Here is a 288,358-nt window from a genome sequence, read left to right as displayed (position 1 = left end):
ACTGCCTCCGAGAGATGATACTTGTATTAGCAGGCAGGGAGAACACGCAGCGGCAGTGAGCTGTGTGTGGAACGGTTCAGCACGGCCCCTGCTTACTCTCTGCTTAAATCTGCGGCAGTTACGTGCCATTTTGAATGTCCTTTCTGTTGGCAAGCTATTTATCAACTGACTATTGAACTTGTTATTTCCTAGAGCATATGGTGTGTGGCTCCTGTTTGAAAAGCTGCTGTTGTGTCTCCTCGTTCTTCCACTTTACACGAATTCCTTCCGCTTCGTTTTGTTAAAGTCCTTCAACTCTAGATTGATAACTTCCATCACCTGCACAGTGGAGCTTTGTTCAATGACAACGCCGTTGTTTTAGCCTGTGCTGTGTCTAAAATGGCTGTAACACACGGTGGCAGAGGGAAGTACCTGGAAGCAGAGCATCAGATGCCTGAAATTCAAAAGGAGGAATGCGAGTGTGCTTGTTTGTTGGGAAACGAATAAGGATGATGAAACACTAACATCATGTTTATCAGGTGGGATACTGGGTAACAGCAAAAAAGCTACATATTACAGTTCTAATAGAATGAATCATGGCTGATTAGTGAGAAACATTTCTTACAATGGAAAGTGTGATCAGAGAACAAGTGGTCTTGCTCCTGAGGCAGCCCAAGCATAACTCTTGCCGTATTCATTCTTTATTATGAGAGATTGGTGTCTGGTCCTCTCTTCAGCCGAGCCTAGTGGGGATGGGTCCCGCTGCTTTTGACAGAGGTAGTGGTTTGCTGCTCACGGGTTCCCATTTCAGGGAAAGGTCAAAGAAAGACTTTCCTTCCCATGGCTAGATCTAAATATTATTTTTTTTCCCCTCACTGAGGAGTCAGATGGGAATGTGCTGTAAGCTGTATCCTGAAAAGAATGTCAGTTGCAGTCTGTACAGGGGAGCCTGCTTACCCTTACCAGTGCTGGTGCTAATGAGTACATCATTAATTTGCATTGTAAGGACTTCTGATGAACTTGGTTCTGACCTATGATCCTGCCATTACCCAGTGCTATATAAACACAAACCAAAAAGGACTGTTTCCCACCTTAAAGGGTTTGCATTGTAAGAAAATATCCTGTAGTACACACAGGTTAACTGTTAGATCAGAGCCTTTATTACAGGTGGAGGAAGTGTTCCAACCCTGACATTTGCCTTGTGTGGTGGAATGTTGTGTGGATGCTCTTCATGCTGCAGACAGAGACCACCCCTCTGTAGCCAGCAGAGAAGTGGGTGCTTGGGGTGCAGATCAGAGATGCAATGCCAAAACAGGCCCACAGTGTGGTTTCACTTAACTGGGATATGTCTAGAGCCTGATTCTGGATGCTTCTACTTTCCTTCAGGATGAGGAGAAGTTGAGATCACTCAGTGCCATCCAGGATGGTGTCCTAGAGGAGCATGGAGGAAGGGTAGAGGAGCCAGGTAGCCGATCACAAAGAGCTACTAAAGCAGCAACAAGAATATCTTCTCTTATTTGAGACCATTTAATCTTTTTGAATGAGTAATATAATATTTATAATATTATAGTAGCTGTAATAACTTGCTTAAAAATTAAAAATAGTTAATGGGTGAAGTGGAATAAGCGTGTGTAATGCTTCTCACTGAACTGCTGCTGTACCTCCTGCTGGAAGAGTTTTATTTAAATGCATAATTTTCTTCCATTTTCACAACATTGACTGGAGCAAACGCACAGGCTCAGTGTTCCCTTCTGGATGCACATCAGGCTGATGTGCAGGCATGTTTATAAAGCTCCCTGTCTGGTACGTGTCCTAGCTGTCCATGTGTCCTCGCTATCCACCACCTCCACTCTCCACATTGCAGCAAAATGCATTGATCTGGCTGGTTGGTCCCTTTTTGCAATGCAATACTAGGTCTTTTGTGGCAGGTGAGTTTTGTGTATTATTTTATGTATTACTAGATAAGATTCCCATAGCACTGAAGGCTTCAAGCCTGGGTGGGTTGCATGGCTATTCCTAATCAAGAGGTTGTAAAGCATGAATAGCTGCAGCAAGGTCACCATCTACTAGAATGAGGTGTAGATTCCTACCCAAAGTTGATAGTATTTTGCCAGTTGTAAACTTTGCTGTGGGATGGTTTAGTCTCAGCGTGAAACGTAAACCTGACTACCAGTTGGGTTAACTGATGGAGACAGGGTAGGGAGCAAGGGAGGTCATACCTTAAAATGAAGGGACTTGCTCAGTGTGAGCAGGCACCTCAGAGCACTTTTCCCACCAAACTCTTTGCCTTCTCAGATCTTTGGCTGGTTGGTCTTTGTCAGAGGACCCATCCTGTGTAACGAAGGCTAAGTAGAGCTATGTGTCGTATTCACAGCATCAGCAGTTTGGTCTGTACAATACACTGAAGTAAGATAGCACTTAAACGTTTTCTGATGACTGGGGCCGGATGACTTGTAGTTAGAAATCCTAAAAGAAGTTGATGCAGAAGATCTTTGGTCTGCTTCTGTTCAGTTCTTGCACCTCTGGGAAATTCACGAGTGAACGTGTGGAAGAGGAAGATCCCAGGTAACTGCAGGCAGCTTAGCCTGACATCAATCCCGGGCAAAAGAATAGAGGAACTGATAGAGGATTTAGAGAATTAAAGGTAGGGAATATAATTAATGCCATTCAACATTCTTTTTTGGAGAATATGTCTTGTCAAACAAACCTGATTTATCTGATGAGATTGCAAGTTTGGGGGATAAGATAACTGTGTAGATATAATATACTTAAACTTCTGTAAGGCGTTTGATTTTATTCCACATGACATTATGATTAAAATATTAGTACCATATACTTTCACTGAAGCACATGTTAAATGTATTAAGAACTGGGTAACTGACAGATCTCAAAAAGTAGTTGTCAATAGGGAATCATCACTGAATGGGAACATTTTTAATGTAACTCTGCAGGGATCAGTCAGAGCCCCCATGCTATTCATCATTTTTGGCAGTGATAGGAAAGTAAATATAAAATTATTTCTGATAAAATTAGTGGGTGGCACAAAGATTGATGAAGTGAGAAGGAGGGCAGTAAGATACAGTGCTCTCGGTCACTTGGTTAATTGTCCCTCTTGAAACAAAATTCCAAAATTCCTTTAAATTTAATTAAACAAGAAACTTTTCACGCATCTGAAGAGGGGTGCAGCGCAGAGCCGTTTCCCAGCCTGGAAAGCAGAAGGTTTATGAGAATCCTTTCTGTCTGCTGGCCTCTCTGGAAAAATGAGGCTTCCCTAGAGAAGAGGCTGCTTGCTTGTAAGATCCCTCAGGCTCCATGTGACAGCGGTGGTGGTCCATGGCTCAGCAGTGATGCTGTTTCGGGAGCCTCCCTGAGGAGGCTGCTGACATGAAACAGCTCTTCATCTGCAGTGCTGTGAAAGGCCTACGAAAAATGGGGATTTGGGACTGGTTACATTTCTTTGTTTGGTTGGGTATCTGTGGGATCTCGAGCATGTTTTCTCATTAACCTTTGTCCATTGGAGGTATTTGAAGATGGGTCACCTGGATTGCAGAAACACAGGAACCAGATTTAGCAGTAGAGTTTAGCCTTAATATGGGGCAGGGTCCATCCCGGTGTGACTGGCTTGTAACTCTCCGTTAGCACCTCCAGACTTAAACTAGGCTGCAGCAGCGAGATGTAAACACGGAGGTATTGCATACCCGTGCCATGGCGGTATTACATTGGTGGCTTAGCATGTAACAGAGGCTCTTCTTAAGTGCAAGATCTCCTTGCACCCACAGTTACTTGCACAGCTCAGCTGCACGTGTGTAGCTTTTCCTCCTGGTGAGACCAAGAGAGAAGTTGTGTACCCAGGTGCCATGTAGTACACCCCATTGGCAATAGGGATACAAGGTTATTACAAAGAGGGCCCTCTCATTATGAAGAGGGCTGTACCAGTGCCAAGGGCCTTCAGCAGTGGCCAGGGATAAATGCACAGGAATAAGATGCCAAAAACCATCTTCAGGTTGTTATGCTAGAGATTTTGAAAAGGTAGAGGAGGTAACAGCTCTTCTGCTACTACTTTTGGCTTTAACTGAGACAGATCTGCTTGTGCATGTAGTGCCAGGACCTTCCTTATTTTCAAAACCTGAACATCTCATAGCATCATAGAATTAGAGAGTCGTAATTTAGACTGGAAGGGACTTCTGGCAGTCATCTGGCCCAGCAGCCTGCCCAGGGCCAACAAGAGCCAGTTGCTCCCAGATGGAGACTTCACAGCCTCTCTGGGTGGTCTGCTCAAACACTTGACTACCCTCGTTACAGGATTGGGTTTTTTTGTTCACGATCCAACTGGAACTTTGCATGTTCAGCTTGAGTCTGTTGTCTCTTGCCCTGTTCCTGTAGACCTCCAAGATAAATCCAGCTCAGTCTCTGTACACCCTCCCATTAGGTAGTTGTAGACAGTGATAAGCTTCCCCAGAGCCTTGTCTTACATAGGCTGAAGAAGCCCTGCTCCCTCAGCCTCTCCGTGTATGTCCTGTCCTCCAGCCCCCTGACCCTTTTTAGTGGCCCTCCACAGGACGTGCTCCAGTTGTCATTGTCTCTGCACCCAGTTCTCTAAGGTTGTCTCACAGGCACTAACCAGAATGGTCATTTCTGTCCAATCTGCTGTTATGCTTTAAGAGGGGAGAAATAAAAGAAAATAAAAATTGGCTTTATTTCTGTAAAGTTTAGCTTTTCTCAGCAGGACCCCAGCACGTGGCTGTTTTAAAACCTGTAGAGGGAAAGTGGGGTTCAGTCAGACCAAACAAGGTGAACTTTGGGGCAGACAAACCAGCAGAGATGTGTCCCCTGGAGAGGTCCACCTCAGAATCATCTGTGGCTCAGCCAGGCCTCTGGGATCCTTAGCTGTGTAACTACCTTGCACCAGAGGTACAGTGAAGGTAGAAATGCATGTGACGAGACTGGTGGGACCTTCAGGTCCAAATAACAAAGTGCATCAGGCCATTGGTGTCCTTCCTTCCCTGTACTGCCCCAACTGCTTAATGTCTGACGCAGGCAAACAGTTTCTCCATCCCTGTTGGAAGGACCGGGGGCCATTCATAAACAGACCAACTTTTAGTGTAGCTTTCCAGCCGCAAGTTTCCCTAAGCTAAAAGAAAACAGTGTATCTTACTAAATAAATGATTAGACGTCAATGATTTTCTGCCTTCTAGAGCAGAGTTATTTGGAAGCATGAAAGGAAATTGCTGCAGCAGTATAAACCACTGCCCTTTGCACTTGCGTCTTTCCCACAGAGTAATCCTTCATTCATTGTTTACTTAATGAAAAAAGAAAGAGGTTAATTTATAAAACCAAATAAAAAACAGACAGAAGACTTTATTTGTGGAACAAAAAACTGAATTAAACGAATAGTCTATCCATTAATGCTGCTAATTGTGCCTTGCTCCACTGAGGAGAATACACAGGTCTGCTGGTATTTGGCTTTTGCTGGTGGAGTCTACAGGCCCTCTCCAGGGAGGGTCCGAGCCAGCACTCTATGCCACGAGTTTCCTAAAAACTTCTCTTGCTTGGTGAATTAATTTCAGCTCCCAGTCTGTGACAGGGTCAGCCTCTTGGAGGTTTCTTAAATTTAATAGGTAGGTATAGGAATAATTGGCAGAGCTGATCATGCTCGTGAATGCTGCGGTCTGAATCCTGTGCAAATTCTCATGAACATCTGCAGAGAGCTGCTGCAAGGAAGAGAAGGAGGGATTCCTTAATTCATTTTCCCTGCTCCAGAGAAGTCTGTCCTACCCACATTATAATTTTGCAGCTTCTAGGCTGTTTCTGTTGACTAAAGGATGTCGGAATGAAACCCAGGTGGGTTGTAAGTTTTGCATTTCACCCGAGTGGTAGCCGTACATCTTTGCTAATCAGTGCAAGCCTGAAATCTCCACCGTCCTGATGGGGTAGAGAAAATTAACAGGGAGGGGAGCAGGGTAGCTGTGCCGTGATCAAGATGAGAGGGGGTTACATCTGCATGGATGGTGGCCTCTTGATGCTAAAGCTGCTGTATCTCCCTCTCTGTCTCTGTCTCTCTCCCTCTCTCTCTCTCTCTCTCTCATAAGCCTGCAGAGAAGCCAGGCGCCAGGGGAGACCTGGGCAAGCGCGGGTCTGTCATGGCTTGGGAAGGCTATTTAGTTCATGAAGACACCTAGGAATAACGTTTGGGAAGGGTTCCTGTGAAGTGTAGATGAGGAAAAACATTTGGGGAAAAACAAATATTGAAGTGGTTTTGTTGGAATTCCCTAGGACGGTTTAGGAGATTTTGTGTTGGAGAAGGGACTTTCCTCTGGACTGTGACTGTAACTAAAGGAAGTACATAAAAAAGGCTGATCTATTTAGTTCATATTACCAGCCACCCAGTGAATACTGAGGCTTCACGGTCTGCCTTTACCTGATGGAGCATGAGGGCTTGTAAGTCCGAGGCACAGCCCTGCTGAAAGGAGCTTGGGAGACTTTGTTCCTCACTAACTTGCCTTTGTCAGCCGGTCCTAAACCTTGATTTTCAGATTGTCGTAGCAAGAGTGAAATGCTAATTGTAAAAACAGCTAGTAAAAACTTAAGCCAAACTGGTACCCGAGAGCATGCACGGATATTAATACCAAAAAGCCTGAACCTGGAGCAATAATACTAGAGATTGTTTTTCCCATCCTTGCATCAGGCGTATTCATCATTCTTGAATTTGACCTGTAATTTGTTTTATTTCTGACATGACAAAATTCAACTTCTTTACTTTAAAGACTTGTTTCTTGATGTTTGTGTTTTATGTGTGTATATAATGTATGTATAAAGCATACATATTTGTGACTATAAATCAATACATATGTATTATGAGTACATATGTGAAAAAGTATGCAGTTTTTGCTCTGACATAGCATACTGGCACACAGAATTATATGCAATCTTTGGGAAGTGCAGTTTCTGAAAAGCAGCCAGCTCTCTGTGAAGTGTTCAAAGAACATTGTAATTATTGCTGCGAATATCTTTTAAATGCTCAGCGGAAAAAGTTGCAAACATTTTCGTTAGAACATGTATTTGTTTGTAACCTCTTCAATACATCACCTGTTTGTATTCCAGCTGGCTTCCTTTCAAAAATGTACTGTTGAGAAAATAGATATATATTTAATTTTTTTATATAGTTGTGGTATATTTTTGTGCTGTTGTCACACTTTAATGGAGATCCTGCCTTTTCATAATATCTTCTGGAAATAATTGGGAAACATAAGACTATGCTTTTTCTGGATATATTGGAAAAATTGTTCTTGGCTTCAGTTTGGGCATGCAAGTGATATTTTTATATATATTTTTTTTTCCTCCCAATTTAAAGTAACGTAGTTGTGCTTGCCAGTGGTTACATCAACACAGCAGTGTTCATTTTGTCTGGAACATACCTAGGCTGTAATGTCTTCATGTCTGAAACGTGTTTGGGTGCTGGGGATGAACTGCTGGGCTGGTGGAGGCGGTGGCTGGCAGCAGCTCACAGAGCAAGCGCCGGGTTGAGGAGGTGCCTCCAAGCTCCATTTGCAAGACCCTTGGACTTCCCATGGAGTGACCTGTGGTTGTGGTTCTCCATCTGATGATGCTGTGAGCTGCTTGCACCTCGCTTGAGGTCTTGAACATTTCAGGATGTGTCATTTTCAATGTTTGTGTTTAAACACAGGGCTGCACATTGGGAAGGAAGAGTCATTTTACAACATAACCAACTTCTGTGTGTGAACATCGTTTTGAAGGAAGTCAAGGGTTGTGTTGGTAAAGCTGAACCCCTCTCCCGGTCAGCAGCAGCCTCTGCTCCTGTGGTCTGCCCCCCTGCCTGCAGAGACCCTTCCTGCTGGGGCACGGGCCGCTGTGTGAGGCGGCTGGGCGAGACCTTCTTCTGGTGAAGCCCACATCAAAGTTAGAATCTGTAAGAAATCTCCACTGTTTCCCCAGCCTCTGGGCTTGGGCAGTCAGCTGCTTTGTCCACTTAATTTCAGTTTTTTAGCTTTTCCAGGTCTGAGAGCAAGGGTGATACATTTATTTTTTTGTGGAAGCTGATATTCTTATCTGTATCATCCTTCCCGCAGAAGTCTGCTGGGACTGGGGACTCTCCAGTGCCAGAGGTTGTTTGGCTGGCAGCTTTTCCCCTTTTTCTGGTTTTCCCCTCTCACTTAAAAAGTGAAGCTGGCGCCTCTTGGAAAACATCTTCTCCATGTTAAAAAGACTTAACTGTGCTTTCATGCTTGTGTCCTTCATGGTTCTTCAGAGCAACCTCTGAACAGGGACGAGGAACCCACCTCTATGGTGGACTCAGGTGAGTCCCTTCCCCTCCTGAACTCTTCCTGGACTCTGTTGTGGTCTCGAGAGGGAGGCTCTGGTGTTTTACAGATGCATTTAAAAATGGCTCTTTATTTTTGTAGGCTATTCTGCTTAAATCTGGGAGAAACTCATAGTAGGTTGTGATAGCTAAAATTGCCCGTCTGTAGTTAGTGTGGTGGGGGCTGTGGGCAGGATATCCTCGGCCCCCACCGGCCGGGCTGCGTCATCCTGCCACAGCGAGCAGCCGGAGCGAGAAGAGAAGCCCGAGATGCACAACATGTAAATACTCCATAAATACTAGAAATTTGGCAAAGAGGCAGCAGCGGCTTCCTCTCTCCCTGAAGATACCGCCATATGCCCAGAGATGAATCCGGTTATTTCAGCAGCGTTGGCAAAGCTCGATTTCAACTCCCTGCCGCTCCCGGGCTGGCACGAGCACCGGCACTGTCTTCTGAGGGCAGGGGGGGCTGCAGGTTGAGGGGGGGGGAGCAGAGAGAGCAAGGAAAAGGACTGTCGTGGAAGTACCTGGATCTCCAGTGATGGCAGCTGGGGTATGGGGCTGGGGCAAAGGGGATCACTTGGGCAATGCATCCTCACGCATGCCACCCCCCAACCTGGTTTTGGGGTGCAGGGCTGGTGCTGATGCGGCGGGGGGCAAGCACTCATGCCAGGACACGTGCCTGGGCACCTCCTGCTCTTGCCCTGTGCCGCCTCCTTTGGGTTTTGAGATCTGATGGGATCGTGGCACAAGGTGGAATAGCCACGGGGAAATCACTGTTATGACAGATATATTACTGCAGTAAAATTATAAATTTATGGCAGTCAGAGACCTAGGCATGTGCCCATAAGTTTTCTTCACTTCTCTGTATTGTCTTAGTCTGGTGGCATATCAGCTAAACCAAGCTGCAGAAGGAGGAGATGATACTGGATTCACTGTGCCTTGGGCCCTGGTGCTCTGCCCTGGAACGTGACACCACGAGGGGCTGCTGGAGCCCCGAAACACAACGGGGGCTTTTGTGTGGGTTTGGACAGTAGGAAACAAGCTACCGCTACAGCAGCTCCTCTGAAAAACACTATTTATAGGCCCGGGGCAAACCACAGGCTCATGCTCTTCCATGGCAGCGCTTTTCTAACCCTGCGTTGCTGCTACATATAGAAGGTGCAAGGTGGGTTTTGGGTATGGGGCTTTTTTGTGTGTTTTGGGTTTTGTTTTTTTTTTAAATTTATACTTTATTTTCTCCTCCCTGAGGGGAGGAGGTTTTTCAGTGTGTGGAAATGTCAGGGGCAAAAATTCACATCCAGCTCCTGGCTCCGCTCTCCTGTACAAAGCCTTTCTCTCTCCACACCATCTGTCTGTTGAAATTAATGCTTTAATAACCTCTGCAGGGTAGCACTGCAATGTATTTATTCCAGTGTTTAAGTTTCTTTTTGACTTTTAGGATTAAGCTGGAGTGCACAGACCTCCTCGTGGACTGTGAAAATCACTGAGCTGGAGTGTCACAGGCTCATGAAAAGGAGGAAAATGTGGGAGACGCTGGTTTCTCCTGCATTTTCCTGGGGTTGCTTTCCTAGCTGCGGCTCCCAGGGCAGGGGAGGGGACCGAGGCCCTACTCCCTGTGGTGTGACCCAAAGTAGAGGCACGTTCGGTGTGCAATGCCCCAGGGTCCTGATGGATCCCACCTTGCTGCTCCTCTGCTCCTGGCAGCCCTTCCCTGCCTGCTGCTCCCTGGAGTTCAAGCACAATCTCCTCAGAGTAACCCTGGAGCTGCAAGTCTTCTGACTTGCATGTGGCTTGGTTTTCTTCTCCTTCAGAGGTAACCAGAGCCTGAGACCACCCCACAGCAGTCCTTCTTTCACAGAAGAAAAATTAGAAGTATTGTAACCCAAATAGCAACAGGCCCTGCATTTCTCATCTTGCTCTTCCACTGGGAACATCTCCTGGGTTTGGCTTGGGGTTGTCTGGAACCTGCCTGCACCTGTAGCACGTCCTGGGAAACCTCTTCCTTTCTGCTGCCCCTAGTTTCTTTGTTGTATTCTGTTTTCTGTCTGTGTGTCGGGGGGTTCTTTGTTTTTTGGTTGTTTTTTTTTTTTTTTGCTGTGGTCTAGTGTGTGACACAGCATTGCTACATGTTTTGTTCTGCTGCTGGTCACTGCATCTTAGAAACCTTGTGATGCTTCCAGCTGTCTCACCCTAAATCAATGGCTGTGATCTTCCTACCAGCCACCACCCTCCTTTGCCTGCCAAAGTCCTTCCTCAGCCATGCCAGCCTGTGGTGGTAACCATGTTTATCTGGAGACCAGCGTACTCATCTGCAAGTAATTGTCACACTAATGGCCTCGTGATAACTACATGGTGTTAAGCAGGGTTCACGCAGATTCCCCTGCTTATCTAACCAGATTGTCTGCCCTGGCACTCTCCAGGTGTCCACTCGGCTGCTGGAGAACTCACCTCCTACCTTCAATTTGCATACCTGGAGATGGTGCTTTCTTTCCAGCAGGTTCGGATAGAGTATGTCCTTTTTATGTTGCATCCTGGAGCCTTTAATTACTCTCAACGAGTCCCTTTCACACTTTGAAAATCCTGTAGCAATTTCAATTTGAATTGCTTTCTCTGAGGCTTCTGTTTAGATGAGTGCACCTGCTCTGGGGTCCCACTGGTGATTGGGCTGTAATAGTTATGATCCTTTAAACGCACTTAAGGTACCACGAGCTTTAAGAATTGATAATGATGCAATCTGGCATCTCAGCACCAATTTTGTCTTGTCTCTGAGCTGAGCATTTTGGTTTTAATTGTATTGTTTTGCCATTCGTGAAGATTACAAATATTCGCATGTTGTAGAACTTGGATGTATTTAATTAATGCTGCCCTGTGCTCACGTACCAGTCCCACAGGTCTGAGTCCAGGGCTGCTCCTCAGTTCCCGCTCTGCCAAACCCCTGCTGAGTTCAGTGGGAGTTTTGCCAGAACAAGGCCCTAAAAAAGAAGTGTGGCTCCTTTGAGCAGTCGTGCTCATTTGTGCACCAGCCCAGGCTCACGTTAAAAGGGTATTAAACAAAAAATACTAAAGAACCTACTTGCCTTGTCCTTGCCCAGAGCAAACCTTTATCCTGGGACTGGTCCAGCAGGCTAAAGATGGAGCTTCCTCTGGTTTGTATGTTACCTAGGATTTCATATTGTGGATACCATGAATAGATCAAAGCTTTTGAAGTTCTCTGCTGCCTTAATTCCCCCCTAAGGAGAGGAGGGGGGAAAGAAAAGAAAAGAAAAGAGAGAGACATCTCTCTCAGGCATGTCTCAATACAGTAGCAAGAGGTGTGCAGCCTGTAGCCTGCTGCTGCACTCAGAATATAAAATTTCCAAAATTACAAGTTGCGAGCGTGATAATGAACTGAAAGTAAATATGGTGCAGTTTGCTGTGAATCATTCTTTGGGGGTTTAATTGGCCTCAGATGAGGTGGCATTGTTGCGGTGCAAGAATAGAGCTGTTTCAGAATTAGACAGGCGGCGTTGCTTGGCAGAACCAGAGCTGCAGCATCCCAGTGGCACTGGGGAAACCTTGCTGTCAAAGAGGATTCCCAGGATGGATTGAGGAAAGTCTCTGGGCAGGGAAGGAGCCAGCAGCTCCCAAAAGCCCCCGAGATCCAGGAATTCGCCTGCTGGTACTGGAGGCCATCTCCGCTCTTTGGAGTGCTCTCAGATGAACATTATGAGTTAAGGTTGTCGCCGTGAGATGGAAGGTTTTCCCTCACCCTAAAAGCCCTCTGAGCTCTTCTGGCAGGGAAAAGGGGGCATGAAATGATAGTAATGGGAACCGCTATCACGGGACGTTACAGCAAATGAAAATAAGCATTTTGTGCTCTTCCTTCCAGCAGGAATTTAAGATCCCAAAGCAGAACCACCAATGGCTCGGACAACATGTTGCATCCAGACAAGGACAATACTTTCCTTAGAAAAGCAAATGCAGCTTGTCTCCATGAGAGAGAGAGAGCTGGGATGTTACCTGAACTTGGCATTTGACTAGCATAGCTTGACTATGCTGGTACATGAGAACTTCTCATGTACAGAGAACTTGAACACAGGAACTGCCCTGTGATGGGGAGAGACAGAAATTGCGTATCGCCCTCTTTAAAGCCACGATCATGATTATGGGATGAGGTACTTATCCTGCTGCAAGGAGATTTATATAAGCGATTCTCATTAATGCCAGTAGGAATTACTCAGAGCTATACAAGTGCATCACAATAAGAAACGTGCCTTGGCAGTTCACTATTAATATTTGAAGATAGTACAAGCAAAATCTCCTTCTCTGAGTCAAGTGGGCAAAAACTAGTGATACTTTTTTTGGAAAAAAAAAAAATCTGTTATTTTAGTCTTCTGAGAGGTTATAGGAAGGCGAGCCATTCATACTCACAGGTCATCAAAAATAGGGAATTTCTTATAGATGTGGCATGTTAACTGCTCCCATGATTATAACTGCAGATGCTCAGCTACTGTCTGCTGGTTACTGACAGGCAACAGCCCAGCTCTGGTTTTAGGCGCTGCTGACCGTCTCTGCTGACCCACTCAGTCCCAGGGCTTTGGTCCTGTCTGTTGCTCACCAGGGGACAGGAAAGGTTGGTCCCATTCTGCTTGCAGTTACATCCTGTAATAAAACAGGATGGTGAGACTACAGGCAGTAGAAGAAAGGCATAAGCAAGAATTTGTGATTTTAGTCTAGTGAAATATCTCAAAGAGCTTGCTTCTTTTGAAGTGGCCATTGAAGTGAGTAGAAAGGACTGTGTATTTATGTGAGGTACAGAGAGAAGCAGGCATTGACCTCTACTTGATGTTTCTGAGTCAGTCGTTATTCCTCTGTTCAGTTTGTGTCAGTAACAAGCTTTCAAGTTGGTTTCTTCAAATTTTGGCTTTCTGGGTTTTGTTTTGGCTGAAGTTGGCATGAAGATTGAGTTTTAAAATCTGAGTTCCAGCAGCAAGCATTGTGTTAGATCCAGGTCCCATCCTGCATCGTACCAAATACGGCTACGCAGCCTTCGTCTCCACTTCACCCTCATCCTGCGGATGGCAGGGCTGGGGCGGCATCTGTTCGCAAGCATGATTGCTTGCCCAGTCCCTGCAACACCTCTGGCTAATTGCTGCCCTGCTGTTTCAACTAATTCTCTTTATTATTCTTAGCATTATTTACATAAATATTTATGGAAGCCCATTTCACTCAAATGACAGAAAGTGAAATTTACTACTCCCGCCAGATGTTGACAGCTTTGAAACAATGCGGGACACGGTGATTGCGTCCCAGCAATGCCACTGGCTTGGAACAAGGTTCACCAAAGCCAATGAGTCTTGCCTCTCGCCTTGCAGATGATGAGTGCCAAAGCTAACCTTTGTAACAGCGTATTGCAGGTGACAGCCCACCCCGAAGCCCAGGGTTCCCTGCTAAGAAGGTCATTGCTCGTGGCTGCGCAAGTTGAATTTCATCAGTTTTCACGTAAACTGGTGAGGTAAAAGTTGGTGCTATGGATGCCTTGGTGCAAACCTTCTTCAGGATTATTTTGAAAAATCCAGGGTCTTGGAGATAATCATCTGCTAGATTAGTAACACCATGGATAGTGGTGTACGCCCTCAAGGTATAGTCCAAGCCATGAGTGGAGCGTGGAGCTAGAGAACAGCCACAGTGAAAGTGCATTTCAGCCACAGTGAAAGTGCTTTTCAGCCGAGCGGTGGCCAAATCCTGGCCCAGCGTGTGTACATCTTACCACCTCTGCAGGGGACAGGTACTGTGATGGGAGGGTTTGACATTACAATGGTACTTCAACAGAGATAACAGAATGCCTAAATAAACCCTGTTTGATGCTTAGATAAAGATCTAATCCTGCTAGGTCTGTAGGCAGACACCAAATACAGTTTATAATTCACTGTCCAAGAATTTGATCCTTTCTTTCACTTTCTTTTGCATTCCAACTTTGTGTTTTAACTGCATAGAAATTAGTGTAAGGTAATAAAGTCACATAACAATTGTAGAAAATAAAGTCAGCAGATAATAAGGCATTGAGAACCACGGAACTAGGAAGGTCCAGTTACTTGCTTAATCCAAACATTGTATTGGACATTAAAAAGCAGAAATTCTTGAATGTTCACTGCTTTCCTATTGTTAAAAAACAATCAGACAAACGTGAGACCAGGTGATGGTACGTGTCTCCCCTGCCCTGCTACACAGCAACAGTTACAGGGTATTTTACAAAAAATTCCCCAAACACCTTGCCGCTCTTATCATCTCTGCTGTTTGACAACTGTGAGCACCAGGGAGGGAACCCAGGTGAGGGCAGCCGGGTTTTTTCCAAAGGGAAAAAAGTATTTTTATTCCAGCAGCTAAAACCCTTTTGTATTTTGGTTTCTCTTAGCAGCTATTTATCCAAAACATTTGGGAGAAAAGCTGTCTCTTCATTAAATATTTAACACCCTTGCCTTCAGCTGTGGGCTGAGAAAGCTCCCAATCCACATGTGAGTCACCAAGAACTCCTCCGACAAAACCAGAGGAAGTCCAAATTGGAGACTGCTACAGGAAAAAAAAAAAGTTTGCTGATTTGGAACCAGAATGGTTCACATCTCTCACATACCGTAAAACGAGCACAGCAGTCGCTCTGTTGTATATGTGGATGAGACTTGTGGAGTCCCAGATTTTAAGTGGAGAAGGTCTCAATACGTTAGGTAGCATCACACCCTGGATAATGCAGGTGAGTAGTGCACCCAATAACTGGTCTTCTATTAGATGCTGTTTGGGTTTGTATACCGACATGTCAGACAGGACAAGACGTAAATCACTGTTTCCCTTAGTACTTTGTTCCATTGGTAAATTATTGCTATTTTTAATCTTAGTGTGCTTAGTTTTCACTTCCAGCCATCAGTTGAGATGCATCTCTCTGCAAAGCAAGGAGATCCGTGTTTTGAAGGTGTCCCGCTCTCTCAAGGCAACAGCCTGGGACTTGTCTGCAGAGAGCAGGAACGCAGGCTTCTGCACAAAACAGATAACAGAAAAGGTTAAGCTGTTGTAGCACTACCGGTGGTGAGTGGTTTTGTACACTGTGCTTACATGTGCCATGCACGCGTGGTGCTTGTAACTGACTCTGCTGTTTATTTCTATTGAAGTGATAGGAACTGAATGAGTAAAATGAAGATGAAACTTTTTTGGCATGTTTCTCCCTTTGGCCAAACTATTTTTTCAACATCCAAATAAATTATTTGCTGCAGAGATAGCTGTCAATCTCTTTTCCCTAGCCAATTACAGAACATCTCCAGCAGTGGTTTTACACCTCTTTCCACTGTGGACCACTTAAAAATTTTTCTTGGTGATGTGTGTTCCTTTTATAGCAAACATGCATCTACTGACACAAGGTTTACTCCTCCTCATAAGTATTTGCAGATACTTTAAGTGTGGTTCACAGTGTTTTCACTGGTAAAAAACCAGTAGTCTGCGACACAAGTAGTTTCTGTGCACTCTGAGATCACTTCTACAGGGAAGACATAGATGTAAACCACACTTTTTTAGGCTATATGCTCTGAGTGCTTTTAAACAACTTATTGCAGCTCAGGGTTCTGATTTTGAAGTAGTGTTTATATCTCAGCTTGTGGTAAGGTGATTCCTGATTTAAGACTATGAAAGTAAGATCCGTTTTTTCTAGATGTTGAACTTAGAAATACAAGCCTTGTAGCCTCCTCCACCTGCCCCAACGTGGTGCTTATTGGAAGGTGAGGGGTAACACCGGTAATGTTTGTGGACTGGTTGAGCAGCACTAACTATTCAACATATTCTGGCACAAGTCACTTGGTCCCTTTACTCCTTTGACCTCCTCCGCCTTGTGCAGGTGGGACCTGGACAACTACCTTTTGTACGTGCCTGGGTTTTGGGTAGCCAAGGTTAATGGCTCTTTTTTTTTTCTGTAGTTGGCCTGTGTCGTCCCCCTCCTTTCTGGGAAGCGAGAATGAGATTGCCGAAAGTCAGTTTGAACATTAAAGACTGAGAGCAGTCAGATACCACTTTGCTGGGCAATTCTGCAAATACCTGGAGACAAGAGGGTTGGAAGGCAGGTTGGGCCGGCATTATGGAAAACGTGTAGACCCTTTCTAAAACTCATTGCTGAGGTGTGCTACAACGTGTGCCTGGATGAACACGTGTGAAAGGGCTCCTCACCGGGAGGAGGTGCTGTGGCCATCCTCCTGTGCCTGAGCTGGCTGATACAGCTGGCAACCTCCTTCCGTAGCCACTGCTCAAATTGCCTAATACTGCAATTGCCAGCCTCTTTGATGAAAGGCAGGTTCATATATCAGATTGTTGAGCATTAGGGATAGGGGATTAGATTTGCAGTGTAATCTTCCAGTAACATTCCTCTTGATCCGGAGACCGTGCTTTATAAAAGAGCTCTTTTCTTTCTGACGTTGTGGGGGCCTGCTAAGGGACAACTATCTTCCACCTTCATTTGGAGATAGTAAGGCTGCTGCTGACCTGATGTTCATGAAGGTCACAGCTGTAGCAGGCAAAATTAGTTCTGTGCAGGACAGTTAAGTAGATTGGATTTTCTCAGTTGTAGCTGATTTGCTTTCATCGGGGTTCCTCTTGCAAAACCATTTAAAGTCCATTCCCCTCTGCCCCCCACTGCCCATTTATGGGAAAAGGCTGAAAGGAGGAGATTTCTGCCTGGGCTCCGATTCTGAGTCCTATTCTCACGTCTTTCAAGGAAAGTGTCTGGACACAGGCTGGGGCAGCCTTTGTAGTTGTTCTGGAGCCTCAGAGTGTATTTCATCCCATCATGAACATTGTTGGGCCAGCAGGGATGGTCTTCCCCTGTGCCAGCTGACTGTAGCTTTGCACTGTCTGCTTTGGATCCAGAACCCGGCGGGGACCCTTCTGCAGATTCCTGGTAATGTCACTGCAAATGTGGCCAAGCCCCTTTCTGGTCCAGCTTTTTCCTTCTTGTGGCTGAATGTCCCTGCAGATTTTGGAGCCTGATGGAGCCAGTTAATTTGGGTCAAAAGGCATGGAAAGCCCATGACTTCTAATAAGGAAAAAAACCTTCTTCTGAAGTCAGTTGAGTACTAGATTTGGCCAGTTAAGTCTAGCCACTAGGAAACGTGTCAGATACCTGTCTGTACTGGAAAAACATGGCATATGGGTGTGCATGAGAAGCCCATGTGAGCATGGTGAGGCAGAAGAGGGAGTGATTTCCACCCGGGCACGTTTTACTTCAATGACTTTGCTGGTGGGATGTAGTTATGGTGGAGCTTTGCCTGCTGCCCCAGGTTGCAAAGCAACTGCTGATGGAAAAAGCCTCTCGTTTTCTGGGCATCCTCCTGGTTTCGCTCCCTTTCATTGTACGTTGTGGTGAAACCTGAAGTCTGCAGCAATTGCTGCCTGGTGAGTTTGGGAAGCAATACTGGAGGTTGTGGCAGTCAACTGAAAGAGGGAGGAGCTACGTGAAACCAGTGGTGGACTGTGTGATCCCAGTTCAGCTCTCCAGCATGAGTGGGGAACATTCATAAGGAGATTTGTTTGAATGCCTGGGCAGGAGCGTGCGGTGTGTGAAGGGCATGGAAATGTTCAAGGCCAGGCTGGATGAGGCTTTGAGCAACCTGGTCTCGTGGGAGGTGTCCCTGCCCATGGAAGGGGGGTTGGAACTAGATGATCTTTAAGGTCCCTTCCAACCCAAACCATTCTATGATTCTATGATATTTCCTTCTTTGCAAAGTCACCTTCAGCCTGTGCCAATAATCCATGCTGCCTGGGACTCCATGGAAAAAGGGGGTATGGCTATAATTGAAGTACAAGAGGGCTGCTCTGTGGTATGTTCCCTCCTCCCCAAAACTGTAGCTGATGTAGACTTGAAAGCAGATGAATATTAATTGTTCCCAGAGCTCTGTGTCTCTCCTCTCTGGCTATCAGGGCAGCACCGCTGGGTCCCGGCATGCGCAGGGGAGCTGGGACGGCTGTGGAGAGCAGCTCTGTCCCCATGTCCCTGTGCGTTGTAGTCCCCTTGTGCCAGGCAGGTCCCCCTTGCCATGGTGGCACTGGTTTGCTGTGTACACAGAGTCTGGCTGACTCCGGGATTGTGGCACGCTGCAGAGCGTGCCACAACTGATGCTGCGATGTCCTGGTGGAGAACCTGTTGCAAAGGAGAAGCACGAGGTCAGCTGGTTATACATGCAGCCGTATCAAACTTTTTGGATTCCGTTTTCTTTTCTAAAAGTGTTGGTAACTATCATATTTCCATACTGCACTGAAGATGTGCAACGCCCCTGGTTTGTCTGTGGCATTTTCTATTACTTTTTATTGCTTTTTATTTTTATTTTTTTTAAATTTTTTTAATTGCTTTTTATTGCCATCTCTCTTTGTGTTATGACAGTACATCCTATACTGGGTTACGGGTATAAATATTGCTTTGGGGTTTGGGCTTTTCAGTCAACACGCATTTGGGAAAGGTGTTAGCAACTGTCGAGGGGGGAGTGTGTAGCCCTTGGAAACATCAGCATCCTTTGTGTCTCTGTCTCGAAACAGGTCCAAGGCATGAAGATTTTAGGTTTTTCCATTCAGACAGTGTTATATTAGGGGTATGAAGTATTTGACAGTTCTTTTATATTTACTCTTTTAATGTCAAAATGTGTCACATCTGATATTAATTGGTGGAAAATTATGGCTCTAATTTACCAATTTGATTGTCTGGGAAAATTGAAAAGAGTGTAACATAATAAATGAATGCCTATTAATCTTTTAAATTTGTCTGTTTACCACAAACTACTATCTGCTAAAATGGCTTGTTACATGGTGCATTTTAAACAGCTTTTTCAAAATACTGGTGTTTGTGGAGAGGGAGGTGTGTGGCTGCTGCGTCGATGCCCAACACAAATAGACGTATTTGTCCACTAAAAGCCCTGATTTTCTCTTACTTGCCAACAGAGGAGCATAGGCAAAAAAAAAGTCAGATTGTTCTCCCTGGGGTTGCAAATGGCAAAGTTTGTCTGGCAGGCACCGTGTAGATCAAACCCAAATTGCTGATACACCTCGGCAAGGCTCAGTCACTGCATCCTCACAACCCCAGCTCTAACGAGAAGGGTCACCGCTGCCTTTCCAGCTGACACGCGGGCGAAGCAAAGGAAGCTGGTGGCAGCACGCTGTTGTCTGGGTAGAGTATGTGCACGGTGACAAGCCCAGTAGCTTTTCTATCAAAAGACACCCATGTGTTTGTGAAAATACATTTTTGGAGGATCAAATACCAGGTGGTTATTTTAGTAGCAGAAAGCCCTGAAACATGCCAACTCTGGAATAAGCTGATTCTGAAAACTGACATATTCTGTATGATTATTCCAGTATATGCCATCTGTCAGTAGCTTATCCAAATATTTATATATTTTGATTATTGTAACTGTTATGAGAATACTGAAGCTCATAAATCATTTCCTTTTCAGCAATCATTTTATTACTCTTCCATGGTTTAATAACGAGGTTTTGCCTGCGCCCACTCAGGCGCTGACAGGGAACAGAGTCACAGTGTGGCTGTGCAAGTGACACCCTTCATACAAAACCACTGTGGCCAGGGGGCGCCTGAGCCCACGTCCCCTCTGGGCCTGCACCAGCTCCCACTCACTTCATCTCCTTGGGCTTCAGCCCGTAACGTGCTTTCATTCAACTCCATCCCGCCTTGTCAAGTGACTACGCTTAGATTGGCAAATGATATAATATGACTAATTATGTTTAATGCAGATAATGTCTTATAATCAAAATAAAGAGTGGATTGCAAACAGATCCTTAAAGGGCACCAGGCACAGAATTGACACCGTATTTATTACCAATAACATTGCTGAAGTGCTAACAGCTGCTAAGCTACGGCAAGTGCAACCCCTTTGCAGAGTTTTCCAGAAGAAGGGCTAAGTGCATCGGAAGCGCATTATCGCTGATAATAGTAATTAGTTCAGTAGAGCTCGAAATGTTTTATAAAATATTATTATCGTCCTGATTTTGCAACTCTGCAAACCCTGGCAGAGAGAAACAGCCTCCTCTGCTCAGAGGAGTCGCTGCTGGCTGTGGGGATGGCCCTGGCCCCGGGTGCAGGGCTGCTGCCTCTCTCCTTGGACCACGTTGCTGTCTCCAGCTGACTCCAGAAAGTAAATGGGATGTCCCCTCCGTATCTCTGCCTTCGTTTTCACAAGCGTTAGCAAAGAGACATCAGTAGATGGAGAAACGCGCTGATGTGAAAGCAGATTTGGGTGTTACATTTTTGAAAAGCCATTGTTAAGCTAAAAAAGGAAAGCACAAGCTTTAGAGGTTGACAGAGCTCCTCTGTAAGGGACTCTTATTTTGCTGTGTACATTTGTTTTCTCTTGCTTACTAAAGGGATAAAGTGCAATCTAGGTTTCAGAGAGAGATGGCTGATTAATCTGTCTGCCAGGTACATATGGAAATAAATTAGCAAATGGTGCATCTGGGATTAAACTACTGCAGAGATGATAAATTATTGCCATCTTCCATGGCTGTATTACTGAAGCTTCACTGGGTTCCCAGTATTCGGTTACTTGCTATTCACATGGTACCACCGTGGCTGGTGGAATGCAAAGCCTCTACATCTGAAGCAATTTTCTGTGATATGCTAGTTTGAGAACAGCTCTGGCCAGACCTGTAAGAATATGCAATGTACTTAGATTAAGTATAAGCTAAGAGATTTGATTCGGTCCTTCTGCTCTGCATGAAATTCTGCTGGTTTCTGAGGGCAGGAACGCTCAGGAAGGGGAAAGGCAGGGACCTGAAAGAGGTTTTTCCGCTATCTGCAGTCACCCCCCTCCCTTTATCCCAAATAGCAGAGTGTTATCTATATGCTAGCATGAAGTTGTGAGGGCCTGGATGTGAGCATCCCCTGGCTTGAACCTGTCCCACACCCTTGGCTTGACCCAGATGTAGCTCCAGATTGCACAACTCCAGTTTATCTCCGAGATGAAGACTGAGATGAAACACCATGGGGGCAGGTGGTATTTGCATTGAATCCTGATACAGGCTTCTGAGCTGTGTCTCTGCTTCTGCTGCATTTTTCATGTCTGTTTAAACTGATGTATAGCTGATGGGCTGGCAGCTGAGCCACACTGGCGATGCCGACAGCAGGACGTGCAAGTGGAGTAAGTGTAACAGGAGACATGTGGTGCACCACGTTTCTGGAGGAGGAGAGGGTCATGCAGAAGTTCATCAAGGCTTCTGCATTATAATACTTAGCAAGATTATGGCTGTGTCCGCAGTGCTTGTTTGGAGCTCTCTGTGGATCATCTGGACTATAATTTTTTTTCCCCATCCATGGACCTGGGTTTCATTTTAAAAGAAACTGGGGCAGCTGCGGAGATGGTACAAAAAATAGTGGCTGCACTGGGTAGGCCAGGAGAGGTTCCTCACCTACACAGAAGTGATCTAAGATAGCAGTGCAGAGTAACAAAAGTTATTGTTCTGGTTTCCTTATTTCCTTAGGTCTTTACTTGGGCTCTTAACACTTGCTCTGGGGTCGTTCTTCCCTAGAAGGGAGTTGAGGGAATAAAGCAACTCTGTGAATGGTCACAAAGAAGTCAAGGAGCGGGCAAGTGGGAGCAGTGTTGGACACAGAGATGAATCAAAGTTTTGCTTAATGTGCCTTGTGTTTAAAAGCCTGTATTGAAAGAGCAGCTCGGCTTGTCCTGGGGCAGGTCTGCAGCACATAACAGCCGTGGCACTGAGGGGCTGGATCCTGTGGCCCACCGGCAAGTGTGGCTTGAAAAGCTGCAGCCGAGCTTTCTTGGGGAGCCTGCAGCCCAGCAGGTAGAGCTGGTGTCTCCACATCAACCTCCCTGGCCCTGTGTGGGCCTGCCAGTCTCCCAAAATCGGTCCCTGCGCAGGGAGCTCTGCTGGGGACGGATCCTGCAGGCTGGCCCTGGGGCACTGGGTGGACATGTGCGGGATGGGACGTTTGTGGAGCTGGGAGCTGCCAGCATGGGTTGTCCTTCAGATCCTGCTGGTGGCACTGGCAAGCAGACGTGAGCCCGTCACAGGGCACAGACAGCCGTGGGTTGAGTCCACCGTGTCTTGAGGGACAGTTCCCTCTGGTTTTCTTCTCTTGGTCAGTTGTCGCAGTCCGCGAGTCAAGCACAATTAGGACGTATGCGTTCGTAATTGAATAATGCTAACGAGAACAGCACGTTTCATTACGATATGCATGAGTGGATGCCGGGCTGTAAATCTGAGCTAGGGAGGACTAGCTGTGTTCAATTAATCCAAACACAGAAATATTTACTAGAAATAGATTTATCTTCCAATGACTTTATTTGCAAATTTTGGTTAACAACAACAGTTTGCTCATAATATAATCATGTCAAGCAGCAAGTGGGACTTAACTGTCGTTCTTGGCCTTTCCCATGGAGTGTTTGGAGCAGAATGCGGAGTGAGTCGAAGCACCAGCTGATGGATGAACAGATTGTGGCACAGTCATCTATTCTACTGCGCACTTCCAGGGAAACCCCTGCAAATTAGACATGTGGTTTTTAAATGTACAGAGAAAACTAAAGAAATTACATTAAGAGTGAAAAATTAGATGGAAATGTCTATTCCTGTCTCATAAACAGTTCAGGAATAACTTCTTCTGAAATATTCTGCTTTAAGCATGCATTTAATTTGTCCTCTGGGAGCAAAATAAAGTTGCTAAGCTAAAACATTCTAATAATGATTTATGTAAATTTATTTGAACAAAGCAATGATGTAGTTGCCTATAGCAAATTGTTTGGAATGTGAAATGGTATTTGCGAGCTGCTTCTCTCTATATGAATACAATAGATGATAGGAGACGCTACATAAAGGAAACATAATTGTACATTCAAAATGGAGTCTGATGCCATGTTTAGTAAGCAGGAAAGCCAGTTGAACAGATTGCTGAGTGTCTGATAAAATAATCTCCAGCTTGATTCTTCCTAGGCTATTTATAGCATGCATTTAATTTAAAATTTAGATATGTGCCACAGGTGACCGTAAGGATCATACCAGGGCCATGTATGATAATACTAATTGTTTGCCTCACATTGCACATATATAAAAATCTCAAGTTGCTTTACAAGCAGAAATTCAGGCTCTGTATCCTCAAAATATGTATGAAAAAAAAGGAAAACAATTGTAGTCCCCAGCTGCTATGGGCATATGGGGCCAAATTTATCCCGTCTGTTGAAGGTTATGGAGTTCCGCCAGGGATGACTTTGATCCCGTATGTCTAGCAGAGTGGAACCAATATGTCAATATAAGACATCCTGCTACTTCTGATGTCTCCCAATAAAACGACATCATTCAAAGTGGCTTGAATTTCCCAAGTGCCCGAGTCACAAATATGATCAAGAGGGATATTTCAAAAGTGTTCTGATTCTTGCTATGTTCATGTTAAACCAGTGAACAATAAATTGGCTTTTTGTCAATGAGAGCTAAAGCCTGGGAGTTGCTGGTATAAGCGAGTGTGCATCGGCCCCAGGCACAGAAGACCAAGGGCCGTTTGAAGCATTTTAACAAAACACTGCAGGACAGGGGGCTGTTTGTGCATTCAGGTAACGCAAAGCGTGTTTCACTTGAAAAGCTTTTTTCAAATCAGGAATGAAAATGGCATGTAGGAATAATAGGGTTATTTACTGTATTTGCTTTGGCGTACTAAGGCATCTCTAGATACCTGATGATGGCCTAAGCCACCGAGTTTGTATTCAGCTCCAGTCATTTACAAGTTTAAGAGACATTTGAATCCCTGGCTTTGAGCAGGGCTGATTTCCTAGTCCCCAGTAGCTACTCTCTTGAGGACGTCAGGCACTTGTAAAGTAAATTCAGGTGAGCACCATGTGAAGAAATGCACATCTGGCTATTGCATGAGAGCTGAAAACTCTGCATGTGCAAAATTGTGCCTGTGGGGATCCTAGATTCAAGTGAAATAGTGCTCTGTCATCTGATTATGGTTCAGGTGACATTTTTGCAGAGTTAAGTGCCTCCCAGTTTATTCTGGACTAGCACTGAGTGCCTGGTGTAGGAAAGCTGCGGCTGCTGCTCAGGACTGGTGGTGGTGACTCCCTGGTGGTGACAGAATGGTCTGTCCAGCATCAGGCTGGCATATTAAAGGCAGTAATAAACAGGAAGTCGCTTTCATTGGTCTCATGCTTACATGAGACCATGTCAGCCTTTTGAGCCCTTCATGCGTGTCTGAGTGAGGTTAGGAAAATCATATAAATGCTGGCACCGTGAACCCGCAAGTGGGAGTCTCTAACCAAGCTGGTGTTTGTTTCCAGCGATGTTACGTTGGACTGTATGAAAGGCGGATCTTGGTAAACACTGTTCCTTAGTGTAGCTGACACAATTTTACATAAAATGGTTGTGGGAGATGATTGCAGAGTTTAAAATTTTGACTAATTTATAATCAAATTACTTAGCGCCTGTTCAGTATATAGTGCCTTATAAAGAGGGTTTCGAACGGCTGTGGGCAGAGCCGCTCCACAGTCTCTGTTTAAAAAGCACGGAGGAACTGTTAGGGTGAAGAAGTGTAAAGGTACAGCAGACTCGCCACGCAAGCAGCAACTGGAAGATCATCTATTTTGCTCTATTTATTCCTTTGTGACCACTCTCTTCTGCCTGGGGCTTTCTCGTCTGCACACTCTGCATTACTTATGGACTGCCAGGCCAAATCTCCGAAGACATCTGAGAAAGCATGACAGGTTCACTTTCAGTGTTGATCAGTGCTGGTTTGCCCTCCAAAACAGACAGTAGCCCCTGGACACTGGGGTGAAGACATACGCGCCTTTCGCTTTGCTCTTTGGGAAGCCGTCCCTTTGCCACAGCAGATGAAAGCCAGGAGATCACCAAGTCGCTTACTGAGGCAGCACATCTTCCTTCAGAAATGTGTGGTTAATTTTAATAGCTCGCCTATTTAGCGTACTGGGGTATAGGTAACACTGTCTATTATGTGTAATGAGCTAAACAGAGACACCTCTGTCACTTGAGGGTGCTACAACTGCAAGGAGGGTTTCAGAAGAAGTTCTTGATCTGTCGGTGGCAGCCGTGGGTCAGGCGTCTTCAGCCAAGATAAAAGCTTTGTTTGCTTAACAGGATCGAATTTTCCTCAAAGAAATAATTGAAACAATAGGAGAATCACCCAAACCCGTGCTGAGCATTAGCAGATGAGCTGTTTTGAAATCGATCCATTTGGAAAGGAAATAACGTGCAGATTGGTCAATGTAATGATGGTATTGGATGATAAAGTAGAAGCAGGGGTGGAGAAAGCTTGTGAGGGATATAGTGTCACCTAAAAGCTTTGCAGAAGTGCTTTTATTACCCTGAATCAGCTTGGCTTTGCACTGACACTTAGCTGTTTGCAAAAGAATTATACCTGCTTCTGAGATAAATACATTTGACAGTGAACTCTTAACCCCTCTTTCGCAGGCCCCTTCTGGGTAGTAGCCATGGAGAACGAGATGCCTTCAATTTTTCTGAATACAGAGTTAGACAAAATGGGGTGCAAAACTATGGTACATAATTTTCTAGTGAGCAAAACGCTTCAGGAAAATTACAGTCATTATTGAATGTAATGAAACCTGACAAATTAGAGTTTCATAGGCCCTCCTTGAGATTAGAGCGATCCATTAAACATGCTCTCTGACTGCTAAATGGCATTGTCCCATTTCACCATAAGAACTTGAGAATTCCTGAGGTAACTCTGGCTAACAGCTGATTGAAAGCGCCCAATCAAGAGCTCTTTAAAGTAAGAGGAAAAATTATCCTGATTAACATTATTTCCAAGAAGGTGCTCTCCGAGTAGGCTGTAAATTGTGTTAGAAGCATTTGGGTATTGCAGGGAAGACCAAATTTGACACTTGAAGTGGCCACAAAGTAATGTACAAAGTGGAGTGATCAAGGGAAGAACATTTTGTTGATTGTGGTGGGAAGATTGAATTACTCTCAGTTGCATCGCTATTCAGAATATGTACATTAAAGTGAATGATACTCAGTTTAAAAGAAGAGCAAGCAAACATGAAGAGCAGAAAAAGCGCCTTTCCCAAATCCTTCTTGCCTCATGATTTACGTCTTAAGAATGTTTTCACAGGGAATAGCATAGCATGCTGGTCATGAATACCTCATCCATTATGCTAAGACATCCCAGTGATGCAAACTAAATCAATACAATAGTATTCCTTAAAATGATTGCTTTTTCCTTGACTGATTGTGCATTAAAAGCAACCTTTAAATGATGGCCATTAGCACCTGAGACCTGGTCACTGGAGCTGACGGAGATGAATTGCGAAGGATCTGTGTGATAGTTAGGGTTGGTGCAATCCTTCTGAATTGCTCAACAGAGTCAATGAGAGCGCGTGTAAGTCACCAGTATGGGATTCTATCCTGTGGAAGAGGTAGGACGTGGATATACTCTAGTGCACCTCCTTCAGGGTGCTAAGACTGTATCTTTTTGAAAGTTTTTATAGGCATCAGCAAAAGAGAGAGTGCGGTGGCTGTCAGTGAGCGCAGTAGCATTCCAGCACCAGATGAGGCTTTCCATCAGTAAACTGTCTAAAAATCCAAATCCCACATCTAAAACCAGTAAATAGCACATGTGCACAGGAGTGATGCAACTGCAGTTTAGTTTTGCTTGCTCTGTCTCATGGTTTCTCCCATCGCCTGTCCCACGTCCCAGTTTGGGAGGTGCTACACGCTGCTAGGAACAGTCTGCAACATATTTCTGAGGCTTCCAGTGCAATGATGCATGACACTGAAATGCAATAAAAATTAAAATCTGGAATAATGGCAGGCATTAATAGATATTTCTGTAGTTCTGCGGCAAAGTTTTAAATGAAATTCTAAATGTCAAATTAAAAGAGCCACATGACTACAATTTAATGCTAGGAGCTGTCTAGTCTGGTAATGTCATCTCATTTCCTGACATCCTCAATGACTAAAGCTGATCCAGAAGACTGATTTGCAGTATTTTTCCAAATGGCTCAGTTAGTGGTGCTTTGGGTGGTGTTTCAGCCAGAGCAATGGGCAGTGGTATAGTGGTAGAATGCCGTCATGACATATAAAGAAGAGTTGAAGCAAGAAGCATTGAAAGGTTGGAAAGGAAAAGAAGCACTTGAAATACAAATAAGATTCCCATACTCTTACCTCTGCCCAGAAGAAGGAGTCTGTCAGCATGATGTGGCGCAGAGCAGAACATGATGAACGGGAACACAATCCCAGAGAAGTTAAGTTTATTTCCCCCTGATCTAACTGCTTGTAAGCGTTTACGGTGCCCATCCCTGTAACATCTGAGCTATATTTGACATTGTTGTTCAGAGCTGGCAGCTCATGCCTGCTATCAAGAGCAGATCTTTCAGGAAGATCTCTGTTGGCTATGATGTAGCTTATACATAAAAATATTTACGGTAGCTGCTTACATCTGTCCTCTTTCCAAAGATAAAGCACTTGAGTGCACATTGAATCCCTGCTACTTTCTCATCTCCCTGACATTCATTGTAAACTGAGAAGCCAAGGTTTTTAAAAGCTATTTAGATGTTTTGTGCTGTAACTTTCTCTAATAGATATATTCCTATTGATTGCAATGAAGCACACAGAGTAGAACAGAACAGATCAATTGAAAAGTAAAGTTAAGACAGCAAGTACACTTCTTTTCCACTTACCTTAATGGAAACGGTTACGGCTGGATCTATCCCAGGTGTAATGCTGCTGAAGTCAATGGAGTTGTACCAGCGATGAATTTGGCTCCTAGTGTTTTGTTTTGACCTTTTCAGAAGGTTGCTCTGCAGGAGCGAAACTATTAAACCCAGCCAGCGATACCTTAAGTCGAAATATAGAAAAGGCGAAGTTAGAGTGCACAGCACCTTTTTCATTAAAGAAGAGGCCTGACTTTTATAGAGTGAGGGTGAGAGAATTGATTCCAGATAAGTGCTAAACTTAGTTTCAGGTTTCCCTGGTGAATAACAATCCCAGGTTGGCCTGAGACTTGGACATCTCTGCATTCGCACACGGCTGTCTGGAAGGCGCTGCATGGGCTTTCTGTGCGTCAGGATGATTTTGAGTTGGATGTCGGTTCCTGCAGACATGCTGTTCATCCGCTCACCAAAGGTCCATGTGAACCAATGGCACATACTAACGGTTCAGGTGTCCTGAAGTTGGCCTGGCAGTGCTCCGTGGGTTGACCTTCATTAGCAGGTATTTTTGGATTTCAGTAGACAACACAGATTCTTCCCGCAGTGCAATTGCCTCAGGGAGGCAGGGTGTTCGCACCATGGCTTTGGAGCATTTTCAGCCTCAAACCACTGCATTTTACACCACCAGATGCACTCACCCGGGCCAGGAGACAGCAGTGTGTTTTATGGCCGCTGGCAGGTGGCACTGCCGCTGAGAAGTGACCCTCGGTATTGTCACCCTCTCCCTCCCACTGCCAGGGCCTTTCGTTCTCCACTGAGATTTCCAATGATGCTACGCACAACGAGGACAGAGGCTTTGCTAACGAGAAGGGAGGGAGACAGAAAAGCTCTGGGGAGGTGGGTGGCCAGAGATGTGCCACGCCACCGCACCACCTTAACCCAGAGGCGATGCTGGACGGGCACCTCTGGGGTGGCTGTCTGTGTGCTCCTACCCCTCTTCTCACGGCTTCTTCCCTCTCTCTTTTTCCATGTCCAGGCCTCCCCAGCCCTTTCCTTTTATGGGCCCTTTCCCTCCTCCTGTCCTCCCCAACAAAGCTCCTCCCTGGCTGTGTTAAAGAAATTGTTGGCACCAGCTTGACATCAGTCTGCTCCTGTGGGGTGCTGCTCTCCTCAACCGTAACATGGGCTGGCAGCTTTTTTGGGGGCAATGTCTCATCCCACACTGCCTGGCTCAAATGGACCAGGGCCTCCCCTTCCCCTGAGCTACTTGTACAGTTAATACGCTGATTTGCCACAGCTTCTGGTTTTCCTGGTGGAGGAGGGAGGAGGAGTAGATCTAAAGGCTCCTCGAGTCACTGGCACCTACTTACCATCCTCTACATGTAGCTGAGGCAAGAGGATTTCAACACTCAGAATAAGATACAAGACTCTTCATGTTAATGGGAAGCTTTATTTTTAATATTGCTCATTGTTTTCCTTGCTAAACTTTGGGTTTTCTTTCAAAGTCAAATACAACCTCAAATTCTTCATCTGCCCTATTCCTTGCGCCTTGTAATTCCTTTACTAGGTGAGGCTTGAGTCCCTGTCCCAGCAGAGGGTTCAGAGCAGGAGGCAAGGGCTTCCTTACTTTGGTGGAGTCTACTGCACTGTGTTTACTAGTTTCTTCTGAAGTGTTATCATAAATAATTAAAGCTAAACTGTGCTTGTTAAATAAATGAGGAATGCACATGTTCAGATGCATTATCTATGCTTTAATTGCACTCATTTGTTGAGGCCCCCTTCCATAAGGAGGGAGGAACCTTCTGCCTGAACAGAGGGCTGCAGGACCCAGGCTGAAGTACTGGGCCCTCGCTCGTTTGCCCAAGAATTTTTAAAACACGTTTTTAGCATAGTGGTGAACATCATCCATTGCGGTGAGATTATGTTCCTGGAGGCAGGTGCCCTCCTTTCACTACGGGCTTTAAAAATGTTTCATGGGGTGAAACCTTTACAGAGGGTGTTTCTTGTGTCCAGGCTGCTGTTCAACATGTACAGGACAACCAGGTGAAGCCCAGTCTCTCCCGCGTTTACAGCCACGTCGGTTTTTGCTGAGCATTTCACAGTGCCGGCTGCCCGTGTGTCCCTGTAAGCCTCCCAGGGTTCCCCGATGTGCTTGCCGTGCTGCTTTCCTGCACATAGGTGTTGGGTTGTTTTAATTTCTCCTGGATTGAGAGCAGCCCTGAGGAGAAGGACTTGGGGGTATCGGTTGACAAGAAGCTCAACATGAGCCAGCAATGTGCTCTTGCAGCCCAGAAAGCCAACCACATCCTGGGCTGCATCAAAAGAAGCGGTGGCCAGCAGGTTGAGGAAGGTGGTTTTCCCCCTCTACTCCACTCTCGTGAGACCCCATCTGGAGTGCTGCATCCACCTCTAAGGCCCCCAACATAAGAAGGACACAGACCTGTTGGAGCAGGTCCAGAGGAGGCCACAAAGATGATCAGAGGGATGGAGAACCTCTCCTATGAAGACAGGCTGAGAGAGTTGGGGTTGCTCGGCCTGGAGAAGAGAAGGCTCTGAGGAGACCTTATAGCCCCTTCCAGTGCCTAAAAGGGCTACAGGAAAGATGGGGAGGGACTCTCCATTGAAGAGTGTAGTGACAGGACGAGGGGTAACGGTTTTAAACTGAAAGAGGGGAGATTTAGACTAGATATTAGGAGGAAATTCTTTCCTGTGAGGGTGGTGAAGCACTGGAACGGGTTGCCCAGGGAAGTTGTGGCTGCCCCATCCCTGGAGGTGTTCAAGACCAGGCTGGATGGGGCTTTGAGCAACCTGCTCTAGTGGAGGTGTCCCTGCCCATAGCAGGGGGGTTGGAACTTGATGATCTTTAAGGTCCCTTCCCATCCAAACCATTCTATGATTCTATGATTCTATGAGTCCTGCAATCTTCTCATGTGCTTTTAGTCCTTCTGTGCTTACTTAACACGTACACCCCAGTGCACACGCTGCATATGACTGAGTCAGGTCCCAGTAAGTTGCCGCTGTGCAGCTGTAAGCACATGGAGCCCCTCGGGGTTCACCGATCTCCGGGCTGTAGCATCCCTTCAGAAAGCGATCTGACTTCATCTTAAAACTGGTTTTAAAACTAATTGCTGCATGGAGTCTCACAGCCATCCTGATTAGTGATTTAAAACTTCTGGACTCTGTAACTCTATCTTCATTAGGAAGATCTGTTTTTATAATAATCGTCTCTAAAGAGGACCTGAGGGATTATTAAGAGATGGCATTCATTATCAGTAAAAATACCATGAAGAAATTTCCTAGACAAATGTTGATGTCCTGGGTGATGATAAATTTTTTCCACAAGGAAACAGAATTTTATTTGAAAAGCATAATTATCTTAATAATTATCTTGAAAGCTAAATTGGATTTTAAGGCTTAGTCTGTGATTTAAGGCTTGGTCAGTGATTTCTAGGTGGTTGACACCTGCAGAGCTGATCAGCTGGGAAAGGCAAAGGCTGGTTGTTTGGAAAAAAAAACTCAAACAAAAACCAACAGAAAAAAGAGCGAGACGGAAGAGAACTAGCAGTGTCATTGGTAAGGAAAGGCTTTGGTAGGCTAAGTTGGAGAGAAGTGGCAGCAGAAACCAACTTTGGAGCTTGAGGGCTGAATGCTTGGAGAATATGGTAGATGGGGAACAAAGGATTTTTGTTTTTGTGTTGGTTGGGGTTTTTTTCTAATTAGGGGGGGTTACGAGAGAGGCTAGTAGCTAGAAGATATGCTAGAAGACTGTATGATGGCTCAGTAACCAGCAAGAGGACTCACGGGTGGCAGGACTGAGGCTGGTAGGTGGAAGTGCGATAGGGCTGCCCTGACTTAGGAAGAGACGGGCAGAGCAAGGTGATGAGCAAAAAGAACCAGTGGTTGCTGAATTTCTGGAGGTTCTCTAACTCTACAGAAACCAGATTTGGTGTAAATCAAAAGCAAGAACAATACACTGGTACAAGGCAGCTGTAAGATCAGAGTCAAGTGTCCATCTCTACTGTCACCAAAGGAATACAGATGTCCCTAGATACTTCTCAGGGCATCTGAAATGGTTTTTCTGAAAGACTTTTGTTTTCATAGAGGACGTGGTTGTAGAGCAAGAGGGAATGAATAGATTTGGTTTTGGCATTTGTTTTTTTTTCTGTAGCTCAGCTTTGCCTTCTTGATGTTTATTTTGGTTACTGTGGCTTCTGAGGCTTTTTTAATTAGTGTTTATTTCTTAAATAGAGTGCCTGTGAATGGTCCAGAATCTCATGTCCAAGGCTGCAGAAAATAATATTTTACTGAAAAGGAGTGGAAAAGGGAATTTTCTCTGAGGAGATAAGTTTTTGAATGATTGTTTGTATCTGCATCTAGAAGAAAGGAAATGAATATTTCTTATGGCAGCTGAGACATGGTCATGAGGAAAAGGAAGCCATTATTAATTAATCATCAATTATTATTTTAATATTTATGTAGCACTGTGTGACTGGTGCCCCACAGGGAAAGAGGATCATCTCTCTGCTTGAGGAGCCTACATTCTAAATTTAACCATGGCGAGGGCTGCTCCTGGCAGATGATGTGTTTTCATCATTCCCTGCTCTGCCTCAGCTTTTCAGTTGAATCCCATTTTAATTCCCCATCCCCAACAGAGGGGAAGCCTGCACTAAGCAGGGATGGCAAGATCAGAGTCTAAAAGAGCACAATCGATGCAGTAAACAAGAGAGGCAGGATTAGAGGTCTGATCTCAGAGCTGTATCTTGCAATCCTTACCCAGAATTGCAGTAATGTAAATAAAACCTTTCCAAGAACAAAGAGTGCAGGATTTGCTGCCAATTTGGAAAGAGCTGCCCATCCTGGGCCCTCAGTCTGGCTTCCAAGTAAAGTTGGGGTTTTTTTTAAAGTCTTTGAATTGACACAGTTAGCGGTGAGACCTGGCCGGCACGGGACTGGTGGCAGCAGTACTGGGATGTTTCTGGTATGGATGTGTGCCCTGGGCTTACCTCTTGCTAAAGTCCCATTCCGATTTCTCTACTTCGAAGCAGTCGTTTCTTGATGCTGTTCCTGTACCCGATACCACGCTCAGCTGGCGGCGGTCAGCAGGGCAATGAACTCTGAGAGATGTATTCTCATAAACCCCATATATTCAGTTGCTGGTAATTAGCTGATACACCACAAGGCTTGTGTTGTAAGGAGGTAATTCCACGAAGTGTCAAACTGAACTCTCTGATTCGAAGAATACGTGTACGTGGCAGCCCACTTGAAGTGGAGTGCGTTTGAAAGGGCAACTGGAAATCTGTAATAGCGAGAGAAACCGGTGTTTATGTAAAGTACCTCTCGTTGTCAAAGCATGGCGGAGTGGCTGGAACAGAAAACGGGAGCGAAACAGTCTAGGGTCTATTTTTGGCTCCAGCGTATCTGTACTGAAGTCAAATTAATTGGAACTAAATACAGAAATCTCTCCTTATATAGGATTTTTGATCCACTTTCAGAAGTCTCTAACAGGGATGTGCTATTTTCTTTTTCTAGAGGATGATCTAAAAGCATGGCAGGAAGTTGCTGCGTTTTGTATTAACGTATGCAATATTTTTCTGTAAGCATCTGAGTTAACATCAGACATACGGCTTCTGTGCTGGGAGGGATGAATCTGTGGAAATCTATAGCTATTGCCAGATGCCAGTCTTGATCAGAAATCTGTTGGTTTCACTGAAATTTTGCGTAGATATTTTTCCCCTGTCAGGTGACCTATTTAAGTGGAAGAAATTTAGGAAAAAATTCTTTACCGTAAGGGTGGTGGAACACTGGAACAGGTTGCCCAGGGAGGTGGTTGAGGCCCCTTCCCTTGAGATATTCAAGGTGAAGCTCGACGAGGCCCTGGGCAACCTGGTCTAGTAGGAGGTGTCCCTGCTGACTGCGGGGAGGTCGGACTAGATGACCTTTGGAGGTCCCTTCCGGCCTGGACCAATCTATGAATCTATGAATCTATGAAATACATTCTAACAGTCTTATAGAAGTTTCTGGGCAGAGAATTTCTCTTCTGCACTCTAGAAGCCCAGGACAAAACCACAACTTTTCATTTATTGGTACATTTTTTCCTTTATTTAACTAAAAAAATAGTATTTTGAATGTGACTTTCGCTTGTTAAAAAAGATTCTTTAAGAAACCTAACCAAGCCAGTCGTCTCCAGGGGCTTGCCTGTGGGTGCTCTGTGAAGTTACCCTAGTGCTGTGTGAAGGTATCTCGGTGAACTCCAGAGAAGCTCTCTCTCGAAGTTCAGGCACCTGAACCATGAGTTTTATCTTTGTGCTAGGGTGGGGGCATTGCTTGCAGGATGTGCTGTAGTTTGGCTGTCCCTACACTGTACGGTGCAGGGGGTAGCACGTATATCCTTAGAGGTTAGCACAGGAGAGGAGGTTGTGATTCCAAATCTAGCTGATTGCTCATACATGCTCCCAAGAGCGGAGCCTGGCTAATAGTTACGGAGAAGAGACATTCTAAGACGGGAAAGGGGCTCTGCAGAGACATGATTTGGCAGTGGTTTCATCCTCTGGACTGGCTCAGGCCTCCATCGTGCTGAGTGTGCTGTCTCAGTCTGCGCAGAAGCTCCGCACGTCCCTTTTGGGCATCGGTACCTCCTGGGAGGAGGACCTGAGCCAATGCTTGCAACGCACGGTCCTTAAATAATTCACAGAAGCAGCTGTATAACAGGGTGTGTTACTGTCTTGTCCATCTGAGTTAGAAATTAAAAGCTGAAATTCGGTTTTCTGCATTGCTGTCTCCTGCCGGCCGCAGAGCAGGACAACGCAGGACTAACGGATGGTTTGGCCATACTGGTTTGCATAAGGGCTGAGGGCCAAATATACTCAGGATCACACTCATTTCTGTGCAGGACATTGCCCCTCGGCAAGACAAGCATCTTGTAAGATGAATATCCTGCTATAACTGCCCTCCCCGCTCGTGGGTGCCCTGTGGCGGTGGGGAGAGACAGGTAAACCTTCAGGCTGGGCTTTAAGGTAACACTTATGAAAGTACCTGAAGGCTTTAGCAATACTAACTTCACTGAAAGTCAATTAAAAGTCAGTGAGATTTGGGCTCTTAAATCTTCCCAGTGCTTTTCTTAGAAGTTACCATCAGTACTTGAAAATCTAAGCTATTGGCTATGCCTCCGTTGCACCATCCATCTGAGGATCTCTAATCAAAGCTGTAAATATCTATAAATCTGTAATACCTTATGAATTCTCTATATTGACTAGAGTTTTGGGATGTTTACTGTATGAGTATATTGATTTAGGTTAATAGGAAAAATAACCCAGTCAGTAATAAAAGCTGACAATAAATCACTTTTCCAGGAGCGCGGCGCGGGAGGGCGGCAGGCTGGAAGGCTCCATCAGGCAAAGGCCAGCAGGTCAGGGTGAGTGGCTTGTGTGGCCAGTCCTTCCCTCACCGTGGCAAGGGGGACTTGCGTAGGGGAGACCAGGAACTCCTTGGGAGCTTGGGAATGACTCAGCCATAGCCACGTTGCTGTCGGGTGGCACAAGATACACGTGCCCACTCTTTGCCTGGCTGTTAAGTAAGAACATGGCTTTCTGGGGACTGCTGTTATCGCTGTCACGAGCCTCTGACAGAAGCCCGGAGGAGTTCTCGCAGTCGGTTGGATAAACAGGGGTCATGCTCAGGGTGCTGCTCCTCAGGGCTGCCATTGATGGTGGGAGCAGCTGCAGGATCGTGCTCTGGAAAGAGGGAAGCGTGATGCCTCTCACCCGAGGAAGGTGCAATCGGAACGGCAGAGGTATCACGAACTGCAGCACGCTTCACCTCCATCCCATGCTCACAGAGGAAAACAGCCATGGGTTATCCCATCCAGCAGCTGCTATGGATCTGAACCATTTTGCCTGAAGCCTTTCTGTAGACTGCAGGGAAAAGTATTAGTGATCTGCAGGAAAAGCCCGGCTGCCTGACGCGGCTGTAACGTTAGGCTTAGGCGCAAGACCAGGAGTGGTAGAATTTGTAACCAGAGTATGTTTTTTCTGGTCAAGATCCTTGGGATATTAACTCGCATTTTTCTAACTCGGTTTCTTGTCCTTGTGGTTTATAAAGCAAAAGGGCTTTTTTGCCCTCTTAATTTCCTGAAGCACAGTGTATTGGTTTCTTGTTTTAAGTAAAGCTCCTGCTCTATTTTTGAATACCATAATGAGTGAAAAATGACTTTATCCATCCTGGTGGCAGGACAGCAATTTGTTACGCTGCCAGCTGGAGGACCTGGATCAGAAACAAATTTGGGTTCCCAGGCTCCATGCCAGAAGAGCTGAGACATATTTTTGAGGTGATGTACTCGGACTCTAGGGGGAGATTGTTGACTGAACTGAGCTGCTTTCAAAAACATCCTGCCAGCTGAGCCGCAAAACACTGCTGGTCTTTGCCTCAAAATGGACAGGACTCCTGCCCCGCACTGTCAGGAGGTGCTCCTAGGAGCTGGAAGCGCAGGTGAAGAATTCAGGATACTTTGAGCAGATAGTAAGTTCCTGCACGTATGTTCACCCTTATTTATCAGTTGTTATTGCTGTTGCATCCATCCAAGCACAAGGAGGTCATGTATAATGACGAGTGCAGGTTATTGGAGGGGGGGTTGCCCTTTTCACATGGGGCCAGCGCTGAAACTTGAGTACAAGATGATGCAAGGCCGTCCCTTCCCATATCACCACCCTGGAATCAGCCTGGCCTTATGCCACTCTTTGAAAGCACTCTCTGTCCTTTCCCCATACCCCTTCCCACCATGTTCCATAGTCCTTCCTCATCTCCCAGACCATTTCCACCTTGGAAACAGCTCCTGCTGTCTGGCAGGTGCCGGGTGTGAGCAAGAGGCCGGGACTTGCACTGGAGCACCCCTGAGGAGTTTGGTGACTCTGAAGCTGCAGCTTCTTTAAAGGACTGAAGCTGCACAGGGCCCTATCCGTTACGGACTGCGTCTGTGTGAGGCAGCATCTTCCAGCTGCAGTTCTCTCCATGGATAATATACATACCGTCAGCTGGAATGATCTGCTTCCACATTTTGTATGGACATATTAAGTGCTTGGAAAAGCTCCAGGTACTTCAAGTGAGACTCTAAAGAGAAAACTACAGAGTGAGGCTACAGGCAAAAGCATGTTGTTAGGACCATTTTATTGAAAAAAACCCACCCTTTTCTCCTGTCTGGGTAGACACAATATTGATACTTATGACTGTAAGATTAGAAGTTCATTGATAGGCATGTTTATGTATTATTCTTTATTGTTTTATATTATGTTTTATTGTTTACATATACCTGTAGTTACTTCAAAGAATGAAACACAGAATTAACTGTATCATTAGTGCTCTCTGAACAGCAGAAAGGCACAATAAAATCAAGAGCAGTCTGCATAGACATGAGTCACTTGTCCTAGATAGACAATAATTATCATAATGTAAGAAATAGGGGTTTCAAGTAAAGCTATCAGGTGGCAGGTTTAAAGCAAAGGAAGAACTTTTTTCACACAGTCAAGAGTTAAAACATGGAACTCCTTGCTACAGGCTGTTGTTGATGCTAAAGCTTGCACGAACCTTTTTTAGGCAAGTTGATAGAAGAAAAGGTATCTTTGGGTTTATAGCATACCACAGCACCTGATCGCGTCTTTAGCTGAAGCTTTTAAGCAGCAGGTCTCTGGAAGAACAGGAGAATGCTGGAGAACATAGAATCATAGAACCATAGAATGGTTAGAGTTGGAAGGGACCTTAAAGATCATCCAGTTCCAACCCCCCTGCTATGGGCAGGGACACCTCCACTAGAGCAGGTTGCTCAAAGCCCCATCCAGCCTGGCCTTAAACACCTCCAGGGATGGGGCATCCACAACTTCCTTGGGCAACCTGTTCCAGTGCTTCACCACCCTCACAGGAAAGAATTTCCTCCTAATATCTAATCTAAATCTCCCCTCTTTCAGTTTAAAACCATTACCTCTTGTCCTGTCACTACATCTCCTGACAGAGAGTCCCTCTCCGGCTCTCCTGTAGGCTCCCTTCAGATATTGGAAGGCTGCCATGAGGTCTCCCTGGAGCCTTCTCTTCTCCAGGCTGAACAACCCCAGCTCTCTCAGCCTGTCTTTATAGGGTAGGTGCTCCATCCCTCTGATCATCTTCGTGGCCCTCCGCTGGACCCGTTCAAACAGGTCCATGTCCTTCTGGACATCACTCTGGTGCATTTGCCCTTCTCTTCCTTGGGACATGGCTGGAACCAGGACGTAGGTGAGTGGAGCTTTGGTCTGACTGGCTTCTTCAACTCTTACAGTAAAGGTGAAATGGAGTTATGTGACAGGGACATAAGGGGAGAAATAAAGCTAGAGAGTTGGATGGTGATTTAGTTAGTGCTGGTGTAAATCCAAGGGTGCAATCAAATGGTGCACGAGAACCACAGTGCATTGGGGTACCTGAGAGCAGCTTCAGCCCACCTCCCTAAGGACCAGTATCACACTTCCCACTCAATAAGGCAAGCACAGGCATAAATTTCCTTCTGGCCACTTTCAACGTCTTATTCCATCTGCCTGACCTATGAAGGAAGAAACTCTGCTCACATGGAACCCATTAACTTCAGTAAGGACCCCCTTTGGGTACTTGACAGATAAAATCCCAGTCTTGAAGAGACTTGAGCTCATACTTGGCGTGGCGTGCGTGCACACAACCTTCCTGCACACGTGTACTTGCTCACTCCCGGAGATCAGCTGCTTGTCAGGTGCCATTCTGCAAGTCTAGAGGGGTTCGTAGACACCAAGTCAGTGTGTACAGGTGCATTAGGAGAACCATCAACAAAATTCATCAACAAAATCCAGTAGAAGTACGCAATCCTTCTCCAAATCCAGTGGTGCGCACCTAAGTGGCCAAATTTGCTCGTTGTCCTCTTGTGTTCCTGTCATCTCTTGAACTTGGCTGATAAGCATTTTGACACAGAGACAGTTGCTCTTCCTTCGCTTGCTCAGTACCTTATACCACAGGATGTTGGTCCATAGCTAGGGAGGACGTGCCAGGATTACCTTCCCAGAGCAGCTCATGTGGCAGGGTCCCCCCCTGCGCTGGATTTGTGGGGAGTCTCCAAACAGAGAGCATCTTCAAGCCCAGTTGCAGTCCCAGGCTTGCACCTGTGGGGAGGAGTGGACAGGACAGATGACCCAAAACCGACCAGCAGGGTTTCCATCCCATCTGCGTCATGCTGAGTGTAGAAGCTGAGGGATCAAAGGGGTCAGGCCCTTCCTTCAGTGGTCGGCATCCGAGGAGGACTCTGTCTGTTGTCTGCCTTTGATCCCAATCCGGGCATTTCTGAATCCAGATCTGGAATCCAGTTCCCATCCATCACTGAGTCCAGTCTGGGATCATCATCCTGGGAGGTCAATACGATTTTGCGTATATTGTATATATTTCATTATTTTCTTACTAGTAATATAATGTATTCTTTTTATGATTAATATTCCACTGAAGTAGTTTTAGTTTTCTTTTCAAGCCATAACTCTCTCTCCCTTTCTCTCCCTTCTCTTTTGGGGAAGGGGGTTAAAAGAGAGCATCTGTCATTGGTTTAGTGGCCAGCCCAGCCCAAACCAGGACAGGCACCTTCAGCAAGAGGGGTGGCATCGGCCAGCCAAGGGATTCATTGGCAGTTGCAGCCAAGTGTTGGCTTTGTTGCAGGCAGTTAAAAGCCGTACCGTCAGTTTGTTTGCTCATCCTCCCCCAGATTTGGCATTCCTCTGATTTTGTAGCCAAGCGGAGGTTGTTTTTATTTGGACCGAATCATGCCTTGGGGCAAAACTGACATCACTGCTGGGGCTCATTAGGGTAATGAGGACCAGGGTGTGGGGAGCCCGGCTGCAGGAAGCACCTGGGTTTCCCACCGCTGAACTGGGAGGTGAACTCCGCTCACCAGACAGGTTAGTGGGGTCTGGCTGTGAGGACGGGTCTTCAAAGCAGCCCTTTGCCAACACCCTTCAGCTACGGGAGGCTCAGGAATCTCGTCAGGTGGAGAGCTTTTGATAAGTTAAGACTTGCATGCTGTGTGGCGTAGGCTGTTCCGTTGCTGTCTTGTGTTTGTCGGGGGATTTGGGGTTTTTTTTAATCGTCGTTTGGAAGAGCAGCACTAACAGGGCAACAGGGTTTCTGTGCGTCTCTGGTAAATTCAGAATCGTGGATGTAAATAAATGAAGACTAAAGTCTTTTTCTTCAAGTAGGGCAGAAGTTCTTACTCTGCTTAGTGAGTAAAGAAAGAGTGTGATTAGTGAAAATTGCAATTATTATTTCATTTGCAAACTTCCTTTGCTAGCTCCTGTTTTTTTTCTTGTGTTTAGATATCACTATGATGTTGCCTTATGTCTCCCACACTTTACCTGGTTTTATACCTTACAGAGTGACTGGACTTCAGCTATGTAATTCCTGGCTTTTCCTTTTATCTAGTTGTTTCTGACCTTTGGAGCTGGGTTGTGTAACCAGGGGTGCAAGTAACGTTTTTCCACTAAAGATCAGACGCATGTCATACAAGACAGTGTCTTTAATGTCACTTTGTAGTCGCTAGTTCAACATGCAACCAGTTACTAAAGTTAACTTGTAAATATGGTGAGCAATTTATCTTCCAAAGAAACATTTGAAGAGGGCTAGTGCCTGTTCCAGCCACCCCGCCAACGGCAAACGCCACCGCTCCTGCCGCCAACATTGGACTGTGACCTGTCTCTTGTTTCACCCTTGTTTTCACAGGATAACAAAAGTATACCTGGAAACGTGCTGTTTGTAAACATACCAGAAGCTTGTTTGGTCCAGCACCTGAAAAAAAAAAAAAAACCAAGAAAGTGTGTTTTTTAAAAACACACTTTTTTGTTGTCTCTGTTTTCTCTGTTTTGTTCTCTGTTTTCATTTTTGGGACAAATCAGAGGTGTTCACAGAAATATCAATACGCACAGGCTCTGGAGATGGGCTACGTCTCATTGAACATGCACATGCCATTGTCTTCTTATTTCTTTAGACCTGGCTTTCATTTTGAGGTCAGACTTTTAATTTCTGAAGAATGTAATTTAAAGCTATTTATAGCTCTTCGTGATTACCTGCAAATACTCATGAAAAAGATTTGGCAACAGAGAAATAGATACATAGCAGCTGCGGCTGCTTTAACTCTACTAGAGACAGTAAAAAAGAAGGCCTAAACATCGGAGCGAGTTTAACAAGGGGGCAGAAGCAAGAGAAGTGTCTCTTTGATTGCAAAAAGTTTTACAGGCAGAAGCCAACAACAGAGGAGGCTCCGGATCCCTGTATTTAAAGTTTACTTTACCGTTTGTCTTGAAGTGGGGTCAGTGTTGTAGTGAATAATTTATAGGCAGCATGAATGAGCTCATTAGTCACCTTTTCAGAGCTTAAATGAGTTCTGTGGTTGTCATTACATGGGCCTTCTGTTGCATGGCAAAAGGACAGCTCGGTGGCTGGCTGGCTGGTGGCAGGACAGCCCTTCTCCTTCCAGCCTCCACTGGCCTTTGTCTTCTACTGAACCCCCCGCTCCGTTGCCCAGTGCCGGTCCAGTAACCTGCAGGGGTTTCTCCAGTTTGGTTTAATATTTTGTTGTTGTCATGTGGTATTTCTTTTTCCATTGCGGAAAAAAAATGCTGAAGATTATGTGACAAGTGATGTGGAGTAAGTAAAACTTTCTACCTGCCTACAAGCACTAAAAGTGACTTTTCTCCTCAAACGCGCTTCAAAATTTTGTTACAGCCATAGCATTTTTTTGTCCTTGAAATGCTTATGGAAGTGCTAAACTGTGCTGAAACTAGCTGAACCTTAGAAGGAGGCATAACTATCAAGGTTTATGGGATTGCAGATTTAAAGAAAAAAAAAATAAATCCCAAGATTATTTTGTAGTGCTTTGGCTGCCGAGGCACATTCCATCCTTGTGGCATCCTTGTGAGAAACCTGTGGAATGAGAAATTTGCCTGCAAAAGATCTGTGAGCCGTCAGATGTGCCCTACCTCCCAGGTGACTGCAGCTGTTAACTGAAGCTACCTGTTGCCAAAAAGACTGGAGCAGTGCCAAAAGACCCGGCAGAAATTAATTTTTGCGGGTAATTTAGTTGTGCTTTTTTACTGTGCCAGCTTTCCTCCTTCCTTCCCAAATTCCACTTGCCTGCTCTGCCCTGGTGGCTGCTCTCTGGTTCGGCCGCGGAGCCCGCCTCCCCTGTGGCTGTGGAGGGGAGCACGGGACAGCACAGAAGCTTTCTGCAGATCACAGAATTACAGAGTGGTAGGGGTTGGAAGTGACCTCTGGAGATCATTTAGTCTAACCCCCCTGCCAAAGCAGGGTCACCCAGAGCAGGCTGGACAGGAACGCGTCCAGGCGGGTTTTGAATATCTCCAGAGAAGGAGACTCCACAGCCTCTCTGGGCAGCCTGTTCCAGGGCTCTGGCACCCTCAAAGGAAAGAAGCTTTTCTTCATGTTGAGATGGAATTTCTTGTGTTCCAGCTTGTGCCCATTGCCCCTTGTTCTGTCACCGGGCACCACTGAGAAGAGCCTGACCCCATCCTCTTGACACCCACCCTTTAGATACTGATAAGCATTGATGAGATCCCCTCTCAGTCTGCTCTTCTCCAGGCTGAATAGCCCCAGGTCTCTCAGCCTTTCCTCGTAAGAGAATGCTCCATTCCCTTGATCATCTTCGTAGCCTCCACTGGACTCTCTCCAGTAGTTCCCTGTCCTTCTTGAACTGGGGAGCCCAGAACTGGACACAGTACTCCAGATGTGGCCTTGCCAGGGCAGGGTAGAGGGGGAGGATGACCCTACTGCTACTGCCTCTTTCTAGTCCTTCCACTGCAGTTTTTCGTTGCTTTCCATTTCTTGCTCCCTGATGCATTTGGTCGGCTGGTATGTAGTACTAAAAACACACAAAGGATAGAAGTCTGCTTAATCATTTTATGACACTTTGCTTTTTTCCCAAAACCTGCATCTCCTCACCATCCCTTTGCAGACACAGCTGTAGGTCAGCCGTGCGTATGCTTCATCCCTGCATCACCTCACGCAGGCTCGTGTAGCTGTCTCCGTGTTGCCGCAGTCTGGGAATCTGGACCCATATCTCACAGGATTTCCTCCGGGAACAGCGTTCAAGAAACGTACAGGAAGAGTAGTGCTGAGTGCTGAGTAGAGGAAAGCACCCTGAGATATCCTGTGCTACAAAGAACTGGAAATCAAGCTGGGATTCAGTACAATCATGGCTAGAAAATCCACCTGGCGCAAGCAAATGGTCAGAGGAGAATAATCATCTACTATAACAATCAGCTCTAGCGATAGCAAATTCTGTTTAGGATCAGTTCCCGAGATTCTCAGTTAATGAGATATGACACCTGTGAGGTCCTGTTGCACCGTAGTTTTGCGTGCATAGATCACAGAATCACAGAATGATATGGGGTTGGAAGGGGCCTCTGCAGATCATCTAGTCCAACCCCCCTGCCAGAGCAGGTCCACCCAGAGCAGGTTGCACAGGAACATGTCCAGGCGGGTTTTGAATGTCTCCAGAGACAGAGACTCCACCACCTCTCTGGGCTGCCTATTCCCGTGCTCTGCCACCCTCAAAGTAAAGAAGTTCCTCCTCATGTTTAGATGGAGCTTCTTATGTTCAAGTTTGTGCCCGTTTCATCTTGTCCTGTCACTGGGCACCACTGAAAAGAGACTGGCCTCATCCTCTTGACACCCACCCTTTAAGTATTTAAAGGCGTAAATAGATTGACAAATAGATACACAAATAAAGGACAAACTCCTGAAGTCTTTGATGAAACAAACAGCTTGTGTTCAGGAAAGCTGAGGTGGGACTCGAGGTGTTGTCCAGAAAGAATTTTGTCTTAGTTTTAGAAATTCAATTTGGCAATGCAATTTGGGAACTTTATAAAAGCAACTTGGTTCTGCATTATAGTTTTCTCCAAAATTTGTGATCTTTTACTTCTTTGCAGTGTTGGCTGCTGTTTTTCTTCCACCTTGCTTTTAAGAACAAAAATACAGTTGATTTCTGGTTCTGCTGATTACTTGTAAGTTTGACTTCAGCTGCCAAATGGTGAAAACTAATGTTGAGATAACTCCAGGCCACATTTTGCGGCATTACACCTGTACAACAGATAGCAGGGTCCAGGCACCAGACCCCAGAAAACAGTTCTTTCTTTTTTTCAGCCCCTTTAAACACTGCAACAGTACAAAAAATACCTGCTTGTATTGCAATTAATGTACCAGCTGTGTTAGGTTAGGTTAGGTGTGATTTCAGACCGATACAGCCCTTGTAGCAGAAGACTCCAGTAAAGGTGTGTTTATCCCAGCAACATTTACCTTCCCACCGGCTGGGCCACTAAAATAAGCTGCACTGGCAGAAGCTTCCCTTTACCAGTATAAGCTTGGTGTGTGCTTGGGGTGCTAGGACGTTGGCGTAATTACACTGGGAAAGCAGCTCTCATATGGACCCGTTTTAATAAATGTATGTAGGACAAACTATCATGCATGGTACTCTCCTCCCACCGCACTCATGGACGGAAACACACTTGCTGGTAGCTTGTCAGCTGCATGTAATTTTAGCGCTAAGTATACTCATTTTCTTAGAAGCTGCAAGCGAGTGTTACTACAATAACATTGTAAATGTGCATACATTATTTTATAAAGGAACTTTTTCATAAAGACTCTGGATTTTATTGTAAGAAATTCATTATATTTTTAGCCTATGAAACAGAAATGCTGTAGATACTTTGTGTTGCTTGCATTTCTGACAAAGCTTTGTATCAGTGCTCCTTTTCTCACTGATTCGGTTCCGTTTCTTTTGGGTTTCACCAGCTGGGGCAAAGCAGAACTTGAAGAATAATTAAATGAGAGGTTGGGAAAATACTTTGGAAATCTGATTCCATGCTCTCAAGTGAATAAGCAAAAGATAGATCTCCTGGCAGTAAGCTGGAGTGAGCTGAGCCTTCCTTGTGTGTGGTGCTTATGTCTTTAGCCAGTGCTTGGGGGGGGAGAAGAAAGGGGAGCACACGCTTGTAGAAGTTGTGGGACAGGAAGGCAGGGTGCAACTGTTCTCTGAGCAGCTACGAGGCAAGAGCTGCTTTTTTCCACAGGAGGAGGCACTGTTTGTCAGCCCCTGAGCCGTGTTACCTCTGGATGAGGCGGAGACTCAGGCTGCTCAGGTGGGAATTCAGATACAGCTGTTTCTCTGCCCCCAAAAGTGGGCACAGTGCAAACAACAAAACCAGGCTGGTCTGGCGCGATTAAAAATAAAGAAGTGTTGATACTGAAGGTTCTGTATGGAGCATTCTGGAGAAGAACACTGGGAACAGGAGTTGTGAAAGAGGAAACGAGCAAACACATATTGTATTCACAATTTAGTTTTTAATAGTGCCTGAAAGTGTTCGACGTGCTTCTGCTCCGTACGAGATTAAACCCATTGCCTCAGAGAAAACACAAGTTTAGAAATGGCAAGACTGCTGGAGGATGCCAGACATTCTGTATGGGGGAAGAGTGGGAACAAAATGAGGTGGCCAGTGTATGGTGCCAGAGCCTGAGATGTGTCCCACTGTGAGGGTCTGATCGCAAGGGGCAGTAGCCCTGTCCACCTCGGTCTTTGAAAGGTATCTTGTACATCAGGAGCCGTTCAGAATTGGGAGGTTTTGGTGTCCCATCTGCATGTCAAATTATAAATCCTAATGAGCAAGCTTATTTGTCAAACTTGCAGCAGACCTCAGGGAAAAAATGTGACTCTGATGTAGAGGGAATAAACATTGACAAGGATGCCAGTCAATGAGGACATTATAATTGGAGATCAGGTTAGGAACGGGGGCTTAAAGGTGAGGGTAAGAAGTGCAGGTCTGCTAAATGGTCAGAGGGCAGAAAGTAGAAATATTTAGCAAGGTCATGTGCCATGGTCATAATACTAGCACAGGAATATGTTCCCAGCAGAGATGGGGACGGAGGGGGGAAGATGAGCTTTGGAGTGTTGATAAAGAGCCCGTGACCCTCGCTGTGCTTCTGCTGCAACTATGGCTTGTGGGAGGTTATCGGGGATTCCAATCTAGAGGAGGATGAGAGATAAAGGAGTATAGGGAGATGGCTGGAAATCCTCATTAGGTAAGATACTGCAACATCTGCAGTTGGTATTCTGGAATCTGAGTGGAGAGATTAGACTGTTGTGTATTAGCCCACAAGGCTAAAGTGCAGCTCTGTACTCTTGGTACTTCTACTCAGCCTTCGGCACGGCAAATACTTTGGACTTGATGTACAAACAGTTTTCATTTCTCAGTGCTGCAGATCTTTTGCTAAATGAGTTAGTATTAGTCCTGTCTTAAAAATGGGGAAATTGACACCCTGGTAAGTTTGGTGGCTTGCCCAAGATTACAGGGAGTTACTTGATGGCCGTATGTTGGATGTTCTGATGCTGCTGTAGTCTCTAAGCCAGCAGTTAACGATCTGTGTACCTGAGTAGGATGCATACGTAATGTATTCAAGGTGTAATACTCTTTGCGTACTACCCCACATCTCACGAGGCTTCCCCCTTCTCACTTCAGACATACTTCTCATTAGCTGAATTCTTCGTGGTATTCTATTCTAAGGCACTTGACTTTCACAAGTGATGATAAATGCGATAAATCTCCTTGCTTGCCGATAAAGAGACATGTTGATTCACTCGGAAAAGCGTCTGAAGCATTTGGAGTAAATTCAGGTGGGTGGAGTTATGACTTGGTAATTTAGTTTGGGTTTGAAAGCAAACGGCCGTGAGATAAGAGCTGTGTAAACTAATGGTCTGCTGACTGTTGGAGTGTTGGGGCTGGTGGAGTCACTGGGCAGGGCTGGTTACCAGTAAGTAAGGATGATACTCTGCTGCCTGATAGGTATTCTTCCCGTTCTTCAATCCAGCTGCTGGCATGTCTTCTTGAAAATATGCAAGAATGTGAAATAGCAGCTCACTGGGTAGGGGAGGGAAAGCTATCGGCAAAAGGAGGTCTTAGCGAGTTATGACAGGAATTTCTAGTTTGAGAGAATCAACGAAACACTGTTCAGCCCCGCACTTTGAGAATCAGGCAGTTGCCACTCTTGTCTAAAAATGTGAATTTCGCAAGTGTCCGAGAGATCAAAAGAGGTAGCCCGTGCCTTGGGAAGCGGCTAAGTACGGGCACAGACAGGCAGTAGGGTACAGTGGCGATCCTGGTGAAGCAGAATAATATTGACTGCGTGGGCCAGCACAGAATTCCTGCAAGGTCTTGAGATGGCTGTCCTAACTCTTCTAAATAAAATGGCTAAAATGCTTTTCTTCTTGCCTTAGGGATAATTTCTGTGTCCAGGGCTGCACTGGAAAGTATCTATCAGTATACCTGTATTTCTAACTCGTTTTACGTTGTTTATATGTCTCTGCAGCACACTTTTTCTGTACTGAAAGGAAAACTAATGTTGAAGTGTGCTGAATCTGCAAGCCTTGTTCACCCAGAGCGGAAAATCCTTGATTTTTGTGGCTCAGCTATGAGAGAAGTTCACGTACTTGCTTTGCGGGTGGGCAGCCGTACCTTAACTCTCTGCTGCGAGTCACTGAAGCTGATTGAGATCAAGCATAGAATCATAGAATGGTTAGAGTTGGAAGGGACCTTAAAGATCATCGAGTTCCAACCCCCCTGCCATGGGCAGGGACACCTCCACTAGAGCAGGTTGCTCAAAGCCCCATCCAGCCTGGCCTTGAACACCTCCAGGGATGGGGCATCCACAACTTCCCTGGGCAACCTGTGCCAGTGCCTCACCACCCTCACAGTAAAGAGTTTCCTCCTAATATCTAATCTAAATCTCCCCTCTTTCAGTTTAAAACCATTACCCCTTGTCCAGTCACTACCTCTCCTGACAGAGAGTCCCTCTCCGGCTCTCCTGTAGGCTCCCTTCAGCTATTGGAAGGCTGCTATGAGGTCTCCCCGGAGCCTTCTCTTCTCCAGGCTGTACGTTAAACTAGTGTCTCAGCTGGGCAACTTGTTTTCTTGTTTTTAAATCAAGTTAGTTCCTTCCAATTAACTGATGTAAGGTTTTTTGTACTCAAGTTAATACTAGTGATATCAAGGTATGGTAGCAGGGGAGAAAACGCGCCACTCTTCCTAATTCAACCAGGCCTTATTTTAGAGGAAATTTCTTTAGATTAAAGAAATAAAGTGGGTTTTTCCCCTCGGCAGTTATTGCAGCCGCAGAGCCCCCCTGGCACTGCTCAAACGAGGAGGATGGATGGGTTTGAAGCTGGCTGAGGGCTTCTGCTGCGAGCGGTGGGGTGGTGGTGGGCTCCGTGGATGGTTTCCCCCCTCCTCAGCCGGAATGGCTGGGAGCCGTGCGGGACGGAACCTGGTGTCGGGTGCTGAGAGATGTCTCCCCGGCTCCTCTTGAGCGGGGCCGGGGGGGGGGGGAGACGCGGAGGCTCCGCTGCGCTCATCTTCGGACAGCGGGTGGTGCCTTCAGCGGCCGCCCCGCCGTTTATCGCAGTTCAGCCGGGGTCGGGGCGGCCCGGGCCTCCTGTCACCGCCGCCCGCGGGCAGGGAGGGAGACACTCGCACAAGTGGCCGCGCCGCCGCGCACCGTCCCTCCTCTCCGCACCGGAGCCTTCTCCCCCCCGGCCGCTTCCCGCCCTCTAACACCCGCCCGCCCCGGGTCGAACGCCGCCGCCCCGCCGCGACCCCGACGCCGCTAAGGCCCCGCGGCGCCCCGCCCGCCCCCGGCGGCGACCTGCCGGGCGGGGAGGCGGCGTCCGGGCGGCTGGCGGCGGCGGGCCGGGGTCCCAGGCCCTGCCGTGAGGAGCGCCGCCCGCGCCGCCGCCGCCCTCCCCCACCGCCGGCGGCCCTGCCTCCCTCCCTCCCTCCCTCCCTCCCTTCCGCGGCTTCTCCCGTCTCGGCTGGCCCAGCCCACGTTTTCCCTCTCTCCCCTCCCTCCCTGGTCATGTGTCGCCTTTTTTTGTTTGCAGTGGAAACAATTTCTCGCTCTTCGGCTTCGCGGCGCGGCGGACCGCTGCCCGTCGGGAGCGCGGGGCGGGCGGCGGCCGGGCCCCATGCTGGCGGCGGTGCCCCCTGCGCCGGGACCCCCGCGGCACCCTCGGGGCTCGGGCTGAGGCGGGGGACGCGCGATGCCCGCCTCCGTCAGATGAAAGTTTGCGCCACGGCCATGAAGGCACCGCGGTGAAACCCCCGTCCCCCCCTCGTCCCCTCCGCCAGGTGAGTTGTTGTTGGTGGTTGTTGTTGTTGTTGTTGTTGTTGGCGGGGATTGCGCAAGGCGCTGCCGGGCCCGCCCGACCCGGCCCGGCCGGGCTCGGCTCGCCCCGGCCCCGCTCCACAACTTGGCCAGGAGTTGGTGCGCCCCCGCGGCGGTGCGCGTCGCCCTCTCCCCGCCGAGCCCGGCCGAGCCCCGCCGCGGGGGCCGAGCCCCGGCCGGTCGCCTCCGGCCCGAGGTGGTCCCGCCGGGGGCTTCCGGGAGCTGCTGGGGCGAGGACTTTGGAATACGCACCGGCGCACGGGTATATGTATAAAAAAGAGGCTGGCAGAGGGGCGGCGCGGTGCGGGGGGCGGCGGGGAGGGCGCGGGGAGAAGTTGCCTTCTCGGGGCCGGCGAGGGCCGGTGACATCTGGCCGGCATTGGAGGTATGCGCGCCGCCGGCCGCCCGCCCCGCCGGAGCAGCCACGGTCTCCTAGCAACCGCATTGATTGGCTGCGGCGGTGGCCAATGGGCGCCCGCCCCCCGCCTTCTCTCCCCCCCCCCCCCGTGCGATAAGTACGGTGGGAGCGCGGCGCAGGGGGGGCCGCCCCGCTGCGCCCCCCCCTCCCCCCTTCCCGGGGCCCGGCCGCGGTGAGGCGGGCGGGCGGGCGCGGAGGCCCGTCGGGGAGCGGCTGTGTCGGTATCCGGTGGGGCACCCGCAATTGGCAACGGATTAAAAATGTTCGCCCAACTGCGGGCTCTCATGTGACCGGCGCTCCTTTGTCTGGCGGCGGGGCGCCGCGGCAGCCGACACGGGCCTCGTTAACACACACACACACACGCCGCCCCCCCCCCCCCCCATACACACACACCGGGCGCAGCCACGACCGGGCCCCGCCAGCGTGGGAGGGCAGCCCCAGGCACTCCTTACTCCCGTCCCGCTGGGAACGGCTCTCCGGCCGGGCTCCCCCGGGCCTCCCTGCGGGCACCGGTGGCCGGCCCGAGCGGGGCTGCGGGGTGCCGCGGCCGCCCGCTCACCCCCGGCAGCCGTGAGGACGGCGGCCCGGAGAGAGGGGGGAAAAGGAAAGAAAGAGGGGAGAAAAAAAAAAAGGGGGAGGGGGGGGGATGGTATGATACGGCCCTTTGGGAGGGTACTGGCAAATAAGCAAATTAAACAGAAAGAGAGCAACGTGTTGTCATAGCAACAGTGCAATTAAATTACTTTACTGTCAGCCATCATATAATTTTCCTGTTTAGAAGCTCATGGGACGTAACTTCCATTTGGAGTCAAAGTTGAGCGTGCGGGGTAGGTCGGCGGTGCCGGTGCCCCGGCGGTGCTGGCGTTTGCCTTCTGGCTGTGCTGGCGGCCGGTTTGAAAGCTGGCTACCGGGACCTGCAGAAGTTTGGCCTCCCGGTGTTTATATCTGCCTCGGTGTTTTTTTCCTCTTCCAGGTACTTGTGTAAAACCACACACGTTCGCTGAGCTGTGGTGGGTGATGGTGTGTATTAATGGGCTTCTGCGCATAAAAGTTCTGTATGTTTCTTTTTTAGCACAGGCTGCTTTGGTGTAAAGTGTTTCTAGAAAGACCTGAGGAACTTTCCTCTTTCACTTTTGCCCTTTTGTAACAGCTAAAATAAAGTCCGTCGTTTCTCTTTTCCCAGAATGGCTATCTTGCTCTTTTTTTCCTGTAATAGGTGGTTCATTCTGGTGTTACCACTAGGTTTTTCTCCCTTCGTTTACAGTATCGACTGTATGACTGCGTGACTTCAGGGAACTGCTGAGGATATGTTTTAGATACAGGGAATCATTTTGATCATGTTCAACGTTCGTGCAGGAAGATTCGTCGTTTATAGATCTGTTATTAACCCTTTCCTGTTTTTATTTCACTGCTGTTCACATCTCCAGACCTAGATCCTGGCAGTTTTACTGTCTGGAGTACTGCAGGAGAAGCTAAAGGAGCCTGTCTCCTGCTTCTGAAGTAGAATTATTGGGCTCCTGTCTGCTGTTTTTGAGTTGGGCAGGCGCCCGACTTCACCCAGCCTCTGAAGGGCTCATGTCCTCCTGAATATCACCGCTCACAGATATTCCCCACACCGGGGCCTGCAGCTCGTCCCACCTCTCCCAGGCCGCTGCTGAACATCACAGCAGTCTTTCTGACTCTGTTTTCTACCGTGTTTGAAATACAGCTCAGCTTATGTTAAAATCTTCTCTGTTTACATACATTTTTAAAGTGCTCTATTCCTCTGGCACATGTTTCCCCGTGTCTTGGCCCTGGTCCCAAAACTACTGTGCTTTGCTTTCCCTCCTCTCTTCTCCCACCCTTGCTGGGTTTGAAGTTCTGCTGTCATTTCTGAGTTTTGTTGCAACTGCGACTGTAGTCAGATTGGATGCTCGTCTGCCGCAGTCTTTAGCCAGAGTGACTTTAATCATGGTGCTGTTGTATTGTCCTCAAAAGTCAAACAGCTGAACTTAATCTGAAGCAACTGGCCTTAAGCCCCTCTTTTTTTTTTTTTTTTTTTTAATTTTTTTAGTTTACATGCTTATTAAAGCGATACAATCGGAGTATTCAATGATTCGATACACATATTCATCATTAAAGGGACATGTCTTTAGGATTTCCTGTGTGGGGCTTCATGTACATGCAGAACCGAGGTGTATCGGGATTATGGTTTTATTCCATCAGATGAAATTTCTTCCTTCTCCTGACTTTCGATAATTTTACTTCACAGCTGCGGGTGAGTGTTTATGCGAGTCTGTCATTTTTAATGCAGATGGTAAAAGACCCAGTGACCAGTTAGGGCAAAGCTGTCAAAATGTTATGCAGTATGTTTTCATGAGCTTACTTTTCTCTCTGTTTCTTTCTCCCCTTCCTTTGGATTCCGTCTCCCAGGAGCTGCTGTCTAAATGGGTCCAGTCATGCCTCCCAGTAAGAAGCCAGAGGGCTCAGGAATTAGCGTTCCCAGCGGATTGAGCCAACGTTACCAAGATAGCGATATATCAAAGGCACTTCACGATGACGAGGACCTAGATTTCTCTTTGCCTGCCATCAGATTAGATAAAGGGGCCATGGAAGATGAAGAACTAACTAATTTGAACTGGTTACATGAGAGCAAGAACTTGCTGAAAAGCTTTGGGGACTCGGTGTTACGGAGCGTTAGCCCCGTTCAGGACATCGGTGATGACACGCCGCCGTCTCCTGCCCACTCTGACATGCCCTACGATGCCAAGCAGAACCCCAACTGCAAACCTCCTTACTCCTTTAGCTGCCTCATATTTATGGCCATCGAGGACTCGCCAACCAAAAGACTGCCCGTAAAGGATATATACAACTGGATCTTGGAACACTTTCCCTATTTTGCAAACGCACCCACTGGATGGAAAAATTCTGTGAGACATAATCTGTCCTTGAATAAGTGTTTTAAGAAAGTGGACAAAGACAGAAGTCAGGTAAGTTTGGAACTATGGAAACCTGTCCGTATTCCCTGTCCGTAACAGGGAAATGCAGAATACGCAATGCTGTCCCTGGTAACGTAGCTCATTAAATTCAGAGAGCAAACATTTCTTTAGCATGGCTCATTCTGATTTTATTAAATTCATTGTCTAGACATCTGTAAGAAAGTACTCGGGGTGTGTGTGTGTGTTTTTTTTTCTTTTCCCCCCAGCTGGTGTCTTCATGCATAGTGGTTAAATATTGTTTTTGGTTATCATGCTGTGGTAATGGTTTCCAGCTATACTAGATGAATGTAATCATGTTATAAATAGGCTGCTTGCTGTTCTTGGCTTATACAAATGTATAGTGAAAGGGTATGCCTTATGTAAGAGTCCATCGCTTTTTCCCTAGTCTGTGTTGTAATCTGAGAAAACTTCTTTCTTTTAAACAAACAGAAGTAGTTCTGAATTTCAGTGATGAAGCTTTGTTCCATTTCAGGCAGGTTTTTAGAGAAAGTCTTCAAAGAGAGGAAACGGGTCTGGCACCAAAGGTGAAAGTTACCAGTCACCGAGATGTCAGTCACTCTCTCCCTGGGCTCATGTCACTTCTGCGACTGGTGCGGTGGCAGAAGCCTGGGGAGCACATTTTTGCTTTGGGATCTCTGTTGTTGTCGCCTGGTTTCGTTGCTGAATCCTCAGTGGCGTCTGGAGGAGGAGGCTGTGTGCGAGGGAAATGGGAAGCGAGCCGTGGAGGCAGTCCCTCTACCGCCTGGGTCTGCCTAGGGAGCGGGTATTGGTTTCCGAAGGGGACAGTCTCCAGAATCAGTGCTCTGGATGAATCTTTGGCAAAGTACGAGTATACCGATAAAAAATATCAGCTTGCAGATTAATTTCACAGGCCTCCTCACAGGTTAGTGAAATAAATAGCAGGTAAAATCGCATCACTGACCGTCTGTCTCTAAAACTGGCTGAAGATCAGAAAGTGGACGCTTTCTCCTGGCAGAAACAATAGATGCACTCAACTTTTGTATTTCAGTGAAGTAAATGCCGTGATTGTCTTGTAACTGGTTACCCTGAAAGTAGACTTCTGTTGGTGGTGCTGTTCTCCCTATTTTGTGTGTGATTTAACTTTAAATGCTGTGGAATAGGAGCTCAAGTAGCTCTAGAGGAAGAGTCATACATTATCCTAAACTACCAACTTTTCGTTTTAGATTCCTTAACTTTCTTTTCTCTGAAACTTTCATTTTTTTTAAACGATTGACACTTTTTATCTTCTTTTTTTTTAAATGTTATTCCCCGGAATCCACTGTCCACATATTGCTGATCACACACTGTATGTTGGTATTTTTATAAATTAGTTGCTGTGAAAGATTGTGTGTGAGATTAAAAAACCCTGTTCCTGAACTGGATCTTGTTTTGTGTAAAGCGGAGTCTTAAATTCTTGTTTGGAAGTGAGACTGTAATAACAAGTGCCACACCAGACTTCTGTGATCCTGTCCCAGACCGTAAGAAACCTTCACACAATATATTTAAAAAAAAAAAAACAAACAAAACCAAATATTGTAACTGGCAAGGCATGTGTTTAGCGCTGCCGTTTGTGTTTTGTTCTGTCCCTCTTCCTTTGTTTACAAGTTGACTATTTAGATTACGGCTTCCTTCCTAGGAGGAACTTGTCTTCATGTCTATCTGTCAAATGCCCGGCGGTCTGCTGAGCTCCTATGAACAATGCCACCACGCGCTGCTGCTCCGCAGGGAAGTGGCGGAGCACAATGCATGACTAGTCACCCACGTCTTGACTCCGTGATTAGAGCCATGGTTACACAGCCAGACAACAAGGTGTGGTGGGAGGCCTTGCCTACACCAGTAACGGGGTGGGGTTTTATTCATTCCTGGAAAATCCCAGGTTTACGAGAGAGAATTTCTCCCGTCTCCTGGAGATGGTAATAACTGCAGGTAGCCAGCATTAAGGTGAATGAGATGACAATCTCAAGTGTAAAATGCACCAAGGCAGGTCGTTTAAATCCCCTGCTGGGTTTCTTCTCATGTCCTGGCCAAGGGAGGTGGCAGACAGAGTCCTGAGCGCAGAATTGGCAGTTGGTCAGACTTGCTGAATCAGGTGCTTGACAGCTAATTGCGGACTTGGAAAGCAGTAAACATCAACTGCTGGCTTTGAAAATACCTTCCTGTGTGTGCACGCACACGCTTGGGGTTGTTTCGAGTCCCTTGCAGCAAGCATCTCTGCTGGTCAGAAGGAAGGTCTCCATCTAAAGGGTTCTCTGGGTTTGGGCTGGGGCTCAGGGCGGGGTAAGGGGGGGACTCTCCTCTGTAAGGAATTCTTCCGTTCCACTTCTTCCCCTTTGCAGGTAGAATCTTCAGATTGCAGGTTTGCAGTCTGCCTGTCTTACCGTTTTTATGTGGGGGGAAAAAAAAAAAAAGGCATTTAGGAGCTGGGATGTTAGAAAATGCTAACAAGATGGGCTCTGAAACATGTGCGGTGCGGGGGGAAGGAGTTAATCAGTGCTGGGAATCGCAGGCGTTTGCCGGTTGATGTGCATTGACACATTGTGAAAAGCTAGAAGCTTTTTCCTCTCATAGTTGTGCTTCCCAGCGTTTGTTTGCGTAGCCTTTCAGTAATCGTTTTTCTAAAAAAAGTTCTGCTGAACACTTAATTCTTTTTTGAATTCTCTCTGCATAGTAGTTTTCTCAATCTTGGGTTCCACTAATTTATATTCATGGGGCTAAATATGTATTTAAAGTAGGCAGCTTTTTCTGCCTGCGTATGAATGCTTGCGTTTCCCGATGGGAGAATCCTTGTAACAGGAAAAGAAAAAAGAAAAAAAGGCTGTATCCTTTGAGTTCTCGTCTTTCCCTGTCCTGGTGCTTCTAGGTCTGGTGTGGAATGCCAGGAAAAGCCATTTTTCTCCTCGGATTTGTTCATGCACTGCTGCTGCTCCACTTCAGCTGCAGTGCCATCAGGCTTACCTGGCGAGCCCACAGAGTGACTGTTCATGTAACTTTGCTGTGAGGCTGATCTCCGGGATGGAGACAACCGGGCTGAAGAAGGGAAAATGCTGAGCCCTTGATTGTACAAACCCCTTTGCATTGAGCTCAGCAGTTTAATAATAGTTGGCCAGAGTGTGAAGTATCACATGACGGGGAGTGGATGAGGAGTTCCCTGGCTTTGTTTATACTGCTGGACCTGTGAATTCAGTCATTCAGATTAATCCTATTGTGAACGTACAGATCTAAATGTCCTCTAGTGTGTGTCCCATTTAGTACAGCCCGTTAGCCCATGACTTCCCTGACTTCCCTACCATCTGGTCCTTGGCTATAGAGAGGAATTTTTCTTGTATATGTGTCTCCATAGCAACGAGTTTGCAGTTGATATGGAAAGTAAGCAGTTGCCCTAGCAACGGAGTTACTGATGTGGCAGCTTCTCTGCTTGCAGGGAAAGGGCTAAGCTAGTTCAGACGCATTATGTAGGTTTGCTGTAATTATAGCTGCGCCCACTAGTGCTGCTCTAGCTAAGGGTCTGTGGAAAAAAATTTGTTATAAACCCTATTCTCCCCTCCACCTCCCCCTTCAAGATTTATTTTATTCGCGTAGGGATTCCTGCTTGGAACAAAGGCTGGTAGGATTGTATTTTCAGGGCACGTGATACGTCTGTGCCTTTTATGAATGCAAACTTTCTGGGTCATTATTATCAAATGAGTGAATGAGGGGAGAGGATGTTTGACCCCCGTTGGCTTCTCAGAGATTTTTTTTGTCTCAGTGAGCAGCCCCTGGTGACAGAAGCCAGGGCTCTCATCCCATGCTCCTTTCTGCCATCTTTTCCCTGGTCTGTGCTTCTTCAGGCATCCATCCTGTCGAGGGTTCCTCTTTGTGTCTGCTCTGCGTTGTCTGAGATAGGGAAACACACACATGCTCCTGGCTGCGTGCACGCTGAAGAAATTTCAAGTCTCTTAAAGGTTTGTTTGGCACTCGTGCTGAGGGACGTCTCAATAAAAATGTAATGAGGGTAAAGGATATGTTTATGGGGACGGGAGAAGAAAATTCTCCTCGCTTGATGTGGAAGTTATTCTTAGAAGTACGTGGTCCATAACTGGGTCATGGAGATCCAGCCAGGCTCCTCCTCCGTCTGGAGCAGGCTCTCAGATCTGAGGACTCCCGAATGGTCCTCGGGCTCTGCGAGAGCCGGCGTCCAACTCATCCTGGTCTAATGCACTGCCCCCATAAGAGCTGTGTCAGGGCACCTGAGGAGAGCCCTTGGTGGGGGGGGGACCCTTTGGACACAGGAGACTTTTCAGGAGTACCCCCGCCAATGTCTTTCTTCTGATGTGATAATGTCTGGGCTTTTGACAGGTAAAAACCCTGCAGAAAGATAAGCACTAGCTGGAGTGAGAGGAAAAGGAGCCTGCCTGTTCTTCCCTAGAATCTCCTAATCCAATCTGCATATACACAAAGGCGAGGGACCAGGGACCCTGTCCTCCCTCTTTTAACGCTATTATTCGGGAATATTTCAGAGGAGTGTGAAAGCTCAGCAGCACTCTGGGGATAGGAATGATCTCTTCCGTTTTTAATATTGTTATCACCTAGACTCACCCAAATAACACAAGCTCAGGATTTCACTGCGTTTATAACATCTGGTGAAGCTAAAGTGTCAAAAAAACCCCAAACAAACCAACCAACCTAAACAACAAAACAACCCCTCAGATTCATGTTAAAGACTTCAGGTGATGTTGACTCCATTAATAAAACAATACCCTAAATAAGCTGGTCCAACTGTTAATTTCCCAAATTGTTAAAAGCAGGTGTTGTGTTTTGAAGCTGGAATTCATCTGGTTTAACTCAAAAGTCCATTTTGTTACACCCAGTCCATCGTATTAAAAATCTCTCTAGTATCAGAAATTTTCACCTCAAATTGGTATTTAGAGAAATAAGGGTCATCTCATTCCAGAGCAGTCATTAAAGTCTCTAGAACCATACTGTAATATGGGATTTCCAGATACCAGACGATTTATGAAAGAGCTTTTCCTGAACCCTTTGAGTTTTGTTTTTGAAGTGCAAACCCAAGAAATTATACCAAATATTTAAATAATAGATTTCCTAGAGCTGTGCGTGGAAATAAGAACGCTTCGGTTTCACTGGCTTCCAGCTGGTTGACTTTACATCAGAGCTTACTCTTTGGAGCTGAGTCTGCCTGTATTAACTGGTTTAGAGCTGTACAAAGCATAATCAGTTCTTTTTCAAATAATGATGAAGAGCTGGCAATCGGGAGGGTCCTCTGAACCTTTATATCTGAGGTATTTACGTTATCTTGTTCTTGGTTAAGATAGCCCATGGCCAGGCGCCCGGCTGGGTAACTGGGGTGTTAGTTGCACATTGACAGGCTGTTGACCTACCAGAGGGGACTGGGTACTTAGGTTACGTTAGCTGGAGTAACTGGTCGTGTCTGTGCTCCTAGCCCCCAGCAAAGACAATTTGAAGCGAGTTAAGCAGCACTGAGAGAGCCCAGACAGAAAAGCGGGAGTGAGCCGTTCTTTACCCGTTGGGCTCGGGCTGTGGTGGGGCCGATGAGTCTGTTTTTCAGTTCACACCTCCCTTGCTCCTGGCCGTTTGCTGTGACACCTTCCCGGCACAGGAACTTTTTTATTTCTGTGACAAACCACAGATCTGGTCAGGGATCTGATCTGGCTAGATTTTCATCTTCCCCTCTTTTTTTTAACTCTTGAGTTGCTTTTCAGCTTAATTCCCTGATTCAAGTCACGGCACCGTCCAACAGAACAGTTGTGCCAAGATGATGAAGGGAGTGGAGATGATGGTGAGGCTGGGGAATACCTCCGGTTGGGATTGCGGAGGAGGTAGGGATTGCCATTCCTGACTGAAGGAAGGCCTAGTAGAGGCTGGCAGCTGCAGGGAGAGCTACCACAAGGTAAAGAGAAAAGAACTTTAAATACAATGAGAGGCTTTCTTCTGCTGGAGACGTTTTCCCTGGGAGCAGGACTGTGCTATTTGTTTTCCAGGTGGCCTCTGTCGGTGGCTCTTTGTGGTGTTTTACAGGTGATTTAAAGAAATCAAAGTCTGGGCTGCCACCATCAGGCATGGTCCCTGCCCAACCTTGCTGCTTGGTCCCTTTGCTGGGGGACTCGACCCATCTGGGGTTGCATTGCCAGCCCCTCTTAAGCTCTTACTTGCACATGTGCCAGCACACCATGAGCAGACTGAAAACTACTTGTGTTTATTTTCGTTGGCGTTATTTTTCAGTGGGTGAGTTTAGTTGGGTTCATTTTCAGCTCCCTGCTTAGCTCCTGGTTGCTGTGGTCAGAGGAGCACCGGTGTCAGCACAGGCCGTGGGCTCAGCTCTGTTTAATCTGGCATGAAACCCTGCCCGCGGCTCTCAGCCAGCTCCGAGCTGACCCGGCGGCAGCGGGAGGAGGTGGGGAAGGGAAGGGGCAGAAGATGCTCTTACCTTCGAGAGCACAGACTGCAACGTGGGTGAAATGGTCCTAGGAAAAGCACGCAGGGATATGTGTGCACATCTATGTTGTCTTGGCTTTGCAGGGTTTATTTCTTTCCGTTGTCCAAAGGCTTTAATGTTGGCAGGAGGGGTGGCTTTGAGTGATGCAGTGCAGTGGGTACTCTGAAAAGCTATTATGGAAAAGGGAAGGATGTCCATAAGATCAGTGGTCAGGCTTTTCCGTGCTGCTGCCTTTGCGTCCTCATCAGCAGGTAGGTTTCTTCCTAATAGTCAGGGAGCTAACGAGCTGCCCTTGTCACTGCCAGCAAGGGAAGCATGGATCCCTGGGTCCACGCTCCGGTTTGAGCACAGGAGGCCTCGCTGATGATGGGGCTGGAGTATGTGCGTACACAGGAGCGTTTCACGTGTCCATTAACGAACACTGGCCCATGGGGGGATCACCGTGAAGCTCCTGTGGTGGTATCAAGACATGCCCCTGAGCACCAGGCCTGCAAGGGCAGCTGCATTTCCTCCAATTGTGGCTGAACATCGGGTGAACTGGACTTGCTGGTCTGACCGAGGGTGCACCCTTCTGTCTTGTGCTTCGGTTCTTCAACAAAACATCAAAGAATCCATTTTAATTACAAAATATGTGTCCCTTAGACTTCCTCCTTCCTTTCCTAAAAGGGAAGTGTTTTACGTTGGCTGAAAGAGCACAGCAAATTGTGCTGCGTGGCTTCTTTTCCTGGGTGAAGGCCTCGTGAAAAAGCGTTTTAAAAGACTTGATTGTAATTGAGCAGTTGAAAATAATTGAAGAGTTGAAAATACTCTTCAAGCAGCCTGAAGTAGCCATTGAGCTGCTGGAGAAGCTTCCTCGCCTTGCTCTGGTTTCAGGCAGTTGCTGCATCCCACTCGCTGAGCCAGGCAGCTGAAGCCTTCTCTCATTCCTGTGGCAGCTCCGCGTTCCCAGTAAAGTCATTCAGGTGACTGGCCCGGTGGGGTCTGAGGAGCCGTCTCCAGGCTGCTCGTAACCACCTGTGCTGTCTTCAGCTAATTGCTGTATCTTCATCATAAACCTAGTTAAAACAAATGAACGGTCCAGGCCAACACAAGCTGGAATCCTCATGAAAAAGGGATCCGGCGTGACTCTATTTTTAATTTGTTGGTATTTGTGTGTTGGTCAGTGGTGGCTCAGCGTGCAGAAGTAATTGAGTTCTCTCATTTCGAGACCGGGCAGACCATTGCTCGATGAGGTCGTGGTGCAAGCACCGTACGTAGCTATAACAAAGCAATATGTGACGCTGCAGTTAGTCTTGTGAACACAGATTTGCTTAAAAAAAGCCCCACGTGGCTGCCTCTGGTTAAGTTTTGCTCAGTAAAGCATCTAGGGAAAGACTGTGCTGCATGCCTATATGTTATTTCTTAAGCTAATAAAGATTTCCATCTCTAAGTATTTGCTTTTATCTTTTGATTCATAATCTGGTATTTTGAAGCAGCGTAAGTCAAGTCTCCTGTCTTCTGGGCAAAGGAAGATACTGAAGAAAGTTTGCTCTAGTGAGACGCATATAAATCCTGCTGTTTTTCTGGAACTTCTGGTTTAAGTCAGTTTGTTATTAAGTAGTTTAAGAACAATGAGATTCTGCTTTATTCACTAGTAGCAGCTGGCTTGTGATGATTCAGTGTTTAAGTTTTGATCTCAAGGAAAAAACTGTTTAATTTTGCTTCCTAACATCTATCATTCAATCTAATTCCACGTTAGTTTCAGTCTCCTTCCCAACCATTCCCCACCCGCTCTGGTGTCCCAGAGCTGGCCAAAAGCAGGGCTCCCGTGCTGCACCAGAACTGGGAAGTCATTACAGGTGGGCTGGGGGAGAGGGAAGGTTCCAAAATCGATTGTCTGGCAGTGTTTGACTGACAAGCAGCAGAGAAGCACAGACAGCTTATGTGTCCCTGGTCCTTGATGCTTGTTGCTCTGACATCTTGAAAGGTAAAATGGATCCTGTACGTCTGCTTGAATGCTTGTATCAGTCTTGTATCTTAGTTTTTCTGACTTAATTCTTGTGTGTTTTCTCTGATTTGGAGGAATTCAGGCACAGAAGTTATACTGTATGTTTTCTTTAGTTATGGAGGCAAAGGCGGTTCTTGTGAAGGAGCAGAGATGTTGCTCTTGGACAGTGTCCCTGTGGATAGCTGCTGGGACGCTCGCCGGTCAGCAGTCTGGCTGGCCCGGGACTAACTGGCCTTGGAGGTGAGGGCAAGGAGCGTCTTCCTCAACTGTGCTGCTTTTGGTGAGAGCTCCCTGAGATGTTTCCCCTTTGAGCAAAGTAAGTGTCCAGGACTGAAGTTCACAGCAATTCTCAACTTTAATTACACCAGGGAGCACAGAATGCCACGCTCTGCCAGGTCATTGTGTCCATGGTTCCTCTTAGCCTGCCCTCATCTTACTGATTAAGTGGCTGGAGCTGCTGAGATGCCTGGTAGTTGAGATACTGCACCCACATCGCTACTGGGTCTGGTCATTTAGTGCAGATTATTCTCCAGAAAAGATAACCACAGTTTTATTACCATTGCAATAAACACATTTATTTATGTCTGGATGCTGACAAGATTTATCTACTTGCTGGCAACTCAGCTGGCTTCTACAAAGTCCTTGATTTCTTGTAGCTGTCAGTGGTGTCAAACTCGTCAATGATAGAGGTCATGTAAGATAAGCAACAGTAGGGAGGAAGAAGGGGAGTGACCTTCCTACTCTGGCATAATTTTTTTTCCTCCTGAATTTTTGGTAGGTCACTATTGGCCCTCCTTAGCCTGGAACATTACTTGTTTTCTTCTGTTCTTCCACCAGTTTGGACTCTTGACTTCGAGGAGCTGCTTTTGATTTACTCTTGAGTAAACGAGCAGAATTGGGACCGGTGGCTGCGGAAGGTAGCAGTTGTAGCCATAAATGATGCCTCAGGATCTTATTCAGTTATCCATATTAGTAATTTTGGAGACAGTATATTTTAATTCATTAGTGATGTTCTTCAAATTCCATTCCGGGTGTTACAGAAACTTTGTCCTGGGAACTGATGTAGGAATTTGTGAGAGGACCCATTCCAAGGATCTTAAATGTGAGTGGGTTTTTCCTTGCTACAGTAGAAAAGAAACCAAATTGCTGCCCTTAGCCAGTGACGTAAGATCCCAAAACACTATCCACGGCGTGCCGAATTGCTGTATTTCCTTGCAGCAGTGAACAGTAGCAATTTACCACTAGCTGAGTACTATCAGGATTCTGAAATGCCGGTGTAAGTTGCTGAAAGACAACCCTTGGTAAGCAGAGGAATGAATGGGCTTTTGTATGGGGAAGTCTAAACAGCGTGGAAAAGTGTCTGTGGCAGTACACGGAGCAGAAACTTATGGATGGGGTTTTGCATAAGAGAATCCAGTTGAATGCTGAATTCGCACTCATTCAGGCTATGAGCAGAAAATTAGGCGCTGCTCCAGAGCTATATTTATGGGATCCTGTGGCTGCCTACTGTGGGAGGGCACTCGCTGAGATGAGGCAACTACTGCAAATGTTTGTCTGAGTTTAAAGTTGAAAAAAAAAATGCCTCCAGTGCAGCTTGCAGGGGCTGCAGGGGCTAATGCAAGACTAGGGTTAGGTGCTCAGATACTTTACCCCAAGCTTTCATTCCTATGTTTTTATCTCTTTTCCTCACCCTTTAGGGTGGAGAGTAGGAGCACATCTCTCCTTAGGTTATTGTGTGTTCCAGTAAAAACAGGAAAATCGTTTGTGAAATGCTTTGGTTTTAGATTAGGGGGAGGGAGGGTAAACACTCTTCAGGTTAAGCGATACAGATCATAACAGACCTGGAACGGGTCCGGTGGAGGGCCACGAAGATGATCAGAGGGATGGAACACCTACCCTATGAAGCCAGGCTGAGAGAGCTGGGGTTGTTCAGCCTGGAGAAGAGAAGGCTCCGGGGAGACCTCATAGCAGCCTTCCGATATCTGAAGGGAGCCTACAGGAGAGCCAGAGAGGGACTCTTTGTCAGGAAATGCAGTGACAGGACAAGGGGTAATGGTTTTAAATTGGAAGAGGGAAGATTTAGACTAGATATTAGGAAGAAACTCTTTCCTGTGAGGGTGGTGAAGCACTGGAACAGGTTGCCCAGAGAAGCTGTGGCTGCCCCATCCCTGGAGGTGTTCAAGGCCAGGCTGGATGGGGCTTTGAGCAACCTGCTCTAGTGGAGGTGTCCCTGCCCAGGGCAGGGGGTTGGAACTCGATGATCTTTAAGGTCCCTTCCAATCCAAACCATTTTGTGATTCTGTAATAAATGTAGCAGTTTTGCAATTAGATCTGTTTTCTTTAAATTGTTGGAGAGAACTAAGTAGTTCTTGCATGGTTCATCTTTAGGAATAAAGTCCTTGCCATACAGGAAAAGCTGTATTTGCGAGATTCTCCTTAGTACCAGTGCTTTGCACTGGCAGTGTGCACGCAGCCTTCTCCAGCCCTGGAATAGCACAGGAACACTGCGCTTCCAGAGGTCCTCACCGCTCCTGGGAGCACTACGACAGGTTTTGGTGAGGAATATTTGACAGCTTTCAGAAGTTGCTGCTGCCAGCTCGGATGGAGCTACAATTACACTTAGACTTTGAGAGAAAATGGTACAGAGCTCCGGGGTCAAAAGGTATTTAATTCTGCAGGAATCCCCTTCAGAGATTATACTTATTTATAAACTTAACTGGAAATAATGATACGATTCTTACATAATTCCACCCTTCCTGAATGACTTTATCCTGGTGCAAGTAACCCATTGCCTTGCCCACGTAGCTAAGGTCGGAAGGAGGAAATGCACAGTGTGCACGGGAAATGCAGGTTTTTGGTCTTTACCTGGGCGAGATGGGAAGTTGGAGAGTCAGGATGTGGCCCAGATGGCTGGGAATCAGACAAATGCTGCTGCTTTTAGCGTTGCAGGGTTTGTTTTGAAACAGTTGGATGAACTTGTCCAAAATGTTTTTTCTTCCTGTTTTGGCAATTAATGTAATGCCTTTATTGTTACATAATTACCTTGTTGCACTAATTTATTTGGGTTTTCTCTCGTTTAACCCCCTTCTTTACAGATGAATGTTTCCCCCCTCAATGCTCAGGGTTAAATATACAAACCTTGCTGTTGTAAAAGAGGGTAGATTTATTTTTCACAATTTTGTGTCAAGTTCTAATACTTTCTAGACTTTTGGCTGCGTGGCAGAGAAAGAGGAAAGAAGCTGTCACAGAGACAAATTGCACAGAAGACTCAGTACGGTGCTAGCTTCCAGCTATTGAGACAAATGGGATTTTATTGTTCAGGCTGTACCTCCTTTTCTGTTTAAATTCATTTATTCTTGTATCTCTGTGTATGTGTGTGCGTGTGTATGAAAATATATTTTATATATAAAGAGCATTACACGGTCATATTGTTTTTTAGATCATCCAAACACTTTTAAGGTAAAATGGGAGCAAAACGGAGTATGGATTTGGGCTGTCACACAAAGCTTTGTATCTACTTGCATCTCTGGGTTAGGAAAATGAGATGCTGTTACAGCGGTACCTCTCTGCAAAATTTCCTTAGGACACACGTGTTCTGCTGCTGCAACTGGTTATCAATTAGTCTAAACAGATCACTCTAAGTTAAGAGTCTAACTAACCTGAACCGTCTCTCTTGCTTTTTTTCTGAAACAAAGCAGCACTTAAAATTTAGTAGAACACCTCCACTTTGAATCCTTTCTGGGTTTGCTAAAACACCTGTGAGACTTCACTGCCTTTTGGGCAGCACTGCTTTTGTTGGGAGAAATGAAGTTCCTTGTTCTTGGCTGAGCAACCCTGCTTTGATGTGTCATTTGCTGTTGGCTTTTAGAGCTGAGTAATTCTGAATTTGGAAAAGCAGAAATGTAATTATGACCCTTTCCATTAAGAGACAAGCTTTTCTGTCATTCTTGTTTGAGAAAAAAAAAAATAAAATTTTCGTTTAGAAACATTTGATTTTAATTTGTAGTATTGAAATTGTAGGAAAGATCTTGCTTTCTCATCCTGTTTTTCTGCTGACTAGGAAAAAAATAGGAAAACGTCCTCCCCCCCCGCCCCAGCTAAAATACTTGCATTATTTTAGTTTCAAAGTAAACATGCTTATGATCTAACCACTTTTGCTAATTACCATCTGCTCCTTCATCAGCACTTGAGTCCCACTCACCCTCCAGTGTCTAGTATGCCAAAAACGTGTTTGCCTGGGCTTGAGCTGACGGGACAAGAGGCCGTGTCTTAATTATGGTAGAATTATCCACTTGTGTGTCCCATCAGCTTTGATTTATTTCCTTTGCAATTTATAAAAGGGGGTCCACAAACTTGTTGGATTTGCACTCTGAATCTTTAATTTAGACATGCATTAAAAAGGAGAAGAATTTGCTTCGTCATTAAACTCATGGGTTTTTTTTTCCTCTTTTGACTATCTGTCGATATGTGTTGTTTGGCATCAGGTTAAACAATGAAATGGTTCCAGAGCTGATTTAAATGGCTTTTCAGTCCTTGCCACATGTAGCCTCGGCCTTCTCGCACTGTGTACGGAGATGTGCTCTCGTTTGGGAAGGGAGGGAATTCTGTAGTTGCCCAAATAAATCCTCTGTGTTTGTGTTGCGTGGCTTTTTAAGTTAGACCAAGCAATGCTAGCATCTAGGTGTGCCTGTGCGTAATAATACGGGTGGATATGACAAGGATGGAAGGTGTGTGGGGCTATTTATATAGAGATTTGGGCCTTAGAAGTTACAAAATCGGCTTAAAAATCATGTCATTTAAAAGAATGGGGGAGGGGAAGTGTGCCTTATTTTAGAGCCTTTAAGATCTTTTACGGGCTCTTTTACAGAAGTGAAGACAGCTGGAAACGTTTTGGTTTGGTTTTGGTCGCCCCCCCCCCCCCCCCATGATTTTGCACCATTTCATGACTTTCTAACAGAAACACCTAGTATCCCAACATGCTAAAAAATGCCATGAATTGGCAAAATTAAAGCCAGATTCTGGAGGTTACGATAAAGCTGTAATCTGTCAAGTTTCTTTCAAAGTCTTTTGTTGGTGGCATGTTTAGTATTGCCCTGGAGAGTCTTTTGCAAGGAAAACACAGCAATTACGGAAATCCTCTTCCGTACCGTGCAGATGTCAGCGTTTGTGGTCACTGGGTGTGACTGTGAGGAGAAGAAGGACCCTTTGGAAGATGCCAGCCCTTCTCCACTGGCTGGTGCTTTGGAACTGGTGTATCTGGCTTCTTTTTGTGGGGCAAGCGATGGTGGATTTTCACACCACCAGCATGCTCAAGGGCTGGTTACTGGTTTGCAGCAGGATTTGGTATGTTACGCAGCTCTGAAATGTAAGACCGCTGCTGTCAAAGCTTTTCATCGTCAGTAGGATGGACAGAGTCAATTATGAGGTGCCCATTCCGTTTTGGTCAGCCTCTGGATAGGACCTTCAGCGGTCCGGACCTCATTTTCTAGCTATGTGTTTTTCTCTGTCAGGGAGGTTGTACGTTATTTTTGGTTGCTTTTCACATTCAGATATTAATTTCTGATTGCTTTTTTTTTGTGTTTAATTTTTTCCCTTCTTAGCATTCTCTTTTCTTACTTGCATCATCTAGAAACGGAACCGTTCATAAACGTCCATCTGAGGAACACGCGGCAGGGGCAAGTGCTTTAAATGATCGTTGCACGGTGCTGAAAGCGCATTTGCATTTCGGAAAAGAAAAAAGGTGCAACCTTTTTTTGAAGGAAGATTTTAATTTGTAAACCATCTGCTATTTTTGGTGTGTCAAATATGAAGGCTTCCTGTGTGAAACCGATAGAGAAAAAGATCACAGGAGACCCGGAGCAGTGACTCAGGTCACAGCAGGCTTGTTTGCGTGACACCTGTGTCATCAAAATAGCCTTGCTTTGGCATCCTTAAATGAGATTTTCTTTTCCTTCAGATGGTAGATCTATTCAAAGGCATATTTGATCATGAATAATTTGGAGGAAAACAATTTTCCGTCCTTCTGAGAACACCATACATCTTCTCCTTGTTGCTTCTGAACTCTTCGCAACACCAACATCTGATGTTGGGCAAGTTGTCAATTTTCGTTACAGGAGTCTGCTCAAGAATTGTTTCTCCCTGTTTCCTTCCACTTCAGGCATGTTAAGTCAGATAAATTCATACACTGATGTTTAATCACTGAGCACTAATCACCCTTGTGCAATATTGATCAGCAGCCTTTTGGTATACGATGATCTGAATGAGTAATAGCTTTGCTAGCAAACACCGAGGAATTGGGAGGGTGAAGATGATGAGTTAGGCCAATGTAGAAGTTGATACAGCTTTTCTGATTTGCAGAGGTTTCTAGATTCCATTGAACAGTGTTGTCTTCTCTTTTTCCCCTCCCCTGCTCCAGACTGGCTTTCTTCTTGTTCTCGTGTTCAAGCCAAGCAATAATCCTTCCTTTCTGTGGATGGTGTGTCTTTCGACAAGTGCCCCAGACCCTCTTCTCAGGGCTGCTGAGGTTGTCCACAGTCTCATTTTCCTGAGGAGCCTTGTCCTTTCTTCTCCTCCTCCTCCTCCCTGCACACTTGAAGCACGCTCAGGCTTCCCATGCAGCCCTATTTCATGGGGGCTGCCTGTGAACGTGGCACTTGAAAACGTCTGCTTGTGAGATAATTCGGTTAAGAAGAGAGCAGGGAAAACCCAAGCAGGCAGGGCTGCGGTGTGGGGGTTGAAAGCTTTTTTTTTTCTTTCCTCCCACCCCCTTCCTCCCACTCTTTCCTTACTGGGTAAAAGACCCGGTCTGTGCCCGAACTTGCTATTCTGAATAACCTCTTTTCTGCACACAGCGACTGATGCTCACATCCTGTTTGCAACCAGCTTAGCTGAAAGAGCGCCCCGGAGAGTGACATTTCTATTTCTGTGGGGTTTGTTTCGGTGGGTTTGCAGGCTGGCTCCTTGCTGCTGCCTCTGTCACGTGCCTTTCGATTCTCTTCTGTGAATTTGAGGAAACCCGCTTTTCCTTTCCTCTTTGTATGAAACAGCGAAATCACTGGTGGGATTTGAAATCGCATCTGGAAAAATAAAGTGGACTTTAAACAGAGGAAGAATCTATATTGAGTCAGGATCCACAAGTATTTAGACTTTAATTAATGCCCTGCTAATGCAGAACTAGTCTGCACGGGAAATAACACGAATAAACCTGTGAATCCTATTCTTGCCAAGCTGTAGGTTTTGATCAGGTCTTGCTGACTTCCTTGGAAAAAACCTAGATTTAAATATTCTTTTCTTTTTTTTTTTTTGCTTTAAATCCACGCAGGCCAGTGACTCTACATCTTATTTCTCTAATGTAATCACTTTGCCATGTTTAATAAACTATCTGCACACATCCAAATCTGTTTTACTGGTGGAGGTGCTCAGGGAAGCTGAAATGCAGTATTAATTATCCCCTCTAAAATACGCTTGGTTGAGTGGCTCGTGCTGCAGTAGTTCCTCGTGCCAAGCTTTGTTGCGTCTGCTGCTTTTAGGGTTTTACCAGTTGCAACCCGTAGAGCCTTGCTTGTAAAATACAGACACCTAAAAACACCAAGGAACAAAAAACCAATAATTGTCAGATCTATTTTTGAGATGCTGTGTGGAGGAAAATAAGAAAGGGAGTCTTCTTACTGTTTTTACAAGCCTGTGATACGTTTTTTTTTTTTTTACTTAAAGTGAAAATGGGAGGAAATGTGAGCACATCCAAATGAATTGCTCCCACAACGAGAAGTTCCTATTGTTCCTCCTAACTTACTCCACCTCGAGGATGACTTGGATAAGATGTGTTGATGTAGCTTGCTTTCTCCCCCTGTCACCACATCCTTCTGCCAAGAAGGACAGTTTCTCACCTGCTTTTCCCTCCCCTACCTTCATGGTAGGATGCTCAACCCCTGGGGCTGGGTGCAGGCTCCCCAGCTGTGGCACAGTGGGGGACGGGGCCATACACCTGTAGGGAGGGCCAGGGGACTGGGCTGGTGGCCTGGGTAGGAGGACACGCTGTGCTTAACCCACATGCCACAGTGTCTCCTGTTGGTGCTTGCGGTATCGCCGTGGCCCTGGCTGTCTCCTGCCACTGGTGGGCTGGGGCACCTCGCCAGCTGGAGCTAGGATGGGGAGAGGATGCTTTATAGCCACCTGTGACATGGTAGTCGGTGGAGGCAGACAGGTTGCCCAGCAGCCCGTTCTGGGTATGTAATTCCCTTGCAGTCTTGAGGTCAGAGCCTCCCCACACTGGAAGGTTTTGGTGCAATCATGATGTTTCTGCCTCTTCCAGGAAGGGCTCTATGGCTGGCTCTCCAGAGGACGCGGGAGGAGGTTAGTGCCGAAGGTGGTGCTGCTCTTCCTCTGCATCCCGGCCCAGTGGGGGCTTGCTGCTCCCTGCCTGGCCATGTGTGGGTCTCAGTGGTGTGGCTCTCAGGTGGGACTTCTTGCTTGTATTAAAATAAAAACAAGATGCCAAATCCCGCCAGGTGAGAAAAACCTTCTCGTGCAGGCACTGCTATTTCAGTCCCACCAGGGTGTCCAAGAGGGAGTGTGCTTGCTGGAGCGGCTGGGTTTTGACGTCCCTGCAGGAGGCCAGTTTGCTCCTGGAGCTAAACTGGTCCTGCCCTGGTGTACCTTCATTGCAGAGCCATTGATCTTACTGACTGATTTAGGAGGTGTCTCTCCAGAGCCTTGTGACAGTGCCCGGCGCTGGGGAGGAGGGAGGATTGGTGTAGGCTGCCTGCAAAGGTACCGAGTCATGGTGAAGTCCCAGGTTTTTCGGAGCCCATGAGGTTTGGGCTTGTGACATTTGGGCTGTTGAGGCTCCTGAAGCCAGGCTCTGCCCTGGCAAGTTTGTGCTGATTTGCGCTTTGTGAGTGAGGTGAAGGCTTCAAGTGCAGTCAAGAAGTTGGCTTGTTTTGGAGGATGTTTGCAGCATGGGGTGTGTTTTGTTTTGCTTTCTGGGGTTTCATTCAGCCATGAGAAGGAGGAAAGGGAAAAAAGAAATGATAGTAAAAAATAGTATCTCTGAACCTGGTGTAGAAATGGGACACAAGCAGAGTAGAGTATTGTGTATGTAAGTGGCAGAAATAATTTGTGCGTTGATAGATGTGTGGTGACACCGAGGTCTCTGTTGCAGAAGGACAGTTTTTCCTCAGCGTGTGCCTGCTGCAGGTGACAGGGATCTGTGGAGACTGCGGAGCAGGGATCAGGATGGAGCACAGCTTTGTTTCCCTACAGAGCCCTGGGACACTTGGAAACCCCACATCCAGGCAGCCTCTCAAACCCATTTATCATAATGCCTGGTTTTCCCCCTCAGTTCATCATGCGAACCAATATTAAATACTAAGCAAGGAAAAACCCTATGTTAAATAAACAGTTATAGGGGAAAATGGTGCAAATCCGTTAGCTTTTGTCAGGTCTTCCTCATTTCTATTTTTATTTGTCACTGCTAATGGATTTAGTGCAACCTACTCCCTCCCACCCGCCTCTCCTGGCTGTTAACCCCTTCCCCTGGAAATTCACTCACTGCCTTATTTCATCATTAATACACTAGTAGGCAAAAAATGGCCTGCAAACCTTTAGCACAGATATAAGTGTTGAATAATTTTTTGAACATCTGTGGGGTGAAGGGTTGTGTTTTTAAAATTGTCACTAGGTTCTCATATACGATGTAACTATATATTTGTAAGAAAAGGCAATTTGTATTTTTTTTTTCCAGTTTTAGAAACTAGATAATATAAAAAGTATCGGATGACCAGTGGGTGTTAAAATGAGTGTCCCAGTGACATAAAATTAGTACATCCTGTTAAATGGGCTGTCAGTCTGGAGTCTCTGGGATTTTTTTCTTTTTTCTTTTGCCATTGACTTTATAGGTGACCTTGAGCACTTAACTACTTTTTTTATTCTTTTGTTTCTGTGTCTCCTCAATTTTCTCTTCAATAGAGTAGGGATAATTGCACTTTCCATGTATACCCGGGAATTCTATAGGCTGAAACGGCATTATTAATGCTACTTGCTACCTAATCTCCCTCAAGTACGCCCTGTGATGGGCTGTCATACTGACAGCCTTGTCTGCTGGGCTCTCCTGCCTTCCCAGCCCTGTCTCCCCACCTCTGTTTGATCTTCCACTTTGTTCCTTCCTAGCAGTGTCACAGCCTCTCTTCTCCAGCGCCCGGGCTTCGCCTGGCCTGGGGAGGCTTTGGGGACCATCTGAGGTTGCCAGGCACTAGCATGGAACAACATACAACTGCTTTATAAAGGAGCAAGGAATTGTTTAAGGGCGCTTAACATCATTGCTTTCTTCAGTTGCTTGCAGGATTTCCATATGGCAGCCTAATAGCCTTATGGGGTGGTTTGCATATAAACTCCACAAGGAGATATTTAACAAGCTAAATATGACTCTTGGAGTTGGGTGACATAATGCAACACCTCCTGAGCCTGTTGGAGGAGTCACTTGATGATGAGAGGGGCAGGAAGCTGATGTGGTGTAGCTGGAGAAGCGGTGGAGAGGCTGGAGGAGGAGCAGTGGACCAACTGTGCCCATGGTGTCGTCTGGCAGTGGGTCACCGTGACTGAAATTAAGATAGGGAAGCATTCCAGACCCAGCATTGAAGTGCCCCTTGTGGGATCCAGAGGCTGGACTCTGGGGGCATGCCTGGACTCAGTAGTCTTTGGTGGTAGCTCAGACTTCCTGGGTGTTGAGGTCATGCACTAGAAGATGTTCTGACTTCTCTATACTTGTGAGGGGGAGTGCTGAGGTAAAAAATTGCTTAAAAGCCCATGAATGCCTTCATTTTTTTAAAACCCGAACTGTCGGCTCACTCCTGTGCCCTCTCGCAGCCATTGCCATGAGATGTTACACGCCATTTCCTTGCTCTGCTTCTGGCAGGTGGACAAGACCATAGGACCTGCGCCTGTGGCTCTGCTATGGGGTGTTCTTTGGGGGTTTGTGTGGGGGTCAGCCTCTAAAGACACTGCTGAAGTCCCTTAAGGGCTCCCCACTCCAATAGCCCATACAAGTCCAAAGGTACAAAGAAGACTTCTAATATGTCTTGTGCTGGTGAGACTTGAACTTCTTTAACAGTGGGAGACCTGGACAATGTGCATTTCGGTAGCACCTTCTTGTGTTGCAGGATCTTGCGCTGTGTCTTGCCTGTGCAATAGGTTTGGGGTTTGTTTTTTTTTTTTGACTGTGGAATACCACAGCCTTTTCTCTTCGCCAGCTGTTTTTTCATGGTGCTGGTCAGCCTGGTCTCTTTATTCCTGTAGCATTGTTTATTCGCACGCTTGGCTTCCCTTTTGGTTTGAGGGTTTTTGTTTTATTTTATTTTGAGGCTAAGTAGTCTTTTTCCACTATAATCATACTTCTCATTCTCAGTGAACTTACTCACCCGTCCAACCTCTCTAGTCGGAAGGAACAGTGCCATTTCGTGACTGGAAGGACACCAGAGACATGGGAGATGGTTAATGCCTCCTGCACCACGTGGGGCAAAATCGAGCCACTTTCCTAAAGGCAAAGTAGGGGTTTAAAAGGTTGATGGTTGTGTTGGTGTCTGGGGTAGCTCATTGAGCAAGTGAGCTAAAATAGTGAGGGATGAGCATGAAAGCAGAGACTTGGACTTGTGTGATTTGAACTAATGGATGTTTTTACTTGGAGCAAAATAAGATTTAAAAAGTCCCAACCTTTTGTTTTCTTGAGAAAAGCCAGTGATTTCCTGATGCCACTGGTTTACTTGGGTTGAACACCATACTCCAGCAAGCCTTCCGATCAAGCCTTTAATTTCGTGCATTTAATGAGCGTTTATTTATGGTCATGTAATTGTGTTTTAGCTAGTCAGAGCTCTTTTTCAGCTTTGTGCTTGAGCTGAGCTGTGAGTGCTAGTTTACTGAAAAAAAAAAAAGAGTTGAAAACATGCAGGAGAAGTGGGTGTAAGGGTTTTGTCATGCTACATGCAAATACTACTTTATTTTCCTCTTGGTGTCAAGCTGTCACGTAACATTGCCAAACTTCCCTAGGAAGGGCAGGGGAAGTTTTTAACTCTCTTGAATTCATAGGTAAAAGGGATTTTGTGGAAGGGTTTCTGAAAATTAAATGCTTACTATGCAGTCGTTAACTGTCATTAAAATTGCTGTTAAGGTCTATAGTGCAATTCTTTAAAACTGGCCATATAGAATTTCACTGGTCTGTGCTAGAAATGTTGGAAGAGAATGAAGAAAATCTACCCTTAAACTGCATGAATAGCTATTTGTAATTTTTATGTGAGATTACAGTGAATCTAAGGAATGTGTTTTATAATAATAGCAATTGTTGGCAGTGGCTTTGTTTTTCTTTCTTTAAGAATTCCTTAGCAGTTGTATTTCTCTTTTTTTTTTTTAAACCAGCTGACCTCAGATGATTCAAATGCTCTTGTTTGTGTCTTTCTGCGAATTACTTCATTCGTATAAACAAGGACTAACTGAAGAACCCATCAGCCTCATCTGCAAGGTGCATAGCTGATAAAGGGGTTGAAGGTTTACTATCGTCTGTGACCACTCGTAAAACTGTTTAAAACGGGAGAACCAGTGTAGGCGAGCAGAGCAAGCAACATTATGTCTGTCTTGATAACTTGAAATACTGATGGCTAAAGATAACCAACAAAATTTTAAACAGACCAGCAGACCAATTTCAGCATCTTAATCTTAAATCTCCCTGAGCATTTGTGCCAGATAGTTTAAAATTTGTTATATAGTATCTTTCCCCAGTTTTGATACCAGTATGCTAGTTCTGCCTCATGTAAGTAAAGGAACTACAATTCTGAGTCGGTCCTATTTTAGCAGCTTCATTTCAAGAAGGGCAGGACTAAGGTGAGGGATGGGGAGCTGAACTGAAAAAGAAAGGCGTGCTCTTCTTGGCATCGCTGTCTGCGAGCGAACAGCACAGAGCTGGCCTTTGAGTAGAGTGTTCCTGGTTACACAAGTTCTTTTTGGGTACCGAAAAGCCTCTCTGCCCTTGCTGTTGGCAGTGCTGATTCAACGCAGCATCAGCGGTTGCGCTGGACTTGCCTTTTCTAGTCTCGGTGAGTTTTGCAATCAGGAGCCGCTTGTTTCCTATAGCGCCCGCCCAGCGCCTGCGAACAGTCAAGGGTAGCGGTGTATTCGGTGAAGGATGTGTAATCTGTGTTCTGTTGCAGAGTGGTTTTTAAGACACTTGGCAGGTGTCTCTGCATAGTGCAAGGAAGTTATTTAAGCAAGTCGTTCTCTCCCGAGGTGGATTTTGAAGTGATTATTGTGTTCCTCTTCGTGTGTTTCAGAACTGAAGGCAGGGTGTCATGAGGTGCCACTTGGAAAGTATTTTACTTCTCTTTCTCCTGCCTCTCCACCTTCTCACAAAAATCTCTCACTTTTCTTATGAAATAGAGTTTTTCACAAGGTGAGAAGAGGGGTATTTGTGTTTAGGAGGAATCCTTGATGTTGACATGGTGACATCATCATGGCTATTTCTATCATCCAATTCTTTTTTTGTGAAATTTGCATTTCAAAAACCGGTTCACTAAAACTTGATCCTGGAGAAAGGCTTCTGTGCTCACATGGCGTAGTGAACACCTGGAGAAGCTCTACAGCATTCCTGTGGATAAACTTGTTGGCAAATCCGCATGAAGAGTTTGCTTCAGGCCTGCTGCTGCAGGGAAACTGGGCACGAGGAGCTCAGGATAAATATTTCTTCGGAGTAAGAACCTTTGATACCAACTAATCTCTCTGCTATTACTTGCAAAGAGGTCATTTGCTGTGACAATAGTAGGTTTCATCCGTGCTGAGAGTAAACCCTGAGATCAGTAATGGTGAATACTGGCACCAAAAGGTTCCTCATCGCTGGAGAAAGCATCATTAGTGTTATTCATAGGTCTTGTGTTAACGACCACAACAACTTACACTGAGCTAAGCAGGGACTGATAAGTCACAGTAGTGCGATTTCAAGATTTGATAGCTTGGGACTGCAGATGCTAGTTGGAAATGCCCTTTTCTTCAAGTAATAAGAAATTTCTGCTTTTTCTGCTTGTTCTTACAGTTCCTCAAGCACCCTTGCTTCACCAGCAGGGCATAGTTCTCAAAGATGGTATAGATCTACACCACTGGAGCCTGGGTAGCTGCCATATGCCTCATAACTCATATTGCTGACAGTTTGGGTTTGGGAGGGTCTAGCCACCCATCCCCTCCTGGTTTGGTAGTGGAGAAGAAAAAGGATGGATCTACTCAGTGGGGAGTGGTTGGCTTGGTTTCACTTTTGTTCCCTTGTTTAAAGTAGCAAGGTCTTTAACTCAAAGAGTTCAGTTTAATAATTTTCAGCTTGCTTGGGTGTCTGTGCAGAGCTGTATGGTCACTCACGCACCCATGGCTCTCTTGTTTCTATTCCTCTTCTCCCAGTTTACCCAGCTTCCCTCAGCATCCATGCATCCATGCCCAGCATCTCAGTGCCTCTGGGCTCTGCTGGTCTGTCCCTCAGGGCCATGGTTGCTGGCCTGGCTGCCAGCTCACCCCAGGTCTCCCATGTGTGCCCTGCTCTCCATCATGTTGGTTTTCTTTTTCCTTTTCTGAGCTGCTTCTTGTCCAGCCAGGGTCCTGTTTGTCCTTCCTCGGTGTGCTCTTCCAAGAGATGCATCAGGGTGTCACCACAGCGGGAGACCTCCCGTTCCCCTCCCTGGCTCCCTGCATCCATCCCCTGCTTTGCAGCAGCGCTGGGTGCTCATCAGACCCTTCATGTGAGCCAGCTTAATGAATTTAAATGACATAAAATTGTGCCAGCAAAATAGTTTTCTTTGAGGAGAATCACTGAAATGGGCTTGTGGAAGAAGAGCCGAGCCAGCTGCTCCTCCCTGGTTCCAGCGCCGTCCTGTGCGGATTCATAGCGAAGGTGTAGCCGGAGTTTCAGAAGGTACGATTTGAAATTGCCACTGGCCCTCTGAGCCCGCATGCTTTGCGGTTCCTGTATCTGCTCTCTTCCCAAAGCTGTATTTTGGGCAGACTGTTTGTATGGCAATGAAAAGAACAACTCCGGAAAAAAGTTGCGTTCCTAACACATTTCAAGTCTGTGCTAAAATAACCAGGGAACAAAATTCCTCAAAGAAACATTTGCCAGAATTTTTATATAGATGAGGTATGTATTCTTTCCCAGCCATCGGTCTTGGAAGGAGCTCAGTGCACAATTTTTTTTAATTGAGCTTTGGGCAGATGATAGGTGATATGTAAGGCCAGGCAGTTAGTTGTGAGGTGTACGGAAGCAAAATTTTTATAATGAGAAGTTTTAATAGCAGATAACGCTGTTATCCCCAGCTATAACAACTGAAAGAGCTGAGAAGCAGCATTTTAATTTTTATTTTTACATTCCAAACTTTTTCAGTTCTACTGAAAGATGACCAAACATTTTTGTTTGGATCCTAATAGCTTGTATAAAGTAGGATTTTAAAATTTTTGTATAGAGTTCCTTGGGAGAAAAAACCAAATGGACGCTGTATCATGTACCTTTTCATGGCAATGCGCGAAATCAGATTTGTATATTTGAGATATGAGAAAGACCAAATGAGTTAATAAGTTGGGACTTAGTACACAATATCCTGATACTATATACATATATATTAAGTGAGAGAAAAAGGCATAATGATTTCCTAATAGAAAGATAATAAGGATTTTTTTTAAAGAAAACGTATTTAGTCATTAACTTTTATGGGGTAACTTCTACGTGTTGCTTTCTCTCCCCATTAGTACCTCTGAACTAGTTTATCCGCAGCTATAGTCTCCTCTTGGACAAGGAGGGGGACGACTTGTAGTAACACTCCCCGTGTTTTTAATAACCTTAAATGTGGATGCAGAAGCAGAAACCTGTGATGGGCAGAAGCGAGGTGGCTGTGCCTGGCCCCGGGAGAAGGCGGCGTGTCGGGAGGTCTGGAAGCCCTCCAGCGCTGAGATGGTCAGGGGGGCTGTTATCCGCTCCTCAGCCACTTGTTGCCTGGGAGACAAATGTAATCCAGGGATTTATTTTTTTCCCCCCTTTCGTTGCTGGTTTTTGATTGGAGCCGCTATTGACTTTTGGCTTGGAGGAGGTAGTGAAGCAGCACGCCAAGTGTCATAAGATGGAAATTAATCACTAACCGATGGGTCTGAGTTCCAATGATTTCCTTTCCCGTGATTGCTCTGTGTATGGGAAGACTAATGACACATCTAAACAGAGAGTTAACGAAGCTCTTCACACCTCCAACAGTCAAGAAGGATTCTTAACCCAATGACACTTCGGTTTTCTTTTTATTTCTGCTCTCTGGTGTGATTGTGGAAAAACAAAAGTAGCTATCTTAAAAAAGGAACTTTGCACGGTTGGAGAGCTTTGCCTTAAGTTGTGGGGTTTTTTGCTGCTAAATTATAAGTCAGCTCGGTTGCAGTCAAAATATAGCAAATCTGCCTTCCCAGTGTTTCTTTTAACAAGGAGTATAATTCTTCTCAATACTTTTTGTGTGAGAGAGTTTCTGTTTTTCAGGGAGATTATTTTTGGCTTCTGCAAGGACATGGACAAGCCAAACAAATTTAGCTTAACAGTAATGAAAGGTTTTGAAGTTACTCTTCAGTAGTGACTTCATCTTATAAGGCCCTCAACTTGAACTAACTCTGGTGGGTTTTGGGGAGTAATCTCTTCCAGGTAGATGAAAAGTCTGTCTTGAAGTAAATGAAAAAAGAGAGAAGTTTGGAAAGAATATGTTGTGTTCCAGCAAGTACAAATAAGGTAGATGGTATGTAAGTGAAGCTTTTTTTTTTTTTTTTTAAGCTTATCCCATGCTGTAAGGAGTAAGGAATCCAGCAAAGGTTTTCTCCTGAAAAACGTTCCTAGTTTTGCACGTTGCTTGCTTAAAAGGAAATTTTATGTTCTTCTTGCTCTGGCTCTTGGATGGAGCATGGAAGTGGAATTTGAGAAGTTTGGATTCTATTTTTGACTTTGTCCTTTGCCTAAAAAGTCACTTACTAGACTTATCATGTCAAGTCTCTGGCTCATTGTCCCATATTTAAGAGAAGGCTAAACATAACAACCTCCTTTCTGCAAACTGGTTTGAGATGGTGGTGCATGGCTTCCACCACTGACACCAGCAGTGGATCTTCATCTGTTGTAGTGCTTTACCGAGATGAAGACCCAAGAGTCTTCCTTGCTCTCTCTCTCTCTCTCTCAAACCCCTTGAATCTTGGGCTTTTTGGCCATGCAAGGGCCCTGCTTCACCTTGAGAACGGGAGGATGTTTCCCCTTAGACTGTTCAGTGGCCTTCTGGTAGGGTGCCCTGAAGAGGCTTAACCCTGTGTTCCCAGTTCCACCAAAGCAGTGTGTGGAAGATGGTGCCTTCTTCATCCCCTAGAGCCAGATGTGCTTGTTCCTGAAAGAAAGTGGTGGCCGCTCCTGCATGTTGTGCCAGCCCCTCTCCTTTTCTTTGTAGCCAAGTCTCACAGGATGCTTTCCTAGATGCTGCCGTGCAGCCATCCAGTGACGTTGGGGAAGATTTTTCTTTTTCATTTTTCTGGGTTTTTTGGGGGTGGAATTTAGTGCCGATTTGCTGTCTGTAAGCTCGGAAGGAGGTCTGTAAGTATCCTGAAGCCATCTGTGAGGCAGAGGAGAGCTGAGGAGTTGGTAGGCCTCCACAAAGATGACAAGTTTTCAAAAGGAAACAAGTGTCTGGTTTTGGTCTTCCTTGTGGCTTTAGAAAATAATATCCCACTTTTGGTGTGATTTTTGTGTGTGTGTGTGCGTGCGTTTGTTCTTCGACACATGGAACCGAGAGCCTTGCTCTGCTGGTAGAAGTTGGAGTTGAGAAGAGGTTGAAGAGCAGCTGGAGGCAGTAGCGCAGCTTCCCCTGCCTGTTCAAGAAGACGTCAAGGTTTACCAAAAGTCTTATCATAATGCCTTGAAAGCCTTGACAGTGGAGTTCAGTCAATAATTGGGATTGGCGTTTGTTTTTATGGCAGACCAAGGCCGCTCCTGAGCTATCACGTTGTATGCTTTCATAGCGGAGCCAAGGGAGGGTTGTTCCACTGTTTGTTTGAGAACTCGCACAAAACAATTCAAAATATCTGCACCCTGACCTCTGGTGGGATTGAGACAAGGGCTGAAATTGCGCTGCTCTTAACTGCAGAATAAATACTGGATTTTAGTGTAGTCTTCATGGTACAGATTGACTGCTTGAGTTGCTCCGTCTCCAGACAGGGTAATTACACTAACTGTTGTTTTAACTGATCACAATTTCACAATACCCTTAAATGGTTTAAACTCTGATTATACTGTGCCTTTTTTTTTTTTGTTTGTTTGGGGGTTTTTGGGCATTTTTTTTCCCCTTAGGGGAGAAAAGATGATTAATTTCCTCTTGTAGTATAATGGCACTGATGTCATGTGGTTGAAGTCCTTTTATTTTTAAAACAGTTGCTAGGGTGTTTAAGCCCCTCCTTTTTAACACCGTTTCTTGTTAGTATAAAAGTAAAAGGAAAAGAAAATCACTTTGAAGAAAAGTAGATTATTTTTTAAAGTTTCCATGTAGCAGTAACTGTAGCTTATTTTTCAAATACGGGGTGATAGGGAAATTGCCAGATATTATTAAATCATATTAACTTGTAACAAGGGGGGGGAGGGGTGTGGACGGGGAGCAACCAAAGGTTCATTCTTACTTTTTTCCCCCCAGAAGTGTGATTTAAATCCTACCGTCGCAATACGTTATTGTAATGGAGCAATAATCTCTGGCAAGCAAACTATGTTCACTTCTGTCAGACCAAAACCCCAAAACCCACTGCTTTTCCTGACAAATACTGCTAAATAAATAAGGCTATGCCATTAGATCAAATATTTGATTTTTTTTTTTTAATTCTTTTTTCTTTGCAGAGTATTGGAAAGGGGTCCCTGTGGTGTATAGACCCAGAATATAGACAAAATCTTATTCAGGCTTTGAAAAAGACACCCTATCACCCATATTCGCATGTGTTCAATACACCTCCCACATCTCCTCAGGCATATCAAAGGTAAGAACTAGATGCATTTTACAACTCTTAAATGTTTTCCTCCAGTGTTGCGTATGAACCTTGGGTAAGCCGTTCAATGTAATTAAGCGATGCAGTGTGGAAACGGGCTCGTGAAGAGGGTCTGGGAGGGCTGGCGCCGGCCTGGCCTTGCTGGGGATGCGGGATGCCTCGCTTGCCCCTTCCCCCTGCCTGGTGGCCACGAGTCCCCGAGCGGAGCTGGCCGTCCCGCCTCCCGCCTCAGCCGCAAACGAACGCCTGAAATTAAAATGCATATAAGCAAACGGAGAGCTCTGAGGTCTCTGTGACTCCAGCAACCTCTCCCGGCCCCTCCGGTGATCCCAGAGGGGCACGGGGCAGAGCAGCAGCCATTTTTCTCCCCTGCTTCAGTGAAATGGGCGCGGGGCGGGTTTTGTTTTCCATTTAGTTTTGAACCTGCCGTTGGTTACGGCTAACGTTAGCCAAGGGAGAGAGAGAACCTATGGCTGCCATCCCCCCCCCAGTAAGGCACCAGGGTTTTGACACAGCCGCTTTCTCCTCACTGCTGACACGGAAATTGTTTTCTTCCCTTTTCCCGAGCGTGGCAGCGCCGGGGCAGAGATGCTGGTGACACTGGTGACGGCCAGCGCAACCTCAGGATGGTGTCTTTCACCAGCCATAGCAGGGGTCAGCAGCGTCACCGGGACCAAGCCGGTGGCTGTTGGGGGTGGGGGGGTGGTTGGATTATGGGGGGAGTTGGGGATTTTTGGGGGGGATTGTTTTTGCATTCCGGAGCCGTTTCCGCCTTAGCCTGGAGGCCGGCGGGGAGGGCCGGGGGGCGAGGCCGGGCCCGCGCCCGGGCCCGCGGGAGAGGCCGCCGCCCGCCCGCCCGCCCTCGCCGCCCGACGAGCGTGATGGTCGCCATAGCAACGCGGGCGTCTCCCTGGCAACGCGTAGCCCAGCCGGGGGCCGTTGCGTCACGGCTCCGCCGCGCGCCGTTGCCGTGGTAACGGGTAATCCTGCCCAGCGACACGGCAGCCGCTCCGAAACTTTTGCTGAAAACGGGGATCCTGCACCGGGTCCCCCGTCCCGCGAGGTCGGAGTTGCCGGCACTGAGGGGTTTTGGGGTTACCTCCCCGCTTCTCCCCCTTCCCCCCCCCCCCCCTTTTGGAATGGGGGGGCAGAGTGGGATGAGCCGGAACCGGGGGGCCGGGGTCTCCCCACACAGCGCAGCCCCGGCCGTGGGGCTGGAGCGTGGGTCGCTCGCTCCTGTGTGTCCTGTGGAGCTCCAGAAAAATATTTTCCCTACTGCCACCTTCTATTCCCCACTTTTTGCTTTTCCCCTGCTCCCGGCCCATCCCACCGCTGCTGCGCTTTGCAGAAGAGCAGAAAAATAATTTCAATAATGGCGTTAAAATTGTAATTTGAGTCTTTGAACAAGGCTTGTTTCCAGAGCCTCGCTTCATCATCTCTGTTGCCTTTTTAAGAGTATTTTAATTATGGCCGTGCAGATTTATTCGGAGATTCTCATACCGAGTAAAATTGTAATGCACATCTGACATAGAAATGGAGGGATTTTGATCCCTTCTAATCCCTGCAGGCATAAAAATCCAGCAAACACACGCAATTGAGAGCTGGAGGGTCTCCGATGTTTTATTATTTTTTTTTTTATTATTTTTTTCATGCTTGAAGTGACTGTTTCCTGCCTGGCTCGGGTTTGCCGCCACGGCCGTGCCTTTTGCTGGCAGACGTTGCCGCAGGAGCTCACAGGCGGCATTTCCAGGACTGGTGGAAGGGAGGGATGCAGCAGCACTGGCATGAGCCATCCCTGCAGGGACAAGCCCCTAGAGACACCCCAGGCTGGGTGCTGGCTGTCGGGGAGCCTGCCCGGGCTGGCTGCCTCGCATCCTCCACTGCTCGCCCATCCCGGCTGCATCCACCCCTGCAGAGCCGCAGACCTTGGGTAAAAGTCACGCTGGCCTCTTCTAATGGGGTGGGGTGGCCGGGACCTCAACCTCTCGGCCTGTTCTCACGCGTGGGAGGGCCGTGCTGGCACGTGCCAAACAGCACGGGATTTAAGAAAGCATTTTGAAAGACTGCCCAGGTGTAGCTGGGCAAATGGCAAAGCTGTTTTCTGAGCGAGGGAGAGAGGGAGGATGGCTACCGAAACACCCGCAAGCGGGTCCCGGAACTGCTAGGGACACTTCCTCTCCCTGGAAACCCTGGGATGTCAGAGCTGCTGCTTGTGCTGCCATGCTCTTTCGAGTCTTCCTTGTAATGACCGCATCCTAAAACAAAGAGCTTGCCTGGCTGCAGGAGCAAATGCCTCGCAAATTGAGGCTCAAAGGAGGCCGGGTTTTGTATGAGACCAAGAAATTGTGGTCTCGCTGTTATTTTTGGCTGGCTATCTTTCAGCGGTTCTGCTGTCAAAGAAAACGTAATCTTCCCATGGTCTCCTAAAATATTTATTTATTCATCTATTAATGACTGGCAAAACATCAACACAAGGCCGGTCTAGGCCATCAGCGACTGTTGAATTAATTTAATTATGCATTGGCAGTTACGTTGCAAAATAATTTATTTATTTTTTCGAATACATTTCTGATATATTCACAAGGAGTTGAACATTCTCTGTGCATTTGGAAAATCAGTAATCCCCTATGTAAGTGATTGTTTTCTCATGTGTACAAAGACTTTGGTGACGGGTAGAAAATGTAAATCCACTCTGCCATCGCTGGATGTGCAGAGCAGTACATCGTCATAGTAACAAATTCCAAAGGAAATTTTTCTGATAGTGAAGATAATGTGTCTAGAAAAGATCCTTGGGTGGCAGAGGTTTTGCTGTCCATCCGTCTTACAGAGCTGAAGCCCACAGCTAAGAGAGAAACTGTGTCACCTGATATTAATGAAATATATCTGGAACCAGATGATTCGTCAGTATTACTCCTGCCTCTAGGAACAGGATTAATTGGAGGAGTTAGGAGGTTTATAAGGATCAGTTGGTGCAATTCCACAGGGGCAAATTGACCTATTGCTTGTCTTTATCAGATGTTTTAAAAGAATAAGGATACACAAATGAATCACATGTTCTGTTTAGTATCTGCGTAAGCAGTTTAGGGGTGAATTGAGCACAGAGTGGAGGAATGTATTGTAAAAATATCCCAAGCAAGGTGATCACTGAACAGACAAATTCTCCTTTTTCCGAGCAGAGTTAATTATATCAGATAATTTCACTTTACAACTTCACTTAGAGCATCCTGCATAAACATCCCAGGGAGGACCTTTTATGAAGGAGTTTTGTGGTGTGAACCCGCAGGTTTGGATGACTGAGTCAGTGTTGTGCTAGTATCGTTTGAGATTAGGCGTATGACTCAAAGCAGGAAGTTTGGATTACATTGGGCTCCATGGATAGAAGACCATAGTTTCGGGGAAAAGAACAACCTTGCAGTGTTTGTACATAAATAAGAAGGAACTTCGGGGTACAGTTGTCTGAATTGCTACTGCAGTTCAGGGTGAAGATTATCTGTAAGCTGTAAGAAGAAAAAGAATATAGTAATGTGAATTATGTAATTTTAATTGGATTGGATGTATATTCTTAAAAAAACATATTCATGCCAAACAAAAAAAAACCTTGGATTTTTATCTGGTTCTTCCAATTGAAGCATATATTGTGTCATTTATGACAAATTTCAAGGGTGAACTAACACTGATATGCAGCGTTACCAAGAAAACGCTCTCTCCTTGGTGTGGAAAAATCCGCTTTTGTCTAATGTGTTTCTTTTTAAATATTTACAAATGCGTTGGCAATAGCAACCTTGAAATATATTTATAGACACAAACTTAGTTAAATAACTGTGTAAGTCAGTGCCTTGATATTTCACCTATATGTTCTATTTCTAGTTATCTGGCTCTAACTGAACTGTAGGTGGGATTTTCTCTTCTGGTAGTGCTTCAAGGACATCTTGAAATGGATTTTTCTTTTCCCTGTATGTATTATACAGGGCTAGTTCTCAATTGTATTTCTTCTTCTTTTGCTGAAAACGATCAAGAAATGTGATGTAAAATAACAGAAATCATTAAGTTTCACAGATGGTTAAAAAGTATTTGAAGATTTGAGTGACAACCTAGGGGCATTGGCTAGATCCCTTTACAGACCTGTGGGGTGTTATTGTACTGCTTTTCCTTTTTCCAGTGTATTTTGCTAATTGTAGTTTCTTAAACCAGCGGCAAACGTTGACGCATCTGTCCTAAGCTGCCATAAAACTGATGAAATTACAAACGAGCCCCAGAGAGAAACCGCAGAGTGGTTTCTTCTGCTGCCCCCACCTGCCTGTTCCTAAAGGCTTCCTTGGCTTCCATGTTGGTTTGCTCCTTCCCATTGGAACAGTTCCTTGGGTGAGCTTGGTTGACACGTTCTACTCCAGGAGGACTGAGACCCAGAAAAACCACCTCTGTTTCTTGTGTAGAGTCACTTTCCAGAACAGCGTTTCATTTACATGTGCCTGACTTGGTGACCGTGTTTTCCTTTCCCCTCCCCTTGTCGAGTGTGTAGTAGGGGGGTGGCCAGTGGATCACGGAGGGCCTGCAGGTACCCGAGTGACCAGTTTCATGAAACTTCACTAGCCTGGGATTTGAAGAATTTGGAGCGGCTTCTGTTTATCAATTTTAGTGTCTCATCACTATTTCCTACTGCTGCTGACTTCCCTAAAAATGCTATGAGCTCCTTCAACCTTCATCGCTTCTCCAGTGTCCTGTCTTCCGATACCTGTTTCTGCTAAAAATATTTTTCCTTATTCTTTATCCCGAGGCAGAGGTTAAGAAAAGGGGACTTGGTGATTATGAACCCCTGTCTAACTTTTGAAATTTATTAATAGAGACACAATGAAAAATTTGCGAAACTTGGATTTCAGGAAGAAAGCTTTATCTGCCAGGACCTGCCACCGCTGCAAGCCCTGTGGTAAATGGCGGGAGGGGCGGCCTGGGCACGCTTACATTTGGATTTGAACTTAAAAAAAAAAAATTGCGTTTACCTATTTTGAGGCTGAAAACACACAGTCTTACCGCTCCTAGTCCTTGTTTTCTGCTTCCATCTCAGCAGTAGAAGTCCTTCTGCTGTGCCGTGAGGAGGGCGAGGGGCTCCCCGGGCAGCGCCTGTGGGGTCCCTCACTGTTCTCGGTCCCCCCGGTTTTGGCTTTACTGTCACAAGCTTCACCCTTTTCTAGTTGTTTATTGAAGCTAAACCTGCATCGCAGTTAATGTGTTGTAGGTTATCATTTTGGACAATATATTAAGCACTCTTTTTATCCATACACTTCATACGCTGAGATCAGAAGTGATCTTCTGTGGCCGTTTGGTGAAACAACCTTTTCCCATTCACTGAAAACTCTGAAGCTCTGGAAGACACTGCAGGGTTTCTCCCTGCAAGAAGGCACCTTGAAAAGAAATTAATTGGTTGTCCTTTGCAGTCCGGTAACGTGGATTTAATTCTGCATTATTGTTCTTGTTTTCATTTTGTTATTGTTTTCATTTCAATAGGAAATGAAGCTGACCATAGAGCAGTCTAATATTAATTTCTGTGCATGTTATAACCCCTTTATGAGGATCAATCTAGATATTTTACTTCCTGGGTAGAGTCAGAAGTAGTTTTCTTCTCTTGGTATGGTGCTAAGGCACGAGTCCTTGGGGAATTTTGTTTTGCTGGTTTTGTAGTTCAGAGATCACAGGGAACACAACTTCTTCTGAATTGCACCCTCTGACACCGTACGTAACGTGTCTCGATTTGAAGAGCGTCTATACTTCAGGATTATGCTGTTTTATTTCTGTTTTCTGGCAAGTTAAAGAACATCGGTTCTGCTTGATGCCAGGTAGGAACAGCAAAGAAAAAAGAACTTTTGCTTAAGTGGATGTCTGTAATGCTATCAGTGAATAAATATTTGAGGATTTGCCAATCCAGGACTTGTTTTCTAACATATTCTTATCAGCTGTCTAGCCAGTAGACTTCTGTGATATGGGAAGTATCCCATAGTTTCAGAAAACAAAACAGATCGGCTCTTACCTTTTAAAAGGAATTTTCTTGTACCTTACAGTATGAGGGAGGTGGAGAAGAGGGAGATAAATTGGGAAAGGTGGCAGCAGATCCTGGGCAGAAAAAGAAGAGCAGAAAGTCCGAGTCTGTCCTCTTTCACGGAACAGTTCTGTGCGTCCCTTCTGCAGCGCCCGTGTGCTCGGCAGGAACGCCTGGTGGAAATACAAATAACTCTCTAATCACATCTTTGTTCCTTTCAAAATTGGATAAGTGCTTCTGAGCCTTCTAAGCTGAGATGTTTTCGATTTTTTCTCATCCAGAGCCCCAAAATAGTACAAATGTCTTGTTTCTCGTTTGCCAAACACGTAAAGATTTGGTTGAGTCTTTTTTTTTGGCTCTTTGGTAAAGATCTGTAAAGCAGCATCCTTAGCCTGTCGTATTTCTCTAGATGCTGGGCAAACACCAGCTCCTTGCTTAACATTCTTATTATTCATAGCCCCATTTGTTGAACAGTCTTCCCAGTTACTTGGCTTTTTAGGCTTCCCCCCCCACCCCGCCTACTGTAGATAAATATAGCTTTATTCCAAAGATAGCTTGGAATGATACCATCAATATTTCCACTTCACTTCATGGGAAAAAGAAAGTCTAGGGATGTGTTTTGAAAATTTTTTAGTTTGTTTGTAAATACCTCTCTAGCTGTGGGTATTTCCCGAAGAAAATTGTTACAATGGGCTCATTGATAGAGCTGTGAATTGTTGACTGCAGACACTTGGAAGCATGTGGGTGCTGTGCTTCTGAGACGGTCTTCTGCAGCTCCCCATCCCTGTTCTTCGCTGTCCTCAGGGTGTGCTCCTGTACAGCTGGGGTACGCATTGAGCAGGGGACGTATGGGATAGCAAAAAACAGAGCATGGGGCAAACAAATCTCTCCTTAGGTTACTCAGCAGTGTTCAGTCCATCTCTCACTCTTTGTCCCGTTAATAGCATCCCATTAATAATTGCATCGCTTTTGCAACTGCAGCAGTTGCGTGGATGGGGAAGGCAGTGTAAAGCAGTTCAATCACTGTTCACTGAGATTTTAGCAGTTGAAAATTAGGACTCAAGAACAGGTGTTTGTGTGATGAGCGGTGGCTGACACGAGCATCACGTTTGTTAATCATACAGCATTGCAGCAGTAGAAGTCATCCGACTTCTGCATTTGAAAACATAGACTCATGAACCTTGGGAAACCAGAAATAATATCATGTCTCACATCTTACTGCTGCTGGATTCAGAAAAGGTTTTTTATTTCCAGAAGTCAAGTTAAAATTTTAATTTTTCTTTTTATTTTATTTTATTTTATTTTCTTCACTTCTCTGTTAGTTACTGAACTTCTTTCCTTTGGTTCCTTTAGTAAGAAACATTTACAAGGAAAGTCACCTTTTTTTGCAGTCCTGTTGTAAGACTGACATTGTTAGAAAAAATTCTACTGTCATATTAGTAGTAATAAACTTTCCATGAGTAAAAAAAAAAAAGCTATGATAACTTCAGAATCTCTCAAATAGTAGGGAAGGGGAGTGGCTTTTCTGTAATGGTTACTCTTGTGATTTTAAGCATTCTATGTTTTATGCTACAGTGGCCTAATAAAATGTTCCTTCCCCTTTCCCCTTGCGAAACAGAAGCGCTCAGGACTTGCACTTCTTTTTTTTATTTTTTTTTTTTCAGTAAAGCCATGACGAAACTCTGAAGGCTATATTTGATTATTTTACTGTATTTTTTCACAGATGTTTTGACTTAATTTTGGGAACCCCACAGTTGTTTAAAGAAAATCTGTCAAGCAATTTTGGTACACCTAAACATAAATCAGAATTCAGAGGCTGTGTTTTAGATAGATTCCAAGAAACTTGTTGGCTGCCTTTCTGTTCCAGGTGGCCCTGAAGGCAGTGTGTACGTGTGGGGGGCTCATCAGTGAAGTATTATAAAACTGTTTGTAAAATGCAAAAAAAGGGGAAAGGAAGGTTTAAACAGTGTGTAAATTAGTGGAATTTGCTACGACAAGAAGGTGCTGAGGCTAAGGATTACACAATAGTCCCCCAAAAGGTGGAGTTTTGTTTAACTACCGTGTCCAGAGCTAATCATATGCATCTGGAAGAGGACACTAGACCTCCTGGGATTTTTAGTTTTAAATCAGTCTCTCTCTGGTATTTCGAGTCCAGGTGGGCTGTAGTAGCACGCACAGATTTACCGTGCTGTGCTGCTTTCCGTGAAACTTCTGTCTCTGGCATGGGGGTCACGGAAACCCTGGACCAAACAGGCTTGTTGGTTTCATCCAGTTTGGTGGTTTTGATGTTGTTATACTTTTGATAAGATTCCCTGTTTTGAATCTGAGGCTTTTTTTCCCTATGGCTGTATGTTGTTGTAGTGATAAATGTGCAAACCTCTGGGGGTTTTGGTGCACAGGTATATGTATATGCAGTGTTTTTGACATACTTTTTATGTCAAAATGCAGCTGCCAGGGAAGCTGCTCTCTCTTGTGCTTAGAAACAAAATGTACTGTTCTAGTGCAGGTGACCTATTTCCATTACAAAAGAGTAAATACTCACAGCAACAGGGATAGGAGAATTGCTTGAGACAACTAGTCTGAAGTGGGTTTGTGTAAGCAGTTTGACTAGCAAACACATTAGAGGAGTTCATTTTGTTGTGTGGATACCAGGAGAGGAGCCCTGGAGAGGTGCAGCCTGGCTCTGCTGCTCAGGGTGAAGTTGGTTGGGTTGTCACGTACACCCCTCTACCTGTTTACAAAGGAGTACTGGTTCCACCTCTGTGTTTTGAGATTGTTTTTCCCTTTGTGAAAGGGGAAGAGATTGGCCATCTCAGATACCAGTGTGGATCAGAGTTTTATAAAAGATCTTGCCTTTCTTTTCAACCTGACTCGTTTCTGCTTTGTTGGCAATCTCCTCCTGTTAATTGCCAGAACTCACTCTGTGGGCTCATGCGTATACTTCAGTTATGTACGGTAATTTTTCATTGCTCTGCTCTTAAGACATCCAAGATCGCACAGCCAATGGGTCTTGCTAATACAAATGTAAATGTATTTCTTTCTTGGCTTGCTGCAGCATGCGTGCACTTGTTAAATTTTCTTTTCATTAGCTTGTATGACATATTTTTGGTATTAGAATCAGCGCTACACGGACTTTATGAAAGCGGAGTAACTGTAGTATACCATTGTGCCCTTTTCAAAGGTAGTAGTCGGTGTCCAGCTTCATACAGCTGGTGTTATTTTGCGTTTTTTGCTTATGGCCCTGTATACCTGACTGCTGTTGCCAGTTGTTCTCTGTACTGCAGTTTTTGACCTCACTGATGGGTTCTCTATGTTGTCTGCCTGGATAATATAAATATTGCAGAGCTCTATGCCTCTCACTGCTTTTTGCTGTAACTATTTTTATCAGAATTCCATTAGATACCCTTCTAAAAGAAATTCTGTTCAAACACTGATTACAGGCTTGATGGAAAACTTCCTAAGGTCAGTTTGAAGAACTGAGATGCTCGGAACAGACTCTTTTTTTGACACTTTAATTTCAGTGTTTAGAATTGTATATAATTCTGGGTTTTAATCTTGTGTGAGCGTGGTGGTATTGTTTTTTAAGACAGAATATGTGAAATTTGGAAAAATTAATTGCATAGTAACGCAGATACTGAAGACTGAGTTATTAAAAATATAGTGATGCTTTAAAATATCCATGCATCATTGGGAATTCATAACTGATGGCAGTGCAGGATGTAGGTTCCAGTAAAAGTATATGAAAAAGAGATGTAAGTTCAGCAAATTTGGGGTAATTCGGGTGTCATTATTTTTTATGTTTAATCCGGATTAATGGAGAAAAAAATGTAAACAAACAGGAACTGGGTTACTTTTAATTCTGTAACTTTCCTGAAAAGACCTTTTTTCCAGGGACCTCTCTGATCAATGGCAAAACTCGTAACAGTTCCCCAAGTATTTAAGATCTCTATTAATTGGAGATCCATCTCTGTATGAAAAATTGTTCTCTCGTTAGCTGTTTTGCATATGAAAGACAAAGACAACCATTTTTCTCGTGAGATTAAAAAAATAAAACAATTAATTAGAATGAAATAATTTTCTAAACTTAAGGGAATTAATAACAAACAAAGCTTTTGGAGTAGCCAGCTTTTATTTTGCTACTTGCAAGTATAACATAATGTGAAAGGAAGACTTTATACAAACGCATGTATTCCATGATAGTTTAAGAGCCACAGTCAGCTATATAGATAAAGCAATGCAGATCTTTTGGTTATTAAGTATATTTTGCTGCTTTTGTCTTCAAAAAGTATTGCTGCTTTTTGCCTTCTCCCCCTCTACTCTGCACTGGTGAGGCCACAACTGGAATACTGCATCCAGTTCTGGGCTCCCCAATTCAAGAGGGATAGGGAACTACTGGAAAGAGTCCAGCGAAGGGCAACGAGGATGATTCAAGGATTGGAGCATCTCCCTTATGAAAAGAGGCTGAGAGAGCTGGGACTCTTTAGCCTGGAGAAGGCTGAGGGAGACCTTATCGATGCTTATAAGTATCTAAAGGGTGGGTTGAAGGAGGAGGGAGCCAGACTCTTTTCAGTGGTTGCCAGTGAGAGGATGAGAGACAACGGGCACAAGTTGGAACATAGGAGGTTCCACTCAAATATGAGAAAAAATTTCTTCACAGTGAGGGTGACAGAGCACTGGAACAGGCTGCCCAGGGAGGTTGTGGAGTCCCCTTCTTTGGAGATTTTCAAGACCCGCCTGGATGCAGTCCTGAGTAACATGCTCTGACATGCTCTGGGCAATCCTGCTTCAGCAGGGGAGTTGGACTAGATGATCTTTATGGTCCTTTCCAACTCTAAAAATTCAGTGAAGTTCAGTGAAATGTAGAAATAGACTTGTTCAGATTTGGGGGGGAGGTGGGAGGGTTGAGAGAGAATGGAAATTTGTGCTGGAACTGCTAGAACTGGTCTTTTTCTGTCTCCCTGGGGATATTGCCATCAAACCCCTGCTTTGAAAACAGGCAAACTTGTCTTGATGAGCTCTGTGTTTTGTAATGATACAAAGCGAGAGCTTTAGGAGTTCACTTTGTGTTGTGTGGCACTGTGGGGGAAGGGGGGTAGTTTATTTTTGCCTATTTCTGTGCCCATTGACCATCCTCAACTCGGTACAGTGGGTGTGAGATGCCCCTGAGAAGAGGGGCTAGCACTCTGTAGACAGTACTCCCAGACACCGCAGTTAAAAACCCAGCTAGCAGTTGCCCTCTGATCAGTTAAACTCCCAAAACTAACAGAGGAAACTTTTCACAAGCTGTTTGGATTTGGCAACCGAGTTTGTCCTTTGGCTAGTATAAGACCACAAAAGCATACTTGGGCTTTAACCACACCAGGGGAGACAGTGGCATGAAGCCATCTCCAGGCTGGTTCTCACCCAGCTGCCTGAGGAACCCGGGAGCAGCATTCTCTGAGTGCTCAGCAGAGGGTTGGGTTTGGAGTTTGGTTTGGTTCTGTGGCTTTTTTTCCTTCTTTTTGTGTTTTGTTTTTCCTTTGCAAAGTCACGTTAAGATGTTCTGGCTGCTCTAGTGGAATAGCAAACTGCCCTCTCAGTTGTGCTAGTGAAAACATTTCTGTAGCTGCACTGTAAATGGGATCCTGGTGACTTGTATATTTATTATTTTAAGGGACTGGGACTTCAAGGAGGGATGAGGGTGTTCTTGAAGCATTCCTACCATAGAAAATGTCATTGAACCGTAATCTCACTGAGGATAGTTAAATGGTACAGTGCTGTGCTTGTAAAATGATGCTACGTCTGGCTCCCAGAGCAGAGTTTCTGTGCAGAAGAGCACAGAGGTATCATGGTGCTTAGTGTTGGCACAGGTGTATTCTGGCCGGTGAGTGCTACAAACCTGCTTTGAAGGTTTCCTGACTTGCAAACCTGTGTTCTCAAGTCACTTACATGCTATAAAAAAGTTTCCCAGTACTGGGTAAAGCAGCAGTTGGGGAAAGAGGTGCTGCACCTCAACTTCATGATTCCTGGTGATCTTCACGAGCTTGGTGAGAGAGGGCAATTCGCACGGCACAGTTCGGCATCTCAGCCTGTGCTCTCATGAAATAGCAGTTCCTGGGCTGGCACAGGAGTTTGGACTGCACCGAAGTGGGCAAACGCTACCTGGGGACTCCGACCTGGGGACTGATGACAGGAACTGATCTTCACTTGCTGTCTTCCGACTTCCAGTTTTCAAAATGCAAGGTAGAAAAGGGAGGCTGCTCTGACGCTGTAGACAAGTTAACAGAACCCCTCTGTGAACGCAGGTGCTCATTTTTCGTGGGGATGTCTCTCTGGCTCTGTCGTATTGCTGTTGCGAACAGCCTTTGACACTTGGATGGAAAAGTTTCCATTTTAATAGCATGCTGAGGAGGAAACAAGTACACAGACTCTGGCTTATCTTTCCTTGGTCACTGACCAGGCGCAAATAATGAACTTATTAGACTGAATTAATCTCTTAAAGGAAGTGGTTTGAAATCCATCTGGTAGAGTGCTGAAAAGCAGACTCAATAAAATCTTAGACAATTGACTGTAGGAAGGAGTTTTCTGTTGGCAGAAAGCTGAATTGGATGACCTGAGGAGAGTCCTCTGTCTGAAATTTCTGACGCAAAGGCAAACAGAAATAAGCCATGGATCCTGAGCACAAGGTTTGCAAACTGCATTTTCAAGAGAAGGAGAATTTCAGTGCACTTTTTCCAGCTGATGTTCTGTAACATGATTCCCTCAGCAAGGTGTCACGCCAGGGGTGGCTTTAGTGTGATGGGGAACCTAACATTCAGAGGACGTCAGTATGCACAGAGCTAAGAGTACTTATTACCCATCTTAATTCAAAAGCTGCTGAGACACTGCCTGATCTCAAGCTTTGTGCAAAAACAAATCATCAGTAATTTCAGCTCTGTGTTCAAACTTGCTATCCATTTCTGTGACTGGAGATAAACGACAAGTTCTTACTGTGTGGCTGTTGTGTACCCACACCATTCCTAGATGGTACTGGCAGTAACACACTGTGCTTTTTCTCCGGTGATAGATGCTGACCAGAGAGTGTGCTTTTTTTATGCAGAAACCATCGGTGTTGCCTCTTTGCACTAGCGGCGGATTCCCTAAAATGAGTGAGACCTTGTGTCTTGCGTGCTGGCTTCTGCAGGAGTCTTGGCACCTGACAGTCTGTCTCTTATTGATGCTCCACAAGAAGAGTTGATCTCTGGGGAGACTGAGTTGAGCTGTATCTTTTGCCTTTTTTAACGCTAACGTATTCTTAATTCTGCAAGCATCTGTGCTTGTAGATGCCTAAAGGCGTGCAGCAGTGAATGAGGGTGTGGATGTAGTCGCAATTGCGTTTGGACTCCAGAGCACTCCTTGGGGGTACGATGGAAGCAATGTATTTCTCATCAGATGGAATTTCTTGGGTTGTCCTTCGGCTTCAAGACAGTAGAAGACACTGTACAATATCTAATTGTCAAAACTTTATGTGGGCTCTTGGTGATGCAGTCCTACCAGCGTGAAAAACTTTGGAAGCTTTGGGCTTATTTTGCTCAAGGTTAGCCTTAGGTTTGCTGGAAACAAGCGTCCGTTGGAAATAGCTTTATTTGTGGTTTTGTTTTAATGCACTGGCTAGATTGAAGTTTCCAATTACAGAAAAACTAATTTTGCTTCCAAGTCTGGCTGGGAAGTGGTCAACACTGATAGTCCCTCAGTAAGAGAAGTCATTGTTCCTTTTTGGCACTACCTGCAAATACAGTCATTAGCTGAAAAGTAGCAGGCTTTCTTAAATCTCCTCTTTGCTCGTTATTCTTCAGGGAATTGTATTCTGGGATATTTCTTAAACAAGAGCTTTCCTGTCACCGCACTGACTCGGTCCTGTCACCTCGACGCATTCCTTGGTGGCGGCGTCGGCCTTTCCGCACTGCCGGAGGTGAGGTGTGCGGGGGGCTCTCCCTCGCATCCCACCTTCTTCCCGCTGCCGGTGGAGCTCTGGAAAAATGCCGGCGCTGCCCGTGCCGGTCCTGGGCACGCCGCCCCGCACGCTGCCCGGCCATCAAACTTGTGGAGCTCCTCGAGCAACAGTGAAGCCATTCTTTTGGCTCTGCAAAACCTTGCTGCTCACGCTGTGCAATTTAAAGACAAAATGCTTCCTGCTAATTATTAACAGTTACTCTGTAGGAACAGGCTCATTAATAGGGGCGCTGAACCCTGGCCCGCTGTGGTCCTTTTCAGCACCTGAACAATGCGAGAGGGAGGGGGAAGAAACGGGGAGAGAAACTGGAGTGCTGGCACCAATTAGTCCCGAGATTAGTCCTGAAAGAGGATTGCAATTTCAAGGCCAAAAAGAGTAGGGAGTGGGTAAAAGGATTTGAAATGAGATTATAGGACCTAAAAGCGCCTTTCTTTTGTTAGGGAAATAATTCAGCAGTTTTGCTCGAGCCAGTGAGACAATCCAGTTTAGTGGCTGAAGTGGGAGATGTGTGTCCTGTTGCTTTTTAAGGTTCTTTAACTAAGTTGATCCCCAGTTACATTTGTTAGTGCTTCCTGCAAAATCAAAGTGTTTTCAACAAACAAACAAAAACACGGAGGAAAGCTATTGCCTCATCAAAAGGCCCGTTGTTTTTCAGGAAGCTTATTTGTATTCTTTAAAAGGGAAGCCAAGGAAAGGAGGCAGATTGAACTCCCTTTTTTAATTTGGGGAAACTTTTTCTGCTGGTTACTATGAGACCGGCACCAGAGTCACCCTTTCACCACCCATCCTACAGATGAGTTTCAGTGCTGGTTTTTTTGTTTGTTTGTTTGTTGGCCTGCTCAGAGATGCAAATCAGGCAGTTCCTGCTTCAATTAAAAGCACCTTCTCCAGTCAGTGCCATAATGGTGTACGTCCTTCCCTTCCTCTGGGAGGGGAGCGGGCACTAAGCTGCGCTGCCCTATTGAAGAGGCCATGGGGACTGAAGACTGGAGCTTGCCTGGAGATGGCAGAAAAAGGGGGCTTTTCCCTTTCCCTCTCCCTCCAGGAAGAGAACTTCAAATGGGAGAATTACAGAAGAGAATTACAGACGTTGTGAATTTAATAGGAAATATTCTGGTATAGTACGTTCAAGACTGTAAGGCTGCATGAAATAGCGGCTCTTTTTCTGCCCTTCCTAAGAGGGAAGGTGTTTCTTTTGGGGTAGCGTAGACTTAAAAAGGTGTGGAGGGATCATGACTGTATCTGTTACCAGCTTTTCTTTCTTTCCTTCTTTCCTTTTCTTTTTCAGTGGAACTTATCGGTGTGAAACATCTGTGTAGTCAGGCTCCAAAGCCCTGCTTTCAGTTTGCTCTGCCCACAAGTTTAGGAGAGTTTCTCCGAGTAGGGGGCTCTGCCATGCTCTTGATTTCCTTTACTGCTGCGTTTCACATGAGCCCTTGTTAGACTTTCTTTCATAGGCAAATGCTTATAGTTGTCTTCCAGTGTGGCACTGAGAGGTTAGCAGGCATCATCTTGCCATTCAGGCTACTGTAGCATAAATAATAGGCAAGATTGGGTTGTATGGGGAATATACTCTTTGAGAAAATCTCTCTTTTAATAGGGGGGACCTTTTTTCTCTAGACAAAAGCATTAAGATAGGACATTCTGTGCTCTGTTCTTGGAGCTGAGCTGTTCTCTTTGGACTTGTCTGTAAACACATTTTAATTCTCATCCAAAGCACTTGTTAAATGCTAAATTTTTGTCCATTTTGGGTTTTATTCCATTATGCTGCTCTCATATAATCTAGAGAACCTGACCTGCTGCTTTCTACCCTTCACAACCTATTCTAGAGTCCCCCCAAGAGAGAATGAGAGAGGGACCAAGAGATGAACCTGCCAGTTGAGCTTCCACACAAACCGGGAGAAGGGAGATTGGTGAAGAAATGCAAGCTCTTGTCCTGTCCATGGGACTTGTCTAAATGGCTTAATAAAGCTTTAGTTCTGAAGTTGTCCCGTGCTGAGATGCTAAAGGCTTTACAAAATAGCCATAAACTTTCTGAAGTAGAAGAAAGGCAATAATAAAACCCAAAAGGGATTTGGTAAAAAGGGGATAATGTTGATGAGGAGACAGTTTCAGCAGGGGTTGGCAATGAAGACAGAATGGTGAGTCCTCTTTGTAGGTCAGCGAAAATGGTTTGAAAGGAGTAGAGTGCACTGAGATGACAAAAATTTCTGCTGATACCATCCAAGTCCTGCTTCACTTCAAGTCGTGTTTCTCTGTGATGTAGAATTTAGGCCCAGGGATTTCTAAAAATGTGGTTGAGCCTGTTCCAGTTGAACTGGGAGCCGCAGGTGGTATTTGCTGCGGCCGGCAGAGGCAGCTATCTGGATGGCTCAGTGCTGCCAATGGCTGGGGTTGGTGCTTTCCAATTTATGCCTATTTACTTTGTGTGTTGGCGGGAAAATTCCATGGTGCACTGTATATGGCACTGAAAAAAGAGACTTGACTATCAATGAAACCACTAGCATGAGAATTAACTGGAATGGTTTGGCAAAGTCATCTGTTGCATTTCCCCCACCCCGTGATTTGTCAGAAGTTACATTAACACGTGGAGAAAATATTTCTGCTTAATTGGTTGTAGTAAACGGATGCGCTATAAATTAATTGCCTCTTTAATGTTTAAAAGGTTATGTCCCATTCATTTTATGACTGATTAGTATCATTTCACTAGAATGAGCAAGCTTGAGGTCATCTGATGTTTGAAAAGCATAGTTTGTTGCGTTCTGTGATTTGCTGCTTTAGAGGGCACAAATGCTATCTGGGGATGTCAGGGTGTCAGTGTCTCTCTCTAAACACCAGTGAACTGTAATTAATTGTTTCCTGTAATCTAACTCATTGATTTTCTATATTTGAGATGATCCAAGGAACTGCTTTACTCCAGGGATTAATTACAGAGAGAGAGTGAGAGTGCACATACACTCATGAACATATTTTTGCTAGTTAATACTAATGAGGATTTTTTTGCAACCGCATGGCAGACACTGATTCAACTGGAAGGAGAATTACACAGTATCTGGTGGATAGCCATGCCCATCCTTAGCAGCTCCTTTTGGTGCCCACAAAGATTGTGCTATTCATTAGTGAAATACCTCAGGTTTTGGGGTTGCCCACCAGCAGATGGACCTCCCAGAAGCTCTTGGTTCGTTGAGAAGAGAACGTTTAGTCTCCTCCACTGGCTGTTTGGCGAATGGCACAGAGGATTGCTGGATTGTCATATTTGGTTTTATTCTGTAACTTTCTTGAGCTTTATCAAGAGAGAGTGAATGGCCTAGACTCTAGGCTTTGTGTTTTGGCACAAGATTGTTACCAAACTGCTTTTCAGATATATCACGCAGGAACAGTAAACTTGGATATTTGCAAATTTTTGTGACTTTTTCGTGTTCATAATGATTTTTTTTTTTCAATTTTCCCCACATGAAGTCACAGCAGAGATGTAGAAACCAGTATCTCATCACAAAAGCAATTGCCTGCCCACCTTCACCTTTCCTCATACAGCCTTTATTTCTACACCTCTGCTTTCTGCTGAGAAGCCCAGAGTGAAGAGCAGGGTTTATGCCCTGTCCTACTGACTCACCTCCAGTTTCTGCACAAACAGCAGGAGAAGCAGCAATAGGAGGGAAACGTAGACCAGATCGCAGATTCCACCGGCGAAGCCGAGGTTTGTTGAAATAACAATGTTGGAAGACAGGTTTCTGGAAAAGTAGTCTCCTTCTCGGTAGAGATGCGGCTTCATCAGTCTTATGAAGAATTGCTGGCTTAAAGGTAGAGGGGTGACTTCTTGCTATAAATTATGCAAAGGTCAGCTTTTCTTTTCCTTCGTGAGTTGTTTCATTCATGCGGGTAATATTGTAACTTGAGAAAATTCTTAGAATATTATTAAGTATAATGTTTGTATCCTCAACAGGCTGAACAGCTGTTTGGAGAGGTAAGGATTAGGGATAAAGATGCACACTGAATTTTATTTCCCATTACAGGTGGGAGGTTTATTTTTCCACTTAGATTAAAGTGGCTAAAGATTATTTAAAAATGAGTCCAAATGAAGTCCTCTGAGTATATGTTTATAGTTAGATTGGCAGAACGTGTGAAATTCATAGCTCTGCTTTGAAAAAGTTAAGTAGCAGATACACCGGGAGTTGGGTGCTGTAGTTATTGCTAGTGTAGAAATAACTAGGAATGCTCTTGTTCTGGAGACCAGAGAAGTACAGATCACGTACAGTTCCCAGGCACAGTTCAGAGGGGTTTCTTTATTTTGGCAGAGGCTGTAAAGAGGGAAGAGACTTCTGCAGTGTAAATACCTGTGAGGTCACATCTGCTCTGCCCCTTGAATTTGAGGCTTTGTTGAGTCGATGACTTTTCTGGTATAAATGGAAAATTCCTATCTTCTCCTGACTGGATTGAGCTGATAGGATAGAATTTAAAACTTGTGCTGTTTGCTTTAAATTTACTGTACGGTGGAGGGCATGTTACAATTCTGCTTTTAATTTCCTCTGCATCCAACCTGAGGCATTTGGGATCTGTTTAGGAAAAAGACGGAACTCTGGTAGGTGCAACTAATGTCAGTCAGTGATGAGGAGCCCTAATACGACAGCAACATGGGTTGTCAGCAGGGGCTTGGAGTTGGGGCGTCCAGGGGCTGGTCCTGGTCTGCCACGGTTTACTGGGTCTTTTGGAGGTACATCGTTATCTCTGTGCGTGTATTTTCCTTTCTGTGAATGGAAATGGTGTCTCTGTAGCTCTGTGGGTGGGAGGATTGATCTAGGTGATGTCTCTGCAATGCTTCTGGATGCAAAAAATACCATATTCTCTTCCCTCTTTTGTTACATCTGTAGACCCAGACTGCAAGGTGAAACAGCCTGGTGTTACATGCTGTAACTTCATGTGTGTGTTGGTCTGTCCCTCCCCCCATCCCTAAAATACAGCTCTGAGTGCTTCAAACTGAGTAATCGCAGGAATGTGAATGAGTGAAAACTGACAAATTTTGCTACTAAATTTTTTATGCCTTAGCAGCCTCTTTCTAAAAATGTGCCTCTAAAGATAACTTGATATTTATGCATTAAACTTCTGTGTTGGTGATAGAAGCACCCACAAACTGTCATTCATCTTTTGAGCACCTCGTACGCATCCTCAGGCACTGATCTTCCGGGGGATAAGAGTGTGACCCTTGAATGCAGGACTCGTGTAGTAGATATGCGTGAAAGAGGTAGGATTGAGATTAACCAAAAAATGTAATGAGGGCTTTCCAAATACATGGAGTACTTGACTTTGGTTTTGTTATTATTACTATCGCCGTGTTTTCTGCTTTTGCATAACTTTCTGACATGTGCATCAAACACTTTGGTGTATGGGCCAGTGACTGCAAATCTCTGCACGGTCCTCTGCAGCAGCGCTGCCGAGCCTATAAGCACATTAAGCTTCCCAGGGAAAAATACCCTCAGCATCTGGGAGAGGTTAAATGTTCCAGGGGAGAGGTTAAACATTCGTTTTGTCCTCTGCTGCTGTAATTCCAGAAGCCAGATTAGTTCTGAATCATCTGAACCACATTCATTCAAGATTAATGAGAAAGACCAAGTATGGAAAATTTCAGCTGGTAAGCGCCTTGGCTTTGAGCAAATGTTGGAGGGGGAGTTCATCCTGGCAGCAGCCTGCGGGTCATGCTTAGTTTTGAGTTTCCTTAGTACTTAAATTGGTGAAATGGGGAATTGCACCATACCGGATAAACAAGAATTGCAGCAAACGACATGAGGCATTTTGGGGGGGGCTTAAAGGCCCCTCCTTCCTTTTTCCCATCTATTTCTGTTTCATTGGAGATCAGATTTGCCCTTTCACATATGCACATTTGTAACTTTGTGCATGTTCAAGGTACACTGGTGTCTTTATAATTAGCAAGCGGTGTATTCTCACTAATGGGTGACAAGCTGTTCTAGCAGAGACATGCGTGTCGTTAATCTCGAGTCCAGTTGACTGCCAGACCCTGGTTAAGCCATGGTTAGAAATGTGAGTGGGAGCCTCATGTAGAAAGTATTTATCAAACCCAGGCAGGTCTACCAGCAATGCTGTTTGAAGTTCTGCAAAAATAATAAACGGAGAATTCAGGACTAGAACAACAGAAGTCAATTGCGTGACCTTGGGCTTTTTAAAAATTTAATCAGTTTCAATTTGGGAGAAATGCTTCTTTTAGTCGAGCTTTTACAGTGTTGTGCCTGGGTGGCAGCTCTGCAGTTTGACTGTGGTTCAGTCGCTCAGGTGATCAGTGTGGAAGTTCTCTAGAGCCTTGTCTGTGCTACAGCATTAACTATCAAAGCAGACTCTTTACATCAAGTTGAAAATGAAGGTGAGCCTAGATATAGGCAATTACTAGGATTCTAGGACTCATTTATTTTCTGAAATATGAGATGAAAGACTTTTTTTTCTTCCAGTGCAATTCTAATCAAGGAAATCCAAAATGTAAATGAACCTCTTCTTCCTCCTGGTATGTTTAGCAGCAAATGGAGGCACATCATCAGAAAACTGGAGTGCTCCATTTCTGATTTGGAGAACAAAAGAGAATCAAACTTCTCCCCATTGACGCTGCTATGGCCCAAAAGAGGCCAAGGTCCTCTGTGGTCTCAGAGGCTGATGGCTGTCTGAAACAGGATCTTCTGAGCATCTGGGCTTCAAGGGACTGACCTTGGTGCCTGCGTGAGCTGGCACAGGCACACTCCATAAATACATGAGTGAGTTTAGATCAGTCTGAAATGTCGCCAGCCTGACAACCACCATTTTTTCATCCAGTGATAGATGGTCTAGGAACCATTTAATAGCAGTTGTGAAATAAGGAGAAACACAGCACTACATCATGTGAGGTAACCTGCGGTGTTTTTCCTTACTTCAAAATCAGGAAAGCAGGAACAAATAACAACCTGTGCTCTAGAAGTGAGCTGTGTTGTTCTTTCTTTAACTACATGCACTTCAAAAGACTATTCCCTCACCCATTGTGTTGTTGCTTAACAATTCTTTATTCCTTCCAGAGATATGTAGACTCTGTTGGCAAAAAGTTATTCCTGGTTTTAACACGAAAGAAGAGAAATGAAACTGAGACAGAAAGGATGAAGCGACTTGCCTGAAGTCACCGTGTGATTCAGGGGTAGAGGCAGAATTAGAATTGGAGGCTGATAGACGGCATCTCCCAATTCCCAATGGAGACAAGTCTTCTTTAGTTAAAAGTAACATGGGACAGTTGCCTCATCATGAATTTTCAAATATATCTGGACTTTTTCCTATTTAAGTATTCACCTTGGAATTCTAACGTGTTCACAATAAATGTGTTAAAATACTTATAACACAGATTAGTGAGAAATTAGTATTTTGCGCTATGGCTGACATACCTCAAATAGCGATCTCTCCTAAAACAACAACTGTCTATAGAAATTACGATTTTTTTATTTATTTAAAGAACAAATCCTCCGTTATTGTCCATAAATATATGTTCAGCTCTCGGCAAAGACCAAAATTCTGTCTGAAGGCTGCAGAGTCTCACGAAGGGGACAAGAAGGCTTCATATATCACATCAGCAGTGAGAGCTGCTTTTGAGCACCACAGCAGAGTCATTGATGGGCTCTGAAACACATGACCATGTTTTTCTTGAAATTAAGAATTACCCTTTCTATCCCTAATTCTGGAAATATGAGAAACTTTTTTTATAATCCTATTTTTTTTTCTTCCTCTCCCTCTCTCTCTCTATTTTCTTGCTTAGTTACTTATTTTAAGTGGAGACGGTGGCAAAAGAATGCCTTTGGCTATTTGGAGAATGTGGAGATTTGGCCAACTTTCCACTTCATCCTTCAAAAAGTAACATTAAATTTTATTTTCAGGTGTTACGTTTGTGAATAGCTTTCCTAAGCAACTTTTCTTTTGTCTTTAATAAAAATTTAGATGGAAACCCTCTGGCAGTCGTGTCATATAGAAAACTCATTTAGAGTGCGCAAGAGATCAAAATTTTATTATTCACTCAAAAATGTGTTAGACACCCTAGAGAAACAGGGAAAGACTCCATACAGGAGCTCAAAGTCTTGATCCCACATGTCGCAGTAAGTGAGAGATACCGAAAGACAGTAAAATAGGGAATTGCAGAGGAAAGAGAAGCATTACCAGAATATTAGATCAGCCTTCATAAATTAAAAATTAGTATTGTGAATTCATAAATCTCTTTAAAAATAATGTTTTGTCAGTTGTGGAAAATTCAAGAAGATGGAGTAATAGATTTATATATTTAAAATCTCTAAAGTAATCAGTTTTCATTAAAATCAGGAAATACCTTAACACGTACCTTCCAGATTTTTTTTTTTATGTATTGCCATTAGCCCAGGTTAGTAGAGGTTTTCTCCCTTTGATTGGAGAGGAAGCTGGCTTGCCTGTTGCTAGGTGATCACTAATTGTGATATTAACTGCCAGCAAGCTGCTGGCAGGGATTATAAATATTTTTTTTTTCCCTTGTTAACAAAACGCATGTGTCAGAGGTGCGTCGGTATCTAAATGCTTCCTTATTGCTCAAAATTTATAATAGGAGTGATAAATTCTTTAATCCAACTATGGTTATGTACCCAGGTGTAGAGCATTAACCCCTTTTTTGCAGTGCAGTAGTCTTGGTAGCCCCCGTCCAGTAATGGCATTAAAGTTGAGTGTAGAAAACGGAGCTGATAACAGCAGTTGAAGGATCTGAGCTCTCCAGTGCGAGCAGCGAAGAGCTGAGAAGCATTGGAGGAGTCCTCGGGCAGAATGAGGCGCCGTCTGTCCCGTGTTCGCCCTGCAGGCTCGTGGCGGTGTGGTTTGGACCGAGCGACCTCCTCCCGTGCCGTCCGACGGCCGCTCTGCAGCCTCTGTTTGTGCAGCGTGGGAGCCAAGAGGGCTGCGCGTTGCCATGGTCATGAATATTTCTCATGCCTTACACAGAGCGAGTGCCGTAAGGAAGTACTGTTCATCCTCCAGCATGAAGGGATGCTGTATTCCCACAAAAGTATACTTCTTAAGGTGTTTTTTTTTCCCAGTTATCACCCCATCCTAAATTTAATTCTCCAGGAATGGTAAAAATTACGATCTTCCGGCTTAGTTAGACATGCATTTATATACGGTACGGTAACAGTCCAAGTCCAGCTTGCATTGGGAGCTGAATGGACTTGTCAAGAGCATCGTTCCCTGCTGCCACTAGATACAGGGTTTCATGGGCTCCAGCCAGATAAAGGCACCTCCAGCTATTGTTATCTCAGCAACTTGAACATAAGAATAATTGTGGTTTAGTTACTTTTCAAAAACATAAGAGGAGCGTTTCTATACCTGCAAGATGCCCCGTTGGTTACTCTGACAAAATGGTTCGTTGTTTCTAGGTTTGATGACCTTGACATTTCCTTGAGTTTGCTGTTTGTCGGAGGTGTAGGTGAGACCTGCATGAAGTATTTTGCGCTGTGGATGGTTGATAATGGAGTCCTTATAGTGCACGTACAGCGATACCTTCATTCCCTTCGTCTGGCACCTGTAGCTTCTGCTCCTGGGAGTTTTCAATTTAATTGCTGTTGTGATAAGTGCTGTCCACCTTGGGGCAAAGGGTGGTGATCACAGTGAATTGGGTGCTCTCCCATCCACTTATTCTGCATTACTGGGAAGTTACTGTGCTTGTCAGGAGAGGAAAAGTTGTATTTCTTCACATCTTTTTGCAAAGTCCATGGGCTGAGCTGCTTGTAGAGACGCTTTAGTCAGTCATCTTTGCTTGTGCCCATCGTTTTTGCCACTGGTAAAGCTGGAGAGGGGATCCTCAGTGTCACTGCAGCCTGTTGGTGGTCTAGCAGCCGTTTGCTTACTGTAGGCTCTGTGTTGGGTGTGTTGTGTGCAAATTTTGTTAGCTTACAGCTGAGACTGTTTCATCTTTCTACCCCTTACTAAGCTGTCCTGCTTTGTAATCCAAGCTTTCCTGAGAGCCAGGGTCACCAGCTCTGCCCCAGTAGCTGAACCCACCACCTCTTGATGGGCCAAGGTGTGTGTGGAGCATCTTCCCTGCCTCCCCCCTGAGCCCTCCTTCTTTGGGCTCATAGCTCCATGCTTCAGAGGCCTTTGAAGTGTGCATTCATGGGGTGAGAGGGGACTTCTTGGTTGTCTGTTTGTTTTCCCCCCTTTCTGTGTCTTCCTGCCTACCATCACCCTCTGGACATATTTGGTAACACAGTCATTGGCCTATATTTATTACCTTTCCTCTGTGCTTTCATCATCCATTAATTGTGGCGTGTAGTCCCACACAATTGAATTTGTTTTGAATTTTCAGTTGTTTGGGTTTTTTAAATCTATTAATCAGGCCTCTCTGACAAAGAGGCCTGTGAGAGTTTTTGGCATAGTTGTGAAATACTGCAACTGTGAGAGAGAATTCATACCCTGCCTTTTTTTTTTTTAGCACTTGGCTTTAAGAACTGCAGTCTCCTTGCTCTAATGTGAATTCCAGAAGACAAAGGATTTATATTTCCGTTTTTAAGTCTCTTGAAGCCCAGGCACCTTTTAAAGATCTTTATAAATGTGTGGCGTACGTTTTGGTAGAAATAATTAATTGGGGAGGGCTCACATGCGTTATTGCTTCTGTATGCCCTGGGAGCTTCTGGTTGGGCTGGCTGGCTGCCACGAACCCTCGTTGGCTGGCTGGCCAGCCAGCCTTCACGTCGGCCTGGTTTCCAGAGTAAGTGCTGTCCAAATCAACACATTCCCATGGAATGTTTTAGATTTCAGCAAAGTAACATTTTCCTATGGAAAAGCCTTCCTTCAGAAAAATCCCTGCTAGCCCTTGGTCAGGCGGCTTCCCGTGCCTGGGGGCCCTGTGGCACAATGAAGTTTCCTACTGGTTGTGTCATCAGAGGGAAAAACAGTTCCATCGCTTGCCTTGAGCGGAAATCGAGTCCCACTTGTCGTTAAAAATCAACAGCGAATGCCCAGGAAGGGTTGGGTTTGATCGGGGGTGACTCGTGATTCCAGGTATCTCATGTCACCTGAGCAGACGCTCCTGGGTTGTGAAGTTCTCTCAGGTGCTGGTGTTCAGCAGGTGTGTGAACGCCTCATTTGCTCCCTGCGGTGGTGCACGGGTGCCACAGGGACAGTGACTGTGCTTCAGAGAGAGGTGGATCCTCCACTGGATGGAGGTGAACTTGTACCCCTGGATCCTGTTTGATGGATTTGCTACAAATCCTCTTGCAGCCTGGATATCCCTTTGAAACGATAGCATTTTCTGCAAATCAAACCAACGGTCCTTGGCAGGTTACTGTTGGGGTTTCACAACAGTTTCATAAGTGTCGTCTTATCCATAAACTGTATTAATTCGTTTTCTGCCAAGATTTTAGTTTGAAATGTTAGCTCTTTATGGTTCATCCAGATCCATCTCTCCCTTCCTCTCCTCCCCAAGTGCCCTGTGTTCATCTGCTGCTGGGAGTTAAGTCAGTCCAAACCTGTGCGTAACAGAAATGTACTAGGTCACAAGTTCCTTGCACTGATATAAAAGTTCAAACTAGTTACTGCTTTTCTTCTAGTAGCAATGTGGGGATTTATTAGAAATTAAATATTACTTTAGTCATTGTGTTTGGTTGGTAAGTTTGGGGAAAAACTCTGCCATCAATAATGCTAATTGAATAAATATTAATCTTGGAGCATGTATTGACTGCAAAAGGAACTTCTAAAACCAGATTTTGCATTTTTATTTTGCCTAAGTACAGAATATGCTGTTATTTCTCTAGGAGAGCAACCCACTCTTCTCCAGTAGCTTACAGGCTACACCGAAGAAACAATTAGTTTGAAAAAACGCCTGGGGTGGATCAAATGTTTGAGTTTTTTTGTTATAGATGGTCTTTAGAGGAATGAACTTCTACAAATGGTTTCTTAATCTGGAACAGGGAGAAAACAGCTTTTGAACACTTTAAAGTGAGAGATAGTTTAACTCTGTCATTTCTCAACTTGAAATACGTTTTAATAATTAATACCATTTGAGACTTCACGTGCAAAAGTTTGGGAACAGAGAGAGAGTTTATCCAACACAAGACCAGGCACAGCTAAACTTCATCAGAGCCCTGCAAACACACAAGTTTGTTGTTTGAAAGGCTTGACCGGTCGCTGTGGTATATTATTTACATGCTCGAATTCTTTAGCTTCCTTCCCTGGGAAGGCACAGTTAATTTTCTCAGTTCATGTGGGTTTGTGCTGAATCAGATGGAGTTTTTTATGAGAGCCTTGGGCCTTTTTTCAAGTTGGAAAATAAGATAAATCACTATGGCTTTGTTTCTCTAGTGGAGACATTTTGTCTATTCAAATATATATGCTTTTCCCTCTCCTTTCTTTAACCCTCTTCCACTCGCATACAGGGATACGACAGCCTGACAAGAAATTTTTTCTATGGCTTCACTTCAGAACTTCACCATTTTTTTTCTTGGGCTTTTGCGAGGCATATAGTTGCCATACTGTGATTTCTGATTTCCGTGGCAAAATTTGTACAGTGTGAAGGCTACGCTACGCCTTTCCACTTGTGGCTCGATGGGTCCTCTCCCGGAGATTATCCTGGGCTCTGATGCACTATAAAAATGTGGGCCAGTCCTACAAGAGCATGAATACCTTCAAAAGCTCTTGACCTCGGTGGCAGTTGAGGAGCTGCACTGGAAGAGCTGGTGCTTTCTCTAAGGAGTGCAAACAGTAGGTTACGTTAAGCCCCGTGAAGTGAGTGTGTGTATTCAGAGGGGTGCATGCCCCAGCGCACTCCAGCACTTAGGAACGTCGACCTACTTAACTTCTTTTTTGGTCATTTTGGTCTCTCTCTCTCTCTCTTTCAACTCCCCTTTTTGTTCAGGAGTATTGGAGGCTTTTATTACTCGTGTAATTGCTTGGGATCCTTTTACAGTCTGTATTTTAGCACGGTGAAGTTTTTGTACGTTAGCACACAAGAGTGTCTGCAGAATAATTGTGAAAGCAGCGTGTTTTTTATATATGGCTTTTTATCAGAACTTTGCTCACGCTGTCAGTGAAATAGACAACATCTGTTTTCCATTTCGTTGAGTTTTGTGTCAACTTGAGAGGAGACAAAAGTAACTTTGAACGGAAATGGCGTGTGGTGTTTGGTTCACATTTTGCATTCGAAGAGGAAGGTGAATCACCTTAAAAAGGCCAAATGCCTTACAGTAACCTCACTAAAGGGTATTTAGTCCCTTGCTTTTAGTTTGTGCTCAAATTTAGGCATAGGGCAATTATTTTTACATAGATAGCGTAGTTTCATGACACCAATTTCGATAAAAACTTAGTGTTTTAAAATACTTACGATTACCTTCAAGAGTTAGAGGACTTTGAAACCCGTTTCATGACTACAGGTCATTCCGACCTCCTGCCAGTCTGTCTCTTCCGCCTGCCTTGAGGAGGCTGCAACAAGTCTTTTCCGTGTTTTTAGTTACTTCCCCTGAGTACTGTGCTTTTAAAATATTTGCTTCCTCCTCTTCCCTTTCCTGCATTTGAATCTGTCCTTTGCCTTCAGCCCCACTTGTCACAGGGAACGCCCCTCAGAGGCCATTACCTTGGGGCAGCCTCTGCCGCAGCAGGAGGCAAAGCCAGGAGGGGCCTGGTGGTGGCCCGAGCTCCAGGGAAGGAGTCACCTTCGGGGTGGGCTTCGGGGAAGACAGGAACTGAGTACTCCAGGGCCTGCGGTGGCCACCACCCTGTCTGGGGGTCTCACCGGAGCCTCCGTGGCCACCAAGTACATATGCATGGCCAAGATCAAGCTTCGTTAATGGTGGTGCTGGCAGGATGGCTCATTGAGTGGTGGGGTGACCTCTGCCCGTGAGGGGGTTTGGTGGACAAAGTGCTCTGGTGGAAGCACGGGAGCCACCCGGCGCCTGGCCAGGGCTTTTCTGGGTTGATGCAATAGCTGGGGTAGCGCGTTGTTACAGCCGAGTAAAAGCCATAAAGCATTGGAGTTTTTAGCAGATGGCTTTGGGAAAAGGCGTATCTTTTGCTGTACTGAGAATTCAGTAAATATTTTTGACATTGATTTGGGGTTGGTGGTTTCTTTTTTATTATTTATTCCAAACTGCTTTTTTTTCTCTCTTCCTCTCAGAGAGTGTGGGCGTGTGCTTTGCTGAGGAGGTTTTTCCTTGTGAAGAGAATGTGAATTTTGAATCAAATTGACCTATTTTTAACGTGAAATTTTAGACCCTTGCTTGAAGGCAAAAATGCCATGATGTTACATTAACTTTAAAAACAAGACAGAATTCATGCAAATAGTAACTTATAATTGCTTAATGTAAATGAGATTTTCTTTACACTTATTTCTTATTACCTTTAGCACATCAGGTCCACCCATTTGGCCAGGAAGCACCTTTTTCAAGAGAAATGGAGCCCTTCTACAAGGTAGGTGATTGATAAGCTAAATCTTGGAGTAACTGTTTTACTTAATAAATACCTCTTGCAAATCGCACGGCTTTTGTAATATTCACTGGGCAACAAGTAACCAAATGTTTTTTGTTTCCTTTAACCTGTCTCCTTTATTGCGCATCCGGTGCCTTGAAAATGACGATTTACTACATACAGTGAGTGTAGTCTATGAAAGCTGCTGCTTTTTTTCTTTCCTCAGATTATTTATTTGCTTGCTGTAAAATATGGCAAAGGGTGGCTTTTTTTTTTTTTTCCCTTTATGTGGATAAGGAGTGCCCAGAAGGAAATGTTCCAGGAACATGGCTTTTAGCTCTGTGGATGAAGTAAGGTTGTTCTTTGAGAGAGACCTTTTCTTTTACTCCCTATTTGTGTGGGTAGCAAAAGGTACCTGAAGGTGGGTAGTGGTGCTGTGGTGGGGAAAACAGTGGCAGCAGAGTATTTGTCTCAAGAAACCTACCATGTTTGAGGGTGCTTATATTCATAGAGGAATGTTAAAGATCTTATTTCCATTGGATGGACAATATAAACAGAAGCTATATGACTGCAGTTTTGATAGGTGAGATTTTCAGCCTATCTTACTGTACTTCTAAAAATCATTATTCACTGCTAAGTGTGTTTATGTTTCTGCCATCGATACATGGAACTACCGTTGCATTTAATGGAAGTGTCTTGGGAACACAGAAGGCTGTTTGACCCGACTGCATGTGTTTGTCTATGGTGCAAAAGTAACTTACACCATGTAGGATGATTTTATGGTCTTTGCAAGTATTTGTCCATGAAGTGTCTCAGTTTTGTGTTCATTCTCGTGGTGCCAAGAGTTTTCTGGCTTTCTTTCTGGTAGAAAATGCTGTATAATGTTCTCTGGAACATTTATCCAAATCACCTAGGATGGAGCCTTACTCACAGCGAGGCTCACCAGCAAATAATTGGCAGGCAGTAACGCTCATCTTCAACACTCCAAAGTAATCCAGCATCTGTAGTTTACCCAAGAATATTTTTCAACTGATTCCTTATACATATCTAAGAATTTTCATCATTCTATTATCTAATATCTATGCTGAGATTTGTTCAAACAAATTTTAAATACATTAAAGCATTCAGATTATTTCTTAACACTAGCGGATGGTATAAGTTGTACAGTTTGGCAGATTTTTGGCTTTAGTCTTGATAGGACAGATCTGCTTCCTTTGCAGTCCTTCCTAATGGAAAGAACTAGATTTTTTTTAATACATTTTTTTTTAAGGATAAAAAGAAGCTATTGTGAGTGGAAATGCTTGATTGGTTTTCAGTTGTTCACCAAGTACGGTTTTAAATGTGTACCTGCACATACACAGTCTTTGTCATTTGAGTTCATAAAGTGTAAACTACTCTGTCAAGTCTGTATGGCACAAATGTTCTACCTCTTCTTACGATGCAAGATACCCAGGAATTAATAACAGCTGTGTTGTAGTCCTCCCTATCTCAGTTGTTGCTTAAAGCCTTCTCCCAATAAAGAGTACGCTGTTCTCCACCCTCTTCTCTGCCCTCTTCTGCCTTCCAAGTCAGGGGGGAAAAAACAACCTTAAAAGCCCCAAAACTTTTCAGGATATTAAAGAAATAGAGAAGAGAGAGATGACTGCCTTTTCAAACAACTAACAAAGCCTAATGGACCTTTAACTGAGTTGGCATTCTGCGTTGCCATTTCGAGTGGAAAACGCAGCCAATTTGAACTCAAAATGTGCACGATACGATGGAGGTTGGAAGGATGAGAGACTCTGAAGGAAAAACCTCAGTAAAGTCATCTTTTAACATTTCCTGGTTTTAATTTTAAAACAAGAAAATAACTGAACCAAGACTTTCTGTCTTTCGTTTTTCCCTACAGTGAACTCTTGCGGGTACAGGCTTCAGCAGGTTGCATGGAAATAGGGCATCCACCTCTTTGCTGCTTCTGACTGTCTTTTTCTGGCAGACCCGTGTAGAGGAATGGTAGCGGGTGCAGGGAGGTGTGAGATGAGGGAGTGGAGAGGTTTGTTTGAGTCTCTTTTTCCAGTGCTTATATCCAACTTAATGCAAACGAGAGAATGAAAAATTGACTCAATTACTGGTTTCAAGTTATAGCACTGCATTTTGATTGGCAAAAGTTTAGGTAACAAAGGGATATTAAATTATTTTGACTTGATACATGTTTTGCTACATTTGAAAAGAATGTTCAGTGTGTGTTATAGAAAATAATACAGAATAATTCTGAAATTTTAGTAAATGTGATACTCGTGTGCACTTGTCACACCTCATTTCTTCTGAGTTGTTAAGGAAAATGCTCTTTTCTGGTCTGGGGAATGAAGAGAAGAAAAATCTGTAATGTAAGTAGTACTTTTTTTAGCCAAGAAAGATTTGTAGATGCTCCTGGTTTCCATTCATTTTATACCTGAACTATTTGGCAAAGTTATCTTAACGATTGTAAAGCATTTAACAGATCTCTCCAGAGAAAGTGACTGAGAAACCGGTTACCTGTGTACCGCAAAACAGCAAAGGAAGAGAAAGGGAAGCTAAAATACAGTGTAGCTATTCTGTGTCCTTAATGTCTTTGACATGAGCAGGATTAATTCTCTGTTCCTTTCTGGCTGTCTTTGCTTCTACTTTGTCGAAGAATTTTGAATAAAATATATATATGTTGTTTGCTTTTTGCCTATGAATTTATTAGCTACGAGATGACTACCTCAGTTTCTTTTTTGAGGATCATGGTACTGTTGTTCCTAGCATTAACTCGCTAATCAAAACAAATGAACAATAAATTTACTTTCTATTTTGAATAAGTCACCTGCTCAGGTGCTTTTTGAAATGTTGCGCTCCTCCTACTAGGTGAGGATTGCTCCTTATATCTTGTGCTCTTTCCTCTTTGGTCTTCTCATGAAGTCCCGTGCAGAGCTTGATCTAGGTAGGACCTTCAGCCTTGCCAGTCTCTGATACCTTCTCCTAAAACTTAATTACACATCCGTGGAGGCTGCTGCATTCTAGCCTTCAGGATTCCCAGATAGAACAGGTTTTTTCTCTTACTGTTTTACTTTTTCTGTTGGTTTTTGTAACTTGTTATTGTACTTACTGTATTTTTGTTTCAAATCATGGCTTAATTTCTTTAAATCTGCTGTATGGACAGCCTTAATACCCACTGTTTTTTCTGTTCTCAGCTGTCATAACATCCATTTTTATTTAATAAAATATATGACAGGAAAAAATCTTTATGGTGGAAGAGATTTAGACATATTCTAAACTCTTCAGGAACTTGTGCTGGGTGAGAAAGGTGAGAACATAATCACATTAACTTCCAGACCTTGAAAGTACTGCATCATGTTCAGATAAGGTTAGTTTCCTTGCCTTTGCTCTGGACTTGGGTATTAATTTCATGTTATAGACTTGGATGCAGTTGCTTACGTTTATTTATTACATATTTATTATGGTAATAATAAAACTATTTTGCTCTCAATATATCTTAACATTCTCCGTGAAAAAATTTAAAGTCCATCTTCAAACTAACTTTTAGCAGCAGTCATGTAAATTCCAGCTGCTGTGCCACCCGTAAGATGTAACTGGACTGGGGAGGGGTTTGGTTCTGTTTCTTAAAAGATACAACTTTCATTTTGAGGAAAAAAAACCCCGAATTTACCACTGCCTTTTTGTCTTATTTGCCCTCACACTTAATTGAACTAAATGCAACATATTACTATGTCTTCTCGTATCGAATTAGTTCTGTCCTGAGTTGCGAGGAAGCCTATGTAGAAGGTGCTTGTGGGTGTGATTACAGCTGGCAGGGAAAGAGAGCCGTACAGTGAGAACAGTGATCTATGTCTGCTGGCGCTGCTGCGGTGGGGATTGAAACAAGAACTGCAGGAGCTGCCCCAGAAGATGGAGGAGTCCCATGACTGGGCACCAGCTTACATAAAGCGGTGCCTCTTCTCTGGTTTATGGCAAGTACGTGGCAGCCAGGCTTAATGCCATTCCTGGGTAAGCTTCCTGAGTTTCCAGTCACAGGCTTGAAGGAGGAGGCCCTCATGGTAGCACAAGTAGTGATTTTTCCTTGTCCAGGGAAGGAAAGTGAACCCGGGTCATCCAGTCCCTATTGCTGTTGGAGCTGAAAATGGAGATGGCCCTCATCACTGTGGCTAGATGGTCCACCTTGGGTTGCTGCTTCCAGAAGTTCCCGACTAACTGGAGGTACAGCCGTGATCGCTGCCACGCTGTCTGCTTTCTTGTGTGAGCAAGGTCTTCTACTTCCTCTTCTGATGGTCAGTACAGTTTAAATCTGCTGCCTGTGGATGTTAAATCAAAGATACGAGCTCTTGCTGCAGAGATCCTGCAGACCTGAGCTCACACCTGTGAACAGGATTGCAGCATTCAGACTGCATGACTTTCCTTTGGAACCACCATTCCCTTTTAATTAGAATGGAAGAAAAGATTTGCAAAAATTCCTTCCCGTTCACAGAACACAGGAGGGGAGGAGCGAGGAGTCGTGTGGGGCCTCTGGTCCTGCTTGTCTGAGGGAGCCTGAGAAAGGAGAGATTGTCTTCCCCAGAGCTCATAAGCTGCTTGGTTCTCTCTCTACCATCGGCTGCAGGGAACAGGAATCCTCATGCTCCGGAACAGAGCAAGCGATAGGATGCTTATGTGTGGTTGGCATGGCCTCTTCTCCTCTGAGAAAGTGTTGTATGAGACACTTTCATCTCTGACTGATGCTTCCAGCAGCTGGTGCATCATCTGCCTTGGTCCAGCTGCCATGGCTGTAGCTGGAACTACCTGTGAGGAGCTCTGGCAGGAAAGAGTTGGAAGATACGTCTTCACAGGGTCAGGTATCACCAAAACCAGCGTGAGACAGTGACTCCAGAGTGTGTTGCGGAGTAGAAATGGAAACTCTGGGCACTGCTGCTGCAGGCAAGTTATCAACCCTTGATGTCCTCAATCTAAGATGGTGGCTTTCATGTTTTAGCGTACTGACATCTGACCATAACATGAGACTTTAAGGAAATTGCCAGAGCACACTTTATTCTTGCATGAGAATGGTAATTTATTTGAGAGAGCGAGAAAATTGCATCCCTAATTCGGAAAGTTTATTTTGTACGAAATGTGGACAGACCAGACCTGAGAAGTTCTACAGAAAAAGATGGGGAACTCTCTCATGTTATGAACACATGCACACATTTCTAAAGAGATCTTTTTCTTCTCTAATAAGCATGAGAATCCTTGAAACAACTAAATAGTACGTTTAATCCATTGTCCTTTGAGTAATTGTACAAAATGAGAGAGCAGATTTGGGACTTCACGTTTCCAAGTGTTAGCTATTAATAGAAGCACTTGCTGAGGTGGAAATAAGCCAGCGGGAAGGAGGCAGAAAGGGGGCAACTGTCGCTGGTTTCCCTTGTGAAGGCTAAATTGGAATCGTCCCCTCTTACAAATGAAGACATCCAGCCTGAGTTTTATGTTAATAGTGATATTAGGATAAAAATATAACACCCATAGGGACTGGTTTCCTTGGACAACAAGTACTGCTCATACCAGCTACTCAGTCTTTTCTCTGGAGAGGTTTTGGGAGGAGTTGTTCTCGTTACCTTCAAGATGGAAGTTGACAACAAGTTCACAAAGAGAAGACTCCTGCATGTGTGCAGCCACATGCATTTTCGCTCTAGGAATGTGAAAAAAATGGGATGTGTTTGTCAGCACCTGCCAACAAACACCCAAGGGCCCCCACAGGCACAGCGGGCTTCCTTCTTCTGGTGGAAATTCAGTTCATCTGCTCTTTCCACTGCAGGAGCAGGACAGGTCAAATGCCCAGGAGCGAGTCCTGGGCGTGTGGGGCAGAGGTGCAGCCCATCCTGGGACACAAGATATTACCTGCTGGTACTAATGGGGGTGAGGAGAGGAGGAGCAGGGGGGAGCTGAAAGACGAGAGGATTCGGTAAGACTTGCATGCATTTAATTTTCAGAATTGCATGTCTTACACCTCAAAAGAAAACCAAACTGGGAGAGAAGTGCTCTGTTTTCTTCTGCTACCTAGAAGTGCAAAGAAAACCCCAACGTGGCGAGGTAGCATATATATGGCAGATAATTTAATATTATATAATACTTAAGTATAATGATGACTATAAGAAAAAAGGCCAAAAGTGATGAAAGACAGTCCAGCCTTAAGACTGGTAGATTTGGGTGCAGTGACCTATAACACAACCTTGGGCAAGACCCTTGTGCCCAAATCCCACTAAACATTAGTTTCCTAATTCATATTTGGGCATCTCACATTCCCCAGGAATCTAAATAAATGACTGTTTTGTGTGGAGATCGGGGGTTTTGAGTGTCTAGTTTAGTTCCTATTTAGTATCTTCATCAGAAGAGCACCAAACCTTTTGGCTTCACCATGTTCTCTTCAAATATTGCTTCTCCAACCTCCAGTTCCAGCCTCTTTAAAATTATGGTGACAGTCATGCTCTGTGTTTGCTGGAGACTAGGTTTTGGTCAACCTATTGAATTAACAGCAAAGGCTGTATCTCCTTGTTAAAATAAATCACTTTTCATTCGCATTGCATTATTATTTTAATCAGCTATTTTTTTTTTCCCCTTTCTCTCCCTCCCCTCCCCCCAGAAGGGTACCTGACAATCTCTTCAGGAGTTTCTTTTCAGGAAGATAATTCATGTGGTGCTTCCATAGAGACCAAATATTTGAATAATTTATTTATTGTTAGCATTCAGTGTGTTTGCAGTGGTATTATTGAAGAAGTAAAATGAAGTCAGAGGGGCTGTGCAGCGTGTCCCTGGGGGAGTAATTTGCACAGCGGAGCTCTCCTTTGTTTGGGAAAGTGGGTAAAACTCTAGTGGGGCTGCTGGGGTCCTGAGGGTGCTGGTAAGGGCTCGTGTTTGTGAGAGGATTTTAAAATGGCCTTAACACCTTGCATTCAATAAAAAAAATCCCAGTGAGAGCATTTTCCAGCGATTCATACAGAAATGGTCACTTTGGGGTGACATTTTTAGCTCTGTGTTCTGTGTAGGACGTTTGTATGTAGGGTGCTACGCATTAGCTGTGTTGTATGCGTGTAGTCTTTTTATTCCTGTTCTGCTAGTCGAGTGTATAAGACAGTGGCAAAAGCTGTAATTTATTAAGTGTCTGAAGCGTGGTGCTGTTCACGTTGGTGTTAGAGCCATTAGTAAGGAAATGTGACCGCTGGCTGTTTGTGTTCCCCGTGACCAAAACACCTGAGCTACCTTTGGCCTCCGAAGTTGAGAGGGAAGAAAACCGAACCGGGGCAGACAGGTCTTGCCTGCTAACGGCAGGTCACGTTGCAGAGTACACCAAGATAAGTTAAATTCCTACCATGTTTAAACTCAGTCACCTATGTTTTAGATCTGCATAGGTGTCTCTGCTGTCTTTGCAGATAACTTGGCTTATTTTGTAACAGTCTGGCCTAGTGACTTTGAAATTACTACTTCTGGGTGACTCAAGATGAAGTTTACTGGCTTTGTTTACTTTCCTTGACGACTGGAGGGTGTGGGTGAGTGCTGCAAGGCGAGTTCTGCCGCAGCTCTAACCTTGGGGCAGAGGAGAGGAGACATCTGTGTGTACCCGCCTGTTTTAACCTTCCATGTCAACTGCCCTGTGAGCGGTGGCAGTAAAACAGCTCTTTGCCATCGCGCCGAAGAGAGAAATAACTGCTGCTGCCCGTCCCCGCAGTGCTGCCCTGGCTGCCCCGGTAACTGCTGTAGTATAGGAAGGGAACGGGAAGCTACTTAAAGCGTAGAGGAGATGAGGAGTGGATACTCCTTGCCCAGAGTTCAGTGCTGAGGTAACCTACAGGTGGCATTGCTTCAGGGATGCCACTAAATGGCTTCAAATACCTTCTTAGCGTCTTTTCAGGTTGGTCCTGCGGGTGATGTGCTTGGGACTTTGCAGTTTGAACACTGGAATCTAGGATAGGATAGGATAGGATAGGATAGGATAGGATAGGATAGGATAGGATAGGATAGGATAGGATAGGATAGGATAGGTTGGAAGGGACCTTTAAGATCATTTAGTCCAACCATCAACCTAACCCTGATAAAAAACCATCACTAAGCCATGTCACTAAGCTCAATGTCAACCCGTCTTTTAAATACCTCCAGGGATGGTGACTCAACCACTTCCCTGGGCAGCCCATTTACTTCTTGTAAATCACCAGTAGCTGATCTCAGCTTTTTAAAGAAAACTATTTTCCATGACTGGCCCTTTTTTAGGCATCAGTACAGGTGCTTTTGGCCAGAGACATGTCCCCTTGTCTGCCTCTTGCCCCCAAATATACATATGGGACTGACTTACTGTGGGTTTCAGCGGGGTGAAGGAGGATGTAGACTAGATACAGCAAGAGAAATGGTAGATTCCTCTTCAGTGGCTTTCTCCTTTACCAGGACTGCCGTACATCCAGGATTCCTCCAATGTTTTCCTTTCCCCATGAGGAGCTACAGCCTGCTCAGAGTATGGGGGTTCTTTGCCTGTGCCCAGGGTTTCTGGATGCCTGGTGGCAGGGTGAGAGCATCTCCTACGAGGCTGTCGGGTGGCTGGGAAGTCTGTGACATGATCACTGCAGATAAAGACAAGGGTGGCAGCAGGCTCTGTCAAAACTTTTCTGTAGGTGGAACCTGGGGCCAGGCTGCCTCTCGTTAGGCTGGAGTTTAGAGAAGGAAATCTCAGTGGCCTGTGACAGGGACATCACGTACCACCAGTTAGATCCCATTTTGCAGCAGCAGTGCTCTGAACAAGCCATGGTTAGAAACTAGCAGTAAAATTCATACAGTGACTTGGAAAATGGTAGAGTATGTAAAGATTTATTTTCCGTAACTGTGAAATTATTGTGATTATTGCCATCAAAATCTCTGGGCGGATGATCTGGAGCATATGCTGTGTGCTGAGAGCCTGTGATGTTTGGCATTCCTAAAACGTGAAGGTGGCTGATATTAGAAGTAATCTTGGCTTTCATAATTGTAGAGTCTGTTGGAGAGCACAGCTACAAGAGAGGCATAAGCCTGGGGTTTACATGGAGATTACTAAAATAAGAATAATACTGCAATTATGTTGCTGTGAGCAGTTCTGGTGATGCATAGACTGCTATGAGCCAAGGGAAAGCTGTTGTCAAGTTGGGCTGTTCCTTGACTGCATGTCAGGTTTCTTGAGACAGACCTATATTGAGAGAATTAAAACAGAAGCTCTGGAAATGTCTAAGATGCTCTCTTGCTATGACCTGCTTGTGTGATGGGCAGTTACATGGTTTTGAATCCCTGGGGAAATCAAAGCTTCATAACTAGCAAACAGAAGAAAATTATGGGAAAAACGGTGATGGTGATCAAGTCCAAGCAATGTTCATGTCTTGTGTTTTTTGTATGCTGTCTGTGTTGATGTTGTTCGTGGTTAACGTTGGCAATAATTTTTCCTCTCTAACATGCTAAGAATTTCTCCCCGCTGGTCAGAGCAGATCTCTGTGCTGCTGGTTAAAGACTGGTAAGTTTTTGGTTCTATAAAAGGCATTTCTTAAACAGCTAGAAGAAAAGGCAAATTAATGGAAATAGCATATTACTAAGACAGCTTAACTTTATTTGAGCATTTGAGAAAAGTAGAGGCTATTGTGAATTAGAAAGGTTGTCAGTGATGTGCACATTTCACTGTTGTGTGTTATTTAAACGAAATGTGAAAAAAAAAATACGTTGGTTTCAGATACTGTAATAAATGTTACCGCTAGAAATTCTTCAGTTGTACACCTGAGAGTATGCAGAGCTCTGGGATGGCCACGTTCGTTCTTAACAACTGTGACTGCATCCCTTGATTTTCCTGCAATTTATAAGTGACTCAAAACTGAATTGGGACTTTAAGAGGGAGGGAGGCAAGATATTTTTTCTTTATCAGTAGAAGTACAGTGTGTTCAGAAACCCCAAAACCAAAGCTAGAGCTCCTTTTGGGATATGTAGTTCTTTACAATAGTGGTTTCAAGCTACTTGAAGTACACCTGCCAAGGCAGTAGACTGTGAACATGAACCTACTGTGTACAGCACTTCTTCCTTGCATTCCTCCCCCTTTGTGAGGGAAAGATAAGTTGCATCTGGATCCTGAAGGATGCACTTTTACAAAACATTTCTCTCTAATCAGCAGAGTGGGATAAACTCTCATTTTCTTGTAATCTTTGGGAAGAGTCTGTAAGACTTCTAGGCTGGTGACAGAATTTATCCTCTCTTTAATGCATTTAATACTGACCACAAATTAGAAAGAAAACATGACTTTTCTTTAAATTACTTTAGGACAGCCTCTGTCAATTTGGAAATACCATTATAGGATCCTTGGCTTCATCTTACATGTTATTTCTTTTAGTGTCCTTTCTCTTTATAGGTCAAAATCTGACAGTGGTTGCACTTGCATAGAATAAAGGTAATAAATTCTCTCTCTCTGACGATATTTATTTCTATGTGTAGCCTGCCATGCTGGTCTCTAGTGCATGAGAAGGATAAGGTAGAATTGAAATTAAAATTGTTCACAAGAGTGATGGGAAATTCCAGCCCTGGTTTTTACATATATGCACAAATTGAATGAAGACACTAAGAACAATTCCTGCGTACCTTTCATTTTCATATTTCTACAGTACATCCTTGCTTTGCAACTTTCATTTCTTTCATTTGAATACATACTTTGTTTTTCTTTATAATAAAATTGGATATGCTGCTTTGTGAACCACATGTTGCGTTTCAGCACTCAGATTCTCATACTACTATATTAATTAAGTTATTTCTTCTGAGAAATAAGAACAATAAGTTATTTTCTCCTGGAGATGAAAAAATAAAATAGCTCAGGTCAGACCACCTGATCAGCTGTGCATCTACAAATATGTCTGTGCCCCCGTGTATATTTACATAAATGCATTTAAATATGTGCAGTTATCTAATATATTGAGGACATGCAAAGAAATACTCTGTTATGTAGAAAAATATCCCTTTTTGTGCTAGAGATTTGGTTCATCTGCCCTGTTCTCATAAACTCTGAAACCCATCCATGGAGGAAAAATTACCTGTAAATATGTTCTAATGTTTTTCTGGTAAACTCGGGTATTTCAAGTCCTGTTTGCAAATGTTTTCTGTGTCATTTGAATGCTAAGCTTGAGATATAAATACAGCAAAATAGTAAGTTTTAGTATTTTCTTTGGTGACAAATGTTGTCCTTCCCACCACCATGTGTTATATCTCTCCCTTTTTCTACAGTTCTTTCTCGATAAACATTTTCTTCTCTCTAGTATATTGTGTTTCTGTCAGTCCTCCCTTTCGGTCCTTTGGAGCAAATCTGAAGTTGTTCCCTTAGTGATTTTTTTCCTCCCCTCTCCCCTTTAAGCAGTTCCAGTTTTGATCACTGCAGTTGACATTGCTAATGCTTAAGGCAATTTGGAGCTTAACAAATTAGGTGTATTGTAAAGTAGTTTGTTTGTGGGGCTTTTTTTAAACAAAATTAGTTTAATCTTACACTACCATGAGTTTGTGTTGACTTCTGCCCCCCTGCCCCGTAATTCCCCTGGATGTCATTATGTTAATAACAAATTAGTCTATTACCAAACAAAGTTACGTTTCTATATGTGTGTTAAGTAGAAGACACTTTATTTACTCTATGATGTCTAGAGTGGTCAAAGAGTACTTTTGGATCTGTCTCCTGCAAATTTTGCTATAGTGGCTGGTGAGAGAGGAGGGTTTTTTTTGCTTTTAATAATAATCACAACTTGCCGTGGTCACACTGCTAAACCACAGGAATAACTAGGTCTACATTTTCAAACTTGTAGAAATGAGTTAATGGCTTAAAAGCATAAACCAGCAAATGCTGGCCGAGGTGAACAATCGATTAAGAAATTAGAGAATCTGTTTATTTATTTTATTGGGTTGTAGTCAGTCTCTGAGGTGTTCTATGTATTTGGTTTTGCTCTTTGGCTTTTCTAGATAGTTCTTTATACTGTTTGTGTAACTTAACTGCTTCTTTAAGTGGGTTACCGTATCTTGCACAAACACATCTGTTCTACCCTTCCTGTGCAAATGAGGCCAGTACAGTATATGTAAGAGAGATGAAGCCTGAAACATGTGAACTGGTGCCTGAGGAAGGGTTTGCGGCGACTGGTGTGGAGTCCAGCTCTGATGCTCGTTCTTTGGACTGTATTTATTGACGAGGCAACCTGCCTGCGACCTGTGCGGTTTCAGACGCAAAGGCAAGAGAAGTAGCGTGGTACAGTCTACTCCAGTTGATACTTCAAATACCCAGCAAACCCTTAATTTCTCTGTGCCATCTGTTGAACAGCTTAATGCTCGGAGGCAGAAATGAGACAGGGCTCTGGATGGGGACAGAACAGAGCGAGCACATGGTACTGCAAGGTCATGACTCCCTGGCTTTTCTCTTCAGTCACGATGGGGCTGGCAGAGCTCCGGTTACTTCGGAAGAACGAGATCCAAATTTACTGGAGGATTTCTGAAATGAATCCTTCTGAAATTTTGTTGCTAGGATCAGCAGTTACTCTCTTGCCAGACTTGCAGTTGCATATAGGTCAGTGGCGTCATGATTTATTTTGTAAACATTTCATGATTTGACTGCTATCTTTAGACATGTTTTCCTTGAAGAGCTACACACATTAAACTCTTCCAGGTAGCCCTTTGTTTCCACTCTTGGGAGGACGGTGAGCAAAGACGGTAAAGCAAACATCGCTGAGTTTTTCACTGATGTTGTACTTCCTCTGTGCTTAACTGCAACAACAAATCTTAAATATTTATTTTGCAGGAGGAGGAAAATGAAATGTAAAGGTCCAGATGAGATTTGCTAGTGCACAAGAGCACTGAACAGCTGTTTAGCAATCCACAGATTGAGCAAAATAGCTTAAGATGATGATAGTGAAACACCAGTCTAACTAAAGGCATCTCCTGGTTTTTTGAGTTTATCTGAACAAATAGAGATGTTGTGGCAGTACTTCGAGTGGAATAATGCTGTTTGCCACTGAAGATTAGTTTAAAATAATAATAAAGAAAAAACATACCTTAAGACAGATCTATTATGTGAAAACAGATCCTAAAGTATACAGTTCCTCTAGATGTTTTATTCAGCTGGTAAACCTGTTTTATAAGCTGAAATTCTTTTCCAGATAATATCCTAGGGGACTGTGCTCTGTAAGCCTGGCAGGAGGAGGGACAGCTTTATAGACCCGAGACAATATGTGAAGAATTTTAAAACGGCTTCTTGGAACAGCCCATAACCTGCAATTCAGGGCACACCCAGGGCGTTGCAGAGGCTGGGCCGGGGTCCTGAGAGCGGAGAGGAGCTTTGGCAGTTCCTGCTGCCCATCTGCCGCCGTGGAAAACTCCGGTTAGAAAACATCTAGCCGTGGTTTCAATTTGAACTCGTAACTCACACGAGCAACGGTGTAACCCCTCCACCAGGCTTTGCGCATGTTTCAGGTTATTTTACAGAATCACAGAATGATATGGGGTTGGAAGGGACCTCTGGAGATCATCTAGTCCAATCCCCCTGCCAGAGCAGGTCCACCCAGAGCAGGTTGCACAGGAACGTGTCCAGGCGGGTTTTGAATGTCTCCAGAGACGGAGACTCCACCAGCCACTCTCTGGGCAGCCTGTTCCAGGGCTCTGCTGCTCTCAAAGTAAAGAAGTTCCTCCTCATGTTTAGATGGAACTTCTTATGTTCGTTCATGTTTGTGCCCGTTACCTCTTGTCCTGGCACTGGGCACTGCTGAAAAAAGATTTTACATCTGTTACTTCACAAATAATTGGATGAAAGTTGGGATATTCTTATCAAAAGATGTGAATTGCGTGGGTCACTGTGTGGCAGCTGTAATTAGCATCGTGAGCCTCTGCTCGTATCTCTGTGCGAATTAAACCAGCCACCTGCACTGCTGTTTGGGACTGCCTGTTGTGCTCAAGTGCAGCACCCAACACGCTTGAGGCATTGTCTTACTACAGGTATCTTTTTCCACACCCCAGCTTTCCCGAATTCTTCATTTAGGTTGTTTCTTCAGTATTTATTAACCAAAAATCAGGAAGGAAAACGCTGTTGAATTTACATAGGAAGCCAACAAGCTGAAGCCTGTAGAAGTTCCTCCCTGCAGGCACGACGTTTGGTCATTCAGAAGTGAAAAAAAAGCCTGTGTGATAAGTAGCTCCAGGTATGCAAACTGCAAGCAAAATTATAAACGGGGGTTTCCCCTTGCCCTCACTGCTTGGAAAGCAGTGGTTGCCTTTGGCCAGGAGACTGGCCACTTACGGTTACATAGCAGGGAACTGTGGTTGGCCTTCCCTGGGGGAGGTGATGGTCCTCAGCTGGCTGGTGCCAGAAGGTCCCTGCAAAGAGCGAGATGGCCTCTGTGAAGGGAACCAGTCTCTCTGTTACATCCCTGTGTGACAGGTACCATTTTGCAAAGAGGCAATTTGAAAAGCAATGTTCAGACTGTGAAAGGAGACAGACACGAAGTGATGAGGACTAATTGGGATAAACTATGGTTCGTGTTAAAGATGTCTTCAGAAGTGCCCTGTTGCATCTGACTCACCTGTCTGAGAATCTGGATGTTCATTTTTATCTGCTTGGATTCCGTGAGCTGGCAAGGAATGGTTTTACATGAAGTACTAAGTTTCCTAAATGACTCGCAATTAAGCTAATTCTCATGAATTCAGGACAAATGCTGAAGTTTGGGAAGGTTTTGACATGCTCTTCTTGTTATACCAACACAAAGATTCATCCCAGCTTTCGCCGGGCTGCTTTGTGGTGGTGGTGGTTTCACAAGTCGTATTTCTTCTGCACTTGCTGAACTCCGCCAGGCTGCTGTTCTGCCATCATGTATTCTACTGACAAAGCTGACTGTCAGCTGCGTTAATTAGCTATTGGTAGTGATTTGTCTACTCTAAGTAGACTATAGGCTGGGGGGGGGAAAGCTTATATCTTTCCATGCAGTTTTAATTCTGCTCTCCTGTTATGTGTACTTTAGGATACAGATCCTCTTATTGTGTAGTTGCTTAATCTTTTTTTTTTTTTTTTTCCATTAGTCTCCTGCTTTATTCAGTGCATTAACTGTGGAAACTGAGATTTGGGGGGCTACTGAAGATCTACCGAAATATAGCATTTCCTTGCTTTTAAGTGCTTCACCTTTTGGTGGGTGGAGTTGGGTTTGGGGTTTCTCGGATCTGCCACCTTCATGACTTTCATTTAGGTTAGTTATCTGTATATTTAAGAAAATCTAGACTACCAGATCTGCCATGCTTTTGCACGCTGCATGCCAAGTCTGTATGAGATGGAAAGAGTTTATTGTATTATCCGAGGTGCTCAAAAAATAATAAAAAAGGAACTCTTTGAGTACCCATTCTAAAATTTTCAATCTACTCAGGTAGAGACTAAGGTATTCATTTAACAGAAAAGATTATTCTGTTACTTGGTTGTTTAGTCAGGGGTTTGTTCTCCTTGACTCTGCCCATTATAGGTGCTGGTGTCATTATTTATTATTTCCTTCACTGAAATTGAAACTCTGGGTCAGTTTCTGTTATCAAGGAAAGCTGTTTGCATTTTTTAGGACTTCTTAATCTGGTCACTCTAATAGAAGTATAGTATGTGATACCTGAGTTTACTCAGGCAGTACTTTTCTGTAGGTGGCACGGCACTTTGCAGAAAATCAAAATGACAGACCTTTGCCCTGCAATATCCAGTGTCTAAATGTAACGTGTCTAAATAGCACCCCTTGGATATTTTTTTTGTCCTCAAAAATTATGAAATATTTTCAAGAATGATAAATTACTTGGATTGTGATAATAACTCTGAGCAGTTACCAAATACAGCACTCCTCATCTTCAAAATACTTTAAAGCATTATGTAATTAAATCACACAGCACCCTTTTTAGTGGGTTTGGGTGAGCACCAGTACCCCTGGCTTAAATGGAGAGTTTGAGTAACTTCTTCAGGGCGAGCCTGTGCCCATCAGGTGTGGCAGGAGCCACAGGATCCCTCATCCCTCCTTGCTTCCTGCATTCTTTTTTAAAATCCACCTTGAGAGAGGTTCCCGTCATAGTCTAGAAACGTGCCCCAGAATTGTTAGGTATCTGCCTGTAAGTTTCAGACACTGGATTTCGAGGCCCAAATGAATAATTGTGTGGTCTCTCAGTTTGGTAGGAAATTTGCCAGAGGTTTTCTTTGTATGTAATGGACATTTACTGAGAGATTGCTTCACAGAAGACCAGAAATAGACAGGTGGTAAAGAGGATGAAAGACCTTCTGCACTTGGACAAGTAAGAAAGTGCACATCATGTCCAAGGAGTGGGGAAAGCAACCGGGGAATGGCAGATTATCTGTGAAGAGGTTGTAAATCCCATTAGTACTTCCATGACCAGAGAGGGTATCTTTTTATCTCCAGTAATCTGTACGACTCTTCACTGCAGGCAGGGCTGCTGTCTTAAGATCTGGGCTAACCTGTGTGTGACGAACCCTGGTGGCACCTTCTGCTGTGGATTCCTGAACTTTGGCGTGTGAACTCCCTGCAACCCCGGGCAGGAGACCGAGGGTTTCTCAGGTGTCTGTACTGGCAGCTGGGGCTGCACACACATCTGCAGCTCAGTCTGTCCCTACAGCTGTTGGAGCAGTGACATAAGCAAGTATGAGGTCTGTCATTTCCTGCAGTATTTTCTCTATTTAAAGTACTCGGATTGCAGAGCGCTCAAATGAAGCAGTTCGTGCACTTTGGAATTGAAGAGACTGCCTTGGAGAAACTCTCCAGCTGCAGCTGAATTAATGCTACCCAGGGCCCGAGGATTGCTAGAAACGGGAGCGGATGAGGGGCTGAGAAATCTGGCAGAGTTTCAGAATGCAGGGGTGGGGTGGCTGGGGAGCATTATCTTATCTGAATGGTAATTTCTATTCTGTACGTTAATTAAAACACATAGTGTACAAACCAACATTTAGGAAATCTTTCGGAGGATCTTTTCCTAAGGGGGTGTTTTGGAAGTAAATTGTATGTGCCTGCTCAGTGCAGCCTCTCCGAACTGTACTGAAGCAAACAGTCCACACTATACACCCTCATTAAGCAGCACGGTTTTATGTATGTTGATAGTTTGGGGGGAACTGTTTTTATTTTGTTCTTAATAATGCATTTTGGATATTCTCATTCTCTTAGGGAAGGGATAAAAACATGTTTGTCAAGCAGTAGAGACTAACAGTGTGAGATGGAGGAAGAGTTCAAGAATATAGAAAGGAGTCATCAGTTTTAAAAGAAAATTTTCAGTAGCAGTTAAGAAGTTTTACTTATTTCTTAATGGTTCTTCATGAAGACTGCTTGAACAAACTTTTCCAGGAACCGGTTTGGATGAGTTAAACCTGTTAGAGGTGGGTCTGACTGTGTGTTTATTTTAAGTGTAGAAACAAGGTTCCCATTTAGTAATCAGAAAATGTTTACATGGGAGGCATGTTTTTCCTTATCTTGTCACTTTGGTTTTCTTTGCTGTCTTATTGTGCATTCAGGACTCTGATTTGTATTCATCCTTGCTTCTGCGTAATGTTCCATATTCTGTGTCTCGGGTGGAATGATCTCATGCACTGGCAGAGGTGGGTACTGCTGGTATTTTATGTGCTACTTTGCCTTTTTATAGAACATAGGCACATACCACCTCAAAAAATCAACAAACCAATCCCCCTGCAAAATATTTCTCACTTGAAAAGGTGTAGAATTTCTTGGATTCTTAGTAATTGCAATGACCTCAGGTGTAGCAAATGAGTAACGATGAATGCCAAATAACAGTCTTCTGCTGGGTTTAGAGGCAGGGATTTTGTTTCTTAAACTTTTGCAGAGGGACAAATATTTCCTGTCATGGGAAAAAGAAGTTACAAATGCCTGTGCAGAATTAAAAGGGATTTGGAAATGAAATGCAACCCTGTGCCCCAAATATGAAATTGCATGTGGTTTGCCTGGGCATTTTGGGAAAATCCACTGCCCTAATCTAATCCAAATAATTAGATTTTGGATTAAGGTAGGCTATAGTCATCAAAACCAGAACAGGTAGAGATAATTTTTCTCCAGTCTGGACCCTCTCTTATTATGCCTAGGTTATTTTTCCTATTTATAAACCTCTGTATCTTTCCCTTCAATGATTAATCTACAGGCAGAGTGCAAAAGTTATTAAGGCTAGAAACAGACAAAAAGATAAATGCTGACCTTTCTAATTGGCTCTTGAAACCTGAAATATTTACCGCTTGGAGGATTAATAATGTTTGTGGAATGATTTGTCATCCAAACTAAGTATTTCTTGCTTCTTCATGGAGCCGTGCTAACCTCGGATAAATAAATATCTGCTGGGGCCTCCACGTAATGGATTTTTCGACATCATCCTGGAAAGACATCTTACTTCCCAGCGGTTCACAATAAACTTTGGTAGCCGAGCATACTTTACCGTTGGTTCCCTCGCTTGCTTTGCGAAGTGCGATCGTGGCTGGAAATGAATGGTTTGCTGCTTTATCTGAAGTCTTTGGCACCCGGAATCAAGACTTAATCATTCTCTGCATTGATGGGTAGCGGAGCATAACGGCTCTCTCGAGGCTGACAGGGTGGTGTTTTGTTCTTTGCTCCTGTTCTCCGGAGTTAGCGGAAAGGGCTATAAAACCTGTGATTCTTTGCTCCGCTATGGATTAGGGGTTTTCAAGCATAACTTGGAGATTTTTATTTTTTTTTTCCCCCTCTCTGTTGGTACTGAAGCGGAGATGTCTGGTAGTACCCTAGAAAGTGTAACGATGTCGCCACCAAGAACGTGCTTGTTTTTAGTGTGTTCTGCAAACTAGCTAGGCTTAACTATTTGCATTGCACTGTGTTACAGCGAGTTTTATTAGCAGAGGATAATAACCTCAGCATTTCACTGACAAACCTATAGTCTCTCCTCACAATAAGGACTCTGTAAATGTGATGAAACGGATTGTCTTTGTTTGGAGTGTTGCTCTGTTAAAAGTGACTGTGAAAAGAAAAGAATGCCAGAAAGTACTATACTTTTACAAAGGGGGGAAAAAAGGCAAACATAAAGAAAAACAAAAAGACCTTTCCTGTGGTTTTGTTGCTGTGATAAATGCAGTGTGTTCCAGGGACTTCTGAAAGCGAGTCTTTAATACTGGCCTGACACACGAAAGTGCAAACACTGAGCTAATCTTGAAGAGCAAGTAAAATCACATTGTATTTGACTTTAAAAGGAATGGTAAACTCTATCCTGCTGGGCCCCTGATGGATAAATGAACATTGATGTTCCAGAATCAAAGCAGCCTGTGCAAATTCAGTCTTACGTGTTATGTAACAGCTGAGGATTTTAGGAGAATTATGACGTAAAAGCCTGATGCTTATTTAATAAACTGAGCATTAATTACAGTTCAACAACTTACTTCTGGAGTGAAGGGAAGAGTAGCTTTGTGGCTCTTTTCTTTTTAATTGCAGCGTCTGTTGCAAGCCTGAGCTTCTCTTCCCTGACAGAGAATTTAGCTGCACTGATGCCGTATGTGTATTATTGGCAGTGTCTTAGGACAGCTTGGTTGTTTATTTTGGGGGAGTGTCCACTCCATGTGACACTGACCGGTTTGTTCGGGACAAACAGCAGCGGAAATTGTTGATCCGCTCTAGCTGGTTTTGATCATGGCTTCCTAGCTGTGCTTTTCCTTTTTTCCCCTCTCTCTCTTCTACCGCTTCCAATTAAAACATGTAAATGTAGAGGAAGGCACATGTCATTGTACCAGCGTTATAAAAGATGATTTTGCAGGTCATTTATAATTCAGTTTGCACGGAAGCTCTGCTGTGGCTGGTGGAGGGTAGGGAGCAAGATCTCCGATCAAAAGCTTCAAATAAGGTGCCAACTACTTAAAGTTTGGGACCACGAATTGCGCCTCTGAATCTGCCGCGTACTGTGGCAGCCACTTCAACTCTGAAGTTGTTGCTCTGAGGTGAGAACGTGGCTCGAACTCAGAAAATGTTTGAAACTTTTGAATTGCCTCCATTTCTACAGACGCCACTGACTCAATCGAGAAAGAAGAACGGGCTTTTCATGTTTGCTCTTTCCAAGGCGTGGATCTCCTGTCCTAGGAGGGAGATCGTGGAAGCAGATACAGGTGTTGCAGAGAAGGAAGAGTTACTACCTGAGCTGCTAGATAAAAATAAAAAAAGTCAGCAAAGCATTCCGAAGCACTACATGGGAGATCAATTAAAAAGGGAAAGAAAGTCAGTATTATCCTCTTGAACTAACACCAGAACATCTTACAACTTCAATTCTTCCTGAAAATCTTTGTTTTCCGAGAATAATTATCCCCAAATTTTGCAGTGAAGAATTGAGCTTCTTGTTGTCCAGAGGTATGAATAAAAATTTACATTTCCTGAGAGGGTAAACAAATTCAAGATAATGCTGCTTCAGGTTTGATGATAACTCCTGCAGTCGTTTTCTCCTGTGGCCATTAGCAGAATAAAACCAAACCGGTTCCTCTTACCTGAGCCCGTGGTATAAGACAGTGTTCACAGCACACGGTGCCAGGTGTTGGTAAGAGTAGTCTTGGGAAAATTGTTGCCATTTCTTTTTAGGTAGAAAATCTGACGTTTCCGCCCCCCCAACCTTTTAGTGTTGATTTACTAAGTTTTTGAGGAAGTCCTGATTTCACACAGACACATTAATAAAGAAAAAAAGTTTTTGCACTCTGCGCATGTACTAGAGTTGACGCAGAGAACAGTGTTCCAGTGTTGCCTTGGCTAAATGTAGATTTTAATTGTTTTCTTTTATAAGGGAGCAGTATATCAACTGAAGCAGCAGAAAAAAACTTTCATATACACAGTTTATGAGTACTAATACTAAAGCCACTTTTTTGTTGCCCACGTATGGAGTCCTGGTACCAACCTGCGCCTCTGGTACACACAGTACGGTGTCACTGCTGGTGGGCTGGTCTGGAGGTGACAGAAATACCAGCAGTGATGTTCAGCTGTGTCACGCGAAGAACCAGTTGTTCGGCCCCTGGAAGTCTGTCGAGGAGCTTTCACCGAAGGATTTCAGACTGAGTGTGTTCTGCGGGAAGGAAATGTAAAGAAAACTTTGCCATAAAGGCTGGGAGTTTGCTGTGGGAGTTAGTGCTGACAAGTCCCTTTCATGAAGCCGGAGTTTGAACAGGCGGAAAAGAGCTCGTTCCAAAATATTAGCACAAATTGGGGGCTTTAAGCTTAATTAGGGCATGGATGTTGTAAAATGAATTGCGGGGGGAGGGGGAAGTTTCCACCTTATTTTTAATTATATTTGTACAACTTTTTATACAGTAATTATGTGTTTGAACATCAAGTTATATTGGGAAGTAAATGGTGTAGGCTGAGTCTGAATTTTAAGTGTGAGCAACATTTAAAAAGCAATTAAGGCAGAGAGGTGTGCTGAGTGATAAATGGGGGAGGAGGCAAGCGATTGAAAACTAAATGATCTTGCTGTAAGAGTTTAATGTTCAGGAGATGCGGTAGGAAAGCGGCTCGGGCATCGCCTGAATTTCCGCCGGGCTTTTTTTGCGCCAGGCAAGTCCTGTGGCGGCGTGTTTGTGTGCGAGGCTCCAGCTGGCAGCTTTGACTTGCCCAGTGGCTTTCCTTTGCCCACGGTATTGACGAGTGTTTAATTACGTAAACATCATTTGCTGAATATACCATAACGTTAATTAGAAAAAGTTTAGGGTTTATTGCGGTTTTGGAAGACGTTAAAGAAGCGAGATTTCTATCCGTCTTAACTTTTCCTGCTGGTGACTTGGGGGCCTTCATGCAGCTCTCTGGTAGTTGTGTGGTTTACAGCTGGGGCTGTAAAAGTAAACAGACTGATATTCTGAAGAGGTTGGAGCAGTACTATCGTGTTATCTAAGGGGCCTTTTGACTACTAATCAACTTAAAATACTTTCTTTGTATGCAGTTCTCTCCTCCGCGCAGGTGTGTCTGACTGCCAGTCACCTTACTGGGGGCAACACCAGTACTGGGAGGAGGAGAACCAGCCCCATGTGGCTTTGATTTAGTTGGATCTTTCAAGCAAACATTTCCCTTCCTTCCAGAAATGACAGACAGAACCTGAAGTAATAGAATTTATGAAGTAAATTTAGGGAGATGCAGTGGGTGATGAGTCATTACTTCAGCTCAGTTTTTGTGTTTTAAAATGTTTATTTTGTTTGTAACCTAAAACTCTTCCCAAATGTTGGGCCGGTTTTAATCCTTTCTTGTATTCAAGAAAGAGAGTGATTTACCAAAGTTACAGAGAGTAAGTTATGATACTGATTCAATTTGCTAAAAGAAATAAAGAAAATGAAGTTTCTGTGCTGTTTTGAAAACTCGTTTCTTTAAAAACCTTCCAGATCTTTAAGCTTCTAAGTCTTGCAAGTGCAGTAGAAATTATTTAACATGCAAAGCAGCAATATTTTGAAACACGAGTAACTTAAAGTGTTGCTGCAATTACTATACTTAAAAGTACTTACTTGGAAATATTTCAGAGCCCTTCCTCTTACTTGGTGGCTTGCGTGCTGTATTTTGTTCTACAAGAAATGCAGAACTATAGCCTCCTGAGCACTAGGCTTGGGTCAGTTTTGTGTTGATGAGGGTTTGTTAATGTGGTTTCATAGGTAAATTCTCCTTGCAAGAACACTGTACCACCAAAAAGCATTTTTGGTGGCCCAGTTGCATTTACTAACTGGAGTATATCTTCAGAGGCATCACCAAATACTCAATTATAAATCACCGATTATGGCACAAGGTGACTCTCGCTGTGTTACACTGAGGCATGCGCTCCCTCACCTGGTTCCATCCAAAGGTGATGTGGATGTGTCCCTGGCCAGCGGTGGGGCAGGGTCCTGCTGCTGTTGGACATACGGTGGTGGGTGAGCATCGCCCCGGGGGGGACCCCACCAGCATATCCTGACTGTACCTGGGCAAGAAGTTGGCAAGTGTGTTGGTGTATTATTTATCTGTACTAAAACTGGAAAATTCCTTGGCGTCGCTACTGCTGAACAGCTTCATGATTGTGTGGGTAAGACTGCCTTTTGGGGCAGAATTGCCACTATTAAAGCATCTGAGAGCACAGTGATGCTATCAGCAATAAGCAAAACCCCACAGCTATAGATCAGATCACACCTGCCATGGAAGGAGTGTTTCTTCTGGTGCGGTGCTGCACACCTTGCCTGTGTTTGGCGTTTGTTGGCTCTCTGAGGTCTCGCAACAAAAACTACTCCAAACGCTGTTGCTATTGCTGAAAATGGAGCACAAGTTTGAAACCAAAAGTCTTTCTGGATTTCAGGTTCCAGCAGCCACCAAGGAGGGCAGAAAATCAGTGCTGCCAGTGGCGAAGCACCAAATGAGCAGGGGGAATAAATCTGACTCTTAGGCTCAGAAAAGGAGGTTACAAGGATTGTCGATGCTATTCGTTATGGTGGTTTTTATTTAGGAACAAAGACTCCATATACATTTGTAACCAGTTGCTTATACTGTAGGCCACTTCTATTTTCAGTAATACACAGAAATACATTGTAACTTGACATTTCTTTGCTATAATTAGTTTAAAACACCAGCATAAAGGAGTAGGGTTTGGGATAGGTTTTTTTCAGGTCTTTGTTTCTTAAAAAAATTGCTTATATCAAATAAGTTTAAAAATGTTTTGTTTTGTTTGAAGTGCAGATCAAGTCAGCATCGCAGCAGCCACCCTGTATGAAGAACATCTTTTTGTAAATATCAGTCGATACATCTTTGGAGTGTTTTATGGAACGTAACATAAAAGGCACATTCCTTGCCAAAACTTCCTTTGTGCTGGGCTTCTCTCTAATGTAATTTCCATCAGTTAAAGAATAAAGAGAGCATGTTTTGGGGCCCGTTTTGCTTGGCAGTGCACAAAGGAAAAGAAGGTTGGAAGGGGTTGAGAGTATTATTTCTCAGCTACTTCACACAAAGAAATACTGTACTGCTTTCAGAAATCTCCCGGTACAAATGCCTCCTGTCACAGGCGATCAGTGTTAGGCCATTTTGACACAGCTGTACGGGATACTGCAGCCTATTATAAAATTGTTGTCCTGGACTCAGTGCAGGAGGGCTGGAGCTGGGCGAGAGCCATAGGTCTGACGTTCCGTACTCACGTGGGTGCTAATTGTGGAGCAGGAGTCATTTCAGTGAGTAGCTCTTCGGAAACAGCCTTGTCTGACTCAGTGCACTGAAAGGACGAGGCTCACCTGGTGCGGAGCTGCTTGGAGAGAGGCTGGTTTGGAAGGACCAAGGGTGTCTGTGTCTTTCTGTCTTTGGGTCTGTCTTACGGGAAGGGTAGGAGACATCCTCCATCACTTGCGTGGCGCTCATGTTGACTTGGTCTCTGGTTTTGTCACCGTGTCTCTATCACAACCCTGATCATTGGTTTTTCTTTCTCTAGTTTGAACTTAAACACAACAGCTTGGTTGAATGCTCCATCTTAAAAGGAATCCAAATTATGTGGGAGGGCTGGATGTCTTTTTTTCAAGCCTTTACATCCAGAGCAATAGACGTCCTTCCTACCAGGGCATTATCCCAACCTGAAAAGTTTGACTGTAGAACATGGAGTGCATGGCTCTGTCTTCCAGCAGAGAAACACTTCTGCCGGTCCTCTGTACTGGGAGCCAAGGTTTGACCGGGAAAAAGAGCTGAACCCTCACTTGGAGATAGTGGGGAGGGAAGAAGCCAGAGAGCTGCCAAAGAGGGACTGGCCCTGGCTGCCAGCAGTTAAACCTGGTTCAGCATCTGCCTGAGGACGTGGGGAGGAGAGACTGGGTGCTGCGTGCTTGGCATGCACCAAAGTTCTTCTGCTATCACAGCCCCGCACGGGGAAAAGGCAGAAGGTAAAGAGCTGAAGTTCCCCGTGGTTGTTAGCATAAACATATGCACACGGACGTTCTTCATGCTTGTTAAATCTACAGCCCTGTTGCCCTCTTTCAAATGATCTGTGTAATACTGAAAACGAGATAGCGGTAAATAAAATGTTCGGCCTACTTTGCAACTGTCAATAAACAAATGTCTCCATTTTGTTTTGTGTGCGCACATTTGGTTGTCAGGTGTTTCCTGCAGTCCTGCTGCTCGATGCTCTTTGTATGTCTCTCCTTCTGGGACTAGCATACGAATTTTCTCTCCTAATTACAATCTTGCACTGCTTAAACTAGTAATGACAAGAGTGGCCATTACTTCATTAACATGTAAGAAGAAAGTACGATTCAACTCCCTTGACTTCTGCTGGTCTCAGGTACTTTGAAGGTAGGTGACTTTATTCCCACACTTAAAATTTGAATATACCATCTTTTTTTATGCTCAAAACATCAGACTTCCTCATTAGTGGACTTACTGTGAGAACATCCGCTAGATCTGGCTCTTTGACTTGAAACAGAAACTAAAAATTTTGTCGGACTTATTTGTGTTTTACTGAATTCCATCAGATTTTCTTGGTGTCCTTATATTTTTCAATTTTTATCAAAGTGCCTAGTTTAAAACTTAGTTTTAAGAGGTGGTTTCGCGATGTTGGTTCAATATTGCAGCCTGTTCTATTTGTAGTGTGTCTCTAGTACATGCCACAGTACAGCTTGCTGGGGGAAAGAGGATGTTCGGAGATTTGAGAGGAGGCAAAGGCCTGTCTGTACTTTTTCATGTTTGTTTGGGCTTTTTTTGTTCCGTTCTAATTCACTGCTTTTTTAATAAGTGTGAGCCATTCAACTTCCAATGCTAGTTTTGTTTTTGGTGTTCTTGAAGTTGAGGAAACATATCAATGTTTGTGATTGTAACACATTTTGAAGCAGAACTGGCATATTTCTTTGCTAGCGTATTCTAGCAAAATTACATGGGCATTGCATGATGAAAACAACTAATTTTGCCTCTGGGTATCCATTTTATTCACAGTGAGAAGGGGAATCCTGATGTGCAAATGAAGAGCACTCTGTATTTGCGTAAACCTTTTTCTTTTTTGGTCTTTCAGTCCAGAGTTTTCCTGATATTTTGTTTATTGCAGGCATTTATACGTAGCCAGTTTAGCAGTTTTCCTTCAATAGTTTCTGAGATTTTCCAGGTTCTTCTGGGTGCTTACTCTTGTATTTCCCTTGAAAAGAATCTTCTGTCCATCTATAGATAATTTTGCAGCTTTACTCGAACTGCGAGATCACGAATTCTGTACCTTCAAGTGAACTGTAACTTTTTTTTTTTTCTTAGCGTGGGTCAGGTTTTAACTTCGTTTGCCTTTAAACATGGTTTCATGCTTTACTTTCACAGTAAAGGCACGATGCCTGTTCCAGTACACGGTGTTCCTTTATATTTGCTGTTGGTGTGGATGTAGGCTATTGCTAACACAGTAAGAAGAAAGGTTTTTATTGATATTTATATAAGGTGTGTGGTTTATTTTTCCCCATTGGATGTGTTGTTAAATAATAACTGCTATAGCTCAGTGTTATTTCCAGTTAAGTTTATAAAAGTACACACATCACTTGAAGAACTAAGGGTTTGGGTTTTTTCCCCTAAACTGTTGCAGGGAGAGAGTGCTGTTCAGCATATGATGTGTTAGACTGCAGCAGTGAAAAATGTGTTCTATAGGTGGAAAGAGAGAGGTGTATGACACTCTGATGACATGTGTATAATTAGTTCTGGGGAAGTGAAAAAGAGCTACATTTTGTGGTCATCTATATATTAAAATAGGTTTGTGTTATTTCCTTGAACAGATGTAGAAAGCTTTAACCAAACCGAAGTACTCCTGGTAGTGGGTTTTCCCTTGGCTTGGGTAGAGCAGCCTGCGCTCCAAGGACAGAAGTGGACGGGTGAAAGTTACCTTATCGTGGCACAAGAAACGGTTCATAGAACCATAGAATGGTTAGAGTTGGAAGGGACCTTAAAGATCATAGAGTTTCAATCCCCTGCCATGGGCAGGGACACCTCCCACTAGAGCAAGATGCTCAAAGCCCCATCCAGCCTGGCCTTGAACACCTCCAGCGATGGGGCATCCACAGCTTCTCTGGGCAGTTATTTGCTCCTGCGTATCATCTGGCCTTGGTTTTGGTCTGCTTCATGCTCAGCTGAGATGTAGGGGGCTCTAGGGGGCTGCTTTCTGGGGTGGGCAGCTTCTCCACACAGGTTGGGTCTGGCTTTACCGCTGGCTGGAAACTGTGAGGAGAGAGAAACGTGTATTTCCAAGTTGATCGGCAACTGCTTAAAAAGAAAGAGGTAAATGCTGAAAAAACCAAGGGCTGCCTCCTCTCTGACTGACTGAAATGAGGCCAGCTGGGTATTTCAGTCAAACAAAACACCTTCCTCGGAGTGATTTAAGGCACAGTCTGCAGCCGAGCGTGTGGGGCGAGGGAGAGGTTTGTGATGAGCAGATTCTTTCATCTGGTACCCACGAGAGTCGTCAGGGCCTCTCACTCTCCTTGGTGTTGATTTGTTTTGTCTTTAAGGAAGGTGGCTTTTAAGCATGGCACTGCATTTCCTGTCCTGCCGGGGTGAGGGATGCGGTCCTCTGTGGTGTGTGGACCGCTGCTGGTTGCCATGGCAATAGAAAGCCTCCCCAGCCGAGGAGGGAAATGCTCCATCGCAATGTCTTTGCCAGGAAATGGCTACGGCGGCAGAGACATCTCATCCTGTGGGGAGCAAAGCTGCCTTTGAGTATCTCATCAGTGATTGAAATGTACTGACCCTGCGCAATTGTGGATCATAGGATGAGGGTGGGTTTTTTCAGACTGAAAGGGCATCACGGCATATTGAAATACATCTCTGCTCTCGTGTGGAGACACAGCCATTTCTGGTGTGCTGTGTTCCCTCTGCCTAGCAAGGATGCTTTTCCCTCACCTGCTCCCATGCGAGAGTACACACACCACATCGGACTTTCTTAGATCAATCAAATCCTGTATTTAGTCATCTTTCTCTTACTTGGTAAGTTATATTTCAGTACACCATGAGCAAGTATAAAGACGATTCTTATATAAGGCACTTTAATTGAGTTTGTCGACTTTAATATCCCGTTCTCATCTCATTTGCCGCTCTTCAACTTCACCGACTTCAGCAGAATGATTTCTGATGTGCAGGGTGATGAAGGAGGTTCGCATCTGAGATGGCCGAGTGCTGTGGTGAGGACAGGCAGCCGGGGGAGTGCTCCTTTGCATGTTGCCGTTTCCCTGATGTGGCTTTTCCATCAGAATAATCCTGGTCCTCACATGATGCAAGTATCCACTGGTTAGGGTGGAAACTGATGGCTCTTTCTGTCCACAGAAGAAAATATGTCCCAACTTTCAAAGCTGTTGCATTCCCTCGCTCTCTCTGCACACATAAGAATGTCATATAATTAAATTTGTAGACCATGGCCTATATTTTTTTATAACTCTTTTTTTTTTTTACCTCATTTAGCCTGCCGTGGGTGCTGCCACAATATAAAAAGTAAGCAATGAAGGGAATCTTCAGTAGGGTGTGTTTGAAAAGCTTTTATAATAGTTTATTTTAAATTCTTGCCTCTGTGTGGGTAAAATGTAATTAAAGCAAGAGTTGCCTTGCAAATGATGCTAATTCATTAAGTATATATCATCAAAGTTTTTATTTCTGAAAGCTCTAATTTTGTAAAAATACCAGAAACCAATGGAAATAGAAGCCTGGTTGCTCTGTAAATAGTGCAAAAGTATTTTAGTAACTGTAGTACTAATGAGCAGAACTTTTTCTTTTTTTCCTTTAATTTTTTTAAATGGCATTAGTATTCCAAACAGCAAAATCCCTGGCTGGAGAATTGTGGAAATGATGATTGCTCATTAGCAAATAGAATACAGATGTTCTGTTCATTTTGCCTGAGTGCTTCACATAAACACCTTGGGGAGTGACTGGCACAGAGTACAAAACTTGATAGCATAACAGTGTGCTAAACACTTCGGGGCTGGCAACAGAAGCAGAACTGTACCATGTAATTTTGTAAAATTTCATGTAATTTTTAATCATTTGTAGTGTTTGTGTAATGCAATAACCTTGGTGTGGGAAGTGCAGGGGGGTGTGGTGTCTCTACAGGGCTGTAATCAACACCAGAAACTAGAGTTGGGTCAACTTTGTGGAGGTCTGTTCATGTCTTTTTGGTTGAGTTTCTACCTTCAGCTTACAAAGGAGTAAACTTCTGGCCCCTTCCAGGTCCATGAGTCTTGTAGCAGTTGTAAATTTTTGTATTTGCCTGACCAGTTGCCCAGAATTTCCCAGGCCTCTGAGGTGGCATCTTTTTGGTTCTTTTCTCTTCAGGTGGGGTTACCAGGTAAGAAATTTGGTTTTCCTTCTCTCACCTTCTTCCATTCCTCCATCCTCACACCCCAACAGTAATCACAGTTACTTCTTTTTATTCTTTTTAACAGCGCCCTGACTGTTTTCAAGCGCGTATTCAATAAGGACTGGAGCAGTAAGGCACTGCTGGGGACTTACTGATACTTGTGTGTTAGTGGCAATGGGGTTTTACATCCCAGCATGATGTTGCCGAGTCTACAGTTCTCTGCTGATGCCTGTGGTGCTTATGGAGTAGCTGAAGGGGGAGATGCCCCTACTCTGCTGGAGGGGCCATGTGAGTTAAGCCTCTCTGTCCCCCTTGCCCTTGGTCTCTGCTCCTTGCAGAATTTTGTCAGAGAGAGTTCCGTTTCAGGGAAGATGCAGGAATTGTTTGGGTTTTAAAATCCGTGTAAGACATGCTGATTCTCATTCATGCAATTGGGTGGACTTTTAAAGAGAGGGGATTCCGAGCTGTGATATTACTCTGGCCTCTTGCCACGATGTGTGTTGTACTTGTTTAGTTGCCAGGGCCAGGCTGGGAAGAAGCTCAATGAACTTTGCAAGTTTCAAAATGCATTTATTTATTTTATTAAAGAATATGTTGATTCCAGTGGGTTCTTCTTCATAATATTTTTGAAGTCGGGTAAGAAGTCTTCAAATTACTGCCATAAAGTCATGGAATAGTGAAGTTGTGCTTCAGAGCAGTACCGACTTCAGACTGCAGCTGAAGTGCCATATGCCAGACCCGATTGCCTGCTGCAGCTACTCTGCGAAATTATGATGCGGCATTGCATCCTTGGCAAGCAATTATTAAAAAATGCTTTTGTGGGGTGTTTTGTTATTTAGACCTCTTAAAGTAGCTTTTTCTTTTCCACCTCAGTGGAAAAAGTCTTCAAAGTGTCAGCGCTGGGAACTGGTCAGATGCTAGAAGTGAGAAGGTGGCATTGAGCACCCTGAGAGCTGGTTATAACCTCAGGGTTTTCTGGTTGCAAGTCTCCACCCCCCTTTTAAGTAAATACTCAAAACTAAAGGGAACTTCTTGATGTTAGTTTGTCCTGCTGAGTTGAAAACAATCCGTCTAAATGCAAAAAAAACGTAGTAGGTATCAACGTTAAACCACTTCTAGAGGCGGAATCAAATTAAAGTGAACTGAAACAAGTTGGATCAGCATGAAGTGACTCCTTTTGTAAAGAGTACTTTGCATTTCTGTATCTTTTCACAGCCATAATTGAGAGGAGAATATCAGCAACTTCACTTACAAAGCTGCTGTTTGCTTCCTCCTTTTTGACCTAAAGCAAACAAAATAGGCAGGCTCCCAATTTGGAATCTATTGAATGAACCCAAATCACTTATTTGCAGTTTAGTTGTCGTGGCAGCAAGGCAAATAGATGTGAAAAGATTAGGCAAACAAAAAGGCAGAAATCCTTGGCCCTGTCCTAAGAATTTGGAAACCTGTTTAGTAGTTCATCAATTGTTGAGGCTGCAGGATCAAGGCATGTAGGAAAAAGCAAGCTGAAAGTGAAATGCCTTATCTGTGAGGTCTGTAGGAATGGGAAGATTCTTGGAATGAAGTTTTAAGTTTTATTGTCATCTCTTCCTGTTTCTGTTTCATTGCAGCTTCAACATGGATTGAAAATCATATTAACGAATAGTGAGGGTTTGAAGGAAAGTATGTTGAAGAAGAAAATTAATGATCATGGTGGCTTAGTGACTGAGACGCTGCCCTGTTTTGTAAAGATATAACTGAGAAAGGTGTCGGGACATCAGTTTGTTTATTCAATCCAATTTAAAAAATCTGAGCAATTGTAGACTTCAGGACAACTACAGCAATTATTGTCAACCAAGACGCACGTAGCAAGAGACAGCCTTTGTCTCACAAAGCTTGCCGGGTGAGCAGACCAGCCAGGCAGCCCATGCAAAGGAGAACAATTAAACCTCCTCCATTTAGGAGGGAGGATGGAACACCTTACCTGAAACTACAGTGTCTGCATGGAAATAGGATGTGAATTTGAGGCCGTGCTACTCCCAGGGTTTTGCTGACACAGGCTTTGCTGGGCATATGTATCCAGTTTTGGGCCTCTTACCACAAAAAAAACATTTGAGTTGCTGGAGCAGGTCCGGAGAAGGGCAACGAAGCTGGTGAGGGGTCTGGAGAACAAGTCTTGTGAGGAGAGGCTGAGGGAGCTGGCGTTGTTCAGCCTGGAGAAAAGGAGGCTGAGGGGAGACCTTCTCGCTCTCTACAACTCCCTGGAAGGAGGGTGTAGCCAGGGAGGGTCGGCCTCTTCTCCCACGTCACAGGCGATGGGACAAGAGGAAACGGCCTCAAGTTGCGCCAGGGGAGGTTCAGATTGGGTATTAGGAAAAATTTTTACACTGAAAGGGTTATTAAGCCTTGGAATGGGCTGCCCAGGGAAGTGGTTGAGACATCATCCCTGGATGTATTCAAGAGACGCGTTGACATAGTGCTTAGTGACACGGTTTAGTGATGGTTTTTTATCAGTTAGGTTGATGGTTGGACTAGATGATCTTGAAGGTCCCTTCCAACCTAGACAATTCTATGATTCTGTGTATAGGTGAAGAAGGATTGCTCCCATATATCTTACTCTGAGAGTCCAGCCTTGAATATGGGCCCAGGGCTCTACAGAGAGAGTCCAGATGAACTGAGCCTGTGGTCTGCCATCACTGCCTGGGGGTCTGACGCACTTCAGTTTGAAATTGATAAATGGAGTGGCAGAGTATTGTTGCTGTGATATGAATTATTCCCACTGTTATTAAATAATAAACATGACCACAGCGACCTGCTCGCTCTCTCGACTGGATTCCTTCTGTGGCTTAATCTTGGTAATGGCTTCAGATTTGAACTACATGTCACGGGTGAGCTGCGGGCCACTGAAGAAAGTGGCAGCCGAAGAAGGTTGGTAGATTGATACCATATCGTGTGTATCATAAAGTAAGGTAGTAAAAAGCCTCAGGAAATTATATTTCTTAAGTAATGCAATCAGAATTGCACTTAGACAGAGGAGATTGCTTTGTATTTACTAGCTGTGTTTACTGCTTTTTCTGATGTGCCTAAATAGGAAAAACAGGTATTTGGAAACTTCAGGGAGTGGAAATTGGAGTTCTAGACCCGAATCTGTACAGTTACTTTTGGGAATAACACAGCAAAATGAGTGAGCTTGATTTGCTGCACAGCAGATGCCAGGATTATATGATGTGGAAGGAATTTTTTACTTTTAAACCCTTTCAGTGTGATGAAATGCAGGGGAGAGGAAGGAGGGGCTGACATAAGTGCCCTCGTTTTTTTTTAACCTCTTCTGCGCTCTGAATCCAGAGATACCAGTTGATTCATGCAAGCACAGCCCGTCTGCGTAGGTGGACTCTACCAAAACAGTAATTAAATGTAGTGTATGTTTCTGGACTGGAGCTAAAATGGAACGGAAAAATAATACTATTTATTCTGTGGTTTAAAGCATGCTGCTATAAACAGAAAACGCAACAAACAGAGAAATGAGTTTGCATGAAAATTGATGAAGAGTACAGTGTGTCTTTTTTGGTATTTATGCATTATTTAAAACAAGTTTAGCAGACTATAAAGCTTTTTATTATAGTCAGCTAGTAAGTGCGTTCTGCTACATTGTGCAGCTTCTCAAAATAAAATGGACCAGCAGTTGTTTACAAAAGCTAAAGGCTTTCAAGACCAGCTCATGGGAGCAGCAGATGGTGTTTGGGCATCGTGTTGTGGTCCTGGGGTTCACGGGATGCCATGTTGGGCTGATTCATGGAGATCCATTTGCAGAGGCATCACAGTGAGCTGCTTCATTGAGATGAGAATAAACATTTCAATGAACTCTCTTGCCTTTTGCGCTATATTTAACAAATGCCATTGACTGCTGTTGTATTTAAAGAAAATGACAAGAGTGTATCAGAGCCTTTATTAAAATAAATGTGTCCTTTGCAAGCAGTGATCCTTCTGTTCAGGAGAGCTTTCTGTATCGGCTGTGGTGAGGTGAAGAAGCCACCTGGGCAAGGTGCAGCCCCAGGGTTTTTTATGGCGGGATCACGCAGGGAAGCGGTGGAATCGCCATCCCTGTAGGTATTTAAAATAAAAACCGAAAAGTGCTCCCCCTCCCCTGTGGGCAGGGTGCTGCCCCCCCACACCTCCCCTTCCCACGGGTGCAGCCCTGCCTCAGGAGCCCGCAATAGGTTGGGACACTGAGTGTTTTAGTTGGACGGGAGGGAAATATTATTCTTGACTAATTTAAAGAGGGTCAAAATACTTCCTTGCCAAAGGGAGGGGGGGGAACTGCTCTAAAGCAGGGACAGCAGTGAAACCCCAGGTGACGAGGTCTTTGCCTCGTTTCCCTTTTAGGCACTCGTAAAGCTTGGGGTGACTCAATATTCAAAACCTGTTGGACCTGTTGGCAAGAACAGAGCCCTAGATCCTAGTTGCAGGCTGGTTTGTTTGTTGCTACCAACTGCATTTCAATTGCCTAGTGATAGTGTTTGTTTTCTTGGAATTGGCTTTCTGGTGCGAGGTTTCAGCCCTGCAGAGGCGGGGAGGGGGACAAGGGCACCCCACCAGCCCTGCCCTGCCACCGGGAGGGCAGCGGCATAGCCGGAGTGTCCTGGCTTCGAAGGGGCTGGGATGTGGGAAACAGGGGAAAACAGCAGTCGCTTCCTACTCCCACTGGCAGGCACGGCCGGCATTAAACCCGTTGCTTTTATAGGAACAAACTGACCTACTTATTAACGCATTGTATTTCAGTGTTCAGCTACGGCTGTCAGCCCCAGAGGGGTTTTGTTTCCGACCTCGTGAAAATGGGGCCCCCAGACCTCTGCCAGCCTTGCTTGGGGTCTTGGGCAAAGCTGTGTTGCGGTTCTGTCCTTCAGCAGACTGTGAGGGGCATCCCTCCGGTGGCAGGGAGCTCTGGTACCAGCGTGATGGCCACCACGCGCTTGTCTGTGGGGAAAAGCCCCACTGATGTATGCCAAAGAGTGACAGGAAAATAGAAAGAATGGAAAATCGGAGGGGAGTGATGTTTAAGTATTACGAAAGGTTTTGACCGGAAATGTGTTTTCAGTTGCGTTCTGTGGGGTAAAGAAGGGACAGTCGCTAATGGCAGTAGCTGTGGGTACGTTCAGAGTATCTGACAGGAAGACTGTATTTCCAGCTTGTGAAACTCAGAGGTGGTTGTAGTCAGCTGCTTGTCCTTAGCCGCATTCGAGGTAAGGCTTGGTTTGTTAAGAACATGCGCAAACGAGCAAATTTGCAGAAGACTAAACATCTGTGCAGGGTCAGGGAGGAGCTTCCTCTAGATTTGGTCAGCTGGTGGCACTGTGGTGATACAAGATTTGTGAATCTCATCTGATGGAGATGACGGCATCAGACAACAGGGGAGTCAAGCCGGCAGCTCCTTCCAATCAGGGCTTTGGCCTGTTTCAGTAAATTCAGATTTCTGTGAGCAAATGACACAAATGTGGTGGTGGAGAAGATGGGACAGTGCAAGGCAGTTTCCTTTCTGTGGCGGACTGTTGCTTCTGCCGCTGCTCGGGGGGCCTTTCAGTTTACCAGCCCGTTTTGCTGGGCCAGCAAGAAGTATCTGCTGCATCCATCTGTAACAGTGGACCTGCATCCTCTCTCTTGGACTGGGTGGAATATATACTCTTACATGACTTACCAGTAAAAATGGATTTGCTGCTCCAACAGAACCTTTCAGCTGATTTAAAAAAAAAAAAAATAAAAAAATTCTGCTGTGATCTATAGAGGCTCTTAGGAATGTATCTGTTTAGTTTCCAGCCTGGAGAGCCAACAGAGTTGTCCAAATAGTCAAAGCTTTCCAAGAGATTTCCTGCAGTTTTTCCCCCCTGAAAAGCTGTGACCTCCTTCGGTAATTATATTCCAGTGGAGCCTTATCTTTGAGGACCATGGAAGGTGGAGTTCACGTAGGATACGTGCTCAACCAGAGTGTTGTCACAGCTGCAAAATTCCTTTTTCTGCCTTTTGCCCTCTTTCTCCAGTGCCTTGTACGTGCATGCGTGTCTCTTTTTCTTTGATGTACACATATACCCGTAGTCAAATTGCTTAATCTAGAAGTTTGGAAAGAAAAGAGAGAATTTCTGTGTTTAAACTCTTGAGAGGCACTCTGCTATCATAATGATAGAGCTGTAGGATTACCCAGAGATACAAAATGACAGACATCATAGTTAATACTCATCAGCATCCTTTCTAGCAATCTCAAAGCAGTCCCATCAGTAAAAGCCTAAGCAAGCTGTGCTGCATTATCATGATTGAGGGCCAGATCAGATTTGATGTTGCTGGCTGACATGAGAGGAGTGGAAGTTTTCCTACTTGTAAAGCTAACTTTATAGATAAGCTCTTTGTAACATTGCAAATACATCCTCACATATCTGTTAAAATACCCAGTAATTACATGAAAATCAACCTCAAACATGTTTCCAGATACTTTGCCTTGAAACTAAAAGGGAAGGAGCTGCTTACATTCATCCCTGATAAAGGCAGATGCAGCTCAATGCTTTCCCAGCATTAGGAATTTGGGGTTTATATATTCCAGGCCCTTCTGAGCCAACACCCATTCCAGCAACACTGATTTTTAATCAGGCACAGTTACCACTGTTAGTCTCCTCTGAAACAAGGGAGTGATGTGACTTATCTCCAGCCATTTTAAGGCTTTACACTGTTTTCAGTAACTCTATTGTCCTTGTACAATCCAACACTTGGGTTCCTGCACTAAGGAGTCCTGTAACTACCAGGTCTCTAACTTTACTGGAATTTCACTGACAATTTAGCATAAAATAGAAATACTTTCGTTGGTGTGTTCCCAATGGAAGAATATTTGTGGCTTTTATAACAAAGGCTCTACAAAGACTATAATACATGCCATTAGCATTTTTGTTGTAGCAGATGAAATGTTGCACCAGATTTATGAATAATTGTTTCTAAATTGGGGCATCAGGTATGTGCTTGGAGAGAGGAAAGGATCCCTATAAGGTTTTCAGTTCTATTCCTGACTGCGTGCAATGCAGCTGTTTGCCTATAAATGATGGCATTAAAATAAAAAAAATAAATAGGAGCTTTTTTTTCATTTTGCGTTTGCTTTTCTGGAGGTCTGCTGCCCTTCTCCTTCGAGATTTTTCTACCCCCTGCTGGAGGCAGGAAGAAGAGAAGCAAAGGAGGTTCAGAGTTGAGAGGGAGATCTTCGAGAGACAGTGGGGTGCTTAGAAATTCTTCATCTTCCGGCCATGAAGGGTGGTGAGATGAGTCGGGAGAGCATCTGTCTGGTGCTGGGTACTGTCTGTCTGACTCTCCATGAGAGGACAAGCCATCATTGAAGATCAGTGTGTGGAGAGGCAGAGATGGGGAGGGGGGCAAGATGAGTACGTCCTCTCTGTTCTGTTTTGTTGTAATCGATCTCATTACCAAACGTTATTAAGGTTTGTTTCCCCAGACAGCCGGTCCTTTGCTCTCACAGACACGCAGATCTGATGCACAGATCATGCTAGGAAATTGAATTTGAGCTGGCAGCGTTAGTATGAACCGTTTGCCTGTACGTACACGAGGCAGAACTCTCTAAAAGACCAGAGAGATTCCCGTGTGCTGCACCGACGAGGATTACAGAAACTTGGGGTTAAAATCAGCAAACCAGCTCTCAGTGGAGTTGGTTAAAATTTTGGTGCACAAAAAGAAATGTGGGGCATTTTTTCTATTTGGCTGTAAATACAAAATTGAGAAGAGGACTTCTTACTTACTAAAAGCAAGCCCTCTCTTCCTTCGTGGCAGCTGTTGTCGTGCTGCCTGCTTGGCTGGAGCGACGGCCGTTCCTCCCCAGCAGGGACATGGGAGGGGGAGCCCGGGATGGGGAACTCCAGGGGAAACGAGATGTAGCACCATTTAAAAAGTTGTTTCTCTTCTGGCCTTGCTGTATGTATTACACACTGATAATTCTTGTTAATGAAAGCACTAATTTTTACAAAACTGTCCTGAGCTATAGTTAAGCTGCCCAGCTGTTCCAGTCCAGGGCTGAGGATGCTGGTGCTCTGATCCTCTTCCACGGGCACGACTCATTCTCTGGCTTGTATACACACATAAGTGCTTTCCTGGATGACAGCCACAGCTCTCACTACTGTCTGGATAAAGCTTCGTTTCATTTTATTATTTTTTTTTTTTTAATGCCCAGCAACTTCTTTTAGGCACAGCCTGTGCACGTGGTCATTTTGGGATCCCTTTTCACCACGTAAAGAGAACAGGACGAGAGCCCCTTACCTGACCCATGCTGTTTTGTGAAGTAAATACACTTTGCACCTTTCAGCTGAAGATCTGAAAGAATTTGCAAAGGAATTGTGGTCGTATTCTGCCCATTCCTTCCTCCTCTGATACCCTCACCTGTCAGCGAGCGGCGATGTCTTAGACTGGACATTAGGAAAAAATTCTTCACAGAAGGAGCGATCGGACACTGGAACAGGCTGCCCAGGGAGGTGGTCGAGTCACCATCCCTGAATGTGTTTAAGAGTTGTTTAGATGTGGTGTTGGGGGATATGGCGTAGGGGAGAACTTTTGTAGAGTAGGGTTGATGGTTGGACTCGATGATCCCAAGGGTCTTTTCCAACCTGATTGATTCTATGATTCTGTGATTCAGAGGCCAAGGGGTTTGAACGGGATCATTCATAGCAAATCAGAGGTTGGCAGAAGCAGAATCCCATCTCTCCCCTTCTTTTTTTAATTGAAATGTGACAGATAATAGTAAGTAGAAGGTTGTTTCAACTGTTTTGGATAGAATGGAGCTACGTGATAGCAGTTTGGCACATTAGAAGCATCCATGGGGCCTGTAAATGCGACTTAGCTGCAAAGCCCTGCCTTAGTGCTTGCTCTCTAGAGACTCAAGCGAATTATTCTCTCGCCATGTTTCAGTTCATGGCATTTCATGTTTCCTCTGTTTTTGAAATGTTGAAGTAAAAAATTCCAGCGAAGCCAATATTTAACTTACACGTTCGCTACTATATAGCGCAGATGGTACTAAGTCTTTGCATTAGCAAAGTGTTTACTGGAGGCTCTGAGAGGCGTACGCAACTGAAGTTGAGAAAAATGTGAGAAAAAGCAAGTTTGGTAGGTTTTTGCAGATTTGCAACATATCTTCTACAAAACCTCTTCTATGAAGTATTGAAGTAGGAAACAAAAAAATCCTATTAACTGGGTTGTAATGTTTGGTCTAAACAAATTGTGTTGCAGCTGTTTTAAATAAATCCTATTATTACATATGCTATTTAAGCGAAGTTAAAGCCCCAACCTAAGGCTGACTAATTTCACTCTTAAAGTCTTGTCAGTGTTCAGGCTGCTTACGTTCACTGGGTTGCTTTCAGCAGGAGCTTTCACTAAAAAAGGCCAGTATGGTCTCAGAGTATTGGTTGTTGTAATTAGAAAGTAATTCTCCTACTCCATTGGTTATCTTGTAGACATCTGCAGTGGGAATGTCAAGACCTTCAAAGGCTATCTTTGTTTTTGTAGTTTATGATAATAATCCTTCAAAAACAACGTTACTTCCTGAACTGCCTTAACATTGGCCTGTGTCTCATCCCGCAGCCCATTTGGGAAGCTCTACAGAAAAAAATAAGTCAAAAGGCCCTAGACACTAGATTCCTGCTCTTCTGTCATTTCCTTTACCTGAAAATTAAAGAAGTTTAGAAGGAGTATTGCAGGAAGGGTGGAACCAGTTTTGTCAGATGATGGCAGTGTTGCTGGGGCTGTCTTTCCTCCTCCATGGATTTCCTTCCGAGAAGCAGAAGAGCAACTTGTTCCAGCCACGTTGAACATCGCTCCCTGTGGAGAGTGCTCAGCCATCGTCCATAGACCTGGGCCAGCCTTTAGGGTCTCCGTGTCCAGGCTGGGGCTGGCTCGCAGGGATGCAAAATGACACTTGTCAAGTGCTCTGATGGAAAATAGGCTTTAGTCTGCTTCTGTTCGTTTGGGTAAGTTTGTGTAGAGTTCTGTTGGTCTTTAACGGGATACACTTGCAAAAGATTGGCAAGGGAGAAACAATTCCCCCAGAGGGTTTTCCAATGTGTTTAATAATGGGTTTGCAAAACTAGTAATTTGATTTATTTCTTTATTGATTGATTCGTAATAGTGACTGTTAGTTGGTCTCAGTCTTAGGAAGAAGGGAAGTAAATGGTACAGACTTTGATTTTTCTTTATTTGTAATATGCCTGCCTGTCTTGGGCATAACTCTACAAACAAAGTGTGATGTGTTCCCTCAGGTGTGACGTTACTCAAGAATTAGCACTAACACACCTCCATTTATCCACTGTCCCTCCTGGGGAAAAAAGCCACCTAATCTAGAACTGGAGGACAAGTCTGGGCTGGCTGTCATGGCTCTGGTATGGAGTTGAGCCCTGACAGACTGCATGTCTGCCTGTTGTGTACCTGCTGCTTGGTCATCCTTCTACTGCTTTTTTTAAATATACATCTGGTGGCAATTCTAACTCTCCTGCCTACATCTACACCTTGAACCCCAGGATTGCACAGCAGACACCAGAGTGGGAGCTGTTAGGTTCGCCACCACTTTTCCCAGCCTTTCCTAGGCTCACGAAAATGCCCCTGTGCACAGACCTCCCTAAGCTGTGGGCCACTGTCCTTCCCCTCTGGTTCTTCCCAGTGCCTCACGTACGAGGTTCTGCCTGCTGGCACCTCTCTACACCTTCCTGCCTGGACCTGCTACACTGTCCTGCAGAGCAAAGCAGAAGAAAGAAGGCAAGAGTATGAACAAAACTTTATATGTGGATATGGGAGTGCAATGGGAGAGGTGAGACCACTTGCAAGCCAGGTGGCTTTCCTTCATAGTCCCATGGTTCAATTGCTACTGGAGTAGCCTCTGGCCAACTCTTCAGCTTTATACCAGGAGTCTTGCTTACGTGTTCAAGGCTGCTGCCACAGAGCTCAGGCCGGCTGCATGTGACAGCTGTGGTCCAGAGGTCCTCAACTCAGTCTGTTTCCCAGAAGTTCCCAAGGAACCATTTAATTAATCAAAACTTGCTCTTTGGAAATCATAGATCTTAAACAAAATTAGGCTTGCTCTTATCCTTGCCACTTAATCTAAACTGAATCACTCTGTGGTCCCCTGTTCCAAAGTCATCCTCATTACTCGAGATAAAGAGCAGAAAAGAATCTATTCTTGTTCATCCAGCAACGTGGATAAAGAAACTTGTCAGCTGTCACATCCAGGAATAACCAGCCTTGCCATGGTCTAGCAATCGTTCTCCAATCTGTACCGTGAAGTTAGTCTCCCCTGTTGATATAATTCCCATTTCTTTAATGATACAGAGCTCTATCCAGATCCGTAGCTGGTGCAGGAACTCAAGAGCAGACCCAGCATCTCTCTCTTAGAAGTCTTCTTTGACCATCTTTCCACAACATTTCTAAACATTTTCTATTTTCTTCAATTTCCAAAGTCTGCTGTTTCATTACTGCACGACAGTATCCTACCGTGTAAAACCCGTATTTCTTTTTCTTGAAAAGCACAGACCTTTTGACACCTGTTTCAATAATAATTGCCATTCCACCCTGTTTGTGAATTTTCCTGTAATAACACAAGTGCTTTGAGTTCCTCTTTTGTTATGTCAGTCTGCCTGGGTTATTAGCACGCAGCTATTTTAGCTGCTGGGTTTTTTGTTCACCTTTTCTGCTCTTGTTTTTGGTTTTAGACTGCATTTGGCTCCTCAGTTAGACTATATACAGTCCTTTCACTGGCAGTGTCACATGCCTGACCCCTTTTCCCATCATTAGTAGCATTTTTTTCCTTCAGATCCCTGAAATACTTTTCTCACTATTGTTTTCATGTTTATCTGATATTTTGCCATTTACTTTCTGGATCCTGAAACCAGTGTGGACTTTATGTTTGCCTTCCTTTGCCATGTTCATGCTGTGGTTTGTGCCTTGGTGGTTCCAGCAGTTGAGATGTTTGGGTGAAGCCCTCCTGAAGACTCATCTTGCAGTGAAGGTACCCGAAAGCCCCCTTTTCCTGCAGAGCTAGTGGCTGAGAGCCAGGGGGACTGTAAACATTTCCCTAAGGGTCACTCGGGCTGTGCGAGATGCGTTGGTTCTTTTCCAGTTGGAATGTCCTGCCGGACTGGACCGGAGGACATACTTGGTTCTCAAGGTCTGGTGGACACAAATGTATCTTGAAATAGCATGAGAAGGAAACGAGTGCTTACAACAAACACTTGTATGGGACAGTAAGGTATGGTTTATTTGGTCTTAGATGGTCAGAGTTCTGTAGAGGGCTTCCCCCTGCCAGCCATCCTCCCGCTTTGCTGGAAGAAAAACCTGTTGTTAGCAGCAGGGACCATTATGAAAGCTTGAGCAACGATGACCTTGGTGTCCCAATTAAGAGATATCACACATCTTCATAACCTGGGCCAAAGAGCATGTGTGTTTGTGTAGATATATATCCTTTGGTCAAAAAAACATGTGTGCAACCTGTAAGGCTGCAAGGAATTACGGCCCTCACAATCCCGTTTCCACTGTAGAAGCTGAGGCTGCAGCAGTCAGTTAAGAAGATGGTTGACATTCCTGGTCACAAATTAGGTAAGTACATGATGGAACAGAAAATTGTTTCTCTCTTTCCTTCTGTGCAAGGCTCACTGGCTAGTGCTTTCTCCAACCGATGTTTTCTGTTCAGCGCTACAAGTGGGACAGGCTGGATGGAGTTAAAAAAAGACTTTACTGTTGCCTTTGTGATGGGTAGATTTTATTTTCACATCTTTCAGTGCTGAAAATTAAGCTTGCCAGTAATGTATACTGAAATGAAAAAGTATTTTAAAAATAAAGGAACAAAACCAAAGCAAGCATTTCCACCCTGTTTTTAAGCAGAGAATGTGTTATAATACACCATTTTTATCTGTAAGATGTATATCTCATCTCTCTGTAGTCAGCTGTCTCTTAAAATATTTTTATCTTGCACTGGTAAAATATATATCAGTGTTGTGAGTCTTTCTTTTAACAGCTAATTGATCTTAATCTTTACTACTGAGATGAAAAGTTAGGATGGTATGTTTTGGTTTCATACAGCTTTCCAGATGATAAATGAACCTCTTTGAGTTTGTGCATGTGCAAGACCTTCTGTAACTCTTTCTCCTACCATTCTTTTTATTAAAACCTTTAACAAGAATATATATTGTAACTGTTTGTACAGTTTTTCAGATGATAAAATGGTATTGTTAGAGAATGGAAATTGTATGTGTTGCTTCATGATGATAGAAATTTAACAAAATAGAAGAGCAGGAAAGTTTCTCTTACAAATGTTCTGCATTTTTTAAAACTAGACCTCTCAGAATGATTTGTGCCATACCTTACTTGGCAGTGCCAGAAATGAACTTAAAAACCAGGAAAAAATTACTGGTTCGTTTAGACCCGTACCTTTCTTCTTCCTGTGTCCCTGTGTCCCATCGTAGATCCTTTCAAAGGAGTGGGAGAACCACTGTGACTGCCAGAGCAGTTTTGTATTGCTAGTGAAATTGCTTCTTCCTGGCCTCTGTTATAGCTTCCAGAATTCTTATTCTTGGTCTTCCATGCACTGTTGTTGAGGTATGAATATAATTTCTTGTTTCTTCCCAAGATCCTGGTTCTGAATCCTATTATTGGTTTACCATACGCTTCCACAAGTATTCTGTTTATTTTAAGAGCTCTTCTCAACCTTATTTAAATATTTCAGAAGTGGGCTTAGTGGCATCCTACACCAAGGAGTCTGGCAGAGTTACAGTACTTAGAGTTTTCTTCAGGTATTTCTTTCTGTCTTGCACATCGCAGTTTTATTTTAACAGCTATGTTCTTATTCTGTCATCAGGGAAAATAAATTAAAAATAGAAAAGAAAAAAAAAACAAACAGGAAAAAAAAGCCTTCACTCTATTAATTATTCTCTATGTCTTTCACCTAACCTGACTCCTACCAAGGGTAACTATCATGATGTGAGAAGGGAAAAGGCACATCAATTAACAGACAAGTTAAATAGGGGCAAGCTGCTGTTTGCTCTGTTGCAGTTTAATAAGCCTGGAGGTAAAAGGTGGAAGACAGTGTGTTGCTTTTCCACCATTTTCCTACTGCTGAAAATGGAAAATATCAAAGAATCAAATCACAAAAAAACCATGTAGAAATCGGCTGTGCTGGGAATTGAGGCAGGGAGTAAAAAGACAGATTCTGTAGAAAAGGAATAAACTGGACTTTTATCTTCTGAGTACAGTGGCAGTAAGTTTTATGCATTCCAACTGGAGTAGAGCATTTGAATGGAAAAAAGCAGTGGAGGATGCTGAGGCAGAATTAGAAGGGGCCAAAAGCTGGCATACTGAATGGTGAAGTGAAATTCTTTACAAAAATAGTTCTCTTTTAGATGTAGTAACTTTAAATTAAAAGATCTTATAAATTCCTTCCTGATGAGATAACATGGCAATGGTTGTAGTGTACAGATGGTGCAGTTTATTTACTAACTATATTTTTTACGTCAGTTGGCAGTAACATTTTATAGTACCTAAATATGCATCTTCAGTGCCTCTCTCTAGGCATCTGTGCTGGAAAATTCAGGCCATGGTTGCTTTGAACTGCTTCAACTGCTATTTTCTTTAAAACCTTATAGTATGGCTGTTAAAATAAGTACCCTCTAGCAAAATCAAAAGGGACTGTGTTATCCTAATTTTTATTACTGTTTAGTTAGAAGGGGACGGATTTGAAGCATTCAGTGAAATCAGATCAAAGTTTGAAATAAAAATATCAAAATAATGAAAATAATATGAATTATTAGAACTTACTTCCTCTTTCTGAGAAATTAACTCGGTTCAGACATCACAAACATAATAAAAGGGCAGCTGTCACATCCGGCTTTCTCAGGTATCCTGTTTGTTTTTAATTATTTTTTGTCCATTCTAGAATAAACAGCCTGCTACCTGAGGGCTGTCCTTACTGCTGAATGTTTGTATTTAACCTCATGCCAAAATATTTCATGCCTCCTGTTTCGCCACTTTGACATGTCTGTGCAGGACAGATTCTCCTCTGTACAGACAATGCGCAGAGCGGAGTTTGGCTCAGAGCACCTCTCGGTGATACGCACTGCATCATAATTCCACGGAGCGATAAATTGTAGGTGAGTTCCTCGGTGAAAGAACGAGGTGCTCTTTACCCATTCGGTGTTCGCTTTTGAACACTTTGCTGAACAGGGGCTTGGATCTACGATGCAGCGAACAGACCCGCCATGAGGTTGGGGACTTAGCCTTCATCGGCATCGTCTTCATCAAAAGAAGTTTTATCTTTTAAAGCAATGCTGGCAAAAATAACACGGTAACTGCAAGGGGAGGTCCTGCAGCTGTGATGGGGTGCCTGCCCCGTCTTGGCTTTGAAGTGTGTTGGGATGCATGCTTTTGTGCTTTACACGTTTGTGTAAGTGTTTAAGGTTTCTTCCAGGTCCTTTCTGATACCCTGTGAAGGACACTTGGTGGATGAGGGACCGAGGACTGAAACTTCAGGTTGTAGCATGAAGCACTGAGTGTACAGACAGCAGTCATCTGTCAGGGAGAGCTGTGGCTGCTGGCAATTTTTGTCACTATGTTTTTGTCACACTCCAGTGTTGGCTGTTTGAGACTTTGATGTACTCTTCCTTCTTCATACAACACCCACAATCCTCCCTCTTCTTTGTTGTTACGTACTTTCCTCTTTCACTGGGGAAGTTGGGCATCTTCTACTTTCCAGTAGCGAAAAATGGACGTACAGTTTGTGTATGCAGTCAATTCACCACTTCAATTAGCAAAAAAGAAACCAGAATGCATTCATTTAAATCCTTAATTTTCTCAATTCCGAAACTTTGTATGTAGTTATTTTTAACCTGGTTTCCTAGGGAAAGATGTTCCTGCAATCATTTTTCACTAACCACCCACTGTTAATAACTTCAGGAGCCTCTGTGTTGATCGCAGACTTCAGGTAGGGCAGAGATCTCAGCGTGACATCCACGGCTTCACAAACGTGGGTAGAAGGGAGAGGATCCAGTTCCCAGCCTGTTCGGGCTGCCAGGCGAGGTCAGCCCTTACTGCTGGAAATCAGAGGATGGAAGAGACTTCAGGAGACGCCAACTGTGGGGAAAGAGCTGTCAGCAGGGAGGGGGGCTCTGGTGGGTAGCAGGAGTCTAAGCAGAAATTCCAGTCCAAGCAAAGGAGCCCTTCATTCACCTGCCTTCAGTGCTGCTCCTCATGACTACTTCTTGCCTCTTCTTCTTCTTCTTGATGTCCTTCTCAGGAGAACACCTCCAAATTGTGGCAAAAACACTGCACAAGAATGAACTGGCCTTTCAGTTTGCCATCGGACATCGCTTCTGCACCTCTCTGTGGTCTCCTCGACCCTTGTTTTCCTTGTGCACCCAGACCCGCTCTGCAGGACAACCCAAGGCATGTTGTCCTGGATCCTACTGACACCACCCTGGGTGCATGTCTCCAAGCCCTCTTACCTCTGCCAAGGCATTATGGAATAGCTGTCTGGTTATATATATACCAACAGAAAGAGATGGAGACACCCTAGCAGATGTGGATGGGCTTGAGTCATGGTTGTGCTTTGGAAAACGGCTGCTGTGGGTGCAGTTGTGTGTTGTAAACAGCTTGTGTTAGTGTTGTGAAGTCAGTACAGAACTTAGTGGTCCAAAGGCTAAGAACCCACCTTTCAAGATGAACTGGTTGCATCAGTTTTATCGCAAAGCACAGATTTTGTTACACAAAGCAAGCCCAAAGTCAGCAGGAAATGTGTTTTTTCTGGTTGCGTCCTTTTCTTCTTTCAACAGCAAAATTAGCATTATGCTACAGTGTTACCCAGTGGTGGAACCTTATTTAAAGGAAAACAAGAAAACAAAATTTAGGAACAGCCAACGAACGAATGTTGGAGTTGGTTGTATGAATTATGATATATTAAATTCAACTTCTAACACTCTTCTGATTTTACGGTATGAAAGAGATGGGAGAATTCTGGTTTGGTTTGGCTTTATTTCTCAGGCTTCTCTGCTTTTTGTCTTGCTTTTTAATGTTAGATAGATTGTCCCTCTTCAGTTTGACTCAAGGGAAACTCTTGCTGTGTGGGCTGTGTGGTGTGTGGACCAGGTCCTGCACCAGGGCTCAAATTCAGGAGCAAAGCTGTTTGGAAATGGCACTTTTGGCAGAGATGCTCACAGTAGGAGAACTGCTTCTGATGTGTCTTCAGATTTGACGATGAACATAAGTTGGTAAAGCTGCTTTTCTGAGGAGTCTTGACGGTGACTTTTGGGAAAGGACATGCTGATCTGTCCAGGAGACAGACCAGCATCTGCTTTCCAGTATGTGGGCACCTTCTATATAATTTAGTCTGCTGCTGCTTCAACTTTAGTTTTATACCCAGTACGCTATTGCTCTATTTACTGTTTCAGCAATTAAATAATAGAGTAGCCATTAGATGTGTGTTTCCAGCTATTCACAGAAAAGTATATACTTAAACTAATAAAAAATCCCTTTTTTTTTTTTTTTAACCAGTTAAGCAAAGTGAATTTGCTTAAGCAGATATTGAAAAACTCTCTGTGTCATTTGTGTTGTTAAAAAATTGCAGGGTTTTACATGACATTACATTACTGAAAATAGATTTGAAATACATAAAGGCACAATATACATATATTTTTAAAAGTGAAAAGTAATTTTCTGACATAATAGCCAAAATAAAGTGCCATGAAGCTATTAGTAGTAAATTGAATTTTTTGGTATGTAATTTAGTATAAATACTGACAAGCTGAAAAAAAGACAAACCTCAAACAACAAATGCATACTCATTAGTCATTCAGTTTAGCGGCACGGAGGCAGCAGTCGGGCAGGGTGTGCGTTTTTCTGTCTGCTTCGATTGCACACTTCATTTATTTGGACATGGCATAGGCGGCTTTCTCTGTCACACGGCATCACTGGGCGATTAGCAAGTTGTGCCCCAGGGCAGCTGGGACGCTTTGCTGGGGCAGATGTTCTTTTCAGCTTATTCAGTGGCCGTTGTGGGGTTGTTTACTGTTGTCATAGCTACCTACATTGCCATAGCAGCCGAGCTGCCGTGTGTGAAGCAAGTGAATATAGTTATAAAAGGATCATATTTTGTTCTGTCTCTATAACTTACCATCTGTCAACTGACTGTTCGTGATGGATTCAGAAACCAATTTAAGAAGAGCAGCCAGCCAATGATTTTTGCTTCTACTAAAGTGACAGTGGGCGAGGATGTAAATAAGTTGGTGCTTCAATGAAATGCTAGGTTTTTTTTTTTCTTCCCCCTTAATTCTAGCAGTTTGGCTTCCAACGCTTTTCTCAAACATTGCTGAAATCTGTATCGACAAGTCAAAATGACCCGGTGTCGTCCTCTGCGCTGAACTTGCTCAGGTGTAGGTGTTCCTTCCGCTTTCCCACGCTGCTGTCAGCTCCCCCCTGTGCGTCGCTTACCAATTGCGGTGTTGCACCCGCTTTCACAGACCCTTTGTAATGAAATCTAAATACTCTCCGCAGAATTAAAGAGCAAATTCACGAGGCTATCGGCGAAGGTATCATGCACACACGAGTGTGGTTTGGTAACCTCCATCGCCACGCTGTACTTAATAGTAGCAATGGGATCACGTGCAAGTTTGGGGGTAAATTCAATGTGTGATCAACAAGCCCTCTGAATAATGAACTCTTATATCTTTTCACTGCAGAGATTTGGTTGAACCTATAGTTTAGCAACGGGGGCAAGAAGATTAGCCCAGTTGTAAATAATGTATTTATTGGTTGATTTTTCCAGATCCTGACATTGATGCTGCCACTGCCATGATGCTTTTGAATACTCCCCCTGAGATACAAGCAGGTTGTGAGTAGATATTTCTATAGCATATAGCAACATAGACGTGTAAAGTTAATATTCTCTTTTATAAGTATACAGCGTACCAGATAAAAAGGAAGAATTCGTGAAGAAATACAACTTCCCTTGTAGATCCTTACACTTCCTTGACCCTTCCATGAGTATAATTTTGTGGTTCATGTTACATTCTTTGTTACATGAATAATAGTAATCCGTGATCTCTAATGTAAAAGAGGGGTTATTGTTATTCATGGCATACACATAATTGAGTAACATACTATTATCCGTACTGATAGGAAGACCTGGGGCAACAGCCAGGAGAGAGGCAGGGAGGGAAAGAGAGCAGGAGAGCGAAGGGTACATGGCATATGGTTTTGTTTTCATTTTGTTTTGATTTGACTCCCATCGTGTGAGTTACCACAGCCATCTGGATACTTTCCATTCACTTGGGCACTGGTTCAACTCCTTCCTTGCACACATCCTGCCCGTTTTGCTTTTGTGCTCTCTCTGATGCAAGGCAGTGGGCAGGCTCCGGGGAGCAAGGAAAGGTCTCATTTCCTGCCAATACTGTCCCCGTTCTCTGACCAGACCCGAGGTTTTGATGCTGTGTATTAGGAGAGCGCTGAGGGGGCCCCGACCCCCTCTGTACCGGGCTGTGCAAATACTGCAGGAATCATCCTGCCCCACAGAGCTTGCAGTGCCGGTATTAGGGGGATCCGTAGAGGAATACAGCAGCACAAAAGCAGGGAGCACAAGCAAACAAACATATCGCTGGTCAGCAAGCACAGTAGTAATGCCAAGTGACAGGCAGCTCTAAAAAATAAAAGCAGAAGTTAAAATAGAATCCATTATCAAGCCTGTCTAGCATCACCGCTATTGTTCTAGCTCGGGCAACCAAATCCAAATTCCAGGGAAAGCCTTGATTCGCACTTTGATACTCTGCCTGGGGAAGAGAGTCAATTACCATCAAAGCTTTTCCTGTGCAGCCGAGGACAGCAATTGTCAGCCGGCTGTGTGACCCTGCCAAAGAAATGCCTCTTGAGAAGCTCCTCTTGGGGGAGAGCGCCACATACCAAGAAACTGTTCATTCTGGAAGGAGATGAGTGGTCCTTGTCCTCCTCTCCTCAACAGCCTTCGGGGACTGTGCACAGTAAAAGGGTGAGCAATCCCAGGTATGTGTAGGTAGGAAGAAGGAAAGATTTTATCAGGGAGAGGAGGTTATCGTTGGGCTTAGCGGGAAGAATAAAATGACAGATCTTCAAAGGTTCAGAAATTTAAAGAAGCCAGCCTTGTGGGGCAGAGAAAGAGGGAAAAGAAGTTGGGGTAGAATGAGAGTGCTGGGGTAAAAGGGTATGTGAGAAGAGGGAAGGAGACATAAAGCAGAACGTGCAGGAAAAGGATGGGGAAAATGCAGAATAATCTGAATTCCTGGAAGAACTGGAGAGCAGGAGAAGTTTGCAGACAAGAAAGGGAGGAGATACTAAACACGCTGCAGATTTTTATCACATGCACATGCTTTGCAGGTGTTTGTGTGGAAGTGATTTGGAGACCTGGGCACTGTCATTTCATAGAGATGGTGGCTTGCAGGTTGGCAAATGGCTTATTGCTATTTTAGTTTGTAGAGGTCGCTCTGAGGAAGGAAATTCTAGCCTTCCACGAGTTTGGCATCTCTCTCCCCCCATGTCACCTTCCCAGTGGGCTGTTGTGCCAGGACGTCAAAAGCCAGAGGGAGATGAAAGCAGAAAGATGGCTCCTCGTTCACATTGCTCCCTCCTTGATGTCCGCAGTAACGAGACCTTCCTCTGTGCCTTCAAACTGAAATGCAGGGTCTGCTCAGAAGTTTATGAATCCTTCCAAACGTTGGGTAGAATTGACTGGTGCCAGGAGGAAAGAGCAGAAGTTTTTACTGTAACCTCAGAGGTCCTCTCAATTTAGGAAGGAGAAACATTTCTGTGTGTGTGTGTGAATGGATACCTGAGGAAGTAAATCAGCCTCTCCTATGAATTGCAGTTAGGTCTCAACCTATCTACCATGTTAGGAAAATCTTAAACGTAAAGCAAATTAATTACTACTGCAATTCAAGAAAAAATTGCATGAAAAATCACATTTAAAATTAGTTTTCAAATAAAAGGCAATTGGGCTATAAAATTTTCATTGCGATGCTGAGCGTCATCCATAAGTTGGCAGTTCATTCTCTGCTCTGTCAGTGACTGCAGTGGTCTGTAAATCAAACTGCGAGTGATGGGGGCAGAGAGCTGCTGGGACTGTTTGATCCCGTGAAGATTTAAAGTTCTGTTCATCGCATCCGACTGTGGTGTCAAGCACACGCTCAAGCCATCAGGGCTGCCAAATGCCGTGTGTTCTGAAGACAACGTTTTAAGAAGGAGGGATGTAGTTTACAGTTTGGCCACAGGTGTTAATTCCTGACTGAAAACACCCTTTGGGTCCAAGAGTCTGACTCAAGATGTGCCAGTTCCACCACAAAGATGGTCAGATGGAAGCAGAACCCGAGTGTCATTTCACGGTGTAACAACCTGACAAGTCAGGAAGTTTAAAACTCTGGTCCGTGAAGGCCTTTGGGTGTCCTACAGATATTTAACCATCGCCGTGAAACGTGGATACCCCCAAAGCAGACTGTGGCAGAGTCTGTGGATTTCTGTTTGTGTGGGTGGTTACATGTGTTGTCTTCTGACTTTGAAGGCATCTTTTTGGATGAAAAGCTACTTTCCGAGCAGGATAACAATCCAGGCTAACCTAGGCAGTGTGGGTGCTAAAAGCACCTTTGGCATGAAGTTAGCTACAGCCATTATTCAAAAGTCTTATTAAAATTTATTCTTTTAATACAGTCTGTCAGAAAGGAATCCCATCTCCGCGGCATTAGAAAATCCAGAGTAAACTATTCCTGCTTTGTAACAGATTGATTAATTAGTTTTATGGTTTTAAATGAGCATTTAAAATTCCATGCCCATGTGTGAAACACTGCTAACAACCACACGTGAAGTCTAAAATCAGATTTTGCTTTTATATGAAATCTTGAAATGGTGTCTGAGCTGGCACAAACGTTGCTTACCATTTACCCCAATCACACCATGCTTTAGTTTTCCTGTCAAAAATTATGGCAGAATAAAAAAGTAAAATACAGTTATTAGGATTATTTTGTGTTTGTGGGGATTTTACTTTATAGATCCATGAAACTGATTGTTCACATTGTCACTAAAGGTTGGAAATAATGCAACTATAGTTGGGGTGTTGGCATCAGAAGTCAGTTTCTAAAATATTACACTTTTCAGTATTTTCAGAGGCCAAATATTTCTAGATTGTAACCAAAGGCAGAAGTTCAAAGTAGGGAGCTCCATGCAAGAGTCTACAGAAACATACGATCCAGCTGGCTCCAAAAATACAGCATGAAAGATACAGTGATATGCTAAGAGCGAGCATGTAGGAACATACTTTTAATACTTTATTTGCTTCAGTTTATGGAAGTCCTTGCATTTCATCAAGTTTTGTATGATTTGGTTATGTTTAAAAAGAAACAGCAAGTGAAACACCTGCTTTGTTCAGTAGCAGCTATCACAAGTTACAAATCTTTGGATTTTATTAGTAGCCAATACATGAATATGAATCCCAAAATGCGTGACTTGCATTGAAAACTGTACTTTGCCGTGGTGGGGACTGGCTGGGCCATCGTGGGCAAATTGCGTCACATTTCTGGGCCTGTTTTCCCCCATGGGAACGTAGTTCACAGAGAGGACAGAGGAAGAGGAGATGGTGAGCAAACAGTGAAGCTCAGTTCAGAAGTCATGGCTACTAACTCCATGAAGCCCATGGGTTAGTTTTGTACAATTGCTAAGATTTTTGATACTTCAGTTCTTACCAGTGTCTTGAAAGTAAACATTCCCAGCTGTCACTCAAGTGTAGCTTTCCCAGCTCCTAAGAGCGTCGCGTCCAGGGCACGTCATTTAGCCTTGCCAAACCATTGTGTTTTGCCATGAATAAAATGGAGGTTGTTTTGGGTGGTTTTGCAGTGTTTGGACTTCCTGAGATTCAAGTCACTGTAAGCATTTTAAGTAGTGATACCTACTTAATTGGTGAGGTCACTCTGAACTTGGAACCCTTTGCCCTTCAGGAAGGACCAGTGAGAAGGGAGCGTGTGGAGTGTGTGTTTCTGCTGCTGCTCGTGAAACAATGCTGTGGTCAAAGTCATTATACTGGAAATCTTCATTTAATTCAAGAAGCCCCTGACTCAGCAGTATTAAACATAGATTCAAATTCATGAGTAGTCCTTTGCCCGTTGCTATGTAATTTGGGAATTACAACCACATGTAAGTGCATTGCTCTACGAACAGCTATAAACAGTGATTGCAGAAAGGGTTTGGGTAGAAACCAGGAAACTGAGAGTCCTCAACTCAGAACATCAATCTTCTGCTCTCGATACTGCTCACCCAGGTTAGCTGGAAAGTGGTGGCCTTCAGGAGACTTTGCAACACTGGTTTTGTGGGTGGTTCCTTCTAGGAGACTGAAGCACTGTGGTGAAGAGGTCTGGGAAGACATCAGCATGCAGTTTTGCTGAGTCCTTCTTAAAAAGCAAGCTTTCCAGTGGTGAGATCAACATCTCTCTGGTCTGGAAATCTTTATTAATCTTTGTCTCAAAGCATATAAAACCCAGAAGAGATACATATATTTTAAATTTGACAGGAGGAGAAGTAATTCCCTAAAAAGATCTACTAATACTGTACCTTTATACTTCTAAAATTGTACCTCCATGAAATTTGCTTTTTAAGCTAATGCAAGTGGATTGTACATGTGGAAGATATATTTACAGAAATCAAGACAAAAAATTGATATAAAGTTGCCTTAGACAGAAATCCTCCAAATAGGATCAAATAGAACATGCTGTTTTCTTGGGACATTTTTATTGTATATGAAACTTGATAACTGTAATGTTCTGTTTGTACTGCTTGTGGACAAGTCACTTATTATAACTTATTAAGGTTCCAGCCTAACTTTTTATATCAGAAAATAATAAATCATTGACAGTAAAATGTTTTATAAAGCACTATGTGCTGACAATTCTGTATCAAAGTGAAAAATAGGAAAAGACATTTTCATAGAGTTGAAACTTTCCATTCTAGTTGCTGGGATTTTTTGCTGGGATTTTTTGGGGAATGGCATCCTAAACTTCTACTGAAGAGGACTTTTTTTTTTTTTTTTTTTTTTTTACTTCTCTGTTTCAGTATTAAGTCATTAAGGTGAGAAAATAGAATTAGAAAGAAAACTTACTATTTTCTACTTTTTTCTCCCTACTCCTCATAATTTGATTTAGCAGCATGGTTCAGTTTCTAGTTGAGAAATTCCAGCATCACCAAAATGAAGAATCATTAGCCATGGTTTTATACTTATACAAAAAATAACTCAGAAGATTGAATTTTTTTTATTAAATACCCTTAGACAAGGTATGGGTGTGACAGTATTATCAGGATACACTTCTCTCCCCCCACCTCAAATTTTTGTTTAGAGTAAACGGCTTGTTGGATACATCCTTGATTTGCATTTTGTTAGGACTCCAGACTATGAAATTTAAGAGCTGTAAAATTGTCTTTGAGCAGTAAAGTAGAAGTTAGGCAGATGGCATCAAATTTATGCCTGGGATAATAGAGCTGAAGTGAATAAAGTTATACATTTGGCAGATAACATTTGCTTTTGGCAACTTCTTCTGTCCCATCAATTATACATCATTAGCAGTTTCCTATTTTCAGTTCTTGTAGCCTGAGATAAAATATTCTGCTAAACACTGTCCTGGAAGGGAGATTGGCAGAAAAAAGCTGAAGCTGACAGATATTAGCAGAAATTCGGTACCTCTTGTCTATAATGATTTCTGTATAGGGCTATGATGACTTCTGTGGGTCAGGGAAGAGAGCCCTGAGATAAATGCACATGCCACAGGATGACAGAAGAGGCAGAGAACCAGCCTGTCCCTACAGGATGCCTTCATATTCTTAATATTCCACTTTTTTAAAGTTCATTTTCAAGAAATGCTATTCAGTCTTCGTCACTAACCTAAATATTGGCCACCTTGAGCTAGACAGTTTAATGAAGTGTATGCTTGTTTCCCAGACATAAAGAACGTTTGTTCCCCCTTTTTTTTAAATTTCCTTGATTTACAACACATCACTCTCAACGCTGATACTTCATTTAACTTCCATGTGCCAATATTTAACCGAGAAGTCGGTTTCCTTATTTATTGAGCTGCTGGGGTGTCGGTGTGTCTGATGACTCTATCCATTGAGTATTTCCTCTTTCTTTTCCATTTAAATTTTGCCAAATTGCCGTATTGTGTGTTACACAATCAAATCTTCAGGGAAGGACCCGGTCTAACATGGGTTTGATTGTTGTGAAGGTCTTGGATGAGGTTGGTAGCTCAGCTGGTTGGGGGAAGTTTGCTTCACCCGCACACAGGCTTGGCAAGTAAGAGATTATGGATGCAATCTGTCGAGGGATGTGATGAAAGAAGTCCATGGTTTGGGATGTTCTACTCCGCTAACATGCACACAAGACCATGCGCTAATTAAAACACTCATGCACTGGCCGTGGAGTGATCGTGTGGCCTTCTGCTGATTTTCCACCTCCACAGGCTGAGTACAGGCTACAAAACAAGATTTTTCGGGGCTTCTGCCGGATCTTTTTAACACTATCTGAACGTAGTGTTTTGATGGATTCAGATTATGGTGTGTTCTCCTACATGGCATTCACTTTATTATGGGTTAAACTGTAATGTGAAAGTTTGCTACAAAAGACAGATTATTTTCCCCCCAGGAGAATTTCAGTCTTGCTTTTTGACGTGGGATGAATTGCCTCTCTCCGCAGTTAGCTGGTGGAGACTTGATATGCCAGCAGATTCTACTCAGGTTGTGGAATTCCACCAGCACAGCATAAGAACCAAAAATCACTTACCCACTCACGCAGCAGATTAGGGGCAGATTCTCTGTACATGGTTTAACTCTACTCCAGGAAGTATTTCCTGGGTTTAAGCTTTCTGAGAGCAGAATGAGATCCAGTGCCTCCTTGGAAACGTAGCAGTGATGAAAGCTGAAAGGTGAATAATGATTTTGCTGTTTCAGACTCTTTGCATTTCACTAGGAACATTTTGTGAAAGGGGAAACCTTCATCAAAGAGATGCACAGATCTTTTTGCATTGTTTTCTTGAGCTGAGTTTCTCACACATAAACACCTCAAAGGTGTAAATTGCATTTCACACTTCTGCCTAGGAACTGGGAACCATGTAACCTGCCTGTGCAGTTGGGTAAAGAAGCATTAGAAAAAAGGAGTCCGGACTGTAAGGTGTTAGTCCAGAGTGGCACTGATTGATGATAAGGCTTAGAGTGAATTATCTTAACTCCACACCTTGAATCTTCAATCTAAAATATAAATACTCCACCTCAAAGTATGGTTTTGAAATGTAATTAAAGTTTGTAAGACATAAATGTTTCTCTGGAATAAAAGCACCGTGCATTTTCCAGTAAAAAATTCACAACCCTTCAAAAGTACCAACTTGTGGAAATAATTCCATGGATAGTAAGTAGCCATCTTCATACAGCCTGCACAAAGGCAGGGGAAGTGTCTGGATACCAGGGACAACGTATTAGCAGTTTATATAGATGGATTTTTGTTTAAAAATAAAGTAATTACTGTCATTTTGTGAAGGATGAGTATTGGTGCTTTAAATGCTGTAAGTAGAGATGCGTGAGCAATAGAGATCAGTCTTACAGTGGCACACTGGTTATGTGGATAACTAGAAATTAATCCCTTCTACCACTGAATTATTTTGGTCTTGCTTTGCATTTTAGGTTTAGAATGCTACAGAAACTAATTTGTCAGCAAGTTGTGATGGGTTTTTGCGGGGGGTTTTTTTTTCATTATGGTCCCAGATGTCTACTGAAAGGACGCACTGCATCATCCAGCGTCCGCCTTCAGTTGATCCCTTCCATACACCCTTTCTGTTTGTCTGTCTGCATAAGTTAACTAGTGATGTAGTGATACTGCTGCAGCATAAATCAGAGATTTGGGAAACAAAAATAAATAGCAACACTGCTGTTGCAAGCTCAAATAGTTACTGAATTCTGAGTGGTGGTTTCAATATACAAAGCTGTGGTGTACTTCAGAGGAAAGTTAGAAGCACAGAATCACAGTTAAAGTCTTTTCTGACATGAATAGTCCTATTGAAGCCTTTCAATGGGTGGAACTGTGCTGAACAGATACCATGGAAGTGAATTTCATGGGCAGGAGCAGGTACCAAGTTGTGTCCTTGGGAGTATTTTCAAAGGACAGCAAACTTCTACTTAGTCTTTTTTTTGTTTGTTTGTTTGTTTTTTTAACAGTTGTCAATTCCTGAAGGGAAGATGGGGGTAGGGGGTTGTTGAGGTGCGGATGTTAACTGTGAAGCTTTCCAAGACAATAGCACACCGTAACTTAGAAACCTCTACTTTATCGATCTTCTGATACTTAGCAGGTTTATCTGCTGGTTTCAATTTACCTGTTATCTGTGCATTTTAGGTTAGCCGTATCCTTGGGCAGACGGCTTTTCTTTCGTAACACTGGTCTTTTAGCCATCTTAAGGTCACGTGTTGAAACAAATATAATAAGGAATTTAGATTTTGGAGTTTTTAGCAAGATAACATTCCTCTACGGTATCTACAAACGCAAACATTGAAAGCCTGATAGTGCCCCCTGCGTGAAGCAGATCTGATCGATTTCTCATAATCTTGTGCTGGAGGAAAAAGTACACAAAGTAGTGAAGTATAAATAGCAAAAAGCAATTTTTAAATTATTTTGGTCATTGAAAGCTGACCCTAGCTGTTACAAAGTAGGTTCTGTAATTTTAGCCATTTGAGGCTGTACTTAAGCACCTAAATATAAATGACCTATTCTTCAGAGGTGCTCAGAAGCAAGGGTGGCTGTAAGGCAGTGACAGGATTTGGTCAGGGGGGTGATGTGCTCTCAGCAGCAGGAGAAAGAAGATTATTTTCCCAGAACTAATCTGTGTGGTCTGGAGTGAAGCAAGGTGAGCATCAGGATAGCGGGGAGGGAGGTGTGGATCTGGCTTGGTGTTGACAGGAAGGTGAAATAATGTAGAAATAATGTACTTCTGAGCTTATATTTCTCTGCCTCAGAATACATTAATATTTTCAGGTGTGAGCATTTGAAGTTGGGCGTGTGAAGTGTATGTGTTGATTCTTAGGCTGAATGATTTTTCTAGTCTCCCTGTAGTTTTTCTAAAAATAAAAATCTCTGGAGGATTATATAAAGTGAATGCTTTACATTTATCTTCTATATATTTATATAATAACCCTATGTTTAAAAATAATACATCCAGAATAATGCTCATCATTCTCTTTTTGGGCATTCCCCATCAGGGGAAGTCACGGTGTGAATAATGACTTAGAATAAAGAAAAAGTGAGCGAACTGGTCAGCTGTGGACATTTAAAGAAGCAAGTTCAGGTTGAGGCTGTTGTAGGTTAGGGTTCCCACCTGAAGGGACATAATAGCTGTGCCAACGAATGGCGTTATGTATTAGTCCCTGGTAAGTGCCAAGCATAAGAACTGTGTTCAGTAGTCCTGCATCCCACCAGGGAGGAGGAAAATGCTGAGGACAGACTCTTCCTTTGGTGGTGCTTGGGCGTGCTTCCTCTGCTGTTCCTTCAGCTGGGGGGTTGGCTGCTGTGGGCTGAGCAGCGCACAGGAACACGGATAGAAAAGAAGTACTTGGTGGTAGGTTACAATCTTGTTGGCCAGAGCTGCAGTTTTTGATATGCAGCCCAGTTAAAAGTCCCCGGTGAAATCTCTCATCTGTAGTGGCCAATACTTGTGCAGTTCGGTGTCAGTGGCATCGGCGGGTCACGTTGGATGGAGGAGACTCGGCTGCATGACTGCTGTCAGGCTGGGTGACAGAGGTCATTGGTGGCAAGAGAGAGGGGCTAATTAGTGGTATGGAGCTAATGCCTTTCATAGCCTCTTCTTTTTTCTTTCCTGGTAAATCCACATTTGTAGTTAATATTTTATTTTGCAGGAGACAGAGGCCAAGAGGTGGCTGCTCAGAAAGTAAGCTGGGATGATAAAAAGCGATGACCTACGTTCTTACAGTGAAGCGCTTCTATTCTGTTTATCTGTAAAGGGTCGTTTTTTCTTACTGTAGACAAAATGGTTACATCTGTGCTCAGAGCTGGTTTTCACATGCGTTCCCAGCAGAACGGCGATTACAAAACAGAAGTAGTTTGGTTGTACGAGGCAAGGTCTGCAGCAACTAGGTCAGGCAGTGGCTTCCACGAGCCATGTTATCATTGGTTGCTGTTACATTTTTTGCCATGAAAATAGCACTGGAAATAGCATGGCATATCGCAAGAGTTGAGGCTGAGATGTTCAAGGTAAGCAGTGTACTACACGAGCCTCGCTAATGTTTTCTCAATTCATTGAAAAGCTTAAGTTCCACATTTTGCTCCTATATTTTTCTAACTTTTCCTTTAAAAGAAAAAATGTTCTTTTGTTGTTGTTGTTTTTTTTTAGTTCCTCCGGGAGTGATACAAAATGGAGCTCGAGTTCTGAGTAGAGGAATATTTCCTGGAGCCAGGCCATTGCCAATCAACCCTATAGGAAGCATGGCTGTTGCAGTAAGGTAAGAGTGGCTCATTGTGGGATCTTTTTAAAATAAATGAGTATTTTGCAGAGAATGTAAAACTATTGTAAGCTCTGGTCAGCAGATACTTCACTGCTTGCTGATACTTCTGAGGTTCTACATGAAATAAAACTGTGCCACCTAAAACTCTTAGGTTATCATTCTTTGTGAGATAGCCATGGCATATCTGTCTGTTGCACACTGGTTTGTAAAAAGCAGTTTTGTTTTCACTAGCAAATTGCAGGCAGTTTATGGTGAGAACCTCCTGCGGTGACCTGTTTTTCTAAGTGCAAATGCCTTTTCCTGCTCCTCCCTCCCTTTTCCTAAAGACCTTTTCCTGCATTAAATACCTGCGAGAAGAATATCAATAATATTAAAGCAAATGCTGAAAGATACCTAAACATATATCTGTGGGTTTGTTATTAACAAAAGGTTAATGATTATTAGGTCTTTGTGAGGCAGTTTCTTTCACTGCAGTTTCTATTTCAAGGTTATACCAAAACATTCAAGGTTAAAATGTTGTTTGAAGATATTCAACTTTTTGAGAAAGCAGGGCAGTAAGAGACATCTAGTGATGACAGTAAGAACTGTGGTTCGGTGGTTTGCTTTACTTCAAGCAGTGATGGTTTATTGGTGGAAGAACAATTTGCTTCAGGTGTAGCTCCGTTTTCAGTCAGTCACAACCGAGATTAATTTGGTCAAGTGCGCTGCCAGTGCCCTTCTCATTCAGAACTCTCGGTATCTGCAAAAGCTATTTCGGCTCAGGCAGTTGGGTATTCTGGGGGGGGTTTCATAATTAGCACTGACCCTGCTTCGCTGGGCTGTTCCAATTACACCCTCTGATCTCAGTAAATGGCTGCAAGGCACTGAAATAAAGTATCTTGATAGCTACTTATTCCGTTATTATTTACTTGGAATTTTTTTCCCATTTCCTCTTTATTTTTTTATCCCTTTTCAGAATCAGTGTCTAGCCCTTTGGGTCTGCTGTTTCCATCCAATAAAGAGAAGGGAACCTTTGACGTTCATATACTCTTGATGCTTAAAATATATAGAGGGGAAGACGCTAATTGGAATAAAATCCATATTTTTTGATGGGCAGCTGTTTCTCATATTTGCTGCGCCGAAGGGATGCAACCTTGAGGGCCATCTGCCAGAAGTCTGCAGAGTTCCTCTCCATCCTGCTTTACCACAGTCTGGCCTTGCTAGCGGTGGAGGAGGTCAAACATCTTCAGTAGCTTTGCTGCTGGCTTTAGCCAGCACTTGTATTCTGCTCCAGTGGGAATTGCAGAGCTGTTGGAGTACAGGATCATTAATTATATATAATTTTTATGAGGTGTCCAAGCTAACTGGAGGACATAGTGGTCTGAATATTCCCTCTTGCTTTTATCTGCATTTCCTGCTTAGACCCCTTGACGTAGTCAGGGTGGATTCAAGGAGGAGATGGAACTGTTTTTCCTTCCAGGCCACTTGAAAACTTTCTTCTGTGTAGACATCCTCAAATTGCTATGCTGTAAGGCTATATATAGTTACATTTTATGCGTTTTCTGAGGACTACTCATGTTTTTTCACAGCATGTATAACATGTTCTATACCAGCTACCTGCTAATGCATATTTGAGAAATTAGGGATTTTACCCCTCCCTTGCTTATGTTCTTTTTGCTCTGTCTCAGAGAAAAACATTTATAATTAGTTAATGCAGACATTTCTAATTCTTTTTGTTCTCTTCTCCAGCCTCAGGCAGTATTAGAAATAGCTTGCTATGAATATATTCCTGGTCTGCATGATGTCTGCTCATATTTAAGGGCTCCTGCAATATCCCCTCTTCTAATCCTTGAAAAGGGGGCGGACGGGGAGAAGAGGCTTTGAAAGCTTCTGAGAAGTTAAAGGACTCTCTGCAATAGAGCAAGTTCAGCAGGCAGTTTTGTTTTATTTCTCTGGGGGGTTTCAGAACTTCTTTAGGAAAAAGGTCAGTCTGGATGCACGATGCCTCTCAGAACATCATCTGGTCCTTTCAAAACTGAATACTTCTGTTATCAGTTACTGTAAAAATGACACCCTGTTTCTTGGTGCTTACCCCTCTTCTCAGATACATGGGGCTGAATAGGACCTGTCGTGTTGAGCTTTCATGGCATCTCATGAGAGTAACTTCTGCTTTTCGTGTGCAGCAGGAGGAATCTACCACAGCATCCAGGCGGCCGCCTGCTCTTGCAGTTAAGAGCAGGAGCACTGCTCACATGGACCGTAGAGGGACACGCTCCGGTCAGGCTGGCAGTGGGTGGTTTTAGACGTGTTTAGGTGCAGGAAGGTTTGATTCCCCCTTCCAGCTTTCACCAGGAGGGAGGTCTGCTGGGCAGCCACGGGAGGGGATGCTGTCTCCTCTTACAGTTATCTGCAGAAATGGTGTGCCTCTGCCAATATATTGAGAAGCCAGACAACTTCTTTCCAAGAAGTTTTTACTCGAATGTTTATTTTCTTCAGAAGAGTTCTTTTGGCACCTGAATGAAAGGCCTAAAACCACCTTAAAAAGGTGGGTTTCATCATTCTCATATAGGGGACCTCTAGTGTTTTCTTGGTAGTCAATCCTTGCATAATAAATTAAACCTCTTAACTGGTTACTATATGTAGGAGCTATGGGTTCTTCTGTAAGGTGCTGGTCTTCTGTTGGGACTTCTTGCTGTCTGAGCTGTTTATTTCATTTTGTGTTTATTTCCTCAATATCTTAATGCTCTTTGGTTTTGTTGCCCCCCCAAACTGCACGCGAATAACCTGCAGCGTGTTATCCTGTGGCACAGACTGCCCTTAGTGTCAAAACAGAGTAACAGAAAGTTTGGTCTTAGGTTAAATTTGCAGTTGTAATTAGGTGTTTTGACTAATCTGTTACTCAGGAAGGAGGCCAAAACCATAGCGTTGGACTAAGATGTTGAAACCTGTGATTTCTGATGTGTTAGCTCTCATTAGTTGGAAAGTTTATGGTGCTGTTCTTTTTCAACAGTGTGACTGAATGTATCAGCGTATTTTTTTTCCGCACAAGGTATTGATGTGTTGCTGTTCCCATGTAATTACATGTAATTACTTTATTTTTTTATATATGTACAATAAAGTATGATTGAATTAAGTAGTTTGGATTAAAAAACCCTACTGAAAAGTATTTAACAAACACTACAAATCCACCACTTTCCATGAATAAAGAATAGCAATTGAGGAGAGCATCATTATGTTGTAGTGCATTTGGCTTAAATTGCACAAATAGACCTTTCGTTCCAAACTAATCTACAAATGGAAAAGGCATCCCACACTATTTTTACTTTGAAAACCATCCTCTGGTGTTAAATCTCCACAGCAGAGCATAATTGGATGTGTTTTGACAGTAGCTTTTTATTTACTTTATTCACACCACTTTCAGCTTGTTTACCATCCATATTTTCCATGTTGTGGCTGACAAGTCTAAGACCCACCCGAAGACAGCAGGGGAAAATAACGCTTCAAAGCTGCACAGCGTGGAGCATGTCTCTAACATGAGATCCATCATACATATTTTTGGCAGACCACATTCCGTTACAGTTCCCTGAGAGACTCTAAAAGCAATCGCAGTGATAGTCTGGATATGTAGAAAAGAAAATAGCGACTTACAAAGGTATTAAATGAAAGGAAGCAAAGCCAGCAGTGCCTTACACGCAGCAAGGAGTTGGGTGTGCTTTGAAGGTGAGCTCTTGCTCTTCTACGTGCATCCATTGGAAAACACCTTTCAAATGTTTACTAAGGAGGACTTCTGTGTCCACTTTAGTAGGCGTAGTGTCTGTGAAAGTGGCCAGTGCATCTGCCAACGTGCATCTTGGCAAGGTGCGAGAAGCTGTATCGTATATAATCACCTTCCACGTGGGTAAGGTGTTACCAGTTACACCAGCACCTTTGGAAGAGCACCAGCTTGGAAGCTGGTATAATATTAGAGCTCTTTGAACTGCGATTTCAGCACATTCAGCAGACATCCTCTACCATGCTGTCTGTAATTTTCTTGGGTTATCGGTAGTGCATGAGAGGTGTGTGTCTGTGTCCCCGTCCTGCTGCAGTGCAGTAGACCTGAGCCTGAGCCTCGTCTGCCTGATGTGGGCAAATCCACTGAGGTGAGGCTGATGGAATTTAACTCCACAGAGAATCTCGCCAGCTGCGTGGTTTACACCTTGTAATTTGGTCCAGGTTATTCTGCAGCGTTTCACAAAATCTCGTTGGTAATTTTTATCTATTGGGCCTTTTTTTCTTTTCCTCTGCCCCAAACGTTCACTGCAACAGAGGCCACTGAAGTGTTCAGATGGGGTCCCAGGGAAACCATGGTTTATGAAGCTCTGGTCTTCAGTGCATTTTATTCTGTGTAGGCCAAGATTCCCCCAGATTTTTTTGCCAGATTAAGGTGCTGTTAGTCCTGGCCAACAGGGCTTAATGGCCTGTTGAGTGGTCTGTTCTGGTGGGAAGGCCGGCCGAGACACCATCCCACAACACTGGCCAGTAAAGAAAAAGAGGGAAGAAAAGCTCACAGTCATCTTGGTGGGAAACCTGAAGGAGCAGGTAAAATCTGTAGGATTAGGGAGGAACTAAGCAGGGCCAGTCCCAGTAAAGATGCTTTGGCTGGATTTGCCATTCTCTTTGTTTGTCCAGGCGTCAGAAATGTCAGGATGGAGGATAGCATAGAGTTCGTTGCATAACTGCCTTTTTTAGCTCGTATTTCCCCAGAATGAATCCAAGCCATTGTTTCAGGCTAGTTGAAAATTTAGGCAAAACTTCCTTATGCCACTTATGCCTAGGTAATAGGTTAAATTAGTTTTGGTAGTGTTTGTTAGAAATACTTTGTTTTCATTAATTATTGAGGGTTAAAAATAAAAATTAATGGGAAATTACTTAGGTTTTTTCCCTTTTTTTTTTTCCCAATTCTCCTTTCTCACCAAAAATTTGAAGTTTTTTAAGGAATTTCACAATTATCTGTAAATTGCAAACAAACACAAGCTTCCTAGGGAATTTCCCTAAGTAAAAAAATTTTCCATTCAAGTTTGCAAGACAAAATGTTCCCTCGGGAAAACAAGTGCGTCCGCACTGGCACAGCCTGCTGCTCTTCCTTTACTTTGAAAAAAAAAAAGATCAAAAAAACCAACCAAACCCCAAGAAAACACCTCAAAATGCAACACTAACAAAACTTACCTGCTTTGTCATGAGTAGATTTTAAAATATCTGTTATTCTTCTGCTATTAATGCCACGGTTCCTTGTGCAGCTCCTGATCGTTGGGGTGTGACGAGAATGAGTTTTGTGCCTAACTTTATTCAAAGATTGTTATTTATGATTATTTTCACTTTGAATTTATAGGGCAATTACTAGATTCTTCCTCAAGCCTAGCTTTCATTATGGTGACTTTATTTCTCACGCTGGCTTTATTTTTGGTTATTTTTTCCTCCCTTGAAGCAGCCATTCAAGCACTGATTAAATAAACCAAACATAAGTAACCTGTGCTGTATAGATGTCAAAGCATAAGTAAAATTATATACTTACAGTATATGCGAGTGATTATTTTTGCTTAGGTAAAGGAACTGGTAGGCATTTCCTTTTATACGTTCTTAAAGTTATTCTTAATTGTCTTGCTTATTCCTGGCTTGATTAGCTTAACAAACCCCAACTTGTCCTTGTTGCGTTGCATTCCCCTTCCCACCTGCAACAGGAGGGATGAGTTATTCTTGGGAGCTGAAGGAATCCTTTAGTAACTGAAGGACAAAAATACTGGCTGACTTGATTATTCTTTTTTTGCAAAATGCAGAGGGCTGCATTTGTCTTAACTTCAGATCTGCTGTTGATACTGACAAAGTACTTCTGCTGCTGGTGGTTCATGACTCACATTTACTGTGGTCCTTTGCATACAATTATGCTGTGAAGTACCTTTGTAAGAGCTTCTATCAATACTATGATCGACTTGTTGCTGTTGACTTTTAACTCAATAACCCCTGACAGAATCTCATCATACAGCAAGTGAGCACCACCTACTTTTCATATGCTTGCTCATCCTCCTGTCTCCTGGCATGTAGCAGATTTAAGTAACAGTTCAGCTACCTGTAGCTAAAAGTTCCGAGTGTCCTGAATTTCCATTTGAAATTATGGTACCTGGACAGTGAAAAGAGTGTTATTTTTTTTTTTAGCTAATGTGGAACCTGTCAAAATCCACAACTCCAACTGACCTGTACTGCTTTCTTTGTATCTTTTAACTGGGTGTTTCCAATTACATACCAAACCTGTCACCTGTGGGTATACAGTATCTGTCATCCAGAAGGATCAGAGATAGATAAGGTGATAGTTAAACACCACATAGGTTTGCTTTGTTCATCAAAGGAAAATATCTGTCTCTGGTGTGGAATACAGTAAGTATTTTTCAGCAAAACTTTTTGCCATTTTGCAAACAGACTCTGATTACCTATCTTCTTTTAAAGCTGGTAGAGAATCTTAAGGAAGATGTATCTGTCTTTGGTAAAATGACAGATTTATTTTCATCTCATCCTGAGGAAGACCTCTTTGCAAGGCAGAGGTACTAGCACTGTGCAAAGGACGTTATTTCCTTACTGACTTGAGATGCGGCTGCTGTGAGTCCCACCTGGCTCCTGATGACATGAGTAGCAGAACTCCTGTCCATTAACAGCGAGATTGGAGCTGGGCTTTCAGAAGTCCAAACTTACCTCTGTGGTGCTTGGGGCCTGTGTCATTGTGCTACAGTCAAACTGAAATATTTTAAGAAGAGTCTGTGCGTGGTACTTTTATCCATATAACTACGGTTAAGATCTCAAACAAATCAAATAGTCCATGTCAGTAGGATGAAAAGCTGTAGAGGCTGTCCCATGGACCTTCCCGAAAGGGCAAGCCACTGCTTTAAAACGTGTGAAAATACATCAGGTTCTGGAAATTTTGAAATAAAGTTCTGAACAAAAAATGGGGAAAAAAATAAGGTATTACTTGAAATAAATTTCCCCTCACTGTTACAGTAAGCACAGTATTCTTAAATACCTTTTCTTCCTCTCTGTAATTTAAAATAATGCAAACATCGGAGCAAGCGCTTGATTTAAAAATCTGTTAATTGTTTCAATAACAAAGTTAGAGCTACAGCCAGGACCGTGAGTAAAAATACTCAGCTGGCCAAAATCTGGCCCAGGGGAGTTCTGTTCACTGGTGATCTAGATGGAACTAAGTATATCATAGATCCATTTCTTAGTGAGGATGTGACTGTGAGCAATATAAAGCTTTAGAATGTCTCAGAAGGGCATACGGAATACGAGTGGTTTAGATATTAGTTTATTCAACTCTTACTAATCTACTAATATCAATTATAAGTAATTTTTCATATCCTATGTTTGAGCTATTGCGTATCAAGATACAAATCAGATTAATTTACTTTCAGGGTACGTGACTTTTGATCTTGTGAAACACTCTGCCTGTATAACTCATTTTCATTTCTGCGGATATCTTTTGCTAATTCTCTCCTTGACCTGCTTTCTCTTCCTTTTTTTATTTCCCCAAGCAGAACTGGTTGGAAATCTTTCAAAATGTAAGTGAAATCCAAAGATTTTTCTGAGATGCAAATGCTATCCATTTCCTGACCAGTTCCACCATAGATGCTTTTCTTCTGAAGTGTATTGGTATTTCCTTTCCTCCCATTTTTTTTTTAAGTGATTTCTTTTTTTCACCTTTCTGTGGCCTTCTTTTTTCCTTTGTCATCATCCCTATTTGCAGTCACTCCCTGTGGGATGCTAACCCCATAGTAGTACACCTTCCCCCAGGACATCACTTCAGTAATCCCCGGGCCTCTCATTCTATTTCTATGCTTTTTTGAAAGGATTGGGATCTGGAGAAAGTCCCATGGGCAGAGCTTTTGAATCCAAATTATAGCCCCTTTATGCAAAAGCAAACACTAGAGATTAAAGTGCAGGGGGGAATCAGGGATGTCTTTTTGGCATGTGGTTGCTCTGCTCCATGGAACTGTAGCTTTCCTTTTATTGATAGTCTCTCAGTACAAACTAACACATAGGAGTAGATCTAATAAGATGAAAATGGGCATCTTGATTTAAATTCCATCTGTTAGAAGCCTTGTTCACTAATAACTAGTCAGTAGGAATCCCGTTTGAGTTCCTACCTATTCTGTCCTGTGTTTGTTTCCCTGGAGCAAGAATTCAGTGCTATTTTTTAATGGAAAATTAGTAGCATGTGATTTCTATTGAGCCGCATTGCTCTGACTATTGGCTGCTTAGTAAAATCAAGTAACTTTAATTTTATGCTAATTTATGCTAATTTTTAACATCTTTAAATGTAAATTCACCCTAAAAATGAAGAATCTGTCGCTTAAAATGCATCACATGCTTCCTTATAATGACTGATCTTAAGGAGTTAGTTACAAATTCACCTTACAACTAGTGTAGTATGGGTGATTTCTTCTTTTAAGCATTTGGCATCCTCTGATGACAACCCCTGCAGTGGGAAACCATCACAGAGTAAATGCAGCTGGCTTGCTGCACAACCATGAATGACATTGCATTTAGTTATTAATAATTGAAGGAGCTTTGTGTATTCCTTCTGGGTTCTGTATATAATTTATGGATCATAAAGCTACTCGAAAATCTAGGGGAAAATAATTTTGTTGAGCAAAAGAGGTTGGCAAGAGGCTTTCTTTGCTAATAACTGGGCCTTCTATTATATACATTTCTTTGAAAATACAGTAAATAAGAACATGAATGACTGATTAATTTGCTACCATCTAGTATTGTCCTGTCACTGGTTCACAAAAGCCTGTTTCTCACTTCAGCAAGCTCTACAGACAAGAGCATTAGATCAATGGGAACTGCAGAATTATGTACCACTCTTGTATTTTCCACCTTTCAGCCTTACCTTTCAGAAATGGATAATACTCTGCTGTTTCTTCTGTAAAGAAACCAGATGTGAGGTCCATTCCCTGAAACCTAAAGCACTTTCCCGTTTTTTTAAGTAGAAGAGCAGGAAGAGCTGCTGTGCCATTCCTCTTAAGAAATACCTATCTTTGGGGTGTGCGTTTAAGAAAAGGTTTTAATCCACCACTGCCATGAGTGTGCAAAAGCACTGTAGTGATAGCATGAAGCTGGCAAGAGGAGATTTTTAAAGCAGTTTATCATGTGATAGTTGAAACGGTCTTGCTTGTTTTGTTATTTTTTAAATGATAGAGGGGTTCAAGGCTGATGAACTGGCGGGCGGCAACAATGATGCTTTTACTCAATGATGGGCATCCTCCTCTCCTTTTTTTCAGTGGGAATTAAGCGCTGCACAGGGCCAGTCCCTGCTTTAACAGACTTGCAGGCATCGCATTCTGTATTGTGAAGTCAGTGGCAAAGCTCTGATATTTTCCAGTGCAGAGGAGGACACTCTTTTAGTTTTTAAATATATCATGTTGCAGTAGTTCCCACAGCACCGTGTGCCATAAAAGCAAAGGGGAACATGACAACTTCTAGAGCAAAACCAGATTGCTTTTTTTCTACTGTTTGTTTTTAAACAAGTAGCTTGAGAGTATATTGCTTTTAAGATTAATCATAAACTGATCACAGTCAGAAATGTGACTGGACTGCTACCTGGGTGCCATACTTAGTTGCTCCCTCTGTGGGAAAGAGTCCTAGCTGGAAACGAGTCTTTGAGAGGAGAAAAAACCAGTACCCCAGAAAGCTAGCGTCTCTTCCCCACATTTTCGGTAGTATCATTTTATATGAAAGGAAGAGAGGATATTTATGCAACTCATCAGAGTTTCTTTAATAGCCAGTCGGTAAAATAATGGGGATTTTTTCTTTTTAATTTTTTTTTTTTTTTTTTAAAGTGTAAACTATTAGTTGAAACATAAATCAGGACTGTTGGGACATCACTGATTTCTGACCATCCCCTACTCGCTCCTGCCTCTTGTGCTGTTACCTGTCTTTTGGCTTGTTTTACGTGTGGAGCCATTTGAGCCAGGCTTTGAAACGGGCCTGCGTGGACATTACTTTGATAGTCATAATTTTAGATTGTCTGTCAGTTGGCTTTACTTTCTCATGGCTTGCGCTGAAGCAGGGTCACACACCTCCGTGGCTTCTAAGACCGCTGTGATTTGTTCTTGCAGGAATGGAATAACAAACTGCCGGATGCGGACAGAAAGCGAACAGTCCTGTGGCTCTCCAGTTGTCAGCGGTGACCCAAAGGAGGATCACAACTACAGCAGTGCCAAATCTTCCAACCACAGGAGCACATCGCCTGCTAGTGACTCCGTTTCCTCTTCCTCTGCTGACGACCAGTATGAATTTGCAACTAAAGGTAGCCAAGACAGCAGCGAAGGAAGTGAAGTTAGCTTCCAGAGCCACGAGAGCCATAGCGAAACAGAAGAGGAGGACAAAAAGCAAAATCGGAAGGAGACCAAGGATTCTTTAGCTGACAGTGGGTATGCGTCCCAGCACAAGAAAAGGCAACATTTAATGAAGGCGAAAAAAGTACCAAGTGACACACTGCCTCTTAAAAAGAGACGTACAGAAAAGCCCCCTGAGAGTGATGATGAGGAGATGAAAGAAGCAGCAGGATCGCTCCTGCATTTAGCAGGAATTCGATCCTGTTTGAACAACATCACCAATCGGACGGCAAAGGGGCAGAAAGAGCAAAAGGAAACCACAAAAAATTAGAACAAATCAATGATTTGTTTGAACTTACAAAGTTTTGTTTCAGCACGTCAGGTGAATTCTAATGATTTGTGGCAATATCAGCAATTTTTTCCTTTTTTGTTTTTCTTTCTATTTGTTTTTGTTTCGTTTCTTTCTTTTTTTTTTTTTTTTGACCCTTAAGATTTTTATTTTTAAAGGAGATTGAAGCCATAGAACTCATACTGACACTCAGCTAAGTTACAAAAGCTTTTCATTACCTGAAGACAAAAAGTTGACAAACAAAACAAAACAAAAGAGCCAAAATCGCCATTGCTTTCTCCGGCCTGTCAAAAACGCATGGTTGAATACACAGTGACATCAACATTAATGTGATGGGAGTAAAATTGTGCATAATTTAGTAATCATTCAGGCCTGGCCCTTAAGAATCTTTTTTTTTTTTTTTAATGGCCTTAACGATTGGGTTAAAAGTGAATGTGAATAAAGAGATTTGGGGGGAAGAGGAGGCACGTACTTCTCAGCACCAAACCAAGAACCATCTAGTGGCACTTGGATACGCTGTGCCATACGAGGCTTTGGACAGCCACTGGTGGCAACTGCGCAAACCGTAACGCACTTTTTTAGTGCTTCGCGTACTACATGTGGCTTATAATGTGAAGACTGATAACTTTTAAGTTTGGGGAAATTTGAACTGTGTATGCAATGGGTTTCAGTGAAATAAGGAGAAGAAATGGGAGGGAGGTGCACTGTTAGTAGCATCGTTAATCATTGAATTCTGTCTTCTATATTAAATTTAAAGAATGTTCAAAAAGCCATAAGCCCGAAGATTGGCACTGCGTGCAAAAAATAATAGTAATAGGGAAAAACAAGCTATGTCTTCTAAACTGCCTGAGTGAAAAGCAATCAAATCTAAGCAATTACACTAGATATTAAGGAAGGAAGTACATCAGAATCGTTTTCTGTGGATCAAATCCTTGATCTAACTGGGGAAACAAAGCTACAAAACCTGCCACTAGTAGTATTCCGTATTTAAAAATAAAAGGAAAGCATATTAGTGAACAGTAAAATTCAGAAGTTCAACAAAAGAGCTCCTACGCTGCCCTCGGAAAGGAGTGTGCAGTTACCGTCAGTCAGGATTCATCTGTGCAAAAATGGCAACAGATTGCCAGATTCAACCAGCGTAGCCAGCAGAAGAAATTTGATCCGCGTTGCATGGATTCCTTTGGGGAGGGGGGGATACAAAAAGCAAACAAATCTTTTTTTATTCAAAGATGACAAAGTTCTTGTAAGGTAAATAATGTATTTAGCATGAAGCATGAATTATTTTCATATAAATATAGAAAATAGAGAAAAAGGCTATGCCTCTAATTTTTAAGCCCTTAGGCTTAGAGTTTGTTTTTTTGGGTTTTATTTTTTTTTGTTTGTTTTGTTTTTGTTTTGGTTCTTTTTTGTTGTTGTTGGGGTTTTTTTGAAGCAGGTGTTTAAGGTTTAACCTTCTTCAGGGACAAACACTGACTGTTGGGGAACTTACTCTGCAATATTAAAAAAAATAAAATCTTCATGCTCTGGTAGGGCTTGGATGGTTGAATTATACTGCCTTGTCTGCACATTCAGCCCCCCTCTCCCTACTTCTGTTTAAAATAAGAAAAAAAAAAAAAAAAAAAAAAAGAAAAAAAGTAAAAGTGTGTCCTTTCTTCGTCTGTACATGTGTAACATGACGCAATAATCTGAGGGCAAATTTAGTAGTGAGTGTGTATGACAGAATCAAGAGAATAATGGGAGGTTAATTGAGGAAAACTCTTTGATTTGATTCAGGAATAAGTATATGAGAAAATAGCTTTGCTAATTTGCCATGAGAAAATGAAGTTAGTGAAGAGCCTTACTGAGGTGTCCAGAGAAAAACCAGTGTTACAGAGAGTGTGATTCAGGTATAGTGCTACTCTCCTGGCCATGATGACTATTAGACTGGAGATCCCTACAGCAGAGGGAAGCTGTGAAATAAGTAAGACAGTCTCTCTCACCTGGATTTGTGAATTTGGCATGAAAAATTCTACTCTTAGAATATCGTAGAGGCAAAGAGGAAAATCCCAGGTACCAATGACTTAACAGAATGTAATGGTTGTTTTTTTTTTTCAAAAAGAAAATAGGTTTATATTTATCCCTAACAACTGTATGAGGCAGCAGTTTCACCAAGACCGATCTAGTTTATGAAGAGCGAGTTAGAGAGGGGTTTGACTTTCCCACTCAGTGGAGTGAACTAAAGACGGCATTGCGAGATGCGGGTGGTGTGTGTTCGTTTAGGAAGCTGAAGGACTGAAGGGCAGGGCTGGTCCGGACCTGTTCCTGTGCTCCGTGGAAAGAACAGGGACACGCTGGGGACAGCGCAGCCAAACGCTGCCTCTCCTCCCATCTCGCCCAGCGTGTCCTGGTAGCCAGGAGCTGCCACCCAGCTGTGCAGATAAGGAAGGAGGAAGCCAAGGCCAGTGCAAGGAACCCCTCCGTTTGCTGGGGCCGATGCACGCAGGGTTGATTCCCAGCCTTAGTTAAGTCAGGAGTGGATGGATAATAATTTTTGTTGGCTGCCTGCAGCCCTTAGGATAAAGTTGGGGAAAACAGGAAGGCCCAGCCCCTTGGCCAGGTAGCACAGAGATGAAAGAGCCATAGCTTTTCCCTTGTGTGCTTGGACTGGGATAATCGGCCTTGTCCCAGATCCGTGCTCCCTGCAGCCAGTCTGCAGGCAGTGAACCACACAACCCTTGCACAAGAAAACTTGGTCCTTTGTCTTTTTACAGCCTTTGGAAAGAGTAATCTGAAATATAAAATGCTAGAGCATCAGTTTGCTGCCACCTTTGCTCGTTAATGCGTAGTGGTACCAGCTTGAGAGGGCTTCAGTATTTATCAAAAAGCAACACTGAAAAGTCAAATTTAGTGGCAGAAAAATGCAACTCAAGCTGTGGCTCAGCCATCTCTGTCCTCCAGAGAAAGTGATGTGGTTGTGTGCCGGTGACCAGATTCTGTCCACAGTCACGACACTAATGCCAGAGCAGCTTCACTGATTGCAGCGTGTCAGTGCAAATGAGATCAGTATCTGCTGATCCACAAGTACCATTCATTAATGTGGACTCTTGGTGGCTAAATATATAATTACCACTAGTATTATTCACCTTAGAAAACAGTCATTTTGCATAAGTATCTGATTAGGCAAGTTATCTTTATAGAGAGATATATATATATATAATCTAAGACTTCAACAACTCCTTTATATACTTGCTGGTAAACCTAAAATGTTGGTAAGCATCTATTTTCATGTAAAATTTGTTGCTCCTGGTCTGATCTGCTCAGGAGGTATTATTCAGTAGGAGTTTACAAAGTTATGTTCAGGAACCAGCAGTTTGGCTGAGGGCTAATGCCATCAACAGATTATTTCTGGAGTTTAAAAACAACTTGTCCTTACTGACTCTTACTCTGACTATTGATGAAAATAATTTGGAATTGTATTAAATATTTAGGAGTCACCTTTTGATATATTTTTGTGCCTGGCTGACAATGGCAGCTTTGTCAGAACTGGTTCTGCTCCATCAGAAAAGTTCACTTATTTTTTAATAAGAATTGAGACAGATTCGTTTTCCAAAAGAAGTATGATGTCAGCTTTTCAATCCAGTTGTCTCTACTTTGACTGAATCATGCCAAAACAGAGTGGTAATTGCACTGTATTATGAACTCTCTCACTTGGCAGACGTGAGGTGGTTTGGTTTTACTTGTTTGCTTCCCTTACTAAGCCATTTTTTGGAGTGAGAAGTCGTCAACTCTCTAACTTTTCCATTTTCCTCACTCTATCAGTATTGCCAAATTAGCGTTTCTCCAAGACAGGTGGGGGCTCAGGTGGTGAATCCCAGTAGGTCAGCAAGCATGCGGTGGCCAGTTTCACGTAGGCGGGAGTTGTAAGGGTCACTCGGACTTTGGGTTCCTTTGGAATATGCCTTTTGCAGCAAGAAGCTCTTTGCAGGCCAGAGCTAATGCCACAAGCAGATTTCACCGGCGTCGCAGGGAGGTGAAACCTGCTGGTCGTGCTTGCCTTCTGCAAGCAATTGGATGTCCTCCTGCACTTTGATGCAGATTTTTTTTGCCTGCATTTAAAAATTCAAGCGCAGGTCTTGAACAGCTTTAATGTATCACCCCATAGCTGTTGCTGAAAGCAGCCTGATTCTGATCTTCTCCTGGCAAAACCAGCAGTAGTTCTACCCAGATCACAGGGTTTTTACAGCTGAAAAGCCTGATGTGGGAGCGAGGAGGTGGGCCAGGTAGGACTTCAGAGCTGTCCTGTGACTGTGTTCTCTTCTCACTGGCAATTCAGTTGAGATCCATGTTCTGGCTCCTCTCTTACCTTAACGGGAGAAGGGAATCCCGAAGGAGGTGCTTCGGCTCCCAGTGTTTGACTGAATTACTGTCTGCCTTTGGAAAAGATGCAGAGGAACTCTGGGGGCTGCATTCTTCACTGGAGTGAGGTAGAGTTACATCAACGCCTTTAGCAGAGAACAAAATCCTGAACCGTACACCAAATGGCACCAGGGATAAAATGACAAAAACACTTTATCCCATTTTCTCAGCAGCCATGATTGATTGATTTTCACCGAGATTTCGGCTCCCAAATCATCTAACGATGTAGATAGGCACAATCTGAAGTTTTCTACAACCTGAAGGTGTCTTATCTCCTTTGCAGTCAGTGGAGCTATAGGCACTTAAACGCTCCTGGAAATCTTTACCATTTCACTATTACTACCATTTTAACTTGAATCTGGCCCTCGGCATTTTTGAAAACAGGATCAGAATAAAACTATCGAGAGAACACATCCAATTTCCGATGCAATGTAGTTTTACTTCACTTCATGGAGAATGCAAACCCGGCTCCTTCAGGTGTGTCAGTACTGCCTGAACAAGCTCATTGGCATATTTTATAGGAAATATTTTGAAACGTTTTCTTGACTTTGCCACCAAAAGAGCATTTGAACCATACATCCTCCTGATTGTAACAGAATATCAGTGTTGACCGTCTGACTAGTTAAGTTTTAGTAGTGTTCTTCACAGCCCTCCAGTAATATATCAAACACTGTTATGCACATAATGCAGCACTGTGATCTAATTTAAATAATACTTTTTTATTATTTATACTACTCTATGTAATATACATCAACACTTTGCTATATAACCTAAGTGATAACCCTCTTCTTAGTTATCTGCCAAACTTTGAATTTCTGTTTGGTTTATATTGCAGTTAGCACAGTTACCAAGTTGTAATGATGTCTCTTTTCCTTTGAAACGGGATGTGTAAGTCAAACTATACATTTTGTGTGTTTCTGTTTTGAGCTGGAGTTTATAAGGATTTACACACAACATTCGGTGTTCTGTATAAATCTGCATACGTTGTGAATTCATCTGTTAATCCCCTTTTATTTAGAAAGTATTAATTGATGGTGGTTTATTAGGGGTTTTTATTTTTTGCATTTTTATTTTTTAGTACTGGTTATTCTTGAATTAAGCAGAGACTTGTCAGCTGGGTTGCTTTATCTTTGATCATGTACATGACCTTATAATTCTTCCACAGTTCAGCAAACAAGTACTAGCTTCACTGACCAAAAAAAAGAAGTCTCAACCTAATGTGTCTATGGTGCTGTATTTTGCTGGTGTACATTTAAAACCAGAAACGATTTAAAGGTCACTTTTGAGTTGTTCTAATAAGTAGCCTTTCCTGGTTTTGGGAGTTTGGATTTTGTTCTGTTTTAGCATTGAAACAAGGTATATTTATCTGAAGCTACATGATGGTTTTTCTACTGTATCACATTTCCTTTTGCAAAGAGGGGGAAATCGACCTGATGTAACATCCTTTCACAGCCAGTGGAAGGGGTTTGGTTTCAAGTTTTTTATTTTCAGTGGATTTCGTTGGGCTTTGGATCAGGCCAGCAGTTACGAGAGCGCATCATCTGAGGGTTTAAAGGATAAATGAAACTTGTGCTGGCCCTCAGCGCTAGAAGGGATTTTACTGGATGCTGAAATCACATGCTGGATTCTGGGCTGGCCGATCGTCTAGAAATGGGAATCCTTTTCATTTTTTAACTCTGGCCTGAAATCCCAAGACTTACTTTTTTTTTTTTTTTTTTTTCATTCAGAAGACATTAAACTTGAGTACATTTTTAAGTTACTAGAGCATTGTACGTTTCCTGAGTATGTGTGTGGGACAACAATTGAAATTCATACCTGTATCTGATAACCAGTTCCATGCCTGCATCATTCACACTCACTACTTAAAACTGCCATGATGTAAAATGTTGGGGGGAATGATTTGTGTGTGTATGAAAAGCATTATGGACTTGTACATTTTTTTTATACTCTGATCTGTAATTTCTGAAATATTTTGTTTTACAGAAAAAAAAAGTGATAAAGCAATCAAAAGACCAAGAGATTTAGTATCAATGCTTAAGGGTCACAGGACCTTAACTGGCCAATAAGTTAATTTAGTACAGCGATAAGCCAATTTTTTTCCTGTACTTGGCGTCTGAAACTGCCAATTTCATCAATATCAAAACACAAACTGTGATGGGGAATGAACAGTGATGTTAAGTTGTATTTGTGTTTACCTAAATGAGCAGTCCGAAGACAAGTGCAATCAGCTGATCTTTAGGAAATATGAAAATGTTGATTTAGAGGCATACTTGCATTTTACATTTTCTTGATGTGTAATCATATTGCCAAAGACAAACTATTTCATCAATTATTATTGTAAATAACACTTTCCCAAAACCTACCATAAAGTTTCTGTGATGTATTGTCTTCCAGTTGCAATAAAAATTACTGAGTTGCATCAATTGAACAATTGTAGTTGTGTGAATGAATATTGGCTTCAAAATATGCCCAGGTATTAAGGAGGAGCAACAGTGATTTTTTTACAAATTAATTCCTTCATTATTAAATAGTTCTAGCCCCTGTGGGATGTTACCTGTATCTTCACTGCAGTAGATACCAGCTCATGTTAATTTGCTGTCACGTGCAAATGGCTAGATGTTCTAAATTGGTGTTGAGTTAGGGCCTGATCTTCCGTTCTCATCAGTTTGGCAGCCTGGAAACAAAGCTTATTTTGCTGGGAATAGTATGGTTTTTTGAGATTACCAACAACCAGAAGAGATTCAGTAATAAGACGGGTCTAACGGTGTGTATATATATATAACACCCTGAAAACCATTGCTTTCTACTCTTTGCATCAACATTCCCCGGGTTTTATTCTGGTTTCTGCAGCACCAGGACCAAGAATTATTTTGCCACGTTACTCCTTTACCTTGCAGCGTGAGGGGACTGTTTGTAGGAGGAAATCCTGTAGAGCTCAGAGCTTCAAAGCTGGTTGCCTCAACTGTCTCAATCTGTAACCACTGAGGAGGTATCCTCCTCTTCAGATACCTGGAGTCTCCCTGGGTCACCTTGGGCTGCTGCAGGGATCAGTAATGCTCTTTGTTCACCAGTGCGAAAAACTAGCCCGGTCGGTGCCTCTCCGTATAGATCCAGGCACACAGCCTAGGTCTGGAGTTGAAGAAAACAGTGCAAAAGTCACCTCTTCAGAGAGTGAATAATGAGAGTATAAAGAAATTGTAGTTGCCTTATAGCTTTTTGCAATTAAAATTAAAGTAGTAAAATCTTATAAATAAAGTCATTCCCCAAACACTGTGATTAGAAAGTGTTCGACGGAGAGCCCCATGTGTCTATAGATTAAACTTTTAAAAGGATTGAGAAAAAACCAAGCCCCTCTGTTCTTCTGGCAAATTCAAATCTTTCCCCTACCTGGTGTGAGAGGCTGCTGAAGCCGGGGAGGGGGGTTTCTCGGCTGTGTAATGGGAATGTTGGCTGCTGAAGCTGGAATCACAGCTGATCAGGAGCTATAAAAGTGTCCCCCTCACTTGTCTCAACGCCACTCTGCTCAATCAGTTGGTTTTGGAGACCAGCACAGTAGGCACCTGAGTGACAAGACGGATGTAAACAGGTCCTGGGGTGAGTGAGGCAGAAGCAGCAAATGTCTGAGATAGACACAACAGAGCATAAAAAGGCCCAGCCCCAAGATCTGACCAATTATCTTATCAATTATCTTGCTAATTCAATGTACTGCCTGAAAAAGTTTGAGTTGGTAACCTATCCTCAGCCTCTCCTGCCACGGTGATGGAACGACGAGGAGAGGAAAAACCTTGGCCAAGGAGACGAGACGAGAGAGAGACTGGCGAGAAGGAAAAAAACACTTAAGTGTCCTCTGGACCGTCTTCCTTTAATGGATCCCCCCTCCCATCCGCCGCCAGTTAAGCAAGTCTCACACAGCACGGCCTGTGGATGGATCCGTAGCGACGTGTGGAGGAACAGGGAGACCCACAGGCTCCACAGAAAATGTTGTTGCCTTTATGCTGAAGCCAGCAAGCTCGCCGAGGGGCTGGGCTTGGGCTAGGTTCAGCATAGGGCTTTACATGAGGGCCTTAAGCCATTTAGGTCAGGCAAGCTATTTGAGATGTACCGAATCCCAGTCACGCTACGGGCTTTTTGTCCAACCTTGCAATTTGCCTGTCACGGGGAAAAAAAAAAAATCTCCAAGTTGTGAGTTTTACTTCATTGTCAATTAACACAGACTGCTGATTGCTCCTTTGGGTACTTAGAAAGGACACAACCAACCAACCACTTATATAAACACCTGTCCTACCTCCTCTCCAGCCTCAGTGCCCTCATTTCCACCACAGGTTACAGTCAGTGTGTATGAAATGCCTCTGGAAACCTGCTGGGCCACATGAGCAGTTGAAGTGGTTTATGTACCGTCTCTTTCGGCTGCTCTTTGGCTCTTGCTGGTTGTCCAGCTGCTTTGGACATACTTGGTTCCTCTGCTGCTCTTCCTGAAGCCATGTCTCTTCTCCAGCCCGGGTGGCCTGTGGGCTGCGCTCCCTCAGGGGTGTCCCTTCTCCAGCATGGGTGGCCCATGGGCTGCACAAATCCCTTTTGACCTCAAGCAGGTCTCCAGCAGCCCTCCATTTGCTGGTTCCTTTATTAAATACCCCTGAGGAGGAGCACCCCTGGCTTCTCTGACTGCCTGCAGCGGTGACACCCAGCCGGTTCCTCCCCCTTGCCGACATCAGCCCTCAGCTGCCTGGAACCACTGTGACCAGCTCAGGGTGGCTTCTGGCCGGCTCCCACCTGGGCATTGCTGCTGTCCCCCTGCCAAAATCTGGTCCCTCCTGGCCACTGCAGCACCTCAGTCCCTCAGCACCTCAGCCGTGGGTGCATTTGGCCCACTCAGGGCCTACCCTGGCCCTGAGAAACCCAAGGGGCAGGCGCCATGGCGGCGCTCTGGGATAGAGCCCTGTTGGGGGGCACAGGGCAGAGCACCAGCCCACCCTCATGGCCAAGGCACCCACCCTTGGCACAGGGTGGCCGCCTCCGGGCTCCCAGCCCCTCATCTGTCTCCCCTTTAGCAGTCCCCAGGTAAAGCATGGTGGTGGGGCTCCTGCCCTTCCTCACTGTGTGGAAATAGATGTGGTTTTGTAAGTGTGTGGTTGTGTGTGTGTAAAGGACTATGACCTTTTACACTGTAATTTTGGCTACAGAGGCCCAAACAGCCCAGGTAGCGCAGACAGGGTGCTGCCCACCCAGACTGCAGAGCTACCACGGGTCCCCATCCAGACACTCCTGCAGGCTCCTCCCTGAAGTTCAGCAGCTGTGTGGCCAGAGGTGTGAGGCTTTGGGGACCCAAACTGTTTGGGGCCCTTCACTGCAAGAAAGACACTGAGGTGCTGGAGCAGGTCCAGAGAAGGGCAATGAAGCTGGTGAGGGGTCTGGAGCACGTGTCTTACGAGGAGCAGCTGAGGGAGCTGGGGTTGTTCAGCCTGGAGAAAAGGAGGCTGAGGGAAGACCTTCTCGCTCTCTACAACTACCTGAAAGGAGGGTGTAGCAGCATGGAAGTTGGTCTCTTCTCCCAAATAACGAGAGGAAATGGTCTCAAGCCGTGCCAGGGGAGGTTTAGATTGGATATTAGGAAAAATTTCTTCACCAAATGGGCTATCAAGCATTGGAACAGGCTGCCCAGGGAAGTGGTTGAATCACCATCCCTGGAGGTATTCAAAAGACGGGTAGATGTGCTGAAGGACACGGTTTAGTCGCGGTTTGGGCAGTGTTAGGTTAACAGTTGGACTCGATGGTCTTAAAGGTTTCTTCCAACCTATATGATTCTATGATTCAGGCAAGCAAGACAGACCCCCCCTGGTCAGGGCACTCGAGGGACACCATGGGTCAGCAAGCTTGCTGGCAGGAGCAGGTACCTAATGGGTGTCTTGCACAATGGGTATGCACAAATCACCTCAGTGCATACAGCCTCCATGTTAAACTCCTTTCTTTACACACCACCATCTGTTACTGCGAGCGCCCCGTAAAGAGGCTGCATTTGACCCTCCTGCTGGCTTATGCACGCTCTCTGGTGAAGCTGCCTAGAAAGAGTGGAAATAACAGCAAAAAATCTTTGTTCTACCTACTCCAGATCCTGTATCATGCCAGGAAATGAAATAACAATGGTTTCTGTGATGTCTGCTTCTTAAAGAAATATTATAAAGGAATAAATCTTCAGCTTTAAGGCACTGTGATGCTTTGACTGGGCACGTGCAATCCACATAAGATAATTAAAGAGTTTTTAAACTTCATCATAAAATACAGATGATTAACAATGGTAAGAAACTCCAAGGAAAATACAGCAAACCTCTGTCAGAATTAATAACAAATACACTCTGCCTTTAATCTTAGGCTGTTTGACATGATTTTGATTGCCTATAAATCTGCAGGTTTTGTTTATATTTCTATTTGCGTTAGGATTGGTTGCCGCCGTATATTTGATCAGCAGTGCTGCTATTCACCCTGGTGTAAGAAATCAAATAATGATTGTGTACATATAGCAATCTGAGCGTTACAGTGCAGGAGACTGTAAACACAAAATTTTAAAATCTCTGCTTATCACCATAAGCGATGTTCTCGCCGGGTCTTTAATGACAATTTCTAGAGGCCTCTCCCAAATAGCCGTCGTTGGAAACAACAGCATCTTTCTCGGAAGCCTGGTCCCGAAGCGCAGCATCTGTCAGGTAAACAATACACAAAGGTAGTGCCGACATTTTTCTCTTCTCCTGCTTTTTTTTCAAACGAGCCTTAGGACATCAGCAGAGAGGAGGGACGTGCTTGTTGTAGCTGTGCCTCGGGAGCGAGAAGCTGTGTGCCAGGGACACCCCGTCACTGGGCTGCGTGCCGGGGGATGACGCAGCAGATTCCTCCCGCGCCGGCATTGCCGAAGGTACGCACCCAGCCCGCAAAAACTAAACGGCTTATCGGCAAAACAGAATAGAGCAAAAGTAGGATGAGCCGGAACGACAGCGCAGAGGTTGATGACACGGTTGCTTTGCCCTTAATTAGGACAGGCAAACAGAGAGCCTTTTAAAATAATACAGTCTCCTGTCATTCCCGTGCAGTTCTGTTTTCCCGTCGCTGAGACACGGGTCGGTCCATGATGTGGGGACCTGATTTTAATCATCATCTTACATAATCTCCGCAATCATATTAAAGAGCAGGGCTGTTCATTGATTTTAAAAATAGCTTCATTCCGCTATCAGCATACTAATTAATACTACTTGCTTATCCCAGCCTAGTTCATTCACCCTCTCAGTTACAGAAGCCACGCTACCTGGGGTGTAATCAAATACCACCGGCTTTGCGGGTGACAGTTGTACGAAGCAGCTCATCAATCAGGAGGAGAGACCCGGCTCCTGTTCCTGGTGGCCACCACCTGCTACCTCCTCCAGGCATAGCAGTGGGGAGGAGCCGCGGCTGCAGCGAGATATAGCTGGTGATCCACCACGCAAAAAAACCCCATGGATTTGGGGAATATTGTCTATTCAGTCAGCCATTTCGAAGTGCTGAGCTTTGCAATGGAGGCAGGGGGGAAGGGAGGGGAAAGGAAAGCTCCGGCTGGCTGCCGAGGAAGAAAAGATGATCGCATGGGTGGTTCCGGGTGCTGCCTGAGACATCCAGGAGCCGTAGGGAAAGGACTCTGCAAGAAGCCAGTGCTCGGGGTCTGATGTAGGAAGCCAGTGGGGCTTGGTCTCCGCCAGCCCTTTTGTTTCTGAGGGACTTGTCCCTCCCTGCCTTTTAAAGCGTTTTGCCTACTCCGAAGCATCAGGGCTGTCTGTTCTGTGTCACCGCTGCCACCGTCCTGGCACTGTGGCTGCTCCTGGCCATCTGGGGCCCAGCTGCCTTGTGTGACTTCCTCGCCCAGGTACCAGAGTTAAATGATACTGAAGAACTGCCTGGAGGGCTTTCCTGAACCTCAGTTAGACTAAACGCCGTTACCTCCAGTGGGCTGGATGGAGGCTGATGGCTGCTGATGTGAGCGAGAACGGAATCACAGCCTTGAAATTATTCCACTTGTTAAATGACTTGGAAGAGAATCATCAGCCGATTCCCGGGTACTGTGTCAGGATACATCTCCGCTGCTGAAAAGTCATGTCTCCATCTTCCTTTCTTCTTCTTTACCATCCTATTTTGCTTCATTTTGGGCAACTGAACCATACCCTGGGTGGTGGCAGGCTGGCTGCCTCAAACACGAAACCTGGGTACTAAGTACCAGTTTTTCTTAATCTCTGTTTTTACAGCTCTTTGCAAAGAGAGCCCTCCGATTTAACCCGGCATCTAACCTCTTAGCCAGGTCCCACCTTACCCAGACATTGTGTTTGCTTTAGTAAGCTGGAGTGTAAACAGATGTGAAAACAGGGGACTGCTTAAATTCGGTGAACAAGAAGCCTAATTGCTTGGGCATTTATTGCTCCCACGTAGACGGTAGCTGTTTGCTTGCCCTGCTGCTTCACCACTCCTTTCAAATGAGGCTGCAGTAAAATTAATAGTCTGTGACAATGTATCTAACTGGAAGCAAATCATTCACCTCCGTCAGGCTGGTAATATCATCCCCATCGACAGGGGTGTTTACGGCCACCGGAGGGATCACACGGGGACCCCAGTCTGTAGGACAAGTCCCTGTGAAGAAGGAAGGACTGGGCATGACCAAGTAGCCATGAGGAGCTGGGCTTCCAAGTTGGCATTCGGTGGCCTGTTTTAGAGTTAAGTAGCAGCAGCCAAAAAAAATTAATTAATTATTTCCAAGAGTTGGGAGATTTTTTTTTCTTTTTTCTTTTTTTTTTTTTTTTTTTTTTTTTTTTTTTTAAGTAATTCATCTTGAAACAGCCAAGTAATAGCTTGTGCCTGGCTGTGTTTGCAAGGTAGAATTGTAATCATTTCTGGTTCAGGGGCAGAAGAAAAGATTATTTGCTCAAAGGCAGGCAAGTCTCGTACCCCTTCAAGTGCCTCCAGTTGTTTATTCATGCAGACTGTAAATGCCACTAAAATACATGAGCGCTCGCTATGGGACAACTGTCTGATGTGCATAAAAATAAAAAGACAAACATATTTCATTTTAGAAAGAAGACATGTTACTATAAAATATAGATTTTGAGACAAAAAGAGAAGCTTGCAAGTGGCTGCCAAAGGAAGAGGTGAGCTGCCAGAAGGATTAGCTCCTCAGAAGTTTTTCACTGGGGCACAGCCAGGGTTTGTGGGATGAGACGTAGCCCACTCCTAATGTTAAGGTTAGGGTTAGGAGGGAAAGCCTGGAGCCCTGGTATGACTCAGGCTGCAAAGGCGCTGCCACAGGGAAAGGATATGTCACCAAGACGGCAATTTTTCATGGGAGACAGAGCTGGGTTTCCGGGATGAAGTCTGAGCCTCAGCCCAGGTAGGGAGATGGACAGAGCCTGGAGCTGTGGTGTGAATGGGGATGCAAAGGGGCTGCCAAGGGAAGGGATAGTCAGCTGAGAGGGTCCTGCTCTGACAACTTTTTCATCTGGGCCAGGGTGTTTTGTTTGCATCTCCTCACCTCTTTGTGAGGTGAGGTGTTTACTAACATGACGTGAGCAAACACCAGCTCTAAACTGAGGTTCTTGCTGAAATGCAAAAGCAAATATTTGTCTTGAAAAATCAGATTTAATGTCAGAGCACTAACAGACCTTCATGGCCCTGACCAGCCTCATCTGGGGTCTTCACCTACACCCCTGCCCATGGACCCAGGAGCCCCATTTCAGCTCTGCCCTGGGCTGTCAGTCTTGACCTGAGCTATGCTGTAGGAGTACCAGTCTCCAGCTTGGCCACAGCCATGCCAGTGCCTGGCCATGGACCCTCTTGATCCAGCTCCTGACCAGCAGACTGACTTCCCTGCTTGACCCTAGACCTGCCTTGTCACTGTGGACCTGCCCAGCAATTGCTGGGCTGTATCCAATCCTGGTTACCATCACCAAACCTGACTCTGACCAACTGATTGACTTCCCAGCTTGATTTCGGAGCTGCCTCATAAGCACAAAGTTGCCTGATGAGCTCTGGATTCTTGGTAGAACCTGGCTACCGTCTCCAGGTCTGCCCTGCTCATCTTGCTCAGTTACTGTGAGGCCAGCCCCCGGCTGGAGAGGTCCCTGTCTCTTTGGGAGCAGCTTGCCTTCATGGCTCACTGTCACCAAGGTGGAGTCAGGCCTCATGGTGCTCTTTAAAGAGCTACAGGACTCTTAGGCATTGCAGATGGGGCACGCTGTGCCATGAAGCCAGCACACGATTTGCCCATCTAATCTATTCAGTAAGCTGGAAAATATAACTAATTCATTTAAATTGCTACTGCAAAAAAAGTTGTTTAAATGTCTAATCAAGTCCAATTAGAAATCTAAATGGATTATGTTTTCCATCGGGATACAAATGACTGCCTCGTTTCTAATCACCACTGCTGGTACCAAAGCCCTGGGTTTGCATTCCCTGCAGCCCTGAAGGTGTACCTCATGCACACACGGCTTCTTTCCCACCAAGGCAGCTCATCGCTGGAGGTCACCTCCTGTCCACATGGGTCAGAGCTGCCACGCAGCTGAGAGTGGGCAAGGTCCATTGCCCCCATGAGGACCTAGGACCTCGTGTGCTTCTTGCCAGACTGTTCCCCATGTCACCAAGGCTTCAGCAGCCCTTAAACAGAGGGCTGTCCAACACTAACTTCATCTCTACTGACATAAAACAACCATTCCCTTCTTTGCTGAAGAAAGCAAAGTACTTTTTTTTGGGTGTTTTCTAATTTTACTTGACCCCCTACTTTGCCCTGCCCTGTCCATCACTTGAAGGAAATTTTATATGTGAATAACCAAAAGGTATAATTAACTCTGGAGATAAAGTAAGGAAGCAAGAAAAGCAAAACTAAACCTGTTCTCTCTCCCATTACCCACGTACCTGTTGCACATTCATACTCTCCGGTGAGAAAAAAATACATGAGATGATTTTATTTTTGGTATTTCTCAACTATGATCAAATGGTCAGGCTAAAGTTTTCTTAATTTTAGTACAAATAATTGTCTTTTTATCAATATTGGCCCACGGGTACCATGTTGGTAATCTTGTCAGAGATGCTGCCATCCAGGTAACCAGAGCATCAGTCCTGGTTCCACCAAAGCTGGTGGCAAAGCTTAAATTTTGAGAGGAGGGCTGTCCCCTTTAATAATGCACGCCTGTAGGTACATCTATTTACATTTGGTCATTTTTTACAATTTTAAACTAATAGAAGATTCAGTTACTTGCTTTTCCAAGCCTATAATTTTCTTGTCATTTCCTGTTCCCTTTACTTGCAGCAGTTGTAGAGAATAGCCTGTATAAAGGAAATCTCACACACAAAAACATGGCAATGATTTTGCCCCTCTTTCCCCCCATATACGTTTTCCCACTTTGCTCTAAAGAACCATCTTCTGGGCGGGGTACTGCAGATCCAATTAAATATGCCTCTGTATCAACACTGCTCCTAAGCAAAATATATTGATTGGTGAAGCTTTGGACCTACTTTAATCAAGTAATCTAAACAGGGCTTAAGCTTCAAAAGCCTGGTGATGCTCCTAGCTTCAAAGCTTTTACTTACACTGAATTAATTTATCCTGGATGTTCTAATGCTCCCAGCAACCCTATGGATTATAATGTTAGAGGTTGCAATCATGGCTCTGATAAAATTCCCTAAGCTTAGACTGTATTGATCATAATGTAAAGGCAGAAAGGAGAGTGAGAAACACAAGGAGAAAACAAAAGGATTTGATTTGAAGCGGGGGTGAATCTGTTCACCCCTGAAACCAGCTGCTGGGAGGGAGTATCAGAAGGTGTTAACAGTTGCTTTTTTCTTGACTGAAAATCTATTTTGATATGGTCCGAGTGTCAAATGCTCATTTCCAGACTCCTTCTTGCATAATATTGTAGGTGTATTATGTCATAAATATAATTATTTGGCAAAAGGAAGGTTGGTTTGGATTTCACGTGCAGTATCTAGCACAGCATTGTTGAACATCAGTACAAGTTACAGCATTAGTCTCAGCTCCACTCTGGGAAATGGGAACAAGGTTTTTCCCCAGTCCAAGCAAGAGCTAGAAGCCCTTGTGTGTAGCCACCTGATGCTAGATCATGTGCGCTAATCACACAACTGATGTATGCTCAAGAAGCAGACCTGGCAGTGTAAGGTTAACACTTGGACTCGATGGTCTTAAGGGTCTTTTCCAACCTAAGTGATTCTATGATTCTAAGAATATTCTCATCTTTACAAGCCAACATGTTTATAGTTGTAAGAACCAGCAGGGCTCTTCATAAGCCCTAGTTGATGCATTGAACATCTGTGCAAACACAGGGAAATGTCTAACCCAATGTGCACTGTAGTCTAAAGATGCCATTAAATCTGATACGGTTTGACCTTCATTAGTGCGAAGAGAAACATGACAGTGTTTGCTTAAACAAACATAACTGCACCCACTCTGGTGTTGATGCTGGGTCCCTTGGGGCTGCAGGCACATAAGCTAGTGGCATCCAGCAGTTTTATCAGAAACACACAGGGCTGGTGTCCTTTATTCCTGTTCCCCGCTCAGAGACCTGGGATGGTCTATTCAGGTCTCTCCATCCTGGCTGGTGAAGTCTGCAGAGGGCCCAGGCAGCTGGGCAGTTATCCTCCATCAGTGGAGGGTGGCAGGAACCCCCCCTCCAGATAACTCCCAAAACGTCTTCAGTGGCCTCGCCTGTCTTCCAGAGATTATAATGAAAACAGTGTTATTAGGTAGCCAGGTAAAGGCTTATGCTATTTTCAATGCAGACTATCTCCTGCTTTATGAAACTCAAAGCCTATGAAGCGATTTCACACAGAGAGCTCTGATTACTACAGCAATAATTTCTTCTAACAGCCTTTCAAACACTTATTAATAGAAAAAAGTATCAGTTCAAACTGTCTTCCCATCACACAGAAAATATCAATGTTCACAGTGTGAACTTTAAAATCCCATCTGATTAGTTAATGCCAACAATTATTAGCGTACTGACTATTTATATTTATATTGTCCTCCATTGAGCTCTGTCTTCATATACTGTGCAGTGCACATCACTCAAAAAGTACCTTTCCTGTGCTGACTGGCTAGGGAGGATGTTCTGTCCTGCTGTCAACTGGCAGCGAGTAAAATAAGAAATTTTGGCACATTTTCCTGTGACGGGCTCCCCCCAGTAGGACAGCATCTTTAAGGATACAGAAGGCGGCTTCAAGAAGGGAGCAAGGAAGCGATAGCAAGAAAAGTGCCACTTGTTTTTCTTTCTCATACTCCTCTCTTATTTCATAAGCCTTTGGGCACACACAGATAGCAAATTTTCCATTTCCACCGTGGCAGAGATGACTAGTACCTCCCATGAGAAAAGACACAAAAAGGAGCTAAAAGGTCTGTCGTGGTTTAGGCAAGATACCGATACTGCTGCACCTGGTGTTTGGAAGGGATCAGGGCTCCTAAACTATTTCTTTCTTCTAGTCTGCTGTCAGGAATCATATTCCTCCAAGGGATGAGGTAAGGCAGCCTCTGGCATTTTGGCATTCCTCCTCCGAGCCCTAATTAAGCTTGAATACTATTTACAGTGCTATTTAAATTCTAATTTACCATATTGTGGCCAACCTAAGCTTGCCCCTTTTTTTCACTTATATCCCAGAATGGGTTGAATTATTCCATGGCCACTGATTTCTGAAGCAGGGTTAATACGGACTGTAGCTGCCAAAGCCATGAATAAGGGGATGGCACCAGCCCCCACTTCCCTTACAGTTCTCCCACCTGATACTCCGAGATCTCTTAAGAGAGACCAAGACATTTAGACAGCTGCATCCCAGTGGAAGGGAGGGCTCTGCAAGATCTGCCTCTCGGGTTCACAGGTGCTGGAGAAGACTGAGGAGACCCAGCCCAGCTGATTAGTTTTGCTTAAGGTCACGTAACGCAACCTCAGTCCTGGGTAAAGGTGGATCCCTCGCACACGTCTGACTTTGTGGCACAGTATGTGGGTTTTTTTCCTGTTTTATTTCCAAAGCCCTTGGAAACCATATATAGAAAGTAGACATCTGGACTCCTAATTTCTCTCTCCCTGTTTCTGCCTTCCTCCCCCCGCAACAGTAATCCCTTTCTGTGCTGCCCGCAGGAGAAAATGAGTCCGCCTGTACCTTCTGCGCGCTGCTGCCAGGCCATTTTACATAAGCATCCTTTTCTGTTCTCCATCGCAGGACAGCGCGTCCTGTTGTCTTTAATCTCGGAACGTACACACGCAGATTACATTCCATTCTGTCACCAGTGCCTGGTGGCCAGCAGATGGGCTGTCATATCTGTGCTGCTTTCCCTGGGCTGCGCTGAGCACCCTCCAACCGAGCACGTGGCACCAGATCACTTGCCATCGATGATATGCAGGCTGGGATAAGCCTTGCTTGCCCCCCTCCTCCCAAGGCTTTGATATATCAGGTTGCTCCATTCAGCCCTCTACGGGAAGCTTAACGGGAAGCTGCTGCTCATTCAGGGAGAGAAGGACATCGCAATGGGCAGGCTGGGTTCCCTGTGGCTGTGGTCACATTTGAGACTCTCCCCTCTGCCCATAGAGTTTTCCTGTGTTTGACCTTCATGGCATCTCCCCCAGCGTTGTCAGAGGTTGGAGAAGAGGTTTGAATTGAAATCCAGCTGTTTGAATTGAAATCCACTAAAGTATACTGTGTGGACTGATTGCCCCACACAGTGACAATACAACCAAAATGCCAGAAATGTTTGTCTTGGACAATCCCCCACCCCCAGTTTTATCTCCTTCCACTGGTGGGGCTGCTTTTAGGACGGGAAATGGAATTATATAGCTTGAGATTAGTCAACAGCTGGGGTCTACATGATGTTTTCACTGCCAGGAGTAGGTATGGGAGGGCCGGCAAGCAAGTGCAGGTTGCTCCCTTCCATGCAAAGCCCAAGGCTTCCACCCCTCACCATGCTGGACACCAGACCATGGCCAAAAAGGCTCCCATCTTGCACAGTCACTGAAAGTCTTGCTGCAGGTTTCTGTGCTGGAGGATTAGCAGCTGCCTACGCAGTGCAGCAGAGCCCATTTTACCAGATTTTCATCATGGCATGCAGTCAGGGCTTTGAGAGCAGTACCGGAGAAGATCAAGCATCCTTGTATTGAGGAGGCAATGGGAGTTCACTGAGAGGTTGCAAAGCTTTCCGAGTGCCCTGATTGCTCATTTTGTATTCATGTGCTGCTTTCAAGCAGAGGGTGGCAAGAGGGGGTGAAACGCCATGGTTCATTCAGTCATTAATTTAATAAATACAGGGAAAGAGTAGACAAATTTGGATGTTTTCTTTGCTTAATGTTTTAAATTTGACCTTTATCTATGTCAGGGAATGAAGAATGGCATTATTGTACATCAGCTGTTCCGGCTGCTCTGAACAAACTGAATTTAGGAGGCTCAAATTTGGGACTCTCAGCCTCTTCTCAAGCTCAGGCTGAAGCATGGGCAACCAAAATGGTGCTGGGAGGAGCAAGCCTACAAATGGGACCTGCTGCCCAGCTCTCCCTCACATCATCATTGTACAAGCCTGGAAAATTTGTCGGGTTTCTGCCCTGATTTACCTAACACCAATACAAATCTCTAACACAGACTTAGTTGCACTGCTTTGAACACATGTACCAAAGTTGAGTAGGTTGAAATAAAGGATGGCTTGCAACCAGTTAACTGCGGTTGTTGTACAGGTTTCTACTGGATCACCAATCTACATTGGTCACAGCAGAGAAAATTACCTAATATAACCAAATCCCAAGCGACAGAGCGTGCTGCATCCCAGGCTGTGTACTAAATTGCTGTTCACTTTCTATCCAAGTCTTTGTCTTTCTCTCATTTTCTCTCTCTCTCATTTCTTTTTTCCTTTCTTCGTGCAGAGAAGAGAAATGATTGCTAATGAATTGCAAGCATGGGGTATGGAAAGATCAGTTAATATGGCCCAACTATTCAGTAATACAAATACATTAAAGTGATCAAGCAATGAATGAAAATTGACCCAAAGAGCAGGTTCCACTGAGAAAACATGTGAGAATGTAAATTAATGTGACTTGATGAAACTTGAAATGTCATAACACAGCAGGGCATACAACACATCAGAGGAAATGTGAAAATTATACTTTTTCCTGAAATCATAGTTTTCAAAAATAAGTGGCTTTTAAATTCTTCTAAAAATATAATAAAGGAATTAGTGTCAAGAAAAGGGTTATTGTTGTTTATCAGACTGCAGGCTCAGTCCATGGTGGCTTTTCACAAATATCTTCTTTTATTCCTCTGACTACACAGTGGGAAAAGGAAAAGAAAAATCCTGAAGCCTTTCTACTTGTCTGGTTCCCTCTTCTTCTTAACTTAGCGCAAGGGAATTTTTTAAGTCCTTTGGAGGGTAAATGGCATGCTAATCTATCGCGCCTTTTTTGCCTTTTGGCCATCTGCTTTAATCTGAAAGTTCTAATGCTTAGAAACAAGCAAACAAAACAAGAGGAAATGTCACTTGAAATTAGTCTGTCTTCTAATAAAACTTACTTAAAAGGGAGGAATAAAAGCATTGGGAGACAGAATTAAGCAGTGCCTGGCAAGTTTCCAGATCCAAACAGAAAATGTAACATATTCTCCTCCATCCCAGGTGTCTCTATTTGGTTGGTGATGGCATGACTGGTCCATGCATTGGGAAAGTCTTTCCTCTCTTTGTCATGAGAGATGTCAGGTTTTTCTGCTGGAATATGGTCCTCACAGGCGTCTAGGACACGAATAGGGGGGAAAGGATTCCTCCTCTATACCACACCGCACAGCCAGCAAGCAGTACAAGAATGCAAGAAATCCCTTTTCATCCGGCGCAGAATGGATTAGGAAGAACATCGAGAATGCATCTCCGCAGAGTGAAAGGAGAAATTGCCACACACCACAAAACTGTTGGTTTGGTCCTCTGCCTGCAGGGACCACGCGTGGAAAAGGGAGCCTCAGCCTCTTTCTCTAACACCCAGTTCTCCACGGGAAGACTGTGGACTGGATTCTGGCTGAAGATGATTATCCTCTCCAGATTATGTCCTAACTGTCCCTCTGCCAACCATCACCACTCTGCACTGCTCCAGCTCAGATGCTTTCCTCACACTATTTCTCAAGTTTTTGTTTCCCAGGTCTCCCTAGCCTTCTTTCTCTCAACTGAGTTAATATGCATGTAGGAAGGATTAACCAAAGCCTATCTCCAGGAGGGAAAAGAAATGACTTTTATTCCATAGAAGAGTGTCCATTAACAGTCTGAGTTACCAGGGACTACCTGAGCACAAGGAATTCCTGATGCAACCCAGTTCCCATCTCCTTTCCTGTAAAACTGAACCAAGGTGGGATGATACTGCCCAACGAGAAATTTGGGAGACTCCTGTGTAATGAAGTCTATTAAGACACGAAAGAAACAGAAAGCAAAAAAAGAGAGAAAAATTCATGCAAGTGCAAAACAAAAAACAGACTGGAAAGAAGAAATACAGCAGGTCAGTAAAGCTGTTAGGTGGCTAATTAAATAGCATGGTACGTAATGTTGTCTTCTTATTCTTGTATAATACATAGTATTAATTTCATGAAATGTCATGATAATGACCAGAGACTTAATTCCTGTTTTGTTTTTTTTAAAAAAATGCAGAAAGCTGGTTGTAAAAGAAAAGGGGAAAAACAGGTTAAAGGATATTTTACAACTCACAGCCTGCTTAGAAAATTTGTGAATGCAACGTGCGTAGCTTTCCATTGGTGCAAATAAGCAGAGCATGAAGCTGGTTGGCCCATTTTCATCAGTTCATGACAGAAGCAGAAATAGTCAGTGAGAACGGGTTGCAGATCTTCTATGTCTCAGCCCAGGTAATTGGGGTTTTTTTTCATATTTTAATTATATCCTGAAACATGAGGCCACTGTAAAGCAAATGACCAACAATATAATACTTTTGCCACCGTGAACAGAAATGCAGCCTTTCAGAAAAATTCAGCACTCCAACTAAAGGAAAAGATATTACAGGTTTCAAATTTGTTTAATGTGACTAAGCAAATGATAAATGGGAAATTATTCACTAGCTGTTTTTTTCTGAACGTTTTCTTGGCATGGATTCTGTGTAGCTTCTCCAGTTGGGTTACAGTGTAAATTAAAGTTATTTTTCTTGGTAAGGTTTGTTACGTATTTATAATATGTCTACTATTCACACAGAAAGTGGAATCTGAGGAATGAGACCCTGAATAGTCCTATGCCTTCTATTAATTATTGGCTAAAGCATGCAGAAGAACCTTCCACTCCTATTACGAATAAATCTTGAGTATCAATGAAAAATATGATTGTTTAGTGTTGTCTGGTTAGGATCCAATTACGGATGGTGTATTTATTTCAGACATATAAGATACACACTAGAGATCTCCAGGAACAAAAACGAGCCGAAATCGGCTGAGCACTGAATGGAAAAAATAATGATCCATGTTACACAGCTTGTGTACTGGGGACGACACATGAAGGATTAAAAAATTAAGGCCATGGCTATTTACCCTGCGCAGCACAGATTGCTCTGAGTGTTATTTGAGTGCTGGCACACAGCAGATAGACATCCCCTTTATCCATGATTTAAGTACATCTTCTGCAACACAAAAGGATGGCATGAGGTATGAATGTAAGGTAGTAGCTACTATACCAAAACCGAATGCCAGCTTTGTCCTTCGGATTGAATGCCGATATGTGCCGAAGTGCCCGGGTGCCCTCCTGTGCTGTGTGAGGGGGGCTCCGGTGCATGGGCAGCTCCTCTGAATGGTTGGTACTTGTGTGAGCCTGGAGGTGGATATCTACAGCAGAGAGCATATCATTGGCACAAACACAGACGCAGAGCCACCAAAGCTTTCTTCTGCTGACTCCGGTGACAGACAGAGCTTCCCAGGATCAACAGTGTGAGGAAAAGCCTGGTAGTCATTTGTCTTCAGGCACACCAAGGTCATCTTTTTCCAACCAGGACTCTGACACAGCAGATTACTGTGGGAAATTTTCATCCCCGGGCATACAGAAACTGTGGTGGGGAGGAAGGGAAACACTTTTCCGAAAGAGATGGCTGTTGAAGAAGAGGGATTCTAATTCCCTAAGTATTGGTAGCAGAATATGAAGCAAAACCATGGAAGTGGAGATCCATCCACTTACTTGGTAGAGATAAGTAAAGAAGCCGGTTTGCTTTTGCAGTTCTCAGCACGTGTGATCTCTCCAAGATCTCTTTTAATTACTTATTTATGTATATCATTGCTGAGGAAGATGATTAAACTTCCCTGTTACAACCCACCTTTGACGATACATTATTGTATTGCTTTCTACATCCTTCGCTGCATGTGTTTAGACAGGACTTCTGAAATATCTTGCCCGTGTTTCCCAGAGGAGTCATCGTTGGCCTGCGGAAAACCTCTTCTGTCTCAGAAAGCCAGGGGACTGCACACAGTGTTTAGTCTTGCCTTGTTCTAAACAAACCTTACAAATGACCTTTCCCTGCTGTTAGACTTTTGCTGCTGGAAGTTATTTCTAAAGCAGTTTTATGTCTTGTCAGTTTGTCTGTATTTACACTGCAGCCCCATCTGTCTGCTTGTATTTGAGCCCTACAAGTGCTTTGCTGCCCACTTTAATTTTTTTGCCTGGTGGGATGAGATATGTCCATGAGTGGGGAGTCACTATTATTAGGACATTTCCAGAACTATTAATTCTGGCTAGTTTCTGATAGCCATAGGCTTTCACTTCCCCGCTACTTTTCCTGGTTTTGGGTGGCAGCCTTTGCTTATTGCTTAGAATCAGCAATGCCAGAAGAGGAGACATTAACATCCTGCAGTGCAAGCCAGTTTTTAACAAATAAACTCGTTTCATTAGTAGCGATTGTGAACTACAAGTGGAAACTGAGCATCTGGGCGAGCTACACCTCAGAAGAACTGAAGAGAATGAGCCACTGGGGAAAATGTGAGCTAGGAGTACAAATGCCAGTCTGTATCATCCCAGACTACAGAGTATCAACAGTGATGCCCATACTACTGGGATCAGTAGTGGGGACTGGCTCTTTGAAAGCTTTTCACCAGGTTAAATAAGATCCAGTCACAGCAACGAACTAGCTGTACATTGTTGAAGTGCTGGGACTGGTTTCAAGTAGGTTTTGAAAACAGAATGAATTGCAAAACAAACAAACCAACAGAAAAGGCGTGAAATATTTTGCAGTTGCTTAATAGAAAATGAGACATTATCACAGGTGTTTTGCAGAACAATTATGTGTATTCTTTGGAACATTAACTCTTGACATACTCCTAAAACAGCTATTAATATAAACAAATAATTTTTTCCAAGAGACCAATACAGTTATATGATTTATACAATCATATTAAGAATTATTTATACAAAACTTAGAGAGTGAAGACCTGACCCCTTAAATCCCTGAAAATATTGGTTTCACTAGGATCAGGATTTATTCTCATTTCTTAGTCTCTGACATATCCTGGTAAAACTGTTAAATACTGTATCTGATCATCCTGTGCTAAACTGACTTACGATTTTCTAGCTTATAGACAGCTGTCACAGTAGCACAAAGGAGTCACTATTTTTAAACAAAACAAAGTCAAAAGATTTTTATGGCATTTTGCATATTGCAGTAGCCTTTAAAGAGCTTAGTGATGGTACAGCTGGAATTAAGGTACAAGTCTCAGGTAATATTTTGTAGCACTTGGTGCTTGCTGTTATTAGCACGTTTGCCTTCCTTCTCTGTAAGTCTATAAGCCATTTGTATGAACCACTGAGGTCCTGTAGTACCGCATTGGAGCATCTTTGTCTAAATCAATATGTAAATCCCATTCCTTAAACCCAACAAAATTAAAGGAGAAGATCTCAGTTTAAAGACCTATTTAAAAGAGCGTCAGCCACCTTCATTTTACTGTCACCTGCTTGGAAAGTAATGAAGGGAATGGATATAAGTGACTATGAGTTGTAGGAATAGACACAGAGGGAAGATCAGGCTGTTTTTTTTTTCTCAGGAGCATAAGCTGGTGTCCATCCGGCAAGACTCTTGACTACTGGCTCATATCATCAAAAACCACCATGCTCCCACTGCAACCTGTACAAAACCTCTCATTTCTCATTCTCCAGCCATATCTCATTCCCTGCCACTGCTTCATTTCCTTGCACTATGCCCCTTACCACACTCCATTTGCTAGCATGAGCCACTGCTGCCAGCAACAGCAGCTCCTCATCTGTGCCAGGCCACGTCCCTCTCTGAAGCAGATTTTGTCATGGCAGTATTATACATACCACAAAAGGAACAGCTGCTCCACATTATTCCTTCCTCCCCCAAGCCACCTCTCTTATTTCCTCCTACTCCCCATCTTTGTTCTTTCAACTTAAACATTCCTCCTATATACAATTCCCACCACTCACCTTTGCATGCTTTTGCTGAGCTGCCGCTTCTTAGAACTTAGAAACGTGTTTGTTTCTTCTGCAGAGGAGGTCAGCAGGGGATTCTGGGATCCTAGGAACAGCTATTAAGTGCTATTGTAGTCAGGTGAGCTAAGAGGTATCACCTGTGCTTCCTTTGCATCCTTTCAAAAAGGATATAGATCACCTGATTGGCCATCATCTTGTGAGATCCTAAAGGATTTTAAAGTGACACTAGCCACCCATGTTTTAACACCTAAATGCCTCCCCAGTTGTGGTCAGCCAGCTTCTTTCTCCAAAATTCCACATTATCATTTGTTATCAGATCTCATAACTTGGCTGTACCCAGTAGTGTCCACAAACATCCAATGAACAGTATCTTAGTGGTAGAATTTCTCATTGCTCACATGAAGTCATGGAAGCTTCATGGAAGCTGCCAAAGCCAAAAGAACTACGCCATTTATTACACCAGCTCATGACATGACTTGCTCTTGTAAAGTGCGCATCTTCTTATGCCTACAGATTTCTTGTGCGAGTCTGACGAGCAAATTCCTTGGAGTAAGGATGGTTTTCTCAGCATACTTCAAGGTGTGAGTAACAGAAAATCTGAAGCATATCCCCTAAAGGACTGTCCAATTATACCAGTCAATTTTCAGCTGTTTTTTTCACCTATTTCTCTCTGTCACTTGCTTAGTCATTCTGTAATATTCTGTTTGGAGGTTATAATACCCATTTTGTACTCAATGACAGTGTTCACATTGCCTTGAATGGAAGGTGGCCTGGATTTCAAGTGGGTGTATAAAATACACGTAACAAGAACCTTTTGGCAGTCTTCCAAATTCTTCCATTCTTTCCAGGTAGGTTATGATGTACCTTGTCAAGAGTAAAGTACCAAATTGCATCAGATTTGGACAACCTTTTCAAATCAAATGTTGAAGTTGAGATCAAGTATTATATCCTTACGTGAACTAGTCAATGCAGATGTTACGCAGATATATATTTTCATAACTCTTGCATAAATTATCATATCCTAGTAACTATTTATATTAAAAGAATGAGTTGTACTCAAACACCTGTTCTTATGTCGTGTATTTGATCCTATACCTCCCTACATATATCATGTTTTTATCAGCAGGAACTTGGGGACTAAATTATTGGTACGTGGTAAAGACAGGCAAGAGGCAAGTAAGTTATCCTGAATGAAGGCACAGGAAAACCACCCTGCCGTGCCACAGAAGGCTGTGCTCCACATATACCACAGGAAGATTGCTTTTGGATATTTCCAGATTCTTCCAATGCTCTCCACTGCAGCCTTTCCGTCTCTCGTGAAGGCAGACTTCTTTCTTCATCCTCTACCTATGGCATCATAAAAATTATCCTCCTCTTGCCACCTCCCCCCCAAGCCCATCTGTGGCTACAAGTGTCATGGAAGCAAAATGTGCTGTTCATCCATTTGGAGAAAGAAGACGTCTTTGATTAGCAGGAATCTCTTGTCTCTGGCTCACAAGGTCTTTGAGGAATGGCCTGTCATTATTATATGTGTATGGCGTTTAGCACAGAGGGGCTGCCCCACTGGAAGCCCCGGGGTGGTATTGCAATACAAATGTTAGCTGTGCAGGTTTGTGGTAAAATGATGAACTGCACAGCCATGTGGCATCATTTATCACACAGCCGTTACTTCAACAAACAAAGCATGGAATATAATAATTTATAAAGATATATATTACTTTTTCTTCCTTGCTTTTTGTCGTCTTTAGGGGGGAAAGTTATAGAACTCCACGGTAAATTGTGACTAAGAGAGTTAGTACCATTAGAAAACAGGGCTGCAGAAAAAGTATTGTTTCAGAATACTAAAATGCTTAAGAAAGCTTCACTAGAGGAGGCTGAAAAAAACTTGATAATCTGCCCTCAGTCTTGGAAGAGTAAGATGATGCTGATAAAGTAACATTCGAAACTTGAGCATTTCTCTGTGGCATTAGGGTTTTTTAATTAATCAGCTTTCCAAGTGCACTACAATATATCTGCATTTGGCATTTAGTCATTACAGATAGTAAACTGTATTTAGTAATCTTGCCTATTCCTCATGCATCTTCTTGACAGACAGATGGGAGCTGTACATCTGCCTGAAGCCAAAGAGGTCCTCTCACACATGACAAAACCTATCATCAAAACCAGACCAACAAAAATGATCCCCTAAAGTCAGTGGTGCTGTGATAGCAATGCACAGAAGAGCAGGAAAGGCTGGGAAAGGAGCGGGAGATTGATGGGAAAGAGTCTGCAGGGCGGGCCACGACCTGCAAAGGGATGGGGAAGGCATGTCTGGGACCACTGGGAAGGCACAGGGATAAACAAGGCAGTTTCCCACAGACCCAAACGTGCAAATGGCCTTTGTCTCTCGCTACATCTGTCTCCCACAGGGAAAAGTCTGGCATCTCATGTCCTGGATCACCGGGAAGGAGGGGGCTTGCCAGCACATGTGTGATTCCTCCTCACACCCACCACTTCTCTGCTGCTAAATGCAATATGCTTTGCCGTTACCTAGCTGTAATTTGTTAAATCGTTATAAAGAACTTTATCGCTATAAAGAAAAGCTTCAGGTGCAGAGTTGAAAGGCTTGTTCCAAATGTGAATATTCCACATGAAAGAATTTCTCTTGTTTCAAACCATTTGCATTTTCCTTACATGTTATTGATCTGATTGAACAGTTCCCAGATCAAAGGCAGGCTGGTAAATGAGCAGCCAAGGTGGCAATATGCGAAGTGGACAGCTGTTAAGAGAGCAGCTTAAATAATTGCTCAAGGATTTATTGGGTAACATGATTAATGATTACGGAAATATGATGACATGATCCCAAAGAGTAGTGTGCAGTGATTGATGGGGAAGTTGGATAAGGCCAAGCTTAGATGCCAGACTATGGGAAACAGTAATATAGCTTGTAGTCATGGTATATGGGATGCTTAGTAGTTAGGAAATGCTGGTATTCATTTTTGCCTTCCGATAGGAACTCAAACTGCAAAGTATGCTGTGTGTAATATTTCTCTTGTAATACAGAGGTAAGGTAAAAACCTCCTGCTAACAGTGCGTTATAATAGCAGGACTGATTCAAAGAGACACCCTCATCTTTTAAAAAAAAATCTTTTAAATCCCCACAAAACTTAGTGGAAGCTCATGCTGCTGTTTTAATTAACACCTGAGAGAATAATACGTAACACATTAAAGGAGAAAAAGATCTGTTTGTAGAATTGACAGTAGTTTGCATACACTCTGCTTTTTTCCTGTTGTTTTTTTTTTTTTTTTTTAACCTTACATTCCAGCAGCCAACAGCAGCATAATGCAAGAGATGGGAAAGCAGAGGACTGAAGTGCAGGCTAGAGCTATTCCATGGCAAAAATATTGGAAACTTTTAGTTGATTCTCCGTTGAGAGTTGCATGAGATTCCTATTCACGCTGTGCTGGTGGGGGATGCAAACCCTCCTCCTCCTTCAGAAATTTTGGTTTAAGAGAAACAGAAGCTGACATTTGAAAAAATAATAAAGAGCTATTATAAAATGTGAAACATTAGCAGACAATTTTAGAGGTGAAAGTAGGGAGCAAAATCCTCAGTGTGAAATCCCAGTTGAGGAAAATAGAGTGCAAAATTCCAGTGTGGGCAGGATTCCACGCTGGCTTGTTGGGGTTTTTTTAATTATATTTCTTATATTGAATATACTTGGATATAAATAGGATCCTACACTGGATTTGAGACACACAGTTTCTGTGTGCCAGAGACTTGGCTGCTTTAAGTGAGGGTACCTCATCAGAATTTTCAGTTGGGTTGCAGTCAATGACAGCTATTAGGCCCAGAACTCCAGATCCTGCCATTAGACGGTTGTGGTATGACAACAATTGTCATAGCTTTAAAAACAGAGTGATGTGGGTAGAGCTATTTAAATCAAAACAACATTGCTCATGCTAGGCAAAGCAGACAGCTCTGGAAAGAAATATCTATATTTGAAACATTGGAAATGTTGTTAATCTCTTCAGGGATGTGAGACAACAACAGAGATGGTGTAGGATTTGAGAAAGATACCAGGAAGTCTGGTATTTTAAAGCCATAATCTAGTTTGCAAGCCTCAAGAGTGACTATTAGTGAGATGACAGTTTTGGTGAACAGTTTTCACAATAGAAGGCAAGAGGTTGAGTTGGAGCATCTGTTGGCATTTACGGACAGATTCGTTTGTAGCCTTAGTTGGCTTCCTTGGCATTATTCAGGGCACAGGATTATGTGATGGGTCAAACAGACAATATTTAGTTATGATCATGTTCAAAACACCCTGAAATATTGTCTCTTTCTTTAATCCATCACAAATACCATCTACTCCATCACTCTCATCACTGGGAAGACCTCACCTCGTTTTATAGTCCATACAGGCTTTCCTATGAGAGAGAAAACTGGGATCTCTCTGCAGCCCTTTCACACCAGGTGGACATGCCTACTCTGCCTGGCCCTTGAGAGCTGTTTTGAGGCAACTGCAAATAAGGGTTATTTATAGGTTTCACATACCATTTCAGTCATTTCAGTATTTTCAACATGTAGCCTGTAAGTACTACCTGGCAAGGACTGTGTCTGCCCAAGGGTCTCTGTATGCTGCAGTCATGGTGTTAGAACCACTGAACTATAATTTATAACCTTGCACACACTTGTAAAAAATCTGTTGTGTGTTTCTATCTTGTTCCTCTTCTCTGAGCAGAGGTTGGTTCTTACAGAGTTTCTCATGAATACCAGACTGCTGGCACTGTTTTTTTTCTAATTATACTTACAACCAGCATGAAATCTGGGCTAGCCCTGCCTGGCTTTTGCAATGCACCATGGCACATTGGGATTTCTGCAGTGGCATTCTTTTAAAACAAACAAACAAAAAAAAAAAAAGGAAAAAAGTTTGTTATTGATTTAAATGTGATCAGGACAATCTTGTTTATCTACTTTGCTACAGTGTTTATTTTGAAATACTTTGTTGACTGTTCTCCTGATCATTTCAGTTCTCATTATTTTTCCAACTGCAGGTTGTGTAAACCTGCACGGTAGAAGTTTGGAAAGCATGTTAATTCCATACACCCACTGTGTATGGGTCATCTGAGGTTTTGTGCATCAAGCTGGGGTGGAAATGCTTACGATGTTCTTGTTTCAAGAAGGTCTGACTGGCAGATCCTCTGTCCTTTCTCGCCCTCTACCAAGACCATAGCTCATTTCTGGCCAGCCCAGCTTTGACATCCCCTGGCAACCCCACTGGTGTTCCAGTTTCTTGGGACCCCCCCACGTACCCCTAACAGGCACTTCCAGGTCTCCCTCACCACCCAGAGAAGTGGGGAGATGGCTCTACTGTTGCGTGGCCCCTCGACTGCTCCCCCTAGTACCTGACTGCTCGGTGACTGGGCGGCCAAAGCCACTTTTTAGCCTGTCTGTCTTCCTGACAGTGGTTCTCCCATGAGGAGTCCTTTACACTTTTAATGGGAAATTTTGTAGTTCCACTCCATTTTATATTTCTACTTGAGAATTTAATTTTTTCATCTAGTTATCTGAAAGTAGTTATTTAGCTGCAGGACAGAAATTCAGGTAAGAATGAGTGATCAAACCTTTCATCTGTGACTCCAGCTTTAAGCTGAGGTTAAACTGCTCTTGCTGTGTCTGGTTATTGCAATCAAATTATTAGTAAAAATATTAACTGGGCTAATTTGAATCAGTGCAAGTGACCGATTAATACTATAGGCATTATAAGAACCCAGCAGCTCAAGCAAAAAAAATGAACTTTTCTTTTTTCCCATGAAGTACACTGGAAAGTTACATGGATTATTAATGAAATAGGGAGCATTTGGGACCTTCTGGAAGGCACTGAGGTTAGTAACGAAGCTCCTTTCACAGAACATGAGAGCAATTTGTATCGCAGGAATCCCTAAATCATTCTCAGATTGTGGGAGCTTGTTGGCATAATGAATGTGATAGCTTCAAACATACTTCTGACAGAAAGCTGTGCAAACCATAAAGCATTGCTGCTAAGCTTGGCACACTTGTTGGAAGCTCTACCAAAGGGCTGAGGACTGAAAAAGTAAATGAGTGTGAAGACAAAGGCTCAGATCCAGAGAGGAACTAGAATTGTCTGCATGATGGGTTCTGTTCTGCATCAGAATTATGTCCAGTTCTGGGCTACCTTGTTCAAGACAGACATGGACTTACCAGAGTGAGTCCAGCCAAGGGCTGTGAAGATGACTAAGGGACTGGAGCACCTTTCACATGAGGAGAGGCTGGGACAGCTGGGACTGTTAAGCCTGGAGAAGAGAAAGTTCAGGGGGGTGGGATCTTACCAATGCATATAAATACCTGATGGGAAGGAATGAAGATGAGGGAACCAGACTCTTCTCAGAGGTGCCCAGTGATAGGACAAGAGACAATGGGCACAAGTTAAACCACATAAAATTCAAACTGAACACAAGAAGATTTTTTTTTTTACTGTGAGGATGGTCAAACACTGGCACAGGTTGCTCAGAAAGGTTATGAATCTCCACCTATTGAGATATTAAAAACCCAACCGGACACAGTCCTGGGCAACTGGCTCCAGATGACCCTGCTTGAGCACAGGGGTTGGACTAGATGATCTCAAGAGGTCCTTTCAAACCTCAACCAATCTGTGTTTCCATGATTCAAAACCCATATTCACAGAATCACAGAATCACAGAATCTTAGTGGTTGGAAGGGACCTTTGAGATCATCGAGTCCAACCACATTAAAAAAAAAACAAAAAAAACAAAAAAAACAAAAAAACAAAAAACAAAAAACAAAAAAAAAACAAAACACAAAAACACACAAACAAACAAAAAAACACAACACAAAACCAAACAAACAACAACACCCCCCCCAAAAAAAAAAAAAAAAAAAAAAAAAAAAAAAAAAAAGCAAGCAGCATCCATCAACTAAACCCCACACACAACACCCCACCACAAACCAACAATCCCGGGCACTAGAGCATGCCCTGAAGAGCCACGTCTACACGTTTCTTAAATACCTCCAGGGATGGTGACTCCACCACCTCCCTGGGCAGGCTGTTCCAGTGCTTGACCACTCTCTCAGTAAAGTAATTCTTCCTAATATCTAATCTAAACCTCCCCTGCCGCAACTTCAGACCATTTCCTCTGGTCCTGTCGTTATTCCCTTGGGAGAAGAGGCCAACCCCCGCCTCTCTACAGTTTCCTTTCAGGTAGTTGTAGAGGGCAATGAGGTCTCCCCTCAGCCTCCTCTTCTCCAAACTAAACATGCCCAGTTCCCTCAGCCTCTCCTCATAGGACTTGTTCTCCAGACCCCTCACCAGCTTGGTGGCTCTCCTCTGGACACGCTCCAGCACTTCAATGTCTTTCCTGTAGCGAGGGGCCCAAAACTGAACACAGTACTCGAGGTGAGGCCTCACCAGTGCCGAGTACAGAGGCACGATGACTTCCCTGCTCCTGCTGGCCACGCTATTCCTGATACAGGCCAGGATGCCGTTGGCCTTCTTGGCTGCCTGGGCACACTGCTGGCTCATGTTAAGCCGGCTGTCCACTAACACTCCCAGGTCCTTTTCTGCCAGGCAGCTTTCCAGCCACTCTTCCCCAAGCCTGTAGCATTGCCTGGGGTTGTTGTGGCCGAAATGCAGAACCCGGCACTTGGCCTTATTAAACCTCATCCCATTGGCCTTGGCCCATTGGTCCAACCTGTCCAGGTCCCTCTGTAGAGCCTGCCGACCCTCAAGCAGATCAACACTCCCACCTAGTTTGGTGTCATCCGCAAACTTACTGAGGGTGCACTCAATCCCCTTATCTAGATCATCAATGAAGATATTGAACAAGACTGGCCCCAAAACTGAGCCCTGAGGGACACCACTGATGACCGGCCGCCAACCAGATTTTGCTCCATTAATCACAACTCGCTGAGCACGGCCATCCAGCCAGTTTTTTATCCAGCGGAGGGTACACTTGTCTATGCCATGATTCTCCAGTTTCTCCAGGAGAATGCCGTGAGGGACGGTGTCAAAGGCCTTACCAAAGTCCAGGTAGACAACATCCACAGCCTTCCCCTCATCGAGAAAGCGGGTCACATGGTCATAGAAAGAGATCAAGTTGGTCAGGCAGGACCTCCCTCTCATAAACCCATGCTGGCTGGCCCTGATCCCTTGGCTGCCCTGCACATGCCTTGAGAGCTCACTCAGGATGATCCTCTCCATGATCTTTCCCGGTACCGAGGTCAGGCTGACAGGCCTGTAGTTTCCAGGATCCTCCTTCCGGCCCTTCTTGTAGATGGGCGTCACATTGGCCACCCTCCAGTCATCTGGCACCTCTCCTGTTGACCAGGATTGTTGATAAATAATGGAGAGAGGCTTGGTAAGCTCTCTTGCCAGCTCCCTGAGAACCTTTGGGTGAATGCCATCCGGCCCCATAGACTTATGCGTGTCCAGGTGCATAAGCAAATCATTAACTACTTCCTCTTGGATTACAGGGGAGTTGTTCTGTTCTCCATTCTTATCTTCCAGCCCAAGAAGCTGAACTCCCTGGGGGTAGCTGGTCTGACTATTAAAGACAGAGGTAAAGAAGGCATTAAGTATCTCAGCCTTCTCCTCATCCTTGGTTGCAAGGTTTCCCCCCGCATCCAGTAAGGGATGGACATTCTCTGTCACTCTCTTTTTGTTGATGTATTTATAGAAACTTTTTTTGTTGTCCCTTATATTAATGGCCAGGTTGAGTTCTAGCTGGGCTTTTGCCTTCCTGATTTTTTCTCTGTATGACCTAACACAATCTCTGTACTCCTCCCGAGTTGCCTGTCCCCTCTTCCAAAGGTGGTAAACCTTCCTTTTTTCCTTAAGTCCCATCAAGAGCTCTTTGTTCATCCAGGCCGGCCATTTTCCCCGCCCTTTAATTTTGCGCTTCATGGGGACAGCCTGCTCCTGGGCCTTTAGGATTTCCCTCTTGAAGAGCGTCCAGCCTTCCTGGGCTCCTTTGTCTCTCAGGACTACCTCCCACGGGACTCTCCCAACCAGGGTTCTGAACAGGTTAAAGTCTGCCCACCGGAAGTCCAAGATGGAGGTTTTGTTAATCCCCTTCCTTACCTCACTATGAATGGAAAACTTAACCATTTCATGATCACTAAGCCCAAGACTGTCTCCGACCTCCACGTCCCCAACTAGCCCTTCTTTATTTGTGAACAGTAGGTCTAGCAAGGCACCTCCCCTGGTAGGCTTACCTACCATTTGTGTCAGGAAGTTATCCTCCATACACTCGAGGAACCTCCTAGCCTGCCTGCTCTCTGCTGTGTTATATTTCCAGCAGATGTCTGGTAAGTTGAAGTCCCCAACTAGAACAAGGGCTGGCGTTTGCGAGACTGCAGCCAGCCGCTTATAGAATACCTCATCAGCCTGCTCATCCTGGTTGGGTGGTCTATAGCAGACTCCCAGCACAAAATCACCTTTGTTAGCCTTCCCTTTCACCCTTACCCATAAACACTCCACTTCTTCATCACTGGAGTCTATCTCTATAGAGTCAAACAACTCCCTAATGTACAGAGCCACACCCCCCCCCCTCCTTCCTTGCCTATTCCTTCTGAAGAGCTTATAGCCACTTATTGCAGCATTCCAGTCATGACCATCGTCCCACCACGTTTCCGTGATGGCAACTATGTCATAGTTGTCCTGCCGCACCATGGCTTCCAGCTCATCCTGTTTGTTGCCCATGCTACGTGCATTAGCGTAGATGCACTTGACCTGGGCTACTGATTTCACCCCCATCTTTGGCCCTTGACACTCAGGTTCATTACCAGCAGGCCTGGTTTTATCCCCATCCCCCTTAACTTTCGGCTTAAAGCTCTGTCCGTGAGCTTTGTTAACTCTTAGCCTAGTACCCTTTTCCCCTTCTAGGAAAGGGTTTTCCCATTGTTCTCTAGCAGTAATTTCTAAACGTCTATCACCTTTCTCTGATGAAATGTCAGAGTGTGAGTCCTCACTAATGTGGCCTCCTTCAAACCGTGGCATGCTTTCCTCAGGCTTAATCTTGACAGGCCCAGTTATCTCCCCTTCCCCCCTCATATCTAGTTTAAAGACCGGTCAATGAGCCCTGCTAACTCCTGCCCCAAAATTCTTTTCCCCCTCTGGGACAGCTGTGTCTCACCTGACAATGGCATGCCAGGTGTCTCATATAGCCACCTATGTTCGAAAAACCCAAAGCCCTGCCTGTAACACCAGTCCCGGAGCCACAAGCTGAATTCAGCTGCTGCTTAAATTCAGCTGGTACATGCCTGTCTTCCCATGTATGTCTGCATCCAACATCTCGAGAGTCCCTTTGCCTTCTGGTCACCATGCAGTGTTTCCAGTGGAGTACTAGGAACCCAAAGCACCTTGCTCCACCCTGTGCACAGCATTTCAAAGGTACCTCATTACGTTTCTGCCTGGGCACAGAAGGGCTTCAGTACTGAGAGGCTTCAGAAGCCGAGTACATAAGATCACACACACAGATCGTTACAGTCAGGTTTCAGAAACAGGGATTCCTTTGTCAGTCTGTCCTGGTTAAACCTGGGAAGTGACCTGAGAACCAGCTGTAGGATCAGCTGTGTGGGTCCAACAGCAGCTGCTGCTGCTTTCTATGAAATGTAGCTGGAGGAAGAGGAAGCAGCGGTGTGTGATCTCTGCAGTAGCTTTGTGGTTCTTTCTGTTAGAGAGTCCACAAAGATGCAAGTTAAATTACTCTCAGTCTGAGATATTCAAACCCAAACCTTTCACTGCCCCAAAGCACCAGCTGCAAAACTAGTCTATTGCAAAGTAGAACAGTAATTTTTCTGTTCACATTACTCAACAGTACTTAAAGTAATTCATACTTTATTGCACCAGACTTGGAGGATAACAAGCTGGTCTAAAATCTGAACAGCCCTTATCTAAGATCCATTTGTCTTGTAAAGCATCTACCTCAAAGTAGCCTACAGCCATGTTACTGAGGTATTCCTATGGGAGGAAGGAGCTATGAGTGTAAATCCTAACTAGAAAGATGTAATTAAGACCTTGTAGAGCCAGGAATTAAACCACCCTGCTCTGCTAAGCATTCCATATAATGGTGACTGTGTACCCTGCATGTGAACGTTGCTGCAGATGTTGAATTCTGCAGCTGCGTGGACTCCATTTTGGAAGGTGCCCACTAAAAGATAGGAGTTGCAATAGTAAATGACAAGCGCCTACATGTCCTTCTGGATCTTGGCTTTGGTGGCTTACTCTCCAGCGTGTTTCCCTAGATCAGAGCTGAGGTACTTCATCAGAGGTGCCCGTAAGGGAAGGAGGGAGGAGGTGGCATCACAGTGCAGTATTGCTGTATTTGATTTTTGAGTAGGCTCTAGTCATTAGTGTTGTCACATCCCTGGAAATTCACTCAAAGACAACATTTGAAGGAGAACCTCTTTCTTTCTGCACACACAAGCAAGGTTTTTTTGATTACACTTTCAGATAAACAGCCACAGCAAAGCCTCAGTTTCATTTTATCTCCATAGATAGCTTCAGGAAAAAAATCACTGCTTCTGCCTGCAGCCTAAACAACTCACTTTGCTGCCAAGTGCCATCTCAGAAATAGGAACAATATAAACTAATTTCATACCTATTCAGTTCAATAATAGGTATTGTTCTAACTATACCTCTAGTGATGAGACAGAATAGCTTATTTGCCATTGCTAAGCAACTGTTAAAACGGTGTGTAGAATTCAGCCAGCTCTAATGGGCTGATAGGAATCAGTATCTGAAGTTCTTGTTTGCATTCTGAAGTCAACAATAACTGTCCTTCTCTATTAACATTCATTTAAGATAGTTTATGGCTGCACCAGATTCAGTGGAGATTCTGTCTTAATGGTGTTCTGAATGGTCTGCTTTCCCTTAGAAAGAAATGTTTAACCATAATGCATTAAACCACTTTAATCCACTTGTTTTGTTTTGATGTAGTGATGAAGTGGCATAGAAGGTAACATGGGGAAAAGAAGGTAATATGAAACACTCTGCAGAAAGAAAAGCTGATGGTATGAATGGTACCAAGTTGCAGGAAGAGCACTTGAGGTATTTAGGGATGGTTCCATAAATCACAAGATGGTATTTGTGTCTGAGATCCAAAGGCATCTGCAAAACCCCTAAATATTTGGAAAAATGGGATCTAGGCAAGACAGATGTAAAAGCCTAAGTGCATTAAACCATGGGATTTTTTTTCCAACCTTAATTTATGAGTTCAGATTTTAGTCATTTGTGTACATGATTTCGGAGAAGGGAGTTTCTGGCTCCGATCATGCCTTACTGAGATAAGGAATGGGCAAATAAATAAATGCAAAGGAAGAAATGTTGCACAAGAGGATCCTGCATTCACAAGGATTTCTATGTAGCTGCAGAATGATTTCCATGACCTACAAGGAGAATGCATTATCATGAGAGGATGATCGCTCTTCAGCTGCTCTGTTCCTTACCTGTGCATGAGGTAAGAAGTAACGCACAAGCAATGATGCATAAGCAGAGGGACTGAAGGCTTACTACTGCTGGAGTTGGAATTCTGTGCTTGCACCCAACACTGCTCCATTTATGGGTGCGTAAACATATGATTAACACTTATGCATGTCAGCAATCCCATCACATTCAGCAGAACCACTGCCGTTCCCTGTTGAGTAAATGCTTAAATGCTCTGTTAGCACAAGCTGAGAAAATCCACACTTTGTCAGATGGAGCCCACACAGGTGAAACAACATTGCCTTGCTTAGCCCACTGTGCCTCACGCCATGACTTCATGAGCCAGGTAACACCAGAAGAATAAGTGCTTTGAAATAAGGACGTCAGCCGGTGCCTGAGTCAGAAGACCAGGTTGTCACACAATGATATGAAAATGTGGGGGTAAAAAGTTGAGAGCGTCCCTCTGCGAAGCTTTCGGCGATGTCTGAGTCACCACAGGACATGAGGAAGCTGCAGGCAGTGGATGCAAAGGAGGCTCGGTCTGACTTCCTTTATGTAACTCCCGCGTTAGCATCTTCTCTGCTCCATATATAAACCAGAAAACATCAAAAAGCTGTTACTGAACAGAGTACTCTTATTTATTCGTTTGTATGAGCCAAATGTGACTTAAGAAATTTAGACAGTTTCGACACAAGCTTTAATACAGGACCAGGCACTTTTCTTGCTGGCCCTGGTAAGACCATTTATTTCTGGATTCATTAAAGGAATGTTTGCACCCCCTAGTGTATAAGAATTTGCAAGAAATCAGGTTCTTATAACAGCCTCAGCTGAATGAGGATAATTAATATTAAACCATAATAAAATCCCCCTGTTACGATCTTAACAACTTCCAGAGAAAGGATTTCAAACTCCAAGATCATCCTAGGTGTAATCCCTGATGTCCCTGTACTCAGCAACTGTAGGACCAGAAAACAGGTTCTACTGAGTTGGGTTTTTATCCCACTGGAAGATATCAGGGATTTATAGTAAGAAAAAAGAGACTGTACTGAAAACAGACAATTCAAATCCAGACCTTCCTGAAACTCAGGGATGTCAGATCCAGCTTCAGCCCATTAGTGAGATAAAGTCTGTAGCTGCGTTTCACTGAAGGACAGGGATCTTTGGATCTGAACTTTACTCCAGTTAACAGAACTGCAAAAATGAGAGGCACGTGCTTAACTGTCCTCCAAGAACTGCTGCCCAGTTTGTCACAGGTAAGTAGATTTCTAACTTCTAACTGCATCCCGCTGTCGGGAGTTAGGTCTTCAAACACCTTTGAAAAACTTCTTACAGCTGTGGATCACTTTCTCATTCTTCAGATGTGACTTCACTTATGCCAAGTTCTGCTCATCGTGTTAAACGAGGTAGAACCAGTCACTGAGATGAACTAATAGAGCTTGCCTTGTTGGGACCCAAAGTGGCAGTTCAGCTCCCTGCATCCAGCATAAATTTGGAACCTGAGCAAAACCCAGCTGCTCCTGGAACCAAACCAATCCCAGGTGCTGGCTCCTGGCTGTGAGCCTGAGAAGGGAATGGCTTATGCGTGCATTTTCTGGTGGGTCCTGCATTGATTTTTGAGGGTTGGAATGTGTGACCCAAACCTTCACTCTGGTTTGTGCTATTTGGCTGACTGTCACCACTGCGGTCACGGGCAGGCTCTGATCTGACCAAATTAGATATACATGTTTTCAAGAATTCCCCTGCTCAGCCCTCCACTGAAAACAGGATTTAACCATTTCCCCTGAGGTGTCTGAAACCCAATCACTGCAGCTTTGGCAAATGCCTGACAACCAGAAAAATGATATCGCCAAGGGAAAAAAGTGGTCTGTTTTCATTATCCAAGCAGAATTAAATGAAAAAGCAAACAAACTGCATAAATGATGAAAATTAAATTAGATTTTCTTTACTTTCATTATCTAAGTAGTTTCTTATAATTTATTCTAAAATATGACTTTCAGCCAATGGTATTTACTATATTAAAAATCAGACTGATTTTATTTACTGTACAATGCTTAATAGCTCCTCCAAGTCACTTTATTCTGTAATTTCAAATGAATTCTTTGGGCTTTTTTCAAAACAAGAAACTTGGCGTTTTGACAGAATAGTCCTTAATAACTCACACTGAAGATACTGCCAGGAGCTGTGATGATGACTTCTGTCAGGTATTCTTTTCTTCCAGAAGAATGGCGTCATTGTGATGTTAATGCAGAGGTTTTGACATTTGTGTAAATAAATAATAATAACGTAATATATGAAAAGCACCAGCATATTGCTGCTAAGTGTCCCCAAAGAGTTACATTTCAAGGCACAGTAGTACCACTGTGACATAAATCAGGCGAACGGTATAATGAGAACAAGTTTTTAAAAAGTACGTTAACAATAAGAAAATTACACTGGCATGTGCAGGTGCCAATTGTAAAAGTAACTCTCCACTCGTATTTCTAAAATTAAATCTATCTACTCTAGAAACTGGACTAGTTATTTGCAAACTCCTTTTTAATTAAAAAGCCAGATCTTTCAATATCAATTAATTTCTGGTTTACAGCCTTTCTTTTTCACTATCGTAACTTGATACCCAAAACTGTGATGTCCGTTAGACAAAATTCCAGCTGGAAAACTATTGAAGTTTACAAACTCTTCATTGTAATTAAGAAAGTGCTGGAACTGTGTGTCTTATTTCTAAGAACAGAGAGAAAAATGCTACCTGTTTCCTTCTGCAGATTTCCGCTTGGAATTAACTCCAGACCACTGATGCTGAGCTGTGATGGTACTGCTTAGTCCTGGCCTCTAAATCTCTCCGTGGCTCGTGAATATAGGACCGTGGGTCCTGGTCACAGGGTGTAGAAATATTGACGAACAGGTTGAGGTTCAGACGCAGCTCGACCTGGTGATGCCGAAGTCATCACTCCCACAGCCTGTTTGAAGTGAGTTGGTAGAGTTTTAATTTATAGTCAATATGACTATTGACAGTAAGCAAGCAGGACCAGGAGACTGCTTGAAGTTTCAACAAATGGCCCAAGTGAACACTTGAATTCCTTTCCCAACCAAGGTTGAGATGTTTTAGCAGGAGAATATGGTGCTATTGGCACAGAGCCTGTTACGGGGACATAGAGCTCCTAGGCTTCAACTCGAATAGCCCCAGGACTCTAAATTAGCCACCTAAAAGCAGTGCGGATAGGAAACAAGAAGAATTTTTATTACACTATAAAAAGAAATCTTGAACAAGCAAGCAAAATCTGCCCAACACACCTGTCATTTTTCACAGGAGGATGTCAACATGAAATGCAGGTAAAGAAGAGTGATGTGCGGCTTTCAGGGGGATTCAGCTGAAAACAAGCGAAGGAGTGGAAGATGTGACAATCCCCACCCCCCACTAAATAGTGAAAATAATTCAGGAATTGGGAGATTAACTGAAAGGCTACATTAAATCTCCTTAAAAATTCAAATCAGTGTCATGTAGAAGTTCCTTTTAAACTTCGCAGCTGTTGCCATTCTGTTTATGACCATATGATACAGCTTGCAACGAAATATACTGGCTACATTGAAATTCCATATAAACTGAAATGGGCCTTTGCTCTCAGGGCTCTCAAAGATATGGTTGTACTTCCCTGGTCTTCCAATAATTCCCCAGGATGTTTCCACAGGATAGGCAGGGTGAGCCACTTCTCTTTCTTATAATATCGCACCGTGCAAAATAAAAATTATAGATGAGACGGGTCCTTGCATTGATTTTGCAGCCAGGATTGTCTGAAATCATATTCAAAGTTTTGATTGTTTCTTTCCTTTTGAAGGAAAACTAGTCCCGCTCTGTCGTTGGTGAGGTGCCGTACTTTTGAATGTCTCATGTGGTATTTTATATGACTATTAGGGTGCATGTTCATGGGGAGATTTTTTTTGGATTTGAGCCTTTGCAAAGATGCTAATACTCAGTCAGGTTTCCCAACAGCCTCATGCGGCTGTTATTCCAAGAGGCATCTTCTTAAGGTTTTGGAGAGAAAGCATTATGGTTAATGCAATTTGCCAAATCAGTGTAATACTCGCTGTACTACCATGACGTGGTTTAACAGCATGAGCATCACGCACTCTGCGTCAGAGAACTTTACCTGCTGACCCTTGCTGTAGGTTGGTGCCTGTTCTTAACTGGATAGCTATGAAATGGTGTGGAAAATCTTATACAAACTCCTTTTGATGTCTCAGGTAACATGAAAGGCAGCCTATGCCCCTGTTCTGGTACAGTGACATTAAAAAATCAAAATAGAGAGAGAAATCATCGACCGTAGAGGAGATCCCTGCAATTTGGCAGCGCTCCTGATCCATAAAGCTACTTTTCTGGTTTCTCCCATTAGCCCAACTGCAGTATGTACAGAGCCAGATTACTGCTCAGGCCAGAATATTAACATTCACAGCATTAATGTTTTGGGGCCTTTAAAATGAAGAGCACTAACAGAAAAATCTTTTCAATCCTTTCATATGAAATCCCACCATTCTGAACTGACAAAAATAAATGCAGTGAACTTTCAGTGATATTGCACCATATAAAAAGGTTATTAAAAATGTATTTGAAGGACTAGCTTTGTCAATACTAATGCACTGAAGAAATGGAGGGTTTCCCAGCTCAGGCACTGATGTACAGACTTAGAGAAGGAGTGATTACTCCAAGAATAGATTTTGGTAGCTTTAGTTAGACACGCATTTGTAGACTTCATATGCAAAGAATCATCCCCTGTTATAAAAAGATGGGATACTGAGTAATATTGAGGTGAAATAAGAATATGTTTTTAAAGGAATATTGCCAAGTTGACAGTGGTTCAGCTCTGAAAATGTGTTTGAAAGATGGGGGAGAGACAAAATAAAGCAGTGTAGAGGAATAGAAGAGTACTGAGAGGAATGCAAATGACTTATTGGTTTATTTGTTGATTCTTATTTCCTTAGTAATCAGAGGGGTTTTTAGAGATGATCTGTACGTTCCCTAAAGTGATGCAAACATAGCAACAAAGTGCCAGCACATGAAAATTTTAAAGCACAATTAAGTCCACTTTGAGCAACAGATACATTCTCTTATCTTGAATTTGGACACCTCTGACCTTTAGTCCATTTTTGGACTAAATAACTGCTTGATCAAAATTTCAGTATTCCTACTCTGAGGCTTTAGCACATATCTTCCAGGACCAAATGAAAACCAGTCAATCTTGGTTTATTGCTGTAAATGAGTCTAGAATAAAGAGATAGCAAGGAGAGAAAAAGCCAGGCTTTCAAATGCTTACTTCCTTAAGATGACGGTAAGACAGGTAAGAATTTATTTTTAATTTATTTTTAATTACAATTGTGGGTTTTTTGGGATAATGCTCCCTTTGAAGAATGCAGCAAATACCTTACTCCTCCCATTGATATGTGCTGCCACTCTCAGTTTTGTTCTCCTCAGGTATCACTGCTGATGTGTTTCTTTTGGTGCCTGAGGGAAGGTGAACACCCTTCTCTCCAGCAGTCAGTCCCTGTTAAGTGAGAGCCAACCTCCTCTGCTGTGCTGCCAGCTCTCACACAGGCTGTGTACAATCCTTCCTTTGTGAGTCTCAGCTCCTAAAGAAACTATCAGCTGCATTCTGTATCACTTTATTTCAGTGCACAATTGTCTGGTTTTCCCAGGTTAATTTAATCAGTCCAAGTGCCCGTTAGTTCTTGAAGACTGTCCTTCTTCAGGATGTAAGGGTTTTAAATACTAAACCCAGTACAATCATTCTTGTTCAAAGAGGGTTCCTTTGTTCTATAGCTAGAATCTGGGGCAGCTCTTGCCCTAGGGATGACAGGTCCATCCCCATCAGGAGTTAAAAAACCTTGCTGGAATCTTTTCTAGTTGTTCTGTCTTAGCAGTGATGTGCGGTAGCAGAAGGGTACAACAGAGGTTTAAGAGAACAATATGGTAACGTGTAACAAGTTTTCACAAAGGGTTTTTTGTTGGGCTTTTCCAGTGTTGTTTTTTAAAATAATGCTTAAATATGTTGTGGGCTTCTTGTACATTGATGTGCCTGCATGATAGCCTCCAGTGCGGTTTTCACTGACTTTTCCAAGTTCACAGATGGGCATGAAAAGGCTGAGCATGAAAAGGGAAAATTTCAAGGTAATAGAATCACAAAATCACATAATGATATGGGGTTGGAAGGGACCTCTGGAGATCATCTAGTCCAATCCCCCTGCTAGAGCAGGTCCACCTAGAGCAGGTCCACCTAATGAAGGTTGCACAGGAATGTGTCCAGGCAGGTTTTTAATGTCTCCAGAGATGGAGACTCCACCATCTCTCTGGGCAGCCTGTTCCAGTGCTCTGCCACCCTCAAAGTAAAGAAGTTCCTCCTCAAATAGGATTTTTTCTGTTTTCCAGAGTGTAGCAACTAACCATGCCAACATTATCTTGATAATGAAAAATCTGTACGCCTTTTGTTTTCTACAATGTTGTTCCCAAACTTCCATTGCATTACACACACAAAGGCACACACATGCACACACGCATCTACTATAAAATTTTCTGCTGAGATCCCTCAATGCCATCTGCCACTCATTGCTGCCACTGGCAATCATAGTTTTGAAGATCAAAAACCCTGCAACCTGGCTTATTATCAAGTATAGTACATCAGAGGAGACACATCTCTAGCAAGAAACAACATAGAAAATAATATCTAATTAATAGATAGATCTGTAATTTTAACAAGCATACCTTTATCATGATGCCCAGAAATACAACTTAGACTTTCTTGTTAATTTCCAGAGTTAATAGAGAATTAAGAGGAAACTCTTAGTGGATTTAAACACTTATCTTCACTGAGTATTATCACAATAATTTGAATTCATAGCTATGTAATCAATATCATTCAGTGGAGAAAATGGACCTGCCACCCCCCTGTTGCTTTGTTGAGTATCTACTGTCTAGCTGCCCCATGGAGCTTTGTTTTCCAGGAGTCGGCAATAATTGTTCAGAGTTTAGTTCCAATTTTTACTGCTGTCATTTATTACAAACTATCAGGGGTTAATGTGGAAAAATCCTTTGCCAGAAAAACCCTTTGGGCAGAAATCACATATTTATAGATCTAGCGCCCAGAGTACTGCAGACCCTGATCCTGCTGTGGACTTTGGGGTTTATTTCCATTGTGTAACACTTTTAATAAGACTTCTCTAAGCAAAGTCAGGTTTATGAGCTATCCCATTGCATCTCTTTCCCACCTGCTGATCCAAGTCTGAATTCTACAGAAACAGATATTCCTACAGAATTAAGACAGGGCCCTGAATATTGCTTTCGGAAAGGCATACGACTGGAATTTAAATAATTTTATCAGCATGGAGTTTAAAAAACCAAAAAGTTCAGTCCAGCCATAAGCAACCAAAGCGCTTTGCAAGGCTTCAATGTCTGCTATTGGGAGTGATGACACCCAGCACTGGATGCGGTACACTTAAACGGGTCCTGCAGCATTGCCGCCTTCCACCTTTTAGCTGTTACCCAAAGCTTCCCCCTTCTAGCTCTGAACTCCAAAACCTCTGTCAAAGTGGCTTGCAGGTACCAAGTGAGAAAACAAGCTGGAAATCTCTAAGGTTAATGCTCAGTGCTTCCCAGGGGGGGTCACACAGCAAGTGGTGCTTAGAATCATGGAATCACTTAGGTTGGAAGGGACCCTTAAGACAATCGAGACCAACCATTAACCTAACACTGCCAAAACCATGCCACTGCCACTGAACTATGTCCCTCAGCACTGCATCTACACGTGTTTTAAATACCTCCAGGGATGGAGACTCGGCCACTTCCCTGGGCAGCCTGTTCCAATGCTTGACAACTCTTTTGGTGAATAAATTTTTCCTACCATGCATCTTAAACCTCCCTGGTGCAAAACCTGGCCTAAACCTCCAGAGCCCTGGGGCAACGCCTCAGTCCTCCAGGACCGTTTCTCAGACTTCCCAAGACTAAGCACAAAAACACCCTGCACCACCTTATACAGCTTTGTCAGAGTTTTTACTCCTCACCTGTAAAAATCAGGCTCTATTTCAAACAGTCCCCTACTTCTGATTTCTCCTCTGGTGGGTGTGGGTTTGGTTTTTTTTTTTTTTGGCTTGAATGGAAGTGTGTTTTATTTCTCGGTTTGCGAGCGCCCCTTCAGCGGCCTGGCCACCCCCCGCGCAGCCGCGGCCCTGACCGGCGGGAAGCGCCGTCAGCCACCTCCCGGCGTCGGCGGCCGAAGCGGGGCAGCCGCCACCTTCCCGCGGCCCAGCAACGGCTGCCGGCGGGCCGCGGGCTCCTCCCGGCGGCGGTCGCCGGGCAGGGCGAGCCCCTCGCCGCCGGGGCCGGTGGAGGGCGGGCGGTGGAGGGCGGCGTGGCCCGCCGCAGGAGGGAAGCCCGGCAGGGGGCGGCGGGCAGGTCTACGGCGGCCGTTAGGGACAGCTGTGACGCTATGCGAGCGGCGGCTCCATAGCTCAGTGGTTAGAGCACTGGTCTTGTAAACCAGGGGTCGCGAGTTCGATCCTCGCTGGGGCCTAGTTACGTTTTTTAGACGCCAGTATCCCTGAGCGCAGTATAACCCTAATTTTGGGGTCTTTTGGTGGTGGCGGACTACACCGCGCCTGGGGGCTCTGTGGACATCTTGGTATGGGGAGCGCTTTAGAAACAAACAGCTTTGGTAAAATCTGAGTGTTAACAGTAATACCGGTCAGTAAATTACCTCGTGGCTGTGCTTGGAGCTGGGGGGAACAATAAACTCTTTGGGAAGGGGTGTGGGGATGGCTGCGTAAATATTTGTACAGCTCACAGCACAATTTCCCTGATGGGAGCTTTGGCAAAATGCTGTTAAGGGGTTTAAAAGGAACAAATTGCCCCTGAGAGGAGAATAAGCTGGACAGGATTATCTGACTCTTCACAGCTTGTCAGGGCAGCCGAGCTGGTGGTTTTATTTCTGTGCTGGAGGCTGGACAGGGAAGGTGTAATAATTCTTTGCCTTTTTTTTTTTTTTTTTTCGCTTTTAGGTTATAGAAAGAGCTAGAAACCTCCACACAAATCCTCTTGAACACCACACTTCAAAAAATATGCATTAGTTTTTTTTTTTAAAGAAATCTCCTGAGCGAGGCATTTAGTTTCTAGCACTGCAAACACCGCAGCAATCGCTGCCCACACCAAGCAGGGAAATTGAAACGTACGCTTTGGCGAGGGGAAAGGAGGAGACCTACAGCTCACACGCTGCAAGGAACTTGAATGAAGGCAGGCAGTTGCTGGAGGCTACGTCTTGACATGTCAAGAAAGACACGTGGGCTGTGGCGTGGCACCCCAGCCCTTGTTACACCCTTCCGTCTGCTGTCACGGCTTCTCTCCAGCCTCCTTTCATGGAGTAGATAAAAGCTGTGGTGATGCACGGGGCTGCACGAGTTGCTGTTGGTGTGGCGAGAGGAGCAGGGGGCTGACAGGCCGTTTCCCCCTTACGGCAGGAGTCCTGCTACGCCACAAGGCCCAAAAAGCATTTGAATTTGCTGTGGTTTGGAATTCTTGCACGTAAGAGTTTGCTTGGAATGACTTCTTGGTTGCAGCATTGCCTCTCTGTCCCGTTTGGGAAAAGGGTGCTTTGTCCTAATCTCAGTGTTCCCAGCTGACTAACGTCCTAACCAGTTCCACGGTTCAGTAGCCCTCCCAGAGCCCTTGCGGCCGGCTCACGGAGGTGATGATAAAAGCCATCCCTTGAGAGGATCTGTCCCCTCCGGGGTGACTGGGCACAGCGTGGCCGTAGTTTCTCTGTTGACGGGGAGCTGGGCTTCACCATCACCACCCAGAGCATCATCAGATCCCTGGGATGCCACAGATGGTTTTAGGAAGCAGTCACGTGTGTGCTTATGAAGGCTGCATAGTTTGTTTAGTCTCTCACAGGGTCATCCAGAACCAAGGTGGGGGAACAGCCCCCGCAGCTGGGCCCGGCGCAGCCCAGCGCAATGGGTATCTGGGTGCAGGGGATGGGACGATGGCGCCTCAGCCGTGGAAGGGAACCATCTTGCACCCAGTGCTTGGCTGCTGCGTCCCCCACATCCACAAAATGTCACAGTAATAGGGTTCAGCTACTCCCGTTTGTCAAAGCCATATAGATGAGCTGCGGCAGAGGCTTTTCCAAATCTTGACGAGGTTGCCGGTATGGCAACTCGGCAGCTGGAGAGAAGCCACCCACTGCCGGCGCTGGCACCGAGCGACCTTCCATGTTGGGGCTCTCCCGGCCGGCTTCCCTGCGCGGCGGGTGGCGGCCGATGCCGACGGCGGCCTCCAGAGGGAGAGCCGGCTCCTCCGAGCGGGGCGGCCGCCACCCGCCGCCCCTCACCGCCCGGGGCAGCCGCGCTGCGGAGACGCCGGCTCGCCCGGGCCCCCGCAGCACCTTGGAACTGGGCCCGGAGCGGGCGGCGCCGGTTGTAACAAGCAGAAAGGAGAGGCGGGTGGGGCGAGGGAAAGGACGCGGAGCCACAGCCCGACTTTCGGCTCCGAAAATCGGTGTCTGAGCGCCTGGAAGTGCCGCCGCGGTGGGGCGGTGGCTGGCCTGCCCGGCCCCAGCGGGCGCTGCCGGGGCCACCTGCTGCCACCGAGGGTCGGAGCGAGGCCTGGGCCCTCCCTGCGAAGCCGGGAGCGCCGCTCGACCAGGGGAATGGAGTCACAGGACCATGGGATCCTTTAGGCTGGAAAGACCCTTGAGATCATCAAGTCCAACCATTAACCGAACACTGACAAAACCACTGCTAAACCATATCCTTCAGCGCCACATCTGCACATCTCAAATACCTCCAGGGGTGGTGACTCGGCCACTTTCCTGGGCAGCCCGTTCCAATGCCTGAGAAACCCTCTGGTGAAGAAATTTTTCCTAATATCCATCCTAAACCTCCCCTGGTGCAACTTGAGGCCATTTCCTCTTGTCCTATCACCTGTTACTTGGGAGAAGAGACCGACTCCCACCTCACTACACCCTCCTTTCAGGGAGTTGTAGAGATCATTAAGGTGTCCCCTTCAGCCTCCTTTTCTCCAGGCTGAACAACCCCAGCTCCCTCAGCCTCTCCTCAGAAGACTTGTTCTCCAGACCCCTCACCAGCTTCATTGCCCTTCTCTGGACCCACTCCAGCCCCTCAATGTCTCTCTTTATTTCATGCTGCCTTAAATTCTGAGTTTTCTCATTTTCATTTTCATTTTTCAAAGATATCTCTTTACAATTAAACAGGGACTATATTAGAACAGCAGGCATAAAAGAAAAGTCTTTTACAATTGTTCTGCTCTCATGTTATACGCAGCAGACTGGCTGGCTTGCTATCACAGCTGACCCCGCAGAAACCTGCAGGAACCTGCAGCTGGAGGCAAGGTCTGGGACCAGCAGGACATGGTGGCCCCTTGGTGAATGTGGCTGCACTTGGCTGTAATTACTCTTGGTGGCACTGCTCCACGTCTTTCTGTGGAACCTATCAGCACTGCCCAGTGGCAAAAGCAATCGGTGGTGCCACCTTCCCTGCCCTCAATGCATTCATGCACAGGTTTGGGTAGAAAGCAGGAGATGCGCCTAGGCCTCCTCTGACCTCATTTTCCCTGCCTTCTCCATCCCCCGTGGGACATCTATATAGTATTCCCTGATCCCAGCCAAGGAGTGATCCCAAAATTTCCTCCATCCTCTACAGGTGATGTCATTCACACTCCATTTCTTGCTATAAAGGAAGCTTTATTAGTAGCTGCTGTTACTGCCGGTGAGAAACATGTCACATCCTTGCTCAAAAAAGCTGAGGTGACCTTCACTAAGTCCAGTGATACAGTCATTGGTGATATCATTAGAAAATGTCTTTTTTGTTTGTTTCTCCAAACTGTGGTGATGGGCCTGGACAGTACCAGCTGTGTTTTTGTTTTGGGTCACTAGCAGAGCCCCTGGGAGTTACCACAGTGTCTGGAAAGACAGATACCTTGCCATCACTGCAAGGCATTCTGAGCTCATCTCAGAGATATTTCACCTTGTTAGGTTATTTTCCAGGAAATTTATACCCATCTTGTTCAGTTCAGCAGCAGGAGGCCTTATACAAGAAGAAGCTGTTTTCTTCACGAGCTTACTATTTTTCTTTCCAGATGTGTAACAAAAATTGACATTCTAAGCATAACTCACTGCAGTGTGATACCATTTTTGACAATGGGAATAGGGAATCAAAGTCAATGACTGTGAAACTGGTTTCACCAACAGAGGAAAATTGATACATAAACTCTTTCAGTATTCCACATGCTTTAATGTTGTACAGATGCTGCCAAAACATCATCAATTTCTAAAAAAAACCCAAACAACCTCTCTCCCACCAAACTCCAAGCACTTTCAAACTCTAAGATCAATAAAGAATGTTTCCATTTGTTTAGTCAGAAAAGAACTAAAGAAATTCTGATTTGTGTTTCTGGACTTTCTGCAAGTACCTAAAGTTTGATGAGTTTGGATTTGTGCCAGTGAGGAAAAGCTGAAAAGGGAAAGCTGAGAGATTTTGTTTCCTCACTTGATGCAAATGCAGCCATCAAGAAAGTCTTCAATGAACAATGAAAATGTTTACTTGTAATAACCTAAGGTGTTAACAGTAACACCAAAAAGAAAAATGTGTTTGTCTTCTAAATACACTATTTTTAGTCAGACATTGCTCTTTTAATCCGTTTTTTCCGGTTGCTAAAACGACACAAAATTCCTTGTGCGTGACCAGCTATCATGCTCCGAGTCAGGCTCTCCCAGGGTGTTCCACACTTCGATGCCTGACCACCTATTTTTACAAGTTTAATGGTCCTGTTACTTTGTGTAGAGTTCCTTTTGTAGGGTGTCATTAACAAATTTGCAAGAGCTGTTTGAAGGTGGGTAGAAAGAGGTCTGAACATCATGATCAGCAGCTATAATGTTGATCCAGTCCAGTGTATCCTGACCTCCAGACCAAGCTGTCTCCTTGCCCCTTTTCCTCCTCCTCTGTGAAGAAATCTCTCCCTGCTAGAAGAAAGTAATTAAAATGCCGCTGTTCAAGACCAGATGCAGGCCAAATGCATCCCCAGATAAAGTGGGAGCTCAATGCATTAGGACTTTGAATGATGATCCAAGGCAATCTTCACAGGGGAGTAACATAGGTAAATCTGTGCTTACTGGTATTCTTGGCAAAAGACTGTATTTCTGAGCCAGTTAGCTATGGATGGAGGGACAACTAATGAACCCATTTGGCTTCTAGTATGGATGTTATTCACTGTGATGTTAGCATATGAATAAGGATGCTTAAAAAGAACAGGGACCTCTGGTAATGAGAAAGTGCAGATGAATTAAATCCTTCAGTGTTCGCCAGGAGAGTGACTATTGTGTTTTAAAGAAAAATGATGTTTTCTATATTTTCAGGGAATCTTTAAAGAATAGACAATAGATATAGCAAACATCAATGTCTTATTGCAACCCCCCAAGAGTTACATTAGACTGTGCAATATGTGATACTAACCTTGCTTATATTTTAATATCAATGTCTGTCTACAGGTTTTGATGGTGCACTTCAGTAGAGAGATGTTGCCTAAGATAAAACATGGCCTTTTTTCCAGGCAGTTTATAATCTAATGATGGGAACACCAGGTCCTGGCAGTACAGAATCTAGGCACAATACAATAGGTTTGAATATAATGAAATGCCTAGAGGAGTAGAGGGGAGGCTCCTTTAAAAATCTTATGTGTGTGTAATTTATTATGATTTGAGAATGGATGAAAAAGAGCAAGAAAGCTAGAGTTTAGAAAGGATGAAGCATTTAGAATCTATGTATCTTATGTATAGACAAAAAATACCTTAATATGAACATAAATTAATCCGGAATCTGTAAATGGAGAACTTTTACTGTAAAATAAGGCTGGTATCAACTGTGTCAACCTCTCTTCAAAGCAGAGAGGCTGCTCGGCTGACAACAGAGCAGGCAGAACACTACCTAACGCTGCATGTATCTGACTGCCCCTCTGCATATATCTGATTACGTCTCAGACAGACCCTGTACGTAAGCTTCTCACAAGTGAAGCGCATTCATCCCTTCTGAAGATAAACAGAGGAGTTGTTCCTTTTGGTCACCAAGTTACAGACTATTTCTGGACAAGAATGCTGCTGCTTGCAATCCCCCTGCTGTATCTGTGAGACTTGCTAATGACTGTGGTGCCGGTACAAGTAAACAGTCTCAAATCATGATACAATCCCTCCTGAAAAGAAGCTACGAATATGTCTGCTCATTCCCTTCAGAGGACTGGTGCTGTTGATCGCATCACCACAGCAAGAACCTCTACTCATACCAAAAGCCATTTGTAAGGAAAATTAATAAAGAGCAAACCCACAAGGATGAGCATTTCTCACTGCATGTGGCAGTTCTATAGAGAGAGCTGTCTCTACCAACATGCTAATATTTTTTTATATTGATAAAACACAGCATTGAAAGTCATAGAGTTGAACTATGCAATAAAAAGACTGTAATTTAAACATGACCACATCCTTCTGTAGAGGCTTCCTCAAGACAAGGATGTATAGTTTCTATGCTTAATGTACATTGAAAGCACTGTGTGTTAGTTACAACCAAGTAAATAACACGAGAAAGCTTAAATTTAAGATATTGAACTGTAATCCATGAGAGACCTTCCTTTTAGATTAGAAATGCCTCAGCTATTTATAACTTTTTAAGCATTGAGTAATGTGGATATCACATTTTATTTCACTGAATTTTTTCACTGAATTTTTTTTAGAGTTGGAAGGGACCATATAGATCATCTAGTCCAACTCCCCTGCTGAAGCAGGATTGCTTAGAGAATGCTACTCAGGACTGCATCCAGGCGGGTCTTGAAAATCTCCAAAGAAGGGGACTCCATGACCTCCCTGGGCAGCCTGTTCCAGGGCTCTGTCACCCTCACCGTGAAGAAATTCTTCCTCATATTCGAGTGGAACCTCCTATGTTCCAACTTGTGCCCGTTGCCCCTCGTCCTGTCACTGGGAACCACTGAAAAGAGTCTGGCTCCCTCCTCCTTCAACCCACCCTTGAGATACTTATAGGCGTTAATAAGGTCTCCCCTCAGCCTTCTCTTCTCCAGACTAAAGAGTCCCAGCTCTCTTAGCCTTTCCTCATAAGGGAGGAAAGCTGGCTATTTTGAGCTGGCTATTTTAAAATTATCTGTGTAAGAACTTGGGATGTGCATGTTTAATTTGCAGCAAGGTATTTGCAGTCACTACTTGTAACTTGTTTTATTCTAGAAGCTAGATGAAAAAAATATACAGGAACTGACTATGTTAAGAGTATCTACCGTTCTTGCAGAAGTGGGCTTCCATGAAGACTAGTGATGGAAGAGTAAAACCAGATGATCTTTAATATGTAAGTTTGGTTTTTTTTAAATCTTGGATTTGCATAGAAACAATAGCATTTGCATCCGGCTGTCATTCTTGGTGTTATTTCTATTACAGATTGTTCACTGCTCTTTGATCATTACTGTAAATGTTTTTAGCGAATCAGAAAGAGTTTTGCTTTCTGGTGCAGAGCCCTGCCTTTGGTAACACACCCTTCCAGTCGGCAGCTGACTAAGAAGAGGTCTGAGAAAGCTCTCCCTGCTTCTTTTATGTTTTGAACAAAAAGGGTTTTTTTCCTATGATTTTTGTATTTTTCCTTATATTTAATGAGCTTCCTGGGCTCTGCAGATCTGTTCTCCCACGAGGCTGATGGAAATGCTGGTATATTTGGGTCCTCTTTCAATGAATAATAGCAGCCGTTATTCAGTGCCAAACTTTAAACATGGCAATCCCAGTGCATGGGGAGCAGATCTCCAAGGGCAATCAGATGTGTATACGCTGGCAGAGTGTTCACTTCACCTTGCAAAGAAGGGCTGTTTGAGTCTACTAGATTTTTTGAACTACCCAGGCTGGATTTACTGGGGGAAGATGCTTGTTCAGGTGTTATAATTAACTGCTTAATAACTGCAGGCTCCTTACCAGCAGAATAGCGGGAACAAAACTGGAAAGTGCTGTCATGACCGTTGTAATATCACCTGATTGCCCCTTGAAAACATTTCTGCTGGGTGCTGGCCTGAGCAGTGTGTCTCTGCTGCCTGCTCTGTGTCCTCAGAGGGGAAACACATCTGATTTTTTTCAAAAATCAGACCATATTTCAAAGGCTCTGTGACCACTTCTGTGTCGCCATCGATGTGATTCTCAGAAGTGGTGAAATACCTGAGTGAGCTGTAACTTGACCATCTTAGGTACCAATATCTGGGAAAATGCAGCAATCTGGAGTTCAGGAGCCTGACATCCGAGTGAGTGTCCAGAACCAGGGCCTGGATTTTTCAGCCCAAACTGAGCCTCTTGTGCTGTGCTCCAACTGTACGTTGTGTCTGGTTTTTGGAAGCTTGAGCTCACTGAGTCCAATGTGCAGCCTGTGAGCCTGAGCTGGTCCTTCTGGGCTCATGCTTCCCACTTGGTGAAGCCGTTTCCTTGTTCCAGGTCTGAGCCAGGGAGAAACCCAAAATGCAGGCCTTGTGGATGATCAATGAGTTGGTGTTTGACAGAGAGCTTGAGCCTTGAGCAAGCACAGCAACAGAGATGTGACTGGAGACAGTGTGCTAGCTGTGACATGCTGCAACACCACTGCTGCTTGTTTGGCTTAAAAACGTCAGTCAGTCAATTAGTTCAGTGAAGCTTTTCAAAACATCGCCTGTGAGGCTATTATAATTAAAGTGCTAACACAAATAGCCCACGTTCCAAGTGCTGAGGAGCAGAGAAGAAATCTCAACACAGGGCCGAGCCTGGACCAGATAGAAACTGTGCTGATAAACCCTTGACACTAGAATCAGGGGTTTTTAATGCCAAGCTTGCACGGTGATTTTCATCTGTCTGCCCCATTCTGCATAGCTTGCTTAGCACGACAGCATGTCTGCCCAAGTCCCCTCCAGCCAGCTGATGGAAAAGCTGACTGCTGAAGTACTACAGGTGTCCCTCATAAACTGGGGCTGTTACAGTATATGGCCCCATGCAGCGCAGAGGGGCTGCGTTCCAGCTGTGCTTCAGGGACGAGGGGCACTTGCTGTGCAGCTGTGCAGAGGAATTAGCGGCTGCATTCAAGCACAGCAACATCAATCATGAAGAATCAATTCTTGCTCCTCCCCTCGGAGCCGCAAAGTGCCAGGGGCCAGCTGCCCTCAAACGGGGTTGATAAACACATCTGAGGAAATGTCAGACTGGTTCAGGCAAACCTAATACTCGTAAACCGCCGCTGACAGGAGCCCGTATCTCATCCAGCCCTCAGTGATGCTGCTCTAACAGCTCAAGCCTCTGATCCAGCCTGTCTTTTATCCATTCCTCCATCCTCCCCTGGGCTTTCCACACATCCTTGCTCTCTTGGCTTCATGCTGTTTCGACCCTTCATTTGCATTTATCTCTTACTGTTCTAATCTGCTTTTTAAAAGCTGGTCTTTAATTTATATCTCTTTGTTGCTTTATCCCACCACAAAAGCCCTGAGATATGCTTTTTCAACACTCTCACAGACAAGTTCAATTTTTAAAAAAAAAATTCCCTCCCTAAAAATAGATAAATTTTCCTGTGATTATTTTCAGTTTCTTTTTTTTCTTTTTTTGCAAGACATTTATATCCCACTACTCCACCATTTCCAATGTCATTTAATATTCAGCTCGGTTTTTCTGCTTCCTCGGGGGTTCAATTTCCTTTTGGCTAAGAAGGAGAATCTAGGTGAAGATGTAATGCAGCTGGACAATTAGCCACTAAAAATAGTTTGCTAAAGGTCTGGGCAATACAGAGACCTCTATAAACATCAGATTTGCAGACGGATTCAGGCTGAGTAGTTTGCTTAATCCTCAGTGCTCTGCTAAACAATTTACCAAGGCTGCTTTTTAATAAACCTTCCTGAACCAACTATATTCTCCTGCTATCAACGGTTCCCAAATTTGTAAATACAGTTGCCCTCCATGGCCTGCAGAGTTTAAGTTAGAAAATAGAATAAGATTATGGTGACATCTATATTGTTTTGTCTCATAAAATTTATGCCATTTTTGCTTAAATCAAAAGGACATCAGCATCAGTTATTGAATAGCAATCAAACAAACGTCATGTAACTGAGAAGTAAAATTAAAGTCCAGTGGGACTGAGTTATCAGAATCTGAGGTCTACTTCATTCAGCAGCGGCTTTTTGTTCAGTGTATTCATTCAAATGAAAGTAATGTCAATTCACTTACACTTTGTGCTCTGTGGCAGCATGCTCAGTCAGCATTTTACTCATACCTCCCTCAAAACTCCCGCTGACTTCACCCTGAGGAAATGTTGGCCAGATGCTAAGTCAGGACTTCAGCATTGGGCTCTCAGTGATCACAGTCCATCAGTCCATATGTTAAACTATTGTTTGCTGGGTAAATCAAGGTTATTGTATGATTCTTAATGAATTCATTACCTTCCCATGCTCAGTCATTCCTGCTTCACTTAATATTGCCTCTCAGCTTTCTCTAATTTTTAAGTGTCTCCATTTTCCTCAGAACATTTCTTTGCTTCCCTTTTCTGATCCTACGATGTGAATTTATGTTTCCTAATGCTGAAAGAAGCATGAGAGGGTTTCTGATATGCTAGAGTTAGCACCAAAGAGTTTTGAGATAGCGAAGAGTGATGGTGAGAAAAAAGGGAAAAGGAAACCTTGCAGGCACCGAGAGATGTTCGCCCAAACCAGGTTTTGCCTTTTCCTGAGGCTTCCAAAGGACAGTCACAATGCAACACACCAGCTAATGCAAAGGATGATCAGACCTATTATCTTGATAGGGCTTACCTATTGAAAAATTAGTGAAGGATATAGTGACACTGATTGTTAGCTGCATTCCAAATTACTATCTGTAACAATATAATTATTACCAGTTAAACTTCAAAAAGCCTGTCAACTAATTAGTTTAGGAGAACTATTCAAAACATTGTCCTTGAGGTTATTATAATCAAAATCCTAATATACATAGCCTATATTTCAAACTTAAACTCTAGAGTAGCTTGCTTCACACAAATTGGCAAATGCCAGGACCTTGCAATGTTGTAAAGAATAGACCAGAGGCCCTCCTGTGCTAAACCTGATGAAAGAATTCATTGAAATTTTAGTCAGTCAGAAGAGGCAGCTGAGGCTGGGTGGACAGAGAAAAGAGGAATGATCAATGAGTCTGTTGAATCCAGAGATCAGGCATACATTCACACCAGCAAATTTCTGAGCTGCAAGTCATCCTTAATGAGGTCTCAGCAGTGGTATCAACAGTAGCGAACTCTGTAGTGCCTTAGGGGCTGCATCTCTCTTTTTCTCGACAGAGAAAAAAAGCCACTCATGCCCTTTATCAACTTAACCTGTAGTACAAACACTCACAAACTCTTTTCACATTAACATTTCTGTCATTGCTACCAGTGAATGAGAGAGGAGACACCAGAGAAGATTTCTTGAGAATGCTGGAAGCGGACAAAACCAGAGGCTTCTTTTTCTCTTTCCCCTTGACCTCTTGACTGCTTTCTAATATCTTCCTGCTGAGCTACTGCCTCTTCTACTGCAGTTCCTTTCTAGCTAAGAGTGGTTTTGGCTGGATGATAACTCGACACAGCAATTTTAGACTCCTGTAATTGCTCTTCTTCCTCTCCAAGTCCCACAGAGCAAATGATATTTTATATAAAGTTCTTTTGCTAATCTAGGTGGCACTACTTTGATGGGGGATGCAGAAGCAAATTCAGTAAAACACCTTGCTGTTGATTCAAAGGTAACGAATATGTGGTGTAGTTTGGACTTGTGATGAAGATTTGTCCCTTCTCTGCTCTCCACCCTCATCAAGCTGAGATCAGGAATCTGAGAAGCCAAAGATGTCGTAACACTTGCTGTTTGACATGGGGCAGTCATCTGCCACTATGTCTGTCTTAACTAGTCATTAATTACAGGCATTCTGCCTTTGTACTGTTTGCCTTTGGATGAACCCCTTTTATTGAGTGTCCCCTGTAGACATGCCCTTGGGTGACTCTTGCTAATCATTTCTGTGACACCACAAGGGCCACAAGCAGAACATATAGATCAGTTTCTACTTGAACTTAAATCAGATAAGGTAAGTTATAATTTAAAACCCTCCTAAGGGAGAGATTAGTCTTGCACGGTCTAGTAGCTGTCCCTGACCTTGCTTATTGAAAGAAAATGACCCATAGGAAAGCTGATAGAAAAAAAAAGCATTTCAGTCACAGAATATTTATTATTAAAGATGTATTTTTACTTCATGGTAAGAACAGAACCTATTACTTGATCTCCTTTTTTTAAAGACAGGAAAAGGAACAGTCTTAACTCTTTTTATTAGTAAAGGATTATTACTATATATTAAAGAAACCAAAAAATTTGAGGAAAGATGTATAAAAATACAGTGGACTACATCCAGATGTAGTACAGGGCTTAAGCACATGTGATTCAATCCAACGTGATCCAATTAACTATGGCAGCCTGTCAGCTAAAGCTACTATAGGGGACTGCATGTATGCTTCAATTGCTCAGTTAATTGCTCAGTTAATGCATCTCAGCTGATGAAGATCTGTAACTTAGGAATATAAGTAACTTATTGATACTCCTTGTAAACAAATGTACATTTGCAAAATAATGCGTGCTGCGTATTCAAACAATCCCTTCATTCTTCCCAAATTATCTATTTTACGGAGATTTCATATATATCAAAATTTAGGATTTGTAGATAATGACCTGAAAGTATCAATTTGGTCACTGTGAATTAGTATAAATATATTGTTCACAATCTGTGAATATTTTGATAAAGTTGTAGGTACTTTAGATTACAAACAGTAAAGACCAGCTGAATTTATATGGGCATGTGCCTTTCCCGGACGGGACTAAGTGTTACGGGATGCGTAGAGCAATGCGTACATCACGGGGCGCGTACAACCAGATTGAATTTGTTTGCTGTGCCTCAAGGACATGAGACGGGTATTTGTCTCCTTCCTTTCTACTGATGTGCTGAAAAAGGTGTTTTTTGAAGTGCCCTCTGAGGGAGGCATTTTATCCATCTGCCGAAGGGTACCAGAGAAGAGAAACTCATAGCCAGATGCCACAGTGGTTTAGGACAATACTAACCACTATTTCCCAGGAATACTTTGGTCTACAGATGGAGATAAAACTGCTAATTGCATTGAGAGTCACTGACAATCAGGGTCCCTGGAACTCATTCGTGGCTACTTCCCTCTGCCCTGACAGCACCAGTCACCCTGCACAGGCAAAGAACTGGCTCAGCGGTGGCTCTCCTGCAGAGATGTTTTAATGCTTCCAGACCAACCATCTGCCTCGAGCTCCATCCGTTTGTCTTGTGATGAGCACAGGAATGGTCTGGCACCATTCCTCTGCGCAGGGCTGCCCTCGCTGCTGGCTAGAAATCACCCCTTCCCATTACAGGTGTGCTGAGAACAGAAGCTCCACACTGTGAAGGATTTCACTGTTTCAAAAGCTGGTGCAATTTCAAACTGGAATGAGAATACTATTGACTATTCTTTGAGCAGGCCTTCTCCACAGCTGAAAGGCTTCTTTTATGGTGATATAATAGAGTCCACGTTCCCTGAGTTTGCTTGGGGAGAAGGTTGTCTGAGACTGCAACAACTTCACTAAATTGAACATCCATTTCCTCTATTACCTTCCTCCATCCAAAAAGGCAAGTTATTCTGAAAAGCCAAGTTATTTACTTGGTAAGAAGATAGCTTGGTTTAGCACACTTTATTTTGGTAAATACAAGCTGTTTGTTTCTTATCACATTTATGTCTCTAGATGCTTATATACAGATTGTTTCACATTTTGTTATGGTATCTTTCCATGTATTACACTTCAGCTGAGTAGCCTACAATTTTCCAGCGTCTTCTGTTCCCTTTCTGCAGAAAAGCACTATAGTTGTTCTCATCAGTCCTCTGTGTGTCCTCAAAGTAGTTCAGATTGTTTCAATTATTTCTTCATCTTCCAAGGTAGATTTCAGCAGGCTCCGTTATCATGCGCACGTGTCTCAGCTAAACATTTGCTGTCTCTTCTCTCCTAATTCTAGCTGGTGTTCCAGACCACTGAAATGTGTTAAGAATCTGGTCACAGCTACTCTTTTTATGAAGGCTCAGGCACTGAACACTTTGTCCTTTTGCGTTCCTTCATACATTTTTCACCATTGCTGCTTCAGACCAGTGCAATGCTCTCCACCTGTTATCCTAAATGTATTTATAAAAGCTTTTCTCACTGCCTTTTATCTCCTTTGCTCGTTGCAGCTCGTTTTATGCCTCAGATTTTCTGATGTTATCTGCAAATCACTTTAAGTTATGTTCAGTGAGTGTCTGTGTTTCCATTTTTAAACAATCAGTTTTTGATTTTTAGGTCATTAGCAAGCTTTTGATGTTCTTGATATTGAGCATTTACAATACTTCTTATCTCTCCTCTGCAGAGGGATAACCTGCTATTGTTTCAATACAGAACACTGCTGTACTTTATTCCAAAAAAAGTCAAAAGGATATTTCAACACTAGCTAAACTTTTTTCCAGTTTTATTCTATTAAAAAGAAATCGTAGCAAATCAATCCCATTTCAGAAGAATGTGGATTTTGACAGACTGCATAGAAGACTAAAATAAGATTTCATCAAACTTTTTGCAGCCAACTGCTATTTTAATAATAACGTTTCAAAAATCCGCAGGAACAGGAGGAAAGAAAGAGGAAATAAAAATGGTCTGAATATATCTAATGTGGCAAGAACATCAGATAATGCTCCATTACAGCAGTGTTATTGAAGACTTACTGGCAAAAGGGATCTGGCAAAGAAAGCCCTTCTTGCCTTCTGCAGGATAGAAGTTTGTGTGGGAGATCCATATCAAGGCACCAGCAATGCTGCCCTGAGGCCATTTCCATGGGGATTGCAGATCATCAGGACTGTGGTACCAGATGGCAGAACTGTAAAACTTTTGCTATATGCCCTAGTTATCCCTGATAATCTGCCAGGCCTGGTTTATAGGTGAACTGTGTACCCTTTTCCTGGGCAACTTGGGTTTTTTGTTTCTAGCTAAGTGGGGAGTTTTCTCGGCTGAAGAAAGTCCAACTAAGGACAAATCAGTCAGTGAGAACTGTCAAAATAGTGGAAAATGCTTTGTTAGAAACAGTAGAGTTTAGGCCCAATGGATGTATATCTGATGTTTACATATGAATTATCTTTGGAAATCTGTCCTGCTATTCTTTATTTCTTAACTTGAATAGACTGTAACTATCACTTGTTATAATCTGTATTAGATCCCAATTCTGGAGGCTCACTCTACTGCTGACCTCAACCACAGCGATGAAGCAGTCCCAGGATCTGCCCCACAATGAACTCTGTGTCTTCATTTGGCATGGCAGAGTGTTCGCTCGTTTGCTTTCTTCCAGGAATTTAGAGCCCCACAGTCCAGCTGTCCTCAGCCCCAAAGCCCTGCTGACTCCCCCCGCTGAGTTAAGGACATCTTCCCGCAGACCACCCCCATCCCCGCCTTCAGAGATACTCTGATTAATAATTGCATCTTTCAAAGACTAGAAGAGTTTTGCACATCTTTGTAAAAGCACTTTTACATTCAAAGCATTTTGCTAGCGGATATAGTGCATGAGACATAGAGCTCTAAAGACAGCCCATGGCCAAAACCTGCTAAATCACCTCTAAGTTTTGGTGTTTTATTTGAGAGAACTTCTAATTTTAATAAGAGTCTTCCACAAATTAGAGCCTTCCTACTCCTTTGGCCAACTGCAGAAGCTTGTTTCAAACTGATTTCCCTGAGGTTTTTCTTCTCTCTACTCTGCCACTTCCAATTCTCCTTGACAGTTGCTGCAGATAAGCATCATTAGCAAATCAGTAGTGTTTGGCAGGCTGTCTTCATTCTCCTGCTAGGGCAGAGTTATGCCACCGTCAATAGTCCATCAGTCTTCTCAGACTTCACAGCAGACACTGAGGCAGAGCGTTCAGCTCTTCTAAATGAATTAGATGATCGGGCTGGATCCAGTCTTCTTGGAAGAGCAGACCCTATGGCTCATTCTGGTGGCTAGGGAGGGGTGAACGCCACCAACTCACTCTGCTGACACTATCTCAGTCCTGGAGGTGACAGAAGAAAATGGAATATATATGTGCACTCGTGCAGTGAAGCTTGGCAGGACAGGATGGTGTTAATGCCCAGGGCAGGGCACTCTGGAGAGCTATGGCAATGGAGAGCAGACCACCCTCAGCAGGCTCAGTTGGGTTAGTTCTCCTCGCAGGCTGTACATAGTCCGGGAGTGGAAGGCTGAGCTCTTCTGGTGTCATCAGAAGTATAGAGTAACAAACATAAGTAGGGTTATAGCTATATGGAGAGTTGATAAAGTCAGACTGAGTATATTGGTTTATACAGATAGCTCAGACTGTCAGGGGAACACTGTATGACTGACACAGAGCAAAGGATATATTTTTCATGGAGAATCAGTTGGTTGATAAAAAATAAATACTTCCAAACTGCACAATACACCTCACAAGGAATATATTATGTTGCCAGCATTAGTTGGAATGAACCTTTCTTAACAACCAAAAGTACTTGTATGACTGAGATGTGAGCAGTAAATGTTAGTGATATCCCACTCTGCTAATTCTCGCATAAACTTATGTGTTGTGGCCTGTATCTGTATAAATATAGAAGTGGCAGAGAAGAGGGTGGCAGAGCCCTGGAATAGGCTGCCCAGGGAGGTGGTGGAGTCTCCGTCTCTGGAGATATTCAAAACCTGCCTGGACATGTTCCTGTGCAACCTGCTCTAGGTGGACCTGCTTTTGCAGGGGTGTTGGACTAGATGATCTCCAGAGGTCCCTTCTGACCCCATATGATCCTGTGATTCTGAGATGTCCTCAGCCAGCCCCGTGTGGTGATGGGTACATAGCAAATTGTATCGATGTGGTGATCGGTAATTAGCTTTTTGCAATTATAACAAGACATTCCAGCACCTACATTACGGTAGATATTGTCACTTCTGAGGGCATTTGTTTTTTATTCAGACACTCAGCTTTGCCTCATGCTTTGCAAATGCACTTGAGGCAGACTGACATTCGACACAGCTCATGGTCTGGTGTGTCTTAGCTCTGAATTTCAAACCAGCTGTGTCTTAGCTCACTGCTCAAAGCAGCTGATAATGTCAGACTGCCTTATAGTTTAGGCCAGATGGGACTCAGCTGAGTTTCTTAGAACAGCTGGCATCTCAATTGAAATAATTCTTGCAGCTAATCAGAAAAAGCTTGAAAGATCAAATTAAAAAATAAATACAGGAAGAAATCTGAAGCCTTTTGCATTTCTCTGAGTGTCCTCAAACCAGGAAAAGTGTATTTGCTTTTCTGACCTCAGACTGTTTGGCCTTTTTTTTATTCTACTGCACCCCAACCCTACTATGTGTTAAAATCTTTAGCTAGTGGGGAAGATATAAAAGTTATTACACTGCAAGGGCTTAAGACAAATACCAAGGCTGCATGCTGAAAGATTCTGTCTGATTGCCAGGGTTACACGTTGTGGAAGCAAAGCTAAGTTGGGAGTTAACATGAAAGAAGCATGGGCATAAAGAGTAAGGTATTGAAAATAAGGAAAAGGATGTTTACATGAACTTTGAAAATAGTATATTAATGGAAACATTGTGCCTGAGTTTTGACTTAGCTCAATATCTAGAGCTTATGCTGAAGCTGGTCAGAGTCATCTGGTTCTGTGAGTAATGCTCAGTCTTGGTTTAAGTAATATAAGGTCTCACTGCTCTTGATAAATTTCTGCTTTTGTAGATTGTTGACTTTGCTTGTAGTTATTTTCTAGGAAAATAACTAATTTTTTTTTCTATTTGCTTGCTTATTTTCTAGGAAAGCTTAGCTACGGCTGCTCATTTAGTGAAATGCTGTCAAATTATCTGTGTGCCTCTATCAAAAACTGCCTTGTGCTGACACTGAAATGCTCTTCCCAGGTTCCAGTCTCCACTCTCTGGTGGCTGGGCACTTTCAACTAATTGTGATGGTACCTGCATATCCACGGGCTGTGACAGAAGGTTAGTAAAATGAAGGCAAGGGTTTTGGACATGGTTAGATTAAATACAGTGGGCAGAATATGCCACGTAATAATATTTCTAATAGAAACATTAGAGTACAGGTCTCCACTGGCTATTGAAAATCATCTGCAGAAAACATGAACAATGTGTGTTCTGTCTCTCCCTGACTGGAGCCCATCAGTTCTCCATAGATCTGTATTGTTCATCATGGATAGAGGTCCTCAAAATAAAGTTTCCCAGGCTGTGCAAGTGGTACGTAATGAAACCACAACAGTCCTATTAAGCATACAGATATTTAATTTCATGAGCGAAATGTATTACTTCCTTGCTTACAAATTTCAAAGTCTATTTGATGTACTTTAAGAAGGTAGAATGTACTTTTAAAAAGGTAAAATAAGTGTACTTTAAAAATTACATATAATGTGTTTTAAATCTGATGCCATTGCTGCCACCAGCTTGGTGCTGGATTCATTGTTCTTATGTGCTAAGAGAAGGGAACAAGAAATGGCAACTGACCTCCAAAATATCCTTGATGACTTGTATATCTACCCTGTATCTCCTTAGCTATCACTAAATTTCCCAGGAAAAGAAAAACTAAAAAAGGCTTCAAATGGATTTTGTTACTTGAAAAGAACCAAACCTCTTAGGATTATCTGACTTGGTTGTTTTTCCCCCACTTTAGAACTTCTAGAGCTGTGGGGTTTTTTATTTTGTAGCTGTTATTAGCTGATTAGCCTTGATCACGTTGAAAAACAGTGTGAGATTTTTCACCACAGAGCATGTCTTCAAGTTTTTAGTTCTTTTTTATGTATAACACAGGCTGTTAAGAACTGCAGTTGAAAGTAAGGAAAATGATGAGTGTAGAATAAAAATTTGTTCTTTACATTCTCTTGCAGCACAAACTGAAATAATTTTGACAGAGCATTTAAACAGACATGAAATAGGAATGTGGAAAATAGTGCATCCTCAAGTTCTTTTTAACAAAATGCAAAAACAAGGAAGAAAACTTGTTTATATGTTAGAAATTCAGGGCTTTTTCTACTATGCTTTTCCTGGGTTTTAATCAAAAATATCAAGAAATGTGCTGTAAAATGCAAGATACTAATTTTTTCTCTACTGGTTTCTTACATAAAGTTTCTTTCTGGCTAAACTAATGCAGGTAAGCAGTATTATTCCCTTCCATCCATTCCCATCCCCTTCCCTCTCCCCTCCCTTATTAACACTAGGCTTCTTCCTTGGCAGGGTGTAAGCTGAGTTCACTTCTCAGTGGCTGTGAGCAGCTTCGGGCACGGAGACAGTGAAAGCACTACATTGCCTTCCAAATACCCTGCATATATACTGGGCAATCAAGCTGTGGTAGAGCTGGTATTTTCAATATTGTCAGCAAATGCTGGGTAGTACTTCTTGACTGGGAGAGAGGAGTTAAATTGTTCCCCACCTTTACAAGCCCTTGCAAAACCAACTTCTGGCCTGCTGCTGCTCTGAATGTGGAAGTCTTACCAATGTGAATGAGGGCTGCAGTATATGAGCCTAAGAAACAGCACTAGGCCTTAAAATGGAGTTTGTGCATCTCTAAAGCAAATAAAAAGTACCCTAAAACGTTTTCTGAAGACCTATCTACAACCTAACATCTCATCTCTATTAACATTCGTCAGGAGCTGAAGCCATTTTCCTGTGGACTTCGTGCAGGGTGTTAGGGAAGCTTAGCCTGTGCGAGCAGCTAGGCTGTAGTGAACTATTGGCCATCAAAAAAGATTTAAGTTGCTTTAAATAGACTTGTAGGAATCTGAAATACTTTAATCGCCTAGCTTGCAGCAAAGCATTTGCAGTGTCTGGATTTATTTATATTCTCGTCACATCCTCTGGAGCAAGAGATAATGGCTGATAACATTTCCTTCTACCCCACTAACTTTCCATAATTATTGTACAAAGGTTTCTGCACATGTCCCCGGACTTAAGGCATGGTGACAGGGCTGCCTGTGCAGAACAGAGGATCTATTTACTAGAGTAAATAGGAAGTGAAGAGTCAGGATTTGATACATATTTTATGAATAAGCAATATGGGGAAAACAATTACTGTTGTGAAAGAGTAGGTGGTTCATTAAATTTTAAAGTCAAGGAATTTGAAATTATCCACTAGCTACAGCATGGCAGGTTTGGACAAGGATAGTGGTGAGGTGGAAATCTCTTTGCTGTGAGGAAGGAAGTAATGTATATGATAGACATTACATAATAACTATATATTTAGTATCCGCTCCTTAAATCTTGTTTTGGATATTTCAGTGGCCTTTTTGACATCCCAACTCAGCTGCTTTCATCATTGCCATGGTTTGAACTTGAGCTGCATGTTTGCCTGACACAGGAATTGGTCAGACGAAGCTCTGAATGACCCAGATGCAGGGTCCCCATGTCGGAACCCCTCAGTTAACCCCTGCTCCCCAGTGCTGACCGCTGGATTTAGTGATGCACAGACATGGATGGGGGGGATCTTTGTCAGGACGCTCATTGGCCTTACAACCTGCCCAATAGGGTAGCTGATAAAAAGATACCCCCATGGCTGAGGGTATCCCCCTCAGCCCATATCAGCCCCCCCGGGGATGCCAGCCCCAGTGACACTGCAGCAGGGCCGGTCTCCAGCTCCCCACAGCCCTGCCCTGCCCTGCCATGGGCCCTGCCCAGCTGGGCCTACCCACGGCCCAGCCCAGCCTGGTCCCTTCCCCAGGATGGTGCCCCATTCCCCAGGGCTGGGGCTCTGCCGGGTGTCCCCGGTGGCCTGCTCCTGGCTGGGGCGGTGGGACAGGCCCAGGCTGCCAGGCCGTGCCCTGCCACCCTGAGGGACCCCACGCCACAGGGGGCTGCTGGCCATCTTTTCTTCTTTTCAGTCTCATTTCCAACTCACGGCAGATTGTTTTTTCTTAATAAAATGTGAAACGCAAGCTAGTATTTCTTTTTATCTGAAAGGTCAACATTTGGGAATGCTCTTTCATGCCTTATATGCAGAGAGATCTCCCTATAGGACGGAAACACAGATTGTCACACAGGGCTGGGCCTAGTCTTCCCTTGCACATCCACATAAAACATATCAATGGCTCATTTCAAAATTCTCTCTCAGTTCATCCACGTGCTGGCACCCCAGCCCACCTGGTTCCTCCACATGCTTTTCATTTCAGTGCTTTTTAATTTGTGCTGAGTTTTTCCTTAATTTATGCCATCCACAAAAGTTTGAGCTTTTAATGCCCAAGGGACATCCTGGAGTGAGACACAACGGGCTGTTGCTGTCAGCGAGGAAACAGCTGGAGTTATTGACTGTCTTGATCTTTGGCTAGTCATTTGGGAGGCTGCCCATGCCCACTAGATAGCTGTCAAGTTGACAGAAGAGAGGAAGCTTTTCTGCGTAGAAAATTTCTAATGAGATTTTTATGCTTCTCGGAAGTCAGAAAGCTAGGACCTGTGAACCCAGCTGTCCTACTAGGCAGGTTTGAGCCTCTTACAGAGGTCAATCTGCATTCCCAATATCCGAGTCTTGGTATTAAACACCCCAAAGTCTTGTGGGCTAAAGTACAGTAATGATATTTCAGTTTGGATTCTGTATTTTGATGGTATTCAGCTCTAAGTGTAAAAAATAATCAGTAGGCAGAAGACACCTCCTACTCAAATAGTCATATTCCTGTAATCACAAGGACACAGAGGAAAAAATGTCACCTGATTTGGCTGAATTTTCTCTACTAATTTTCAGTGATGCTTAGACACAAACAATGGTGGGTATTTTTATATACATATGTACGTAATCTAACATCCTACCACTTCTATCAAAATACTTAAGGTACTTTTTTTTTTTTTATTTGTGTAAATCTAGCACAATTTCATACACAGACACAGCTAGAAATGGCACTAAACTTAAGGTGAGGAACAAACAGCTTAAACACAGGATCACATCACTGGTGCTGTTTGTGGACCAGCTGCAGCTTTTCTTCTTTCTGACTTCCTGCAAGGAACAACAGGTCCAACCAACAGCTTCGGCAACATCAGCAGTTACTCAGAGCTCACGGAAAAGTAATTTTTTCATAAGGCACAGTGAAGAAAACATTGGATTTGACTGATATGCACTTGAATTTTTATATCATGTTCCTGGTCAATACAGGGGTGGAGAAGAAACTGTTGTGTGGATTTCCTAGGTCCTTTCACTCTTCCCAAGATGGCTTGGATGGTTCGTGCAGCTAAGCTAGTACTCCAGATGACTGCTTCACTTTGTGCTGTGTGCGTCCCTCTATCCGAAGTCACACTGAACCTTGCTGACATAAATGTAATGGCTCAGGATCTCTCTCCATGGGGACTTCCCGTCACATCTTGAATGAGCATAACTATTATATCATGGTAATGGGGTATAAAAGAGGTCAACAATATTCAAGGTAAAAAAAATTATAATAACTTGCTTCTAATTTTACTTCTTTGGACTGAAAGTAATGAATTTCCAGATATTTCTGTTATGACTTCAGATTTCATGGTTTGATTTTGGAAGACTTCCTCTCCCGAAACTGAGATTTTTTGGACAAACATTTTTGTGACATTTTATTACATATTATTACCAGTTGCAATTTTTCTTTTTCCTAGAATTTCTCACAATGTTCCAGAGTTGTGTTATGTTAACAGAATTTTAAAAATACAGCAGTTAAATGCTTTTCATACAGTAATAAAAATAAATCTAGTGTTAGAAAGGATGAATAAGGCCTACACTCAGCTGCTGTTTGCATAGTAAACATTAATTGGACATAAAGAAATAAAATTTTATATAAACTCGCAATGACTGGCAGGCTTAAAAAAAGGCTTCTTAGTTTTCCTATATTTATTACAATTTGGCCAAGATTTTTAGAATGTGCAGTGCCCATGTGAAAGATACAATAAGTGTTTTTTTGTGTTTATCATTAATCCATTTGAAAGCTCGACATTTTTAGTGTCTGTGATTAAAATGTCTCAATATTTTTTTGTGTGTTATGTTCTGTTTCTCAAAATGGCAGAGGTTCACAGAATTAATAAAAAGAAAGCAATCAACCAGCAAGCATCTGTTGGTCTGAAATAAACTGGGACCAATAAGCCCTTCACACAAGGAAGCAGCCGTCCACATTTCTCACAGTCCTTGCATAAAGTTCAGCTCGCTGGGCTTTTCAATGACAAGTGAAGCTAGAACCAGCAGCCGTCACTCGCCTGAACCATCTGCTCTGTTCTCCATTCAGTGGGAATGGAAAAATAAAATGGCACTGTAAAAGACCCGGTTAACATATTTATTGATCTCGGGTATCTGGAAGCATCCAAGGCACGTGCAGCTTTTGTATTAGTGAGAGTCTTCATTGAACTGATAGTTCGTCATCTTGAAACTGGCCTCCTTCTCTGTTCTGCATGTGTGTGTGCACGTGTGTGTGCGAACCTGCAATGTGTTATACATGCAAAAGGTAAAGCATTTGCCCATTTGCCAACATTTCTCAACACTGAGATTATTAATTTGGGACCACGAAGAAGAAAGAGGTAAATCATGGTTTAGAAGCTTCACAGCATAGTGTGCACGGCTTAAAATGGTCCTCTTACTATTTGTTCATTTGACATAATGCTGATAGAAATTCTCAGATGTGATCTGTAATAGAGAGCAGTATTAGCCATATCACTATAAAAGGGTGGCTTTTTATATGCTACTTGTTTATTCAAATTTATTAAAAAGGCCTGAAAATTTCAAATGCTTCTGCATATGCATAAGCATTTAAGAGCCAGATCAGAATTCAGTCTGGCTGTTCTGATTTAGTGCATTGAATGACTAATGTGATGAAAATCAGGAAATCTGGGCTTTCTTCCACATTTTGCTGCTTGTTTGACTAATTTTTTAAATTTATTTGTGCCTCGGTTTCCCCATCTCTAAAAAGAAGAACATTTCATGTGTCCATATTTGTAAAGTGCTTTAAGACATCAATTAAATTTGGTCCATTAATGGAAAGTTTTATTTATCATCTCTTGTTCAGTGCCTGCTACTCATGGACATTTTGGAAATGGATTAATCAGATGCAGATGCACTTCTGTGTTTGTGAGATTATTTCAGTTCAACAACCATTGAGAAAACCTCAAAATATTTCTGAAGGCATTGAAAAAAAAGAATGTAGGATTTAACAAAGGACTGAAGTCTCAAGAGTGTAATGAATCAACAAGTCTTGTGAAATTTCACAAATTAAATATACATGATAAAGGTGACGAGTTTTGTGCCTCAGTTTCTCTATCTGCAGAATGGGATTAAGAAATTACCGGCTTCCCAGCAAAGCAATAAGAAGTCATTTCAGCCATAGCTACCCAGTGTGTCGAAGACGTAAATTGCTAATCATTGCTTTGTTTCTTTTAAAGTCATAATAAGGTAGAACGAAGGAACTAAGACTTCACCAAAAAAAAAAGAAGTGGCTTCAAATGCATGTTTACAAAAGGATTATTGGTTTCTCCAGGTGCTCTGTTCCCTCTGATATCCACAACAGAAATTAGGTAGACTTTTCTGGAAATAGGATCAGATTCTTTTTCTGATACATCTAAATCTAATGATGTTGTGTTTTGGAATTCAGATGGGTAACAACAGTTGGCAATGCTCAGACAGATTTATGGAGCCTGACAACACCCAGATGTGTACCAGGAGCAGCAGACAAGCAACAGAAGCTGCAAGTGAATAAATAATGAAAGTCAGAGGATACGGTTCATGAAAGCAGTTGAAAAAATTTGGATGAAAATCCAGTCACCTTCCTGCTCTTGGTTCCTGTTGACAAGTGGCAGACATTTGTCCTACACCTCCTGCCATCTTGCTGGGTGTCTCACCATCACATATGTTGAGCCGTGGAAATGGAAGAATCAGGGAAATAAGAGCCCAATCCATTGAGGAGTGAACTCATGGGGCACGCGGGTTTTTTTATAGCTGGTTCCATGTAGTGATAATGAGCAGCCATGTGGCATTGCAACCTACTCCTTATTTACAGCATAAAACAGCTTTATTCCTGCAAGAGCAGAGCCAAATGTTTTCCAAGCAAGCAGTCCGCATATTTCAAATGAGCTGTTTCTATAATTCTAGTACTTGGTAGTAAGAACCGAATAGCATAATTATAGGTAAGGAAGTGGTGGTGTTGGGAGGAGATGATGGAAAGGTTTTTTCAGCAAACAAGCAGAGCTGGGAGCTTGTATCCTGCTGCTGCTGACACACCACAATGTCCCATGAAGTCACCAAAGGAAATCTTCAAAACATAAGAATATACAACAGGCATATCCTAAACAAAAGCATGTGTAGCATAACATGGAGTTCAAGTGTGCCTGGTCCATGATTAGCTCAGGAGATATGGACAGGAGTCCTCTGATCTGAGCTCAAGGCTGGCAGATGGCCAGAGCCTTCTAAGGAGCTCTGAAGGGGTTACTTTTGAAAATGAAAAGAAAATCAGTAAGAAGTAGGGAGCAACAGGGTTTTTCTTTATTGCTGCAGCAGCTCTGGTTTAAATTATAAGATAGCTATACTGGCTTATTTTTTTCTTTTCACACTGCAGAAAATTTGAGGAAGGCTGGTCTGTGGGCCTGCCCAGGTGCTATGGGGTCTCGTCTTGTATCCAATAAGAAATATTTTAGCCATCACTCGCTCCTGCACAATATATAGAACGGAATTTTGTTTATTCGATAATACATATTTATATGGAGAGCATGAAATTAGAAACTGTTAATATTTGGACATGTCTTGAGATACGCTATGTATAGAATCATAGAATGGTTTTGGTTGGAAGGGACCTTAACGATCATCTATGTAGATAGAGAATGTAATATATTGCACAAAATGTTGCACCAATTGTACTGCAACCACTGTACTCCTCTCTAAAATTATGTTTCCTTGTTGCTATCTCCTGCCTCATAAGTAAGGAGTCAACATGAATATGTTTATATTATGCAGAAGAGGCTTTTCACTGGTGTGAAGCAATTGTGTGTAATCCACATTGCACTGGGCGTTTAGCCAGCCGGGGTTGTAGGCAAGTGCCATATGTCATTTCTCAAGTACATGATACATCATTGCTTGAGACCCAAGCATATTTTACCGCATATATTGCCCATCAGTTTCTTGTTTTTATCTGTGGATTCTGCATGTTTCTCATTGCAAGCTCTCTGCCTTCTGTTCTTTTTGGAAATCGGTTTGCTGATTATGGATACTATCAGCAAAACCAAGAGCAAAAATGATGCCGTATCCTCATTTCATGTAAAACTGAAGATTATATTTGTGAGATTGAGCTGCTGTTACGATGCCCAGAGGAACTGGGCAAAATCAAGGAACAATACAGCTCCTTTATTAGCAGATTAAAAAGAATAACACTCAAAGCAGTCACTGAAAAGGGTGAAATTTTTCTCTGGGCTCTACCTGCAGGTGTCTGGTATGTTCCATAAGCTATAAGGAGATAACAGTTCTATTTTAGCTGCCTATTTATTCCTCTTGCAAAATTCGTCTTTAAGAAATCTTTTTGGTTTATTTGTAAGTTTATTACATTATGAATGACCAGGTGATTATTTACTTCTCAATCACCAATAAGTCCTTGAAAATGGACCAAACAAATAGGACTATCTGAATAGTGATGAGGACAAAGACATTTTAAAATGGAACTGTTTCACATTGGAATCAGAGTTGTATTTCTGCATGGGATGTGCCATTGGATCTGCAATAAAATACTCTGTGGGCATATGAGATTGAAAAAGGTGGTGAGTTTGAGTTGCAATCTTGGAGGCAGAAGCCCTTAAGCTAGTGACTGTGTGGTGAGGACTTTTTCCCAGCACACAGGAAACTCAGATTCAGTTTTGTTCTTCTCAGCAGGATTAATCCCACATTTTCTGGTTTTCCTCCTCTCTGTGCAGGTAAACTTCTGACTGACCTGTTTCACTTTGCATAAATAACTAACAAGTTCCCAGAACTGGGATTCGAGGTGCTTTCTCCAGGCTAGAATGTGATTCTCACAGTCTGGGTCCATGGCTAGAAAATCTTTTATCATCACCAGCATCACCCTTCTGGCAGTGCTGTGGATCTAGCCATAGACATCTGGCCAAAATGATCTAGCAAATTCACTGTGGATGTACAGATAGTCTGGGGAATGATTGAAACAGTGTTATTCGCTTATAATTATCTTTGTCTTGAACAGTTTGTACTCTAAAAGCTGGAAGACCCCAAACTATCATTAATATGGTTGCATCCCTCCTGTGTGGCATTTTCTCTTTATTGCTTTTTCTGCATGAAGGAGTTGGTCATCTGAATTTTGTGTATAGTTGCCAAGAGATATAGTGAAGGAAGAGCTCTGAAGAAGGACACGAACGAGAAGTTAGAGATGCCAGTTATCATGGGATTACATAGCTGCCTCATGCTTTAAGAGTAGCAGAGGTACAGTGGCAAGACTGGCAAAAAGAATCCAGTTTGGCTCTTCTCCCACGTTCTGTAGGGCCCTGCCATGAGGATGGCACCCTGTCCAGGTCCCCCTCCTCAGTCACCAGCCTTCCTGTCCTCGTTTACAGCTTCATGTCCCTGGTCAGCTGTAAGCAAATGTCATTGCCAAGGGCCAACAGAGACCCATGGAAATGCACAATATTTATTGCCTGATGAGCAGATGTAGGCCTTGCAGAAACCAGCACCAATTCTGGTACCACTATTTGCAGATTAGTTTGAGACAACTAGTAGAAGTTTCCATACAAGCCTGAACAAAAGTGATTATTACAGTTACTTTATTGTGTTCTTTTTTTTTTTGAGAAGACCATCAATGCAATCTCAGGGAGAAACTTTCCCTGGATATATATATTTTTTTTAGCATTTGTGTATCTTAATTGACAATGAACTCTCCTTATAAGCTAATTTGTACAGATTTGGTGAGAGCGGGGAGGTACCTGTGTTTGAGATTGTTAGTGATGCTGCAGATGATGCCAGTCTGCATGGTACAAGCTACTGAATGGATGAAAGAAATGTTAATGGAGTCTTACTTAGCAGTTTTGAATGGACTTTATATTAATCAAAATATTGACTTTATAATCCTTGTCTACTGAAACTATGATGTATGCTTTTAAAATGAGGTTCAAGGAAAATGCAGATGTACTTGGAGAAAGAGCATTATAATAAAAAATACAGTTTCAAAGCAATTAAAAGTGGCTAGGTTTCTGGATCAGTTTTACTTTGATCCTGAAATCCCATATAATCCGAGTACAACTCACTTTTAGTAGGATGATAATTGAATAGACCACTGTTGCTCTCTTCTTTTTAAGCCACTGTGCTATACTTTGGAATAGGCAAAATATATTTGCTAAAGCTTCAAAACTGGGAATTCAGACAACTGGCCCCCAACTCCTGTTTTTTTCAGAGGCTAAGTATGTGCACTTTAGGACACACTTTAGAACAGCATTTTCCTTGTTAGGGTGCCCTTAGTTGTAGTTCGAGGATGATAACATCCCTTTACTTCAGCATTACAAAGATAAATTCATTAACATTCATTGCACTTGGGCTGAAGGTGATATAGAAATGCAGCCCTTGTCACAATCATGCTAAGGGTTGGATGGTCCATGGTACTGTACACGAGGGGTTTCATGCAGCCTTAGGTAGGCTGTGGTTCAAGACCTGTCCTCTCAGCTGGCCTTGGCTCTTCTTCCTCCTCATCCTTTTCCTCTGACGGTGCTTGGTTGTGAATCCCAGTCTTCGTTCCCAGTCTGTATCCCCATTTGCAGCAGAGGAAATGTAGCATCATGAGCTCCATTCCTGCAGTCAAGTGTCTAAACTACTTCACTGAGTGTGCCCTTGCCTTCCCTGCTAATATACTGGTTATCAGCAGCTCCTCTTTTGGTGTATCATACCACTGCTGGGGGAGGGAAGTAGTAAATATACATGACAACATCAGCTAAAGACTCTAAAATCCTTTTTCTTTGCTACTTGACTGCACAGGAACAAGACACAGTCTTGTTTTAGTCAGTAACGGTGCTTTTACTTGCAGATGGAAATTCAATGCTGATGATATGTTGGGTTCTTATCCTTAGCTGAATTTTAACTACATAAGCTGACATGTCAAAATGTAAGTATAAGCAAGATCTGAGATCTCTATTATTAGGTTTTTAAGTCTACCTCCCAAGTTTGAGTTCAGTGCAGGACAAAAGATATCTGAATTTAAATATATTACTGTTTTGCTTGTCATCAATATAAATGTTAGGCGTTTTCTTTTCAGAATATGGGACTGTGCATCAGTACAAGTCATTAGCTGTAAATCCCTTTACTTTATGCAGCGTCATTTGCTGCTGGATTTGCATACATTTTTCTAATGACTCCACCTGTCAGCTGTCATGGTTTCTGCAGTATTTTAATATTCCACTGTTCAGAGTTAAGAAGGCTTATGAGATCTTGGATCATTTATCGGTATTCGGTGTAGAGTTTCATTATTCCAGGATGGATTATGGAGGCACAAACTGTTATTCTAATGGCTTCTTTGCAAGTGACTAACAATGTGTTATCAGGGACATTTTATGTAGCTGAACGGTATGTTTAAAATAATACGATGCGGGGTGTGCAGTGGACAAGACACCAACATTTGTTGTATTTGTATTCTAGGACACAAGGGTATTAAGGAGAAATGAAATGGCAGCTGCAGCTGTTGTAGGCATTCCCCAAAGGGATAGCGCTAATAGGATATATATCTTCATCCACAGCTGAGTTAATTTTGAAAGCAGAGGATGAAAAATGAAACTATCCACATACAACAAAATCTTGGATAATAGGGGCGGGAAGGAAGTAGCCGCCCTCACTAATCTGTGACATCATTGTGATAAAAAAGGAAATCTTTCAACTAGAAATCCTAAAAGAGAAGGTTTTGTGAGGCAGCTGAAATATTAGTCTGTCTGAAAAAAAAGAACACTTTGGGGAACTGTATGTCTAATGGACAGTGTTTAAAATCTGCAAATACTCTATATCTAGAGTGCTGGGAAAGCATTGCTCAAAAAGGGAATAACTTTAAATCTTTTTTGGACCTGGCATTAAAGGCTGTATGTTCGATGTTTATGCTGTAGATGAAATATGGTGATGGAAACACAAAGCCACAAAATCTACAAGAGAAATTTAGCTTTTAGTCAGGCCCTAACTTCATTCCGGCTAGATTTATGTTGTGCATTTCTTCTAAAATAGTATAATTTTTTTAATGGAACCAAATGTGGCTTTTTATTTTGTCTCTGAGAAGCTTTCAGTCTGACTTCTAGATCCCAGGGTTTATTTCTCTCTGGAAATTTGCCAGGTACGATACCGTGGAGAAAAATGCCTCAAACCTTTATTTAATCTTTACTTGACTCTCCCACCCAAAGAGAGTGATTCACAGTAAAACGTCCTCATGTGCAATGATTTCTCCCCTGCACAATGATGGACTTGAATGTCTTAAAGCCACATCTTTGCTGGCAATTCTAATAAAAATTCTCCCAGGGGGGCAGATTCCCGGGCAGTGATGATGTAGTAGGGTGTGACATAGGCAAGACTCTAATTTCCCACTTGGTAAGCTACTATTTCATAGAACAGGTCTAGAAAAAACATGTCCATCTACAGCCTGGCTCTCTGAGGCAGAGTCAAGCTCAGACAACCATTCTGTTCCTTGAGTTCTCCTTTTCGAACAGACTGAGACTTAAGGAGCACAGCAACCTTGTCCTCTAAGGTTTCTTGCTAAAAGATTCTCTTTTTATCTCCATGGTCTGTCTCTATAAACCTTTGGAAATGCCACGTTCTGCAATACTTGGGCCTCTGCATAGAGCTGTCAGCGTAGTCTTGGACAGAGTCTAAGCAACAGATGTATTTCCAGAATCAAAAGGTAGTTGATTTTGTGAAGTATTATCCTGCCAGTTGCTCACTCATTACAGAGTTGGGCAGGTGTCTCCAACCTTGGTTTAGGCTTTTTGAGGGGCCCGTGCAGGAACAGCAATTGTGTATCTGGACTCTGTCCAACTCTAGGTATGTTTGAGCAGAGAACATTCACTGTTGGTGTTAAGCTATGGGAAAATATTATGTTTTAATATGTATAGGCCATGTTAAGCGTACCAAGACAGTAGACGAGCACCTTATAGGAATGTCCTTTTATAGTATGTGTCCTGGCACTTCTGAGTGTGTTGCAGCAGTGTAGGATGCTTTCAAAAAGAGGTTGCTAAATCTTGGTGGTAGGACTCTCAGACTCTGTAGATGCTTTCTCGTTGCTTTTCCCCTTTTTCACATTCTTTACTTCATAAGATATATGAACTATGATATATGTAATTTAATTTATAAAATTAAATGACAGAGGGCAAATTTATTAGGACTGAATGTGGCCAGAGGTGCTACCTGTGCTCTTTCTGCTATTCTTTATGTACCTTTTTTTTTTTTTCAATTGCTTTCATTCCAGAATTTTCTTCCCAGCTTGTGCATCATTAAGGGTGACTGTCACCAGCCTTTTCTCTAGTGTTGCGTCTGAGCAGGTGCGTGGGTAGATCTACACACATTCACAATTCTGTTGTGTTCACAATCCAAGGTGAGGCCCAGCTCCCTGGCTTGAGCATGGTGAGTAAATAGGCCTGTGTCATTTATATTAAAATCGGAGATTGGGTCAAACTACAAAAGTCAAATTTGGGTTTTCAAACACCCATTAGCTTCTAAGCTTCTGAAACTTCTCTTTATCCATTATGAACACTGAGGTTACTTTGTAAAATTTGAGTCTATTTTAGGGTCCACTTTTTCTGGGTTTGCTGGTCCAGAATACCATAAAAATTTGGGAAGCTGCTGATTTATCTTCTGCTAGTTTTGGCTAAAACTAGAAGGAAAATATCTGCCTTTTTAAACCAATTGTGACTAATAAAACCTTGATTTGGCATAATGGAACATAACAAAATTGGTTAAGTTAATATGTAGAGCATTTGAAAGTGATAAAAAGTCTCTGTTCTATCCAATATATAATCTGGGTAGGATATTAGAGCAAAGAAATTCTCTTTATAAAGGTTAAAGGTATTCAAAGCAATAGTTTTTTACATCTTTTATGAAATGTAGAGAAAAAATACTGTAAGCTTTCATTTTTCAAGATAGCAACTGTTCATTTGCTATGGTGAAGAAAAAATGTTTACTCGTGCTCACTTGATCAAACTACTGTTTTTTGGTTTTTAATTTCCTTTTTCTGAAACATCAAGAGTGGGTTGCATTGATTCAGTGGCCCTTTGGGTCAGTTTTCTCTTTCTGCTTAGTCCCTGTGGAAATAGTGTAGAAGCTGTTGCTAAGAGCTTGTGGAAACAGAGGTGATGGTGGATGCTTTGCTACCATCCCAAAAGCTCGTATTTTCCTTTGGTTCCCTTCCAGCTTTGAGAACCTATCATGTTTGCTAATAGGAAAGTTTTCCATGGATACAAACATTTTTCATCTGTTTTTTCTCTTCATCACTGTCACTTTCCCCATCAGCATAATTAGTTATACTAATTACAATATAATTAGTTATACTAAGTTCCATATTAAACCCATGCGTATTGCCAACTGTTCTGCAGGGGAAAAAAAAAAAAAAAAAAGACAAAAAAAGAGATGCACTTTAAAAGTAATCTCTGAAGATTTGAGGCAATATTCTAATGGATCAGCAGCTACAGCTGCATAGTGGGACTTACCCAAGAGAGGGAAGAGGGGTTTGTTTCTGATTTCACTGAGGCACACGCAGTGCTGTTCTGCACCATGGAAACGCTTGTCTCAGCCCCTGCAGTGGAAGCAGTGAAGGATGAGATTGTTTAAGTGACACAAATTATCTCTCCATCCGAGTGTGAGGTTGAGTTTTTCAAGCCCAGTGCTCAGAGGTTGCAGTAGCTCGGTGTCAGCACCGGCTCCCGCAGCACTACTTCATGTGGCATGAACAAAGCCTCCCCCATGTACACCCTTTCCAAGGTAACCACTTGTCCTTCTGCAGCTAAATCAAAGCTCTTGCAGGGCAAAGTGAGAGAACTGAGAGAAACACCAAAGTAAAGAGAGAGAAAGCAGTCAGAAATGCCATAATACATTTCTTGGACTCTATGGTAAATTGCCTCTGGAGTTTAAAGGGGCCAAGTCTGGGTTCTGGGTAGAAAGGGAATTGTGTCCAGATAATCTGAATGTAAAACTCATTGTACACATGATACTAATTTGGGGGCGACATTTCTCATCATGTGATCCCTTTTCTGAAGGCTGCCTGTAGCCTGGACTGTCACATGCCTATTTAGAAAGAAGTGTATCAAGACCATTTCTTGCTATAGCACCCTGCTTGGCTCAACTTATTGTTTTATTAATTCATTGTAATGAGATAATGGGAGATCATACGAAACCTAGCCACAAAACCTAGCCACTTTTAGCACTTCAAGTACTTTTGCTCGTCCTGGTGGTGCTTCACAGGTAATTGATAGTGACACAGCAGTGTCTTTGAACAGGGAGCTCCTTGTTCAGGTTACAAAGCACTTTCCAGAGAACGAATCCTTTGATGAAACCTACTAGAATTAATTTTTTTCCCCTTTGGGAGAACGGAGGAGCTCTCTCACTTACACCCGCCTTGCTTCAGGCCCAATGCCACGCTGCCTGTGCTGCGGGGACCGGGAACTCTGTCAAGCAATATACACTGCAAGACTGGAGCCAGAGCAACCATCTGGCTAATTAAGGTGTAACGCTGGTGGAGATGAAGGTGAATCCTGCTAAATACTCATATGACTCTGTAGGGTATAGGAATGAAAACTAATGGGGCAGAGAGTGATTTGGGCCTGAATGTCATCAGTCTCCTGCTTTCCCCCACTAATCGCTGAATAATTTGAGTAAAGGTTTTAAAGCATGTGGGTTGTTTTTTTTATCATTAGCCAGTGACTTTACAAAGTAACATTTATGGTTAAAGTAATCACGAACGACTGCAGTCAAAATTCCTCTGTTCTGCTGCTCACCTAGCCACTGGCTTCATCTGTGATGGCGAGCAACACAGCCACTGAATACTTCAGGTGATCCATAATAATTACCATCCTGTGAATCAGGGCAGGGTAAGGTACACCTTTTTGGAAATCATTAAGAACAGGCTTTACTCAAAACAAGAACTGGTTCTTTACTCAAACAAAATGCCCAATGAAGTAATCTATATGAACTTTGTGTTTTAAAATAGCCTTCATGTCATGTTCTGTTTAATATTCTAACCATTCTCTAAGGGAAAATGTAAGGAAAAAATACTTTGAAACCCTGTAACCGAGCAGATATTTTCTCTCATATATCTGATAATAACATAATAACTTCTACCTATAAGTTTCATAGCTAAAATTTCTCTTCAAGCTTATGGCAGGAGGAAACAGGAGTAGGTAAGCACATCAGCTACCAGATTTATATAGTGCTTTTTCTGTGACAACTTTTCCAAATGACAGTAACCTAGCATTTTAGAAAATGATTGCCTTATCAGATAGTGCAGCATGAGGAGAATGGATGTCTAGAACAAAACCGTTGATGCTGTGGATCAGTTGTCCACACTGTACACCTTCCAGGGGATTTCACTCCAGTCTGTTTCTAGATGGGTCTTGAGACCTGAGTTCCCATTAGTGGTTCATCTAATGATCTTCCAGTTTAGTTTAATTTACAAAGAATCCAGGTTGTGTGTGCCAAGACAGCTTTCTGGTGTGACCCCAAGCACAGTAAAGTGAGCATTACTGGGAGTTCATGTCCAGAGCGCCCTCCGGATCTGAACTCGAACACTAGTGTAGATACACCTTTTAGTTGTTGCTGAATTAGCAGTGAGTATTTGTGACACGTATCCGTTAGAGGACTGCGCCTTAAGTATCTCCAAAAACAGCCTCTGTATTTAAACCTCCCCTAAGGCCTATGAAGCAGAGGAAATCTGCATTTATCTGTGATCTCAGTTAATTCAAACAGCAGTTATTTGGAACAAATCATAATCACTCCTTCCTGTAAGGAATGCAAATGTTCAGATTGCCAGATGGATTTGAATGAGTGACAGCCTAATTTTGACTTACAAAAATAATAATAAAAAGCTTAAATTGAAATATTTCTGCCCCTCATCTACAGTTAGAGTTAAAAATTACCAGCATATGGAAATGTTTTGAGGAATAACACATCTCAGACCACTATGTAGCGTTTGGGCCATGGATTCTGTCACATGGAGCCTTGATATGGTGTGGTAGAAAACTGTGATATTTGCATAGAAGATGTGTGCTATAGAGTTATCAATCGTGGTCTATGTTCAGTGTTTATACAGTTTTCCCAAAAGACCTTTGACTTCAGTAGTCTTAACCAAAAGTACCTGCCCGTTGATTAATATCTAGTCTCTATATTCAAAACTCATCAATTTTCGGAGTGATAATTAACCAAGAGTATTGATCTTGACATATGAAATATGACCCTTTCCTAGTAAGTTCAGCTACAGTTGCAATAAGCAAAATGTCTTGAGATTAGCTAGAAATCTGCATAAAATCCAATATTACTAGTGGCTTTGAACCTTCTGCTTTATTGGTCTGGTTTGACAGAGAGTTTATTTTCATTGCCAAGAGGTAATTTCTTAGCTGCTTCTATTGCTGTGTCTCTTTTAGATGGAAAACATATCATTTTGCTGGAAATGCTTTATTTTCTGTGAGAATTATCACACTCTGACACACTAAGAACAAGGGAAACATTCATATTCACTATGGGACATCTTTTCTGGTTAAGTTCTTGTATCAGAAGATGAAAGGTGGGGGAAAACACTACAAAAAATAGGCTGTTGAATATCCACTGCATGTTCTTGTTCTTGCACAGGAGCTAATGAGGACTTCAGACAACAGCAGCTTTTTGGGGTTTGGGCTTTTTTTGCTAGCTTTGTAAAAGTATTTCTCCAAGATCAAGATCCAGATTGATCCGGTCAAGTAGGACAGGGCAACGCATGGAGTAAGTCAGGGAGAGAGACTGAATATGCAAAGCGTTGAGGGTCTTTTTTCACATTATCATGAATCAAAGGCAGTAAGTACATCTTGGAGGTGCTATTCCATAAGAAGGCTGTATCTAAATGCAATACTGATGTCTATAGGATGTAGCTGTGCATAAATAATGAAGTAATCTCTCCAGCTTGTCAAGTGGTGCATGTATTGCTCTTGGCCATATTAACAATAGAGAGGGTGTAGGCTGGAGGCTGGAGGAAACTGCTGTTTCTGGGTGACCCTGATGTACTTCGGAACAAAGGGAGCTTTCTCTGGCGGTGATATTATCACATGCTCATCTCAGCAGACTGTCTTTCAAGCCTCAGTGAGCCCTAAGGCTCCTCAGCAGAAAAGTGGCTGACAAAAAAGCACTGGTTTCTAAGGAGACCTCTCTTTCTGTCTTGCTATCTTAGCTGTACGCGTTAATTGTCCTGCCATTGCAGGAATAATTCACCTTGTATAATTTAATTTCAGGTACTGTCTGGGTATAGAAGGTGACTGGTGTATATGTAAGGAAATTAAAATGTCTTTTCTGTTCTAAGGTAGTAGAAAGGAAAAATGAGCCATTATTTGTCTTTTCTGCTAAACAGAAATTAAGGAACCCCTCTGTACCAATGGACTTCTGATTGCAGGGAGATTTAAAGAGTCAAAAGTCTTAGACCTTCTTTTCTCTTTTTTTAAATTTTTTTTCTGACTTGTTCTGTTTATCTTAGTTGCAAAACATTGCCTTTATGCCTCGGGCTTCTTCAAGTCTCAGTAAAACAGCTATAAAAGGACTGCAGTATAACTTTTCTTATCAACAAAAATCATTCTCATCAGATAAATTGCTGCCTTGAACAGCCCTCTGAATGACAGCCAGCATCCTTGGAGCATGGGGAGGGGGTGAGGAAGGTGAGACTGCCAGGACGTTGGCAGAGACAGGGAAGAGTCTTCGTATGACCTACCACCCACCCTGCCTTGCTGACATTGCCCTCTCCGTACCGCAGCGGCCAGCTCTACTGCAGTTTACCCGACATGGGATACGCTGTCTTGAGACCCCCACGTCCCGAGATTGCAGTAGTGACAGACACAAAGCCAGAGCTTGTGGCGTGCCTCTGCTGTGCTTCTCAGGGATGGAAACTTTTCACTACTAGAACGTTTCTGTGATATACTAATATTTCAACATCCTCAGGACAGTGCAAGGAGAAGTGAAAATGCATTGCCGATGTCCATAACCAAAAGCCAGGTCTCAGGGGAATTCTCAGAAATGATACATTTCACTAAATGGTATACTTCACTCTAAGAATGCCTTCAAGTAAGGGGACGATCGTGTTCCTCTTGCAGCTTTCCATAGTTTCCCAGCCCTCAGGCACATCAGCTCAGGCCCACACGTCTGCTTGCCAGCCCTCTTCCCTGCTGCTCCACACCCCAAACCTGGGAAAAGAGCAAAGAGGGCAGATGGGCTCAGCAGCTCTGCTGGTCAGACTGTTCCTCGGTTTCAGTTTGGGAAGGGCAGAGGAAGGGGAGCCCTTATAAATGGATTGAGGTTGGCAGTGCTCGTGCTGCTGCACCAAGAAGGTTCTGCCAGCTCTTCCTGGGCTTTGAACCTCAGAGGTGAAAAATTGCTAAAGGTTGAACTATGTCATCAGAAAGCTAAGCCTGCAAGGGCAGAGATTCAGTTATGAGGGCGCAAAGTGGTATTTCTCCATCTGTACTTGGAGGATTGTGGTTTAAAAGACCCTTAATTTTGAAAAGCTATAGGTGTGATTCCTTCTGATGTTGGACACCGCCACCCATATCTAAATAACTTTGGAGGAGAAGTGAAGCAATTCCTTATGACTCATTCTCCAAGTTTAAGGCAATTTGACCCTGACTAATCATTTGCAGTGTATACTGTGATGCCAGTTCAGGTTCATCAGTTGTTCCCCACCCAATGAACTGCAAGTTTCCTGATGTGGAAACATTTGTGCCCTTCTCTAATAGGAATCGTCTAATAAGCAAGGAACACTCTTGGGAAGCCACTTGAGAATGCCCATCCTAGCAGTTGGGGAATACTGTGAAAAGTAGTTAAGACTTATTAGTTTCAAAGCCTCTAATGATGAGGAATTTCTATTCCCTGCATCCCTCTACAAACCTATCATAAATTGAAAACGAGGATGCAGTAACAGTTATTGACTATTTCACTGCATAACTTAATGTAAGTGAAAAAAATGTACTTCAGAAACTTGGAATAATAAAAAACGCAGGCCATTTATTAGCTATTCTAATGAATCATGTTGCTTTGAGAGTTCTGGAGAGGCATAAGATGTCTTCTGATTTAAAATTAAGTATATTATTATATATGAGGGCTTGTTAGTATCCATCAGCACAGGATTTCAAATTGCTTTATGAAAAGGAAATGTTGAATCTTCATAAAAGATGTGGAAGGTAGGCTGATATTCTCAGTTACTCTGAAAGGAGGGAAACTGAGGAGCAAGGGGGCCATGCCACTTGCTCATTTGCTAAAGCCTGAAGAGAAAGCCAGCGCTTCTGCTTGCCAGTCGTGTGCTTTGCCCGCCTGCAATTCCAGCAACTTTAAAGAGTTGCTGTTTGTGATATGTCCCGCTAGCATTAAAGCCTTGACCTGTCTCGCAGGTCCAGGAGGTCTAAGTTAGGGCATGGAAATTCACCTCCCGAGTTTACTCATGGCTGAAAACTTGTGAAGAAGCTGTGGGTCATCTCCTAGACCACTTGCGATCCTCACTCTAGAGGAGGTGAAACCTTCTCTGGCTTGTGCTGGTAAATCACAGTCCTAGCCCTCTGAAGTGTCCGTGCCCTTTTCCCCTTGCAGTGTTGGTGGGTAAGGAAGTGAAAGAAAGAAAGAAAGAGGCTCATAAGTGCATAACTCTGTATTATCAGAGGTTCATCTTTATCCTGACCTGATTTTCTAAGGAATAGCTTTCCAGTAAGATGGAGCTAGAGCAGCAACCATGCTCAACCAAAGACTCCAGACCCATAGGGAGTTCTGGGAAGAAGGCACTCCTGCGAAACAGGCCAGATCATGGGGACTTATCTGTTACCAACCTGTACATCACTAAATGCCCACCAGAAATTTGCCAGAGTAAATAACAACGTAAGATTAGGCTGAAATTCTGCTGTGCTTTCTCAGCTGATGGACTCGTGAGTGTTTCCAAGCCACCACATCTGGGTGTGCACCCTGACTGTGTCCTAGCACCATCTCAGGGTGACCTTTCCTGGTCGTTTGCTAGCAGCCTTCCTCGGGATTTCCAGGCAGCATCAGTTGCAATCAAGCCTCACCACCCTGGGCTAGAGGCCAAGCACAGATTCCCCTGATTGCACCTACTGCTCTTTTTAACGCTTTCCTCTTATTATCCAGATTTCCTACTAAAGTAAGTGGAAGGTGTGAAAGATCAACCCATCTGCACTTCAAGCCCTGGAGCTGGAGCCTGTATTAAGAATCATGTGCTTGGCATTTGGGTTTCACTCCAAACAAATAAAAACTGCAGCTCAAACGATGCTGATAAGGTCATCACTGCTCCAGAAGGATTCCTGCAGAGACGGTTCCACTGAGGTGGGTTTCTCACCCATGGAGACTTGGTATGACTATACTGTAATTAAGAGAACACCTGCTGATACAATGTATATGAAATAGAGAAACCTTCCATGAAAAAAACCTCAACGTTCAGGCAGGTGATTTTCCCACTCACTGTATGACTGGCAATAGGTCCGTTGTCACCAAGTGCTGTTGCACTGCAGAGTATGTCTACGCCAAGATTTCTTTTTCTACAGATAAGTGGAAATCAATGGCAGTTACATTCATAGGACTGAAGATAAAATTAGAGCTTGAGAATATCTATTCGAATAGTTCCAGATCAAGGGTCAAATTCTCAGGTAATTAATTTATGCAAGGTTAACTTTGAGATTAGTCCTGTCAATGGCTGTTCATGTCTATTATCATTTAAACCAAAGCATATTAAGCTACCCTGTTATTAAAAGAAAGCTAAACAAACCCAAACACTTCATTGGACCTATGTATCATTGCTCGTCTTTGAGCAGCATCACACCTGAGACAGGCTTGTCTCACACACAGACTCTCGCCATATCCACTTGATCCCACCTTCAGCTTTATTCTGTCCTCTCTGATGATTCTGCTGTGTTTAACAAAATAACTTTTTTCCATTTATTTGTTTGTTTGTTTTTAGAAAGGAAAAGCCAACTCCCAACAGAAAAAAAACCCTACAAAACCCATCATTTGGACTTAGGAAATATCTTGCTTGTTTAAAAACAAGTATAAAGGCAATGTCAGCATTTCATAATGAAGAGCGTTCCTGTGGTGATTTCAGTCTCATTATTCAATTATGTGTTCCTGTAACTGTCATAATATGGATATGACATATGCATAAATGGAAATAAACAAGGTAGAACTGTCAGGGGATCCATTTCATCTATAAATTTCTAATCTATTCAAAGATTCTTCCCCATTGGGTTCTTGTCTTTTCAAGCTCTAACTGCTGCCAAAGAGATGGTGCAGCTTAACTGTCACAGATAAATAGAGGAAGTTTTACAGCAAATACCTTGTTGGTACCTACCTGTCTGTGAGTAGGATTCAGTTCTGTAGATGTAGATTCCTAATACCATTTTACATTTCCTAGGACATGCTGCCTGGCTTCCATTTGGCACTGCAGGAATTAACGTGCATGTTCCCCAGGGCCCGTAGGTGTTTAGCCAACTGAATCCAGTGCTTCAGACACAGTACATGGAGAGGTGCTGTTCGTGCTGGAGACCATGAGGGATGGGCCCTGATGATGGTATGAAGGTGTGGTTAAAAAAAAAACCGAAACAGAAGCTTTGTAGGGGAACCTTATGAAATTATTCTGAAACATCAAGGTCAAGGAAAGCAGACCTACTGGAACCACACCTGATACTGTAGGAGTGAGCCAAATTAAGAAATTAGGAGGGGTACAGGTCAGGTAACCCTGCAGGAAACTCTTCCAGTCAGCAAAGCCATTCTGTGTGCTGTTCCTGCTCCTGATCCTGAAGGATTTACCGTCCTGACATGTGATTGTCTAGTGACAGCAAGAGTGTTGACCTCTCAGTCAAACGGGACTGATGTAGCCTTTCCCTTGTTTCCTACAGGGAGCACCTGTTTCTAAAGTACCAGGGAGGAGAAAGGAAATTTGATATCACCTTGTATAATTTTTATTCTTTGAAATTACAGGCAGTAAACAAGGTCTGAATTGACTTAATCCCTCTCTGGATGCAGCTGTTATTTGATTTAGGAGAAACACAAACTCTGACTGTAACAGACCGGCTGGGAAACACAGACTGCTAATTTTATGTTTCATGATCAGGTATGTGCTCTCTGGTGCCTGGACCAAAGCTTTGTCTCTCAGAAAGTGCTTATTCAGTACTTGTCATCGCAATCAGAACTGCACACCTTGAAAATCATATTTCCTCGTGTGTTTGTCATGCTGAGGTGTCATGGAAGGGAACTCTGGAACCATGAATAGTTGCTGAATGAGTTGTCAAGAAATGAATAATAGACAAATATATAAAGTATTCTTTCTTTTCCTTAAACACATGCTGAGATTGTCATTCAGGTCCTTGTAAGTGAGGGACACAGACATACTATTTACTGCTTATCTTATTTCTGGCTCTTCACCTTACCCAAATGATCCTGCTTTAATATTACTGTTCATATGCCAATTACTTCTTATACTTTACTTACCTGTCTTGAAGCAGAGTCAACTCACATTATGGATGAATAATGCAACAAACTTAAAACCACGCCCTCTGGCAAAAAAACCCCAAACCACTTTCCAAGGCAAGTAGGATGAATCATAGATACAAAGGTTTAAAATATTTAAAAGTATGCTTGAAACCACCCCTGCATAAGCTTCCTTTAGCAAATCAGAACCTATGGTATTCTGTGATTATGAAAGCTAGGCCATGTGTCCAGGTTCTTCAAAGTCAGTCATTACCGCTATTTGATTAGATGACATCAAAATGACATGTCAAAAAGGTAAGGAAAGAAACTAGGAAAAAACTGACATTAACTTAGGTCTTCATGACTACACCCTTGTCCAGGATAGAGAACTAAACAGCATGGAAACTTGGTGGTTAGTGCGTTTTGGCAGTATTTTGATGGCCACGGGCATTGCCTAAGAAACCTAATGCCCCACTAAACCTCCATTTCATATGCAGATTTCCAAATGTGAGTCCTGGTGGTGAGGGATGAATTCAGCCAGGTATCAGACTTCACCCTGAGAACTGAAAGTGCTGAATTAACTTCTTTGATCTTGCCTTACCTGCCATCCTTGCAACACTGAATAAGCTGGTGTGTTGTGGTTGTCTGTCGGGGGAGAAAACTGAGACTATGTGAGTGGATAGGTCTTTTTGAGCGCTGTATTTCTGAAGACCAAGAAGAGCAAATACCTCCTTCTCCCTGTGCTGTGCACACTCTTGCCTTTGGGGAAAGGAGGAAAGGAGGGTCAACACAGCACCCACTTTAATAGCTAAGCTTAATTCACTGTCAAAAAAATTAAAGTCATGACAATGTTATACAATTACATTAAGAAAAATATTGTTCCTATTTCAAAGACAGTCTCATGAGGATGCTCAATTGTAGAATCCTGCCTGTGCTGTTTTAAGGGAAACTATCCCTGAAAGAAGGAAGCAGCAAGGAGTTAGGGGCACTAGAGCTGGCTGCGTTCATCCTTCAGCCCTGTTGATCTCTAGCAGGTGGAGCAATTGCCAGTGGGGACTGTGGCTCTGCTCTGCTCTGCAGGGACAGTAAACATCATATGCCAACCTGGACAAGCCATACCAGGTTGTATGTATGCTTCAGAGAGGTCTTCTTTCTCACCTGGAAATGTTGACCAGGTTGCCTGATGTCTAGAAGTAACGAAGAAAATGTTTTGCTCATCCTGAATACATGAACTATACACACTAATGTGTGTGTTGGCCAGTTGGGGTGCTTCACAAAAGCTTCCTCTTCCCTTTGCAACCCAGATGCTATTTAGCATGGGTAAAGGAATCAGAAAGTGATCACCTGAAAATTATGATCCTGCCTGCAGGTCAATGCTTGACGTGGCTAAACCCGCTTCCACCAGCATGTAGAGCCGTCTACAAAAGTTGATACCAAAAATCAGCTGAGTACTTGCATTTGTCTTTCTGTTGTGTATTACAGACAACTGGTGCTGAAAGCAGATATAGTTTGAATGCAGTTCTGGTGGTAAATATGATCTCAGACATATGCCAGGCAGTAGCTGTATTATTGGAATTTTCAAGACATGATATGATTTTTGAGAGTCTCAATTTTAAGTCAGTGACTGAAGCTGTTGTCAGGTTCCTTAGTGTGTCTCTGGCACAATGAAAGGAAGTAACAGTATTTATCATTGACTCTGCCATCTAAAAGATCTAGGCTTTCCACATGTTTTGACAGTCTCTTTGTATCTCTTTGGTGATGGTGGAAAGAAGCACTGAGGTATATGGAAGTTCCAGCAATAAATATTGAATGCTCTTTATACCTTGCCCAGAAGAGAAGGTGAGTTTTAATGTATTTCTTGAAGCATGCGGAAAGCACTTCTGTACATCACCAGCACCCATCATCATAAAGCTGCAGCTTTAGGCAGTACTTTATTCCTGGTGATAATAATTCAAAGCTACAAAGAGTTTTTTTAGACTGAGAACAGCAGCAAAGGCTCAGCAGGAGCAGGAGCTCTAGATGCCCTAGAGCACTGAGGAGGAAATCAAGAAAGGTGTCATGTCCTGAGCTCTCTGCATTGGGTGATTTCCCTGACCTTGCAACACAGTCCAAGGGAAGAAACATCAGTGGTGTCCATCTGCAAGGTGGCATTTAAGAAAATATGAGGGATAATTTTTTTACCAATGACTTATCTGGGATGCAAATTCTTCTGATACCTATCAGTAGTAATGCTGTATCCCGGTGATTCCACAGTCATTCTTCTGCCTAAGTAAATAAGCATCATTTCTGGAAGTATCTGCAGACAGCGACTGATCTTCAGAATGTGGGATGGGCCTTGTACCTTCCCTGAAAAGACATGCATTTTGCTTGAGTTGATTTGATGGGCTGTGCTTCAGGGTGAGGCACAGTGCCTGTGCTCTTGGGTCAGTACTGAAGCAGCACTGTCCACTTTGATGCCCTCCCAGTCTGGCCTCTGGGCTTTCAGAACAAATTAATGCATCTAGTCAGCTAGGAGAGATACTGGGCCAGAGTCTTCTGGGAGGATATCCTCCCAGCTGCTCTGGAGTTGATTTCTTGTGAAATTTGCTGAGTCTCTGAACTGTTTAAAGTGTCTTAGCAGTTGAGGGAACCCCTCAGTCCCCCAGAGTTACTGTGCTGGAAGCAATGAGTTCATCACTTCCAATGGAGTACATGCAAGCAGAAGTTGTTCTTTTACTTGTGTGTGTTTGGGGTCAGGAGCTGCTCAGTTTTTTCTGTATGTGTTAAAAGTGGGTGAAAGCCAAAAGACTGGGCTTGCACTGCCTGGTGAGCACGTTGGGGTGCATGTGGTTGCATTTGGAATGTGACTATATTGTACTCTCACTCTGAATGCTCTCCAGTGTGCTCCTCCTTCTGCCTAGAAACAGCTAGAAGTAATTTTTTTTCCTCGGGGATTGGGTTTGTTTATGGTACTGAAGTTATGTGCATGGTTACTGAAGATGGTTTATTAAATCCCATTGCAGTAGAGCAATTAAGTTGTTCCGTGTCAGTGAGATAATGTGTACACAGTGCAGCCATGGTTCAGCAGTGGAACAACATCCCCAAAAGCTGAGAGCTCTGTGCTCTTCAGAATTTAACCGTACTCCAGATTACTACACTGAAGAAAGTGTTAATGTACAAGTAGGATGTAATTCCACGTTTTCATAATTTCCCTTTTCAAGGACATTACAGGTGCCTGTTCTGCAGTCCTAGTTCAAGAGCAACATCTGTCCATGGGGCACCCAAACAGCAAGAGCTTCCATCCCGTGGCTGGGCTTTAACAGATGGTTCCCTTGGGATTTTTTACCCACAAAATGCAATCGGATATGCTGGGATTCCTATCTCATGCCCCCACACGTCCACAGGCTAGGGATGAAGAAAGGAGAGATTATTATGTGAATTATTGCTCGTTACAGCTCTGTCTGCCTTGTGCTTCACTTGCGGTGATTCATGAGGTCTCTCCTGGTGGCACAGTTCTAATCTAGGGGTTCCAGACAAAACTATGAATAACTAGCCTTTGGACAACTGACCCTATGAATGCAGGTGATAATCTCCAGTGCAATGGCAGTATTTGCCAGCTGCTTCTCTTTTCTGGAAACAAAGCACACATATAGACAAAGCATGGATGCTTTATTTGGCCACAGAAGCGTTCAGAAACATGCCCAACATGACAGCAGTATTCAATGTGTTAAAATAGTCTGCATGAAAAAAAATATTCTCCTTCTATTCAGTAACTTGGCACAGCTCCTATTACCTCCTGCATCGGGTCACATCAGCGTGTGCTGCATGACATGATGTGATGTAGCTTGAGAGCAACTGACACAGTATTGCTTCTCCCCACCGCAGAGATGTACGTTGGATGCTTGGGCAGCCACCGCTGCAGTTATTAAATCCTCTCTGTTATCTGCAGTTAGGCAAGCGACCCATGCTCTGAAGCATTTTCATTTAATAGCAAATTGTTCTCTCTGTGCCAGCTTGGGGAAAGGGTTCTCTTACAAGGCACCTCCGCTGCCATTGCACTAGAAACTCACGTTGTGCTGTCTGTTGGCAGCTGACGCTCAGCAGAGTCCTTCAGGGACAGTGCAGCAGTGAGTGTGAGAAGCCTGAGCGTTCCACAGCGTGTGCCGTGCCATTCCCACCCAATTAGGCAGTTATATTCCTCCACAGCAATATTCAAATGGCAAGTACAAAACCAAAAGCCTCATGGCTCTCCTCAGGTATTGAGAGCTCTGCACTAATTTGTTAATCCATAACGTTAAACCATTGCAGGAAATAAACTTTGTGAAAAATGTACTAAGAGGGCACCTTTCCAAAATAAAAAGTTTGGGAAACTCTTTGAGATAATGAGCTCTAGGTGATTAGCTGGCTCTTCTTATCTGTGTTGTTTAAGTAGCTGAGTGTCCATGGTCTGTACTGGAGTCAGATGGAATGTGTGAGTCCAGAGCCCTTTCCTTCCTGCCACGTTCAGAAGCAGCTACAACAGGAGCACTTGGGATCAAACTGGTAGTGCCATGGCTCAGTGAGTAAGGTCTCTGCTCTCCTGACCGGCACTTGCAAATATTTGAGGCATCAGACAGACAAGTTGCAACAAGAAGGAAAAAAAACCCCAGGACAGTGAATTACTCTGAAAGCCTGGGGAGACCTATTGGCTGAATGCGCATGTAAAGCAGGGATATACTGCAGTCGCCATGGCAGCATCTCAAAATTGTACAGTAATATTTTGAAATGTAATATAAATTCTAATTTTTCAGTCTTAACCCATCAAATCAGTTTTACTATAAATATCCACACTACCCAGTCCCTGAAGGAACTAAAGCTGACAGTTATTTTAAGACTGTCCAACCAAAGACCTTAAAATGCAATTTATATTCCCTGCCAAAACACACCGCTTCAGTTAGAAGGATTTAGATTTTAGGCAGGGAAATATAGAAATTATGGGAGGAAGGTGATCTGTACTTCCTCATACATCTGGATTATGGCAGCCTTCATTTGCCCAGCATCTGAAAACACTAGGGCTTTATAGGCATGGACACAGGAATGGTTCTTACCATGACTAGCGACACTATAGATCAGCTACAGCTATGAAGGAAAGGAAAGAATATATACAATAGCCTAGGTCAGAGTGAGGCATTAACTTCCTTTGTTCAACTTTCACTCAGAGGCTCTGACCACTGGCCTTTGCAGCCACTGAGCAATTTAAATCAGTTTATTTGTCAAAAGCAAACAAGACACTATATAAGCACTTTATGAGATAAGTTACCCATGCCTTGTAACGAGCTTGCAGACCCTCTAAGGGTTTCACCCAGTCCTGCTGTCTCCATGCTGCTGTCTGACAGATGGAGGTGGGCTGATGGACCCCACCTGGCCTCTGAGGTGGCCAGCTCCGGCCCCAAAGCTTTATAACTGCAGTATCTTGACTTTCTGCCTGAGGTAGGTACCCACACAGGCTGGATTAACCAAATTTCCTCCTCCAGCTGAGGATGTCAGGCTTTAGACTTCAGTGTATATACAAGATGGAGGAACTAGCATTTTCTGGTCCTTGCTTTCCTTACCATGTTTTAGAAGCCATTTCTGCACCAGTTTGTGGGAAATGTCTACCAGGTCTCTGTGGGTATCCATGCATATGGATGGAGAAATAATTACCAGAAAACAGGAGGCTGAAAAGAGGCAGGTTCACCCAGAGAGGTAACACGTGAAAGCCTCCCAAGAGCTGATAAGTGCTGGAGACTTGTGGTACTGTTGAAGAACTGATAAACTCAGGACACAAAAAGGCTGCTGAATCTCTCTGAAGCCAACAGAGCACACACCAATTTCCACCATGGTGTATAACTCAGACCACATCTGAGAAGGTGGTGGCTACTGTATACAGACAAAAACTACAGGTTTAAATACACACCTAGTGAAACAAGGTACCCCGAGGGCTCTGCTGAACCCATAAGTGTCTCAGTACGAGCCTCCATGTCTGAGGAATCAGCTGGAGTTGGGCCCCCAGCTGTTGCTCCAAGCAGGTAACTGGGACCATGTGTGGGCACTTAAGGGACTAATTGAATGCACTGTGTGACAGTTGTCTGGTCTCCATAATAATAGCTGGATTCCATTTGGAATAAGAGCTTAATTGACAAAAGGTGCTCTAATGAATATCAGTTGTGATCTCTGTCTCCACCTGACTTCATGCTCTTGTCAGGGAAACTCACAATAATCTTACAGGAGCTGCTGAAAAGTTATCAGTGGAAAACATGCCCCTATTTCTCAATATGCAAATGTAATTATTATGCAAAGAGCTGTAACTCATTTTTAAGTTATTTGCATTTGTGATGTAACTCTATATACAAACGTTACTAGGTCTGAAATATTTACTTAATCATTGGAGACCAGATATTCAAACCCCACTCCCATTTTTTCCCCTGCATGCAGGCAACTTGGATATTTGAGCCCTCAACCGTTCTTGCAGATTGAATGCTTTGAAGCCCAGATGAGAAAAGTTTTGGACAGACATCAAGTGGTGTCCCCACAGACACAAAGTGGTGTCCCCTATAAACGCTAGAAGCCCTGTCTTATCCTCTGACAAAAGCAATGGGCTACAATCTGTCGGTCAAGCATCACAGCTCTGACCCATGCTAGAATTGCTAATTGAAAAAAAATAAGTTACTCGTGCTGTTGGCAAGTTACATATTGCCATCTGTAGTAGCAGATACATCACAGCCAGCATTTCTTTAGAAAATGAGAGTATTTTATTCCTTCCAATATCCGCAGAAACATTCAGGTGTTGCTAGCAGCTTTGCTACTAATTACACTCACAACCAAAGCAAAATCAAATAAATAAATAGAGCATGAGATAATTACAAGGTGCTGAGAATGTCAGATAGGTAAGAGAATAATCAATAAACAAATATTTCTAACATCTGTTTCTGTGGAAACTGGATACCCTGATTATCAAACAGAGATACCAGCCCGGTGACTCAGACGGTGGGCCTGAGCCAGAGATTCATAGATTCATAGATTGGTCCAGGCCAGAAGGGACCTCCAAAGGTCATCTAGTCCGACCTCCCCGCAGTCAGCAGGGACACCCCCAACTAGACCAGGTTGCCCAGGGCCTCGTCGAGCTTCACCTTGAATATCTCAAGGGAAGGGGCCTCGACCACATCCCTGGGCAACCTGTTCCGGTGTTCCACCACCCTCATGGTAAAGAACTTTTTCCTAATATCCAATCTAAATCTCCCCTTCTCCAACTTAAAACCATTGCCCCTCGTCCTGTCACTGCAGGCCTTTGTAAACAGACCTTCCCCAGCCTTCCTGTAGGCCCCCTCAGGTACTGGAAGGCCGCTATGAGGTCTCCCCGGAGCCTCCTTTTCTCCAAGCTGAACAACCCCAGCTCCCTCAGTCTGTCCTCACAGGAGAGGTGCTCCAGCCCCCTGATCCTTTTGGTGGCCCTCCTCTGGACCCGCTCCATCAGGTCCATGTCCTTTCTATATTGAGGGCTCCAGACCTGCACACAGTACTCCAGGGGAGGTCTCACCAGAGCAAAGTGGCAGAATCACCTCTCTGGATCTGCTGGGTGCTCACCACTCCTTCCCAGTGCGGTCAGGGCTTGTAGGGTTAGGCCCGTTTGTGGAGTGATGCGTTGTAATGCCTGCCATTAAATGAGAAAGAAAGGTCTGGCAAGTGCTTGTCTATATGAGATGTTGGGATTCGGTCCATCCAGTGTAAGTGTCTGGGTAAAACATGGCATCTGAATAAGAAAGAGCAGGAAATTGCACAACAGTTTGAAGATGGTGTGGGACCCATTGCCCAAAGTCAGGAAACTAGTGCTAGCCCGTGATGCTTGAGAGGCTCCCCCTTGGTCTCCCAGAGGTCCCATGTTATATCTGCTGGCCTTGTGCAGACGCTTCAACTGCCCTGAGCGTTGCACGCCTAGTCAGCATACGCTGAGCAAAGCTAAATGCCAGGGCTTATTTTTTGATCAAGTATCTTCCCACTCCACCCACAGTCCCACTGGTTTGCGTGCGGTCACTCCTTTGGCCTGGCGTGTCAGTCTCCTTCAGCTCTCGGGTGCTCACCGCGGGTCTGAACGGTGGCTGCCATAGCTTCATCGTTATCCCCCCGGTAGCTCAGAGAGCCCCAGGAGAAGCCTGGGTGCTCGAGAGCTCTGTACAAGAGTAAGAGGCTGCTCCACCTTCACCGGCAGCAGAACAGACAGCAGGAGCACACCGCAGCCCTCGGAGCTGCCTTTGCCTGCCTTTCATCTCTAGCCGCATCAAGCTCCCTTTGCAGCTGCCACCATCAACCATGTGATAGCCCCTTTCGCTTCCAGGCTGGATTTGTCTTGGAAAGGTCACCCCCAGGTTGGGGGTTTTCTCTCTTCTTGTCCCTCTCCTTCAGCTGGAGCGAGGGGACTGCCGTGGGAGCAGCGCTCCCTCCTTCCTCCAGTGCCACCGTGGTGCAGAGCCCCAGGTCTGCCCCCCCTGCATCCCACCGGCGCCCGTGATGAAAAGTGAAGGACAGCCTGATAACCTGGAGGTCACCGACTGAGACGTGTGGGCGGTACAAATGATAACCGGCAGCACCGGCTGCTGATAGCTTCTACCTGAGGAGGAGGAGGAGGAGGAAGAGGAGGAGGAGGAAGAAAGCTCATACTATTGCATTCAAACGCCAGCCAAACGCTCGCCCACGGTCATTTTTCAGGCAGAAAATGTAGATGTGGTCGTCAGCCTCTTCTATTTGTACCACAGATGGTGAATACGTTACCCAGCTTGTCCCATTTTTTAGCTGTGACTGGGGATGTTTTCTACAAGAATTCCTCCCTTTGCAGAGGCTCCCGGTGCAGGTGTTATTCTCCCCAAAACCTGAGCTGATCGGGCGCTACAATCATGCAGTTAGTGATGGAAAAAGTGAGGCATGTTAGAAAGCAGGAAGGTCACAGTTTCAAAACCAGCTCCCTGTCCCTCCTGCTTCTTATAAGCCCTCTTTTTTTTTTTAATTTTCTTCCTCTCCAGCAGCTGATTCTACCTCATTATTTGTGCAGTATCTGGTGTTATCAAATACAAGTCTGGAACCCTTGGCATAGCCATTGTGGAAATGCTTTTAAAAAATGTTCTTGATTTAGGAGAAACGAGATTATCTCTCTCTATTCACATCCTAAGGTCTTATCTCTGACATTTTGGATAATTAAAATATATGTAGCAGAGAAAATGATTAATGTGAAAAAAAAAAATTACATTTTTAAACATTTCTGTATAAAACATGAGAAAATGTGCAAAGGGCAAAGATGTTTCACAGATCCAGATATACTTACAATTACTTATTCTTTCTTAATCTTTGGGTCAATCTGGAGCATTAATAGGCTCAGTCAGAAAATTCAGTTGATCAAAGCAAACCTTAGCTCCCAGCCCAACATTAAAACCTAAAAACCAGTACGATGATTTAAAATAAGCAGGCACACCCTAGAGGTAAATACGAAATGCCACAGTTTCATACAGAATGGAATTAATATGATAATATCATGAAATACAATGCAGAAAAAATTAATAATAAAAAAAATCAAAATCCTTTTCTAGAAAGTGCTGCCTCTTCTGTGTTTTAGATATTTTAGAGAGGGATTTATTGTTCACAAAAAAAAAAAGCTGTGGAAATATATTCAGGCTTTTAACTGTTAAAAGCACAGTGGAGAATTCAAGGGAGACAAATACATGCTTTTTTTTTATTGGGGGGTGGGGATGGGAGACTTTCCTAACGTATGATTTGGGAGCCTCGGAGAGTTGTTTATTTTAGGACAAGTCAAGGACTGAACCACGGAGAGTCACATTTTATTTTATTTTACTTCACTTCTCTCTGGAGAGATGCCAGGACCTGCAGGACTCCCCTTTCCTGGCTGGTGCTGCTTCACTGCTTGTGTCCCCTCGCTGCACAGCCCCGTCCCAGCCCCACGCTGTAAGGGGTCGCCCGCTGTCGGTGGAGAGCAGCCTGTCTCCCTGGACCTCCTAAATAACTCACCATGCTTGAAATGCCACCAGTCCTCGCTTCCAGACACCAGCCATTTCAAGCGACTCCTCTGGGCGTCCTGCCTCGGCGGCGGCGATGTGGGCTATGGCCCCGCGCCCGTCCCCTCAAATTGAGGAGGTGAGGAGCTGGGGCTCGCCGCAACGCTTGCCGTCTCTCCTCATCCCTCCCTCCCTCCGCAAAAACCTCTGGCACCCCATGTCCGCCCATGTCTGCTGTCTTGCAGCCACAGCCGGGCACCCGCACTGGCCTGGGGAGGGGGAGCAGCTTCTCAGAGAAATTCCTCTCCCTCCCAGAGCCATTTAGGATCTCCTGGTGAAACCAATTGACCTCAAGTTTTCTACAGACCCTGGGCTTCTGGCTCGGGTGGGCTTTGCCTTTTTTTTTTGGCGTCCGTAGTCCCAGACTGGGCTTGGGACTCTGGGAACAGCTCGGAGAGAATTGTCTGTTTATGGATTTCCACGTCTCTGGTGGAGATGCAGCGTTTAAGCACTAATTTGTTCTGCATGAATTTACACAGGAGGCAGACGCAGAGGTCAGACTCTGCCACGTTGAGTCATGAGGGCCTCTTAGTTCTGCCTGCCTGCCTGCTGATCAAGGGTAATAAGAGCTGGCAAGCTCCAGAGGCCCAGTTACACCGATTGCTTTAAGATCTTCCAAAGGCCACGTTGACTGTCATGAGTAGAATCCACTGTGCTGCTCTCACTGGGGTTACGTTGGCTTGCCCCAGTTGTCAGTTTATCTATTAAATAGATAAACCCGCGGCAGAAATAAGCTACCTTTCTTAGATCAATATTGATTTAAGCATGGAAATGGGGACTGGTAGCATTTGAATAAATGGACTGATAGAACGTCTACTTGCATTGCAATTTCTATATTGCACCTTCAACATCTGCACTGCAAAGAAAGGTTCAGAATTGAATGAAATCTCATTCTTCTGTGGCTGATGCCAGACACCCCCATGACATGAGGACTGAAGAGATTAGTCTTTCTTTCACACTAGAGATGTTGCAAGTAAAATCTATCATTAAACATAATTCTTGCTCCGTCAAATAAGTCTATCAAGCACCTTCAGTTTGGCTCAGAGAGGCAACCCCGTGCTTCCCACCCGAGCTGAACGACTCGAGTCTCCATTGCTGAGCTACAGCCCGAGGCACATCTTCTTGCAAGAACGAAGGCACCATTCAACTTCAAGAGCACAGCCCCACAACCATTGCCCGTTCCTGACACACTCCAAAGCCACCGGCCCCTAAGCTCTTGCTACTGAAGTTCTTGGTGTTCTGCTACTGCCCAAGCCTGAAATAGCTTCCTTATTGCATGGCTGGACATCTCCACGCTTATCTCGCATCTGCGCTCCGATCAGAAATCGGAGTCTCTTCAGCTTAATCCTCCAGGCAGCATGAAGGAAGCGTAGTCTGGCATAGCCAGCGCAGATAACTGCCGTGCTGGGTTCAGGATAACGTTAAATGCGATTTCATTTCAAATCAGTAACAGTGCTGCTGAGGGAAGAATGGGGAGAGACCATCCACTTTTGCTAGAGACTGTAAGGGTGAATGAAGTATTGTCTGTGCTTTAAAAGAGCAAGTCTGCTGCCTGTTCTGAAAAAGGTGGCTCAGATGTTTAAGGCCGCAGTGGGTACATAGAGCTTCGCATACACAGGCACCAATCTCCGGTGACAGAGAAATGCCTGCCTTAGGGGTGAAAACAGGATTTTTGACACCTCTTCTCAACATTTCTGCCTTGAAGGACTCTCCTCAGCCTGCTGTCTGGCAGGAATCCCGTGAGGAGGTGGTTCACAGCCCCAGCACACCTCAGCAGAACCCGCCTGTGCAAAGCCAGTCAGGTCCTGCATCCAGAGGATGGGGAAGACGGCAGCAAAAATACCATGTGGGAATTCCCACCAGAGTGCCGCAGGGCCGGCCGCCCTCCTGCTGATGCCAAGGCAGGGCAGGAGGACAATCCTGTGGGCTACGTGAGGTGAGGAGGTGTATTTTCACCTGCTGGGCAGAAATAGCAGCACCAGGTGACTGCAGAGCGGCGATGCTCCCTCCGGAGGGAAGGCTTCGTGCCGCTGGGTGGCATTGACCTGTCCTCTCAGCCTGGACGCTGGGCTGCTGGTTTGGTGACTGAACACTGATCTAAAAGAAGACATACGTAACCCACACCATTTCATGGCCAAGCGTTCGCGGATTCTGTCATCCCAGCGAAAGCTTTGGGGCAGCGTTACGTTACCGAGCGGCGGTGTGGGAGGCAGCAGGTACCGCTCTGCAATGCTTTCGGTTCAGCGTTAATCCAGCTGAAGGTCTTTTGGGTACAGCCGGGTTCAGGGGAGGACTAGCTGAGTGTGCTGGTTCAGAGGGCACTAATGCAATTGTGTGATTAATTTACGTCTGTGCCTTTTGTTTGCTTTGCAGGCGGCGCTCGGCGGGGACGGGCAGCGTAGTGCGGTCGATCCCTCCTCCGGTGCTCGCTGAGAGAGATGACTGCTGGCCCCTGAGAGCCCTCTCCTTCAGAGCAAGGATGAGTCACTGCCCCCGGGTAAACAGTGAATGCCATGACACTCACCAGCCAAAGACAGTGAGGTGGAACAAACAAGGTAATTCCTTAATAAATATTAATTTCAAGGAAACATACTGGGCTTAATCCTTCTTCCGCTGATGTCAATGAAAGTTTTGCATTGACAAAAGGCACTGCAACATTTGTAATGTATTTTGACATCTGTGGATGAAAGGTTCTAAATAATAGCTAAGGATTATGTATTCCTCAGTGAGAACATGAGCTAGCCCGCTGGATAAATTAATAAACACATTGTTATGTTAAGTATGGTAAAATGCTTCTGATGCTTCATGCTTACACTTGACATGTTGACAACAGGAAGCTGAGGATTTGGTTTATTTATTTTTGTTTCATTTTATTTTATCATTTCATTTTACTGAATTTCATACCGGACTTGCTTGAAAAATCTCCAAGTGCTTTCAGTTTTAAGACATTAAACCTCCCAAGAGAGACAAATATTTTAGCTCTGTTTCACAGGTAGAGAGGTGCAAAAGATCACTGAGGCTTTAACGTCACGGGATGTGGGAACTCAAGGCTGCCCCTCTGGTCATTACAAGGATACAGGAAGAGATATTTAATCATTCTTATCGTGCAAAAACCTCAAAATGGTCTCACAAAAAGAAAGGCACCTTCCTGGTGAAAAAACATCAGAAAGGAGATATTCTTTGGGTTTAGATACTTAATAACAGCCAAGAAAATTTACCTTGCGCTCATTTGTGGTACATCTTCTATTCTACCTCAAGTCCCACCATGAATGCTTCGAGCATGGCAGACCCCAGATGGCTTTCTCTGCCGTGTGGGATACACGTTTCTCTCTCTGGGGGTTTCACGATTAATTTCTCAAAGCTTCTTAAACTTTTTTGCTCATCTCTCCTCTCAGCTGAGTTTGCCATTGGAGACACTGTGCAGCATTGCCGGCGGGTGCTAAAGCCTGTCCATGCACCCAGCCCCAACGCTGCAGGTCCGCTAATTGCCACTGTAATTAAACCAAAGACCTTTCTTTCTCTCTTCTTTCATTTAGATCCCTGAACTTATTTTAAGCATTTGTAGAGTGGCCCTCACTGTGGTACTGGAGAATCATTTAGATACTAAACTTGATCTCAAAACTGAAATATCTAGCACCTAAGAGTGATATCTAGTGATAACACAAACTTGAAATCTGTTTTCAAGTATTAGACTATGTGGTACGAAAGTGACTGGTGCCTGCTACTAAACGCTGGACAGCCTAGGATGGAGTATTTATAACAAATTACAAAATATATCATGGAAGTTCATTCTGTTTTTCAGGTTCAGCCTACATCCTTCCTGCAAAGGAAGCTCATAGAAAGGACCAAGCGTGTGATTAGTTATCATCAGCCAACTTCCAGTGCTTCTGGCTTACTCTGGTATTGTATTTTCTGCACCTCCAGTAACTCCACAATTATTCTTCTGGACTTGGACAAAGTGAAGAATAAAAGATCACTTTCCAGTGGATGATAGTTTCCTTCAGAGCTGAGGAAGGTCTGTTTTTTTTTTTAATTTTTTCCTTCAGGTTTAGTGATTTGTATCCAAAAGAGTTTAGTACCCCATTCTCTGTTTCTGGAGCCCTGATCTGCAAAGACTACTTTGATATCTGTGCAATAAGATGTCAGGCTTTATAAGGGCTTTTCTCATAATGACTTTATAAAGACTGGATGTCCTGCCTTTCAGAAGTTTGACTCACAGCTTCTACCAAGAGTAAAACAAGCCATGCAACGTCAAGTCACAGGAGGGTGTAGATAAGAAAACAAACAGCTAAGCAAAAAAAATAAATAAATCAAGGAAATCTTGTGATATTTCCTGCCATCCTGTTTTCTTTTCTACCTGCAATTTGTTACAGTTTTCCCACGGGAATGAGGTTTGGCATGATTGTGCTGTCTCTCTGTATGTCTCTCAGTACACCTTCCAATTTCCGTGACATTTGGCAGAGAGGTAATGGTCTGAAGGAGACGATGTTTTCACAGTTCTCATAAACACAGGTGGTTCTGTGCAGGAGGCCAACTGTAAGTGCATTGACTGGGAAGGAGACGGGGTGGGAATCTCACGCACTATTAGACAGCAGAGGATTTAAGTTATAAAGTCTTTATATATGCCAATCATAGATAAAACTCAAGAATTTATGCTTTCTATACAAAAACAGTCACCGCAGAAAAAATGTCCTTGGGAAATCAGGTCTGCCTAGTCCTGGTGCTCAGGGATCTGCTTGTTCCCTGCCTTTTTGAAATGTTTTATCCACTTAGATGACTCATGGGGACAAGGACTGTCTCTTAATAGATGTCTGTACCTAGCACAGTGAGTACCAGTCTCAACTGAGTCAAGGGCTCTTCCACAGCAAAGGCAATTATGCACTGATGGAGCCTGCTTGCTATGAAACAATAACACTCAGATCAATCAGGTCAATCAGTAATCTTCCTTTTCTTCTCTTAGGTACAGATAATGGACATTCTGCCTTCCATTACTCCTCTGGTATTAGTAAGAAGAATTATTTATTACAGCAGGAAATGAAAAAGCCCAAGACGAGACTGAAACTCATTCCAGAATAGTGGAGGCTTTGACTCTTCTTTAAGTCTCTCATACTGGGGACCTAATGCACAGAGAAAGAGTGGAGTCAGTGTCTTGGGCGGGCAGTTCTGGGCTGCACTGCGTTTGCTCGGAGGTAAGAGAGTACAAAAACCAAGGGTGGAAGAAAACTGGGCTTTTCTCTTTTCTCTCTGTACAGGAGAGGGGCATGCACTCTTAAATGTGTCTTGTCGTCATCCTGCCATCATGATCGCTGATATCAAGAGCTTTTATTTTCAAGTTCTTATGTGCAAAGAGAGTGTCTGGCTGCTGGAGCAGCATCAGCGGCCGTGGTGGCAGGCAGCATGGCTGGGGATGCCTGCTGGAGGTCACAGCCTGTGGGCTGCTGTGGACAGCCCAGGCCCAGCTGCTGGGGACCCTCTTAGCTTTCCAATAGACACTCTGGTGTGGGGTGTTTCTCTCTGGACACAAATACAGCAGAGTGCAGCGCTTTCCTCCTCGTGGCAGAGCAGCTAGTGTGCAGCTTGCTTCCCTGCATCACGGTCTCTTTCTTCCTTTCCAGAATAACTATAGACGGAAAGCAATTACTTAAGCAATATTGTTGGCAGGTCAATCTCCGTGCTACTGACGTTTTCCCAGTCCTGGGAGACCAAACAGGCTTTTTGTCTCCTGCTCAGCCTTGCCAAACCCAACATCTGCCTGTGTGAGACCAGTCTCTTGTCACCCCAGCCCGTGATGCTCCTCTGCTGGTATTGCATCCATTTCTCTCCCTTTCCCTCCTCCGCGCCCTGCCCTCTCCCACCAGCTCCTTTCCCCACACAAGCCCTGACCAGTCTCTCCACACGTCATGCTCTGGCTCTCCTTTTCTTCTTCTCCTCCTGCTCAGCCCCTTTTCCACCCGGACCAGCACTCAGCCTGCCGGCTGCCCTGACCTTTCCGGCGCATGTAGTGCCGTGTGTGCCGCGAAAACATGCTCCCCTCCACGTGTCGGCACAGCCACAGCCGCTCATAAACTTTTGACCCTTGCTTAGCCCTCTGCCATCCCCTGGCAGAGACAATGGCAGGGTTATACGCCTGGGTTTAGTTACCAGGGGCTAGAGACTGCCAGGGAGCACAGCGTTGCAGCTCTGATTACATTTACATGGGAGAAAAATACTCTTAAGGCAGCAGCTGCCATTTTCTTCTTGCTTACATTTCTTTCCTCGGCTTTGTTTTCCTCTCGTTTGATGTGTAAGGTTTTTTTTTCTTCTCTGTTATTTGTCTTGAGGTTGCTGCTCAGGAGCCAGCAGTGAAAGGCTACATCCCTTGTAGTAATACAGCTGCATAAGGAGTCCCTGTTGTGGGTGAAGGCAAGGAAGAGCACAGAAACAGAGAGAGGTGGCTGCAGTCCTTTGGGGAGAGTGGGGAGGAGGCAGAAGCAGCAACTCCATGTGTCCAAACTGGAAACTTAATGAAAGAAATGGTGCCTTCCCTGATTCCAGGCAGCAGAAGAAAAATCCCTCCCCAGTCGGAAGATGCACAGGATACTGTTCGTTGCATTTTTTCCTACTAGTAAATAAATAAATGTGACTTTCCAATGAGCTCCAGCGCAACCTTCACTGCTCTGATCAGTGCTTCACTTTTCTTGTTTTCAGCACATCATTTATAAACTTAAAAGCCTTACCTAGAAAACATTTTCAAAAAGCCTTATCTTTTCACATAATTTATTTGTAATACAATAGTTTCCTTTTCAGCTCCTGCCACCTCATTACATCAGCCTCAACTTTCCTTCTCAATTCCAGCTCTTAACTGTACACTTCACCATTTCTTCTGCCCTTTTAAAAGGCCCACGTTATTTAAGTGAAAAGTAGTTAAGGAATGGATGCTGTGCTCTAAAAGATGTTGCGCTGGGTGTAGTCATAGTGCAGAAGGGTTGGTTAAATGGCAAAAAGGCAATAGCATCATTCTTCCAAGGGAAATTAGCCAGTGAAAATACGTTTAGATGCATAAGATAATTAGTAATCTGCAGGACTTCTCTGAGAGCATTCAGAAGCTGGGCTTCACTGGAAGGTTCTTTAGAAGGAAACAAGTCCCTCGGTTTGAGGTCACTTCTCTATAGAAATGTCCCGTCTCATGTCTTCGACGTGAGCTTTGCTCCTTGGGCCCCAGTCTCTGCTGTCCACGTGCTGGCCTCAGGCGTGATGCAGTGAGGTCTCCATCACTGTGCCAGCTCACGTGCCTGATGTGCCCCCTCCCCAGTCAGACCAGTTGTGCTGGTGGGCAGCATCTTGGCGTGGGAAACAAGCTGCAGCATTGCCTGGAAGGCTGCCTGGCTTGGAGGGCCCTGGTCTCACTATGGCCTAGTGTTAGGACCTGGAAAAGATGGGAGATCTCTCTCTGTCACTGCTGTTGTCCGAGTGATTAATCTGAGCAGAAGACAAATGAGCATTCAGCAAAGAAGGGGGCAGCCTGCTCTCTAACAGAACATATTCTGCTGGTTACTTACACCACAGTCTCTGTTAACAAGAGCTGGCCACATGTCCTAGGAGTCATCCTTACCTGGGAAGGGCATACGGTTCATGTGTGTGTGTACACACATGATGTATGTATGTATAGTATGTGCGTGTATGTGTGTACTGTATAAATTTTAGTCACCTGTAATTTTTTTTTTCAGTTCTTTGAGCTCCTGTGCATACTCAGGTGGCTTCTTTACCACCCTGCCAACCACTACTTTCCTTATCCACACCCGTCTCATTTAGGAAATAAAAATTGGACAGCCATTTCTCTAGTTGTTTTGGTTTGGGTTTAATCATAAGTGATTTGTTTGAGCTGCTCCTCACACCATCTTGAGCAACATCTGAGGTTTTGCTGTGCCCCTTTATCCTCTTACCCGTGTTGCTTCTCCCTGCTTAACCAGTGCATTCATGGGGAGGCTGAAGCCCAGATAAGGTTCCTCTCTGCATCAAAGTCCTCATCGTAGACCAAACTGATAGTGAGAGGGAGCTTGTGGTTTCTTCCTCTCCCACATATATATCCTTCCTGCAAGCATCAGTTTGAATACATCTTCCAACAGCAGAAACCATTTTTGGTTGCTTCTTTCTTGGGCTCTGGCACCGCTTCCATTGAAACCCATCGCTTCCCAGCTGCTGTAGATGCTGCCAGGCAAAAGCCATGGAGAGATGAACAGGTCCCTCGCTCATTGCCTCCTTCCCATTGCCCTTTCTGTCAGCCAGCACCCCTGGGTGCAGAGCCAGGGTGAGTTTGCCACCCCCTTCAGGTGGTGCCAAGGGTTGGTGCCTTGATACGCCTTTTTTCTATCTGTACCTACGGTATTGTTGAGGATGAAGAGCTGGCCTCATCGCTCCATGGAAATAAAAGAAGAATAAAAGACTCAGTGACTCCTGAGGTTGTCTAAGCTGCCTCTGCCTGAGTGGCCTGGATGGAGAAAGGGTAATAGCAACACGCGTATTCCTCATTCCAGGAGTGCCCTGAGTGACTGCATCTTTGTGAGGAAGGCTAAATCCAAGGAAGGACACACGTGCTTCTCCTTACCCAGGTTTAAAGCCCAGGTGGCCATCAGCCTCTCCTGTTCCTGTGCCAGGCACAGCAAGCCATAGTGCTCACAAGCCCAATGGTATCCTGGGTTTCCCCTGGGGCTGGCATTTGCCCTCGATGAGAAAACAAGCTCAGATTTCATTTGAAACCAAATCCATAGTATGTTTCTTGCTGTTACAGAAAAGACAGAAAGCTCCAGAATATCTACAATAACGTAGATCCAAACTGCTCTATGTTCACAGTTGCTTGATTATGGAGGTGAGGCTGACTCAGGACTTTCTGTGCTTCACTTGGCAAAGTCCACCAGCTTTTTCCAGCTGGGCTGTGCCTCGTGCCTCAGCCGCTGAATATTTGTGCGCTTCAGACACTCCAGACATACATCCCTGCAACGCAGTAGGACGCATTGTTATTTGTTTCTTTTCCACCTGGAAAAATATTTTCCTTTTGTATAGTTCAATGTCATCGAAATAAACAGTCACTGGTTTTTTGGGTCATTTTAAAACACAGGTTGATCCTGCAGACAGTGCAGCACACAGCATTCAAAGTTTAAACTGTCTATTTGCCTCCATCCAAGCACCGTGGCTTTGAAATGAAGATGTGACACCACTGCATAAACTCACTGCAGAGAACTAAGACCAATTCTAGTTACTGGATTTAACAGATGATTATGTTTACAAAGTAGCTGTTTGATTCTTTTCGTTTCTTGTCATATCCTATTTCATTTGAACTTGATATCCTATTTTTTAACAGAATTTTAATGACTGAGATACAGTATCTCATTATCCTAAAAAAAACCCCACCAAAAAAAAAAAAAAAACCCAACAAAAAAGTTTGTACCTTATTGTCAACTTTCATGAAAGAACTTGCAGACAGAGCAGGAAAGTGCAGTCGGGTTCAGGAACCTGATGAGGAATATGCAGAAATGTTAAATAAATTATTACTTATTTATTATTAAAAATAACAGTCACACTTCTATAGCTCCTCTCAGATAATGAACTCAAAGCCATTTATAATTAATCTCACAACCCCGTGTAGGTGAAGGAACTATGCCACCTTGTTTTTTTCAGCAAAGAGCTGAGACATTGAGAAGCGAAGTGTTTAAAGTCGTGTAGATCCCTCCCCTGACCAGCATCAGGGAGTTTTTCCCAAAGGGCGCTCCACCAGGGAAGTAAGGTGGGCAGGCATCCCCCTTGGTTTTCCAGGTTTTAAGCTCCTGGAACTGGGGCCGTCTGTCTGTCCTGGATTCTTCTGGAGTCTGGCCCAACAGGGTCTTCAGGTTTGCCCACGGAGGCACCGACCCAGCGTCCCTGACTCCGTGGGCTGCTAAACTCATCATCATCCCGAAAACTGAGGTTGCCAAAAAGACGTCTCACAGTGCGAGGCTGTGACAGGGCGCTGAGGGCTCCTGTCACTGTCGTTGAAGCCTGAAAAGTTGTAACGCTGCACAGAAGAGGGGGTAAAAAAAAAAAAAAGGCCACAACGCCCAAATGTGGATTTAACTCATGGATGGAGGAGCTGCAACCGCCGAGACCGGGAGCTGCTCTGCCACGTGCGGACGGGAGGGAGGTAGCGGGGCAGGACTTGTCCGATCCGCTGACATACAGCGAGGAAAGCATTCGTCTGCTGCTGAACCCGATGAGAAAATTAAAATCCTGCCCTAAACGATTTTCTAACATGAAAAAGAAAGAAAAAGAAAGAAAAGAAAAGAAAAAAAAAAAAAAGCGGCATGACATTTGCTGGCACGCTGACAAGAACATGAACGTTACATATAACACAACCCAGTATTTTATCAGAGCTGAAGTCAACTGTGCAGCCCAGATTACTTCCACTTTTGTAGACTGCGTTGCAGAGAGTGCTGCGGGAAGCAGTATTTTGGGAAACGGCACGGTTAGAGAATCTGAGCCCCACAAACCCAGGAGAGCGTGACTTGCCCTCCTGTCCCCTGCCCTGCTTGGGTTTGCAAATGGCAGATGCTCCTTTTTCCCAGCTTTCAGCCTTATCTTCCTTCTCATTGTCGGCTGAGTCAAATTGCGTTGTACGTGTGCTATCCTGTGACTGTGTTCCTTATCGGGCAACCTGGCTGTGAAACAGCACAACTAAATATTTCCTTACATTATCCTCCTTGCCCAGATGAAGGTACGCTGCGGTCGGTACCTTCTGCACCTCCTCACTGCGTCGCCCAGGGAGCAGCAGTGAGCTCCTGGAGGCAGAAAAATGCTATTTTTGGTTCAGTACTTTAAATGTGTATCTTTTTTTCCCCTCTTCCTAAAATTGTGCTTATTATCTAGACATGTTTCAAAGAGGCAATGAATTTCTGCATTTAAAACACTTGCCCAGAAAGTGGTGGGCTTTCTTGGTAAAGAGACAGGTAGGAAGAACCTGTTCCATTTCAAATCTCTGAAAATATAGATCCTGGCAAATTATCATTGCTTCCTTCTCATTTTGCTTTTATTTAAGCTGTCCCAGAGCCTCTTTGTGCCTGTATTGGGCAAGAGATGCGTGGAAGTTGCCTCCAGCTTTGGGCTGTGAAGGGTCCAGGGAGTGTCAGGGAAGAGGACGATCATGATGAACACCCACCTTCTGGGGCCGGCGGGCTTCCTCCAGGAGGTGAGATCCAGATGGTGAAAAACAGGTGATTTGCTATTCAGATAGCGGCAGAAAGGCTGCCAGGACTCCAGCTGGTGATGGATGAACTCCGTTTCTCACGAGGGTTTGTGTGTTTCGTGACTGTGAGTTTTAGCTGCACTCAACAGACGGTTTCCTTCCTCAAAGCACCATCCTTTTCATCGGAAATATTTTGTTAGCCCTTGTCCTGCAGCCTTCTACTGACTTAGGGGTTAAATATGCTACAAAACCTGCCCATTAAAAGGACTATGTGAAGATTTAATTAATATTGTGATAGTCAATAATCTGGTGAACAGTTGACTCTTATCTCTGTGTGTATGTGGAAGATCATGAAGAGAGGAAATCTGTGACGAGTAATGGCCGTGTGAATAATTTATTTGACACAAAACTATTTTGTATCTTGACAAAAATCTTGTATCCCTACGAAAGCAGAAGTTCCTGAGGCAGTGCAGTTTGCCTCTAGGGCAATATGCTTTTTTCTTATCTTCACTTCTCATTTTCTAGCAACAATCTTATTTACTCTATCAGAATTCATCATTAATAATCACTTGTCAGGAGTGTTCCGACTCTGCCAGCAATTATTTTGCCATTCCGCATTACACATTTCCAGAGTGAACAATAGACCACATATTCCATATTTTGTAATAAAGATACGGCAAGAAAACTTCTATGTTTTTGTGAATAAGCAGAATGGATGTAAGATCTGAACAGCAGAATGATGTACAGATTTGGGATTTGATTGCATTTTTACCAAGTGAAAAATGACATTAGGATTAGAAGGGAAATATTTGCTGAAAATGAGAAAAGGTTACTTCAACTTTTTTGCAGTTACAAGATGGTATTCAAAAGAGGTATTTTTATACCCATTAGGGAGCCATCCAGGGTTTATGCAGATTTGACATTTTCTTCTATCTTCTCTATTTGTGTCTGGAGCCCAGGGTGAACAGCCTCCTTTTTGTTTGCTCTCTTTAAATATCTTTGTCTGGGCAGCTGTTGATTCAGGCCCTGTGAATAAATAAAATGAAGAGGACCTCCTGCACGATTTACAAAGAAATGCTATTTTCTGAGCCCCGACTTGCCATTTTGTGGTGTTAGCATTATCTTTCTTGGACAAACAAACGGCCTCTTGTCCCTCCTCACGAA

General features: G+C 43.8%; 1 protein-coding gene and 1 non-coding gene across 4 annotated transcripts; both read left to right on the top strand.

Annotated features, from left to right (window-relative positions):
- The first annotated feature begins 52,009 nt into the window (after positions 1–52,009).
- FOXN3 (forkhead box N3) lies at positions 52,010–179,573 on the top strand. Of its 3 annotated transcripts, none has more exons than XM_074148807.1 (6): positions 52,010–52,566; positions 79,909–80,045; positions 108,414–108,478; positions 156,558–156,620; positions 167,173–167,281; positions 177,409–179,573. In XM_074148807.1, the coding sequence occupies exons 1-6, from the start codon at positions 52,024–52,026 to the stop codon at positions 177,956–177,958; spliced, it is 1,467 nt and encodes a 488-aa protein (XP_074004908.1). In that variant the 5' UTR covers positions 52,010–52,023; the 3' UTR covers positions 177,959–179,573. The 3 variants fall into 3 exon arrangements, with proteins under 3 accessions (XP_074004908.1, XP_074004907.1, XP_074004909.1); XM_074148806.1 differs by having other exon boundaries at positions 156,558–156,623; positions 177,409–179,571; XM_074148808.1 differs by lacking the exon at positions 156,558–156,620 and having other exon boundaries at positions 52,016–52,566; positions 177,409–179,571.
- Positions 179,574–224,729: 45,156 nt separating this feature from the next.
- Positions 224,730–224,802, top strand: TRNAT-UGU (transfer RNA threonine (anticodon UGU)). The gene has a single exon. It is a non-coding gene; the product is annotated as a tRNA-Thr (tRNA).
- The last annotated feature ends 63,556 nt before the right edge of the window (positions 224,803–288,358 follow it).

Source organism: Numenius arquata, chromosome 6 (genome assembly GCF_964106895.1).
Source record: "Numenius arquata chromosome 6, bNumArq3.hap1.1, whole genome shotgun sequence".
In the NCBI taxonomy this organism is placed as follows: domain Eukaryota; kingdom Metazoa; phylum Chordata; class Aves; order Charadriiformes; family Scolopacidae; genus Numenius; species Numenius arquata.
Note: the sequence above shows the minus strand (reverse complement) of the source record. Positions and strands in the feature narration are given on the sequence as shown.

Bases quoted from the DNA above. Each gene is read 5' to 3' on its own strand.
- FOXN3 (XM_074148806.1), top strand. From the start codon at position 52,024: ATGGGTCCAGTCATGCCTCCCAGTAAGAAGCCAGAGGGCTCAGGAATT. The intron at 156,624-167,172 runs GTGAGTAGATAT...GTTTTTTTTTAG, and splicing joins CCCTGAGATACAAGCAGGTT to TTCCTCCGGGAGTGATACAA. The intron at 167,282-177,408 runs GTAAGAGTGGCT...TTGTTCTTGCAG, and splicing joins AGCATGGCTGTTGCAGTAAG to GAATGGAATAACAAACTGCC.